Genomic DNA, 288,358 nt, shown 5'->3' on the forward strand with positions numbered 1-288,358 from the left:
GTGACTGGGCAAGAAAATACACCATTTTAGTGTATACACTTCTTTTTCTAGTTGGTTCTTTGAGGCCCTAAAATTAAATACGTTTTTCCTATGGTCATGGTATTTGGAGCAAAGAGCAAATTCTAGCAGTCCTAACCTAGAGAGATAAAAGTCAGAAGCCAATAGGATGAGCCTAAGTAGGTTTGTTAAGTAACATGGGCTATGAGGAGGACAGAGAAATGAGAAGGTCATGTGCCATGGTGCAGGAAAAACACAGGTGGTGAGAGTTAAATGTGGCATGGAGGAATTCTTGAGATGGAATGCAAATGTCTGTGATTCAAATCCTAGAACTGACCTGGCATCAACTGAGAAACTAGGATCTTTTCAATGATGTATATGGGTTCTCCATCTTGAGTCTCTATGGATGGCTAAATGACACATCCCACTCGAGGTCTTTTTCTAGAGCGGTGATTGGCAAACTACAGCCAGGGGGCAAATCTAGCTTGCTACCTGTTTTGCAAATAAAGTTTTATTGGAATAAAATCACACAATTAGTCATTGTCTATAGCTCCTTTTGCACTACAACAGTAGAGGTGAGTTGTTGCAAAAGAGACTATGTAGCCTGCAAAGCCTGAAGTATTTACTATGTGGCCCTTTACAGAAAAAAGTCTTCTGAACCCTGAAACCCAGAGGGAGAGCTTTCTGGTCTGATCAATGCAACAACAGTGTCCAATTGGCTTTGAGAAGTAGAAGTAGAAATAGTTTTCTTTTTTTTTAACTCACGAATGGGTGATTGTTCTAGCGCTACGAACTGGATGTGTGCAGTGATGCTCAGGTATGTCTCTGTGCGAGAATACAAGTGCTCTCTAAATGATACTTGGACACATGCTGCTGAGAAACAAAGCATACTATGAAATTCGCCAGCCGAACTGTTTCAGCCACCGCAGGCCTTCTAAAGTGTTGGCAGGTGACACAGAATACCTTTTTCAATTAAATGCTCTATATCTGTATAAAGCAGAAAGTTGCTTGTGAGCTTAACTGTGTAGACTGACCAGCAGAAAAAGCCTCTATTGTAGAGGAACAGAAGAGTGTAGAGGAAATTAGAGCCAGGACATGGAAAGTTAAAATGGAGTAATTATAATTTTTCCACAAGGAGAATATGTATTCTGTTAAAAATCTTTATTCCTTTCTTAATGATGATAGATTCACAGCCAAATGATATTTTCTGCCAAGAAAATAACCCCAAAACATAAGATAATGAACAGTGGAAGCTGCTGACTATCTGAGGGCTTTTTCATATGCTAAGTACTCACATGCCAACTTATCATTACAGGAAAAATACTATAATTTCTCATTAGAGCCAAGGCTAATGACCCCATCTATTTTCCTGGCCCTTTCGAGTGTACTTTGTCAGTCAATGTGTGAGTAGGTCAAGTAAAATTACAAATTGAATTATTTCACTCAGAGAATCAGAGATCAAAACTCTCAAATGGAGGAAAGAGAAGTTTGCTTTGGACCTCAGGCTACCACCTTCTTTTTGTCTTTTCCTTTACTACTAAAATTATTTCAGGGATAGTCTAAATAGACTATATTTAATTTCTTAATGTCTATTCTTCATTAACATCACTCTTTGCAATCGGAGTTACAAATACAACAGCCTACACCAGTTGTTCTCTCAGTGACCACCAGGAACTTCCTAACTGTCAAACTGAAGGACCACCTGCTTCAATCTGCTGTTGACTTCTGGGATATCTTACGATCCATGTTTTTCTCAGGAAATTCCTCTCTTTCTTCTTAGGATTCTCTTCTTACTCCTCTCTGGAATTCTATCCTCAGCCTCTTTTCTTTCATCAGATTTTTCTGATGAAAGGGCTTATCCTTTACCTTTTTGTCGATTGCTTCCTAGCCCACCAGTCTCTGTACACTTGACCCTTGAACGACATGGGAATTAGGTGTGCGGATCTCCCATGCAGTCAAAAGTCCATGTATAACTTCTGAGTCCCTAAGCTTAACTACTAAGAGCCTACTGTTGACTGGAAGCCTTACTGATAACACCAAAACTCAATGAACACGTATTTTGTATGTTATATGTATTATATACTGTATTCTTACAATGAAGTAAGCTAGAGAAAAAATGTTATTAACAAAATCATAAGGAAGAGAAAGTACATTTACAGTACTGTACTGTAAAAAATCCGCATATAATGGACCCATGCAGTTCAAACCCATGCTTTTTAAGGGTTAACTATACTCACATGTTCACTAATAGTATCCAAAATCCAAATAGAACACGACATCATAGCAATGGCATCCTTTCGCCCCAACTTCCTGTATTCTACTAGATGCTAAATCCCATGCTGTGCTCTCTGAAGTATCACTTGTCTATGCACTTTCATCTTTTCTATCTCTTCCCCATGTCTGTAGCTATAGCTCCACTTTTAGCCCCGAGGAACTCACAACTAGAAGATCCCTTCAGTGGCTTAAGTGGTGCTATCATTCCTCCTAAACTACTCTTCCTGGTTAGTCAGTCTAGAGCTCACCTCTCAGTGGCACAACTCTACTCAAAATGTCAATGCTGCTCTTTTCTGAAGACCACCGAATTAGGAACAGAGTCCTAATGCCTAATATTTGAAACCCTGAACAATTTGATTCCGTATTACCCCTTTGGACTTATTTTCTCTCCTCCTTTTGCATACTCCATTAGCCAGTCAAATTGGACAATTTGCTCAAAATGGGCTATAGCATCTCCTGACATTGTTCTTCTTTCTTGAAACTTTTTCTTCCCCAATTTCGTATTCTGAAATATTGTGTATTATGTATCTGTTCTTCAAGGCCCATTCCAAATGTGTTTCCTTCTTAAACCTTTCTGTATTTCACACTTTCAATCTTATGATCAGAAACTACATGATTCCTCCATCCTTTAAGCTTACATAGCTCTTTTTTTACCTCTTGTATGGAAGGTATTATTGCCAGGCATTATGATAATTTGTTTGCTGTATTACCACCTACTCTCTCTTACTCCATATGATATGTTCGAATTTCCTTAATAACAGGGCCTGAATAATATATTCAGTTTATAACTGAGTAAAAAAGAAGTTAAATAAATTTTGATCAAATTGAGTTGTCTACACACAATGAATTTGCAAGAAAATTGCTGAATTTTACATTATGTCTATACATACATGCCCTTAGCTAAAATTCCACTATGCAGGTTCTCATTGATCTGGCTTAAGAGGCAACAATCTTTTTTATAGCAGAAGGCTTCAAAAATTGTTTTTACTTACATACTTACTGACTTGTTGAGCAATGCATAATGATGATATTAAATTGAATAAACCCTTTGGCGATTCTTTGGAATGCAAAGAAAATGAACTGCTACTTAGACTCTTAATTGAAAACTGGCTTAATATAGATAGGAATAGAAATATAGTTTGAGATAAAACAAGTCAAACCTCTGCAAGTATTTTTGTCCCTCCTAGGGTTATAGAGAAATCTGGATTCAATTTTAATTCAGGGTTTTGGGGGAAAAGGCAAGAAAAAAAGGTGACTGAGGTCAAAGGAGTCTTGTCCGAACTCTCGAATTGGCTTCCCAGTTTGCTCTGTGACCTACAGTTGTCCCATGCATCTTGAACACTGTTTCCAAGTTTTCTGTCTTTATCTGTTCTGGCTGCTGAAACAAAAATGCCATGGACTGAGTGGCTATCAACAACAGAGATTTATTATTCACAGTTGTGGAGGCTGGGAAGTCCAAGGTCAGGGTGCTGGCAGATGTGCAGTCTGGCGAGGGCCCACTTCCTGGTTCATAGATGGCCGTCTTCATGTTATAATTTCACATGGCAGAAGGAGCAAGAGAGCTTGCCCTTTTAAGGCACTAATCCCATTCATCGGGCTCCATTCTTATAGCCTAATCATCACCCAAATCCCCACCTCCAAATACCATCACACTGGGGATTGGGTTTCAACATATGAATTTGGGGGGATGTAAACATTCACTCTAAAGCTCCACCATGATGAAAATAACTATTTAGTATTTGGGTAGCATTTTATGGCTTGCAAAGCACTTCTCAGAGTGCCATAGGAGCAGTGATATCTATTGACCCATTCTGATCAATACTTAAATATTCTCCTAGCACCTGTTACACACCAGCCATTATGTTGGGACTTACAGAGAAAAAGATGAATAAGTTTGGTTAGTTTTTCAAGAACTTTAGTTAAAAGATATTAATAGTTGGATGGAAAAAACGAATATGAGAAGTACTGAAAATTATAAGGAGCTTATCCCAGAAATCATAACCTCTCTTGTGCATGCAACCACTTATTCTCTTTTCTTTAGCTCACATTTATTATAATTACCATTATCATTATTTAGAGCCTTTTGTTCACTCGTTCAGCAAAAATTTACTGTTAAGGCACTCTTCTAGGTGCTGGACAGGGAAAAAAATCCTGCCTTCATGGAATTTATAATCTATTGGGCAGAAGAGAGAGAAAACAAACTAAATGAGCAAATAATGTAGGTTTTTTTAAGCAGCATTTCTTTAATATTTATTAAAATATTATATCCTTCTAAAAATGCAGGTCCTTCTGTCCCTATGCTTTCTTAGAGGAAATCTGCCCAGCCCTGTCTCAGAAAATCTAATCCTGTAGGACTTGCTGCTGGTCTCATGATTCCGCCTCTTGGGCAAGGCTGATGGGCCAGGATGGGGCAGTAGTCAATTGGATTTTATGTGCCCAGGTTACCGATGGGAACTCCAGTGAGACATAATGTGAACCTTACTTCAGCCATATGCGAGGAGAAGCAGAGAACACCTCTATGCAGGGGGACAGAAGAATGAAGTGGGGACTTGAAGAAGTGTGCCCAGAGAGTATAAATGTTGTCCCTGCTGAGGTTTAGCTACACTTCCTTCCCTTGAATTCCACAAGGTACACCTGCTCCCTTTCCGTAGCCCCTAGCAGCCATTTTTCTACTCTCTGCTTCTAAGAGTTTGACTTTTTCTTTTTACTCCACATAAGTGATACCATGCAGTATTTGTCTTTATCTGGCTTATTTCACTTAGCATAATGCCATCAAGTTTCATACACATTGTCACAAATGACAGGATTTCCTTCTTTCTCATGGCTGAATAATATTTCATCACACACACAGACAGACCCCACTTTATTCATTTATCTGTTGATGGACACAAGTTGTTTCCATATGTTCACTATTGTGAATAATGCTGCAAAGAATATGGGGGTGGAAATATCTCTTCAAGATTCTGTTTTCGTTTCCTTTGGATATATAACCAATAGTGGAATTACTGGATCATATGGTAGTTCTACTTTTAATTTTTTGAGGAAGCTCCATACTGTTCTCCACTCTCGTTTACATTCCCACCAACAGTGCATGAGGCCTCCCTCTTCTCCACATCTTTGCCAACACCTGCCATCTCTCATCTATTTGATAATAGCCATTCTGACAGGTGTGAGCTCATTGTGGTTTGGGTTTGCATTTCCCTGATGTTGAGTGATGCTGAGCACCTTTTCATGTGTGTGTTGGCCATTTGCACAGCCCTCATTTTTATGCAGGTAAAGTATCATTAATAAAGGAGAACCTAGGTCTCTGGGTACATTAGCAATTAGCCAAGTTGATGCAACAAATAAATGGAGCACTGGGTGTTATGCACAAACAATGAATCATGGAACACTTCATCTAAAACTAATGATGTAATGTATGGGGATTAACATAAGAATAAAATAAATAAAACAAACAAACAAACAAACAAAACAAATAAATGGTAAAAGGGGAATTAGAGGTCTTCTGCTCTCCAGTGGAACTTGTTTCACTTCGTTTTTTATTAGCTTTCAGTACTCCCATGACACCCCAAACCATTCTGTTATACTTATTTTACTTTAATAGACTTGCTAATGTTTTGAGTGTCATCAGAAAAAAAGCCTTTTTATAAACTAGATCTAAAAAAAGAGCAAGGATCTAATAAGCATTCTTGGCAGTTTAATTTTAATATTTAAAATATTTTATTTTATTAATGTAATCTATTTATATTGTTAAAAAAAACAGGATTCAAAGTTTTAAGGCAGCAAAACAATGCTACTACTTTACTCTTTCGTACTTCCTTGTCTTCTCTCCAGGACCAGTCACTTTCAAATTAGAGCTGGTTTGTTTTTCTTTTCTCTTCTTCTCTTTTTTGTTTTTTATCTTTGTATTTCTTAGTACTCGTACCCATATAACTCCATTTATCCCAGTCCCAGGTCTCTTTGTTATAGTTTTCATGTAAACTCCGTAATACACTGTTATAATTTTTGCTGTAAACTATGCATTCATAAGAGGGATAACATTGCCCTCAAGAGGATGAAAATTGATTGTTGGTGGGGGTGGTGAAAAATTCTTAGATATTACGATAGTCTGTAGCCCTGTAAAGGTTGACCCCACCCAATAGAACCTTATTCCTTAGAATTTAACTTCTCTCATTGGGTTTTTTGGGAATCATGTAAGCAGCACTGACATCAAGTTTATGGAAGAGATACAGAATGTATACAAGATCAGTGCTAAAATCCATGGTGAGCAGGTGACTTCTTTTCTTTGTTTGCTCTGCCTTGAGGCATATTGAAAGAGGAGGCATAATCATGAGATGTTGTTTATGTGTGATCCTCAGTGTTTTTATCTGTGACTTAGGCCTTGAGAATGAAATAAAAATAGTTTATACTTTTTATTCAATTCTATAAGTTATTCAGCCTATTAAATGCTGAAAAGAAAAAAATGTTGACAATATACAAATGCATATCTAGCAGTTATTTAACAGTTATTTTCTCATATCAAGCGAAAGCTAAAGGTTGAGTTCACTAAAAATAATTTTTAAGCAATTTAATTTTTAAACTACAGCCAACTCTTGAACAACATAGGTTTGAACTACATGAGTCCACTTATATGCAAATTTTTTTTGATAAGTACAGTACAGTACTACAAATGTATTTTCTCTTCCTTATGATTTTCTTAATAACATTTCCTCTTCTCTAGTTTACTTTATTGTAAGAATATAGTATATAATACATATACAAAATATCTGTTAATCAAATATTTATGTTATTGGTAAGGTTTCTGGTCAATGATAGGCTACTAGTAGTTAATTTTAGGGGAATCAAAAGTTCTCCATGGATTTTTTACTGTGCAGGGGGTCGACACCCTTGACCCTTGCACTGTTCAAGGGTCAAGTGTAAATTACTTTAAACAAAAAAAAGTTTCAAAACCTCTTATTACTGTGTATTGTGTATGTTGCTAATTTGCATATTAATTTCATACATTATAATTTATAGAACTAACTTACATTAACATTTACTGTGCAGTCACACAGTTATGAAGTTGTTACATGACACTAGCTTTTTTACTTTTAACTTTTTAACTTTTAAAAGTGTAGTCATTCTGAAACCTGCCTTGAGTAAAAAGAGTAAACTTTGTATTTTTTTCTTTTTATGTATAAAGTACAGATATGCATACAACATATAAGCAGGTATACCATATATCATGGGTATTAAAATTTGATTGCAGGAGATGAGTGATTCGGAAAAAAAAAGTCAAAAAATTTTCTTAGGGAGTGATAATGAAAAAAAGGTTGTAAAACGGACTTAAACTGTCATACGCATTTCAAAGAAGTTAAAAGGAAAAAATAATTGCTTCTTTATGTATATCGACAATTTTATCATTTCTAATCTTCGATCTGTATGTAAGATTTGATTTTCCAGGCCTAGTGTTTCCTGCTGGAGAAGATGGGGAGGTGGTTGCTTGTCTTGAGTGAGGTAACTTGATGCCTCCAAGTCCTTTGCCTTACAGGGTCCTACAGGTTAAAAATGACTCTTTTAGTAATCACCCCATGTGCCCTTAAGCATATAGCTTACTCTGTTCTAAGTCCAACTGCTTTCTGTCTCCCAAAGTTATTGCAATATGATGTCTACTGACGTCTCTGTTCTTCTTGTCCTTTTGGATTTACAACATTTTCTTTCTTTCGTGTTATAATGCAGATCAATGAAATAAGTTTATATGGCCAATTGCTATGTTCAGTAGAAATTCATGTAGCTTCCTAGGTGGGAATAAATATAATCTTTTAACCATATTCATTTAACCAGACACTTTCCCTATCCTCCTCCCCATCTTAAAAAATTTTAACATGCATAAATCCTTTTGAATTTCTTCTGTAAATTAAGTTTCCCAATCTGTTTTGATAACAGATATAAAGAATACAATTCATGAGACTGTGAGGGAAAGATTTATATTCAGCTCGAAGCTGAACTTGCCTGGGGGATACTATTATGATAAACAAATGCTACGGTTTTATGGTTTCTCCTAAAGCTGACATTTAGGGATTAACAGGTATTGTTACCCCACTGGGCACTGGGGAGATACATGTCAGAGGAGGCAGGAAAACAAAGAGGGTAGCAGAGAAGTAGTTACAAAACTGTGATGATTTCATTATTCTACAAGGACCAGACGGTTGAATGAAACTGTGCTTGAATAAAAGTGCTTTTTCTGCTCTTCTTTCCAGTGATACTAGAGGAAATCAGTGGGGGACAACAATTACAAAATAGACTGGGTGGGTGAGCAATCCCCCAGTGCTAGATCACCAAGCAAAACCCTCAAGATAGTGTGCACATAGCCCGACCCTGCAGGAAAAGAGACCTCAAAATACCTTTTACTGACACCATAGAATATGCCTAATTGACCTTTTGAGTGATTGCATTGGCTCTCTTTTCTAATAGGCGAGGTGAAGCAGTCTATTTGAATAAAAACAGTGTTGTCTCAGCTTAGAAGTATGAAAGAGCACAAAGATAAATCCCATTATAGGAATTTCAGTTTATCCAGTCTACTCTTTTTTTAAACCAATTTATTGAAGCATGATTGACATACAAAACGTTGTATGTATTTAATGTTTACAACTTGATGAGTTTGGAAGTAAGTATACACCTGTGGTGAAACTATCACCACAATCTATGCCATAAACATTCCCATCACATCCAAAAGCTTCTTCCCACACTCATTATTATTTCATGTGTGTGATAATAACACAGTTCTACCCTCTTAGCAAAATTTTAAGTATAGAATACAGTATTGTTCACTACGGCATTATGCTGTAGAATCTGTAGAACAGACCTCGAGGATTTATTCATCTTGTATAACTGAACCTTTGTACCCTTTGACTAAGAGCTGCCCATTACCCCCTTACCTCAGTCCCTGACAACTACCATTCTACTCTGTTTCTATGAGTTTGTATCCAGTCTACTGTTGATCCAATACAGTTACCAAATTTAGAAGCAATTGTTATAGTGCTTTCATTTAGTACACAGTTTATATTATTCATATTTCAATATTATTGTTTCAATATTATTCTTTATTGTTTTTTTTTTTTTCTCTCCAGTACAGAATCCAGCCCAGGATCACATGTTTTGTTTAGTCATCATTGTCTCCCTTGATACAAGAACAGATTTCTGAATTTTTTTTTTTTTAAGATTTTATTTATTTATTTGAGAGAAAGAATGAGAGAGAGAGAGAACATGAGAGGAGGGGGGAGGGTCAGAGGGAGAAGCAGACTCCCTGCTGAGCAGGGAGCCCAATGGGGGACTCGATCCTGGGACTCCAGGATCATGACCTGAGCCGAAGGCAGTGGCTTAACCAACTGAGCCACCCAGGCGCCCAGATTTCTGAATTTTCATTGTCATTAGTGGCATTGACAATTTTGAAGAATAAAGGACAGCTACTTTTAGAATATTCATCACTTTGGGTTTGTCTGACAATGTCACATCTAAAGATGACATCAGTTGGTTTTTGAATCTCAAATCATCATTGCATTTCGAGAATAAGTGCATTTTGGGAATACCTGCATTTGATTTGCTAGTATGTATTTAGGATTTTTGTCTCTACGTTCATGAGAAAGATAAGCTTGTAATTTTTGTTTCTTTAAATATATTTGTCAAATTTTAGTGTTAAGCTTAGGTTGGCCATATTAAACAAGTTGTTTGCCCTTTTTCTTTATTGTGGAAGAGTTTGTTTAAGATTGATGTTATTTTTAAATATTTGCCAGTAAGTCCATATGGATCTGAGTTTTTGAGGAGTAAAAGATTTAATAAAATATACAATCAATTTAATAGAAATAGGACTTTATAGGCTATTTATTTCTTTAATTGTGTCATTTTTGCTAAGTTTTTTTTTCTAGTAATTTGTCCAGTTCTCTTTTTTCTTCTTTTTTTCACAAAGTTTCTCAAAGTATGCTTCTAAGGTATTTTAGATTCTGTAGCCTTTTTAGTGATATCTTTTTAAATTATTCCTGATACTAAAATTTTTATAACTAATAATTATTCTCTGTGTCTTAAGTTCTCAGTTTTATTATTTTTTCAAAGCTTTAATTCTTGGTCTGTTGATTTTCTCTTTAGCATGTTTGTTTTCTGTTTTATTGATTTTTACTCTTAACTTTATAATTTTCTTTTCATTTAGTTTAGGTTTAATTTTTTTAAAATGTTTAATAAACTTATATCACTTGTCTTTAGCCTTTTCCCCCTTAACACATACATTTTAAAGTTTTTAAATTTCCCTTTAAACACTGATTTCACTTTATTTTATAAGATTTAATATGTTGCATTTCTTATTCAAATGAATATATTTTCTGATTTCTATTTTTATTATGTCTTTGATCCATAGATAATCTAGAAGTGTATTACTTAGTTTCCAAATATTTTATTATTATTTTTCCTATTAAAAATTTATTTTCTTCTTTATGTTCAGAAACAAAGAAGTGACCTTGTCCACCCCCCCCCCCCCCCCAGGGCCTCCTCTTGAAGGAAAAGGGAGTCAGGGTGTGTGTGGGCCGTGGCTGTTAGTATGAGGTCGAATGTGGGAGTTCTTTCTCCCTCCTTTCCCTACAGTCACTCTTCTTTTCAGAATCCCCCTCCAAAAAATATAGGTTTGGACACAGCTTGCCACCCACTGGGGTATTGGGGAGGCACAGCTGGAGACAAAATGTAATGCCCACATTCAAGAGGAGATGGATTCAGTGCATGTCTGGAGGTGACTAGCGAGGGAGGGAGGGAGGTTGGCTGAGGAAGCTGCTAAGTGGAAGGAGGGCAGAGAGGCTGGGATCCTCCCTTTCCCAGCACCCCCCCACCCCCCTTCCTTGCAGCCCCCTTCTACCATAACTGATCCTCACAGTCCTCGTCCTTTATCCCCTTCAGCCACAGTTGGCCAAAGTCCTCAAACACGGTATCACCATCTGTGGCATAGTTGGTGTACTTAGGGGCATCTGTTTTAGAAGCAGCTGTCTGGGGCCCGGGAACAGTGATATGGTTGTGGGGCTTGGGGTGCATAAGAACAAAAGGCAGCTCCACGGAGACATCCCCACCATGAGACACTACCAGCTTCACCTAGACCTTGTAGGACATCAGGATTCCCAGCACCTCCTTGTTGGCACCCTCCTTCACAATGGTGCTGGAAGCCAGGTTGGTGTCCTTGTGCTTGAGCTTCCCATCGAGGGCAAGACCATGCTACTTCCGGTTGTCACTGAGCAGCAGGGTGAGTGTGTACACCTTCAGAATGGGGAACTGGGTGATACTTGGTCATTTTTTTCTATCTGAGCCACAGGACACTTATACTGGGCAGCTGAAGAGGCAGATGTTGGCATGTTGTCTCACAGAGACTTTGATCTTCTTGACGGTCTGGGTGGAGGTGTTGGTGATGTGGACATTGACACTGAGGGGCTCCCCATGATAGTTCAGCTCCTTGTCCAGGGAAGTCTCAAGGTGCAGGGACTGGTCAGAAATGAAGCGGTGGGTGGTTTCTGCTGAAGGCTGGGGTCTGGTTTCTCTGGGGCAAATTTCACCTTTCAGATCACCAGATGCATGGAGCTCTGTGGCTTTTCTCTTCTAGTGATTTGGCAGAGAAGACTCGAATCTCAACGTCTGCTCCACAGGCCTACCCTGTGTCCTCTGGGCCTGGCTGCAGTGTGACGGAGCAGGGCAGATTCTGGGGTATTATTATATCCAGGTCCTCATGGCCATAGCGGAAAGTGCAGGTGAGGGTCGCAAACACTTTGCGGTCCTTTAAGTAGTCAGGGTCCACAAGCCCCATGCCATCCACAGGGTCCACTTTGTCCTGGTGGTCTACAAAGTCCCACTTGCCAAAGTACACCTTGAGCTTGCAGTTGGGGCTCGAATTCTTGAAGACCCTAGTGCCTGCGTTCCCTTCATGGTGCACACGCCCGCTGCCCTGCCGGGTTGCAGCTAGCTGGCAGCCTCCCATCTTGTGGCCAGGTCCCTGCTCCTCCCCACACCACTGCGCATGTGCGCCCTCTGCTTCCAGCTATTTTAGAATACTTATGCATAGCTAAATTCCACTGCTGTTTGGGATTATATTTATATATCTCCATCCCTCTAAACCATTGAGACTTATATTATGGCTCAATATATGATTATTTGTATGGTAAATATTTCGCATGCCCTTGAAAATGTGTATGAAGAAGTTTTGTAGTCTTTTATCTATTTCAATTAGGCCAAATTTATTAAGAGTGTCCTTCCAATCTTCTGTGTCTTTACTGATTTTTAGTTGCTTGTTCTATCAGTTACTGTTGAGAAGTGCATTAAAATCTTCCAAGGACATTACCCATTCCTTGAGTTCTGGCTATGTTCAACATCCTCCTAGCCTTTGTCCCGCAGAGAACTGTGAAGTAGAAAAAAAGCTCTGATCTGCTGGTTTTTGTTAGGACTCTGGCCCACAGCACTCATATATCAGAAAATTCCTTAAAAGGAAAAGTGGCAGAGAATTTCTCTTACTACAGTGGATTTTTCTTTTCTCGGGTTACTTTGTTGCTAAAGCATTTCTTGCCCTTATTATTCTTTTTAATTTCAGCATTTAGAGTTGCTTTTCTAGGAGGTTTGGTTTGACAGAAAGTACTCTGCCAGAGAGAGAATCAAAGTCACAGATTCATAGTTTCTGATTGGTAAAGTAACATCTGTGTTTTGTAGAGATTTGGAAAGTCGGAAAAGTAAAAAGAGAAAATAAAAGATCTTCCAACATTTTCATCTGGCTACTTCCTAGTCATCTTTCTGTTTTCTGACTTAATTAACTTCTTCAGAGTCTAATCAACCTTCATTTATATTCAATTAGATGCTAGTCATAGCACCTTGGTTTTTTGTGTTTACACTTTTTTCACAATGTGTTATTATAGATTTATTTTTGTATTTATTTTAGTAGCATTTGTCTCTTTCACTAGATTATTAGTTCTAGTGTGGCATGGACCATGTCTGCTACTCTCTGTAAACATAGTATCTATTATAGCCTATTTGATATTTATAAAATGTGCTTTTTGAGCAGTAATTTCTTTCTTGTATGTATATATGTGTGTATTTTCAATTAATATTCTATTATGCATATAATCTTTATATGCATTTTTCCATTTTCTGTGTTTTAAAAATTCATTTGACAACATATCATAAACATTTCTCCGTATGAAGATTGTCTTCTAAGACTAGCTCAGTCACCAATTATTTGAAGTCTGGCATGTCAATTAACATTTCTAGGGCTCAGTTTCCTCATCTGTAAAATAAGGAAATGATAATTGCTCTACTCATTCGGAGAATTGTCAAAAGTAAATAAGCCCACAGATCTGCAGGAAATTATGGCATAAAAGGTACTGAGCATGAAATGGTTAAGCAATGAGGGATTAAATTGTTGCTACCATTGTTGCTTGGTTGATTGTCTACAAAAAGACCACTGGGACCATCTATGATGTGACAGACCCATGTTCACCTCAGATCTCTAAGGAAGATGTAATGCTTTCTCTTGACCACATAGACAGAGAAGCTCTTCACATGTGGAATGTTTACATCATGACAGAGGGATGAGTGTCGTAGAACAATTAGGTAAGAAAACAACATAGAGCTAAAACAAGATGCAGCTATTTCTATTACAGAAAAGTAGGCAATTAGCTTTTTGTAGAGCACTTTAGAGGGAGGCAAACATCTGCAGAAATGTAATAAACAGTTGCTTCTAAGTAAGTGCATGAGCAAAAAGAAATAATTGCAGTTATTAAATAAATAAGGGATGAGAAGGGAAAAAAGCTCTCCTGTCTTAGAAGATTTGAAAGAAAATCACTGTGAGACAAATCCAGATGAGATCAGATCATTTTTTCTAGCTATGCTGGGTTATCAGCAGGTGATATGAGAACCTTATCAATGTATACTTTTCCAGTTTAGTTAATTCTTTCATGAAATTCATTTATTTTTCTCTTTTGGTTATCATTAACATAAGGCAGCATTATCACTACTGTATATTGCTTCAATCGTTACCACAAATATTTCTGTTTTCTTGATAAAGTCTTGAGATTAAATGAAAACCTTCAAGTATTGCTATATGTGATACCTGGATGAGTAGGCTCTGCCTAGCCATTAGTCAAGGTTTTGGTAGCCAGAGTTTGCAAAACTAGGTGAACTGTATCACCTATGTAATGCTCTCTCTCAAGAATGATCCTTCCCAGGTAAACTTTGTATTATTTATTTTGAGAAATAAAGGTAAAAAAAAAAAAAAACACTGTGTAATTGCAAGGTATCAATATAGAAACACTCCAGAGTAATAGATTCTTTGTCTCCATAATAGAAATTCCACTTTCCCTTAATTTTCTCTGGGGTGGGGGGGAATTTCAGTATTTTCCCAAGAGTGAAACTTTGTAATTCTAAGTTTCTTTTGTTTGGAAAATGTTGCATTACTCTGGAACTAGAATCATTTCATCAGAGAATTTGGCAATAAATATATCTCCCAAATGCTTGTTCTTTTAAATTCTATCTGGCAAAGTGGCCATTTAATCAACAGAGTAAGAAAATAGAGATTTAGTCTAGAGCTTAATTGGACTAGGACTGAGTGTAGAAACTAGAAGAAGCTGAAAGATTCATTAGTCTGTGGTTTCTCCAATTTTATAAGTGATTATTAGTGACTAATGAAGCAATCTTCTACCTCCTCCATACCATTCGTGGAAAAAGAAGCACAGAAAATCCTCTGCTTTGACATTGCTGTACTAAGGTGATTCCATTTGTTAAAGATGCCAAGTGAATACAATTACTCCTGTTCATTAATTACTAGTTAAATCAGCTTTATTACCATGAGAAACTTGGAAAGTTATGAGAACTCAAGAATGCCAAGGTAGTAAAATATAGAAGCACATTTGCAATTGTGAATTATTCAGAACTCAAGATAGACAATTTATTACTACTTGTTGCTGTAATAAATCCTCACTAATGGAACTGTATTAATTTGGAGTTTGGGATGATTTGGAGTCTTGGCTGAGGTCTGTCCTTTTATTCATTACAAAGACAGGGTTTGGAAAGCAAGTTAGTAGTCAAGCAATAAGGACAATATGTATTTTTAAAATCTAGGCTCTCTGCTGCCCTTCTTTATTAATAAATAATAAATGCCATTATTACATTTTTTGACCCAGTAAAAGAGGAAGATGCAAAAGCAGGTCTTGTCACACGTGACACGGTAGTAATAAAACCCTTAGACCACTGGAAAAAAGAGGAGAAGAAGAGATGAAAAGTGTAAGGAAGTAATGGGCAAGAGATAGTCATGAGTAGTGGTGTGCTGGTAAATGTTTAACAATTGTAGCATTTGTCAGTTTCTGTTGTGTAAATACTCACATTATGGACAATTTCAGGCTACGAATCTGATATTATTGGGTGCAGAGTTAGAAAGAAAATATACATAAGTAACTTCAAGGGTATAGGTATTAGTAAAGTCCATTTTATTAGTAAACTGCTAATAAAATTAGTAAAAATGTATTAAGATCATGAGGATGTGATGATTTGGAGTATTTATTACCTTTGTTTTTAATTAACTTAAATGCAAGTTAATATAATTTAATTTAAGATAAAGTCTGTGTTTAACAACTAGCTGGCAACCTTTCTGAACTTTCATGGGCTGGGATAAATAAGCTGGCTTGAGTACACCACTAAATCTTCTTACCACTCTCTCTCCCAGAGTTGGAAACCTAGGGGACAGCAAAACATATCCAAATAAATTGTGGGGAATCCAAAAATACTGGGCCTTGAACTCTGATGCCCTGGACTGAAAAGATTACAAAGCTTGTAGAGAAGCCCTGGATTCAGAATGGTGTCACAAACAATATGGCGGGTGAACAAGAAAGCAGCAATGTTGGAGGAAGTAAATGGGCTAGGGATAATTTTACCAGTTGTGGGAAGCCTATTTGTGGTCTCCACAGCTCTTGTGTGCCTAGAAAGAGTAAGAAGATATTAAGAAAACTGATGGAACAGAAAAGGCCTTGAGTAAATGCTATGACAAGGAACACACATTTCATACTGGGTATCTGCATAAAGCCTTAAAAGACCAAATGGAAAGACTAGTTCAAAATGAATACCAGTGGTAGACGCTGAGCAAGTCAGTACGACAAAGCCCATCACGGCGGTAGCCAGCATGGTGTGAAATGACAGTCTGTGGATTAGAGGCCCTACCCCACCACCTCTATGAGTATGAAACACAGAAGGTAGAATAGAAATCCTATGACAGAGCAAAAGACAATATTGATAGGGAATTTAAATTTTGAACTGACTGAATGTTTACCTTGAACAATAATACTAATTTGGTAATTTAAGATGTTTTCCCTCAATCGTTGAGTTAGAGGCAGAAAGTCAAGAAGAACTCACAGAAAACAAAGTTACATTTTTGAGGTACATCTGAGTTCTAGCGGGTAAATAATACTTCCTCTATAGTCAGCACACATGTGTAAGGAGAATGTTTCCTTACTTAAGAAATTTTTCAAGAACCTCTCCGTAATCTTAAAAAAAGTCTTTCTATAATCTTTTATGTAAAATAATAATTTGTAAATTGTGTTTCATTCCCAAATACATTTCTAGCTAAGATTTTTTTTTCTGTTTCCTTTTTGTTATTATGTTCAGCTAGCCAGCACACAGTACATCATTAGTTTTTGATGTAGTGTTCCACGATTCATTAGTTGCGTATAACACCCAGTGCTCATCCCCACACGTGCCCTCCTGAATACCCATCTAGCTAAGATTTTATATCATTTTTTTCTCATGTTTGCAAAAGCTTTCAGAAATCCCATGTTTACGTTTTCAGTCAGCTCTAGAGCAGTGTGTCTAAAGCTTCCAGTTCTCCTGACTTACCACCTTGATGTCACCATTTATTTCTTCCTTTCCGCAGACCCCTATGCCCAGTCAATCAACAGGCCCTTTCAATTCTGCCTCCATAGGCTTTCTTATATCTCTCTATTCCTTCTGATTCCTCCTGTCTCAACTAGAATCCAGGCTCCTTTCCCCTCATATTTAAGTAACTATGGTCGTCTCCTAGCTGATCTCTCTACTTCAGCCTCTGCTCTTCCGTCATCCTTCTAAAAGTAATGTTGGTTTTATTTCCTAGTAACCTCTATCATATCCACACTCTGCTCTTCATCCACAATGGCTCTCTTATGTTGAGTCTAAATGCTCAGCTTGGCAGTCACTCTCTTCCATCAGCCAGCTGGTTTTTAACAGAGCATTATAATTCTTTCCTACCACAAACTGTTTTCATGGCAAGCAACATGCCTTGCTGTTCTACTCTCCAACTCCCCACTAGTCTGCTCATTTCCCTATCCTTCCCTGCCCTTGTCCTAAAATCCCTTCAACCCACTCAGGAAAAGCCTGTATTCTCTCAGCCAAATCCCATTTCCTCCCCTAAACTTTCCTGACCTCTCCAGCCCACAGGCACAAGTTCCAGAATATCTATAATGATATATCTATATCTATATCTATATCTATATATATTCTCAGAATATCTATAATGTTATGATCTGTATCACATAAAATATCATTGAGTAGACGTTTTCTTGGTCTGTTCCTGATGTCTCATAGGTCAAACTAGATTGTAAAGTACTTAAGAACAAAGTTTAGATCTTCTCCTTTTATATTCTTTATTATGCTTAGTATAATCTTGGGCATTTACAGTTAACACTTTAAAAATTTATTGGAAAATTATTTATTTATTTATATCCATTAAGCAAATCTTACTGCCTTGGTTTATTGCAATACACAATTGGGGAATAAAATTTAATCCCTTTAAGGATACTTCATTAATTGAAACTGGCCTTTTTTCCATCCAGTCTAAACGGAGAAGTTTACATGCAAATGACAATTTTCAAAAATAGAAATCTACACACAGGTGTTATGGATTAGTATGAAGTAGTTTATTTTTGTGATTCAGTTTTAGTCAATATACTTGATTTTATCAAAGGAAAATAAAACGACTGACCCATCACCAAACTATCAACCATCCCTTGAGTTATTTTGCAATGCAGAATTGGGCATCAACTGGTTTATTCATTCATTTATTCAGCAAATGTAGATCAGACACTTCTTTTGTGTCGAGCATGAGTCTAGGACTCATGCTAGGTTTGTGGCAATGTACATGTGATCCCTTCTTCCAAAAGCTTAGAGTCTTTCAAGAAGATAAACAGTAATGAAAAAACAAGTTAAAATACTCTGGAGGCCGTGAAGCCATGTGGGTGGAAGAGCAAATTCTGGAGTTGGGCTCCCTGAGTTGATACCGGACTGGCTTACAGCCTTCTAACCGCATAATATTGGCAAGTTTCCTAACCTTACCAAACCTCACTTTCTTCATTTGCAAACTTGGAATAAAATTAGTTATCATGAGAATCAAATTTAAAAACTTAGTGTAAATTGCTAGAACTTAGAGGGCCACCTAAAGTACTGCCAATAAATACATATAGATAAATTTGGAATTCTATTATAATCACAATCTTCACAGTGTAACAAAGGCAAGGTACAGGATGGCAGGGGCAGAGAGTCTGGAATCAGGGAGGTTTTCCTTGGGAAGTGAGAAAAGAAATGGCCTAGAAACTAATCTGTGGGATTAGAGGCTGAGTTAACCCCCAGAGGAAGATAGAAAGGCAAGAGTTGTGGTCTAGAAGAAGAAAGGAGGGGGTCAGGAGTGCAGGAGAGGAAGGACACCAACTTCTATTTCCTGACCTTTCTGGTAAACTTGGTAAGTAGCAGCTACCACTGGGGAAAGGTCAGGAGAGAGCCTGGTTTTATTAAGGACAGAAAAGAAGTGTTAAGGCTGTTATGTGGGTTTGTTTAAAGTAGAACATATTTTACCTACAACAGAAGAAGGACTAATCTTTGAGTTTAATGTATCCAAGAGTGATGGAGCAGGAAGTTGCTCAAGCTTCAGGCAAACGACTAACTAGCCTAAGTGTCATTTAAAAAAATAAATGGAAGGTGGCTCATCAGTGCAATAGGTAGGGCGTCAGTCTCATAAAAAAATAAAGGGATTGGATGGTTTTCATGTTGACACATCTTATGATTTATGGGAGCGTTGTTTTTCTCTTGGTTTGTGGCATTACAGATGTCACAAATAACTATTCACTTAGGTTAAAGAAATTTTTGTTCTTGGCCTTTTTAAGCTCATAGGGGGCTTCATAATAATGCATTAGGCTTTTAAAATAGAAGGTCTTGACTTGACAATTGGGGATTTGGTAAAAAGATACTCACACTTTCTCTCCCCTCAGTTGGAATAAGTCTGAGATGTGCTCCACATTGTCTCTTAGAAATCTGGGGTGGAATTAAGTGTACCAGATCCTGCCTGCTCCTGTCCAAATCAGGAAGATTCCTCTGACATATCTCCCTTCTCTCTGTTAATCACCAAATTCTCTTTCCTTGTTGGATGGCTCCTATCAACACGTATGCGTGCTCCCACTTTTCTCATCTTAAAACCAAACCAAAAGAAAATAATTACCCTTATTTCAACCTCCAGCTACCCTCCCATTTCTCTGCTTATGTTTTCAGCAAAACTCAAAGTCTCCTATTTGTATGCCAGTTTTTCTTTTTTTGTCATTCAATCTTTTCTTTTTCTGTGACAGATAAAATGACTTTTTAAAAGAGAAACAAGCATAAAAACTGTCAACCTAAAAACTTTTTAATCAGATTTAAGATTTCATCTAAGAAAATATTTCACCATAGATGGTAACATCTTTTTCTACAAAGCACTGTGTTTCTACTAAATCACAAAATTCGATATGTTACAATGAAAACTTACGATGTACTATATGCTGGCTAAATGAACATAATAAAATAAATAAAATAAAAGAATAGAAATTTAAAAAAAACCCAAACCAAAAAACAAATAAAAAAATAAAATTCAATATGACTTTTAAAAAACGAAGAATAACACTAGGGATGGTTCTCACAAGCAAAAAATTAAATTGCTTTAATTCTCTTGATCACTTTAGAACACATTTATAGTATTGTCCAAATCTCGATTTAAAGTTCTCATTAATGTATTATCAAAAGAAAAGAAATAAAAGAAAGATGAAAAAAAATAAAAGAAAATTGAAAACCATTGTTTTTACATTGCCTTGCAGAGCCCAAAGTCCCAAGAGAGACCTGTAAAGTCAAATTTTATAAATTTCTTTTTTCTACATGGAATGAAAAAGGTTTCTGACCATTATTCAAAATGTTTTTAGGTTCAAGTTTCGGTATTATAGTAGTTTCATGATTTTATTTAATGTTTTTATTAGCTAAAATATGAGGCAATCACATTTAAAATGAAAATAGGAAGAATATATTATATACTGTTATAGGAAGAGCTTCAGACTTGAAGGCTCCTTTCCAAATGTTAGACCTTGGGACCCAGTTATGTAAGTGCTCTGATGCTATAGTTTGGGAATAATAACACTGAACCTACATGGTTGTTGGGAGGATTATTTAAGAGAATGTCAAAGAGTTCTCTAACATAGAACTGAAGTGTAGTACAACTAACTGTAATGTAATAGCTTAAATGTAGCCAAAAGTCAAATGCAGCTGACCCTTGAACAACATACATTTGAATTACCTGGTCCACTTATATGCAGATTTTTTTCAATAAATATATTGGAAAGTTTTTTGGAGATTTTCTCTTATGATTTTCTTAATACCATTGTCTTTTCTCTAGTTTACTTTCTTGCAAGAATATAGCATATAATATGTGTAACATAAAAAATATGTGTTAATTGACTATTTATGTTATCAGTAAGGTTTCTGGTCAATGGTCAACAGTAGGCTGTTAGTTGTTAAGTTTTTGAGGAGTCAAAAGTTATAGACAGATTTTCGACTGTGCTGGGGTTTGGCACCCCTAACTCCATGTTGTATCAAGGGTCAACTGTAATTTTTTAAAAAGATTCATTTTATTTATTTTAGAGAGAGAGAAAGAGAGAGAGACAAAGAGAGAGAGTGTGTAAGTGGGGAAAGGGGCAAAGGGAGAGGAAGAGGGAGAGAAGCAGACTCCCCACTGAGTACATGAGGCAGCTCCATCTCAGGATCCTGAGATCATGACTTACACGGAAATCAAGTTGGAAGCTTAACCTACTGAGCCATCCAGGTCCCCCAAGGGTCAACTATAATTAAAAACTATTACCTACTTTGCTTTCCAGCAATAACTCAAGAAGTTGAGAACGGAGAAATACATAACTAAAACCCAGCTGCACCATAGAAGATTAAAAAAATTTTTGAACGCTCACAAGGCATCTTTTTATATTAAACAGGTATTAAAGCTAGGGACTTGTTGCATGAAAGTAACCACATCTACACATATACAATGAGATTAACCAAGATGTTCATGGGTTTTAGTTCAATAATAAAGAACTGGAGCCAGAGTCATTATCAGCTGAGAAATTACATCTTAAAAACTTGGAAAAAAGAATGTAATAAAATGGTGTTGCCTTTAGGAATATTGCTCTAATGGACTTGAAAAAATTATTTCTTTAACTTAAAAATTATTAAATCAAACATTTGATGAAATTTTTAAAAAGATATGAATCCAACCATAGTTCTTCTTGATGGAGAAATTCCATTTGAAGGATAAAAATGTTTAGTTGGCTAGGGCTGACCTAAATACAGAGCTTATTTTATCCTGTTCTTTGGTATTTATATAGGTTTCTAGAGTTTCTAGAGTTTCTTATGTTTATTCCATCATCAATGTAAACAATGATGTCTAGGCTCTTCCCAGGTTCAACTTTAATTTTAAAACCTATTTTTCAGGTCCAAAGTGGTTAAATCTCCAATTGTCCCAATTTTGAGCACTTAAAATTACAAGAAATCTTTTGTTTTCTTAGATAATAGCACTATTTTCCCACATTAAGATTTAAACTGTTTCCAGTACATTGCCACCTTACATAAAACCATCAAACCCCTTGGCACAAACATTGATTTAAATTACCAATTGCTTACAGTGAGTGTTAACTATAATTTTAGGAAGAGGAAATTTGTTTCCTAATTAGTTCATTTTACTGGCCTGAGTCTGCACTGGAAAAGAAAAAAAGAAGAGTATCCAGTCTAGTTTTCTAATATTTCCCATATATCATACCTATTAAGAATAGGGACACCCTCAGTTCTCAATAGGGGTGCTGTTGGCATTATGATGCGAGAATTCTTCATTAAGCCAGAATGTCTTGTATGCACTGAAGATTATTTGGCATCTCTGGCCTTGTACTCACTAAACACCCGGGGCTGTCCCCAGTCATTACAACAATCAACCTCCTCTAGACATTTCCAAATGTCCTCTAGGGAGCAACCCCCCCCCCAAACTTAAACCTCAGAGGAAGAACTAATTTTTTTTAATGCGTCTGTTTATTATCCACTTACAGATAATGATTTCTAGGTTATTCACAAGTTATAGCCAAAGTTTTCTAGAGTTTAATTTTTTAAAAAAGTATCAGGCTAATATTTTGTTTTTATTCCACCACAAACTTAATATAAGCTCTAAAACTCAAATATATTTTATTTTATTGTAAAACTCAACTATATTTTAAATTCTCAGTCAGGGCAAATGAATTTTTTCAGGGCACGCACACACACACACACACACAACAGCTTTGTGACTTGGTTACATAATTTTCTGCAGGAAAAGGATACGCGGCAAATTTTTGAGAAAACTGGCCTTCAAACATAGTAACATCAAACCGCTTAATCAGTACTTTCAGACTTCCTCTTTCAGTAAATCCAGAATTGTTCACTAACACACACACAAAAACCAACCCTACAACTTCACTAGTCTTGAACACCAGTCTTTAAAGATGAGCAATATCAATAAGGGGAAACAGAATGAGCAAATGAAAATATTAACAAGTTAGATTTGACAACAAGATTGCACTTCAGTTAGTCATGACAAGATACTATGAGAAGTTTTGTCTTCCCAAATGCATAAGTAAAATCTCCACTCACCTTACATAAGACCTTGTCGCACAGCCACCTCCTATTAGAAAGGATACTATGTGTTGATGTGCTATAAAGCATAGTCTATAACACTTGGTTACTGACTTAATCAATTCAAATCTAGAAATCTTTTCTTTTTTTTAACCAGCCATTCCAAGAAACACAAACCTCACAGGCATGCTCACCAATACAGGAAAGAGAATAATAATAAAAAAAAAAGTGGAAAACTTACCATTTACCTATAACTTGAAGAAATACTTCAAGAAATACAGCACCTACTTCAGCTCAACAGCTAAGCCCCAAGAAACTTCATATCCCTTATGGGTTCTCGTCAGGAACCTCCCTATGTCCTGAAATGGTTAGCTGAGATGCACTTCTCTTCAAAAACATTCTAGTTTTTAAGACTTGGCTTCAAAATAAAATTTGATAAGGGGTGCCTGGGTGGCTCGGTTGGTTAGGCGTCGGACTCTTGATTTCAGCTCTGGTCATGAGCTCAGGGACATGAGGTCGAGCCCTGTGAGGGGCTCACGCTGGGCGTGCAGCCTGCTTAAGGTTCTCTCTCTCCCTCTGCTCCTCCTCCTTGTGTGTGTTCTTTCTTTCTCAAAAAAAAAAAATAAATAATAATAATAATAAAAATAAATGTTAGGTTGAAGATTAAATTAAGAGAGACTCACATATATTTTAGCGAGAAATCTTTATAAACTCTAACCTGGGTAAAACATGTTTACGTGACGTGGGAAACAAAAGCAAAAGAAATGTAGCTTAAATTAAACTCTCCTTATGGCGTGCAGCCCACTGACAGATCCCTGAAGCATGCAGAATGTGACCCTCTTCAAGGAACTCGTGGCTGCCTTTAGTGCCTGAATGTTTAAAAGTAACCTTATCTTGGCAGCAGCTAGCCCCTCAAGGTCCCCAAAGCCTTGCCTCCAGATTCCTTGGAGACTCGTGCTATCCCTAACCTCCACTAATTAAAAAGTATACAATCAGTCACTCCTCGCAATCCCAGTATGGCTCTTTCTGCCCATAGGTCCTGTCTGGTGAGCAGGGAAGGGGTAAGGTCTAGGCAGGGAGAGAGGAGGCCCCTCAATCCCCTGACTAGGCTCACGCAGGAGGCCCCATGACCAGCCTCACAGAAATCCCAGATGTGGAGAAAGGCTGAGGCGTTCAAAACCGGAGATAAGGGAACATAACGAGACTACCTCCTTACGTCTTAAATGTCAGAGACGAGATATCTCCATGACAGTTGCAGCTGGACCACTAAAAATTACCAAACTTCAAAGAGAAAGTAAATATGGTACTATGAGTGAGAGAGACGTCAGGAGGACTTAAGCTCCCTGGTCAGTTCTCACTGGAAGACTGCCCCTAAAAGCCCTCGGTGGCAACCCATTCGGGAACCCCTCACTCTAGAGAGCTTTTTCCTTTCCTTTCTGTTCTCACTTCACTTAATAAACGTTCACTTCACTTCACCCTTTTGTGTTTGCGAGATTCATTCTTGGACTCCGTGAGACAAGAACACCGCAACCCTGCAACAGAAGTTTCTTAAAACTTTTTTTTTTTTTTAAGTGATCAAGTTTATTTTAGAAGCAGAAGCAGCAGGAATAGGAAGGAGGGATGAGAACAAGACACGAGTCCCTCTTGACAGTCCAGATCCAGCGCAGGCTTCGTCTGTATGTGTGATACCAGCCACCCAGCAGCCTCCACCAGCCTTCTCCTTCCAGGACGGGGCGTGAGGAAAACCTGGGCGGAGGTGAATCTTCCATGAGGGTGGAGGTGGGATAAACCGGCCCTGGGTCCCTCTGGACCAGGTGGACAAGCCAGAACGCCCACAGCACCCTTGGCAATGCAGACAGAGGCACAACTCTGTTGTTCTGTCTTCTGTCTACCATTTTTAATTCCGTTTTCAACAAATACAAACTAAACATGAAATAACTTTTTACTCCAATTTTTAACAATCATGAATTCAGGAAAAGAACTTTGGAGTTGCATCTAAATATTTACAATCTATCCTACAATTAAAATTTTGCAAATGGTAAAAACAGTAGTTTAAGAACTGTGTGATGCTCAGGGCACCTGGGTGGCCCGGTTGGTTAAGGGTCCGACTCTGGTTCCCAGTGCAGGTCTTGATCTCAGTGTGGGGAGTTCAAGCCCTGCCCCACCCAGTGTGGAGCCCACTTAAAAAAAAAAATTGTTTAAGGCTCACTTACCAGTCCAAAAGTTATTAACATCTGTTATTTCATTTTTTAATTAAATTTTTAATTTTAATTCCAGCATAGTTAACATACAGTGTTACATTAGTTTCAGGACCTTTTATTTCATTTTTAAAGAGATTTTTAAAAATAGCAACATCACTACACCAGAAGGGGTGATTCTTCCTGCTTTCAAAATACTTTTCAAATTCTATTTTTGATTTTGGAAATACAGACATTCAATTGAATGAAACATACTAACTGCTGTAACAAGTAAGACATGTTCTTTTGGGGCAAGAAAAACAACTTGCAAAAAAAGAAAAAAAAAAAAGAAAGTCTGGTCAATATACGATAAGGGAGTAAGCAAGTTCTACTTTTTCCTCCCTTCCTTCCTTCCCTTTCTCCTTCCTTCCTTCCTTCCCTTTCTTCCTCCTTCCTTCCCTTTCTTCTTCCTTCCTCTCTCTTTTCCTTTCTTCCTTTCTTTTTTCTTTCTTCTCTTTTCCTTCCTTTCTTTCAGATTCCACTCTTAAGCATATTTCACAAAACTGGAACTGAAGAACTGAGGTGGACAGGGAGGAGGAAGAAAGTACAGACAGAAAATGAAAAGGGCTAGATTCACAGCCAACAGAGAATTTATAATGTACGGCCCCACTCCAAGATGGGAAGCAGCTTCAAGTGGTTTAAAATGGAGCAGGAGCTCAGGTTTGTACTGTGGTGTGAAAATCAGGAAGGAATTCACCACCAGAAACCGATTTGCCTTCCCATTGTTCCACATTCTGCTTCCTGCAGCCTTCCTCCTCAGGAAGGGCCTCTGTTCTACTACTTGTTCACTTGCTTGGAGGACTTCTGAGCACACACAGCAAACAGGAAGTTTGAGTTTCCCAGGATGACTTAAAAGACCATTTTCAAGACCATGCATGTTGGTGGATAGGGCCTATATAACTCATTTGCAGATCTGGGGATGAAATTCAATCTTTGCTTATGTTCCCATTCTTAGTAATCACCAAACATTGGAAGACATTCTTTGATTTAGGACAATGGATATTATCAGAAATTTTACTTCTCTGTATATTGTGACCCAATTGGTCACGACTGAACCTCATATGTCATTGCTGTTTGGAGTCACTCTGAAAACAGGTGTTACAATATTGTGAAAAGACTTAACTAGGTACTATGTTTGGATATCCCGTAGAAGGTATACATGTAAAACAAATTAGTTACGCCCACCGTCTGAAAAGCATTCCTTCAAATGGAAGTACATTCCTCTTATGTCCTTGATTCTTTACCGATGGATCAGGAGGTAAAATAACAAGTTTTGTGTTTCAAATCATTTTGGCTAAAGTGTTTTCATCTTGGCCACAACCTAAGGAAAAAAGTTATTGCGATATGAAATGTTGGAATCTATAAGTCAGTGTGTTTTGTTTTCATAATTGGGATTGAATGGAAGTATGGAGCCATTAACGAGGGAGTAAAGTGACCTAGATGGAAAATGAGCAGTGGAGCAGAAGGCTATTTCATGGAGTTATTTCCCCCACATTGACCATAGAAGTACTGATTGCTCTGGCAGTGACCAATAGAACGAGTGACCATGCGCTGGTAATTTAGAGGCCGACAGTCCCACTGTTCACTTGAGAAGGATGAATCAAAACTTTAAATAAGTTGGCTACAAGATGTTTGCTGGTTTAAGATGATTTGACTTTTTAAAGTCTAAATACAAATTTTAGGTAATATATCTGAACAATATTTACTCGTTTTAAGGTCATACGAATTCCTCCAAGTTCACATTCAAATCAAGGATGAGCTTCCCTCAAGGTTTGCCTTTGGTGCTGTCTTGTCTTATTTCTCATCACCATCATCCCTTCCAAATTTACCTGTGGCTCCCCTCCTCTGGGATCTCTCAGCTGTTTTTCTCTAAGCACTGCCTGGGGATCCGGATCTTGTGTGATAGATCCTCAGTGTATAGTGTCCTTATTTTTACAACCTACAAAGATCTGAACTTCTAAGAAATTTTTCTTAATTTTCTCCTCTGTCAAAAATCTTGCCTCTCTTTATGGCTTTGGATTCAAGCTACCTAATCTTTTTTTTTTTTTTTTTTTTTTAAGTTACCTAATCTTAATCAAACTTGTTACAGTGCTCATTAGGGGTCAGTATGTCCCATTTCCAGGATATATTTCTATGTTTAGCAAAGGTCATCTGGAGCCATAACACATAAGCTCAAATACAGATGGGACTCCCCTCCTCCAATATCATGGCACAAATGCATGCCATTGCTCCCAACAAGGACCAAAAGAGGCAACATAGATGGTTGTATTATTCATCCCCATCACTGGAAAACAGCATGAAACACCTGTGTTTTCTAATGTATGCTTGTGAAGTTATGGGGTAGGGGCTCAGCAAAAACATTCATAGTGACGATAGTCAGACTATTCATTTCCCTCTCATAACATAAACCAGAATCAAGTCACTGGAAGCCAATTTTGAATCTGAGGCTGATAATGTTTCCTGTATCCTGGTATTAATTTTCTCCCCAGCATGTGCTCAACGAAGATAAGTCCTGTGAATAATTATCTGACTGCATAAAACCATTAGGCCAGGGTCCAATGAGGTGCCACAGCTGTGCTAGGGACCAGACAGCAGAGAAAGAACAGCACTCAGGGCTTTCTTCGCCATACATCTCCACCATGACTAGTGTAGTAGAGAGAACACAGGACCCAGAGTGGGGTGGTCCCAATTTTCCAGGGTAGGTCATGAGACACCAAGGGTGTAGGAGCCAACAGATGAAGTCATCTAAGAAAAGAGCCAACAGGACTGTTCTAGGCTATGTAGTTCCTAAAACCTGGAGGTTGAGATTATTTTTTTAGTCTCTCCTCATGTGGAAGGGATGCAACCAAGATGTTACAGTTAACTTGAGCCTCTAAGATAAAGCCAAAGTGTAGGAGAAGCTCGACGATTCCTAAGCGTATACTCTGAAGTTCTTTCTCTGGAAGCATTTGCAGTAGGTTAAACCAAACCAACTCCTTAGAACATGTGTAAGTCTCTCCTAGAAAGGGCTGGGGGTTGGCCGATGTGCTGCTACTTGTATCAGTCCTCTGACCAAATTGCAATGTTTTGTTTATTTAATTAATGGCTTTCTTCTCATTAGGCTCGCTGCCACAACCAAGTGGAGATTTCTCAGCCTGCCAAAGGGATGAGTCTGGACTGTTTGCCTATGCCTTGAGGCTAGCTTTTTGCTTTCTCTCTAATTTTTTAAAAACTGTCTTAAAGACATGACTTTAAGCTACATTAGAACCAGAGGAAAATATCAGCAAAGCCCACTGAAAAGAGTAAGTGAATAGCCTCAGGGGTTTGTGCCCCAAAGGTCAGATTTAATCCAATATCAGTTCTGTCTGGGAGTCAGAATCAGAAGATTTTTGAAAGGTCTAGGTGTTTTCTTCATAATTAGGTCAAGAGTGGTGAGTCTACTCAATGGGGCCTATTTTTAAAATAAACTAAAGCCTTCCTATTCAACTCAAAATACAGGTGGAGTCAGGTTATGTGTATATAACATCAGTACATAAAGGATAAAAGTGAAATATCCATTCTTTCCCTCAGATGATTTGTTTCTGTGACATAAATGCATGTGGTTCCTGAACATTGTTCTGTCTTCAAATCGATTTGGACCGATACCTGAAAAAACAAGAAAACACAAGAAAGACCACAGTAAGATAAGGAGTAGATGTTTCGAGGAAAGTGCGAACAAATATGAAGAAAATTTAGGAAGATTTGATGGCCCTTAATGGAAGAGAAAGAGCAGAAAGACGAATGCACCGCTCAGTGCTGCCCTGAGGGGTGGCTGGCTCCTACTAGTTTCTGCTCTAGTCTACAGTATGTCTACACAAATCTTTCCTTAACTTAGACAATTTTGAAGAAAACATCTGTGGGCAGAAAACAATGGCTCAAGGAATTTCCATAGCAAACCATTTTGATACCAACAAAAATCACTGGAGCAAACATGGAAGTCTCATCCCTTTTGTCTGACTTTCATTAAGACAAATTGAATGTTTACTGATCACCCAGGGCATATCTATGTAGTCCAATTGAACTGCCTGAGGGGAAAATGTCTTTGTGAATGAGCGGGCAGGAGAGATTTTGGAAGCTTCTCTCTGATGTATAGCAAATATCAGCACTTCTTTTTGGAGGAGAATAGCTTTAATTGCATCCTTGCATTCATCAAAAATGAGAATACAATTTTCTGAGAATATTTCGGCAAATCTCTTGCATTTAGACATGGGCACTGCCTGGGAATCAGAAAGCTAGACTCTGGTTTAGTTTGGGTAAGGCTGTCTGGGACCTTAGAAAAGGCTGCTGACCCCTTGGCTTCATCTTTCCCATCTGTAAAATGTGGAGATTCACAAGTATTTTTTTTTTTTTTACTTAGAAGAATTTTAAGATCCCTTATAGTGCCAATATTCTAGAAATCTGTGCCCCTTCCAGACAGCTCAGAGAAAGAAAACCATGTCTCTAGCACATGTCTTGTTCATTATAAGTAATAAAAAATTAGGATAATACCATGGTTTGAGTAACGAAGAAATTTTTGTCTTTGTGAACAACTGTGTTTTTAAAGCTTACTCCAGTTGAGAATTGTAGAGCAAGTGGAAATAGAACTTGTAACAGTATGTCCTAGTGTTTCTCTAGTTCAAATTTCCTCCACGACCAAAGAAGTATGTGTCAACATATCACTATATAATTTCCAAAAGTTGTGAAGTAGACAGATTAAAGTTCTTTTTATCAAAACAGCACAAAAGTTCTGAAGAAGATAAACAACATGCAATAAATTGGACAGGGCTCTGGAATTTAGCACCTCAGTCGGGGGAGAGATGATGGACTAAAACGTCTTTATAGGCAAGCAGGTCCATGAAGTGTGGATCATGTTGGCCTGGCCTGCCTTTGCCAATGACAAGCTGTGTGATGGAAGACAAGTCCCTTAGGCTCTCTGTTTCCCAAATTCCTTGTCTATAGAAGAAGGGATTGGAATGGATATATTCCCAACCACTTTCAGTCTTAGAGTCTTATGACTCTGTAAGAAGAGATTAAAATGCCATTAATTAAAAATTAATAATGTAAACAAATTGCACAGACACATATTTTAAATCCTTAAGGCAATAAATTTTTCAAAGATACTCATTTACATATAAATTATTTATAAGTTAATTAAAACTAACAGGGTCATGTGACCTTAGATATGAAAGAGACCTTAGCAGTCAGTACCAACTGTTATAAAACTGCATCATAATTGTTTGTGAATGTGCCCCTTTCCTTGTGCATTCTTTGAGGAAATAGTCTTGTGTTTCTTTGTATCATCAGTACTTAGACCAGTACAGATAGAGGGTAGACACTAAGTAAAGATTAATTAAATAAATTTTGCAGATAAAGAACCAGGAACTCTGAAAAGGCCCGCTAAGCTGCGTGAACTCACACAGGTATCTAGATTGGAGCTTCTGCCTCTTCTGAGACCCAATCCAGGGAGAGCTTGTTCTTTTTTAAGGCCAAATTGAGAAGTTTTTTTCAAAAAGTGTCATTGGCAATGGCATCTTTTCCATGAAAACAGGTCTTTTAAGGACTCTAAGGCAGGCCAAATAAAATTAAAGGGACAATAAGGCACAGAATAAATATCCAATAACTATTCATTGATTGATTTAAACTTGAATCAAATTACTGTATCTTCTTTGAAGTAATTATTTATCTTTTCACGCCTAGTGCAGCCACGGCTTGTGGTCCCAAGAAGCATCTGAAGCTTGTAGTAGTTCCGAAACAGTGGATGCTGGATAAACTGACTGGTGTGTTTGTTCCTCACCCATCTACTCGTCCCCATAAGCTGAGAGAGTGTCTCCATCTCATCATTTTCCTAAAGAATGGACTTAAATATGTTCTAACAGAGAATGAATTAAAGAAGATCTGTTTGCAGTGTTTTATTAAGGCTGATGGCGAGGTTCAAACTGATATAACCTATCCTGTTGGTTTTATGGATGTCATCAGCACTGACAAGACTGGGGAGAATTTCCACCTGATCTATGACACCAAGGGTTGCTTTGCTCTTCATTGGATTACACCTGAGGAGGCCAAGTATAAGTTGTGCAAAGAGAGAAAGATCTTTGTGGGGACAAAAGGAATCCCTCATCTGGTGATCCATGATGTTCACACCATCTGCTGTCCTGATCCCCTCATCCAGGTGAATGACACCATTCAGATTGATTTGGAGACTGGAAAGATCACTGATTTCATCAAGTTTGACACTGGTAATCTGTGTATGATAAGCAGATGTGCTAACCTGGGAAGAATTGGTGTGATCATCAGCAGAGAGAGACACCCTGGTTCTTTTGATGTAGTTCACGTGAAAGATGTCAATGGCAACAGCTTTGCCACCCAGCTCTTCAACATTTTTTTTTTATTGGCAAAGGCAACAAACCATGGATTTCTCTTCCCCGTGGAAAGGGTATCTGCCTCACCGTTGCTGAAGAGAGAGACAAGAGACTGGCAGCCAAACAGAGCAGTGGGTGAAATGGTCTCTAGATGACATGATTAGAAGTCTTTATACTTAATTAAAGATAATATAACATGATAAAAAAGTAATAAAGTTATATTTTTGTGGTAACTATTCCCAAGACGATCACCTTCATTTCTTCTTTGCCAACATCACATGCCATCAAAGGATGAAGTCTATTTCTCCACACCCTTGAATCAGCCTGATCAGCCTGTCACTGCTTTGACCAAAAGAGCACAGTGAGAGTGACACTCCATCAGTTCTGGTCCTGATCTTTAGGATGATGATGGCTTTTGCCTTGGTCTCTTGGATCCTGTAGCTGTCATACATAAAGTTCAGCTTCAGTGCTGAAGAGGTCCTGAGACTACACAGAGAAGAGAAGAGTCCAGCTGTGCCTGGCCTTTCAGTATCCCCATCCAGCCACCAGGTGTGTGAGAAAGCAGTCTTGAACTGTCCAGAATAGCTCAGTTTCTAGCTAAATGTCACAAAGTGACCAGAGTGGATAACCCATGCAACAGATGAATCACACAGTTGAGTCCTACTTGAATTTGTGGTTAATAAAATTTGAGATATAATAAAAGGTTGTTGTTTTAGGCCACTTAATTTTGGGGTCGTATATTTGCAGTGATAAGTAACTGAATTCTTTGTTTAAAAGTTATATAGTTCTACATTTTCTGTAAATGAAACTCTATTCTTATCACCTACTCTTACCCCAGATTAACACAGTTTAGAAAGATTTAACAGTGCTGACCAATTGAAGTTTTGCTATGGTAAGAATTTCCCCAGGATGTCAACATTAGGGAAAGCTATAGTTTCTTTTACAGCAAAGAAATTCATTTTAATGGGATCCATAAGATGGATAAGCTATAGCATCAATAGCATCAATTTCTAGCCCCATAAATGTAGCTTTACTTTGTATAGAAAAGTTAGTTGAAACAGTAAAAATCTGCCTAGCACAGGTATATGTGTTTGACAAAAAGCATCTTGATAGAATGACTGTCATTTGTAAAATGAGTAATATCATTCCCTTTCTTCCCCTTTTACTAAATCCTGATTTACTATTTCCGCATTCACTTCAAGTACCTCATTCACTTACATATGGATTCCTTCAGAAAACCTTTACTGAATCCCTACTGCGTTCCTGACATGATCCTAAGCGCTGGTGAAGAAACTATGATGACTAAGAGGTAGAACTGTAACTCAAGAGGCAAGCATTCTATCAGGGAAGACAAGTGCACTACTAAACAGGGCCCACGGGTATAATAAGTGCTAAAATGGCAGTAAGCACGAAGGAGAATGGGAACTCAGAGATGGGCAGCAGTGCCTACAAAAGTTAAGGGTGAAATTTCCAGAAAAGGTGAAGTTGGATGGCAAAAGATAAATTTTTCAGACAAAGGAAAAAAATTTGCAGACAAAGAAATGGTAAAGGACATTTCAGGCAGAGAGAATGACATTTGCAAAGGGAGGAAAAAGTGGGGCAAAAATGGCAAAAATTCTGTTGTGGACGTAGCAAAGGACTGATGGGGGAGGGCAGGAGACTAACAAGAGATAAATAATGGACCATGGTAGAGATGGGTTGGGGGGCACAAAGTGAAGAACTCTTATGCCATGAACTCACAGTCATTTGGCCTTCACCAGTGCTCCTATGAGGCCTACTGGGTGGGGAGCACGCCCACCGCCATCCACAACTGATTAGACAAGAAGCGTACACCTGGCCCCAAATCAGTTCATCCTTTGGTTTGACTGTAATCAAGCAGATTCTCTATCTCAGACATTTGCCTTAGGAGATCTGCCTGACTCTACGGTAGCGCGCACTGGATCAAACAGCCGTGTAGATGTGGGGTCAGCTCTGACCTCCTGGCAAGCCAGAGCCACAAGCCAGTTAATACTTCAGGGCATCAGCAATGCCACAGGCCTTACAGAGTCTGTAGGTAAGAAAATGGAACTGGCATACTGAGAGAGGCAGAAGTGAAGGGGCAGGCAGGCAGAATGAAAGCGAGAGTGAGAGTGAGAGCGAGAGAGACAGAGAGAGACAGAGACCCATGAAAACAGCCACGGGTAGATAGTTTCTGAGAGGAGGGTGTGGGAGTGCACAATTAGGCCAAACGTGGTAGAGATGTCAGGCACATGAGAACCTGGTTTTACCCATCAGATTTGACAGTTGTTACTGACCTCAGAAAGAACGCAGTCTCAGAAGACATGTGCCTAGAGTCTGGACACTATTATCAGGAGTTCTGAGACTACAGTGTGAAATAAGGTGAATGAAATAGGACAGATACTGATGACTTATCCTATCAACCGGTGGGGTCGTGGGAGACAGCTGCAAGGATGAGGGGATTCAAAACACGTCCAAACGAGGCCACCCCCCTCATATTTCTGCTAATTTGAGGAGAGGAATCCAACTCTGCATTCTTCTGAGATCTGCTGCCTTCCCTTTCGTTAATGATCACAACCGACGTTGCTAACGTTCCACTCATTTCGCTAGTGCACAACTCAGCAAGTCCCCACTTCGCCTAATTACTGTTCATATATTCAAAGACTGGATGCAGGACTTCAGAAAACTTTACCTCTTAAAGAAACTTGGGTCACCTGGGCCACAAAGAGATTGAGCAAAGTGAACTTGTATTGAGTTTTTTCTAGCACTGGGATCTTTAGAGCGTGATTACGCGCCACGTAAAGAGTAGAACAAATGTCGACAACATTACAAGGCTCATTATCTTGTTGCTGGCACAGCAGTTGATGCCTTACCCACAACAGTTTGTGGTTTCCCTTTTGTCTGGTGATACTGTCTCCCAACAAAGAGCAGGGAGAGCGGGTATGCCGAGCAGTCCATAGGAGCATCGGTCGTGTAAGAGGGTCCGTGAGCCATTGGAGCTCGCTGCTTGCTCTAATATTGCATTCCCAGTACTCACCCTCAAAGGAGCGAGCACCTCAAATCTTTCAGGAAAACAGCTCTTGCCTTTAGAACAACAGTAGACTTACTGTCCACCTGTTCTGAAGGAGAAAGGAGAAAAGAAAAAAATAGGCAATGAGTAATGACCAAAGGAAGGGAAAAAACCATCCGCAAAAGAATGTCCTGTGAGAAAGCTCAGAGCTGAGTTTTATTTGCTTATTACGGGCTGAGATATAAAGGGAGTTTGAAGAGTAGAGCTGCCTTCTCTGGGTAATATATTAGCCAGATACATCAAGGCTGATCGTCTTTGCTTACCGCGGGGGTGCACCAAGGCACACACTATCCCAAACTTCTAACAAGATCAGCATCTTTAGACCTTAATAACTGGACTCAAGTCACTTTTGAAAAGAATGCTGGGGAGTTGGATCGTTAAGGCTCTGTTTATTACAGCACAATTCTCACATCCTCTGGATATCTTTTTATCAGATCTGCAGTCTGTTCTGCTACAACATGTGTTTTTAAATGCAAATCAACTAATACGCAATTGGTAATTAGGGGAGTGAGGGCAGCATAACACAGAAAACAAATTGGACCAAACATGGTTTTTCCCAGTGTGTTCATTGCCTGAAGTGATCAACTGTGTAAGCTTTTTCACAGTTAAACAAAACAAAACTTTAATGGTATTTGAAGAGTTTGAAAAAAAAAAAAAGCTGAAAAGGCTCTAAATATCTTCCTTCAGTTGAAAGAAAGGGGCTGGTTTAGTAGCCTCAACTACCTACTGTGTTGTCCCCTAGGCTAAACTATACCTGAGGAAACTGTAAATGGAAGGTTGATAACCTGGGTTGGTATTTTCCTGTATTAAAACAAGACAACAACAAAAAACAAAAGACCTGTATCTCCGGGGGAAAGCTTGAGTTCCAGGCTTTGAGACATCAAAGGGCAGGGTGACAGATTTTCATGGCAAAGACTAGTGGGGATTTAGCTCAATCTTAGTATCTTCCAGATTCTTATCATTTTTCTTAGTGCCCTCATTAAAAGTGCCATGGCTTTTGCGGATCTGCTCCTAACCCTGTTTTTTCCAATGAGTGCTGTTATGTTTAGTGTGTGATTTCACAAGAAGTGAAGAATGTGTATGTACAGTCATCTGGCAGAAACACCTGTGCTAAGATTTTTCTGGAACAACATTTGTGTAAGACCTATAAAACACCAGACATTTTCTACACATTTTACATACATTATCTCATTCAATTCTCACAACTTAATGAGGTCGGTTCTATTACTATCTCGTCTTTACCAATGAGGAAACTGAGATCCAGAGAGAATAAATGGAGAGCAGAATAATGAGTGTTCCAAGTGGCTACGCGTCTGGGATGGGTAGGAGGGAGAGGTCCTATTCTTTAAGTTATACTGGTGGGAGGGCTCTCTTAAAAAGTGAGTTTGCTGGGAAATCAGATTCTGTTAGAATGAGGCTATTATATACAGGTAGCATATAACCTTACCTGATGAGAACTGGCTTTCAAGCTTTTCCACATATGTTTATATACATAGCCAATTTCCCCTTTAACTCAGTGAGGTACTTACTACACTTTTCAAGATTTTAATCAAGTTGTCAATACATATTCCATATGAAGCAATGCAATGCTGTGTGTAATGGACTGTAGTTACTGTACTGGTTATTCTGGTAGGAGTTAATTAATTACAACTTCCCATCTTCCTTCCCTGTTCCCTCCCTTCCTCCCTCGCTCTCTCTCTCCCTTCCTCCCTCTCTCCCTCCCTTCCTCCCTTCCTTCCTCCCTCCCTCCCTTCCTCCCTTCCTCCCTCCCTCCCTCCCTTCCTCCCTCCCTCCCTCCCTCCCTTCCTTCCTTCCTTCCTCCCTCCCTCCCTCCTTCCCTGACTTCCTTCCTTCCTTCCTTCCTCCCTCCCTTCCTCCCTCCCTCCTTTTCTTCCTTCCTTCCTTCCTTCCTCCCTCCCTCCCTCCCTTTCTTCCTTCCTTCCTTCCTTCCTTCCATCCCTCATTCCTTCCTCTTACATTAGGTCAGCACAAGATCAGTCCAGACATGGAAAATGGAGACCCCGTAAACCTCTTGTACACAAGCTTTTAAAAGGCTCAGTTGCTTACTTTTCTACATATGAAATTGCCGCTGATAAAGAAATTCTTTCAGAAATTGATTTAATGAGAGTAAGTGAGATTTTAATGGTAAACAGGCATTATGTAAGCTGCCTAAGACACGGGCTTCAGTCACTAGCAGAATGTAATAGGTGATATTATCCTCAGCTGCCTTTCTGTGCATCTGAAGATGAGTAACAACCCTTCTTGTTTTCGTAACGAGTTCATAATGCAAAGAAGTACTATAGGAGTCTGCCGCGTCCCCTGCTAATTGTATTCTGGGGCTCTGAAAGGAGAAAACTTCATCATCGAATTACCATTTTATTTGAAATTTCACAACGAGGAAAGAATGTATAAAAATGGAGAAGATAATGCCTGCAAATTTATAAAGAAAGAAAAATGTGACATTGCCTTTTATAATTCTCCTTTTCATTCTTTTGTAACAAAAATGCTTTTCTGTTTTGGGGTGTTTTTTTTTTCCAAATTTTCTTTTTGGTGCCAAGTACCTGAGGCTTAGTTATAGTTCCTCTTTTGAGAACAAATTTGGATTTTAAAGCATCCCAGCAGATGCAGATCAGTGTTTAACAAAGTGTGAGCTAAGGACCATACCTATCATAATCACCTCAAGTGCTTGTTAAAAAAAGTGAATTCTTGGTGCTAAGATTTATTTACTGAATTAGAATATTCATTGTGGGGTTCTAGGCCTCTACATTTTAACAAGGACCTTATGTCTTTTACACACACTAATGTTTAGTATGCATAAAATTTAGTTTTAAATCACTGACTTAGAAAATTTAGAGAACTCACATAAGTGTAATTGTTTCAGCCAAACAAAACAACCATTGATTGATTATTGGTTATTATAGATCCCAAGTTTTTCTCTGACACTTTGTGGATAGCCTTCGTTTCTTCATCCAAATTGAATCAAGAGAATTAAATAATCCACTCAGTCAATTGAAAACCAAGGACCAAGTCAATAAATCAAAATCCAATTGTGTAAGCAATCTCAGAAGTCTTATTTGACTGAAAAATGACATTTAAAACACCTATACACAAAGTTTGTCAAGATAATTGAATTGATTTAGGAGTGTGGGAGCTGCCTTAAAACAACCACCACCATTAAGATCAGAGATATGTTTACATTTATCCTAAAAATCTTCACTTGCAAATAGTGCAGGTCACTGGAGACCTATATGTTGCTAAATCTAAGAGACTCTTTTCAGTACCTAATTTGCTTGACTTTTCAGCAGTCATTTGACATTGCTGACTACTCCTTCCTTTTTGAAACAGTCTCATCCCTTAGCTTCTGTAAGTCCACCCTGTGTGAGTGAAAGTGATGCTTCTGCTATAGTAGATAAACACCCAAATATTGGTGGCTTAACACAAAAGAAGTGTCTTTCTCACTCATATAAAGTCCAATAGTGTTTTCCCCTAAGGGATGAGGAAGGTTTCGGGCTTCCTCTTGGGGTTGACACTGAGCCATTAGATGGAGAAGAGAGAGATCATTATGGGAGATTTTTGTGCACCAGTTTTGAAAGTGGTCTTCATCAACTTCTGTTCCCATTCCATTAGTGAGAGCTCAATCATATGGCAACATTGAACTTCCTGGGAGGCTGGGGAGAATGCTCTAGAAGGAAGAGGAGACAGATGGGTGCTCAGATAACAATCTTTGCTAAACGAATTCTTCTCATTTTTTCCTACCTCTTTGCGTATTCTTTCTCAGATGCATTTGTGACTCTGTTCTTTCCTCAATCCTAGAACGTTGACTTACCTCATGGTGCTGTTCTAAGTCTGCTACTCTTTTTGGTCTCCAAACTTCCCCTGGTCAATATCATTCTTTGAGATTGCTTTAATGGATGTCTCTAGCCCAGGGAGCCCCCAAAGCAAAGTCCAATCGCTACTGAAACTCTACCTATCAACGTCTCAAAGGTACCTCAATGTCAAACGTGCATAAGTGAACTTGTCAGTTCCATCATTTCTCCTTCCAGCCTTTCTTGACACAATAAATTGCCCAAGTCAGAGGCTCCCTGACTCCCCAGTGTTTCCTCACATCATTCAATCAATCATTAACCCTCAGGATTCTAGTTGCTAATTATCTTTTAAATCTAGTCATTTCTCTCCATCTCCATCTCCTATAACCTGATAAAGTGCATCATTTTATTTATTTTTTTTACTCCGTCCTGGTTTCTACCCACAGTCCTGCTCTCCCCAATCCACACTGCCATCAGAGTCACTTTTATAAAATTGAACTATGGTTATATATTCTGTCTGCTTTTAATCTTTCAATGGCTTCCTTATGTCCCTTGGACAATAAAATCCAAGCCCTTTAACATGGTTTATGTGTCCTTCATAATTTAGTTCCATTCACCCCTTGACCTCCAGCTCCTTCCCCCTCACTCTTTCCCTTGAACATCCTATTTTCTTTTGGTTATTTTCTAAGGTATGTCATTCTTTTTCCTTGGCACCTAGCTGCTCCCTTCATTTGGAACACTTTTCCCTGACCTCTTTCAAAGTCTAAGCCCAAGTCATTTTTCAGGTCTCAGCTAAAAATGTCACTTCCTTTTGGAGATCTATAGTAACTCCTTAGTTTAGATTAGAAGTCCCGCTTATGCTCCTGTGACACCTTGGATTTTGTTGTTATTTTCTTGGTTAAAATGTTTATATACTCCATTGTTCAGCAGTCCTCATGAAAGCAGTAGCTGTATCTGTTGTATTTACTACTATATCTCCAAATTTCTTAGCAGGCCCATTAGGAAATTTGTCGGTGAATGAATAAAGTTATTGAGAAACTTGACCAGCTTCTATCATATTTCTACAAATTCTATGACGCAAATGGCTACTTATATGTCATAGTTAAATTCTCTATGAAACAATTTTCCAGAAGTCCAACTTCTGATGGCATTTTGACCTAGCACCTCCAATCACATTCTCTAATGAGAAGACCCAGGCTGCTCTTTGCTTACATGCCTTTATTCATTCCCATTATGATCAACATCCTCAACAAACTCCAGCAAAGCCAGGGAATGATTTCCCTAATACCTCCCAGAGGAACCACAATAAAGGAAATCAGAGAGACATCTGTGCATTGTTTATACCTCCATGATCCTTTCTCGAATTGTAAATTACTTGACAACAGCTAGGCAAGAGAGAAAGGAGAGCTATTCTATTTGAAAAAGGAGGTATGAACACAATAACCAATTCAGTGCTTTGAAGCTTTATCATTCCTTGAGTTCCTAGACCCAATTTCAATGTGTGGAGGGAATGTTTCTCATACCACCAACAAGCGGTTCTTGGACACCAGCAGTGTGTCTGAAAATTCAACTCAACTCCCCAACTCTCTATGGGGAGATAGCATCAGGTTCCACAGGTTAAAGATTCATTCCTACAAGACCACAAATCCTCTTCCCTGCCCCCACTTCAAATGCCAGTCATAAGCCCAGGTAGTTACCTGTACTTCTGACTAACCGGCTATAAATCAAAGGTTCCCATGACGTCCTCTTTGGGTTCAATTGATTTGCTAGAGCAGCTCACAGAAACTCAGAGAAGCATTTTACTTACCAGACAATTGATTTATTATAAAAGGCTATAACTCAGGAATAGCCAGATGGAAGAGGTGCACAGGGCAAGGCACGGGGAAAGGGTCTGGAGTTTCCATGCCCTCTTCAGATGCACCACTCTCCCAGCAGCCCCATGTGTTCACCAACCTGGAAGTGTCACCAGCAAGACCTCTACTCCCCGCTTCCTCTTCACAGGAAGGTTAACCTTATCTTTTGGGGCAAACAATAGCAAGAACACCGGCTGGCCTAGACCAGTTTGAGCTTAACCACTGACTCACCCCTGTGCAGATGGACTCTGGAGTGTCCCACAGTTACCTCTACCTCACTGTAATGTTAAAATCTCCCAAGGAGAAGCACAAACCTCTTTAACATAACATACAATGTATATATGAGCATGTTTCCTTAAGACAGATGAGCGACCTTATACCCACCTCTACATGTGATGACAAGGATTCCCTTCTAAATATTCATTCTAAACCCTAAATAAAAAGAATCTGTTCACCCTTGCTCAGGGAGTCAAGTTCAGGGCTTTGGAAGTTAATCCCAATGATCTCCAGCCCCTCTGCCGTTACCAGGGATCTGAGGGTGGGACTGAAAGTTCTAACCCTCTAATCATATGATTGGTTCTTCTGGCAACCAGCCCATCCCTAGGTGGGATTCAAAAGTCACAGCATTAACATAACGAAAGATTTCTATTGCTTTCATCTCTTAGGATATTCCAAGGGTTATAGGAGCTCTGTGCCAGGAACAGGACAAATATAGATTAATATATATAATCTATAATCTATTCTGTATATACATTAATATTAACAAATTGTTATTGGATGAAGCTTTTTAAAAATAGGTATCTGCCTAGTCATTTATTCCTCAGCTTGGTTCTTCCATATAGAACATTTTTTTTTTGGCACTCAATCTGATTTTAAGATGTTATCAAAACCACTCTTCAAGGCTGGTTAAATATAAATTTCTTTATACCTTTTTGTTTATTGACATGTTGAATGTAACAATTTCCATTATAATATAAAACTGATTCCAGTTAAATTTGAGAACTTAGTATGTTCCAAGGGTGGGGCAAAATGCTCTACATGCAATCTTGAAATATTTCTGGATTTTGGAAAAAATATCTGCATGATGTATTTTTTTAATTTATTATATTTTATTGTATTTAAATTCTTGGGAAACTGACAATCCACTTAAAGACTAATTAGACTATTTTTTTCTGATTTAGAGTAATTGGTTAATAACACAAACCCATGTTTGGGTGCCTGGGTGGTTCAGTTGGTTGGGTGTCTGACTCTTGGTTTTGGCTCCGGTAGTGTTCTCTGGGTGTGGGATCGAGCCCTGTGTCTGGCTCCATGCTCAGTGGGGAGTCTGCTTAAGATTCTCTCCCTGTGCTTTTCCTCCCATTCGTGCATGCTCTCTCTCTCTCTCCCCCAATCTCTCTCTAATAAACAAACAAACAAATAAATAATCTTAAATAATAAATAATCTTAAAAACAAAACCAAACCCATGCCTTATGGATGTCATGTAACAGGATGGCAAGTGGATTGTGGAGTCAGATTTTAGGCCCTGAGCACTCAGTGATAAGACCAGGTCTTCTGGGAGATAGCCAACCAGGAGAGCTGCTGAATTTTCTTTGACATTTTAATCAGCATGCCCTATTTTCATTGCTGTCGGAATGACTCTTCGTTGACCAATGAAGGAATGAGTTAGTTCCTCCTTCATTCAAAAGGAACGGAGCAGTCAAAAGACCAAGTACCACAATAAACCAGGAAAGAATAACAATTAAACACAAGTGGCTTAGAGAGGAGAATGTAAAGGGGGATGTAAAAGTTCAAATAAGAAGAGTAGATTAAGTGTGAGTATGAGCAGATCTCTTTCTGTGAAGAACAGGGAACTGGCAAGAGGGATTTAAATTAGCAATTAATTTCAGTTTGGCCTTGAGTCCCCACTATATGTCTTCCTGTCACTGTGCTATAGTCCCTGCTTTAGAAGAGCCAACAGTGGGGGATTCTGACGGAAACAAACAGAACATCACTGTCCTAAGGCAAGTGTTGATGGGGGAGTGGACAGAGGTGCCAGTACAATCTAGAAACTTGAACCTATGTCCACAAGAAGCTAAGCCTTTTCTCTCTCTGGGCTTTTAAGAGTTTTTTTTGGGGGGGGGAGGGAATACCTTTATTTTGCTCTATTGAGTTATGTTTTCCAAATAATCTGCTTAAGAAAATCTCTGTGTTTAAGTAAGAAATTGCCTGAAGGGAATTTAACTTTATTCTTTTGTTGACAGTAAGTTCAGCAAGATCATTTACTGTGTGCACAACTTTATCCACCCACAAAAGAGATTGCAGTCAGAATATGTTCTCATGAAAACAAGGCTTCTATTTCCTGCATTTATTTATACAGTGTGGTGAAAATCACCCCACACTTCTCTATGATGTGCTTATACCTGAGAAGTTTCCAGTCTTGGAGGAAGCAAGAGAACAGGTTGGGGAGGGACAGCAGGTGTGTCAACATCAGGTCACTGATTTCAAGATGCCAGCACCTCAGACTGGTTGCAGAGGTGTAACTGTGTAATCAGCAGAGGTTTATTTTCTGTTACTTTATCTGTTCTTTCTAATTAAAAAAACAAAAAAACAAAAAACAAAAGACATCTTTGAAGAGGAGAGGAGATGGTGGCTGTTAGCACATTGCTTTACTTTTTTTTTACCTGAGACTGTGCCATATAATTGTTTTCCACAAATAGGAATCAGTACTATGGACAGAGGACAAATACCTGGGTTTGAATTTTGGCTCTGCCACTCACTAGCTGTTAGCATAAAAACTCATTTTCCAACATCGATTCACTTAGTACTCATAAATAGCCATGACTTGGGGTTCCCGTGCTCTGTGTCTACAAGGGAAGCAACAGTGTAAGAACTATATTTATAATCTGAATTGTTTTTGTAAATATACATAGGTCTTGTTTGTCTTCGATTTGTTTGGTGAGCAAAGAGAAGATATCCTTTAGCTAAGGGAGACTCAGCAGTTTAGGACTTAAATATCAGTGATTCAAGCCACTGTTCCCTTTTCTTGTATCATTCCTTCCTAAAATGTAATGTCACCTAATCAGCAGATCATACTAAATCCTATAATCATATATTTTTAAAAACACTTTTCAGGAAGTTTATAAAGATGCAGCTGAACTAATTCAGATGGAGGTAAACTACCAGAAGATATGGGAAGGCTGGGGGCAGGGGGAGGGATGGAAATCATTATACCACAGCTTAGGACGAGAATCATTACTGCCAACAACCACAAAATTTAACTCTGCTCTTCACGGTGGACAAAGCCATAAAAAACAAAGGCAGTGAGATATAAAGTAAACTTATTGTGAAAGAAGTAGCCTTTCCTGGCAATAAACTCTACAAGAAACTTATAATTCAAATCCTTATGCAAGAGACAGATGGTTAGATTTGCTGCATAAAACAGGAAAACCCCAAATAAAAATGCTTTGAACAAATGAGCACTATTTCTCTCTCTTGTAAAAGAAGGAATCCCAAGGTTTTTGGAGAATCTTCATGGTGTCACCAAGGACCTGGGCTCCTATTTTCTGGTCCATCATCCTCAAGATCTGTGCTTTCCATCCTCAAATATCTTTTGGTCCAGCACAGCTACCGGAGCTTTGGTTATCACATCTGAGTTTCAGGCTGTCAGCAAGAAGGAGTAAGACACCCAAATTATTTGTCCCTTCCTAATTTAAGAGAATTTTCCAAAACTCTCACATAACCACTTCTGTACCTATTTTTTTTATTGGCTCCAATTTAATCATGTGCCACATCATGTAAGGATGCAAGGCTGACTGGGAAGTGTAGTCTTCTTCTGGGTAGGTGTACTCCCCTAAAAATAGTTGATGAGCAACTGGTAGTCTCTGCCACAGACAGGAAATGACAAAATGGACAATGTTTCAATAACCATTTTACATAAAATTCAAATGTGGCCTTTATAGAAATAGTTATCAGAGACCAGGGAACAAAGTCCAATGACCTCAAAATATGGATACATCTACACCACTTTAGCCCAGGTCTCCAGGCTTTCTCAAGAGAAGTGAATGCTGGAGCATCAGAGAAATAATTACATGTTTAATGTGTTGGCTTTAGTTTAAGTAATCACTTCTCTAGGTACCAACCTACTGTTAAAAAATGAAGTTCTTATAGGGAAGACAGAAATCTAGTTAGGAGATTTAATCATCGCAGAGTCTTATATTCCTTTAGCCTCCTAACAGGCAATAGATACACAAATCTTTTGCTTTCGGCCTCTGTAATAACTGTGGGGAAAGTTACACAAATACTTTTGTATTCTGGGTGTTTGGAGTTCTCCCTAATTCTTCAGGTCTGAAGAAGATGGATTTGAGCTCCATTCCCTGGAATGTGGAAGACCAGGGCCCTTTCCACGATTGCCGTGAACTCCAGAGGGACTTGTGTTCTCATGGTTACCTCTGGCTTCGGACACCTGCTTCCAACAGTTGGCTCTGATTTTATGAGTTGACTTGCTGTTTTACTCATGTTCTTCCTCTCAGACTGTGTCAACCCTGAGGTAGGACTTGGATCTTTTCCTTATTGTTCACATACACAAAAAAAATGCAACCTCCCCCCTGCAAATTAACTAACAAAAAAACCATACATCTACCTAGACAAGGTAATTTTGTGTGAATAGAAGACTTTCCTGAAGTATGTCAGATTACAAATGTAGCGTCACATATAGACGAACAAATTAAAATTAAACTGTAGACATCTTTGGGGTAAAAAAATCCTTTAGCCACCACATACCCCTGGGAGCTTCTTCCTCATTTCTTCTCCTTCTGATCCCTTCTCAGTCCCATACAACTTGGCTTACTTGTCTGTTCTCATATGTAAGGTAATAAAGCTCTCTTTAGTTATTACCCCCAAAGTTCCCTTTGCATATTCAAGTTCCATCGAACGGCACAGCTTGTTGGCAGTTGTGATCACATGTAGCAGGTTTTGAAGGTGTCATGCCTATACTGGGCTATCTTTGGTCCATGGGCTGTGTTTAGGATTGTAGCAGTGGGAGTGAGAGCCCTCAGAAGGAGGAACTGAGATGAGGTGTGCGAAAGGCAAATGACAGTATCTGCGAGTAAGTACGTGGTAGTCGTTCAGTGTTAGGTGCTATTATTAGAGTAACAATTGTCAATTGGTAATGCTTTTTCTCAGTGAGAAAAATGCTGAGTCTTTCTATTCTTGTGGCTCAGAATAGTTTTAACTTGAACATAGAGGCCTCCAGAATCTGATTTTGTGTATCCTTCCAGAGATGTGTGGTGCATATAGCATGTGACTGTATTTTTTCTCTTCCATTACTAATACAGAGGAAGGCTATTTGAGTCTTCTGTGTCAACACTTCTGTTTATCAAGTAAGCTATCTGAAAGTTATGTGCTTCCTTTGTAATAAAAGACAAGGTTGCGATCATCAGAATTGGTTAGAATGCCAACTCATTTTCCTGAGAGATACAAAAGAAAACAGAGAAATAATTTGCTGAAAATGGAGCAATACATATAATTAATTTGATGAGGGTCACTGTTAGAAATCTGGATTTGTTTGTATTATGGAGTGTGGAAGGGCACTGTGACCTACCGGCTTCATAACCGAGTAAGAGGATAAAAGCTGAATGGCAATGTGACCTAAGCACAGGAGGAGGATTCTTTAGAGTGATGTTAGACTATAGGTGAGAATTATTGTGTAATAGTCATTTTCAGAACTTCAGGAACTTAATTTCAAAGTTATGTCCAGAAAGAAGAAATGAATAGTCTTTGACCTATTGAGTTCTTGTTATCTATGGCTATGGTATCACTTGTTCCCACTGTAAATTCTAACTCCTCAAACTCAGAAACTGTGCTTTATTTACCCTTGTATTTCTTACCTCGCCTAGTGCTTAGGACTTGGTAGATACCCTATAAAGAGGTGTTGAATGAATGAGTAAATGAGTACATTTATAAATGAATCAACCCTTCAAACAATCTACAGTTTAATTTCTGTACTTTTCAACAATGAGTATTTCCATTTTAGCTTTGGTGAAAATAGAAGAAAAGGCATAACAGTCCAGTTTTTAATATCGCTTTATCACAACATTCCATGAACTATGAGGTGCAATTCTTATGTCAGTTTTGCTAGATTAAGATGTTAATTAAGAAAAATTCATGAGCCTTGGCATTCTTTTCTTAGATGTTCTATCTTCACTTTCCAAAAGGGCAAAATGAACATCTGTGTGTCTGGAACAAAAGACAAATTAAAAATAAGAGCTTAATTAGGCATTAAATTGACATTTTAAACACAATTTTAGTGCTATAGAAGTGGTGAAAAAATCATTTCAAATGTTCTATATTGGGGGAGGTAGATTTTATTGATTAGTTTACTCAAAAGCTGACTAAGTCTGAACAATTAGAATATTAAGCAAAGAACACATATGAAACAAGCTTTCAAAAAATTGTCCATTAAGTATCATGATTGTTGCAAAAAAACATAATAACACGCTTTGCACAGCTTTGTTATCAGGAGACTTTACATCTGACATTTCGGAAGCAAGGAAAGCGAATGGCTTAAGAAGTTGAAAAGCCAGTTCATCATGATGTCTGACATTTGGGAGCTGATATTATCGTCTATGATTTAAAATTCAGAATTTATAAAGTGCAATCATATAATACTGCCCAGCAACAAAGGTCTTGCTGAAGAATCTGGGAAATAACATACAGTCACAAAAAGCTGAAGGTTTTGAATTTGAATGTTTATTCCTCCCCACCTCACCCCCCAAATTTTATAAAATAATGAGTTCCTACCTTCTGCATTAAGCAAAATTTTGTGTAGGGAGATTTAAAAATCTACTATGACCTTTGTCATCATGGTTATGAGTCTTTTCTTGAACACGTATCATGTGATGTTTGTTGATCATTTGTTTGCTTTATTTCTAATCGAAGTATGATAGTGCATGAAAATATATTCGGAGCTCCTATGGGATTCTGCTGAGAATACCAACCACAGTTGTGCTGTTGCTGTGTGCTTATGCATAAGGTTTTCTAGTCCAGAGATTCCGATCTGACAACATCAGGAAGTATTTTCAGTAACAGCTGCATCAGAATATATCCAGTTGGAGAAATTCTTCAGGAACCCCAGCCCCTCAGCATCCTGGGGCCCAGGTACTCTCCTTGGACCTGAACCTGATCTTCCAATTTCTTTTTCATTAAAGGAATCAGCATTAAGATGGAAAAAAGGACAGCCTTTCCTGGTCTGGCATTGATAATCTTGCTGCTTTTCTAAAGATTCGTTTGCTCTGTGCACTATGCTCAGCTTTCTTGTAGTTACTCTTGGATCAGTGAAGCAAAATATTCCCTTTCTTCCTTTCATACAAATACTTCAAGAAAAGATACCCAGTGATTTGTACAATGGAGCAACCATTGCTCCAGGGCAGATTGAGAAAAACTCATATGCTCTGTAGCACAGCCCAGAAGTGGCCGTTCATCTACCTTATGGCAGAGGCGTGTGTTTCGTTGCTGCGCTGTGATCTAATTCAGAGGAGAGATAGCTGTGGCATTTTCAATTGATATATAAAAATAGCTGGGTGCACTAGACACTGTCTGACGTCAATGAAATCATTAAAAAGCAGTGACCAGTCTGCAGAATGTCTCTGATTGCAGCTCAGTGTGCAGATACTTCAGCCATATCATTTTTTTCTTTTGACAGACAGCCATCTTTTCTTTCTGTAAGATAAGTTTCATCAATCATTTAGCTAATATGTGGTTAAAGCTCAAGTTCTTTCTATTCTATTCTTATGTAAAAGGTCAGCCACATTTGAGAAGGGTTTATCCTGTGAAGATGGTGAGAATGGATAGCTGAGGACCCTTGGAAATTTCTCGTAGACTTCTAAATAAATGTGAGCCCACAGATTAACTATTATTGTATTGGTTTCCAACCATAGGATTTTGTGCTGAAATCTTTGAAGGTGACTGATGCAGGAAGTCACTGGACAGTAACCGATATGGTACTGAGGACACTTACAAATACTTTCTGAAAGGTAAAACTCTTACCAGGAACCAGATATGAATACCAAAATGCCAGATGGGGTCTGGCTCAGGAGTTTTCCAAATCTGCTATCCTGTAAGAAGGTCTGCTACCTTTCCCTCCAATACTGAGTCCCTTCCCCATTCCTCACTATCAAGCTAAAGTCTACCAGTCCTGCAAATCACCCTGGAGTCTTGCCCAACCACTCTGCCATCATATTATCTTTCCTCTTCCTGATCAAACTACTCCAGCCCATAAACTCATTCTGACCTTTATAAAAGGTCACTTTCACTTTCACTTTCACAAAAGAATGCTCTCCTGATCTCTGTTTCCCTTCACTCCATCTTTTACCATACCTCAGTGCAATTCTTCTAAAATACCAGTCTGGTTTTGTTAACTCCTTCTTTAACAATCATCAATGTCTCCCTATGTGAGAGCTCACCAACCTGTATGCCTTTTATTTATTATTTTTTAAAAAAATTTATTTATTTATTTGAGAGAGAGAATGAGAGAGAGAGAGAGAGCACAAGAGGGGGGAGGGTCAGAGGGAGAAGCATACTCCCTGCTAAGCAGGGAGCCCGATGTGGGACTCGATCCAGGGACTCCAGGATCATGACCTGAGCCAAAGGCAGTCGCTTAACCAACTGAGCCACCCAGGCGCCCCCCACCCTCCCGCATGCCTTTTAATCAGATGAATTCGTCCATGTCCTAGCCAGAGCCTATTAAATGAATCTGTTGTTCTCCAGCTCTTGGGACCCTTTATTTTACTCTACCCTTGCATTTTTGTCATCAATCCTTTCCTGCAACCATTTGCTTTGTGATACACTTCATCTATAGTGCTCATCCCTCACACTTGACAGATTTGGCTTTCTTAATGTTGAACAGTTGTGTTCTCTTTTGAAATTGGTTTGTAATAGTGCTATGACAATTTAGGGCACCATTCTAGAGGTTCCATGTCCAGACGAGGTTCCACCTGGAACATGGCTCACCTCCCTTTTGGGAATAGATCAGATGCTCCCTTAATTCCTTGCAGGATAAATCCTGTGGCACATTACACAGAACCCCAATCTGCCATTCCAGACTCTTTTTCCACCAGTTCCCACCATATACCTGTATATCAGCCACTGAGCCCATCACAAACTTTCATTTTTCCATTCTTTTGCCAAACTAAGCCTTATGCTCATAAAGCCCTTCCACCATTTACAATTTGGCACACTCACCCTTTAATATTAAACTCAGATATCTTTACTCCAACCAATTTATTTGATCCCATTTACATGTTCCCATGGAATTTCCAATGGAAATGCATATTTATTTTTAGTACTTATGTGGTTATCTGTTTTTTCCCTAAAACTTGACTTTCCACAATGTAAGAAACTAAATTTTATTCTTCTCTATATCTTGAGATACAGATACAACACAGGGTCTGTCAAATGATGGTTCCTCAACAAGTGTTTATTGACTGAACACATAATCTATACCATGTTTGAACATATCTTTAAAAAATTTTTTTTGTATTGCCTAATAATTAAATATCTTTCATCTATGAATCATTACCTTTAACTATAAGCATGATGTACAGCAAGTATTTTTTAAACACCCTGTATACCACCTGGGTCAGTGTTGAGAATTTATTCTTGATGAACTATGTTCTCTTTCTTGATATTAACCTCTGTTTTCTGTTAAGCTACATTGTAAAATTTTCATCTTTGACTATGTTCTTTCATACTTAAAATTTTAACCTTTTCCACCTCTTAGGGCATAAACTTCTGGGCAATGTTGCTTTCACATCTCCATTTCCATTTGTTGATGGCTCATATCTTATTCCAGCAGAATTAAAACAAGAAAACCACTTAGATGAAGAAGGATTAAGGCTGATTAGGTCAGTTAATTTGAGGGTCCACCTGGGAGGAGAATACTTGTCACAAGTGGTATCTGTTACTGGTTTCTCCTTTGCTCATATCTGTGTCCTGCTATCATCCTAAATAATTGAGAGGGAGACTGTTCCAATCTAGGTTCTGTACCTAAGTAGATTTGGAGATGTTCACCTTGTCCTCAAATTTCTATCTTCAGCCAGTTCACCCAGAAACCTACCAAAGAGCTCCTCCTCATCACACAAGTATCTAAAATTCATTATGCCCAAAGTTTGAACAATGATGCATCTTTCCAAATGTGTGCATCCTGAGATTTCTTGCATTTTTATAATTAGTACAATTTTGACTTTTATTGAGTTAAAAACTAATTCTTGTGTTTTCAAACCTGCCTACTTTTCTCCACCTCTTTTGCCCTTATTCTAATTCAAACCATCATCATCTCTCTCCTGAATTCTTGCAAAATACTTTTATTTTGTCCTTCTAATTTATTCTTTACATAGCATCCAGAGAAATCTTTTAAGAAACAAATATGATTAGTTGCCTCTCTTGCTTAAAATTCTTTAACAGTATTAGATTTTCTTTAAAATACAGTCCAGAATGCTTCTCACAGTCCACAAGACCTTGCATACCCTCTTTAGCTCTGTCCCAAGCTCTTCCCCCCCCAGTCTCCATGAGCATTACTGGAATTCTTTCTGATACCTGAGTATTCCATGCTCCCACTTAATGCTTCCCATGCTTCCCCTGACCTTTCCTCTCTCTTTAGCTAGCCAGCACCTACTTGTCCTTTTGAACTCAATTAAAGTATCACTTCTTCTAGGAGCCTGCTATGATTTCCAAAATAAGTCAGGTAATTTTTTGTACACTCACAACTCATTAATTTCACTCCATGTATTGTATTACATTTGAGATTATGTAATTATTTGTATGAAAATTGGTTTTAGCTTTCCCTGTTATAATGTAAGTTTATTCCATGAGAGCAAGTATGTTTATATTTTGTTCACCTCTGTATCTATAAGATATAGGAGAATACCTGAAAAATAAGAGTATTTCATATTCATTCAATACGTGAATGTCTCTTTCTTATAAGAGTTCAATTATTCATTGAGATTATGAATCTTAATTTAGGTTTGGGCATACAGTTAACATCTGTGTGGCTAAACTGATGAATACAGGTGAAACATTGGATTACACATTATTCTTTTTGGCAAAATTGCCTTCCTTTTAACTGCCTTGGTAAGAAGCTATTCACATTTGAAAATAGCATGTACGGGAAGATAGCAGGCTCTATCACAGGCTTCCCAAGACAAGACATCTTGTGATTCTGGATTTGTGTTAGTTAATTGCCTAGGTTGGCACATCATTGAGGAGTAGGACTTTGTCCTTTTGTTTAAGTGCTCCATTATATATGTGTTTATATCTTGTTGGACAGACACAGGTTGTAGGTAATGACTGAGAGCCACCACTGAGCAGCTGTCAATGAAAAATATAGAGCAATCAAATCAAATCAATAAAGATAGTAAAGATCAATTGCAGGAAGAGTGACATAGTTAGATTTCATATTGTCTGGCCTGTTTCAGGCCCCTTGGAATGTGTTTTTGGCTTAAATACATTTACTGTAACCATGTTGTTATTGGCAAGGTTTTTAGGACCCTTGGGGATAAAATCACCTTTCCTTTTTCTTTTTTATACCTTCTATTTTAGTGCAAAGAACATGAGGTTGAGAGTCAGGGAGTCCTGGGTTGAAATCCTACTTACAAATTTTGCAATGTTTTGAACATTATTAGCCTTTGAGAGGTCCTGCTTCCTCTACTCCATGACTGTCAAGGCTGAAAAAAATAATATGTATAAAATGCCTGGCAGATTACAGAAGCTGGGTATATATTAGTTTTCTCTTCCCACACATCATCCCTTGATTTTATCTTTGCTTTCCTTACCCCAACTCTTTTGTCATAGTCTTCCTGGTCTGTGAGACTCTTGATGATTTCCTTTAAATTCCAAGGTATTGGCTGGCTAAAATATTAGCCTGCAGATTTTTCCAGAATTCTGTAACTTAGGGAAATTTAGGCCTTCCTTAAGCATATTAGTAACTAGAAAACTTTGGATTCATCCTGCCTCATCACAATATCCAGAGTCCCCTAGATGTCTACCAGAGAAAGTTGGTTCAGCTTTTTCTCAAGAAGTCATTCCATGCAAGAAAAGAAGCTCTGCCTGAATCCTCACCCACAGAACTAATCTGGTATCTATTGAGCCTTTGGGATGGGACATGAAGATGGATTAGTTGTTGCTAAAAATATTTTAAGTGATTAAAAACAGAGCCCACTCTTGGTCCCATACCAAGTGGCTCAGGGAAAATAGAGGAGTTGAGAGTTGTTTACCTGCTTGCTATGAAACCCCTCTTTGAATTCTTCTACTTTGGTTACCATTTGGCATTGGTAGTTGGGGTAGGTGAGATGGGAGTACATAGCTTAGAAAGAAACAGAAAGGATGATAGATGACTATTTCATGCTCTCTCCTCTCTTTTCTTACCTTCAATACCTACTCACCCATCCTTATTCTCAGCTGATGAATTTGCTTTCAATTTTATAGAATACAGGGTGGCAATCAGAGGAGAAGGTCCACAAGTTCCCACATTACCTCTATTCACTAGCCAGCGTCCGCATCCTTATATTCTCTCTTTTTTTGAGCGAGCGAGAGAGAGAATGAACGAGCGGGGGGGCAGGCGAGGAGCGGGGAGGGGCAGTGGTAGAGAGAATCTTAAGCAGGCTCCTTGCCCAGCGTAAAGCCTGAGGTGGGGTTCTATCTCACGACCCTGAGATCATGACCTGAGCCAGAATCAAGAGTCCAGCACTTAACTGACTGAGCTATCCAGCACCCCTGAACCCTTATATTCTGCCCTCCCTTTCGCTACTGCCGATGAGGTCTCTGTGTTCCTAGTAGGGACAACCTCTTCAGTTGTCCATCAGATGCCATTCTCACATTCTCAGGGCTATTTCCCCAGTAATACTCCTCTTCTGCATCATCAATTTTCCCTCCTGGTGGATTATCCTCATTATCTACTTATAACCTCTTATTTTAACAATCTCAACTAAACCTTTCCTCTCACTTTAGCTCTAATAATCACTCAATTCCTTTACTCTTCTTTACAGCAAAACCCTTCAAAGTGTAGTCTTTACTCACTACCTCTATTTCTCCTCTGCCATTCTCTCTTGAACCCATTCAAATCATGCTTTTGCCTCTATTATTCCAACAAAAGTACTGTTGTCAACAAGTTCCAGTTGCTAAATCCAAAGGTCAAATATTAATGCTCATCATGGTTGTCCTTTCAGCAGTATTAGACACAATAAATCACTTATTTCTTTTCTTTCCTTTTATTCTCTCTTTTTTTTTTTGAAGTGCTTTTTGTTTTGTTTTGTTTATTTATTTATTATTTTTTTACTGGACTTCCAGGATGCCACTCTCTTCTGGTTTTCATAATCCTCACTGACCACTCTTCAGTCTTCTTTGCTGATTCCTATCTCCCTCACTTTCATGAATAATGTTGGAGTATCCCAGGGGCTCAGTATTTGCACCCCTTCTTTTCTCTGGTTATACTCATTTCCATGGTAATCTCATTCAGTCTCATGGCTTTAAATCAACAATTTGATGACTACCACTCTGAAAATTGAAACATAAACCCTTAAAATCCAGACATATATATGCAACTGTTTTGTTGACATCTGCCCTTGGAGTTTGATAAGTTTATTAAATTTAGCATACCCAAAACTGAATTCTTGAGCTTTCCTCTCACACCTACTCTTTCCTTGTCTTCTTCCTTATAGCTTATATCAAATCAAGTTTCCTTGGAGTCATCTTTACTTCCTCTTTCCTTCTCACTTCATAAAGAAAGTCTTGATATATTTACCTTCAAAATATAACCAGAATCCATCACATCTTTTCACCTCTGCTGCTACTGGCCTAAACTACAGTCATTTCTTACCAGAATTACTATAGAAGACTTTTAAGCAGTTTTTCATGTCTACCCTAATTCCCCTTACCTTCTTGTTAACACAGTGACCATAGTGATCCTGTTAAATCATAAGTCAGATCATGTCAAGAACTTTCTACTTCAATCAGAATCAATGCAGAAGTTCTCCAGTGTCTGTAAGATTTTACATGGTTGGTTCTCAATTACCTCTCTAACTTAGTTTCCTTTTATTCTTCCCTTTGCTCCATCTGGCCTTACCACAATGGCCTTCTTGATGTTCTTTAGGGTGCCAGTCAGATTTCTACCTCAGGACTTGGCACTTCTTTTTCAGTTTGTGTCTTAGATTAGGCTACCCAGAAACAGAGGCACAGGGTTTATGTGATATTTTCAGGGAATCCAATGCCAGGGAAGAGAAGAAAGAAAGAAACAGGAAAGGAAGGAGACACAATGCAAGAACATTGAGCTGGCTTCCATTTAGTGCAATTAGTTGTTTGATTCAGTAGACTGCACTTTTAAGCAGCAATGTTCCTGGGAACATTAAGGGGGAAGAATTTATCCACAGGCCCCTCTTTTGCCTTGTTCAAGTTTATCCACATGGGCATTAATTCCTCTGTACTTCCAACTTGTGCCAGCATGGGTTTAGGTGCCTGAGGGTCTGCAGCAGTAGCAACAGGAAGTCCTGGGGCAGAAGGAAAGAAATTATATCCATCAAAGTCCATGCAGAACTGGAACAAGACACAGATGAAGCCAAGAGGATCTCAGGGAGGCATAAGAGATGTCTAATAGACTGCCTGGAGTGTTCGTCTCCAGATGTTGACATAGCTCACTTTTCCTTTGCACAAAGAAGGTTTTTACTTGAATGCCACCTTCTCAGTAAGACTTTTCCTCAACCTCCCATTTAAAATTGTAGTCACCTACATATTGACAATACCCATTTCCTGCTTTATTTTTTCCCATATTACCTTCTAATAAACGATAAAATTACTTATTTATTTTTGTTGTCAATCTTCCTCACTAGACTCTAAGCTCTAAGACAGCTGTGATTTTTGTCTGTTTTGCTCATTGTATTACCAGACTAGCACATAGTATGTAGTCAACAAGTTGTGAATGAATTATTATACAAATTCTTGACTGGTACTGTAAACTTTCACGATACACTTGAATTAAATATATGGAACATTCTAATCAATGTGTTTGTCAAATAATCAAATATTTTAAGCATTCACAGATAAGATGGAATATTTCCTAGGTAGGTCCTAAAGCAAGTTAATGAAGGAGAAGATTCTGAACTATGGATGTTTGTTTGCACAGCTTCTTTATTCTTCTAAGTTGCCTTTTAATAATTTTCTTTATTGATGTTTTCCATTAAATCTCTATGGAAATAACTGCAAGGATTGGTGATAAGCTCATTCTTTGTTCTACCCTCCTGCAGATGTTAACAGTGAATTCCTGTGAGTCAGACAATGATAACAGAAGACCTATGAACACAAGATTCTGAGTTAAATGGAATGTTGAAACAAAAAGGTGAGGTGGAAAAAAATGACCTAAGTTAGTTCCTATAAGCATACATAATAAGCATCATAAGTTATGATGCATGTTATTAAAAAATAATCATCATTGATCTGCTTTATGTCATCTAACTCTGCAAGAAGGAATAATGTTCTCTGCCATTATAACTGAAGGGAAAAAGAGCCAAATAGTCAGTAGCAGTGGTACAACTATTTTATAATTTTTTTCTTAACATTAGTATTATTTTCTTCTTCTTCTTCTTTTTTTTTTAAGATTTTATTTATTTGCGAGAGAGAGAATGAGAGACAGAGAGCATGAGAGGGGGGAGGGTCAGAGGGAAAAGCAGACTCCGTGCTGAGCAGGGAGCCCGATGTGGGACTCGATCCCATGACTCCAGGATCATGACCTGAGCCGAAGGCAGTCGCTTAACCAACTGAGCCACCCAGGCACCCCATTTTCTTCTTTTTTATTAACACATAATGTATTATTTGTTTCAGGGGTACAGGTCTGTGATTCATCAGTCTTACACAATTCACAACACTCACCATAGCACATACCCTCCCCAATGTCCATCACCCAGCCACCCCATCCTTCCCACCTCCCTCCCCCCAACTCCAGCAACCCTCAGTTTTTTTCCTGAGATTGAGTCTCTTATGGTTTGTCTCCCTCTCTGGTTTCATCTTGTTTCATTTTTCCTTCCCTTCCCCTATGATCCTCTGTCTTGTTTCTCAAATTCCTCATATCAGTGAGATCATATGATACTTGTCGTTCTCTGATTGACTTATTTCACTTAGTATAATACCCTCTAGTTCCATCCACGTCATTGCAAATGGCAAGATTTCTTTTTTTAATGGCTGCATAATATTCCATTATATATCTATGTATCTATATCTATCTATCTATCTATCTATCTATCTATCTATCTATCTATACCACATCTTCTTTATCCATTCATTTGTTGATTGACATCTAGGCTCTTTCCATAGTTTGGGTTTTGTGGACATTGCTGCTATAAACATTGGGGTGCACATGCCCCTTTGGATCACTACATTTGTATCTTTGGAGTTAATACCCAGTAGTGCAATTGCTGGGTCGTAGGGTAATTCTATTTTCAACTTTTTGAGGAACCTCCATACTGTTTTCCAGAGTGGTTGCACCAGCCTGCATTCCCAGTAACAGTGTAGGAGGGTTCCCCTTTCTCCACATCCCCGCCAACATCTGTCGTTTCATGACTTGTTAATTTTAGCCATTCTGACTGGTGTGAGGTGGTATCTCATTGAGGTTTTGATTTGGATTTCCTTGATGCTGAGTGATGTTGAGCACTTTTTCATGTGTCTGTTGGCCGTTTGGGTGTCTTTTTTGCAGAAATGTCTGTTCATGTCTTCTGCCCATTTCTTGATTGGATTATTTGTTCTTTGGGTGTTGAGTTTGATAAGTTCTTTATAGATTTTGGATACTAGCCCTTTATCTGATAATAACATTAGTATTATTTTCTTCTGGGAGCTTTGTGGGGGCCTGATGAGTTACTGATCCAGATATGCCTGCATCTACATCCTGGTTCAGCCATTTATTAGCTTATGTAGGCTTGGGATAGTTATTAAACTTAAAGTCTTTTCTTTCAATAAAGAAAGTGGAGATGATCATACTTAAACTCCAAGGTCAATATTTCACAATTAAATAAGATGAGATAAAGAAAGTACTAGTACCTAAAAGATGTTTAATACAAGCTAGATCCTTTTGTTAACAGTTATCAAGAATCAACAATGTCATCATAAAGTGTAAAAAAAAAGCATGAAGTGAGAAATAAATAATTTAAAGTAACTAGACTTTTTAATTAAAAATAATTTTATGCAATGATGATTTTAATTTTATTCATATTAAAGATGAAAAGCATTATAATTGACCGAGCATTGAAGATCACTATGTTGAAATGTCACAGACAGGACACCTCAGGTATCTGAACTCCAGTGTTATGGCATTCTCTTAGCACTTGTATAATTCAGAGAAACTCTCTCTTCCCCATAAAAGTTAGTTTGCAGTCTAGAATATCTCATTAAGCAACAAAAGTCTGCTTAAAGTTAGCAGTCTAGAATGTTTCATTAAGCCATGGAGAGATAATTAAATTCAGTTTGCAAACTAAGGAGGTTGATGTCCAGATGTGCCAGTTATGAATTTATAGCTCCAAATCAATACTACATTGCCTGTGTTGTGAAAATATAGCTGGGTCCTTTAAATAGATTTCCTTTGTCAGCTGTCACAATGTTAAGTTTTAGGGATAGAGCACATTGGAGGGAAAACTCTTTTTGGTTCCTGGACCCAACTCCAACATGGGTGTGGACAGGGCTTCCTATACAACATCAAGCACTTTTCAGACCCCAACAGGGTGTCTAAGAATTCATCTCAACGCAACTCAATTCTAACACTATCTACCCAGAAATAGCATTAGGTTGCACAGGTTAAAGTTTAAGTCCTCCATACTCCAGATGCCAGTAGCAAGTTCATATTGTTACCTGTACTTCTGTCCAACTGGCTACAAGTAAGAGGTTCCCAAGACCCCCTCCTTGGGTTCAATTAATTTGCTAGAGCAGCCCACAGAACTCAGAAAAACATTTTATTTACTAGATTACTGGTTTATTATAAAAGGAAATAACTCAGGAATAGCCAGATGGAAGAGATACATAGGGAAAGGCATGGGGAAAAGGCGTGGGAGCTTCCATACTCTCTCTACGCCAGAAGCTTCATTACATAGGCACGATTGATTAAATCATTGGCTGTTGGTGATTGATTCAACCTCTGGTCCTTCTCCCCTCCTGGAAGGTCTGGAGGTGGGACTGAAAGTTCTAACCCTCTCATCACATGATTGGCTCCATTGGCAACCAGCCCCCATTCCTAAGTGGGGTCCAAAAGTCTCTACATTAACATAACAAAAGTCACCTTTATCACTGTCAACACTTAGGAAATTTCAAGGGTTTTGGGAGCTGTGAACAGGGAATTGTGGACGAAAACCAAATATATCAGTCACAATATCACAGGAGCTGAAGGAAGAAAGTGTTATTGTCTTACTGGCCCCAGTTTATACCTCTTGCCACCTCCTGCCAAGTGATTGCTCCAGTGCTGGGTTCCTGCAGTGCACAATGCTCAGAAACACCCATTGGCCAGCGGCTTCCCCCAGGGATGGCTCTGCAGCAGAGACTTTCGGGTGGGGCACACCTCTGTCCATGGTTACCCCTGCACCCACTTGAGCAACATGCAATGGGTTCTGAGGCATTACACCTCCCTCTGGATGGCTTTCTCCAGAGGGCAGATTGCCATCAAGTTCCAGTGACAGAGCATCTCAGCAAATGCCCAATAAGATATGGATCTCACTCTGGGAGGACCTCTTTTTGGATGCTCTATCTCAGACCTGGAGGTTGAGACTGCTCCTTGTTTCTGCTATTTCTATATTCTTTAGAATTCTAGTTCTCCTTACTTCATGCTAGCCGATTCTCTATTACTTCAATCTCCTGTTATAGTTAATAATTATTTATGTTAATCTTTCCCTGTTCAAATGACTATGTGGTTTCTGTTTTCTTGTTTGATCCTCATGGGTACACCAGAATTTATTATTATCTATATGGGACCATGAGACAAAAAATCTCTTCTATCTGGATGTCGTTCTGTAAACTTGTTAACACAAGTTTATTATAGCTCTTTAAGTGCAACCAAAAATGGTAAATAAAGAAGGATAAAAGGATTATTAATCATGTAGTCATTCTACTTGGGAAGACATCTACAGAGACATGTAACAGGGGGGAGGTTGTAGGAAAAAGACACATTATTTGAGCAGAGTATGCTAGAACATTATTTTTTAGAGCTACATAGTAACAATGTGAGAATGTTGTTTTTGGTGTCCGGGCCTTCTTATATTGTCAGTCTATAAGAAAAAAAAGTTCCAAATGGGTTTTACACACTAGTACTTTGATTTTATTTGACACTGTTTTGATTTAAATTAAATTTACTGAACAACTAAACCACCCACTGAACTATAGGGGAATTTATCAAAAGGAAGATGGATGATACATTGATATTATTTTTTAATGCACTGTGGTTATTTCAGTTTTTCTTTCAGATATATACTGATTGGTAGTAGGTTGAAGAGTATCTGTCAGAATCTCAGAATGCAATCTACTTTGGAAATTGGGTCTTTGCAGATGTAATTAGTTAAAATGAAGTCATACTGGATTAAAGTGGTCCCTAAGTCCAATGAGTGGTGTCCTTATAAGAAGAGGAGAGGACACAGACATAAGCATAGAGGACGAGGCAATGTGAGCATGGAGGCAGTGATTCATCCATAAGCCAAGGAATGCCAAGGGTTTCCTACAACTACCAGAAGTTAGGAGAGACGCATAGGATGGTTTTTTCCCTCCCAAATCTTCCAGCAATAACCAACCAAATGTGCCAACACCTTGATTTCAGACTTACAGTCTCCAGAACTGTGAGAGAATAAATTTGTTACTTTAAGCCATCAGGTTGTTATAACAGCTCTGGGAAACTAATACACAGTTAGTGGGCTAGGTATTGGGGATTCACTGGTAAATAAAACAAAAACCATTCATGTCCCCATGGCTACTAGCCAGCTTTTGATATTTCCACTGACAGTTTAAGAACTTGTTTTTATATAATATTTTTTATTTAGAAGGCCTTTTTCTTTTTGTGGCATCATAAGAAATTGTAGCTGCTGAAATGACAGCCAAAATTTGGAAATGTGGCCTTGTGGAGAATCTTAATAGAGGGGGGCATCTAATAAGCTTTCAATTCAGTTATTAATAAATAATTTTTGAGATGAAATCCTGCAGAAAATCCTATGGAACTCCTAAACATTGACATACACAACCCACACTCTACTTCATTCACTTCCTTAATTCAGAACTGCTTTATCTCAGATATCAGGTAGATTTGGTTCAGCCCATAATTTCAACAGTGACCCCAAGGACAGAGCTGATGACTTCTGGACCTCCTGCAATTAGTGTTGATTAAGGAGAAATGATTTGGTACTACCAAGGCTATAATTTCTCCTATTATAAAACCATTAATTTCACTGTATTACCTTCTTCTGAAAACAGTCTTGCTCAGAATTGCCTGTCACTTCCCCACAGCACGAATTCTAGCCTGCATCTTGTTTGGACTAAAGAGTGCACCTAACATCCTCTCCTATATTCTACATCTTAGGGTTTTTCCTCTCTCCTCTGTTTATACAAACCACTGACTTTATTTTTATACTCTCATGGTGCTCTAGTATATTGTGCATTTTGAATGAAGACCTACTTTATTATGAATGGCTTCAGGGATATAGATTTTTAAAGTTTTCAGTACTGACATCTCAATTGCTTCTGGAATGTGAATAATACCTTAAAACATACTATTTCCCAGATGATAAGAGCCTAACATTAAAAAGAAATTAATTAAAAATGACTCCAAGGAAAGTCTATGTGAAAGTTTTCTCAAATATTTTTGCAACTTTTCAGTAAGTTTGAAATTATTTAAAATAAAAAAGTAAAACAAACAAAAAACCCACCTCTAAAACATAAAAGTTAAACATCTACTTAATGTTACTTTTTACTTTCCTATCTCCTCTGGGACTCAGAACTGAAGTCAAGGCAATCAAGGCCAACCTGAGGAGGAAGAAAGGCAGTGCCCCCATCCAGGGCCTGATCTCAGAGGTGACAGGAAAGCCTTGGTGGAGGACATCGGTCTTGGTGCCTGATGGGAGCACCTTCTCACGCTTCGTAGCAGAGTTTCGATTATCCTTGTAAGCAACCATCTCCCGTCCCACTCCATTCTCATTTGTGCAGGGCTTGATTGGGAAATTGACTTCAGCCCCAGCTCAGAGCAGTCAGATTCAATTCTGTTTCTTGCTTGAAGTTACTAGGAAAGAGAAGTGCTCGTTGGTCATCTTGACTCAATGTAGAAAACTCTACTTAAATAGAGTCAATGCAGAGGAAAGTAAAGCTAAGGGATGGAGAAAATTCAAGCCCTCATGAGACTGTGTAAGATCCCACATCCAGTTATCCCAAAGCAGCTTCTCTTTCAGTTTCCATTAGACTGAGAAGTAGCCCCCTCCTTTTTTTTTTTTTTTTTGACTTCAATTAATTTGAGTTAGCTTTCTATCACTTACAAATTGAGAAGGTAAGAATTAGCTTGGAGTGAGAAAGTAAAATCTGCCTGGCCATTCATCAGGCTGGAATAACAGGCAAAGATAAAACCAGCTTGGCAAAGTGAACAGGAAATGCTGTTTCTCCCAAGGACACACCATGGCTCTAAAGTGCCCTAAGAACACCCTTCTTGATTGATGGTGGCTATTTGAAATTCTGTCAGTAAGAATGAGACATCCCACTCCTGCATGCAGGATCTAAGTCACTCTGATACAAGAAAGCAGCCTCTACTCACAGCCCAGGAGCAGAGCTTTGGAGAAGTGGGTTTCTCACACAGCTATCTTCTTTGGAGGCCAAAGGCAATAGGACCCTGGGTCCACTTTGTAGTCCAGACTCTTTACACAGCCTTACTTGCTTCAAGTGTATTAAAATAGTGTTGCATTGAAATTCTATCTAAACTCCACCCTTCCACAGAACTCTGTAACAGCTCTCTGTTTTCCTTTGGTAAGATGACCCACGTTTCATCTTCTGCGTGGTCTCTCATATCGATGGGTAAATAAATCTGATTTATTAAACTGATCAAACCCATAAAACTGATTTGTGAAGCCAGTAACCAGTAGTTATTGGTGGTTTCAGGTTGACTAGGTTTAGGAAACAAAAGGGTTTTAATTACATAGCCTTTTTTTTCCAGTAGTAATTCCTCCACCCAAATTGGTTTTAAAATTAAAGATCCAGTCATATAGTCCTTCCCCCAAAGTCAATCTCATGGAAAAGTTAAGACTTCAAAGTGTTGTTTTATTTTATTTATTTATTTATTTTTAAATTTATTGATTAGATTTTATTTATTTATTTGATAGAGAGAGACACAGCAAGAGAAGGAACTCAGTGAGAGGGAGAAGCAGGTTTCCCACTGAGCAGGGAGCCCGATGCGGGGCTCGATCCCAGGACCCTGGGATCATGACCTGAGCCAAAGGCAGATGCTTAACTGACTGAGCCACTCAGGTGCCCCGAAGATAAATTTGACCAGAAAGAAAGCGTGGTCCTCAGAAGGGAGTAGTGACTTTGAGAACAGCATGGTGGCTGTCACTGGAATTAATTTTTGTCCCAGTCCCATAGAAAATGGGGTGAGCGGGGAGGAGAAAGAGAGAGAGAAAACTGATTTTGGGTAACTATCAGGATGCTAGAGTCCCTCTGTTAGAATGCAACATAAAGGGAGGAGAAGCATTTCACACCTGCCTGCGTTCGGCCGTGATTACTTCAATCCTTGGCCTTTGGCACCTGAGGGCTTTACCTTTGCAGTCATGCCCAGTTGGGGATAAGCAGATTCTTGGATCTGGTAGAAGAGAGGCCAAGATTGGAGGCTGAAGTGAGCATCAAGCATCAAGGAAATAACAACAGCCAGCAGCCGGAAAATGTGGAGTTTTTTATTAAGCATGCAGGAAACATCCCCTGGGTATCCAGGTGAGTGTGGGGAAGGGAAATCTTCCAAAAGGGTGTGTGAGCAGAGGCTTGTGTAGAAGCAGGAGTCTGTGGAATTCTAGTTAATGTATCCGTGCAACCCCACTTGTATCCAGAAGTAGAAGAAGCACGGAAAATTCTGCAAGAGATTTTGTCAAAATTCAAAATGTAAACAAAAACAAAAACAAACCCCAAACCAAACCCCAAACCAAAATATATGTTGGCTAACTGAACATAATAAAAATAATATAATATAAACAAAACAAAACTCAATGTAATCCCCTCCCTCACCCCTTCTCAGCTCTTTTTAATAGATGCATCATAAGCCAGTTCCCCTGGCTGGGTGGGTATTCTTTGCCACGCCTGAGCTGACTTTATGGCTAAGAGATGGGGTTTTTCTGCATTTGGAGTGAACAACACAGAGTATATATTCCCCCTAAATTCCTCCGATGTTGTTAGTATTTCTCCAAGGAATACAAGAGGTGGAGGATACCGCCTTGTACTTTTTTTTTTTATAAAGATTTTATTTATTTATTTGAGAGAGAGAGAATGAGACACAGAGAGAGCATGAGAGGGGGGATGGTCCGAGGGAGAAGCAGACTCCCCGCCGAGCAGGGAGCCCGACGCAGGACTCGATCCCGGGACTCCAGGATCATGACCTGAGCCGAAGGCAGTCGCTTAACCGACTGAGCCACCCAGGTGCCCCGAAAATACACTTTTTTAAAAGAAAATCACAAAAATGATAGATGTCCATTGTGGAAAATTGAGAACATACAGACAAATGAGAAGAAAATTTTTGAAACTGTATCCCACCCCTGCTCATATTTTAGGACTTTGCCCTTCTGTCTGATGTGTAAAGTTGTTTCTGTAGAAATGGGAATATACTGACATTCTGTTTTGCAAACCTCTTTTATTTTTTTTTATTTTTTATTTTTTTAAAGATTTTATTTATTTATTTGAGACAGAGAGAATGAGAGACAGAGAGCATGAGAGGGAGGAGGGTCAGAGGGAGAAGCAGACTCCCTGCCGAGCAGGGAGCCCGATGCGGGACTCGACCCCGGGACTCCAGGACCATGACCCGAGCCGAAGGCAGTCGCCCAACCCACTGAGCCACCCAGGCGCCCCCGCCTTGTACTTTTTTGAAGCCCCTCAACCAAACAGTGCTCAGCTTGCGCTGGCCCTTCTCAAGCACTTGTCCACCATTTGACTGGGTCACATCTACTCACAATTTAATTTCATTGTTTCCAAACATGTTTTAATAACTCCCATGCCCTGGGAATGCGGAAAGAGCTAAGATGTGCCTCTTCCTGTCAAAGTTTAAGTCAAAGACTCATCATCTTATAGTCCAATGAGAAAAGGATCATTGGTTCTATATTAATATTTTCCGTCTTTTCCTCATGCCAAAATAAAAACCAGTCTGCAGACACACTTTCCTCTCAAAATGAAAGAGCACAATTTAATAATAGCTGAGCACTTGTGTTGAGGCAAAAGATTTTCTCTCAGTTATTTCTTGGTAAAACCCCAGGAGGTCAAGTTTACACATTTCTATGAGGTAAAAAGTGTGAGGGGAGAATAAGGGCTCTGACAAGGAGTTCTTCAGGAAGCGCCAGCATTGGACTTCTTCACCTCCTTCCTCTGCCTGTCACTTAGGGCACTAAATCCCACTTTCTAGAACTCGATGTGGTTTTAATGTGGTTCACCTTTACTTAACAGCTAGCTCCAGATGGTTCCAGGAATACTTCTATTCACTAAACCGAAGGATGAATACGGTGGAAGATGCCTAGTTACGTTGAGGTTTGCTTCTCGAGCTTAATTCCAGTGCAGCCTTTATTATGGTTTATGACTAAGGATTTTGGTGAAGCACATGCTGAGAGAGCTAATGCTGAAACCATCCATCACAGTCTTAGTAAGCCACAGTCTTATTTTTTACTTTAAAAGAAGCATTTCCTCCAATTCCAGATGATGTTTTCACTCTTGATCTAGACAGCATCACCATTTTTACCCTGTGTGGAAGAGACACTTCTTTATGGGGTCTGCTTTACTTTACGAAGTCAGCCTCTCCTGGCAAGAAAAAGTTTCATCTGAAGTCCTGGAGGTGAGGAGGGAGAAAAGATGAAGCCTCTGCTTTCACTGTTTTAGAGCCACAGGTCAAATGGGGCAGCCGCGCTTGTACAAAGTACTCCTGTGCATGATGACAGGGAATGTGGCAGGGAGACAGGGGGAATCCATTCTTCGGTAACACATGGACCTGACCAACCTATTTCCAATTATACTTACTGCAGAAATTGTCCTTTTCTTCTTAGGTTTGCAGGAACAACTGCGTTCAAACAGCTCTTCTATCCGGGGATATTATTTTGAAAAGTTCGTTGAGAATAAATGTATGTTTGTTGTTTATTTGTTAAAGGACAAAATGATGCCAACTGTTCGCTCCATTGAGAAAGTACCAAAGATGTGCTTCATCCATTTTCCTAAGGAACATTTTAAAAATGTGTTGTAGTGCTTGGTGGAGAGCCTACCATACAACAGGTACTTGGAGAATGTTTGCTGAATAACTGAGTAAATGAATAGTGGCTCTGATAAACTATAGCAATATTATGTTAAGGACAAAGATATGATTATGTGGAGTATTATTTGCAGATATACACTGTTTCACAAATGTAGAAATCATTACAGCTTTATAAATAGAAATCCTCTAATGTCATGAACCCACCAAAGTATCTAACAAGCACAACTTTTGAGGCGACTTATGTCCAAGTACAACCCCCCAAATAATCTTAGACCATATGTTTTTTTGTGTGTTTGTTTGTTTTGTTTTGTTTGGCTGGATTGTCTTTAAAATACTATTACAATGCTTAAATTTTGTTTGAAGTCTGATTTAACCTCAGCACATAGGGTTTATTTGGTGAAATACAAAGGCAATTTCCTTTTTGAAATAGTGTTTCATGCATTGGGTATAGTGAAGATTCAGCAAAAGTAGATTTCCTTCACCCTAAGCTTTTAACCTCAAGATGGCATTTTATAATAATAATAGTAAATTAAAGTAATATTGCTATATTGATATTGGTCTTCTTTGTGGTAATATCAGAAGCTAAGAGCATCAGACTTTAGAGATATCTAACTTTGATGTAATGGAAATATTCATGGCATTGCCTTATTGGTGGAGAATATATCCTTTCACAGAGGAAATCCTTATATGATGATTCATATTTTAAAAAAATGATTATACTTTCTCATGCTCTGAGTCATGTTCTATTTAAGAGATCTAGTTTTGGACTTATAATGAAGCACTGATGAGTATGAAAGAAAAAAATAAAGATAACTGGTACCAAGACTTTATTAGGCATTTCACTGGATACAAAGAAACTTTTTTTTTTTTACATTAAGAACAACAATCTTATCCAAAAAATTCACATTTGCTAAACAGAACAGTGGTAGGCATATATTTTCTTTACAACACATTTATTAAAGTATCAATGACCAGATCCTAAAAAGAGAAGGCACAGATCTATCTCCCTCTGGTGAATTTCTGGTGTCTAATGAAGGAAATGTCACCAGCTCTGCAAACTCCCATCCTTTAGAAATGAAGCAAATCAATACAAATGTGTGCAAGCAGGGACCATGAGATGGAAATGTTATATTAAGGAATTTGGATTTTCTTGTCACTTATAGGAATTTCAAGAGAAGAAGTAGGTACCAAAACTGTTCCCAAACTCCATCCACATTCAGACCACATCAAGGATTCACTGTTGGGTACAATGGTCTTTGAAAACTCTATTTTAGGAATTCCAACATAATTCTATTCTCTGCAAACTGTTCTAGAAACTGGCCTTAGATCTCATTGTTCTTACCCTGGGGTGTCTTGAGTTTTCAATTTCTTAAAAAAAATGCTGGTTGTTATAATTTGCTTTGGCAAATCTCCCTGGCAGGTACTGGTTCATTGTCAGGGTCCATATTCTATCCCCTGCCCAACTCCAACCCAGTCTCCTGAGGCTATATCTATATATCTATATCCCAGGCTCTTTTCCTCTCTTTTTTCAGCAATCAAGAGAGTTTTTTTTTTCTATGTCAAATTTTCTATAGTTCCATAGATGATTGGTTCTAAACTGATAAAAGTAATTTGTGGTAGGGTGTTAATGAGGGGAGTAATGAATTAGTTTACCTCTCCGAATGAAGAAGAAATTGAATTTTAAAAGAGGTCCCAGTATTGAGTTGGAAGGTGCTATCACTTTCCAGGGAATTTTTAATGTGTAGTGTGTTTTGGGGTGTCCCAGTTACTGGGGAATGTTACTTAAGGGGTTAGTAGGGGAGACTCTGGATCTTGCAATGGTATGGTAAAGGGAAATTTTGAATGTGGTGGCATTAATCTTATAGAGGCAGTTGCTTAATTGATTATGCCGTCTCTATTTGAGTTGGTCTTTTGTAAAGCAACCATGGAACTTTGTATGGACCAACATTTTCCTTCATGAAGGGTATTAGGACTATAGATTTCCATGAGATATAATATAGGGGTTTAGAAGGAGGTAGAATCTCACCCTTTATAGGGAGCCCAACTGAAAAAGAGAGAGAAGCAAGATAGATAGGGTTGCCAGAGGAAAAAAATACAGGACACATCCAGTTAAATTTGAACTTCAGATAAACAATGAATAAGTTTTTAGTATGTCTTATGAAATGTTTTGGAAATTCTTATACTAAAAAATATTGCTTATCTGAAATTTGAATTTCACTGGGTGTCCTGTGTTTTATCTGGCAAGCTTAAATATGGAAAAGAAATAATTGAGGATAGAGAAAGAAGAGAAATAAGAAGACTGATTACTATTCCACACCCAGATCCCAGGCTCAAGGAAGATTACAACATTTTTGCTTTGAGCATGACAACTCATGCAGGTCCTTGAACTAGTCATGCATTTTCCATTACTAGATTACACGTAGGCAGATAACAAAGGTGTAAAAGGATATTGTATGCCTGTGTTTTGAGAAGGGAACCATGTTGGAACCACCTAATGTTGATGGGTCTTTAGTGACTCTCATAGAACCTAGGCAGTTCATCTTAACTGAGAAGATCTAATCTTTAAAAAGAAAAATTGAAGAAACAATTTTTTATGGAAAACTTATCCTCACATGGTTCCAAGTTTGGAAGAACAGCTTTTGAAGTGTACTGGTTCTGTTGCTGATGGAAACAAATGTGAAATCTAAGTTTCTGCCTGATAATGAAGTTAATAAATGACTGACATTGGAAACTTTTGAGAAGCTTCAGGTGCCCCACAAGCTTAACTATTTATGCTTGGGGGAACTCAGGTAATTTCTAAAGCACATTCCTCATATGATTTTTTTTTTTAAAAGACCATTTTAAACAAAAACATAATTTCTCTTTAAATTTTAATCCCAAATTACAACAACAAAAAATGGCAATGAATTAAGGCTGGTCATAATGTGCCCTTTTTCTTTAGGATAAGTTTGATTTTTTTGTAAGATACAATATATTAACACATGAACCACATACAAGCACATACTTCTGACTCATACAAATATACATTTAGAACTAATACCTACGCACATACTTTTGACTCATACAAATATACATTTAGAACTAATACCTACAAAATAGTATCACAAATGAAATAAAAACTGCACAATTTTCAACAGACTCAATCAATACATTTTACAAATTCTACAGAACATTTTATTGATGTTGTTGGGAAAACAAACAATTTAGAGCATTGTTTAAAATTGTGTGTAACACAGGAGCCACCAAGAAGTTATGGCAAATATAGCATTTACACCACTGTGTCACTGAAATCTAATTGAAAAGACTAAAGTGCTGTAAAATAAAATACTTTTTAAAACCTTGCTTAGCATATCCTGAGGGACACTGTGCATTATTTTCTGTTAGCAATTCAAAACTCAAGCACTCTACCTATGGAGCTTTCTTTCATTTGGATGAGTAACCAAATGTTAGGAGATTGTGTCATTGAATCTGTAAAACTATAGAACGGGAAACTCATGAGAACATGCATTTCCTGAGACTTTCAACTTTCCAGTCTGGAATGCTCACAGGGGAGAACCTGAACAGGTAACTGGCTAAAACATGTCAGGACCTCAACGAACTTAAAACAACTTTAAGTAAAGATGAGTGTTTGTTTGTAATTTATATTCAAGTCCATCTTCAATTCTCCAGCTTGAAGTATAATTGACAATGTATTTAGACTATTACTGCTAGGCATTTCTTATTTATGATGGTCTCATTGTTCACCGGTTTTCTAGTGATTTCTTTCTCTCTTAAATATTTAAATATCTGAAGTATGTTTATGCCCATTAATGTAGGAAATATTGATTTTAAGGGTTCAAATGGCAATAGAATCAAGTTGAGTGATTAGAGAGTGCAGTTTTAACTTGAATAATGTGTGTGTGTGAGATGTGTATCCCGTGTGTGTGTGTGTGTGTGTTTGTGTTTGTGTACACATACAGGCGTACACATGCCAAACACTTCATGCTCCAGTACATTCACTGTTAGGTGGCGCTCCATGAAAATGAGTTTTCCCAGTATGGCTGAAAGTGAATATTGAGGTCATCATATAGAATATCCTAAGGCTTTTAAAAGATGGCTCCTCATTCTCTGCACTCACATGATTGTGTAGTAATAAGGGAGACAGAAATGATAACGGCAGGAGTGTTCACCATTTCGGTCCTTCAAAATTACAGACAGGAAAGCAAACCCAAAAAATGATATTCTTTGCGTATTTCCCCCTCATCCCACCCGCTTCTTTGATTTCCTGCTGCAGATTGGGTAAAAGTTGGATTTTGTTTCTGTTTTTTGCCTTGCAGGACTTGTGACATAAAGTCTCAAGAAAAAGCAAAAAAAAAAAAAAAAAAAAAGTGCACCAAGATGTATCTCCTACTATCTTGGGGCCTATTTGTAGCCCTTGTGTTCCTAGCTCTCTGGAAAGACAATGCCCTGCTAAGACAAAGGAGCATAGGCTGAGGGTAAGCTCTGACTGCATAATACTAGTCCTCACCCCCACTTTTTATTTAAGGCCCACAGCCTGCTCCCTAAATGTGCTCCAGGGCAGGGCCAATGGACAGAAAACAGCCAAAGGCGCCTTCTCTCCATTCCCCTTTCCAAGGACTCCCTCCTGGTGACTCTCCCTCTAGCTGGAGGACCCATAGTTCACTTCTACCTGTTCCCTCCTTTAGAAATTAAGGCAAGTCCACTTATTCTTGGTGCCTGCTACATAGGGACTGTATGTCCACATGGAAACCATAGCATTGACTTGAAAGTACCTTCTGTCAAGGTTTCTGTGTGCATATCATTAATAGCAATAAAAAGCTTTCTCCAGTTAAAAAACTGCACAATTAGTCTAAAGCTTCAGCATGTTTGTTTTTTCCAGCACCCAAACGACAAATATGACAAAGCTAATTCTAAGCAAACATTATAAGAAAGCATCTAAGTTCAAGAAAATACAACATAGTTACCTCTATATTTTATTCGTTCTTCATTAATATGTTGAAAGATTTGTTTTCTGTCATATTTATAAGTTAAATCCTTGTGTCATTGCAAGTGTGCTTGGCTAAAGATCCTACTGAGGGATGAATAATGAATTGTCAGAGAGAAAGTCTGCTCACAAAGCAAATTTCAATAATCCATAGTCCTTTAAAAAGGATTCATATTCAATTGCACACTAAGAGCAGGTGAAAGAGCTAAAAAGACAATAAACCGCAAGAGGAGGGAAGATGGAAGGAAAACTCTATTTGTAAATAATTAAGTCCCAAGCTAGAATATTTTTACAAAAATATTTGAATATGGTCAGCCACTCTACTTTCAAAGGTCTTATCACTCTTTTCATACCTTGAGGGTTTCAGTCTCAAAATTAAATGATTGAATATTATCAGTGTTTTTGCTTAAAAAGAAGAACTGTGGCTGTGTTTGCCCATGTCTGTGTGTCTGTCTGTGTGCATTTGTATCTGTCCACTGGCAGGATGGGTAGACATTGGCATCCTGTGCGTGGTGAGATGTAGACACACAACTGGCATGTGGAACTGTTGCATGCTACCAGGTCTACTGAGCAGACCAAACACTCTGCATAAACATTTTCTTCAGTATAAACAATTTCTCTTGCTTCCCTGCAGCTGCTAATAAATACTATGTTTTGACAATGAGTATTTATAATCTTATAACCAGCTCTTGATTATTCACAATCTTGACATAATCAACCCCCTTGCCTAGGTCTAAGAGATTAAACCACATGCTCTATGTTTAAATTAATTAAAAACTGAGGGCATGCTTTTATTTTCCTATGGCCCTACTTTGCATGGACCGCATTTTCCCAAGGGACTATTATTGCAATTATTTCTAAACATGAAGATAAAATAATTCATAATTATAAGAATTTCAGGAATTTATAGATTTTTAGTTGTGCCTCGCAATATTCCTGTGAGGCACACAGTTGAGGGTTATTGTGCTTTTTTAAAATCATCTTAGCATTGTCAAAAATCACAAAGACACCACGGAGGAAGTGAGGCTCAAAGTCCTGCTACCATTTTTCTTCCCCGTAGACCTGGACTATCAAATCTTGGGACACTGAAATGTTTTGTAAAACTTTTGCTTCTGCCCCAGTCTCTATCCTGGGGTAGGACAGAACCCAGAAATGATGGGTCAGTGTTAATTTTCAGTGCATCTGCCCAGATCACGTGTATGTAAGAATATCCTAAAGACATTTCATGATCTTTGAGATTTTATGGACATCGTTTCAAAAACTGCTCTATTTCTTTCTTCCATCTTTCCTCTTTCCTCAACTTCAAGTAAAAATTTGAATCGAAGCTTCTCAAAATATGTTCCTCAAAATCTGGGATTTAGAATTACATGTTTGTAGATCCCAACTTCATACGAAAGCTTGCACAATCTTTTATTTATTTCTTCTTTCTTTTCTACCTTTTTTTTTTTAATCAAGAGAATTGTCAGGGGAGATTTTGGTAAGAGTTGTTTTCAGAGTTGCCCGATTTTAACACATTTGTCATAATTTTTCATTTACTGAGCATTTGCTGGGCAATATTATTTAAGAGATTCCTGAATTAAAATGGCATCCATCTCTTCCCCCCTCCCCCATCTTTTGCTACAGAGTTGGCACTAATTGTTCTTCCAAAAAAGTTTTTACACTATATTTATAGCTGCCTTAAATAGAAATACTGTGAAACACTGTTATTTTCATATAACACAAAAATTACTGATTATGTCCTCCAATATTACTGATGCAGGGAAACTGACTTGATGCATATTTTCTATGACCAAAAGTTAGCAATGATGGACCAATTGCAGATGACTAGAGGATATTATATTATACCAAGTCTCACAAAAACAAATTTCAATACAACAATGTAGTACACATTACGTTGGGCATTCAATTGTTTTGAGTCCCGTACGGCATCTGATTAAAAAGAGCGAGCGAGAGAGGGAGTGGAAAGGTTCAGTTAGAGAAATCAGTGTAGGAGCCCTAGGTTGAAATCAGAAATGCAATCACGTAAACACTCATGAGTTATACGTTGCAAAGACTAATTCTGAAAAACAAAATTCACTGGTCTTTTTTTATCCCTAACACTAGAAGCAGATTTTGCTCATCAAATGGGAAATGAAATATTTATAGTAATGCAGTATGATAACAATCACTGAAGAAATGGTTTCCCCCTTTTCCCACCCACTACCAGTCTAATCCCCTCAGAGACCCAGTGGAATAGGAAGATCAGAGTGTTTATAGATAATATGCCTAATACAATGAGTCTTCTCTGTCTTACTCATGGATGCTCCGAATGGTACTATCAAGTGTTGGCTTCTCCCTCATCAAAGACATAGTTGAGCTTTATGACAGTGCTGATGAAATCACCAAGTTCCACAAAATCAGCAGTGACAATATTGATGCCACTCTCTCCCGGCTTCTGAGTGCGAACCCACTGCATCATGGCAGGAAGAGCTCTGAGAAAGGAAAGAAAAAGAGAAGTCACAGAAGGCAAGATACTATTTTTCAAGCTTATGCTACCCAGGCTTTCCTTTAGTTTTCTTTTTTCTTTTCTTTTTTTTTTTTTTTTAAGATTTTATATATTTATTTATTTGAGAGAGAGAATGAGAGAGAGAGAGAGTACATGAGAGGGGGGAGGGTCAGAGGGAGAAGCAGACTCCTTGCCGAGCAGGGAGCCCGATGTGGGACTCGATCCAGGGACTCCAGGATCATGACCTGAGCCGAAGGCAGTCACTTAACCAACTGAGCCACCCAGGCGCCCCTCCTTTAGTTTTCTAATGTACCAAAATAAATGCCCCAATTATAGACACAGAATAGAGAAAAAAGCCAAACGGACAATGGTAAATTTTTAACCTCTGAAGGGACTCTGCAGGAGAAACGTTCACCATAGTGGTCCGTATTGGATTTTTCATCTTTGGAGATCTCAGATGTGTGAGTTTACAGGGCAGCTTTTCCACTAAGAAAACGACACTTTTGCACTCACATTCTAGTTTGGCATGGTGTGATTGCCAACCCTGCAAAGCTATGGGGTGGTGAGGTCAGAGATGAATACATGTACTTAACGAACATTTATTATGAGCAGGCTATTTTCAGGAAATGTGCTAGGTACTGTAAATAGATACAACAGCAAAAACCCCTGCATCCAAAGAGTGCATGATTTGGTGGTGGGCAAGTGGATAAAGAAAAAGTTTTAACATAATACAATCAGAACGAAGAGGGAAAATCATAAATAATAATCATAAATAAATGATATCATTTGATAGGAAGGAATAAGCACTATAAAAATGGGGACGAAAAAGGAGTAGGAGTGTGCAGGTAGAGAGGGGTGGTGTAGATGACAACCTAAAATAGGGTGGGTTAGTAGACCTCATGGATAAGGGGACATTTGTGCAAAAGTTAAAGGACACAAGGGAGTGAGTCATGTGAATATCTAGGGAAAGCATTTTGGTTACCACCATGGCCCTAAGGGTGTAGCATGCCTACTTGGAAAAAGGAAGGAGAGAGTAGTAAAAGATGAAGCAAGAGGGCAGAGCCTGCAGGGCCCTGTAGGCCATTTTAAGAGCTTTGAGGGTTACTCTGAGTGAAACAGGGAGGCTTTGGAACATCTCGCGGGGAAGAGTAGTACAACCTGACTTTCATCATAAAGGTGACTCATTACAGGGGCGCCTGGGTGGCTCAGTCGGTTAGGCATCTGACTCGGTTTCAGCTCAGGTCATGATGTCGGGGTCGTGAAATTGAGCTCCATGTCGGGCTCTGCGCTGAGCGGGGAGCCTTCTTGAGATTCTCTGTCTCCCTCTCCCTCTGCCCCTCCTGCCTGTGCTCACTCTCTCTCTAAGATAAACAAATAAATCTTAAAAAAAAAAAAAAAAGATGACTCATTACCATGAAAGCATAAAGGCGAGTCACTGAGTCTGGCCTGAGAAGTCAGGGAAAACTTTTCAGAAGCTGCTCCCTGAATGTTGAGGATCAGGAAGACAGTATGGTGTGTGCCTAGTAGCAGCGCACGTGGTCAGGGAGACACAGGTGATGTTAATATGGCCGTGCAGTATCCTCTGAAGCACACAGAAGTGACACCTACTCTGACTCCAAGTGTCAGGAAGGGAGGTTTACATGGGGAATGCATAAACAAGCAGCCCTGAGAGCTGACAGTTCGACATCAAAGAAAGTGTGAGGAAATCGATGTGAACTTTGAATGCTTGGGGAAGATGGAGAGGGACGGAGAGAGGGGAGAAGGGGAAGAGAGAATGAGGTGGTGGGTAGGAATCTCAGAGTAGTTACATCATAAAATGTAAGGGAGCCTTAAGTTGGAGAGATAAGAGATAAGAACCAGAAGAAAGAGGGCTTTCAAAATGTAGAACTGTCAGCTATTAACTAGGGAAATCGTAAGCTTAGATTTGTGATTTGGAGAGAGTGGCTTCCCTTCAGTGTAGGCCAATCAATGGGACAGAACTGTAGTAGGGGCAGGAGTAACAATTAGGGAGCTGTCAAAGTCATCCAGACCAGAGACAGTGGTAGCTTACGTTGCACCAGCAGCCATAGAGAGAATTGAAAGGAACTGAGGAGATAAAATGATGTTTGCTTAGTGTGGGTGGGATGGAGATGGAGAGGGAGAAAGAGGCCATGGATGGATGCCTAGATTGCTAGCAGTATTCTGGCAGGTGGACATCATTCTCTAATCTTGGAAAGACAGGAGGGAAGTCTTTCCAGTGGATGTGCTAAGTTTGGTCTGAGACATTGATTTTGAAGTGACTTTGGGACACATGAATTGAGATCTCAGTTGGTAGGTAAGTACAGATGTGATATTCAGGACACAGAGCTGTCAAGAGCCATCACATAGCATAGTTAGAGCTATGAGAGTAGATAAGGTTACCTGATTTTATAGAAGGAGAGGAGAAAATGTGATCAGCAGCATGTAAGGGTTGGCTGGAAAACTCGATTCAAGAAAAGAAAAAGAGAAGTAGGCACAAAGTAGAAGGAAAATCAGGAGCATGTAATCATCATGATAATCAGCACAAAAAGGAAACCATGCCCCTTTTGGTTTGTGAAGCCAAAGTGTAGGATGTAATACATGTGCATTTCCCCAGATCTCAGAAAGCAAATCTAGTCTAAGCAAACTCAAGCCATCAAGGCAAAACTGGCTCAACTGCCTTGGACTACATAAATCTGATGGGTCATCCCTTAAAAAGTCTGATCCATGTTTTTCAGCATATACATTTTTCCCATTAGACCCAGATAGAGGAGGATCCAATTGCTCCTAAAAGCGCATAACATGGATCTAACAGGCCCAATGCCTTCAGAGAATAGACTGGCAGGTGGAGAGATGTGGTCTTCTCGGCACCAGTTTCAGAAGATAATTCTACCTTACAGTGAAAAATCTGGATCCCTCAGCACAGATGCAGTGTGTTCAAGTTCATTAGAAAGACAGATGCAGTGGCAATGTGTGTGTAGCCACTTGGGTTCGAATGTCATGACTTTTTCTTCTGGACTTGCTGGAGCAGATGATATCTCTGTGTCGTGAATGCAGTATCACCTTGGCATTTTAGAAAAGGCAGACTTTCTGCAGACAAAGCATCAGAATTGGGCATTTCCTGGGAAGAAAGGGTGGGAGGTGGGAGGTGGCATGGATGGGATAACACTGAGGCCAGTGTTGACTCTGTATTGACCTTAACTGAGTAGCTGGTTCACCAGATTCCTTGAGGTACTAGGTCACAGGAGGTTCCAGAACAACCAATTCCCATCTTAGAACCATGACCACCACAAAAACAGCTCCTCAGATGCCTTCTGCTACTCTAAGATTAAAATTCCTGGGCCTGAATTTAGAGCAACTAATTATCATCCCCACAGGGAGATGTTAGAACCTAAGAGTGCTCTGCTCTGTTTCCCTATAAAATAGACTGCTCTGAGGATCGATGAGACATCCTTTTGGAATGGCTTGTGGGCCTCAGGTAAAAAATGAGTTTTACATTCAAAATGCCATTTCTCTGAGTCGTGGGAATACTTTTATTTTTCTGTTCAGATATATTTTCCTAAAGTCAGTATGATATCAAAGACAAAGCAAGCAATAATGCCAGGTTGAAAATCAAATACTCAGATGGTCTTAAGTAGAATTATGTTGAACAAAAAGAGTCAATATCCTGGATTAAAACTAGCTGATGCTACTGAAGTTATAATAATTTTTTAGAGTGCCATTTCTTAACCCATTTTCATTACTGCCCCCTCTATGGAGCCTTTAAGAATATTTTTTTCTGCTCTCCCTCCTGCTCCATGATATACCACAGATAGACTGTGTTTCTGCTGATATACTGTTTATATAGCTGTGTTTTATACACAAGAAGAGTAAATTTTTTATTTGCCCTCCCAAAAATCAAGTTTAGCCACTTTGGGCGCCATACTGATGTTGACAATGCAACTTTATAACTAACTGCCAAGTTTTGATTACATTTAGTGTTGAATAGAGTGAATTGAAAACCCTACTCTGGTGGAAATAAAATATTGTCTCAATGTCACAATTTCCATGGTATAAGCTAGTTAAGCTTTAGCTTTTTCAATCACTCATTCATTCATTCGTTCATTCAACAAAGATATATTGCACACCTGTGGAGGATGCTGTTGTGATTGCGCCTCCCCGGAGCCACCTGGGAGTTCAAACCTTCTTCATCTCTCTTGGAGAAATGCTGCCATAGCCTTGCCCACACACTCCTTTTTTGCTTTTTCTACACTTCAGTCAGGACAATCTCTTTTTCATCTGAATGCTTTATTCTTCTACAAAAACAGTCACAGAGTCTTCTCTCCCCTACAAGATACACCCAGCTCTTCAGCAGTGTGGAAGACTCTGTCCCTACCTCCCTCACACCATCTACCACACAGATCCCTCTTCCGCCTCATTTGTTACTACTTCCTACATGCTAATTTCTTCTCCAGCAATACCGAGAGGCTTGTTATTTTGCCCTAACCACACACTGTGGTCTCATGCCTCAGTATTTTTTTCAGGCCTTCCCTTTCTCTGAAATACCATTCCTTCCTCAGTACCTTTCTTGGTCTGACTAATTTCTACTTGCCCTCCAAGATTTGGCTCAGCCATTATCTCAATCCCTTCCATCCAAGTCTGGGTGAAGAACCCTTTCTTTTCCTTATGCTTTATACTCCTGAAGCATAGTTCTGTGACTGTGTATTGCACACAGCATTGGCTTGATCCATTTCCATGCCTATTTCTGTCAGTGCCTGCACACTTTTCCAAGAACAAAAATCATATCACAGTCACCAATATGTCCTCTGTACCTACCACGATCCCTGAAACCCAAAAGAAAAACAACACATATATTGAATTTAAATGTTGAACTAGAAATCTTTTTTTTTTAAGATTTTATTTATTTATTTGAGAGAGAGTGAGAGAGAGAAAGAGCACAAGGAACTAGAAATCTTGGTCTCAGATGTCACAAAGTCTAACAAGAAGAATGGATGTGAACCAACTGTAACAATACAATATGGTCCAGTGGTCATGGGCACAGGAATCTATGGGAGCATGTGAGATGAAGTAATTTGTGTCACTTAGGAGAAATTAAGGAGGAATTTAAGGAATATGTCACAAAACAGGTGACATCTGAACTTGGTCCTAACTCATTAGATAACGAAGGAAAGCATTTCAAGAAAAGGGAACAATACATGCAAAAGCATGGGGGCTGTCTAGTAGACTCCAGAACCGACTTATCCTGCATAACTAAAACTTTGTACCATTTAACCCTCACCTTTCCTATTCCTCCTCTTTCTCCCCAGCTCCTAGCGACTACTATTCCATCCTCTGCTTCTGTGAATTCGACTACTTCATTCTAATATGTAAGTGAGACAATCCATTATTTGTCTTTCTCTGCCTGGCTTATTTCACTTAGCATAATGTCCTCCTCCTGCACTATATACTAAGATTTGCTACAAGGGTAGGTCCTATGTTAAGTGTTCTTTACTACACACACATACAAAAAAGTAACAACAATAACGGGGGCAGAAGCAAACTTTGGGAGGTAATGGATACGTTTGTGGTCTTGATGGTAATGGTTTCATGGGGATATACTTATCCCTAAGCTCATCGACTTGTAGACATTAATATGCACTCCTTTTTATGTCAATCAGACCTAAATAAAGTGGTTTAGGAAGAAGCATATGGGTATGAAAGATGATGTGATTAGGAAAGACAAGGTGACCGGAGAGTAAGGGCCATGGAGGTGTGGGGACAGTAGGGGGACACCTGTATTGCACACCTGCAAGGGAGGGACAGGAAGGTGTTAGGCCAGATTGTTAAGAGCCTCCTTTGACAGCCTGTGGAGTCTGAGCTTCACTCTGTACGCACTTAAATGTTTGTCATTAATTTTGTCCAATTAAAGAAGAGTTCTTTGATTTTCCCATGTGAGAAAGAACCTATTAATTTCATACAAAGTCTGCCATCTAATGACACTGAAACTTGTATTCTTGTCACATATAAATAAAGAACACATTGTCTCCCTTTGAAGATTCTCAGGTTGTACTCAGACTGTTACGAGATCTTAACATTCATTCATTCATTCATTCATTCATTCATATGACTTCCACCATACAGCCAAAAAGTTGCTAGTGGAAATTTGAATAACATTCACTAATATTATGAAGGAAAATATTTCATAGTGAAGTTATATATTCTGAAGAGATTCTTAAATTTCCTTTGAATCTGTGTATTCATATTTTAGTATTTATTTATGGTACAGAACGATGTGACTATACAAATACTGCAAGGTTTTCTTATAAATGCCACCCTTTTTCTTAATCTCTCTTTTTAATGAGATGCTAGATTTATAGTTAGACTGCTTACTCACAAACCACCCTGACAACCAGGAGGATTGCTTCAAGATAAATAAAAATTTAAATAAAATCATAGCACTAGTGTCAAATCTGGCGCCTCAAGTCTCAGCACCAGTATTTATTGTAAGCAAGTTAGTTAACACTCTGAGCCTCAGTTTCACCATCTAGAAAATGGGCACAATAACAAGGATTTAAGTAGTGTGTGTAAAATGCTAAGATAAATGTCCAGCTCTCTCTAAGTGGGACTGTATTGAACATCCTCTGAGCGACAGCCTTGTAATGCCCTGCTCTGGTCTCCAGAGTCTCTAAGAAGGAAGGCAGCAGGAAATTCTGAGAGCAACATCCAGCCATAATACAGTTGCGATGTAAAAACGAGCCCGTGGGATGTCTTTCCAAGTTTCACAAATCCAATCAAAGACGGAAAGAACGAGGGCCAGACTGGTGATGAGGCTCTCAGGGAAATGTTCTTGGAAGGGCTTTGTTTGCAGGCACACAGTTGTGGCAAACCTCCCACCTGCTTCTCCCATCAGAGCTGCTAAATAAATGAAGATGGTGAGAGAGCAAGCAAGTTCACAGCCGAAACCTGGTACATGAAGCCTCAAAGCCCTTCTCTGGCCCGTGGAGCTCTCCTGCATAAAGGCATCTTCAAACAGAGGGCAGGCTTCTTAGGAGAGAAATGGGCACATCTGCAGGAATCAGAAAACCTCCCTCCCAACAACAACTGGAGGGGAAAGACAGAGGAGCCAGAGGTCTTCTGATGTGCTGGCTTTGAGAACCGGTTTGGAAAAGATTTAAAAGGAAAAGACTTAGGAGTTGAAAGTGCTGAGTTCAGTAACCCTCAGTGTGCTGACCTTGACTTACTAATTCATGTCTGTCTTCTACTTGGGATGCTTCAATCACTTCTCTGTGCTCTTAGCACAAAGGTAAAAATCCTTCACTGGCCTTTGGGGCCTTGAACAATGGCCCCCCATGGCTTCTCTAGTTCCATCTCTGGTCACTCTTCCCCTCACTGAATTCTAGCCACATCCTCAGTCTTGCTCACCTCGACCAGCCTATTTGCTCAGGGAACTTTGTAAATGTTGTTTGCTTGTTTTTTAGCCAGAATGTCTTATCTTTTATGCCCCTTCCCTTGGCCAACTCACTCATCTTTCAGGTGATAATTTAGATGTCACCGCTTCAAAACACCAGTGAGAATTGTCATTATATTTATATGCATGATCAATATCTGTCTCCCCAGCTGGACTGCAATCACTTTGAGGACAAGGACTGTCTGTTTTCCCACTGTTGTATCCCCAGTGCTTAGCAGAGTGCCTGGCATGGACTAAGTATCCAATAAATATTTACTGAGTAAATAAACAGATTTTATTTAAAACAAAACAAACTGAGGGTTCTAGAGGGGAGGGTGGTGGGAGGATGGATTAGCCTGGTGATGGGTATTGAGGAGGGCACGTTCTGCATGGAGCACTGGGTGTTATGCACAAACAATGAATCATGGAACACTACATCTAAAACTAATGATGTAATGTATGGGGATTAACATAACAATAAAAAAAATAAAAAAAAAAACACCCACAAAAAACCCACAAAAAACCATTTTTTTAAAGATTTATTTATTTGAGATAGAGAGAGATCGTGCGGAGGGGCAGAGGGAGGGGGGAAGGAGAGAAGCAGACTCCCCACTGAGCATGGAGCCTGCCTGGAGGCTCCACCCACAACCCATGAGATCATGACCTGAGACAAAATCAAGAGTCGGATGCTCAACCTCAACTGACTGAGCCACCCAGGTGTCCCTACATCACTTTTAGAATAGAGATGTATGCACGAACATAATTCGTGAAAAGACTGCCCAGTTTTTCTCACTACGGCTACTGCCAAAGATTTTAGTTTGTGAATTCACTGCTATTTTGCTAAATGAAAGGAGTCTTTTTTTTTTTTAAATTAACTTGACCAGTCAATTTGCAAAATGGCTTTCCCTGCATTATACAAAGAGAGTCAGGAGAGTCTGTGTAATAATAATGATAGTAGTGACCATTATCTTCATAAGAATAAAGTTTATCAGAATTAAACTTAATCAGATTTCTTTATTTACTATCAATTTTGTATTAGTTTTAATTATTAATTATAATTATTTATCATTTAATTAGATTTAAATTTATTAGGAATCCATGTTAAAGCCATATTCAAGTGTGTGTGTGTATATACATAATACTTTTACCACAAAGGTATGCGACCTCTCTAACCTCTCTGAACTGTTTTTTTGCAGTTAACGAATGAATGATAATAAAATGCTTGCATCTTTCAGTGAATTTTACCTGAATGTATTTCATTTAAACAATGACATGTTTCTTTTACTGAATGAAATAGAACCTCCATGTTCAGCTCGTTAATTTTTGCACAACTCTCTGATGCCCTCATGGATAAAGATTACAAATGAAAATATCAGAGTCTTGTTACTGTCTGTCCCAGACCCAGCCGTTCCTGAGAAATGGATTTTTGTTGATCAGCAAAGTTTAAAATTAGGATCATAGGTCTTTCTCTCTCTGAGCAACTGAGTCACCCAGGACCAACTAATTAAAATCAAGTCTGACATATTTTAAAATGTGATTTTCTGTCAGTCTGGACATTTCTGAAGGCTTAGAAATTTCACTTGAAAAACGTAAGGAAGAGAAAGACAAAATACAAAGAAGCCCTTGCCGAAAAGGTTGGCATTTCATTCAGCAAAGCATATGGTGGTAAAAGGCAGGGCCTTTGCATCTGCAGGTTTGAACCCTGGAAGGGGCTTCAGAATAACCTCAGGTTATCTCACAAATCATAACTTCCTAAAATACCAGGCTTATCAGTTTTTTACTAAACCTGTTTCTATTCAGGAAGCAGCATATCTGATTTATGCCTGATGAAAATAGCTCATTTTTGAAAAAATCTTTTTCCCCTAAAATTGAGCACAGAGAAAGAATGAAGTCATATGAATTATCTGTGAAACAAATGCCCTCGCAAACAACTCCAGAGATTTTAGAGGACCTGAGCTTTCCTAAATAGGAGACTGAAGCCTTTCCACATCTTCCCATGATCTGCACTATATACCTTCAGAACCAAATTACTGCAGTTGTTAGGTATAAAATAGAAAATAATTAAAGGCACGACTAAACACAGCTGGTTAGAGTTTTTCCCTCTGTGGCAGTGAAAGGAAGAAATCCCCTTCTCCTTGACTCTCCCGGATCCTCTGCTTAAACCCCATTTGTAGCTGGATAAAGACGTCTGTCCAACAAATATTTACAAAGCACCTCTCAGGAGCTACATATTATTCTGTGTGCTGAGGACACGGTGGGGCTCGAAGACAGACACAGCCCTTGCTCTCCTGGTCCATGCAGTCTAGTAGGGGAAAAGGGATTTATTAAAAATACACTAATGAACAAACAAGTAACAAGAAACAAACTGCACTGGTGTTAGAAGAGAAACTTCAGCTCTGGTCTGGACTATAATAAAATGTGTTTTGTTTATAATCTTGCACAAACTGTGCAAACCTTCTGTGTCCCCATTTTCCCTAATTGTAAAATTAGGAATACTAGCCCTCAGAGGTAGACACACCCCCACACAAAGTGATGATATCGACGAGGGTGCTATTCAAAGGTAAGGTCCGGGGCTGCTTTCTAACGCGACTCGGCACAGCCATGAAGGCGGACACGTTCTGGAAGCTGCAGGAGAAGGACACGAGAGCTGCTTGTCACAACAGGCGTACTGAGCAGGACACTGACCAACCTTCCTCGTTACCCTCGCTTGCTGGTTTTCAAAGGGACACAGTCCCAGTCCTCAGGAATACACGAAAGCTATTTCATCTCCTCCCCATGCCGGGCAGGTTGTTTAGTTTATTTCTGTGTTTGTTTAGCAAAAAGCGATGCAGTCAAATCAAAGCAAAGGGCTCCATTCCTTTCCTTTGATGCTGGCAACAGGAGCCCTCTTCATTATGGTGTAGAAGAAATCCGTTAAAAAGCTATTTTCAATTCAAATAAGGTCATAGCAACTACAAGAAGAATGGTGTTTAGAGTTCATAAAATGGACTGTGTCTGCAGGCTCATCATTTGCTCCCAGCCAGTGTTTCAGCATAAGCCATAACCCTGCCAGGAGCACTGAAGGTGAGCGGGTCAGCCTCCCGCTGAGCAGGGGCTCTCCTGTCTGCTAATTTCCTAAGGCAGCAAGCAAGCAAGAAAGCACTGCAGATTCTAAACACAAAGACGTTCCATATATTGAGACTGAGATTGCCAGGAGGCACACGATGGGTTTTCTTTCAAGCGTAGAGTCTCAAGACGATGAACACTTCTGTGGGGGGTCAAGTGTTCTCACTTTGGTTTGTTCCTGCACACCAAAAAGCCCCTCACTCAGAGCAATGTTCGGGGAATTCGTGGTACTCAAAGTTCAGAAGCAATCTGCTTTATTCGATACGGTTTCTATCTGCAGGCATCTGCCCTGCCTTTCTGCTCTTTGGAAGGATTTCCGTTTGCCAAGAAAGAGCTGCAGTCGAACTTGCGCTGAAAGTAAATTTGACATTTCTGTTTTTGCTTGGATTACACATCTCAAGGACTCTCCAGGTTGATCCCTTGGCTCTCAAGGATTCCCGACTTGGGGGGTCCTGGACTAGGGATATCAGAGGTTGTAAGGTAAGCTGCGACAGAAATCAGTCACCCATGAACTGTGGTCGCACAAGTTAACTTAAATACCACTTTTCTTTACTGCTGGCTGGATCATTTTATCAATCCAGTTTTAGTATTGAGTACCTATTTTTTATTGGAAGGTCTAGTGGAATTCTGTATGCATTTAATTTTAACAATGGGGAGATAAGTTATTACTTATCAAATACACATTTATTAAGAGGAGACGGGCTCTGTGAGGGGAAAATGTGGTAATAGGTCCTTCAAGGTGAAATCCTGGGAACCAATGGTCTCCATAACATTCATAGATTCCCTCCTACCATCAATAAATGCTTATTGAGTACTTATCATGTGATAGTTGTTGGGACAGATACAGGGATGGATTGGACATGGTCCTTGCCTTAATTATGGAACTAGTTCTGGAATTACCTGAACTGCTACAAATAGAAATTGCATAACTGCCTCGAATAACCTTGTGTGGAAACAAATGGAGATGTCCATGAAGTTTCTTTTGGCCTCATGAAGTAGCTGCTGGGCTCTTTCTTGACATATGCTCTAATTCCAATGGAAACATTCCATGGACTCTTACAAATTCATGAGGCTAAATAAAAACTACTCTCTAAGGACTCATAAGTTAAGTGAGTATTATCGAGTTTTAATGGACTGCCTACAATCGATCCAGGGGCAGTAGAAAGAGCACAATTTTTAGAACCAGGCAGAGCCCTATTAGAATTACTAATGAAGTGTGACCTCAAGAAAGGTTATGTAACCTCCCCAATGTGAAGTTTCTTCATTGTCAATTGGGAATAATAATGGTAGCTGCCTCATAGTGTTTTTGCAAGAATAAGATAAAACAACACGATATAGATAGGTGCTACAGCATAGAAGTGAAGAGTGAAGACTTTGGAGCAGACTCTGAATTCACACCATGCACTCTCATTTATACCAGTGTTACTTTAGGCAAATCACTTAATCTTTTCTAGCTTTAGTTTCCTCGCTCATAAAACAAAATAAAAAGAGGAAACCAATGTGAAGATTAAATGGAATAACACGCATATAAAATTTAACATAATACATGAGAGATAAGAACTCCATATATGTTAGCTGCTACTCCATTTTTAGTGTTAATGCGTAAAGTGCCCAGTACATAGTAGACAATGAATAAATGTTAGTTAGCTTAATTTTTTTCATTTTTCCTAGTTTTAGGTTACTTTAAGGCAAGTGACTGAAAAAGTTACTCTATGTATAAATGTATGGTGACTGCTGTGAAGAGTGCCCAGATCCCCCCTTCCAGATTGAGGGCGCTCCTTCTCCCAGATGCTCTGAGTGTCCTTGGCTGTCAGCTCTCAGCTGAGTTTCTGTCCGAGAACTGCCCTCAGGCAAAGAAAGCCACCTCACTCAAGGTGACACACCCTCTCTGGGGACAACTTGAATCCAATGACTGATCTTTGGGGAGGAGTATATAGAGGTACTTGCCTCACAGTGGGACAATTCTGAAGGTTCATCCCAGCTCTAGAGCTTCTCTGGGCTTGGCTGAGGCCTTTGTTGAGAAGAGCCTATCTTCTCCCTCTGCGCAATCCTATTTCTTTCACTCTCCCAAAGGCATGGGCCCCAAGGGAGCTCCAGAACAAAATTTCTGCATACAAATCTCAGCATCTCAGAGTGTATTTCTTGGGAAACCCAACCTACAAGTCTCCAGTTTAGATGGCAAGAAATTCTGTGATCAATAGACTTTCTCTTTCAACCCAAGTAGGAATCAAGAGTGGCCGTTGGCAACCCTAATGAGATAGAGAAATTAAAACTATATTTCCTTTCCCAAAATACAAACAGGGTGAGTCTTAGGCTGGTTTGAGGGGTTTTTTTGGAGGAAGGGTGGGAGGGGATCACCCGAGGAAAACTGCATTTATGCTTAGGGCCATGCACCTGCAGTCTCACACGGGTACCTCTACTTCCTCTGGCAAAGCAGAAAGGCCACCCAAATCAGACTACTTAGAAACAGTTACCACATAGTCTTACTTTAATCATCTGTTAGAATTTTCCTCTGGATGCCATTATGCTATGAATAATATATCAGGCTCAGAAAACCTAAACCTGCTTCTAAAGAAAATGTTTGTTATGGTCACTCTAATGGAAGACTTTTCCAATCCAAATTGCTCAGCAGAAGCTGGGTGGGGCTATTTATTACATCATCACAGCCTTCTGTGTATAGTACTTTGTACAACTTCACGTCCCTGACACATTCTTTCAAAGATGAATGTAGTTAGAGCATCCAAATCAAATGTTCAATTTAAAAAAAAAGGCCAAATTCAGAAATTTCACTTTCCTTAGAGAAAATGCTGACAGGTAGAATGAATACACACAGAATTTAATTTGATCATAATATCCCAGGTGCTGATGTGTTCATGTGTCTGTGGGTCCATGTAATCATGCATAATTATCAGGGGTGATTTCTTTGGCCTTTTCTCCTTAATCAGTGACAACCGCAGGTGCAAGGGGGAAAGGAATATGTCATCTGTTCTGCAAGAGAATAATATCCATTGTGCTATTAATTCCATAATTTCCTCCAGACAGTGGTCTTACAAAGAGTCTTTTAAAAAAAAAAGATTTATTTATTTATTTATTTATTTGAGAGCACGAGAGAGAACTCACAGGTGTGGGCAAGAGGGACAGAGAGAGACGGAGGGAGAGAATCCTCAGATAGATTCCCCGCTGAGCAGGGAGCCCTAGGAGGGGCTAGATCTTAGGACCCTGAGATCATGACCTGAACCGAAATCAAGAGTCAGAGGCTTAACCGACTGAGCCACCCAGACACCCCTTGGAGTCTTTAAATAGCACCAAAAGAGTGTAAAATTTTAGGTCAATTAGCCCCAGAGCAGTGTTTTCCATTGTGTTATCTGTTTGTTATATCTTTGGGAAATCATGTTACCTGACACTTTTTAAATTGTCCACTTTATCATTCTTTGACAACATGGAAAATTCCTAGAAACTTAATAACATACAAAAAATATTGCTAAGCCAGATAGGCGCCATGTATGTATATAACTTGTTAATACATTCTCCCTCTTCCTTGCATATTTTCTCCTTGACACATTTAGAAAAGTAACAGAGAGTATCAGGTTTGAAAATGTGCTTAAGACATTTATGAACAGTGACCACATTCTTTATAAAAATGTTTTTTAAACTGAGTTCCATGGGACAATACTTCATGAGATACTGAAAGATATTCCTAAGACAAATAAATATTCCTTTGGTCAAATACATATAGGTAATATTGAAGCCTCTTTGGGGCTTCATTATATCTAGTTCACAATACACATAGTAGCATATTAGGCATATTATATTAAAAACATTGAGATGTTATTGAAATAAGTTAAAAATTTCTTTCCCTGTTTTCAAACTTATTTGATTCAAGGACAGTCCCACAACTACCAACATGTGCACGCACATACACACACACACAAAAACACCCTTTTTATTTCTTCCCATAAACTGCCAATGGACATCTAGTGGATCTAATGTTCTATAGAACACTATTCTAGAATTATTGCACTACAGCATCATTTTCAAGGGCTCAACTCTGTCATATGTTTCAGGGACTTGAAATTCTCACAGCCTCCTGAGTCAGACAGCGTTGGACTACTCCTGCTATTAGAAGGTTCTTTCTGACCACTCTCTAGTCTTTCTTAGGTTCATCCAGAACAAGTATATTCCTCTTCCACATGACATTCATTTAAATATTTGAAAATAACTGGGACTCTCCTGCCCCTCCATCTGTATCTCCCCTTCTCCATCTGAAACATCCCATTTCCTTCCCTTATATAATTCAGTTTGGAACATTCTTATTGTATTTGTCAATCTCTTCTGAACACTCCACTTTGTCTATTCTTCCTCCAAAAGAGGTACATGGAAAATAATGCAATTTTCTAACTTGGGTGTAGAGTATAACAGAGCATTCCCACCCTCATTCTGGGTACTATTGTTCTCTTATTATGATCAAAGATTATTTTGACTATTTCTCTTTTAATGCTTCCAAGATCCTTGCATCATCACCTTTTTCTTGGAATTAACAGCTTCTTCTGAAGAAAGCAGGAAGATATTAGGCAGTGCTAGTGGAGGGGAAGGAGCTCTGCTTCTAGAAGAGTCAACACAAGCTTGCTACCTTACACATTCTTCTCCCACTTTGACTCAGGGAATCTCCTCTTTGCGGCCAAGAAAGATATAAAGGATGCAGAAGCTGAGGTCCCACCAGAACTGTCGAAAAGCTCTCGAGAATGGTGTGAGGCTAGAATAACGGCTGGAGACTGAGGTGTTGGAGCAGATGACAAAATGGAAGTTTCGATCCTCTCAGAGATAGCTCCAGCTGGCAGTAGCAACAATCCAGGTAAGTCTCCTCCGGGTTGTTTTAGAGTCAAGATATCAACATCAGAAGAACTTGTACAGATACAGAGAAATTTGAAATAATTTAATTTTTTCAAAATTTGCAATCACATATGCATGTGAATATTTGGCCATGCAAATGATCCTCCTGCCTGCCTGAGTCTGCACTTAGCAAATACAGAGGTGGGGTATGGCAAGGTGACATAGTGACAATAATGCTGCCCTTCCTTAGGGCTGGTGCTCACTCTAGCCTTAATTAAGTCATCAATTAACTAGTTATTGATTCTAAGAGTCAATGAACATAGAATGTGCTATATGAAAGATGAGCATTAGCAACAGTGTCCGGCTGAATTTTAGGGAAGGGTTTGAAAATGTGGTCTTAAAAGAACAATTGCTACACTTTTTCCTTAATTAAAGTCTTCCTTTATATAAATCTATAGATTAATATATAAATGTATTGGGGGGCATGCTATAAAAACGCCCCCCCAAAAGGTGAAATAAAATGCTCCCTCATGACAGACCAGACCTGGGTTATCTGAGGGGAGGTCTTCAGGGATAAGACTTTGAACGTTGTTATAGGATTGATTCAGACTGGAATAGAAGGAAAGACATTGGCCAGAGAGGTGCGGGGAGCCTTCTTTTGGGGATGTGGAGTTGTTGAAAATTCAGAAAAGAGAGTCTGGGGGGTGTGTGTGTGTTTCTGGAATCTCAATTAACTTCCAAAATTCTACAGTCACTCCTACAACTGCATTAGCTGCATGTTTTTATATAGGATGCTGCTCTCCTGGGTCCTACCATCAGCAATACTTCTGTGCAATAATGAAGAAGCAGTTTCATTTAGGGAATGAAGTGACCGGTATGCACCACAACCTGCCTTATATCAGTGTATTTGCTTACACCTGAATTTTGAACTTGACTGTTCACAGTGTCTTTGAAAACAGATAACACGATACTATGAAATTAAATAACTACTGTATTAAAATATCAAAACTGCCCTGGAGAGAACAAAATATATATTTTATATACAACTGACACATCAGTTAACTGATATCTCAACTAACCAAAAGCTGTACAATAACTTGAATGCTAGGTGTCTCAGTTTCTCTGCTTTAAGCAAGAATAATTCAAAAAAACAATTCTAAAAATCCCATATATCCTCACCACTGTAGAATGGAAACTTCTCTTTCAAACAAGCCAAGTTCCAATTTGAAAAGGAACTTACAAGGGGCAGTTGGTGGTGAATGAGACTGCAGCAGTAGTGATGAGCATTGTGTGGGATGACTTGAGGGCCTGCTGTTCATCAGCTCGACCAGCCCTGCCCCCTGGGGAGATGCAAGGCCAGGGAAGGACCTTTTTCTTCAAGGTGGAATAGTTTGACAGGGAGCTGTTCACAGGGACAGTGCTATTTTCAAGTGAAAGAATTAATGAATACTTTTCAACTAAAAGCTCAAATCAGCAGAAAAGAACCTAAAGAATAACGCTGCTAATTTTATGAGGAACCCATGTCCCACTGGAAGTCATTAAGTGGAAATCATTTGAAAATACCTTCAAATGTGTGGCTTTCTTAGCTACTAATAATAAGATGTATTTTATAACAGGTTGTATTCCTGGTATTCCACTCCATTTTAGGGTTGATATTTAAAAAACAAACAGAAACCTTTCTTAATATCCTACTGAAGTAAGGTGTTTAAAATAAATATAAAATCATTGCTCATAATATACTTGCCATTTTTAAATGCTCTTCATTACTATTTTCTGATGACAAATAAAGAAGGTCTATAATGCTGATTTACTTTTCTTAGCTACATCATACCATTTTATCTAGTGGAAGTGAGTGGGAAAACAAAATCAGTAAGTTTGACTTGAGAATTATGAATCCTTGATTCTGAACCTGGCTCTGGCCCTAACAGGCAACCTAAAGAAGACAATACCATCAATATCACATTTCTACACTGCTACATTCATGTCCAGAATGAGAATTCCCTCCTGACTTTTAAAAAGTATTTCTTGAAACCAACTCTACTTGAGCCATGTCTGCAAATGACTGGCTCTGTCCGTGCAATGTGCAGGATAGAAATTTATCACTCCACCTCAGAGTTATTGGGAGGCTCAGATACAATCATGACTCTGAACACCCTTGAAAATTGCGAAGAGCCCTACAAATTTAAGTTGTTCCACTTAAATGAATTACTTGGAATTCTGTATACTGAAAATCCTCCTTGCCCTCAGCTGAACTCCTCACTTATAAATGGGTTGGCTTGCCATTGGGTTTTCAATGTTTGTTCACCCAACCTGTGTTGGCTAGGCATCATTCCTCTTGCCTTACTGGAGACCATAAGGGAGGTGGGGAAGTAGTCAAGGCCATGGTAGAGACGAGAGTTTCTGTCATTCTTTTTGCATTTCTTAGAATCTCCCTCATGTTGCTAATCTCAAATAACTTGAATCTAAAATGAAGTTGGAGTCTTCTAGTTACTATGTACCTACATAGGTACATAGAGGTTATAAACTGAGGTTCTAGCATACTGCTTTGGGACCAAACAACTCATCTGGGTTGCAAAGGTGCCCATTTTTAGCCACATTTTCTTATTTAAAGACCACAGCTCTCTCTCAGTTGGAGTTTCCATCATCCACCAGAAAGCTTTGTTCTATTCACTATAATAAATGAGACTTGATTATGGGGCTGAAGTCCAGTAAACCCCTGTCTTCTTATCTATCTATCTATTCAAAAATAAATCTGGGTAGCCAGATTTCCCTTTTGGAAATGAGCACAGCAGCAAGCAGATGTGATTTTGAGGGCACTGTCTTTAACAGGGTAATTGATATATCCTCTAATTGATCAAGCCACTGTAACATTAACTAGCACTCTTGGATCCTTCTGGCTAGTGATGCCATAGTTTTCATTCCAACCTTTTAAACCAAATTCTACTGCATGTCAGGCACTGTTCCAGGTACTGAAGAGTGAACTCAGAAGAGCATGTAGAGATGAGGCCTTAAACGTTTTTAGTTTAAACCAGAAAACCTGAACATTTACTCAGGAAATGGCCCTAGTTTCAACACTTGTGCAGTAGTTAGATGTTATTGATTCTGCCCACCAATTTCCCTAACAATAGTACAGAAAATCTGAGCCCCAAAGAGCTCGAGTCGCAAGGCAGTTTGATGATTAAGATGAAGGTTCACAAAATACGTCTTATTGAACATACAAAATAAGATGCCCAGAATGCTTTGTAAATTTTATGCTGAAATTCAATTACCAGCTTCAACATCTCATCCTCTATCTCCGTTTAATATATCAAGTCAACAGCAACTGTTGTAGAAAAACTCAAAACAGAAGTAAAACTCACAAGTGCAGCATAAAAGTAAACGTAGTCAATAGAAAAGGAGCTGATTCATTCTAAAACTGAAACATGTAAGATTTTATAATGTACTTAGTTATTTCAGTAAGTTGATATTGTTGCTTCACCTACAGAGAAACAATGAGCTAGGCTGCCTCCTTTTTTCCTCTTTTTTTTTTTTGCATTTTATCTAAGGATAGTATCTGGACAAAAGTAAAAATAATGGTGGATTGGTGGGTGTCTGGATGGGTCCTGGAAGTCTTCATGTTCTCAAAAGTGGAAAACCGGCCACTTCAAAAATCTGTAAGTACCTGAATGTGAGTAGTGTGAGCATAGATTTTCCTTTCATCTGAAGTATGTAAAAGCCTAATGATAACTCCTCACAGTCAACACACCTGCGCTGTCAAATCTGCTCTAACTTCACACAAGCTGCGGGATCCTCAGAGTTAAACGCAGGCAGCTCCACCTTTCCTGCCCTTGAGTCCTTACCCACTGACTGGGCTTCTAACGGTGTGGGTACATGGTGACCATTTAATACACCACAATGAGATAGGGAAATCGGACTAAAGATATTAAAAGCATGTTTTTTCCTTCAAAAGGAGTGACTATCCTTGATTACTCAATCTGAAGATGTTATGTTTACTTGAAATCTAGTTTGTTTTGCTTCAAAAATCTTTTCCATAAACAGAAAAAAAATTTAAGACCAAAATAAAATATCTCTAAATATCCAATGAATATTTAAAAAATGAATTACTGTTAAGCAAAAGGAAAATTAACTTTGTTTATATGCAAAGTAAGTGTCTTTCTTTTGGCTAAAATAAATGGTCAATTCAGTTCTGAACTAAAAGTTCTAACCTCAGTAGGTGGTTCCATGTTGGACTGTCACAGAAATCACTAAACTCAGTGTGTATCTACATCCTGAACACTGGATTGAAATAATTTAAAACCATAATACATGTCTAGACTGAGAACATAAAAATAAAAATCCAAAATTCTTGAACCTGGAGGAAATAAAGAATGGCATCAACTAATAGTGGATTCTGACATTTTTCTGATCTTAATGAAAATGTTTTTCAGTGTCAAGTCATATTAAAACATTTCCTCCTAAAGCCTAGGCATATATTTGCTATATACAAGGCAAACATTTCCATGAATTGTGTTATTTACTTGCTTAAGCTGAATTGGATGATTCATTTGTTCAAAAAGAAAAAGTCTTCCTTACACCTTAGGCATCTATTTCAGTTTCAGATAAGTAACAACAAACTATATTGTTTTTTTTGTTTTACCATTTTGTACTAGCTCTAAGTTTTAAATGGCATCTATGATTCTCCATTCACCTAAAAAACATTATCTTGGACTAAAGAAATAATCTTTTGAAGTTGATGTTCTGAATTAATGGGTATGTTTAAAATGAATGATTTCAGATGGGCTTCTAAAACATGAATAATAAATTGGACATAAAGGCTAAAATCTTAAAAAAAAAAAAAAAAAAAAGGCGCCTGGGTGGCTCAGTTGGTTAAGTGACTGCCTTCGGTTCAGGTCATGATCCTGGAGTCCCTGGATCAAGTCCTGCATCGGGCTCCCTGCTGGGCGGGGAGTCTGCTTCTCCCTCTGACCCTCCCCCCTCTCATGTGCTCTCTCTCTCATTCTCTCTGTCAAATAAATAAATAAAATCTTAAAAAAAAAAAATTGGACATAAAGGCAAGCATTAAGGGGCACCTGGGTGGCTCAGTTGGTTAAGCAACTGCCTTCGGCTCAGGTCATGATCCTGGAGTCCCGGGATCGAGTCCCATATCGGGCTCCCTGCTCAGCAGGAGTCTGCTTCTCCCTCTGCCCTCTTCCCTCTCGTGCTCTCTGTCTCTCATTCTCTCTCTCTCAAATAAAAAAAAAAAGGCAAGCATTAAGCTGGCATTTAAAATCACAGGATAGAATAAGGTAAAAGGTAGTCCACCCAATATTTTATTGATATATTTGACCAAAAGACCAAGCACTAAGTCAACCATCTAGAAATGCAACTTATTTTTAGCAAGAGTAGACTCAATAATTAAGGTTTCAGATTTCTTCAGCTCTCATTCAAATACAAGGCAGGACTTTTTGCATTTCCAAATAATCAAAACATCCGTTGAAGAAATATTTGCATCTAAAATAAAAATCCGGGGTGCCTGGGTGGCTCAGATGTTTAAGCGTCTGCCTTCCACTTAGGTCATGGTCTCAGAGTCCTGGGATCGAGCCCCGCATGGGGCTCCCTGCTCAGCGGGAAGCCTGCTTCTCCCTCTCCCGCTCCCCCTGCTTGTGTTCCCTCTCTCGCTGTGTATCTCTCTGTCAAATAAATAAATAAAACCTTTAAAAAAATAAAATAAATAAAATAAAAATCCATTTCCATTTTGTCACATGAGGAAATATTTTTGTTATAAGTTTTATGTTCAGCATAGTTCCCACTGATTTGCTCTTATAACTTTAATTAGTTTGCCTAGAAATTGTTTTATTTTTTAAAGATTTTATTTATTTATTCATTTGAGAGAGAGATCAAGAGAGAGAGCAAGTAGGGGGAGGAGCAGAGAGAGAAGGAGAAGCAGACTCCATACTGAGTGGGGAGCCTGACCCGGGGCTGGATCCCATGATCCTGAGATCATGACCTGAGCCAAAATCAAGAGTCAGACGCTCAACCAAGTTGCCACCCAGATGCCACCTAGAAATTGTTCTAGATAAGAAATACATAAATGCAACTGATGCCTGTGGCTCATATCAATTAACAGAAGATCATTTATGTAAAAGAAATTACCACTGAGTACTAAAAATTAAAATTCCTAAGTCTCTGTTGGAAAACTTTCACCTCAAATCTGCAACCTATGTTTGGTATCATTTAGGAAAAGCTTCTTAATTTGTGCAGACTAAATCATGTTTTAAATACCATAATTCTCTTTTGTTTCATATAATTAAAACTTATATTTCTATTGCACTAAAGTAATATAGTGAATCATTCATTGATTAATTTATTGATTGATTCAGCACATATGTATTACCCACCTACTCTGGGCTCTCTAGGTGCTGGGAATTTGATGGTGAATACAATCCATTCATTCCTTGCTCTCACACAGCTCACAATTTAGTGTTTGTGTGTGTGTGTGTGTGTGTGTGCAGGCATTAACAAGATGATCATGAAAATAATAGTGTAATTACAAACTGGTGAGAGATATGTAAGGAAGTGGAAGTTGAATGGTTCTATAAGAGCATGTAATAGGGCAAATCTGCCCAGCCAGGGCAGTCAGGATATCAACTTGAGTATTTTCTTTTTTTTTTTTTTAGATTTTATTTATTTTGAGAGTGAGAGAGCAAGAGAGAGAGTACAAGCAGGGGTCAGGGGCAGAGGGAGAGGGACAAACAGACTCCCCATGAGCATGGAGCCAGACACGGGGCTTGATCCCAGGACCCCAGGATCATGACCTGAAGCCGAAGGCAGAGCTTAACCGACTGAGCCACCCAGGCGCCCCGAGTATTTTCTTTTTCAAAGTCCAAATAGTAATTGATGAAATAAGTCAACATTAGCTTTGTTTCAAAATGAAATTATCTCTGCAGACATGGGTTTTCTTTGAGATTGTCCAAATTATGTTTTGGCTCTATTTAACCACACAAAACAAAAGAACTGGAGAGCAAGAATGGAGTTCAGACAGTATGTAGTCCAGCCCTCTTACTGGATAGATGCTGTGCATGAGGAAGGGTAAGTAGCTTGTCCTTGTATTGTTCTCACTCAGTGGCAGAGCTGAAAATGGAACCTTATTATGCTAAAATCCCACCCGGAGTGCATCCTTTCATCCATACCACTCTGGGTGTGGTTTACCTAATGTTATCTACTCTGTTGCACTAAAGCAATAACTGAAATAGTAATGTGATAAGAGAGGCTAGAGAATGAGAATATTCATGAAGTAACAATTGTTTTCTGAACATGACCTGTCATTTAGCTCAAGCCACTGGTGAAAGAAAAATATAGCTAATACATACAAACCAAATACCTTGGTAAGTTTCCAATTACTTATCATGTTTCATCTTTCCCCCTAAATTATGTACATGAATGTGTATGTGTGCATGTGTGTGTGTGTGAATGTGACATGAATGCGTGTATGTGTGTGTGTGTGTATTTTCAGGTTTAAAGCCACTAACTTTTATAGAGCTCTATTCTTTTGCTCAAATCAAAACTGACATTAACTCATGGCCAACCCATGTTTAATTTTTGCCATATACTTACGGCAAATGGATATTTTTAATAGACTCTATTTTTAAAAGAAGTTTTAAGTTTACAGAAAAATTACACAGAAAGTAGAGTAAGCTCGCATATATGCTCTCTCCCACCTCCCCACATAAGCAGTTTCTTCTCTCACTTAACATCTTGCATGAGTGTGGTACATTTGTTACAACTGATGAGCCAATACTGATACATTTTTATTAACTGAGGTCCATAGTTTACATTAAGATTCATCCTTTGTGTTGTAGAGTTCTGTGGGTTTTGAAGAATGCATAATGTCCTGAATCCACCAGGACAGTGTCATAGCTTTACTGCCTTAAAAATGCTGTGCTCCACCCATTCAGTCCATCCTCCCTTCCCCTAAATCCTTGGTAACCACCAATCTTTTACTGTCCCTATAGTTTGTGTATGTGTGTGTGTGTGGGGGGGGGGTAAAATATGCATAACATAAGATTTATAATCGTAACCATTTTTAAGTGTACAGTTCAGTGGTCATTAAATACATTCACACTGTTGTACAACCATCACCACCATCCAACTGTGTCTGTAGCTTTTCCTTTACCAGAATGTCATTTTGTTGGAAACAATATGTAGCCTTTTCAGGTCAGCTTCTTTCACTTATCAATATGCATTTAAGTTTCCTCCATGCTTTTTCATGCCCCATTTCTTTTTAACACTGAATAATATTCCCCTGTAGGGATGCGTCATGGTTTGTTTATCCATACACCTATTGAAGGACATGTTCGTTCCTGCCAAGTTTTGGCAATTACGAATGAAGCTGCTATAAACATCCATGTGCAGGTTTTTGTGTGGATATAAGACTTCAACTCATTTTAATAAAGACCTAGGAGTAAGGTTGCTGGATCGTATAATAAGATTAGGTTTAGCTTTGTAAGAAATTGCCAAACTGTCTTCCAAAATAGCTGCTTCATTTTCCATTCCCACCCACAAAGAATGAGAGTTCCTGTTGCTCCATGTTTGGTGGGGCATTTGGTGTTGTCAGTGTTTGGGGCTTTAGCCTTTCTGGTAGGTATGCAGTGGTATCTCATTGTTTAATAAGTGGATATTTCAGGTCTTTGAAGAGAGACCTCAGCGCAGTAAAAAACAAAAACAAAACCCTTCACCTATTTAAATGATCTCTGGTCCATTATTGGTGAAGTGTGCTACCCAGTAGAGTTGGTCTATTCTGGTATTTACTAGATCAGTCTCATAGGTCTTCAGCAATGTTTTACCGCAAGGCAAAATGATTGATTTCTTCTCTGAACTCTTACAGCATATTGTTCAGGCTTAAAATTACTTGCTTAGTAAGCAAGTAATTTTAAGCCTGAACAACTGTGACAGTTTATTGCTATGCCAGCCTTTCTCATTGGACTTTGAGGTTCTAAAGGCAGGAAGCTCCACGGTCCTGGGTCTGCATCTCTGGGCTGAGCACAGTCTGTATGTGGCAGTTATCAGCTCAGATTTGTTCTTGATTATGACAGATATTAGTGGGGGACATGTGAAACCAATTCAAACTCCTGCTGGCCTTCAGCTTCACTATCTGCTCTCTGACAAGTTTGCTCTGAGTTGCAGTTGCCCCAGGCTCTCCCTGTTCCAACACCACATCTGGCGGACGCACTAGTACTCAGAGCATCATCAAGTAGGGGCCGGAAAGAAAAGACAGACGGAAGAAAGCCACAGTGGCCCCCCAAAGGGCTAACTAGTCCCTAAGACAATGAAAGTTGCAGGCTTGATCACTCTTTTCCTTTGCTTCCTTATTTGTCAGAGAGAGGTGGGGGAGGGCACAAGCAGGGGGCGTGGCAGAGGGAGAGGGAGAAGCAGGCTCCCCACTGAGCAAGGAGCCCGATGTGGGGCTCGATCCCAGGACCCTGGGATCATGACCTGAGCTGAAGGCAGATGCTTAACTGACTGAGCCACCCAGGCACCCCTACAGCCGCCACTCTTTTGGGGATGGTGGGCATCCTGTCATCACTACTCAGTGATCCTACAAAGCATTAAGGAAAGACGGCTCGATGGAGATTTTTTAGAAATACTCTCTGGCTGCTTTAGTGGGTATTTGGGAAACAAACGCTTTTTCCAAATGATTATTTAACACTTCATGGGATTCTCTGTTGTAAAGAGATTCTTGCTTCGTAAGGTATTAGCCTCATTTCCAAAATGGGTTAGGGGAGCAGCTGCTCTGGGTGCTATTTTCAAAACAAAGACATGACTATTTCTGTGATATTATGGTCTAACAGAGGTTCCAAATGGACCCCAACACACGATTATCTTAAAATACAGACAGGAGGATAAAAGAAGTAATCACAGTATAGCTGAGAAATCCTGTCAGGAACTTACTTATTTTTTATTTATTTACTTTTTTTTTTTTGTATTTTTATAGGTAATGTCACAAGAATGAAAATAGGATTTTGAATTGGTATGGGAAACTGGAAAAAAAATCCAGCCATTCTGGTGTTCCTTTGCAATGTCAATATCTACTAGTCTAACTTAACTACTTAATTAACAAGATAAAGTGGCTTTTGCAAATAAAAGGACAAAGATCTTTCCAACTTTGAAATGGATTTTTTTCAGAAATTCCATAACCACCACATAAAATGATGACTTACAAATAGAGCAAATTATTGGGGCTTTTGGTCTGATTTTGTTTTATATCCAAACAGAATTGGGCAAGAGGTGATGGTGAACACATTACATGTTTGGCAGTCCCTAAAATGCAGGATCACTGAGGAAAAGACATTGGGAGAGATCAAGATCTGCGGTTGATCCATGAGTGCTTGGCAAAGAACAGTGACTTCTGAACTGCCTTCTATACCTTTAAATACTGAGCTCTTGAAAGTCTGCCAAGGGTAGTGAAGAACGAAAGGAACTAACAAGGTCAAATAATCACACAACAAATATTTGTTTTAATGATATGGCAACTGGATCTAAAACATAATTCAAAATCCCTAGATGACTGTAATGTGACCTACTAATCTTTCCTATGATTTGTTGACAATATCCATCAACAGATAATGGCTGATAGGGTAAAAGTAATAGAAAGATTCCACATACCTACATGTTACCAGTTCTGCATATGCAAGGTAAAGACCCCTAATTCTACCCAGTAGTTGTTTAAGTTACCAGAAAATTGCTTTTGTGTGTGTTCTTCTGTTTCCAAAGCAAGATTTATTTTTTTTAAAAGGATGGCCGGTCAGTTAATCTTCAACAAAGTGGGAAAGACTATCCAATGGGAAAAAGACTGTCTCTTCAACAAATGGCACTGGGAAAACTGGACAGCAACATGCAAAAGAATGAAAATAGACCACTTTCTTACACCAAACACAAAAACAAATTGGATTCAAGACCTCAATGTGAGACCTGAAACCATAAACATCCTAGAGGAGAACACAGGCAGTAACCTTTTTGACATCGGCTATAACTTCCTTCTAGATATATCTCCAGATGCAAGGGGAACAAAAGCAAAAATAAACTACTGGGACTTCATCAAAATAAAAAGCTTCTGCACAGTGAAGGAAACAATCAACAAAACTAAAAGGCAACCAAAAGAATGGGAGAAGATATTTGCAAATGACATATCTGATAAAGGGTTAGTATCCAAAATATATAAAGAACTTACACAACATAACACCCCAAAAACAAATCATCTAATTTAAAAATGGACAGAAGGGGTGCCTGGGTGGCTCAGTCGGTTAAGTGTCTGACTCTTGGTTTCAGCTCAGGTCATGATTTCAGGGTCATGAGATAGAGCCCTGTGTTGGGCTCCACACTCAGCACAGAGCCTGCTTGAGGTTCTTTCCCCTCCTCCCTCTCCCCCACCTCTGCTCCTTTCTCTGCTCATGCTCTTTCTCTATTTAAACAAAATCTTTTTTTAAAATGGGCAGAAGACATGAATAGATATTTTTTTTCCAAAGAAGACATACAGTTGGCCAACAGACACATGAAAAGATGCTCAACTTGACTGATCATTAGGGAAATACAAACCAAAACTACAATGAGATATCACCTCACACCTGTCAAAATGGCTAAAATCAACAACACAAGAAACAACAGCTGTTGGTGAGGATGTGGAGAAAAAGGAGCCCTCTTGCACTGTTGGTAGGTACACAAACTGGTGCAGCCACTCTGGAAAACAGTTCGGAGGTTCCTCAAAAAATTAAAAATAGAACTATTCTATCATCTAGCAATCACACTATTAGGTATTCATCCAAAGAATACAAAAATACTAATTCAAAGGAATACATACACCCCAATGTTTATAGCAGCATTATCTACAATAGCCAAAGTATGGAAACAGCTCAAGTGTCCAACAACTGATGAACGGATAAGGAGGATGTAGTACACACACACACACACACACAGGAATATTAATTACTCATTCATAAAAAAGAATAAAATCTTGGCATTTGCAATGACATGGATGGAGTTAGAGAGCATAATGCTAAGTGAAATAAAGTCAGTCGGAGAAAGACAAATACCATATGATTTCACTCATATGTGGAATTTAAGAAATGAAACAAATGAGCAAAGGGAAAAAAAGAGAGAGAGGCAAACCAAGAAAGAGACCCATAACTATAGAGAACAAACTGATGGTTACCAGAGGGGAGGTGGGCGGGGAATGGGTTAAATAGATGATGGGGATTAAAGAGTGCACTTGAGATGAGCACCAGATGTTGTATGCAACTGTTGAATCACTATATTATACACCCACAACTAATATTACACTGTATGTTAAGTAACTGGAATTTAAATCAAACTTTTTAAAAAAAGGATGGCTGGGCTCATTAGAGGCAGTTAGGATACTAAACATGACTTGAGGAACAAAGGAGCGATCACAAGTTCAAAGTGTAATATCTGGATGAAAAATGTCATTTTGATAATCAAATAGCTCCGAACCAGGGCTGACATTCTCAGGGAAATAACTTCTCCCAAATTCAGAGATGTCTCTTTTTGGGAAAAGTGTATGGAATTCTTCAACATTTTGTTATAATAAAGTCTACCAGAATGTGATAAAAGGATAGTATCCCCAAGACATCAACCAACATTCCTTTAAACCACAACAACCAGAGGACATCTGGCTTCATGGGGGAGGGGAGAGTCGGAGGTGAGGGTTTGTCAAACACATCTCACACTTTCCCCACATGAAGGGGTCCAAGGGTTTAAAGCAATGGTTCTTACATTTTGGAGATTCAAGTGATACTTTAAAATGCTATAGAATACTTTGCTGCACACTTGACTAAAAAAAGCACTAAACAATTATTACAACACAATCACATGTTATCACGGTGAGTATAAGTCACACTACATTAATGTTTGTCTCTCTTGGTTGTCCTTTAGCTCTGTGCTTATTCTACCTACTTAATCCCATAACTATACCCATAAACTCCCAAGGCAAAGTCCTAGCTTGTCCCAGTAAACATGCAGGTTTTATTTTTTTCTTAGTGCTCTGCTCCATTTTGTTGCAGAGAACTGCATCCAGTTCTACCCTGTGTTGCCAAGCCTGTTCAGTTGAGTTCTTCTCTCTCTGCAGATTGCTACACAGTGGTTGAGGGTGATGAAGATTCCGGTCATACTTCCCATGCCAGAACTTTACACCGTCCCCTGCATCACAAGACGCCATAATCCTCACACAGCTCCCTCTTGCTCATGTCTTTAAGTAGTTCTGCATAGAAAATTTTCAATTTCAAGGTCCCAAGAGACTTCAAAAGCCAAACCATTCCCCTCTGGGTTGAGTATCGACTATGTCTTTTCTTCCTCATGTTGTAAACTTCAGGGGCAGTTTGCTGTCTGCTTTCTTTATTTTCACAACAAAGCCTAAGTAAATTCTACACATTGATCAAAAGTTGACAGCTCAGTGTGCGGTTTTATAACACGCTGGTTGAGTGCCCTTGCTTTAAAATACTCAAGGTCATTTCCACAGTAAGACTCCCAGAAATAACTAGGCTTGAAACACCGTATGCCTAGTTGAGGCTCTCTTCCACTTCCCTCTCTTGAAGGGCCCGGTTCTCTCATTCTTTTCGTTTCTCCTCTCTATTTATTTCTTGGAAATGAATGAGGCATGTTGGTTTCAGCCAGTTCCACAGAAGACCCCATCAAGGAGGCACTGGGAGAGCTCTGTTTGCTGCACTTCCCACTACATGACCCCACATCTACCACATGCCCCATCTCTCTTGGAGACTTTCTCTTCACTTGCCCTTGTCCTCCATTTGTTCCTTTTTCTCCACCTGAAGCTATAAGAGTAGGGGAAATAATCTTAGGATACTAGGTCTTATCTCCTTTATGCAGAGGATACTGTGAATTTTCATGCAATTCTCTCTTTATTTTTAGGGCATAAATACATTCCATTAAAAAGGCTGTCATAGCAATGGAGAACTGAGTAATTAAATACAAATTTCATCTTTCTTAAATCATACCTCAAAGAATACAACAATCAGGGTGATCTGAACACTAAAGATGAATCAGAAAAATCAGGTAAAATTCTGTTCAAAGATAAGATTAAGAAAATTTTCCTGGGTATCCATTCTAGAAGACTTAGTGGAAGAAAAGTCCCACAGAGGTCTGTGAAGTAGAGTAATTATAAAGAACATTATTTTTCCTCAGAAAATTGCCTCATAAGTCTGATAAATATATTGCATAAACAAATCAAAATCTCTTATTTGTTAAAGTCCTTTTTAGATCTTGGTGTTTTTATTATTATTTTGGAATTTGAGACCGGTAACTACTTTTCACAACTTTATGCCCTTCCCACCACTTTGAAGCAAAAACTCTGCAATGAATTGCTCCCTGCACTTACAGTGGGCAAAATTCACCAAACCATCTTTTATAATATTGTTTTTGGCAAGGGTTGGAAAAACTTTGAATGAGGTGATATGTTTCATAAACTATCAGAGAAATTCCAAGTGCTGTAGCACCTAGTTTTTAGGAGGCAAGCTTGCTCTAACCTTCAGATTTCTTGGATTTTTAAGGAAATTAAGGACCTCACGAGGTCCCTCTACTCTGCGCTTCTGTTGGAGCATACATCTATCTTTCCCACTCATCATTGTCTCCAGCTTGTCATTTCACATCAGTGTGATTTTATTTAGCATCCCACTAAAATCTATTCTCATTGAAGGATGAGCTTCAGACTAGTAGGGACCCTTTTCCCTTTTATCCATCCTTGTATTTCCAGAATGTTGTGGGAAGTCTGAGCACACAATGTATACAAGTAAAGTGAGGTCCTCATTCTCCTTCCTTCTTGGGCTCCTTGTAGAAGAGAGGGAGATCAAACATGACCTCAGTGATGACAGGAGACATATATTAGGAAGCAGCCACTGGCCTGGGAGCCTAAGGACCTGAATTTTAGGACCAACTGTGCTAAATAGCTCTTTGACTTGTAGCCCTCAGTTTTCATATATTTAAGTGAAATTGCTGTAAGGAGACCTTATGATCTGTTCCAGTTTTCAAATTCCAGGTTTCTCACTGTTGTCAATGTAGTAAGTTGTTTATTCATTCATTCAATGAATAAGCAATGTTAATGATATTACTATAGCCCATTACACTTTAAAGGATCTCCAGATCTTGGTCTTACTGTGTTAAATCCAGTGTATATTATTTTTCAATTAAGTCATATCCCTCAAATTCCATGCCTCACTTTGCTGCTTTGAAACATGTGAGAAATAGTCATTTATTATTTTTTTGAGGGACTATTTGAAAAAAGGAGTGAAATAATTGCAATGTTCTGGTATGGTGAATATTAAATTTCATGGTGAATATTACATTTAAGAACTAGGTCACTTTTATCTAATTTACCTACTGCAACATTAAGTTGTGCAGGCTTAATGAGGCCAGAAATGGTCTATTTCCAAGAATGGCCAGATCCTGAGAATTTTAATTGATGACCTTGGCAGATGATAAAACTGGTCACAGTATGAACTATAGCCACAGATACACTCTCCTGATGCTTACATGTATTTAAAAATATAAAATAAAGAACTATGTCTCCCTTATCAATTGAAAGGCTTTACACACAAGGGACTCACCCCATTGTCTGACCTCTTTTAAACTTCTGGTTACTTCATCTGGCCCTCTTCGACATGAACTTAAGGTCAAACCCCATTAAACACCTTATGCATCTTTACTATTTATTTTTATTTATTTATTTATTTGAGAGACAGAGCACACACGAGCTGGGGGAGGAGGGATAGAGGAGAGGGAGAAGGAGAAGCAGGCTCCTGAAGAGCCTTCCTGAAAAAGGAGTGCAGAGCCCGCCCCGGGGCTCAATCCCAGGACCCTGGGATCATGACTAGAGCCTAAGTCAGATGCTTAATTGACTGAGCCACCCAGGTGTCCCTATCTTGTGCATCTTTAACATGAACATCCTTGCTTATTAAACACCTCCAACAAGTCGCATGCAGTATTCCTTCTGCCTTAACAGTTCCTTTTCCCCAGATTCGTCTGACAAATTCCTACTGATTATAATTGTGAGATCAAAAGCCACTTTTTCTGTGAAGTTTTCCTGGAAATCTCTGGGTTTATGAGGGCAGGGGCAATATCTTCTTTAACCTTAAATGGACAACATCTAGCAAATGCTGACAAAAGCAGGTGCTTAAGATATGAATGAATGATAGCTAGCCTTGTCTTAAATCTCTGCCTGTTTTTCTTAATGTACTTGGTTATAATAAAGGTAGCAATCCATTGCACAAACTACTTCTGCCCAAACTATTCAGAACTCTGCACTAGTAAGTCTGATATTTTTAAGATTCAGATGTCTTTGAATTATTCAAGCAAAAAACAGACATACATCTGAACAATTCTTGACAGCCAAAAAATGCTTTGTTTAGAGAGCTTAAAATGGGATAAATAATTTTTTAACAAGTCATCCTTTTGGAGCTGTGAATTTCTTTTTTAAGGTTCAGGTAATTTTCTAGGAGAATTCTAAATGAGAAAAGTTCATTTGAAAAAAGACCCTCCACCACATCATACTTCCCAGAGTTGGACCTATCTAAAGGAGAATCCTCAGTGAAAAGTTTTGAAGAGAAAGAAAATATGAAGCTTTTATCATATGATTTAGAGACAGTGCATATCATGGCTAAGGAGGTTTACTAGAGGCATTAAATATCCTTATGACACTGTGACCTCTTGTTTAACTAAAGCGCTGCATACTGGAACCTTGAGTCCAAACCAGTATTTTGAGCATTCAACTTTTTTAAAAAAGATTTTTTTTTTTTTTTTAGGGAGAGAGAGAGAGCACGTGCACGTGCGCGCATGCGCGCGCGTACACACGCACATACACACGTGTAAGTGGGGGGAGGGGCAGAGGGAGAGAATCCTTAAGCAGATTCCCCCCTTGAGCGTGCAGCCCCATATAGGGCTCGGTCCCATGACCCATGGGATCATGACCTGAGCCAAAACCAAGAGTCAGACCCTTAACCCACTGAGCCACCCAGGCCCACCAAGCATTCAGCTTTTAAGAGAAAGAGCCAAACACAAGAAAATAAATTCATTTTGGGAGTTATATAGAAGTAGGCTTTCCTAGATATGGTCTGAGGTCAGTACATATCGGTCCAGATGTATGATTTTCATGTTATTCATTCAACAAATATTTTTTGAGCATCCACTATCTGTTGGTGACTGTTCTAGGCATGGGGAACACAGAAGTGAGCAAAAGAGACAAAAAGGTATGCCTTTGTAGTGTTTCGAGTTATTAAAGGGAGACCTAATAAACAAATTAGCAGGTAAAATACAGAGTCCTGCTGTGCTATGAAACCACTCACTGGGTAAGCAATTGTTCAGGTTCTCCTTCTGCATTTGTTTTGGGGGAGGACGGAGTAAAGGGATTGGTAGGGACACTTTTCCTCTGGGCTCCAGCAATACTTTCCCTCTGTACTATTAGCATTTATGGCTCTGAATTATCTACCTAATTGTCTCTTCCCTCACTAGAATTCAAACTTCTCCCAGGAAGGACTGTTTCTTTTATCTTTATATCTTCAGTGTTGGAATATATGCTCCTTCTTCTGCACACATTCTACACATTTCTACCACCACTTTTCTTCTGTCCAAACCTAAAATGTTGGTGATTGTCAGAACTATGTCCACTTCTTTTTGGATGCCCCTTCTACCCCCCCGTCGCAACACATGGATGATCTCATTATTTCCATAGCTTTAATTCCCATCTATTTGGTAGTAATCTCTCCAAATAATTTCACAGCCCAGACCTCTCTTGAGACCTTCGGGCCCTTCTACCCAGGACTTTATGGTCGTCAGGACTTGGATGTCCTACAAACCTCTCAAAGACCACATACCTGAAGCAAACTATCATCTTCTCTCTCTCTACATCTTGCTCTACATCCAGTGTTTCTGACTTTAGTGAATGGCATCATGAGCCAAGCCAGAAACCTGTGTTTTTATTTTGACTCCTACAACTCTTTCCCCTCACCTTTTCCTATAATAAGTCAGTTGTCAACCCTTATAGATTATACTTTACTGACATTTTCAGAATCTCTGTCCACCTCTTTTAATCCCTGCAACCACCATATCAGTTAGTCCATCACCAAATGGCATCTAAATTATAACCAGAGCCATATTCAACAACAAACATTTATTGACTGCCTATTATGTACCTAGAGCTTGAGGTGTAAAAATAGACAAAATTCCTGTTCCAATGGGAATTTTGGTCTGGTAACTCCTCTCTAGTCCCCTGTCTCTTCTCTGGTCTACTACTACCCCACTTGAACCCATTCCTTCTACTCTAAGTAGAGTGATTTGCCTAAATCTGATTGTACTCCTTCCCTGCTTAAAACCCTTCAATTAGTTCTAATGGGAACCTCAAATTTCTTAGCATGAAATCCAAGGAAGACCCTTTGTAATGTGCACCATTTCTCTTTCACTAGAATTATATCTTGCTCTAACCCCAAATGCTATGTTACAGAATACAGAACCCCTTGTAATTTCCCTAATGTATTGTATGCTTTCTCTTACCCGTAGGCACATACTGTTCTATATGTCTAAAGAAAAAACTCCTAGCAGAATACAGATACACACCAAACTTTGGAAACCCCAATGTGTCCATGTCTACTCCTAAACACCTCACTATACTACCATTTCCTCCCTCTGCTAGCACTAGCCTGACACCAGGCATCAGTCTACTAAGAGTAGACTCTTATGTCTACGACAGACAGAACATACTCTTTGAGTTCTAGGTATCACAACTCCTAATTTAACATTTATTATGTGATGTAAATGATTATTCTGTCTTTGGAGATCATATTTTAAAATTCACAGAGTTATGAAGAGCCACATAATACCTGGAGCAATACGTCTTCAACAGGAACAGGGACAATGCACTCTAGAACACTTTATAGCTTGAATAATGTTCTTTCCAAGGCAATAAGCCACTTGTCTGAAATGTAACATCACAATCCACATCCCCTCCAATCTCCATGCTCCTGTTTCAGCCTGAAGTCCCATCTTTTTCTGAACTCTTAATAGAGTCATGCTGTAGACAGTCAGTGTTCATTTACAGTCCATCTAAACTCTCTCCCTGCCACCCCTGAACAGGACCTCCATATCTACTCAGGAAGCTGGAAGTCTGTGCCTAGGAGTTTTTCTTTAATTGGTTTGACACATATTATACACATTTAAAGGAAATGAGCACCTTTGCATTGTTTTCTTTTTTTTAAGATTTTATTTATTTGAGAGAGAGAACATGAGCAGGGGGAGGGGCAGAGGGAGAGAGAGAAGCAGACTTTCTGCTGAGCAGGGAGCCCAATGTGGGGCTCAATCCTAGGACTCTGGGATCACGACCTGAGCCGAAGGCAGATGCTTAACTCACTGAGCCACCCAGGTGCCCCTGCATTGTTTTCATTCACCAAATGTTGTCTTTCTCCTGATCCATGATCCATGCTGTCCTAATCATAAGAGTATGGTGCATGCAAGATCTGGAAATTGGGGATGGGGGGTTTTGGCCAGGCTGAAGTTTGGATTGGAATAGGTGAGGATAATATGAGGAGAAGAAGAAAATAACTCTTGCTTACCATACCTCAGGCCTTTCTCATTCCACTAGTATATCTTTTTTCTTTTGGACATCAAATGATTTCATTTCACTTCGATTTTTAACTTACGTGAAATAACTGTTTGCAAAACCAGGCCATTTATCTTTACTACCCAATCGCTTCTCCAAGGAAACAGCATCTTGTGTCCCTGAGAAATTTACTACAATGGCGGACATTACTACCAAAAGATGACCTTGTGTTATGGGGAGAAAACTGGGCATGATTACAGGAGATTTTGATCTAAGTAAAAATTAGCAAGCAACTTTGGGCAAATCATTTTAGGTGTGTGGATCTATGATCATAAGCATCAGCAATTGTTGAGCTGCTATTATTATTAACCGACTTTTGGGTCTCTCCTTTAGATTGTTCTTTCATTAACACAAATATTAAGCTTTATATTATCGGGGGTATCAACAATTCCCAAATTGTGCGGATCCCTGTTTTTGAAAATGAAAATGGCCTCTCACTTTAATCCAGCTTATAGAGTACCATGTCTGAATGAACCTTTCTGATATTAATATATTCTGAAACATATGCTATGAACGCTTTCCAAAACCTCATGGAGAAGTGATCCCAGAGATAGAAGGAATCTTTCTCCCTTCCCATCTTTCTGCTGATAGGGCCAAAGTGGGGAAGGCTCACTAAGCCATACCATCTGGAGGGTCACATGATGTTTTCTCAAGCTACATGGCAAACAGGGAGGGTGGCATGGGGATGTGGAAAAGTTACACATCCCAGGGGCCCACCATTAGCTGCCAGAATTAGCTGCACAATTACCCCAGTCACGCCAGATTGTCACCAAGGGTGACAGAGATCCTAGAAGAGACCTAATGAGTTATTTTCAGTTTTACTATAACAACCATGTGTGTGCAGACACGCTTGACCTCACCCTGAGATGGATATATGCTTACTTGCAACAGAATCTGCTGCTTTGGTTGATGTATTTATGTGATGGAAATGTGATTAATGGCAATAATATGTCTTTCTCAGCACAGTTCCTTGTCAACATTATCTAGGTAGCCCAATCTGTCAAGATTAATACCCCTGAAGGACGGGTATTTAAGCTATTTGTTAATTGTGGCTAGTTTTTACTCCTTGGTATAGATGTCAGAATAATACTACAGACTCTATTTTACAAAACAATGTTAGCAATTAAAAATTGTTATTGTAATAATTTTAGGTGGCTCTGGCCAATTATTTGTTAGGTATTAATTCATTTCTAAAAGCATGCAGGACTTGGTTTCTTTGGAATATGTAACTCAATTTTTTCTTTCATTATCTTCTACGATATCTGACCTCCAAAACTCCAGAAAGTACCTAATAGCTATTATAAGCCATTTTAGTGCATACAAAACTGAAAAGGTGGTGTCCTTGTCTTCGAGGAGCTCATGGTATAGTGAATCAGTGGTTCTCAAAGCTGACCCAACACCAAAACAACATTTAGATCCAGGCTCACTGCAGAATCTCCAGAGAAGGGGCTTGAACACACATGGATTGTAAAGTCCCACTGGTAATTCTGATGTACAGAATCACTGTAACAGACTTAAGCTTAGTTTAAAAAATGATTATAAAAAATTAAAAATAATGAGAAACATAATAAAAATCTGTAATATTAGTGTTAGAGAAAAACAAAACCCCAAGATATATGCTTCAAGATGACCATATAACATCTGATACTTAGTGTATGGAATTGCCATGTGTATCCACATCTATTGGAAAATCCAAATCATAATAATAAGCTCTATTACAATAAGGTTCTATTTAAAGTCAACTAATCTCAATAATGAAATCTCTTCATAGGATATTAGGTTCTTGAAGAGAATTATTTACTTTTCTAATTTAGCATAAGGCCATTGAGTGTCCTTACAAAACTGTTGTTGTTAATAATAATAATGAAAGCCAACATTTATTTCTCTCTCACTTAGGTGCCAGGCTCTGAGCTGAACACCCTGCATAATTATCATGTTAATGCTCTGCAGTAGCCTTTTGAGACAGGTGTATTTAGACTTCTATTTTACAGAGGAGGAACTGAGGCTGAGAGTTTTAAAAACCTGCCTAAAATCACACATGGCAAGTGGCAGTCAAGACAAGTTCAACTCTGTGTCCAGAGTGAATTCTCTTAGATACTTAAACTATACAGGAAACATAAACAAGATGCCTAATGGAATGAACAAGAGAATCTATCTCACTCATTCCCTGGATGGAGAATAAATGGAGGAATAAAGAAATGAATGGATAGACTGCTTTGCCACTCTCTGCTGGAAGCCACATCTGAGGGCTCTTGCTAATCCCTGGCTCTATAATTCATGGCAACTTTTTTTTTAAATCTACAACATAATAAGGTAATATAGTTAAAAGGGATATTTCACTTAATTGACAATTTTTTAAAAAGATTTTATTTATTTATTTGACAGAGAGAGACATAGTGAGAGCAAGAACACAAGCAGGGGGGTTGGGAGAGGGAGAAGCAGGCTCTCCACTGAGCAGGGAGCCCGATGCGGGGGCTCGATCCCAGGACCCTGGGATCATGACCCGAGCTGAAGGCAGATGCTTAACGACTGAGCCACCCACGCACCCCTTAATTGATTATTTTAATCTTGAACTAACTATCACAATTGTAATATATAAACCCTTGAATCACCAAGGCTCCTCACAGATGAAAGTTTAGAACTGGAGACAGAAGTGTCTGCTTTTTGGGCAAGCCACCCAAAAGAACCCCACACTTATTTTGATGTTAGCATGTCAGTTAGTACACTAGCCAAAGGAGATAATCTGAAAATTGGATTGCCTTTTCCTTGATCCCTGAAGCATCATAATTTAAAATATTCTGGGTAGGACTCAATGACCCTCATTGGAAGCCATTTTCACATGCTGGGAAAAGCTACCCTTCTGACAGGACTTTTAACTTGTTTGTTATTTAAAATTCCTGAATTTGGAAGTAGATCGAAACATTTTCTTCTCTTTCATTTTACGCTTGTTGGTAAATATGGTACTGTCATAGGACTTCTTTGGGTTCCTTGTGAAAAAAAATCATATAATTGCAGAACTTAATCAGAAACAACTTCAAAAGTGGAGTGATGTGCAGGGGCTTAACATAGAAACACAGACTCTGAAATCGGGCAGACATATGTTTGTGTCCGGCTCTGCCATAGATGCTGGGTAAGGCTGCGTGAGCTGGTTTACTTTGCTAAGCTTCCTTTTTTCCACGTATAAAATAGAAATGAAAATATCCGCATCATTCAACATTAGGAGGCCTAAAATGAGAACAGACATGTCTACTGTAGTTATTCAAAAATATGATTTCTCACTCCAATTACTTCATCTTACAGTTGAGAATGTTGAGGTCAGAAACTGACACCCTGAAAAGCATACAAACTTGAACGTAGGTTTATGGATGTCCCTCATTTTTTCTAATAAAATGCATTGATTTGAATAACAAAGGATTTATGAGTTAATTTTTAAAGATAAACATGTTACTTCACTTTCCACAGCTTGCCACTTTCCTAAGATATAGAAACTTCTGGGCAAGCACAGCGACATATAACTCATTACAACTCTGCATAGTCCAGGAAAAAGAAAGTCAGTATAGTTCCTTTGGTTTACAATCACTTTTTAATAATGAACTACCAGTAACAGGTCAGGTCTCTCAAGAGTTGGTGTTCATGAATATCTAATTGGGCATTTCTTCCTGTTTTGGTAATAATTCAACTGAAACTAAAAGTTAGTGTTTAGATAGCACATGATTAGATTTCCCCTACAAAACACTGTAATATGTATGCTCTTGGAAATTCTGTTACCATAGAATTAGAGTATTGATGCCAGAAGAGGGGACAAAGGCTAGTCAATGTCTTTACTTTACAAGATCAGGAACCTGAAGGCAGATGAAATTGACTTCTTCCAGCTTACATAATTAGTTAATAAACGGCAGTGCTGGGTTCAGAAACCAGTAAACATCTGCTTCTGGTTTATCTTAGCACTTACCACACTATGTTGACATAAACTGTTCATGAATATGTCTCCCCACTAGAAAGTAAACCCCCTTGATGACCAAGGACTGTATCTTAGTCATTGGAAAGCCAGGCACTTAGCACAGACTCAATAAATGTTCTGTAAAGATCTATGGTTTAATCGACATAATACAAATAATAATAAACATATTTAAAGACAGACATTGTTTTTTAAGAATCAAGAATATCTTCTCTTATACTACTTTATTCCATGAGGTATGACTCTAAAGACGTGGGATGTTCTTTTTATAACACATACCCAAAACTTACAAGCTGAAAGTGAGCTATCATTCAGAATTGTTACCTGTGGAGATGATTGTTCACTTATCCCATCAATGGTAGGATGACTCAAAATCTTTTTATAACTCCTCTATTTGAAATTGCCTTCAGAGTATGTTCATGAGCCACAGAAAAAAATCAATCTCCTTATTGTACCACTTGGATTTTGGCTCCAAACAGCATTCATCAGCTTTGCTCACCCACTTTATTTACTAAACTTGGCCCTGAGTTCAGGTTGTTTCAAAAACCAGTTCACCCTGAAGAGATGAAATTTACCCCCACTAAAACTAGTCTTAAAAGTTTGGATGGATAACTTGGATGGATAACTAAATTCCCAAGGTGACTAATCTGAAGGCAGCAGACACTGAAAATGTATAAATTTTGGCATGTTCATTTAGACAAAAAAACCCCACAAGCCATATAACTAAATATTTTATGTTTCCCTAATCCCTGAGCAGTTGGTGTCATTTGTTTAACAAGGAAAGGAATGGAGCTCCAGGAAAAATAACTTCACAGATTTTTTGTGAAGTGACTGCTCTAGGCCAGTGGTTTTCTACTAGAGGGAATTTTCACACACACACACACACACACACACACACACACACACACACGGTGGGAGGTGGTATTTGGCAATATCTGGAAATATTCTGGACTGTTGTGACTGGGGGGCAAGGTGCTACTGGAGTCGCGTGGCAGAGGCTAGGGATGCAGCTGAACATCGTACAGTGCACAGGACACTCCCTCACCACAAAGAACTATCCTGTCTAAAATGTCAGTTCTGCTGAGCTAAGAAATCCTGCCCTTGGCTGAGAATTCTGACTCCCAGGCTCTTTCGCAGCCTTCAGTAGTGGCAGTGTTAATATGCCTGTGTCCTCATGTCTCCATAGGTACGTACTTGCCCTTTTCTTTGGTGATGAACGAGTAAATGTTTTCCCTGCTATTGGCCACTTGAAAATCTCTCTTTGCCTTAGGCTCCTTTACCAAAGTGTGCTAAATTGTCACAGAGGTTGCCTGGAGATACATTTGGCATCTTAAACGTCTAATTGGCAGGGAAATTAAAGCAACCTAAAATGTGTGCACTCTTCTGGGAGATGTGCTATTCCCACCCTATGTTATTAGATCTCGCAGGCAGCTGGGGCAAGAACAGCTGGGACTTCCTGCACTACCGTTTTGCCAAGTTGCTATAAAATTGTCCCTTTTCACTGCAGAACTGAGAAGGAAGAGAGGAAAAAATAGTGCAAAGACCAACCATAGTTGTCAAAAGTTGCTTCTCAGCTGTCTTTCAGAAGTCAGTCCCAAAGGTGGCTCCCTTGTCAAGTTAATTCAGTAAGTAAAGGAATGTACTCCATTGATATATACTTCTGATAACAAAGGAATATATCTTGGCACATACAGTGGGCAAGTCAGAGTGTCAAACATAAAAGCATATTTTTTTACCTCAAATTTTTAAAATAAGATCTGTAACATGTCGTTACCATGTTTCTCAGGGGACTTGCTGAATTTTGTGGTCAAAAGAAAATCCTTTAACATAGTGGTTTTGTTTTCCCTTCTCTCAAAAACAGCCATCACTAACATCGATAAACACACAAAGCATCGAGAGTCTGTGGCTGGGTCTTTCAAACCATCATGGAACTCTCACTTGTTGGCCTACTCTGAACCTTATTGTCTGGAAATGTTTCCAAAACCGAGCAGAATTTTCTACCTTAGAAAAGATACTTTTTACCCTTGTCATTGGTCAATGATTGGAGAACCACAAAAGTAGATCACATTTGAGTAAAGATAATAGATATACTTTTGATATTTAAGCACAACATTATGATGTTTTGAGGAAAGGAAAGGGCAGGAAAGGTCAGTGTATTATTGTCCTAAGATATCAGATAAGTCACTTCTGTCATCTTTCCTTCTTTTGAGCTCCTTTGGCATATGAAATCTACAGGTCAAAATGTTAGTACTCAGTTGCAAATTCTGTCATGTACCATTCTCTAATTCTGTCTCTTATACAAATCTCAAATTCCAAAAAGATTGCCCTGTAACCCAAGGATCAGGAGGCAATATTTTATAAGACCCTACACCATGCCTCTCCCATCTGCACTCCAAGTCCACAGCATAGTCTTAATATGTTCTTGTTGGTTGAGTGATTGGCTGATTCAAAGGTTGGATGGATTCTTGAGCTGGGACTCTGGGAAAGACTACTTTGGTCCACCTTGAAAAATAGAAATTAAAATTCTCTAAACCCATAGCATAAAAAACATCCTATTCACCAAGTGGGCTATACTAGTTTCTTCCCCTTTCTATCCTACCATATCTAGGTTCTATTTGACCTTTTAACAAGAGTCATAGACAGAGAAAAACCTCAAAATTTCACAAATATAGTAAGCCATGCAATGTTGGGACAGGAAAAAAAAATTTTCACCATGAAATTGTCAAAGAAATACCTCAAGAACAACACTAAAGAAAACATAAAGTCTAAGCAAGCTAAAAGAAAGTAAATGCATGTTCCAGAACAATCTTGAAACTAGGTGAGAGGATACCACATTTGGGTATTTGAGCACTTTCTCTACCCTCAATTGGAAGATAAGGACACACTGCATGTGAAACTCCTCTCCTCATGGCAATGTACTCTCACAGGTGCTGAGAGAAAAGTAGATTTCTACTTATTTTCATTACTTCTTTCTTACCCCTTCAACACACACACACACACACACACACACACACACACACACACCACCTTTTTAATCTGAAGCTGACCACCTAATGCTAGTTGGAGCAGAAAATGGTGGGCCATTGAATAAGCCTTTATTTGCACAACCTATGTCATGGAGACATCAAAATGTCCCCACTCATGTTCATGGCATTAAGGAGTCTCTCAGTCATTATCAGACACCAGAGTCCCTGGCCATATCCTGTTTGGGGGCTGCTTAGACATATGGGTAAAGTATAAGCACACAGTGGCAATGAATGAGATGTCAATGTACAAAGGTGTGAAATTCTTCCACTTGCTCTGCTTGTGAATGGCAATAAGAGTCAGATTCATTAAATAAACCTTCAACTGCTGAGCAGTAAATGTAAAACCAAGACAGGAATAAAACTAAGTTTCCAGGCTATTGTTTAGCAATAGATTCATCATACCTCCCCCCCAAATTAGCATATGGTGTCTGTTAACAGACTGAACTTACACTGAGTGATCTAACCAAGTTTCCCTACAATCAATTCACTACAAGCTACTTCTTACAAGCATTTTATCTGGAGAAACAGGCTATCTAAATTCAACTCTTCAAAGATGAATCAAAAAATCTGAAAAATGTACATTCATGGATAACTCGTTATTGTGTTATTTATTCTCCCAACTGGTTCATTTTCAAACCTTAGTTAAGTCATATTGGCAACAGCTTTTCTGCTTAGTATTCACATAAGAGGCAGCTACATGGCGAACTTGCTCAGTTTTATAATGGCCAAATCTCCCATACATTTCCAAAGGGCAGCCTGTGGCTTTTTGCATTCACTAATGAAATCACACATTACAGTCCCACTGCCACATAACGTTCCTTCACGGAAGGATGTCACAGCTCCAGAAACAACTCGTAAGCTTCTTTTCTTTTAACAGCTGAGACCACAGGGAAATAAGTGATGAGGGGGTGGGAGGAAGGAATATTTTAAAGCAAAAATGCAAGTTATACTTGTGCTTTCCGAAAAAAAATCAATTATGACAAGCAAGTTTCTAGGTATTCTTGTCTAATTATTTTTGGTACTTTAAAATAAGTTAATTAGCGAGGCTATAATCCCAGACATACAAATCAAGAGCCGGAAGATTTGTGCTCTATACCATGAAGCCAAGTATTAGTGTCTGCAGCCGACGGAAGTAGTATTTTCTTCTGAAATGTCAAGGCCAGATAGTCTGAGAAAATTTCATATTTTCAACTTTTTAAATTGTTGTTGTTATATTGAAAATATTATGGAAGAAAATATTTTATCAACTGAGTGTGATAAATTAAAAGCTGCAATGTCATTGCCTAGAGTGGTATTAGTCAGTTATTTGAGCTTTATGTAATAATTTTGTTAGGTGGGGTGCACGTAAAGCAACTCCTCATCCTTTTATCCTTTGACAGAGAGGATTTAGCTTATACACTTCACTTAGATAAGTATTCATACTTGTCGGGGTCACTCTAGGTAATGAGTAGATCAGTCACCCAAAGCTGGGTCTACCAAGTGTAGCCAACACAAATAAGCCTTCAGAGACCCCCATTCTAAGAAGGCCAAGAAAAATATGCCTCCCCCTGCCAAAAAGGGCAAGAAAACAATTCAACTGTAAACGTTAACAGGTGACTCTCACCTCCTGCTTCTCTGTGCCCTGAATAAGTTGTGAAATTTTGGGAAGTTGGGATGTTCACAAATATTAAAGAATCAGCAATTCCCTTTTCAAAATGCTGTGTTCTCACATTTCTTTCTCACCCCCAGCCCCTTTGATAGCCACCGCCTGGGATTCCAACCCTTGACAACTGAGATAGGCAGAAACTTAAAGACTAGACTATCGAGTTGGTTGTCACTAGGGCTCAATGTGAAGAGCTTGCATTTTCAGTAGACAAGCCCTGGGCTAGGGTATCACCAACTCTTTGATTGGCTTCATTATAAAAATGGTCTGGGTTTCTGATTAGATATAGCCTCATTTGTTTCAGTGAGAAAAACAACAACGGAAAAGCACAGGGAAAGCCTAATTCACACCAGAGGCTTTCAAAACAAATGGAAATAAGTGATATTTCTTTCTTGCATTGCACTGGAAAGGGCGAAAAGAAACTTAAAAGCAACCCCTGACTTTAGGAAGCTGGCCTGCCACTCACAACCTGGCCATATTATGCTCCTGTGGGACATGAACAATCTCCCAGAATACCAGCCTCAGACAAGGTTCCTTGATATCATGAGACAGTGAGATAAAAAAGGATACTTTGTAATTTTGTCTAAGCACAAAAACAAGATCGCCCACAAAGTAACCAAATATCTAGCTCTCTAGACTGAAATAAATGAGACTGCTACTCCTTTACCAATTACGGTTTATCCTCTCTGGCCCTATAGAAGACTTACGGAGGTACCCATTTATAGAATTACCCTTGGTTTCTGACAGCATCCAATCTAGAGAGAACCTCTGCTTCCTTAAACCTTCCTCCAAGTCAGTCAACCTAAGCCCCAGTTCTATAGGGCTGAAAAGTCCCTCCTAACCACATTCTCACACTGAAATGTCTCATGGCTCCCAATGGTGTGTGTGCTTCTTCACTACAACAAGTAAGCTCAGCATGTCCAACTACATATTTGTGTCTAGTGATCTGGCAATACTTTCTCTTCCCTCAGTTGTGAATCAGTTCTCTCCAGAGTGGGCTGTTCCCCTTGGATGAGCTTTCAGCGGAACAGACTTGCCCTCCACGTCAGGAGCCCTGAGTGCACAGGGCAGAAAGGTCGAGCAGGCCTGAAATCCTCGTCCTTGTACCCCAGTGTGTGGCCTGCACTGTCCACATCCAGTCTGCCTCACTTCTTGAATCAGACACCACTTACTGGCTCGTCTCCTGACAATACATCTTATGGTTCATTTCAAATCCCAAACAAGCCTCCCTATCCCCTCAGTCACTGGCTGAGGTCCCCCAATTATTGTGCTACAATCTAATTGACTAAACATCCCTGCCGCCTGGGCCCTCCATCTTAATCTGCCCATCATCAACCCATCTGCTCTCAGCTTTTTGTGAGTTCCAGCTACACATTTGGCTAGTTCCTTTTCAGATGTTAAACTCAATCTGCCCAGCAATTCCCCATAAGAAAACTGAGATCCGGAGAGATTGAAGTGGGTGAACCTCTATCCTATGCCATGCTTTTTAGAAAAGTATATGTATTTTCCTTCTCTCCCCCCTACACACACTTCCTCTCTCTCTCTCTCTCACACACACAGACACACAGACACACACACATACAGATCTTCACCAGGCACTGAATGGGCATCTTACTTCTCAACAGCTTGGCATTCCCTCTAGTCTTTGACTTTCTGACACAGATAATGAAAGGTGCCTGCCTGTATTCACCTGGACTTTAACCATCAGCAGAACGAAGAAGAGAGAGAGCTTTTGTGTATACTCTTGCTTTAAAAGTTCTTAGGTCAACAGCTGTGAAAACAGAGAGAGTTACAGACAGCTCTCCCTCCTGCCATACCCCAGCAGGACCCAGGCTGAAGTCACTCCTTTGTCACATGACCTCATTGTTAGACGTTGTTACAGAATCTTCTTTTTTACCGTTTGAAATCAGGACTGGGGAGGCCATTCGGTTGCAAAGTGCTGTAATGTTAATTGGTTTTGGTGGGAGACACTGAGTCTCAAAGTTACGGAGGTTTCTTGCAAAGGAATGTGCTTCTGAGGCCAGGGGAATGAAGACTCCCCCCCGAAAGACTTCCCATGCTCCTGCAGCACCATCATCCTAGGATGGAGCTATGTGACATGGGAGAGAGGATGCACGAGAGAGAATAGTAGAGGATTGGTTTTTGGAAATCAGTGATGGGCAGCTCTAATTAGTGACAGAACAAATCTGGCGGGGTCTGTGAGTAAAGAAGTCATGGATGAGATTTAAGGAAGAACTACTTGAATGTGATGTTGGAAGGGGACTGACAAATCTTGGGGTTAACTCTTTCTAGGTTTCCTAAAACCAAGTTTATGTGTTGCTGGGGGTGGTTGAGGTGCAGCTTGCTACTCAAAGAAGGGCTCACCTGGAGTCTGTTAGAAACGTAAAACTCTGATAGTGCTGCTGTAAGTAGGGGGAGCATGGGCCCATATAGCAGCAATGTCCACAACAGTCAAACTATGGAGCGAGCCCAGATGTCCATCAACTGATGAATGGATAAAGATGTGGTGTATATAAACACAATGGAATATGACTCAGCCAGCAAAAAAGAATGAGATCTTGCCAATTTGCAACGATGTGGATGGAGCTAGAGTGTGTTATGCTAAGTGAAATAAGTCAGTCAGAGAGAGACAAACACCATATGATTTCACTCATATATGGAATTTAGGAAACAAAACAAATGAACATAGGGGAAGGGAAGGAAAAATAAAATAAGATAAAAACAGAGAGGGAGGCAAACCTTAAGAGATTCTTAAATATAGAAAACAAACTGAGTGGTGCTGGCGGGGGAGGGGGCTGGGGGGCTGGGTATTAAGGAGGGCACTTGTGATGAGCACTGGATCTTTATAACTAAGTGATGAATCACTAAATTCTACTCCTGAAACTAATACTACACTATATGTTAACTAACTTGAATTTAAGTAAAATCTTGGGGGGAAAAAAATCTGAGCCACAGACTCATGAATCATAGTCTCTGGGGCAGCACCCAGGAATTTGCATTTGAACAAACTCCATAAGCAGCCTCCCCGCACCAAGTTTGCCAAGCCTTGTGCTCAGAAAAGCCTTGCTTTCTGGAGCTTCCTTCTGATTTACGAGCCATACTCCTCTTTCTAGTGGTTCCAAAGACCTAGATCTTGAATTGATCCTAGCACTGGTTCAAGTCTCACCTGAACAAATTATTTACCATTTCTGACCTTCAGTTTCTTAAATTGCAAATTGAGACTAATACCTGTTGCACAAATGAGGCGTCCAATAAGTACACGTTGAAGAAATTAAATCTTATGATGAAAGCATCTTACAAACAAGGATTATTCTAATACTGATCTTCCATAGTCTCCTTGATATTCTCTCTTTGTAGGCATATGTAGCCCAAGGAGGCAGCTTTCCCTTTTACTGAACAGACTAATCCTTTATCAGCTGTTTCACAGGTGCACTGACCTATTTGGTGGCATGGCCCAGGGGGTAGAGCCAGAAAGCTACTCCTCATGGAGATTGGTGCTCTCTCATGGTCACCCTGAGCTGTCTTTGAACTATTTGGAGTCTCCGCCCTTCGTGAGTTCCCTAAAACTCCTAAGAGGACTGATGCTGCAGGTGAACAACTTCCCAGAGACCAGCCACATCTGCTGGGTCCAGGCAGTGACAGGGTAAACGGGACAGCAGAAGTGTTGCTTGTTTGAGGTGTGGTTGTGAACCGGGGTGTGTCCCCATTAGATGGAAATATTAGAGTTTATTGTGTTCATGAGGCAGACAGAGCCCAGGAAAGGCCAGCTCTGCACAAAATCCATGACCCATCTCCAGGCCTGACCTCTGATCCCTTGGGGCAAGGTTCCAGGGCTCCTTGTTATGTGGCACACGGTGCAGACTAAGAGCCAGCTTGCCTTTCCACACTGGTCCCTGCAACCTCTTGTTCTCTGGTCCTTTCCGGTGTTCCTGTCCATCCTCTGTCCTCATCCCTCCCTAGGGTGTAGAGGACAGAATTCTGCCTATAAGCCAAGAGACCTGGATTTAATCCTGTCTTTGCTGCCAGTTACCTCTGTTGCTTGGGCAATCATTTAGCATTCCTCTGTCCTCAGTTTCCTTACTCAATGGAAACAGTCAAATGGGCAGTAGGCACAATGCAAGGAGGATTAAGCCAAGTCACCTTTAACTTCCTTTCCTTTCTGTTATTTGATGGTGCTGCTTCCATGAATCCCCATGACAGCATTCCTGGGTCTGCTTTCTTGAGGAAAAACCACACACTTCAAATCTGCTCTTCTCATAGCCTTGCCCATCCCAACTGTGGCATACTTGACCTTCCCAAACCCCTGGACCTGACTCTGCCTTCCAAGATGACAGATAACATATTATATGTGCCCACTGTTAAGAAATGTGAATTTTACCTAGTTTGCAGGAGGAAGCCTAGAACTTGGGAGTCAAACAAACCCAAATAATGATCCTGGCTTTGCTAAACTAATATGGGAATTTTGAGCAAGGTACTAGACATTTCTGAGGCTCAGTTTTTCATCTCTAATGTATCTAATGATACCTACCTTGTTGGAAAGAGGATTGAATGGATACAATTCATGTAAAGCAGGTAGCATGTTGCCTAGCACATGATGTGGGCTCAACAAATGTAGTTGCCTTCATTTTCCCAGCTGGGTCATATTGATGCTTATTAACAATCAACCAACAACCAAATACATCCTGAAAATTCTACCTATCTTCAAGGCAATGACTGTGATGGTGAGAGAAAATGGTCAGGGCAGTTAGCACAGTATTAAACAGATATGGAACACTTAAAATAGATGACCACCACCATCATCATCATCATCATCATCATCATCATCATCTAAATTGTTGGACTGTATAAACATTGTCTAAATTAATTCAGTATCAATTTACTTCCCAAGATGCATTACTCCTTGAATATTCTGACAGGTGATCTAACTGATTTTTTTTTAACAAAACCTATAATTTAACAAACCTCCACAAATTAGGGAAGGACTTGACTCCATTTGCACACCTTCTTTTTAAGAATGTGTGAATTCCGTGGGGGTGAGGTGCAAAAGCTGGTGTTTGAAAAATAAATTAAAAATAGGTCTTTAAGAAATAAAAATCTGTGTCGTTTGGCATTGCTAAAATGTGGAAAATGCATCTGCAGTATTTGGAACCAGTGGCCAGATTGAAAGCTACACTACCTGAATGCAGGCTGACTTTAGTTTCCCTGAAAGCCACCTACACCTTCAAACACTGTTTTCTAAATGCACGTGCTCACAGTTTTGTTAGCCCAAATATTAGGCATAATAAAAAAAATTACAGAGAAACTAGTCAAATGCAGGATCTTAGAATTGTAGGATTTTAGAACTGGAAAGTATCTTGGAGATAGTCTAGTACAAACTCCAAATTTTGCAGATGAAAATACTTAAGGTCCAGAGAGGTCTTAAAATCGCCTACTAACTTCTCCTTTGGTGGCAAAGGAGAGTCTCATTACATCTTTTGGTGTCAACATAGGACTTTCTGAATGAGCAGCTTTGTGCACAATAGCAAGAGGAAAATGGCAGAAAGTTGTCTTTGTGGGCTTTATCACTTGATGAGGAAAGAGAAGCAATATGTCCTTAGGGAATCAAGTGTTCTTTCACTGACTCTTTCAGAGGTAAGTAAATTACCTTTGCAAGGTGCTATCCAAGGACTGACAATGACCTTTTCCTATAACCCTCACCCAGAAGGCTGAAATATATCAAATCAAATCAAAACAAAACCTGAGTTTCACACGTACACCATATGCAGAATACAGGCATTGCAATTTGTCTACAAGGAGGTCTTTCTAGTACTTCCGAGGCAAACTCTGTTCATCCTGGCCAGGTTCAGATATATTTGCAAATCATTTGCAACTAATTTGCATAATCCTAGAGAGAAGAAAAAATTGATTCTACCTATAAGGTCTTCATTTCAATTTATTAAATTTTTTCATTCCACCATCCCCCCCACCCTCAACTTCTCTTCCTCTGTTCAGTGACGCAGTTCTACTATTCCAGAGAAGTAACCAGAGGCAAGTGAAAAGTTCTGAATTAGAGCAGATGCCTGAGGACAGTTTTTCAAAATGAATTCCATGGGCTCTCAATAAGTGCTATCTGAAAAAAATTAAGTGCTTGCACAACATTGCATTAATTCAATTTAAATAGGATTCTTCACCAAAATGCTTTTAGTGCCTTTTATATGCTAAAGATTGTGAATATTTTGAGAGTTGTGTAGATATACAATTTTCAGCACTTTCTTATTTGATCTTTTCCCCACAAATCCTGCTTTACTAATGCTGTACATAGCATATGTAACTAAAAGTAGTTCAACTTCTAGCTTGCGAAGACCCTAACTGCATGAAATGCCATAAGAGAGAAAAACGAAAGTCATCTCTTCCTTGAGTAGATTTTTCTTCTTGACTACCCAAAGGCTATACCCTACACAGGTAAAATCAGGGTATGGTTCTTGGCCACATGCAAAAAGCAGACATATTATATGGAAAAGTGTTTTCCTAAATATAGAATTAGGCAACAGAAGGTAAAGCTGGAAGGGCTATGGGAAGACTCCTTTCATGGAGCCCAATGTGTAAAATTTTAGAAATGAAGCTTCCTTCATTAAAGATGTAGTGAGAATAAAGAATATTGGAGTTGGCTGAGTCTCAGACCCCTCCTGCCTCTTCCCCACCTCTAATAGGTCCTCAGGAATTCCTCAAAATCTGGGGCCTCAGTGGAGTATGGTTGAGAACAACACATTCTTATGTGTATATACTATAACTCCCTCATTTTTAAGGGTGTAAGAGAGGTGGTAAGTGGTTATTTACCAAAACAATGAACTTTTGTATAAGGTGGTGCTATTAAATAGAAAGACTTCTTGGTTTGATGAATACTCTGATGGGACTTGCTGAGCCTTAGGGCCAGAAGAGAGGTGAATAATTTGGCACAGTAACCTAGAGTGTGGAATCTCCAAGACAGTGTGGGGGTAGGGGAAGAAAAGAGATGAGAAAAAGACAAGGAGAAGGAGGTGGAAGAGAAGTTTCAGCCACAAGACTTGAGGATGGGGTTAAAGTGATATAGATATCATCGGGGTAAGATATCCCAGTCCAGAATATTTGTACTTACAGACAATTTTAAAATTCAACTTTGAATTATCTGTATTATTATAATTATAAAACCTCCCCTGTTGCCTCAAACCCTCAATAAAGTCTAAAAACCATTGTGGAAACTGAGCAAGAAGCAAGCAATTTTCGTGTCTCTGGTTCTACAGCGACATGGACAAGCCACATGGGACAATCAAATCCATCACTTTATGGAAAATGATGTAATCCAGAAACAGCAAGGGCTCATCCCATAAGAATATAAGAAAGCTAGACATGAGCAGAAATCCTAGGGAAGGCCTTATACTTGCACAGAGTGTACAATGAAGAGCTAGGGATTGCATTTAAATTTTGAAGAACAGGGAGATCTCAGCAAATATCTGAATAACAGACGGAAGTTATGATTCTGTATGGAGGAACCCTTCGACTCCAATGGCTTGTGGCTTTCACTGCCAAAAAATGCCAATAACTGCCACTTGAGTTGGCTTATATTAATGATCAATTGGCCACATCTACTGGATGCATAACCCTGACTGAAGCCTCCCCACCTCCTCCCTAAATCCCTGTGTCTTTGTTTCCTGATTCTGTAAATGTCTGCATCACTCGTTCTACTTCTCAAGAAGAAACTTTATCCCTAACTCTTTTCTTCCATCATACCTCATAGCCAAATTGTCATCAAATAATCCTATTTTTTACTGTGGCATACCATCCCCTTCTGTGTTTTGTCCCTTCCTCAGTTTAGCTTGCATTACCATGCCGAAACAGTTCCAAGCACCTCTTCACTGTCCACTCTCTCCAATCTTCTGCCTCCATGCTACACCAATTATCTGTCTAAAATGCAGATATGGTCAAGTCACTATGACCCTAAATGCCATTTTCTAGCTCCCCATTGTTCACAGGATGAAATCTTTTCTTTAACCTGGCTAAAGGCTTTCTTGCAAATGTGTTCCTGCTCCACTGCAAGCATCATCTGCCATTCCCTACTCTACAGGCCATGCTCTGAGGCCATCCATATCATTTCATCTCCTAATCTTTTCCCCTCATCTCCTTGTCTTTCCCTACAAAGACCTTGAGCAAAACATGCGTGCTCTATCTCCTTACCATAATTAAAATATCAATTAAAGTTAAAGATAAAAGTCTGCTAAGAATTATATTTTATCTTCAGACAATATTTGCATTGTTTAGTACTTTAACTCAAAAGAATAAATAACATGTACAATTCTGCACGTTGTATCACACTCGTGGGAAAGAGCTAGAGATCTTTGGTGATTGTTCAAGTTACATACTTCACAAGTAATCACCACTCCAACACATATGGCTGGGCTTGACAAATGGAATACCCACACTCTGGAGGGTGATCCTTGCTTATGGTATAGTGTAAGGAATAGAATATAGAGTGAGAAGAATGGAATTTGGGTCTTTGTTTCCTCACTCATTGTCCAACTGGCCTTAAGCAAAACATTTCACTTCTCTGAATCTCAATTTTTATCTGTCAGACAACTTCCCAGGGTTGTTGTGCAGATCAGATGGAATTAGGTATCTAAAAAGACACTGTGAGCAGGAGAGAAAAGGCTTTGTAATCTATAAAGTGCTACGCAAATGTGAAAAGGAGCGCTATGAAAAGATAACTGGACATTGAGTCAAAATGCATTGTGCTACATGTTGATCTGTGTCCTAGGAAAAAATATGTTGAAGTCTTAACCCCTTGTACCCATAACTGTGGCCCATTTGGAAGTAGGGTGTTTGCAGACATAAGTAAGATGATATCATTAGGGTGGGCCCTAATGCAATACGACTGGTCTTATAAGAAAAGAAAACAAAAACACATGGGGAGAACACCATGTGAAGATAGAGGCAGAGACAGGAATGATGAATCTACAAGCCAAGGAATGCCAAGGATTGTCAGCCATCACTAGAGTTAGTGGGGAGGCATGGAAAAGATTCTCCCTCAAAGCCAACAGAAGGCGTTGACATTGCTGACACCTTGATTTCAGACTTCTAGCCTCTGGAACTGGGAGGCAGCAAGTTTCTTCTGTTTCAAGCCACCCAGTTTGTGATATGTTGTGTGGCAGCCCTAGGAAACTAACAAACATGAGTATAAATTTTATCTCTGTCAGTTACTAACTCTATGAATGTGTGTTAAATTCCTTAAGCTTTTTCTCTGATACCTTAAGGACACTTACCTTTCTGTGATAGTTTCTCTGAGGCCACTGGCCACTCCTTTGACCACAGTGCTAGCTTTGGGGGTCAGCACCACCTGAGATATAAAAAACGATCCCTTCTTTCTTCTCTCAGTGATGGATGCCTGAAGAAACTGGATCAGTTTTTCCGGGTCTGTGGTGTTGGCCCAAGGTGCTGGCATCATCTGCCCAGGCCAGAGAAAGGGCACTTCCAGAGCCACTGGACTGTGGTAGAAGACCAGCACTTGATAGTCTTTCTCCCACAGATACTTTAGACTAACTTCCTGGGCAAAAATCGCTGGGCACATCTTGTTTCCATAGATGTCTTTCAGCATTTGGACCAGTTTTTCATGGTGATATTTCTGCATCCCATAAAAATGGTTGAAGTCCAAGAATACCACCTCCTTATGGTGATCTGTGAGGAATGCATTAATCTCCTCAAGGCCTTCATTGACTTTGGCACTGAACAGACCATGAGCAAAGTAAAGTTCGTTGTCGGGGTCTCTGGGCTTGGTGGAAATTCGAAGATCAAAATAACGGATCCCAGCTCCTAGCTGACCAGTAAAGTTCATTGTTTGAGTGGCTAACCATTTCCGCATCAGCTTTTTGGCTACAGTTCCAAACACAGAGACAAAATTCTGAACGGTTTCTGGCTGTTCTGGCCCTACGGGTGAGGCTTCATCGATGTAGAAGCTGAAGGAATCATGAGATCCTAGAAAAATAACAAGGCATAATGTGGTTATAGTTCCGTCCTTTGCTCTTCCCAACTTCTCTCCCTCTTGCAAAGTCCCTATCTCTCCCTCAAATGCACGAAAGGAAATAATAAGCAATATTTACTTAGTTCAGTCTCAGGTCTTAGGAGGGTCCTTTTTATAGCCTGTATGGTACACATAGCACTTCAACAGATAAAAACGGATTATAAAATTATGTAAAAATCCCTTGTGACTAATATTATAAATAAAAATGATCACCTTCTACTTCTGTAAACAAAGAATTTAGTGTATTCACTAGGATTGGCTTTCCATGTAAGGTGGCATAAGTGACCATTCATAAAGTGAAATTTATGGGGATTCACTGGTTCCCAAATAGTTTGTCTACTATCTTGCCCTTTCCCTTCATTTTGAGTTGATTTCAATGGTAGAGAGCTTGTTTCAATGAATAAAGGAGGTTTTCTCATGGGCAGATGATCAGCATATGAATTGGTACCTTATACACTTTGGAAAGCACAAGAGGTCCTTATAGAGAAAGGAAGAAATAAGCAAGAGGACAGTACAATGTTGATACATATTTTTTTTAAGATTTTTATTTATTTATTTGACAGAGAGAGAGAGACAGCAAGAGAGGGAACACAAGCAGGGGGAGTGGGAGAGGGAGAAGCAGGCTTCCCAATGAGCAGGGAGGCTGACTCAGGGCTCGATCCCAGGACCCTGGGATCATGACCTGAGCCGAAGGCAGACGCTTAACGACTGAGCCACCCAGGCACCCCCAATGTTGACATTTAACATCACTCCTGACCCTGCATTTGAGCAACTATGAACTTAGATGAGGCCAAGTACTTTTCGCATATTGAGGAAACAATTTTTCTTATAAGTTGACAAAACTAACAGCATTAAAAAATTAAATGACAGGGTGGGGCGCATGGGTGGCTCAGTTGGTTAAGCGACTGCCTTCGGCTCAGGTCATGATCCTGGAGTCCCTGGATCGAGTCCCGCATCGGGCTCCCTGCTCGGCAGGGAGTCTGCTTCTCCCTCTGACCCTCCCCCCTCTCGTGTGCTCTCTCTCATTCTCTCTCTCAAATAAATAAATAAAATCTTTAAAAAAAAAAAATTAAATGACAGACTATTTTCTTCACAAATATTTCCTCTCAACAGTGAAAACTCTCTTTGGAGTTGGCTTCCAAATTTGGAAGAATTTCTCCCTAGGAAGAACAAAGGAACCTATTTAATTAGGATTACGATTATTATTTTTTTTGTCTGTTACAAATACCAGAACTCCAGAAATGTAGTAATGGAACATGTGCATGATTTGCTGGTAAGTATAGAGGGCCATTTAAAATATTTTTGGACCTAATGAAGAAAAATTATTTCAAGTTTTAATTTTATTTTTTAAAGCCTCCTTTAATTCTTGGGCACAACCTACTGAACAGGTAAAATGAAATTAATGTATCCTGAGTTTTCACATGTTAGAAAGGGCAGATGTCATCATTCCCCATCTGTTACTCAGGCTTCCTCAGACCGTGTTGCCTTACTCCTGATTTAGTTGTCTAGAAACTAAAAAATACACACCTTGTTCTAGTTCCTACACTGCACCCAGCCAACACACACACACACACACACACACACACACACACACTTCCCTTTACGTTTATCATCCATCACCTCAGGGCCTTTGCCTGATAAGCTATTCGAAGCAATTTTTTTTTTCAGTGAATGCAATATTTAACTTTGTATTCCATATCTACATCAATCTCTATTTCTCTATGTATATCTATCTGTCTATGTCGAGCATTAAACAGCCAAGAGGAATCACAAGAGTATGAAATGCAGACACCTCTGTAAGTTGTTAGAAGAAATATTTTGAAAAATACTTTAACATCTTAAAAATGATAACCTTTAAGATTTGGAACAGCTAATTCCTCAGAATTACTAGACTTTTTTAAACAATGAAAAGTAACCCCAAAATACAGAAATGCCATGTTTAATTTAATCTGGAACTGTCTGATCTATTTATCTTTAGTACATGGTATGGGGAGAAAATGTCAGCACTTTCTGAATAAGCAGAACTGGCAGTTTGGATCTGGCATTGGCAAATTTTAACAGGGATTTAAATTGCTGCATATTGATATATTAGTAGCTGTTCAGCCAATTGCTAATATAAATGAAAAAGCTAAACAAACCGTACTGTGGATCATTATACAGAGAAAATATGTTTAAAGAAAGAAATAAAAAGGTGAGTTTAAGAAGAGCTATAATCAAATGTTCTAGAATTAAAATAAGTGCAAATGAATAAATAAACCTTCAAAATAAGGGTTAATTTATAAAATTTAAAAAATTTTAAAAGTTAATTTCCAAGCATGTGAAAAAAAAAAAAGGTGGATGAAAATAATTGGTTACCTCTACAATCTAGTAGAAGAGATAATTGGAAGCAAGCAGAAAGGGAATTAAATATAACTAGATTTCTTTTTCCAGAAATGAGTGGTTCTTTGCTTTCAATATGGCTTTAGTTTCACTATTCTGTCATGTGGCTATCTGGCAAATTAAAAAAAAAAAAAAGCCTAGGAAATTTACCAATTTTGAAAATCCTATAAAAGAACATTAGTCTCTAGATTAAATTATTTGTTGACATTTCAGGAAAATATAAGATCAAAATAAGGTAATGTTAAAATAAAAATTAAAAACAGCTGTCAGAAGAAACCATTGGTACCCCACTAATATTTGTTCTAAGCTAGATGACTCTGAGGTACATGCACAGCATTTGGTGCAGAATGATGCACCAGATGCAAACATTACTTGGAGAGGAGAATTAAATCATCAATCAATACAAAACACTATCTTTGCATTTGGGGAGAAAATACATAACCTAATGTTGGCCAAAAAGGAGTATCTTCATGGCTTTTGATTGCATTTGGAATAATACTTCCTCCTCAACTTCAACATTTTCACTAAACCATTAAGTTTTCTATTTGAATATAAAACAAAAATACAACAGTATTTTATGACCTTTCAATAACAAAGAAAAAGTCTGGCTCCACCCTGGTTCTTTAAAATCAGAGAGCTCTGCCCACAAGAGTGGTAAGCATCATTTCTTTCTGCCGTATCTGGTCTAGTATTTTGCTTCTACACTGGCTCAGTATTCCTGGGTTTCTCACTCTTACCCTTGTCTTGTCTATAGCCCCAAACTCCTATCTTGGACTTGATACTTAATGTTGCTCCCCTGATTGTGAACTTAGCCTCTTAATTTTGGGTTTGATTTGCCTTCTGTACTCAGAGAAGAGCTGGCCACTCCCAACACTGTGGAATAGCGGGGAGCCTCGTGGAGCTTGAGGACCACAGCCCCACAACTCAAGGAACTAGATTCTGCCAACAAGCAGCAAGCTTCAAGAGGAGCCTCAGCCTCAGATGATGAGATTATAGCCTTGGCCAACACTTTGATTTCAGTCTGGTGCAGTCTGGCCTTCAGATTAAAGTAAATTGGGTAATGCAGTGCACTGAAAACAGCCCTGAAGTGGGTGTTGGGAGACGAGCCTCAAATTCAAGCCCGGTCACTAACTCACAGTTTAACACTGGTAGATCATCAGATTGTTAATCATTCTGGCTTTGGGTTTTCTAATTTGCCAAATTAAAATACTCTCCCCTACCTACTTCACGGGATTCTTACGAAGAATAAATGAAACTATGTTCACAAAAGTTCCATAAAAGGAGTATAAACCTTAAATTACCGTTATTTTCTTAGGGTGGTATACCTAGTCATGAAACATAGATTCACTGGTGACCAAGAAAACATTACCTAGATTAATATACATTGGGATGGCTGTGGAAGCTCACACGGGACGGAGGACAAGAAGGGAAATGATTTAAATTGTAGGATTTAGGTTTGTAAATATTTCTTGAAAACAAGATTCTTATCTTGTTATTATCTACCATTTGTCTAAGATTTTAGCAGATATTGAACAAACGTACCCCATTCCTTGTTGCTTTGAACAGCAACTAAATATTTACATTCTGCCATGTACTATACTAAATACTAACCCTCTTGCATTCAGTATCTTCCCAGTATTATCTATAAAAATTCTCTGGGATGAACTTCTGATTGGTCTCTTGATATGGCCATAGTTCCATTTCAAATTCTACAAAATTATGGGTTTAATAAACATCAAAGAGAATCTATCAAGTCAATTTCATCTGTGAACCTTCAGAACAAAATGTCTTCGGAACAGGAGGCTAGGGTTGGATGTGCCCATGCATGTGCGATTCCAATATCTCTACCCTGACCTTAGAATTCAGGCTCTGACTCCATCAGAATAAGAACTGCTCCCCTCCTTGCTCTACAGAGCACTGAGCTTGCTTGCAAGTTTATCTATAGCATGCCATGCTTCCCTCTCCTGTCGTTTGGCACAGTGCTGAGGTTTTCAAGACTTCTGCTGTCTGGTAGCAGGTTTCTTGCATATTTGATACTTTGATACCTTTTATGATAATAGGGTCAACACCCCAGGAATGGGGAAGCATATGAATCCTCCACCTGTGAACCAAAAGAAAACTGCTGGGTGAGGAACTGAAAGGGTAGATTTTGTTTTTGAGGACCTTTTCTACGGTGGAGATAGGCAGGTGGCACAATTTCCATGGGAAGAGATGCAGTTCTGGAGTGAAGTTTACCTTCTTGTCTTCCCTTTGTGAAATTCTTTTTTTTTAAAAGATTTTATTTATTTATTTAAGAAAGAGAGAGGGCATGCATGCATGTGCGCTCATGCAGGAGTGGGGGAGGGGTAAAGGGAGAGGGAGAAGCAGGCTCCCCGCTGAGCAGGGAGCCCGGGTGGGGCTCGATCCCAGGACCCTGGGGCCATGACCTGAGCTGAAGGCAGATCTTAACCGACTGAGCCACCCAGGTGCCCCCACTTTATGAAATTCTTAATCCTAGTCTACTTTTATGACCCACATGTATTCCCTTCTCTGTGGCGAAGAATTTTTTCACTCATGGTGGCTTTCCTTTCTCCTGAATGCACAGTCCTTTTGGTCTGCAGTCCCCCCTCATCAGCTAGGAACTGTTATTAGATGTTGTTATTAACACTTATCATGTTCATTACATACTTTCTCTTTGTATCAGGTTCTCCACCTCCAAACCCTCCTCTTTACACACACATATATGCACACACTATAAGCAGATTGTAAGCTTCCTAAAAAGAAGAAAAAAAAATCCCTATGCTTTATAATTCCGAGTCCACTCCTGCACCCGGTTTTATGAATATAAAGCCCTATTTGAAGTCAATGGGTCAAAATCAGTCCTACAGGATATGCTGTGAAGGTGAAATAACTACTTCTAATAATCATTTTTACATATTAGGCCATTTTTCTTTACCATTTCCCCTCACATTTCTCAGATTAGTCTACACAGCCTGGCTCTCTTTCCCCGACTTTGGTTCCGTCGCTCATGCACTGTGATCAGACTATCGCTGTTGCCACTCATTTCAGTCCTCTGTGAAATACCATTGATGACCACAACAGAAAACCCGTGATCCACTTCTGTGACCTCATTCCGAAGTCCTCCCACAGAACTCAGCAGCCATTCAGCTAATTGTCACTCAGCAACAATTCAGTCGTTGAATAAGCAAATGAGTGAATCCTGCTCAGCCTTTCTGGAACATTTGACACTGCTCTGCTCCCTTCTTGCAATCTTTTCCTCCTTTGGCTTTTGGGACATGGCTCTTGCCTAGTTTTTCTATACTCTCTGGGATTGTCCTTTCTCAGTCTCCTTCCAGACCTTTTGTTGTTCTTCCAGCTCCTAAATGAGGGTGTTAACCAAAGCTCTATTCAAGGCTTCAGGTGACTCCGTGCTTTTTCCTCGGGTAATCTCATCCACTTCTTTGGCCTCATGCCTTTAGTAGAAGGACCATGAACTGATACCATCTCATCTGACCTGCATTCCATACCCCCTGTCTGCCTAGCAGGCAACTGAATTTCATCACTCCATGGGGATCTTAAACTTAAAATGTTCCAGATGACCCTTAGCATCTTCCTCTTCTAAACTGCTCCTTTTCATGTGCCCCCTAACATACTTAATTATCTTATAATCCTTCGATCTCATCCTTGGGTTCATCTTCAGTTCTTACCTGCCTCTCAAACCTCACATTTAATCAGTCGTACAGTCCCACTGTATTGACCTTCAAATCTTCTCTCAGACGTGCTATTTTTCTTTTCTGTTCCAGGGGCCTGGTTTCCTGTTGGCACCACTAAAATAGCTTTCAGGTACTACTCCCTTCATCCCAGTTGCCACCATTCCACCCTCCTCGAAGGTTTTACTCTGTCTCAGCCTCTAGAATGGATTTAATCTAAGAGAAAAGATATAATTGATCCCAGCTAAATACATTGGTATTCATCAACAAGTTCCTCTTGCTTTCTGCCCTATTTTCATTAACAGGAATTTTGACTCGGTAACTTATATCTAAGTGTCCAACTCTTCTAGGGGAATCATCTGCTCTTATAACCCCTTGCCACCCTTATGAGACTGAAATCTCATCCCTAAATGCTAGAGTGGTAACTAGGACCTGGTTATCTGCTGAGTCTGTCTGCCTATCGGTCTTCCTTTAATATCCTTCAGTGCTGTCCCCAGAGTACTAATTAACCAGCTCCATTCCCTGTTACCTTGTACTAAATCCCTAAACACAATCTTTTGTGTGGACCTTGGCCTTGAGAGGCTGCAAACCTGACTGATGGCACATGATCTTCTCTGCAGGTACTGCCCCATCCCTGATAGTACCTAAAATAAATAAAATCCACTCTTAGTTTTTAACTATAATGGAGGAGAGAAAAGATTATGAAAAAATATTAATTCTCAAGTCATTTTTACTTGGTTTGGAAGTCAATCGGTTCTCTCCACTGTAAATATGTGATGCTCAATCTGACAGGAAAAAAAAAACCCTTTAAAATTAATTAGTTGGTTCTTACCTGACAACCCATAATTAATCCCATTAATTTTTGTTTACCCCATTAATTAAACTGATCAGTTACTGGGAGTTTTTTGGAGACAAAGACCAAACCTTGAAGAATTGGGATCACTCCTTACTCCCAACACATAATCTTGCCTCAGTCCTCCAGCACATGATCAGGTCTTTGTGGACAATATAAGAGATTTTGCATCATCAGAGGTAATGGGCAATATGTATCAGAAACCAAAACACTTCTAGAATTGAACAGATAATTAAAAACCACACACTGGCAATATGTATACTTGACATACTAAATGTATAGAAAATACATTTTCAAATAAGAAATCTGACATATCTTGCAGAACACTGAGATGAATCCTTTCATAAGAGGGTGATCAAAATAGTCATGCTGTGATTTATCTTTGGCTAAATCTGTATCTTTCGGATCGTGTAACGCCTCCCCCCACCAGCACACCTCAGAGACAGTAAGCTGAAGTAAAGGAGGTTGGTTTCCTCACTTAAGTCTTTTGATCCAGGATCCCAGATGTTAAATTTGAGAAGCCCTATTACACTGATGCTTCTCAGGAGTACAGAAGCTCAATATTCATCGCAATTTCTTTCAAATTGCCGCACTGTTTCCTTAAACCAACATATAAGCCGGCAGCGAATAGCTTAAGAGCAGCAGTGTTCCAGTCAAGGGGCAGGAAAAACAGTTTGTTCTAATTGCCACCCTTGGTGAGACTACTAAACCTGCTTTTCATATGAATTTCTTTTTAAGGACTATCAACAGGGCTGCCAGAAAAATAATGAAAAGAGACCCCAAGAAATAGAGAAGCCCGAGATTACTGTCTAAGCCAGCCCAGGCATGCGGTGTCCCTCTCCGCTGCATCTCTCTGGGCCCTTCTTCTCAGCTGCCGGTCACATGGATTCAAGCCCCGAGCTGTTGCTGGTACATCGTGCTGCCACCCCAGCACTGAGAGCATCACGACCTTCGGAGCTTAGCCACACTGCAGCAGCGAGGGCAGCTTCCGAGAAGGGAAGGTCCTGAGACCAGGAAGAATCTATAACCTGCATATAAAGCTGTAAGTGAACAAATCAGTAGATCAGGAGTATTTGTCGGGTACTTGGAGAAGAGCCGTAGGCCATCTGCTTTCCTCGAGCAATGGTACTCAACCAGCGGTGATTTTGACCCCAGAGATATTTGACAACCCGTGGAAATACTTCGCATTGTTACAGCAGAAGGGAGCCGCTCCTGGCATCTCGTGGGTAGAAGGTCGGGAACGCTGCGGCATGTCCTACAAGGCAGCACGTGTTCCCACAACAAAAGATCAACCCGCCCAAAATGTCAATAGTAATAAGGATGAGAAAGCCTACTCCAGTGGAAACCATACAGGCAGATGGAGTGATTTCCAGAGGTAGAAACCAAACTCTCCTGATGTCCCTGCTTCGTCTGTAATACCCGCATTTCCCCATACCCGTAACTCATCCCTCGCACACTCTTCACCGTGCCATTCTACTTTGAAGCTGTCTAAATACAGCGGTCACACACGAGGCATTGCTTTTGAGTTCGCTTAAAACCCAACAGAATATGTGGCTTTGGCACTTATTTCTACTAATCTCTAGATTTTTACTTCAAAATTTCTTTCAATGGTTCTGACAAGTTCTCAAGGTAATCAGTAGCTCTTTTAGGCTAAAATTAAACCCATGCAGACAGGTAACTTTTATTCGCCGATCTCTATCTCCACTCCAGAAGCTTCCGTGTGGCATGAGTGTTATGGGGACAAGATTTGTCTAACTCTTACTTAACGTATTAAATAAATCAAGCACCTCTTGTGTGCAAGACAGTATGGGAGGGAATATGTAGAATACATAGAATACGTAGAACATGAAAGTTCTATGTATGGCTGTGAAGAGGTGGGGGTGGCATTTGGAGAGATGAAAATAATAGCACTTAGTAAGTCAAAAAAGGGAAAGTGGGTTCCCTCTATTTCTTTTTTTTCAGAATATGTTTTCCAAGTTTTTATTTAAATTTTAGTTAGTTAATATACACTGTAATATTAGTTTCAGGTGTAGAATTTGGTGATTCAACACTTCCATACAACACCTGGTGCTCATCACAACAAGTGTGCTCCTTGATCCCCATCACCATTTAGCCCATTCCTCCTCCCCCTTCCCCTCTGGTAACCATCAGTTTGTTCTCTATAGTTAAGAGTCTGTTTCTTGGTTTTTCTTTCTTTTTTTCCCCCTCTATATTCATTTGTCTTGTTTCTTAAATTCCACATATGAGTGAAATCATATGGTATCTGTCTTTCTCTGACTGACTTATTTTGCTTAGCATAATACTCTCAAGCTCCATCCATGTCATTGCAAATGGCAAGATTTCATTCCTTTTTATGGCTCAGTATTATTCCATTATATATATATATATATATCTATCTCACATCTTCTTTATTCATCCCTCTATTTCTTATGCTTCATCTTCTGCTCTGCCAGGCAAAGCTTTTGGTAGACATTTATTACCTATTATATGTCATGCATTGGGTCAGGGATTTGGAAATAAAACAGTGCAAGACTCATCTGGTTTCTGTCCTTGTGAAGTTCAGATCACAGTGGGCAGAAACAGACAAGGAAAGCCACCATTATCATAAAGTATGATAAATGCCATGATAAACTATATATGATACCTTTTAATAAAACAGTAGTTCAGTCCTGAGCTCAACATGATCTTTTAGGATAATTAATAAGCAATGCTAAAGGGTAAGAACACAACCCCCAAAACATGACATCATTAAGGCTCTACTTTTTCAATGTTACAATGCATAGGGATCACTTAAGTATCTTGTTAAAATCTAATTATGTTGGTCTGGGATGGGGCATGAGATTCTGCATTTTTTTTTTTTTTAAGATTTTATTTATCTATTCATGAGAGACAGAGAGAGAGAGAGAGAGAGAGGCAGAGGGAGAAGCAGGCTCCCAAGGAGCAGGGAGCCCGATGTGGGACTAGATCCCAGGACCCTGGGATCATGACCTGAGCCGAAGGCAGACGCTCAACCATCTGAGCCACCCAGGCGCCCGAGATTCTGCATTTTTAACAAGCTCCCAGGTATTATCAATGTTGTTTCAAGGACCACACTTTGAATAGCAAGGTATTAAGGTAATATTGACCTCTTCTTGATCAACAACTGCTATTACTGCCTTCTCTCCCCATTTTTCTATGCTTCCGCATTCCCCAGTTCCCTTATTTTCACATCGCGTGAGTGCATGCACGCGCGCACACACACACACACACTCACACTCACACACTGATGCATACACTTCTGCTTGTGTGCTTTCAAAGTTTGGGGAGATGTCATAAAGCCTGTGTTGTGCGTTCTTGATTGAATACTTTGCTGTGTCACAAAGAAGAAAACCCGAACTAATCCTTTTATTAATAAAAAATCGGTTGATAATTCTTACAATAAAATATGCATTTTGATGAATTTTCTGAGGCCATTTGCCTATTAATACTCATAGTAACACTGGAAATCCATCTGCACATCTTAATTAATAACCAAACACAAGTCCCTGGCCATAGGGAAAAGGCAGGGGCAGATCTGAGTCTCGTTCCTCTTATCCCTGAGGCCACAAAGCTGTAATTTCGTCAAATGTCTGTATTTCCAGATTCATAATGGCCACTCTACCAGATGCTGTGATTCAGGGAAAAGGATGAATCAAGGATGATTAATAAAGATGGGAGGTGGTGTCCATGAAAGAAATGGGGCAAAGATTAGGAAGAAAAATGGAGTATTTTGTCAATAGTCTTGGCCTTGTTTATTTTAGCAGAGCCTAAAGGGGAACTCAAATATCTGTTGGCAAATAATCTGGGAGAGAACCAGAAAAAAATCATGCTCCTTTTGGCAATCTGCTCTGCCTTGACCCCTAAAGGGCCCTGACAGCTCAAGAAGGACCAGACATTCTGGACCTGAGAGAGACATGCTTTGTCTAAGAGGCAACAAGAAAATCTGTTTTGCACAGCCCACTGCATGGTTCTTTCCCCACTCACTGTTCCCTAAGATGCTCCATGAAGTTGAAGGAAACTGGGCTCCCAGGAGTCTTTAGTAGTATGTAGCCCAGCATCCCACAGCCACTCAAGATGTGTCACTCTCCCTTTGCTGGCTGGACTCCAGCTACACTAGGATTTTTTTTTTTTAATTTAATATGCTAAGTTCATTCCAACTTAGCCCTTGTGCTCACTATTCCCACTGCTTGCAATGCTCTGCCCCTAGTTATTTTTAGGGCTGACACCTTTTTGTTCAAGTCTCAGCTCAACTGCCATCTTTTTAAATAAACCTTCCTGCATCTAAAGTGTATAACTCATCCAAACCTTCCCTGCTGCCTGTCAGTCTCTATCACATGATCAACTTTTATTTTCTTCATAGTATTTCACTAGCTGCAAGTTTCACTTTATTTAACTGCTTATTTGCTTATTGTCTATCTCCCCTCACTAGAACTTAATTCCATGAGAATCAGAATCTAATCTGTCTTGCTTCCTACTATATCCCCATTAAAAGGCACAGCAATTGGCACATTAAAGACATTCAATAAATATTTATTTTTTAAAGATTTTATTTATTTATTTGACAGAGAGAGAGAGAGCACAAGCAGAGGGAGCGGCAGGCAGAGGGAGAGAGAAGCAGACTCCCCACTGAGCAGGGAGCCCGGTGCCATGGGAGGCTCAATCCCAGGACCCTGGGATCATGGTCTGAGCCGAAGGCAGCCGCTTAACCAACTGAGCCACCCAGGTGCCCCTTCAATAAATATTTGTTGCATGAAATAATATCTCTCCATCTCAATATCCTAATCTGTAAATAGGACTGATAGTGCTACCTACAAATAAAGTTTATAAAGCAAATGATAAGCACCAAACATGGATCACAGAAAATAATAAATGTTAGATTTTATTATCAATATTAGCTATTATTTCTGCATTATTAACTCTGAGCACTAACTGCTTAGCACACATCAGAGTCTCACCAACCATAGGCTGAATAAATGAATGAATGAGAATTGCGCTGAAAAGTTATAACCAGTATGGCTGACATAAGTTCTTAGAACTACTCCATGAAAATATTGCCACAGTATCTAGGGCTGCTATAGATAGATAAGTGTGTTTTAAATTCCTCTCTTTTTTGATTCCCTGGACCATGAGTTTCCTTTCCTGTACTAGACACAGCAATGCCAACACCTGCCTTTGCTGGAAAACTCTGCTCCTTATGAACATGCCATTCCAGATTCTTACAAGTGTAGGTCCTCCTCCTGCTATCCGGAGACACAACCCTCATCTTTCCCTCAATCCAGACCACCTGTAGGGCAGCTTCCTCCATGACCATCTCTTCCCCCAGGAGTTTCATCCTTGGGACAGGTACCCTGAGCTGAGCAGCCACTGAAGGAGAAGCTAAGGAAATTCAGCCACACTCTGGTACCATGCATCCCAAGGGCGAAGAAGTGGGGAAGGGAGAGGTGGTCGCTGGACCCTCAAGCTAGTCTTGTCCACTCCTCTTTAGGAGCTAGTTGTTTAAGATGCTGATGTGTTTTTAATGCCACCTCATCCACTTGGTTTCTTCACTAGAACTTCCCTCTACTGGCAGGTTCCAGAGTTGGGGGCAGCCCTGAATTGTCTATAAGCACTGGAACATCCCTGGTTCCCTGGGCAGACAGAATGAATGGCCCAGGAAAAGGGAGGGGACAGATTACATAAAACCCAATCCCTAGCACTAAAACCAACTATTCTGAATGAAAAGAATCTCTATTGTGTTTTCCCTCTAAGAAGAAAACAAATATGAAACATGGCAAATAAACAGTCCAATTATTATATTCTCTTAGACTTGAGAGCCAGAAGGCCTCTGAAGCCTGTTTAGCTTTGTTCTTGCATATCTGGCTCTACTGGTTTTCCTTTCATGAATAATGGAAATCTGAAATAACACAACGTTACCCTTAATCATGTTTGTGCTACAGAGAGAACATCTCCTTGAGATTTAAGCCTTTGATTCTATGATGCCCTCACAAAACACCACTTTTTGCCAACAGCTGGATCTTTTCTTATCAAAGAAGTGTTTGAGGCATGGGGATTTTTTATTCCTTTGGTCCTCCTTCCAATCTCCCTTTCCCTTCCTCCAGCCTTGAGATTTGAAATCTGGGATTGGAGAGAACTACATATGTCCTCCTGCTTTCCAAACTCATGACAGAGCTAAGGTCATGAGTGCTGTCTGTAGATCTGGTGCACACATATGGACTGGTTGTTAAAATCTAGAATATGGGGGCGCCTGGGTGGCTCAGTCGGTTAAGTGTCTGCCTTCGGCTCAGGTCATGATCCCAGGGTCCTGGGATCGAGTCCCGTATCGGGCTCCCTGCTCTGTGGGGAGCCTGCTTCTCCCTCTGCCTCTGCCTCTCTCTCTCTCTGTCTCTCATGAATAAATAAATAAAATCTTTAAAAAAAATAAAAAAATAAAATAAAATCTAGAACACGGGTACCAATATTAAACCTAAGATTCTGAATAGCATCACCTAACTGCTACATATTTTGTCTCATGAATCCAAGAACACACATACATACTATACCCAATACAAATATTCCCAAACCACTTTACCCCACTTCCTCTTCTACATCCCAGCATATATGTAGTGTTTTTATTGGCTACAAAGCAAATGTGGCAACATTAAAGGATAGTTTAAAAATATAGAAGATACACAATTTTCCTACTTTAAGGGAGCTACCCTAGAGAAAACCATCCATCTACCCACATATCCTTTTAGTATGCATCCATCAACATTCATAGTTTACATAGTTCGATCAGCATGTACCAAACACATTAGGTTATATCACCAAAGTTTTTCCATAGTCTTTCCCCATCATTATGACAGTCTTCAAACATTGTTTAAATGATTGCATTATATTGCATGTGCTAACATATATTTTAATAATTCCTCTATTAGCATGCATTTCTGAATTTCCTCTCATATAAATTATACTGAAGGGAACCTCCTCCTATTTTTTTTTTTTTTTACAATAAGTTCTCAGAAAGTCAGTAATCTCATTTTTTTTTTTTTTGGTGACTTAACACACTCTTTCTTCCTCCTCTACTTTATTCTTCCTCTGTCCTCTCAGAGTTGTGTCACTCCCTTCAGGGAAGTAAGGGACACCAAAAGCTGGCTGTGGCAGTCATGGGAGCTGTGAGTGGGGAAATTACAGCTCCTCTGCCGCTCACTCCTGCCATAACCTCTTCCAATCTCGCTTTCTCTGTCTGCTTCCTGCAAGACACACATTTCTTGTTTCAGCCTCCATGCTTCACATCTCTATTCCTTCATTTATCTTGTTTTTTTTTTTTTTTGCTAGTCCTTACTTCTGATGTCTAGTTACTCAAGGCCTTACCAAAGTTTCTGAACTTGGACATGAGCCGTGGAGAGCACACACAGAAACAAGCACATCTCAATCAATTGTTTTACTTCTTAAGGAAATTCCTTTTTTTTTTTTTTTTTGAAAAACCTTTTTATTGTACCAGACTATTTGTGCTGTCTTTGGGTAGGAACTGTTCAGATTGGATTTAAATTGTGGTCAAATGTGCACTCCATGTTCTTATTCACTTTTTTTTGGTCTCCTCAGGAGAAAAGACATAACAATAGATGGAATGATCTCCCACACCAACCAGTCATTTCTAATGATCCCAGGCTGAAATGAAAACAAAAGAAATGTAATCATAATAAACCCTGCCATTTACTGAATTACGTTTATTAGATGTTTAATTTGGGAGTTAACACTCAACCACACAGGATTGCAAATAATTAAAAAACAACTCCCTAGTTAAAAGTTATTTATTTTTGTACAAGCCAAGCAAATACTTTGCAACTGAATGAGCCCAATATTAGATCATGAAAGTCACAAATTTTCTGGAACATACAGAAGGGATTGATATAAACTGGCTCAATCTCGGTGTCAGAACAAGCAAAATAAGAGAAAACATGAGGGCCACTTCGCTTTCACATTGAACTTGAAAGAGTCAATTCAAATCAAACCGGTAAATACATATTGAATACCTGCAATATGAAAGGAAAGGTGCTAAGCACTATGAGAGATGTAAAAATGTATCAGGCAATTCCTACCTCTAATAAACTCAAATAAATGGTTTCTAAAACAATGGTACCTGCCTTTAAGGAATTTTAAGTGAAAAGTTCTACAGAATACTGCTGAAAAGACTTACTTTACTTGCCATTATTCATTTCTAATAGTCAGTGTATTTGAATTACGGCAGATTTGGCTTAGCCAAATTAGCTTCTTGGCGATGAAAGTTTTTCTATTTTCATAATTAGATTAGGCAATGGTCATCTTTTTTTTTTTTTTTTTAAAGATTTTATTTATTTATTTGACAGAGAGAGACACAGCGAGAGAGGGAACACAAGCAGGGGGAGTGGGAGAGGGAGAAGCAGGCTCCCCGCAGAGCAGGGAGCCCGATGCGGGACTCGATCCCAGGACCCTGGGATCATGACCTGAGCTGAAGGCAGTCGCTTAACTAACTGAGCCACCCAGGCGCCCAGGCAATGGTTATCTTGCCTATGAAATGGGAGAAGGGTTTTCAAACTTCCAGTATGAGTAGTCTTTGACTCTCAGTAGAAGTTCTTGCTTTTGCACCCTAGTGCAGAAGGTGATAAACCAGATATTTTTAAAAGTCTTCTACTATAAGAGAAATATGTGGAGATATATTTTTAAAATATTTTATTTAAAAAATGTACAGCTGGGGGCGCCTGGGTGGCTCAAGTCGTTAAGCGTCTGCCTTCGGCTCAGGTCATGATCCCAGGGTCCTGGGATTGAGCCCCACATCGGGCTCCCTGCTCCGCAGGAAGCCTGCTTCTCCCTCTCCCACTCCCCCTGCTTGTGTTCCCTCTCTCGCTGTCTCTCTCTCTGTCAAATAAATAAATAAAATCTTTAAAAAAAAAAAAGTACAGCTGAACCAGTAAGAAAATAAGGAAAATCTCCAATGATCAAAACCGAACCGAAGAGCAGACAGAATCCAATAGGGTAAGCCAGCCCTGGAGCCTTTGATATCATGAGGACATTTACTGATTTAAACCCCTAAGGCTTTGGGTTTTTGCAGATACACAGCAGAAAGCCTGGGCCATGTTAACGTAAAACTAAAATCCTTTGAGGCTAAAAGTATATCTCTATATCTTCAATGAAAGTAAGGCTTCCCTACACAAAGGGATTTGGGAAAGCAGTATGTCCATCTTGGCCTTGGTTGGGATAGGTGGGTGCAGAGAGGGAGTAGAGATGGGTGTGTGACGAGAAGGAGTAGGAATTATCTTTGGTGGGAAAAAAAGTAGTATCTAAATGGAGAGGATATACCATGGACTTCAACTCTATTGATAATATTTTATTTTTTAACTTGTATGATAGATATGATGGCTATTGTTATATTATTCTTATATCAGTGTGTATGTCTTTAATATAGATGAATCAAGGGAAAAAACCAAGTCACCTCTAACAAATAAAATAAAAGAATTATTTTCAGATTAAAAAACATTTAAGGTAGAGCTAATGAGGGACAATTAAAATTAGAACTCTAGCCTCTCAAATCCTAATCTGCTTTTTTTGAAAAAAGAATATTTCATTTCAAGAAATCCTAGAAGTTTTATATTTTGTTGTGGGATTTAGCTGAGTAAATCATTTCCAAAAGGCCTCATCTAAGGTTAACCAATACTGTGTGGGCTCTTTGGAATAACTCCAAAATAGGCTTTCTGCTTGGTACAGCCTTGAATACAACATCCAAATTGGATGTAGATTAGAAAATCCACCAACAAATGGTTCTTTGGTGTGGGACAGGTCCATATGTTTCCTTTGGCCAGTTCACAGTGACCTTGCCCATTTCTGAATTCTTAGAATGCTTATTATGTACCCTAATCACTTGGATACTTTGCTTTATTCTGCATTTCAGAGGTATACAGATTCTCTTTAATGAGATCTGAAGCTCCTAAAGAAAAGATTTACTTTTCAGTCCCTACATTGCCAAGTAAATTTTGAACTGGAAGGGATACTATCTGCTTTACATCTCTCATATAACATTTGAGGTTAACTAGTTCTGTGAAGGGGCTTGCCCCAAATCAAACAGCACGTCTGTCAGAGTCTCAACAGAAAACAGATAGCATAATCCAATTAGGATAATTCAAGGAAAGTTTATGCATGATGGGACCATGTGAATGGGGTACAGAGAAACCACGGACTATAATGTATTGTCTCAAGGCTAGTTACAGTTGAAAACTTTGCTATTATTGCTGGGCAGCAAAAGGTAAGGATGAGGAGTACTACTAAAAACTGGTAGAAAAGGGCTCCAATGAAGGCTCCTTGGAAGGAATCGTTAGTGAAGGAATTCACCCATCCCAAAGCAAGCTCAGAAAGGGATCCAGAGCAATAAATATCCCAGACCCCACCATCACTTTCCTATATCCACTCGTCACCTCCATTAGTCAAACCAGTGAGAACTTGAGAACACAGGAGCCCATTGACGAATCCCATAATAGTCAGGAGCCAAGGACAAGTGAATGGGTAGAGAGATCTGAAGGAAAAAAACAATATGTAGGACATATAGCTTTGGTTGGAATAGTTCTCCTAACTCTGAGTCCACTACCAACTAGAACATAATTCTCATACTGCTTAAAATGCTTAATGACTCTGAGTTTGACTGCATTGAATAAAAACTCTCCCCAAAGAGGGAAGCTCTGTGCACATAAGGTTGAGTCAGAGCCCAGTGAGGGTGGGTCTCAGACCTTCTCCCACTTTCAGAATTAGAATCGGATCCAAGAGCTGTACTCAGAAGCAGATGGGAAGCCAATGTAGTGCCCAGGGCCAAGTGAGTGGAATGTTCCAAACAACCAGATCCATTCAGCATCCCCTTTTGCTAAACAGTGACACAACCCAGCATATGGCAGGCCGGACACTCTGTGAAGCATGGGACCATAGCCAAAGACAGATCTGGTCAGATTCAAAAGAGACATGCTAATTTTAGGAATTTGAGTTAACTCTGTGAGGTGTCTTTCTTTGTGAGAAAGGATATGGCAGGAGGACAAAGTTCAGGAACTCTTGGTGTCCTTTTGCCTACACCAAAGACCTCTGCCCCAGTCAGAGGCGGAACTGAACACTGGAAGACAGAAAGAGACTCACACTTATTTGTGGGCTTGAAGGCAGCTCTCCTCGAAGTCTACTACAGCAGAGTCCCAGGGAGAACAAAAAACATTTTCCAGGGCCAATCATCAGACTGAGAACGCTGATATGCAGAGACATGACAAGAACAATGGTGGGGACATTTCAGGATGATTGAGTCGATGTCTACTAGACCTCTCTCTTTCCTTCTCAAACATGTAGTTAACACTAATGGTGCCCATTAGTCCTTTGTAGACATTCCTCACTGGGCTATTATGATAATTAAATGAAACAATGAAATAGCACTTTGTAAATTGTAGGGCTCCCTGAATATGGCAATTGTTATTATTACTCACTGTGGGCTGCCTAATGGTCCCAGGAAGGAATACCCATTTCTACACTTTAGGATGGCCACTATCCTGAAAGATGGTTCTATTACTGGTGCCTGCATTACAAAGAGTTTCCCCATTGCAACTGGTTGATGGACTACGTCTTCTTATGAGCCTCAGCTGAATTCATGGGTCAGCTTCCTTTTCTTCCCACCCCAGGAACTAACAGCTAGAAGCAGATGATGACACTTGGCTTGATACCAAGAAAGGGACTCAGAGTTCTGTTTGATCAGACTGTGAAAAAGTACTTCCTTGCCTCTTGTTCTAGCTAGCAAAGCAAGAAGACAGAGCTGGTGACTGAAGAATCAACAGAGGGGGGCAATCAGGCCTCTGAGAAATCCTTGGAGAAATCCCAAGAGAAGAAGAAAAAAAAATCCCGTAACAGAATAACACATTAATATTAACTACTCTCTGATCAGCAGCTAATTGTTGCAAATGAGCTTACTGACCTTTCCCCTGACAATTAGGAGAGCGCTGCCATCACAAAGCTGTCAGGCCATGACACAGATCCGTGCTGCACAAACCTGTGATGACTGGACTCCCGTGAGAAGGCCATGGACACCAGGGCAGGGTGGCCAGGGAAACCTGCCTATTGTGGAGCCGGATCTGGTGCACATGTCAGACTGGCTGAACAGACCGAGCAGGTTTTTGGAGCCTAGGATATATGGGATAGAGAAGAGAAGATACCCTCAGGTGTTCATCTCATTACCTACTAACAGTTGGAATTATCTATGTACTGGTTTTCGGAATTCAAATGACATATTAAGGTGTCCGAACTTAAGCCCTATCAAATAATCAGACAACAAATATAATTGCTTCTTCATTATTAGGGGAAAAAATTTGTCCGGGATGGCTTGGGATAGTCTTTTCAAATTGCAATATAAGTACATGGCAGTGTGGTGTTGTAGAAGCCAATGCATAAGCATGGCATATGTTTCTAGAAAATCAATGATGATGAAATTTTTTGCATGAAATTTTTTGCATGAAATTTTTTAAAGATTTTATGTATTTATTTTAGAGAGTGTGCATGCACGGAAGCAGGGGGAGGAGCAGAGGGGGAGGGAGAGAAAGGGGGGAAGAATCTTAAGCAGACTTTGCTCTGAGCGCTGAGTGCAGAGTGCAGAGTCCAACGTTGGGCTCGATCTCAGGACCCTGAGATAATGACCTGAGCCAAAACCAAGAGTTGGATGCTTAACTGACTGACAGAGCTACTTAGACACCCCCAATTTTGCCTGATATTTTAAGGAGAGTGAGATTATTTTCATCAAACACAGACTCACACCCCCACCCCCAAGAAATTTGCTTTTGTTTTTAAGATAAAACATGAGGCTTCAAAGACTTTTCTCTCTTGTGGCAGGCTACTCTGAATAAGCCACACAGCCCCCTCCCCACTCCTGTTTGGGGACTGCTGTTCATAAAGAGTCATTTGAAGTATTTGGGTAGAAAATTCCATGAAATTCTAGTGATGTACAGCTCTGTGTGAAAACAGGGACAGGCAGCAGAAAGAACCCTTACAGTCTTTTATAAACCTAGAAGCTGAAGACAAAAAATACATGAGTTATATTAATTTTTTTTGTAAACTTTACTTAATATTTGACATATGTCTGGCAATATCCTAGACACTGAGCCAAACACACAAAGTTGAACATTACAATAACCTCATTCACAAGTCCTCCAGTTTATAAATCAGACTAGATCAAGAGTTCCTAAAGTAGAAGTAATATCTTCTTGTTCTTTCTCTTCTTCCTGCCACACCCCCTCTCTACACCTTCCACCCCAGCTTCCAACTGAAAACACATTTACTCATAAGTTATCTGAGCCATTTGCTATTCCAACAGTGACACTGAATCATTCATCTTTTTTGAAAGAATATGACTCTCAAGTATGTTGTCATTTCCTACAATTTACGATGAAATGATGAACCATTACACCCCAAAAGGTTACACTGTGCCTTATAAAATCACCTGTGTGTGCAGAGCAGTAGAGTCAGAGAGGGGCCAAGGCTGAGCCTCGGGCAATAGAGTTTGAGGTTCTGCCATCTTGGAGGAGTGACTGAGGCCATAGCCCTTGATTGTTGGGCAAGGGGTCTTACTTTATGTCATTATGAGTTCCCTTTTCTCCCTCTGTGTAGATTAGAAGCATAAAAGTTGGAAGTTGGGCAGGATAGGGGTTGGAGGTTGGTCATTTTGAGGGAAAATGACCTCTGATGGGGTTTCCAGGGAGAAGAACACAGGAAAATGCAGCCAGCAGCAAGAGTCCTTCCCTTCACGGTTCTGCTGAAGATTTGCAGCTACAAGTGTCCCCCAAATCATAGAAAACTCCCTACCCTCAGATTTCACAATTCATAAAAGGATCTCACAAAAAAATTAGGGCCAATATCCTGTACAAATGTATGCATTACTTAGAATAACTTCCTGGAACAATGGAATCAAAGAGCTAGGGGAGGATTTAAGCGGTTTCCTAGGACATATTTTCTTTTCAATAGAGAACAACATACATGGCAAGTCAGACAGATCTCCATGATGCCAAGACATAGTTGGAGTTTTGGGAAAATGGTAAATAGCATTTTGTTCTATGTTTACCATGAAGGAATTTAAAAAATTCTGAGACTGACCCCCAGGTAGCCAGGGCAAAATCCTTAGTTGTTTATTTGTTTAAGATTTTATTTATTTATTTATTTATTTATTTATTTATTTATTTATTTATTTGAGAGAGAGAAAGAGCAAAAGCACAGGGAGCAGAAGAGAGAGAAGCAGGCTCCCCGCTGATGGGGGGCTCGATCCCAGGGTCCTGGGATCATGACCTGAGCTGAAGGCAGACGCTTAACCAACTGAGCCACCCAGGCGTCCCAAAATCCTTAGTTTTTTTGAATAGTATTATCCTATTGTCCACTAAGTCATTCCACATCAATGGTCATACTGGAGAGAATGACATGGATTTTAGAATTAGATTACCCAGTTCCATTATTTTTTACCTATGTGACAAGTTAAATGACTTAATCTCATTGTGCCTCAGTTTCCTCAGTTGTGATATGGAGAAAATAACATAGGCCAAACTCACCCAGTGGGCCACCAGCAGAATTAAATGCTGTAATGCATATAAAGAACTCAGCACAGTGCTTAAATGCCTCAGAATTAAATATTATGATTTTGATTATGATTATTGTCAGAAAATTACATCTCTATGCTTCCTTAGAAAGTTCCTTTGGTAGCTAAATAATTCCAGGCTAGAGATACGTGATACTTCCTTTTTTCTCTTTCCTCTAATTACTAATCTCCTTTTCTTTTTTATTTTAATTATTTAGGTGTCAAATGTGTTGTTGCTATAATATGCTCAAATCTTTTCAAAAAGTATGTGGGGGTGTAAATTACAAATAAAAATAAAGACCACAATTGTACCCGTATCAAGTACCGCATCTATGAGTGCTTAAATGGACTTTTTTTTTTTTTACATCTAATTCTTATCCATAGAACAGAAAGGAACTTCTGGATGTATGTCAACTAGAGAATATAACAAAATAAAAAAAAGAAAACACATAGGTGTCACTAAGTGTTTGAAATGAATCCATTATATCTGTTTGTCTCTTTTCCTCAGTCCAGAAGAACACATGTCTCAGAGTCATATGGCTATTAGGGAAATTCTAGCCCAAGCTATGCAACAACCCAAAGATCTACTGGCACAAATTCAGTGTTCCTCATCCTCCAAAACAGTCAACTTCAGATGCCACATGAAACAAGATTATGATAATCACATTTTCTATTAGGAATGTAAAGGGTAACAAGAAAAGATACAAAGGAGCTTAACTGTCTATGCCTACCTACCAAACTCCTTCCCTTGCTAGTCTGCAAATAGGTTCCATCTTTTAGGCTGGGCTCCTGCCAGACCTGCCAGGCTTAGCCATGCCATTCTTCCTGCTGTTCTGTGGCAAATGGCACCTCCAATGCTCAGGAGAGAATTTATCTTTTCACAGCCGGATAATTACAGGCAAGAGGCCAGGCTACGAACACAGATACAAAATGACATTATTTCTGCATTTCTAGTCTTTCTCCCACCCCTTACCCTTAATTTTGTCACATCACCTCTGCATTGTAGCCAGTTATTGGTTGTTTCCACTATACTCTTTCACGCAGCTTCTCTACAATCATGTGGCCAGTTAACTCCATTACGTGAGGCTACAGATAATCAAATCCTGCTATCCATTAAGCTCACAGACTGGGACCTTTTCCCCTGCACTCTCTGGTTCTTTCAGTTGAATCCTACCCACCAAGTAGACCCCTGATTCTCTTCTGCTCTCCCAAGGTAAACAAAAGACCTTTTCAGTAACAATGTCTGCTCTGAAGCCCCGGAGGGTTTTCGGTTAACATAAAAATAGAAAAATATGTTTAGTATCAGAACTCCAAATACTAAAAACAGAATGTATTAAATTCTCCCCTACTAATATTTATGTTTCTGCATCTCTGTCATAAAATTTATTGTCAGATTCACATTGCTCAATCTTTAATTCCTTTTTGTGTTCTACACTCTCTCTAATTAAAATATAAGGTATTTGAGGGTAGGTGGAGTCCATGAATTATATTTCTTTTAAGAGTCTACAGAGTATTATAGTATTGGGTGTTTAGCAGATCTTAAAAAAAAAACTAGTTGGCAGAAACCAGATGAATGGAAAACTTAAATATATGCACATTCTAATTTCAGCTGATTTTAACAAAAATTCAGATTCTAGTCATCTCAGGTATCCTGAGCAGTGAGCTCTCATGTCCTAATTACACATTAATAAAACATTAATAAAACAAGTTTGCTGTAATGACATGCTTTTCTTTACATATTTACTATAATTCTCAGTATCACTCATAAACGGATAAACAACCTAGATTCTTCCAAATATATATTTTATTTATTTATAATGCATATAAAAAGTTGTCAACCTTACTTTCAGAGTTACTTATATATGTATTCTTTTTAACATGCTTATTGTATTTTTATCCTTATTCTGGATCTTTATAGATAACAGAAAGTATATATTATTGTGCAAAGACTCAGAATTCTATACTTCTGAATGAGTATGCAGAATGTAGATTCAGTGGGGGCCAGAGCCAAATTAATTAGCTAGTTCTTCCTTATAAATAACTTCCTTACCCCTGTTTTTTATGTGCACATTATCCATTTTATCAATCCTAGAAATAACTGTAAATTATGACTTAAATGTTATTGAGGAACATGATATGTGAGAATGTAGACTTGGCAGCAATATGAACCAGGATTTGATCCTAGCTCTGCCTTTTACTAAACTCTAGTCTTGGGAAATTTATTAACCACTGTCTTTGCATATCTGGATAGGGTGGGTCTCACCCTTCCAACTTCCCTTTCTCAGTCGAAATCGGCTTGGCTGATCTTGGAGTGTCATTCTTTCCTATGAGTTTTTAGAATATATTAGAAATGTACTTGTTGACAAAGCTTGTTGAAATTTTGATTGGGATTGCATTGAACAATTTTGGGAGAATTGTCATCTTTATCATATTGAACTCTTCAAGCCTTCTTTTTTGTCCTTAAGGCTTTATAATTTGTGAAGTTTCTATGCTTCTTTTGTTAGACTTATTTTCAGGTATGTTATAGCTTGGTTTGCTACAAAAAATAGCAGTTTTCTTTCTTTCCAATAGATGTGTTTTTATTTATTATTTCTTAATATACTAGCTGGACCTCCAACACAGTAAGGACAGGGGGCATCTTTGCCTTTTTTCTAAACTATGTAGAGAGTCTCTACATTGCTAAAAAGAGTGCTAAATTTAGATATTTGGTAGATACACTATCAGGCTAAGGAATCTATTTTCTATTTTTAGTTTTCTAAAAAGTATATATTTTTAAAAATTATGAATGGTTGTTTAATCAAATACTTTCTCTGTATTTGTGAGTTGATCAACTTTTTTCCTTTTCAAATCTGTTTAACAGATATTCTAATTTTAAAATATCCTTGCATTCTGGACATAAGCCCTATCTGGCTTTGCTTTATTATTTTAACTTTTCTTTCTTTTCTCCAGAACAGTAGATATGAAATAGGGGTTATATGTTCTTTGCTGGTTTGAAAGATTATGATTAGAACATAGTCTGGTCCAAATGTTTTATCTGTCAGGAGAGATTTTTTTTCCCAAGTTTTCTTTTTTTTTTTTTAATGCTTAATCATTAAAAAACCTTTCAGATTTTCTATTTCTAATGAGTTATTTTTAGTTCAGTTACATTTTTCTAAAACGGGAAGTTTTTCAAATGTATTGGCAAAAAGTAATTTATGAACTTCTTTTAAAATTCTACTGTACCAATAGTTAATGCCTTCTCATTTCTAGCATTATTTATTTTTATATTCTTTTTTTCTTATTTTTTCCAGAGGATAGTCTATTTTATTAGAAGAAGTAGATTTTTATTTTGTTGTCTCTCTATATTTTCTGATGTGTATTTAATCAGTTTCTGCCATTATCATCTTCCCCTCCTTTGTTTGGGTTTAATTTCCCTTTATTTGTCTAGCTTCTTAGGTTAGGTGATTAGCTTATTAACTCCCATTTTTTTCTTTTCTAATGTATGCATAAAGGATTCTGAATTTCATTCTTATGACAAGTTTAGCTTTATTATGCAAGTTTTGATACCTACTTTCACTGTCCATTACTTTTTTTCTTCAACACAGGAAATAATTTTTTAATGACCTAATGTTTTTAAAAATCACTTTTTCTGTTTTTGTTATTTCTTTCTCTTTTTTGCATTGAAAATGAGGAAATTGGTAAGTATAATCTTGATCATTAATCTTGGTATTTGTTGAGACCTGCTATGTGACCTAATATGTATTTAATATTTGAATATATTCCATATGTGCTTGAAAAGAATGAGAATCCTTTAAGGGTTCAAGTATCCTTGAGGGGAGCATGATTCTATTTACCCATTATATCAAGCTTTTCTACTGTCTTGTCAAATCATACATACCCTTACTAATTTCTTAACTGAATGATCTAGCACATAGTAGGAGGATTATACTAAAAATATTCCTCAACTAAAATTGTGGTTTTAATTATTGAAGTGCATGCAATAAGCTTTTATTTCTATGTTTTGAGGCTATTTTGTTAGGTGTATGTCATCCTTAGGGCTATTCAAGATTTTTCTTGGTGAATTGTTGTTTTAATCATTGTGTAGTAACTATCTTTCTCTTATAGTAATGCTGTTTGCCTTATAGTCTAATTTGTGATATCAACTAAGCTGCATCAACTTTCTTTTGTTAATATTCACTTAGTGTATTTTTTCCATCCTTTTACTTTCAACTTTCCTGTGTCCTTATGTCTCAGGTGTGTCTCTCATGAAGATAATAAAAACAAGACTCTCTGAAACTGCTTCCTAATGGTCTTTTGTTAAAAAAAAAAGTCTATTTTAAAATAGACTTTATATTTTAAAGAAGCTTTAGGTTTGCAGCAAAATTGAACTGAAGGTACAGAGATTTCCCATATATTCCCTATCTTCACACACCCAGAGCTCCCATATCATCAACATCCCCCACCAGAGTGGAAAATTTGTTATAACTGATGAACCTACCTTGACACATCATTATCACCCAAAGTCCATAATTTACATTAGGGTTCACTCTTGGTGTGTATACCTATAGGTTTAGATAAATATATACTGACATGTATCCACCATTATAGAATTACACAGAAAGGTTCCACTGACCTAAACATACTCTATCCATCAATCCCTTCCTCTCCTGCTAATGCCTGGCAACCTCTGATCATTTTACTTCTCCATAGCTTTGCCTTTTCCAGAATGTCACATAGCTGGACTCATATGGTATGTAGCCTTTTCAGATTGGCTTCTTTCACTTAGTAATATGCATCGAAGATTTTGTCATGGCTTGATAGCTCATTTCTTTATAGTGCCGAATAATATTCCATTGTCTGGATGAATCACAGTTTATTTATCCATTCTCCTTTTTTTTTCCTCTTAACAATTACTTTTTATTTATCCATTCTCCTGAAGGACATCATTGTTGCTTCCGAGTTTGGGCAATTATGAAGAAAGCTGCTATAAACACCCATGTGTAGGTCTTTGTGTGGACATAGTTTTCAATTCCTTTGGGTAAATACCAAAGAGCACAACTTCTGGATTGTGTGGAAGAGTATCTTCAGTTTTGTAAGAAACTGTCAAACTGTCTTCCAAAGTGGCTGTACTACTTTGCTTTCCCACCACCAATGAACGAGAGTTCCTGCTGTTCCTCATCCTCACCAGCAGCTGGTGTTGTCAGATGTTAGTTTAGGATTTTGGCCGTTCTAATAGGGTGCAGTGGCATCTCGCTGTTGTTTTAATTTGCAATTCCTTAATGACACATAATGTGGAGCATCTTTTAATATGCTTACTTGCCATCTATATATCTTCTTTAGTGAGGTATCTGTTAAGGTTTTTGACCCATTTTTTTATTTAGGTTGTTTCTTATTTTTCTTTTAATTTGTTGGTATTCATTGTAGCAACGAATTTGGATTTATTCTTACCATCTTACTTGTGCCTTCTATTGGTCATACTTTTTCTAAATATTTTCCACTTTCTTTTGTATTAAGTTTATTTCCATCTTGTCCTTCTACTGGTTTGAAAATTATTTATTCTATTTCTATTTTAGTCTTTATCCTTCAAATTTTAACAAGCATACTTAATTCGACAGTCTAACATTAATGTTTCTATCCTTCTCTTGAAAAACATATTAGAAAACTGATTATCCCTTCAGTTATTATTAACAATCTTAGTTCTGTCTTGCTTTTAGTCTTCTGCCCAAATTATCATTGTTGTTATTAAATTTTGCATCTAATGTTCATTTAGATTTATATGTATTTATTAATTTCTTTGCTCCATATTACTTCCTGCATCCCACTGCTTCTTAAAATATCATTTTTAGTGTAATTCATTTGATGAGGGTCTTTGAGTGATTAGTGCTCTCAATTTTTGTTTTTCTGAAAATGGCTTTATTTTGTTCTCACTTAAATAATTTATCTGAACAGAGAATTCTAGAATGACTATTATTGGTATTAGTATTTTGAAGGCATTATCTCACTCTTTTCTGATCACTAGGGATTTTATTGAGGATTCTGCTAACTGATTCTATTCTTTGTAACATATTGATCTTTACTCTCTTATTGCTATTAAGACTTTTCTCTTTGTTGTTTTGTGAATACACTATAATATGTTTACATGTAGATTTGCTTTTTGTTTTTCCACTCAGGACCCATGGGGTTTTTCAATATGAGGATTCATGTTGCTAATCAAATCTGGAAAATTCTCAGCCATGATTTCTTTGAATATTGTGCATTCCCCATTCTATTTCTTTCAGAAATCCTATTCTCTTTATTTTGGATTTTCTCATTCTATCCTCTGTGACTCTTACACTATCATTCAGGTGTCCATTTCTTTCCCTCAGTGTTGCAATCTTGTTAATTTCCTCAGCTCTATTTTCTAGTTCATTAAATTTCTTTAGCTCTGTATAAATCCATTATTTACCCAGTATTTTAGGTTTTAAATTCAGTGAGGAAGATTCTATATATAGGGGTTTTATTGTTCATATTTTTCTTATTCTGGTAAATAACACCTTACTCTCTCTCTCTTTTTTTTTTTTTTTTGGCTTCTAAATCTTACTTTAATCTTAATCTTTTTTATTTAAATTCAATTAGCCAACATATAGTACATCATTAGTTTCAGATGTAGTGTTCAATGATTCATCAGCTGCATATAACCCTCAGTGCTCATCATATCACGTGCCCTCCTTAATGCCCATCACCCAGTTACCCCATCCCCTCACCTACCTCCCTTTCCACAACCCTCAGTTTGTTTTTCGGAGTCAAGAGTCTCTCATGGTTTGTCTCCCTCTCTGATTTCTTCCCATTTAGTTTTCCCTCCCTTCCCCTATGATCCTCTCCGCTATTCCTTATATTCCACATATGTGTGAAACCATATGATAATTGTCTTTCTCCAGTTGACTTATTTCACTTAGCATAATACCCTCCAGTTCCATCCACAGCGATGTAAATGGTAGGTATTCATCTTTTCTGAAGGTTATTTTAATCTTTTTAATAATTTTAGCTCTACTTACGTGAATATCTCTTTCAGATGATTTGTCTATTATTTTTGAACTTTCTGGTTGCTAATCCTCCAGCCAGCCTTACAAATTAATTATCTGCTGCACATGTTCATGGTAGATAATTCCAGGTGTGTTTTAAAACTTTTATTGGGAAGTCATTTGAAGCAAGCATTGTTTTTCCTAAGGGAATCTTGACTTTCATCCCTAAGGGAGTCTGGATTGCTGAAGTGTTGCTCTTAAATAGTTTGGGATTTTCTTCTTGCATTCACCCCATGAGTATCATTCACATGGGAACAACTTTTAAGTTAATTTTTTAGGGTAGAGTTTGAAGTACTACTTAGGTAGGATAAATTTGGGCTCCAATCTCATTAAAGGCACATGGAAACATGTTTTTAATCTACTCAAAACCAGAAAAGAAACAAACATCTTGCTTTTTTTTCCCCAAGCTAAGCAGTGAGCCCACGTAGTCCCCCTTTTCTTCAGGTAGAAATGCTTCAAGTTACTCCTCTTTCATTGGGAGCCTCAGTACCCATTTCCCACCTTCTGTGGGATCACTCTGGGTCAGATGTCTTGCCTTCTATCCCTGGGAAGATGTTCAAACCTAAGCTTTATCCCTCCCCCACACATTGCACCCCATTTGGCCATGGCTTAAATGGAATACAATTCCTCTAGCTTTTAGCTCCCTCTTATCTCTGGCTTACAGGAATTTCTACATCTTTCTTCTAAGCTTGGACATATATTTTAAAAATTACATTTCAACCAGCATTCCTAGATGTTTAGTATAGGTTGAATTGTGTTCCCACAAAATTCATGTGTGGAAGCCATAACCCCTAAGCTCTAACCTCAGGATGCAGCTGTCATTGGAGATAGGGCCTTTAGAGGGGTGGTTAAGTAAAAATGAGGCCACTTAAGATGAGCCCTAATCCAATCTGACTGGTGTCCTTACAAGAAGAGGAAATTTGGACACACAAAGAGAGACACCAGGGGTGTGCACACACAGAGTAAAGATCATATGAGGACACGGCGAGAAGCGGGCCATTTGCAAGCCAAGGAGAGAGGCCACAGAAGAACCCAACTCTGCTGACAATTTAATCTTGGACTTCCAGTCTCCAGAACTATGAGAAAATAAATTTGTCTTTGATGCCACTCATCTGTGCTATTTTGTTTTGATAGCCCTGGCAGACTATTATAGTGTTTTAACACATTTATCTCCATCCTAGTCTACTCCGATATTTTTTCCAGGAATTGCCTAATTTTAAAAATCAGTACCCTCATCCTCCTAACTTCCACTCCCTAATATTTAGTGCACTTTCCACACAAAGCAAATGCTTTATAGAACCTTCAAATGCTATTAAAAATTTTAGCAAGCAAACAGTTGGTGACAAAAGGTAGTTTTTAAAAAATTGGTATCACAGTAAGATATATGGGATGGATAAAAGAACTGCCGGTTTTATCCATATAATATTTCAAAGACTCCCTTGAGTTCAGACTATTTCCAGAAACTGGAATAGCCAGACTACAGATTGACTTGGGAGAGCTGGAAGAGGGTATTTGTACCTTGGAGAAGTACTGAATTATTCCAGCTTCCTAGAAAGTCTCTGTATCTATACCACTCAGGATATATCCAAACAGCCCAGACTTTGGGATGTCCCTCAAAGGGGAAATCATTCATTCTATCTATCACAGTAGGCATATGAGCAATCACCAGAACAAAAATGCAATATTACCTATGAAAACTTTCACCATTCAGAAAAGCCACTGGACTCATGCATGACATTTTCTCTGACAGGGTTTGCTTAGTGACCAAGTGATCCTTCAATGACATCAGGGATGGATGAGACTGAAAACTGAATGGAATAGGACAAAGATGACACTGTTACTGGGGGGGGGGGGATGGAAATGGATACATTTAATATCTGGAAATGATACTGCAGGGGAAGTTGAGGAAGGATGGGAGGAAAAGAGAAAGTGAGAAAGAGAGAGATCACCAGTAATGTTATCTTGGTTATCTTAGCAACTACCTGGTCAAACTGAATTGTGAAGATTGATTAAACATGAGTATATGCCAAATGATATAAGGGAAATGTTGTGGATTTGTCTCTTACTGGACTGGGATTTTTATGTCACCAAATTTGGGATCCAAATCATCTTGAACATGAATGTGTTCATATGATTTCACACAAGAAAAAAAAAAAAAGCACAGTAAGGTTTATTGTGAGTGGATGCTGGGAATATGTGCATGCTTTAGGAAATAAATGTCCTCCAAAAGGAGAAACAAACAAACCTGATAAGGAAGGAGAATGGGAGAGAGAAAAAAGGATGAAGAAGGAAGAGGTTCAGATCTGAGGCTTTTCTATAAGAGATAACATCTCTTCACATCCACATTGATCCAAAAATCTATAAAAGTCATTTAAGGAGTCACATAAGCTAAAGTTTTAACTTATTTTTTTAAAGAGTTTATTTATTTGAGAGAGCATAAGTGGGGGGAGGGGCGGAGAGAGAGTGAGTAGCAGGCTCCCCACTGAGCAGGGAGCCTGACATGGGGCTCAATCCCGACTGAGCCACCTGGGTGCCCCTTAATTTATGTTTAATGTTCTCATTCGGCACCAGCTAATTACCAGTATCATAATGTTAGAAAAATATTCAACTTCTCATCAACCTTGATGCCTCTGTAAATAATGTTTTATATATCAGAGGAAAGCAAATGTCAAAGACAGGACCTAATGCCAATTTGGCAAGGCATTTCTCAGTGATCTAAAGCAAGAGAGCAAGTTCTAGAGCAAGCCTGTCTGAGTTTGAATCCTAGCTTTGCTATTTTCCAGCTGTGCAGCCTTGAACAAATTACTTAACCTCTCTGTGCCTTAGTTGTCTCACATATAGCACAGGAATAATAATAGTACTCACCTCAATAGGTTATTATTAATTAAATGAGTTAATATTTATAAAGCACTTTTAACGGTTTCTAGCACGTAGCAAATGCTATATAATGTTTGTCAATAGTGTAAATACATACATTTAATCAATTTGCTTTCCATGAGAGAGGAATGAATCCAAGGAAGGTCTGAATTGAAATAAATCAATCAGTTGCTTGGAATTCTGGTAGGATTAGATTATAAAACCAAAAGAGGGAACTTACAAAGAATTGACCTGTCTATAGTTTTCCAAGGTTAAGTATGAAAACAGCACTAACTCAATTTATTGAAAATAACCGCAGCTTGAAGCAAGCAAAAATTTCCACATCTTCCTGCGATAACGGAGTTTAACGAGGCAGGAATATTTAGAAAAGACACAAAATGTCTCACAAGCTTGGTTAGTTTTTCACTGTCCTCTCCGCTTCCTTTGCCTTTCCAAAATTAACTTGGCAAGCCTACAAGAGAATTCTCTGACCTGATGTGTGCTAAGTACTCACTTATTCGTTTAGTGGCTGACCTTCCCCAGTTTCTCTTCAGGACACGTTCAAGGGCCAGCGTAGTCCTTGGGGCTCACATAATCTGAAGATATAAATTACCTACGAGCTTTGGGAGGGGGAATGAAATATTTAAATCCTTAAAAACATATTGTCAGGTGTAAAGGAAATAGGAAAGTGACCATGAAAGAGGAAACGCCGCTACCCCAGAGCTGTCACTCCAGCCCATTACAACGTTTCCATGTGCTGCTTATCCAAGCTGGCTCTAGGAACAACTATTGTCCCCCAGGTTTGGCTGACCCACTGGTTGTCCTCTACTGGGTATTTGACCAAACTGTCTTCATTTGGAAGTATGCAAGAAAGGAATTCTCTACTGAGAGCTCATTATACCATGGGCAAAAGTCACCAAGCAGATGCACAGAATCTCAGAGTTACAGAAGATCCACGGCAATCCCCCCGCTCCCCCACAGGGTAGAGATCATTAATCCATTTCCAGGTAGAGCTTTCATCTCTTACTAATGATGTTTTGAATTCTAAGCACTTTAATTAATTAAAGAATGGTCACTGATAGAACTACTGGCCTATTCTCTGATTTGAATAGGAATCAGAAACAAAGTATACTTCTCTGAGCATATATGAGAGACTGTGCTAAGTAAGTGTCTGCAAAGATTAAAAGCACACCGAGTATATAAAATTGCTGATATTTATATTTAATTTTTTACATTTATATTTTAAACCATTTTATTGAGGTATGACTTAACATACCAAAAGCTGTACATATATAATGAAAACAACTTGATGAGTTTGGAGATTAGTCTACATCTGTGAAACCATTATGGCAACTCTTGCCATACACATACCCATAAAATTCCCAATATTTAGAGTTACCAACTCTTACACATTCCTTGGTGGTGAATTTGGATTAGGTTATAGAGTTATTCATATAACACAATCACTTTCATAAGAAATTGACCTTAAATCTTCCTGTCAAGGTAGATAATTTTATAGCTATAGAGGTCCTAGAAACTATACAACATGAATTGGGAGGAAAACAGTCACTTGAATCTACTACGTTAAGTGGCGGGCTGCCTATCTCTAGATTCCACGTTTCTGTTCTTCACTCAAAAGGAAAACTAGCAGAACAGAATCCAATCATCCTTTTCGTTTGATTGTTTTCAGACAAAATGTGAAGTATTTTACATTAAAACCCACAAAGGGAGGTCTCATTGACCTGGCTGTGTTGCTAAGCCATGACTCACAAATCTAGTAAAAACAAGGTGTTGGAGGCGAGAGACAGATAATTTCGGGGATTCAGACGACACTCTGTTTTCAGAAATTCAAGAGAGGAACAATAATGCGATTACCTCCAATTTCAAGGCCATCTCTTTACAACTGGTCCAGGATGGGTGCTAGGCCCATGCGATTTGTTGCACATAAGGAGCCCAAAGCATGGGACCTTGAGCAAGAGGAACAAGAGGGAGAAGCCAGTCAGGGCCAGAAGAGAATACAGGAGACAGAAAGATGAAGCGAGACAACTCTCTGGGAGACAAGAGGGGCTTTTTCTAACTATCCTGTGCCTCCCCACAAAGGACACAACTTTCCCTGGTTTCCTGCTGTTGGGTGCTATGGCATTGATCAAACTGACTTTATAATCCAGAGCAGATTGAGACTTTCAGAAGGCCCCCACCCTGGATAATGTTACAAGCCTCCCTCACCCTGCTATGTGATTCCAAATAAAAGCAAATTTTTTAATGCACAAATTGCAGTTCTTATCCTGGTGCTAAAGGTAGGGTTTCTTTCTAAATATTTCCATTGTGTAATTTGGGTAAGTTGATCAAAGCTGAAAGACTCTCACTTCTTTGGCTACCACTGCTCTTCTGGTGGCCAGAATGAGTTTATTCAAAAGATAAAGGAAAGTATGAAGGAAAGAAAAGAGGAAGGGAGGAAGAGCGGGGAAGAGGAAGGAAGAGGTCCTGAATTGATGTCATTTACTCCTGATTTCTTTCATCAGGTCTTAATTTCACTGATAAATGTCCTGGTGTTCTTTCACTGTCTACTTCTCCAGAAAGTACTTTAAAACTGGACTTTCGGGGCACCTGGGTGGCTCAATTGGTTGAGCGACTGCCTTCGGCTCAGGTCATGATCCCGGAGTCCCTGCATCCAGTCCCGCATCGGGCTCCCTGCTCGGCGGGGGGTCTGCTTCTCCCTCTGACCCTCCCCCCTCTCATGTGCTCTCTCTCTCTCTCATTCTCTCTGTCTCAACTAAATAAATAAAATCTTTAAAAAAATAAAAAATAAAAAATAAAACTGGACTTTCCAAAGCACAACCTGCCAAAGAAAAGCAAGTAAGAAAACCAAGTTCCAAGAGGAAAGACATCATGTCCGCAGTATCTGAGCACCCAGCAAAATCTGCCACTGTCAGCGCGTAATGATATTGGTTGAGTAAATAAGTGAGAGCAAGAAGATTCTATTTAATATAATACCACAACCAACAGATGAAAGGAAAAAATGTAACCAGCCAGTTACTATGCCTTAAATAAATCGCCACGATCTGGTGACTTTCTTGATCTTTTTGTTGAGCTGACCTGCTTACAGGTTGCACTAACTGGTGCATTTTTTCTTTTCCCGTGAGAGGACAAAAAGGGCCGCCTACCTACTCTGTCCTCGTCTCATTCTGTCTTGCCTGAAGTTTTCTTTTAGCCCAGAATCCTTTTCTCATTTCACAGGGAACTCGACCTTATTTTCAAGGTCCCGGAGCCGCGAGCCGGTGCAGCTACTGAGGTCACGCAGCCCAGCTGAAGCGGGGGTCGCCGCCCCGCAGCTGCACTCTCAATGGCACGTGAAAGAGGAGCCGGGGGGGGGGGGGGGGGGGGGGGGGCGGGGGACGACACACGCACAGCCCCAACCTGCCTTCTACGCCTCTGTGGCTGCTCCCCTGGGAGAGTCAGACCAGGATGAGAATGTGGACTCTGCCTCTTACCAACCAAGAGCTTCAGAACCCACATCCTAAGTGAAAATAACCACACCAACCTCATCCCTCTGGTTGAGGATTAAAATCCTCAATATTTGACAATAAATCCTTAATATTTGCCACTTGGAATATGCCCCGTGTTCATTAAGTGACCCTTATCTCTTTCCCTTGTGCCTCTTTTTCCACCTGGTATGTGCCTCAGTAGTGCTAATGAGAAAGCCAAAAAATGGACTGATAGAGGCTCCCCAAACCTCCCTGTTGTAAAGTATCCCGCTCAGTAATTGTTAAAACCCCCCTTTCCTCAGTCTCAAGCTGGAGGCAGCTCGATTAATTTCTCAGTAACCTCTGAGAACAATTCTATAGATTCTTTTCCATATTTGCTCAGGCACAGAAGATAGAAGACCTGAGCTCTTGGTGCATAAGTGTTTCTTCTATTACTGGCTCACAAGGATGACAGTAGAAATCAGGAAATAAAATGCTCAAAACAAGAATGATTAAAGTGGTGTGAACGCAGCCTTGCTCATCTCAGCTGATCTAACCAGCACTCTCACAGTAGGGAGAGAAAATTTCTGCAGTATTGAGTAATACATTAAAACCTCAAGAATCAATTCTTTAATGCACAGAAACAAAAACATAAAATGACTCATCTCCCTCGAGGTGATCCAGTTTTTCCCCTCCTCTAATCTGCTTCTGTCAAAAGCCTAGAGGTGGGAAGAGAAAATGAATGGGTCACTCGTGTAGCTGTGATGTCATATGATGTGAATTGAGCCAATGGGACGGAGTGTTTGATGGCAGCCCACGCCTTGCAAACACATCCAGCAGCAGCCCCAGAGCCAGGAGCTCCTCTCCCCCTGCACAGAGACTGCACTCAAGAAAGCCCCTGGGGGCACTTGCCAAAAGCTGGAGACCCTTGTGGTACTTCTACAAATCACTGCTTACCTCTCTTTGCCCTGGTGGCAGCTACCCAAGTTGCCATTTTACAAAGCACCCCAGGTTTGATTTCTGTGCGTGATTTTGGACAAGTCACTTGACATTTTATTCATTTATTAATTCACACAGTGCATATTTATTGAGTACTTCTGTGTGCCCCACACTGTACTAGGTGCTGGGGATCTGATGGTGAGCAAAAGCACACCCAAACCCTCTCCTCATTGGGTAATGAAGAGATGCGTATTGATAATGTATAATTGCAGGTGGCACGACGCTTGGCTGTCACTGCTTTTATAATAACAGAGGGATCTGACCTAGTAATGGAGCTCGGGAGCCTCAGGTTGGTGATCAGATTGCAGCCGGGATTTCATTCTCCACTCACTCCCTTCGTCACATGTCTTTATGCAGGGCACAATGAGCACAGAGCCCTGTATCCAATCCTGTGATATGGAAGCTTGTAAAAGCAGCATAAAAATACAATGGATGGGATGATTTCAAAGGCACCAAGAATCTGTTTATCCAGAGGTGAATCTTGGGATGGGTCGTGAAAGATGGATAGATTTTCGGTGGATGGAGATAATATGGTGAAAGGTGAAGAGCAGACATTGTGTAGACAAGAAGGAAACTAATTATCAAGGACCCAGGAAAAAGGAGGCTGGTGAGAGAGGGGGCAGGAGGAATTGTTTCTAGAGGGCTCCTGGGGTTATGCCTGGAGCCAGCATTAGCCAGTACTGTGGGGGACCGGGGGACAGTATGTGGGTTTGGAATTGGTAAAGAGGGAATGAAAAGCAGCTAATGTTTTGTTTCTTTAAATGAAAATAGCTTCATAGCTTTTTCCTCTTAATTTTAATGGTAGCACACACTTTATAAAATATTTCCAGCTGTATAAAGGGTATATGAAGAAAATAAAAATTACATATAATGCCACTCTTCAAATAATTGTCTAATATTTTGGCATACTGATTTTAGATTTTTTTGGACACACAGATGTGTGTCCACAAAGACATACATTATGACTTTAAATGATATAATACTGAGAATATTATTTTGTAACCTGCCTTTATCCCTTTTTGATATGCTCTGGGCATCTCTTCAACAATGCTGTCATCATTTCTGTGAAGACAGTGGATGCCACTATATGGTTGCACCAGAATTTATATAACTAGTCCCATGTTGATGGATATTATCTTCCAAGTTTTGACTATTACTAGTAACCTTCTGACCAACATCTTTAGAGAAGCCAGAGTATGGAAAAAATGTCAACCTGCCATCGACACTCACAATTAGTGTCTGGTTTTATCATCTGACGGTTGTGGTTCATTGGGTGCCGCTCACATGGACGCTGGGCAGCTGTGGTGTGCAAGCAGGGGGACGTGGTGGAAAGTGCACTGGGCTAAATGCTAAAGATTCTGAAAACTCAGGAGTCTCATCTTCTGCCTAAGAAATCTTAGAAAAGTAACCAAGCCTCTCTGAATCTGAATTTCCTCATATGTAACTGAGGCAGGGCAGGGGGTGGGGTGGGGGTGGGGTGGAGGTGGGGGGAGAAGTGTTGTTCATGTACAGGAAGGGAAGACACTTGCAGATTACATAGCACTTCCCAGGCACTAATTCAGAGCAAAGGTAATAGGTATTGTTTTGGTAAACATAATGGTTCTGTTGCAAAATAAGTTTAAAAATACTGGGCAAATTTTGGAAAATAATATTTATGGAGACAAGTTAAAGGAACAGAGGTTCTTATTCGGAATTTAGCAGAGAAAGGAGACTCTCTACCATGAAGAAACAGGAAGCATCATTTGCATCATACCCTGTAGGAACTTTGAAGTCATTCTATACTACCTTCTGGATGGCATCCTTGCCCCTGACAGCTTGGTCCGCCCTGCGGATACCAATCAATCCTGACACATTGCTTGGGGGTGAGAGGTTCTTGGTGTATTCTCTGAGGAAGGGGCAAATATTGAAAGAGTAGCTGGAACAGGACTGATATTCAGGAAGCATGAATCAGGTAAGACGTGCTGGCATCCATTAGATTAGTTCAATATCCATTCTGACTGAATGCCTGATACATAATTTGGATATTACAACTGGTTAGACTCATAAATGTCAACCGTAAAAACTACATTGGCAGTTACCTAATATAACATTTTCTAAGATATCTGAGCACCATCCCTGTAAATGCCTACTAATACAAGACAATTTAGCATTGTTTAAAAGAATGGGATCTATTATAACACTGAGTTGGGTTCGAATCCTGGCTTCATCTCTTAGCAGCAGTGTGATCATTTGCAAGTGACTTAATGTTTCTAACCCTTGGTTGACTCATCTCCAACCAGAGACTTGGTTAAATAGTTAAATTACACACAAATTCATAGTTTTCTACTTAATATGTTCAATAAATATTAGCTGTTACTATTGCTGAATTACTTGAAAAGTTCTTATTAGGCATCTCTTTGCAATAGTATCAGCAGATTTTCTACTAAGAAATTCTGATGGTCAAAGGTTGTGACCATCTACTAACTACTATGACAAGCAGACATTACATCTTTCAATTCAATTCAATTCAATATTATTCAGCAGGTGCACAGAAAGAAGGTGTAGAGGGCTAAATCCAGAGCTTGCAAAAGCAGAAAATTCCTGCACATTGCTGTGAGCTACAGTGGACAAAAGATATAAACCTATTTCAGAAGAGATTTTTAAAAACCAAACTTAAAGTATTGAAAACCAAAATAATATATCTATATTGCCTAAATAATAATAATAAATAATGATAAATAATAATCTGGGTATCTCCTCAATTCCACAAGTGTACAATGTTGTCATCATTTCTATGAAGATAGATACTTATTATATGCATCTGTCTATGTTGACTAAAGTTCAGTTATTTTTTATTGTGTGAATTCTATACTTTGGGATATTGGTATGTATAATCAAGGAAAAGGTATGAATTTCACAGGAAGTGTCACCTTAATTCTTTCTTTTTTTTAAAAAAAGATTTTATTTATTTACTTGAGAGACAAAGAGAGCACAGAGGGAGAGGGAGAAACAGACTCTCCACTGAGCAGGAAGCCCAACACAGGGCTTGGTTCTAGCACCCTGGGATCATGACCTGAGCCAAAGGCAGGCGCTTAACCAAATGAGCCACTCTGGTGCCCCTTAATTCTTTCTGAAAGCTCTTTTACTTAAGCATCATAGGGACAAGCTTTGTCACCAGAATTTCATGAGGTTAAAAAGGAAAGTGGTGTAAAATGTGATCCTCTGATTGAAATGCTATCCCCTTAGGCCATTTTCTCTTTAAAAACTTATATTTTTCCCTTTTATCTTTCATTTAATAAACTCACCCTACTGGAAATTTAAATATATAATTAAATTAGAAGACATCACCTCTGTCTTTGTGGAGCTTATAATCTAAATACAGTGAACAAGGCAACATACATGAAACAAATAGAAATATAAACTACTGAGACATCAGGCCCATTGGAAAGGGCTTATGGGCCATTCAGACAGAGGCTCTGACCACAATAAACTTTCATTCCAAGTGGTGGTAAACACACAGCAAATAAACAAACATGACAAATAAGTAAATGGATTTTTAAAAAGGCAATTTCAGAAAATGTGAAGTATTGAAGAAGACTATAATGACAGAGTCTCATGAAAGTAACTGGTAGCAGTGGGAGGTGGTTGGGGAAGGCCTTCTTGCAGAGGTGACAGTTAAGGAGAAAGTGAAATCATGAAAAGAAAGAGCAATGTGATCATCTCAAGGTACTCTGGTCCAGATCCATGACACAGCAAATTCATGAGCTTTAAAGCTAAAAGGGGCTGGGTGAGGTCAAAAAAATAGAAAGAAGCCAATGTGGTAGAACCCAAACCGTGCAAGAATGGAGTGGGTGGGGTGAAGAAGAGCCAGAAGCCAGATGATGCCGTGTCTGATAGATAGCGGCAGGAAGTTTGGACTTTATTCAGATATTAGGGGCAGCCATCGGAGACAATGGATCAGAAGAACCGTATGACCTAATTTATTTTTTTCAAAGGACTTCTTTGGTATTGGGCAAGACTGGATTATGATGTGAAGAGTGATGTGAAAGAAGGGAGACTAACTACTGTCCATCAGTGTGAGATAAATACTGCTAGCCATTCACTCAAGTCTAGTTTTTTCTTCTTGGACACAAGGCTAGAAGACATGTCCCAGCTCCTTTTGTAGCCATGGGTAATGCTTATCAACAGAATGTGAGAAAAGTAATGGTTGGAAAGAAAACCCTAGCCCTGGGCTTTGGTTTGTTCTGCCTTAGGTTGCCTAGGAAGGTGATCACTAGACAAATGATGACTGAATCCTTGAATGACTGTAGGGAGCAAAGCTGCTGCCAACTTAGAACACTCACATCAGAATTTTACATGAGAGGGAAATTAAAAGTCCTCACTTTTAAAGTCAAAATATTGTTGGGCTTCTTATTTTGGCAGCTTAATCATTACCTTAATGAATACACAAGGCAAGAAGAGCAGCATGCAAACACACGTGCAGGTCTCTCCATTAGAAATATCCAAGGTTGTGGGCGCCTGAGTGGCTCAGATGGTTAAGCGTCTGCCTTCAGCTCAGGTCATGATCCCGGGGTCCTGGGATCGAGTCCCGTATCGGGCTCCTGCTCAGCGGGGAGCCTGTTTCTCCCTCTGCCTCTGCCTCTGCTTCTCTCTCTCTCTTTCTCTCTCTGTCTCTCATGAATAAATAAAAATCTTAAAAAATAAAAAATAAAAAAAAGAAATATCCAAGGTTGTTAACTTGGGGAGGGGCCTTTGGAAATTATTAATTAATATTGAACTTCTGATTAGAAAAGCAACTTTACAAGCTATTTATACCGATGAAAATCAGAGCACCAAAAAAAAAAAAAAAAAAAAAATCTAAGTGGTCAGCCAAATGTTTTTCTCTTTGGAAAAGAGCCAAAGAAAGCAAAGTTTTATATGTGTTCATTCCTATAACTGTAAAAGTACATTTATCTAGGTAACTTGCAAGACTTTCTGCTTGTTTGAATGCAAATAAACCCTCATCTTTAACAATCTAAGCGAACAAAAACAGCACGAATAGTTATTGGCAGTGACGCGCAGGGATATTTCCAGATACCTGTGTCCATAGAAAGGGGACCAGGCTACTCTGCATGTGTCCATGCACCTCCCAGGAGCTCCCCAGAACACATTTTAATTTCTTGCATGTGTCATGAATGGAAAATCTTTTCATAAAAAATAAAATGTAGCTGAGAAGAAACAGATTATTTTCATTCTTCTTGTGGCAAAACTTATTAGTTGCCTATCTAACATCCATTCTCCCCTTCCAATTTATTAGGAGAACCTTGATTTTTAAGTGGGCACATTGATAGGCTAAATTAAAGACTACATTTCCCACCCACCCTTGCAGCTAGGAGTAGCCTTATGAAGAGTTCCATCCAGTGAAACGTAAACTAAAGTATTATTTGAAACCTTCAGGAAGTCTCCTTAAAAGAAGTGTTCCTACTGAGGAGTGCCCTTCCTCTTCTCTGCTGTCTGAAATGCAGATATAATATCTGTCCCCGAAGTGGCCTTAAGGATGGACACTGAGTACTAAGAATGGCAGAGCACAAAGGTAGGAGCCTGGGTCCCTGAAGATGTCATAAAACTCCCATTTCAGCCTTGTACTAATTCCCTCCAAGCTTCCTTCAGGCAAAAAGAAAAAAAAAATCTTGTTTAAGCTAGTATTATTTGAATTTTCTTATCTGTTTTATGCAATGAAACTTACTCCTAAATTGATAATCTCCCATATGTTTAAACCTAATTTCTTTTTTTTTAAAGATTTATTTATCTATCTGAGAGAGAGAGAGTGTGTGTGCATGCACACACATGTGTAAATGTATGCGTGTGCAAGCCTGGGAGGGGAAAAGGGAGAGGGAGAGAAGCAGACTCCCCACTCAGTGCAGAGCGATCTCAGGACACTGAGCTCAGGGCCTGAGTTGAAATCAAGAGTCAGATGCTTAACCGACTGAAACACCCAGGCGCCCCAAACCTAATTTCTAAAACTTCCAGTATCTCAAGATTCCATTAAGTTGTATATTAGTCCCTTTTTAAGTACTAGGTTCTGCAGAGACACAAAAGAACCATATAACTTTGTCTCTTTTTATACATTTGCTCAGGCTAGCTGGGCAGGGAGAATTTAGAGAATAAATAGTGAAAAACAATAGTAACTAGTATTAAATTGGATAGAAGTGACTATGACTTTCAAGGAGTGGAAAAGAATAAGTCAACTGGGACAAGGGTAGGAGGGAAAGGATTCATAGATAGGTGGGCCATGGGCTTGGCTTATACGATGGCCATTTATAAAGAGCAGTAGAATATAGTGATTAGGTCCATGGATGCAGTAGCCAGACCACCTGGGTTCAGATCCTAGCTCCACCACTTATTAGCTATGTGGCCGTGAGCAAATTATGTAATATCTCAGCTTTCTAATCCATTACATAGAGGAAGTAACATTTACCTTATAGAGAGTTATAATGATTCTATTAGTTAATATATATAAGTACATAGAGTGACATATAATAAATGTTCTATAGGTGTTAGCTGTTATGATTCTGATTTCAATTTGGACACATTTTCTAGTAACATCACTCTCTTAATTTTGGGAATCTGTTCATACTTCATGGTAATCATGGTACTTGCCTCCCTGACAATTTTCACAGGTGAATAAGAGGACTCAACCTGGGCCAAAGAATACTTCACCCTCTGACCACTTTGATTATTCCAAGAAGTAAACATGTGACCTATCCTAAGGCAGAAAGAGCATTCCCTAGAAATTTTAGAACTGAAGCTGAGGGGTACCTGGGTGGCTCAGTTGTTAAGTGTCTGCCTTCGGCTCAGGTCATGATCCCAGGGTCCTGGGATCGAGCCCCGCATCAGGCTCCCCGCTCGGCAGGAAACCTGCTTCTCCCTCTCCCTCTGCCTGCTGCTCCCCCTGCTTGTGCTCTCTCTCTCGCTCTCTGTCAAATAAATAAATAAATAAATAAATAAATAAATAAATAAATAAAATCTTTAAAAAAAAAAAAAGGAACTGAAGCTGAGAAGGAGGGATTCTCCCCTTTTAGGGAGGCTGGGAAGAGACAAACCTAGAAGTTATGGGTCCAAACTTGCTGAGTTTAAGAGGAAAAAGCCAATAGTCCTGAGCAAGCAAGGCCACTGTCCCAGGCCATGTGCCTCAGGAGACCCTGCACTTTGGAGTGCCTTCCTCTACATGTTTAAGGCCCCTCTGGTGTCTGGAATCAGCTGGGTCTAGCAGTGTCATCTGGGTGGGTCCTGAGCCTGGATGAGGACCCGGTATACCTGTTCCCTGTCTCTTCCCTCTGGAATGCTCTCAGGTCCACTATCCCTGCACATAGGGTTGAGCATCTGGTCAGTATTTGTGCTTATATGGTCATCCCAATACCCCACACCCAGGCCCTCGCTTCACGTTCCTTCTGCCCACTGTGGTTTCCTTCACAGGAAAACATAAGATCAGGCAGTATACAGGGAGATGCAGAGACAAAAACAGAGACAGTCCTAGTGATAGCCAAGACAGCGATGAGACCTGATTTAGAAAACTCATTCATGCAACGTCAATGGCACCAGTCATTAAATGTGAGGCGATTCTAGCCGAGACAAGGCAACTCTGCCACAGTTTGCAAGATCACTACTTCTCACAAGGAGAAGTACAAATGCATCAGAACCTGTCAGTTCTACCCTGATTTTCACCCTTCTCTGGATTCTCATGGAAAGCCAGTTTCTCTTCCTATGGCCAGGAGAAGTTCCTCATCTGAGATAGCTTCCCTAAGCATTCTCCTGGAAGATCTTCCCTTGAGGGTTCCAAGAGACTATCCCAGGACATCCCCATTTGCCCACAGGCATCACCATGTATGGTGCACATTTACACAAACTAGACCTCAGCATACACTTTGAAGGTAGTTTCTTAATTCTTTTGTCTCTCTGCATGTCCCATATATCACCTGTAGGAGAAGTCATGGCCAAGCCTTAGGGATAGCCTCAGTTCTGCCAAATGAACATGAGAGATGATCTCACCTCCTTGTGTTTCAAGCTCCCTGCCTATAAAATGAAATATGTATGTGGTCTATTCTATAAATGTAAAAACCAGAAGTGTCTTCACACAGAAGACTCAGATGCTTGCTTTGACCACCTTTAAAATCTAAAAAAGTTGTTTAAATCTATATGAGTCTACATGAGTCCTAATTTTTGTGGAGCTCTCAGTATCTGGCTTTAAATTATTCTTTTTAAACACTCATACTGTATTTGTGAAAACGAAATTTAGATTTTGAGTAACAGACCATTATAGATTCTTCCCCAAGTCAACTCTATTGTTGATGTCCATTAAAGAGCATTATACAGAACAGCAAAGGATACCAGAGTCTTATTTAGATAATCATATTGCAATTTTAAGAATCTCATACTATTACAAAGAGCAAACTTCCCATAGGCCAGCATAATAGTGAATTTCCCTTCTAAATCCGAATGAAATAATGAATAAAGAACTCAGACAGGTGTTAGCTCAGGGGAAGTGGATGCACAAAGTAGGCCCGCTGTGTGACTTAGGTGACAATATTCTATAGCCTTCCATGTTCACTGACACTTTCCAGTGCTGACAAAGTTCCCTAGTACATTCTGTTCTGTTGGTGCCTCCCAACCCTTTACATACACTGACGCACATTAAAGTCATAATGTACCTGAGGACTAAGCTTCTGCCAACCTGCCCACATCACCATGTTTGTAAGCCACAGTTTTCTCATCTGTAAAATGGAAGAGAAATAAAAGTCCACATTGTGAAGATTAAGAGGAATAAATAAGCTAATGAATGTGTAAGCTGTATGTAATGCACCGTTGGGCTGCCTTATGCTTTGCCTGAGCACACAGTACCATTGAGAAATAGCACTTTTCCAACAACCAAAAATAAGGAAACTAAGCAAGCTTAAAAAAATGTGTTGTAGTGGTGAAACAAGGCCAAAGAGGACTTCCAAAACAGCACACAGGAGAAAACTCCACAGGCCTCTTGCCTTAGCTTCTTAGCTATACCTAGATCCCCTGCCCTCACACAAACCCTTCAAAGACCCCTCTTGTCTTGTTTTCCCTTCTTCTCTATCTTCCAGTGTAACTCAATGTGCCATGGCTGGTTTTAGTCCTTCCCTTTGCTCCAACCTGCACAAGTCACAAAAATGAAGTCAGCAAAGACAGAATTCTCCTTATTCTGAGTAGGAGGAGATCCAGGGAATCCTCACATATTAATATTTGTCCAGTAATTTAGATAATAGATGATAGATGATAGATAGATAGATAGATAGATAGATAGATAGATAGATAGATAGACAGATAGATAGATAAAATCAGTCATTACAGGACCTGGGACTTAGTAAGTATTCAATATATTATTATTATTATAATTATTTTAATTAGAAGAAGTACAGCCTGGAGGAGCTGCAAGACTGCTGAGTAGGGCAGCAGTCTTAGGGAAGAAATCTGAACCTTGTCTTCCCTTTAAGGAAACTTGAAAGGTGCTGATAAAAAAAATTATTAGCTTTTTTGACAAATATTTCAGGGCAGGCTGGGCGAAGTGCAGACAAACCAGACTCAGGTATCAGTACTAGGACAGCCTGTGACTATACAGGAAAATAACAAATTTGTCTGAGAATCCACATATATTCTCCTGAACCTTTAGTTCTCATTTTTGTTTTATTAACCCTGTTCTGTCTCGGTACTTTTCCTGAGCTACTTGGTTGGTAAGAGGTTAGAATCTGCCTTTTTTTTTTTTTTCCTAGTTATTGTAGGCACTCTTTTAAATGGGAAAAATTGTAAATCAGTCTGTGAATATATTTCCTTCTCATGTTTTATTACTCATCTCTAGGCTAGTATTTAGTTTCACCCTGTAATTTGGTGGCCTTAATTCCAAGTGAACAGTGATGACAGCCATCTTTCTCACATAACAACCATTTGGTTATTTGTCTGCTATTTTAGTCCCCTAGAGGGCCCAGGGTATCTCTCTCTGATTAGGCTTTCATCATACATGTCCCCAGGACTCCTCAAGCTTTCTTAGGAATCTGATCCTATAACATTTCTGTCTGAGGATGACAAAGTTAGAATCAAAGGGGAGAAATCCTAACGATAGCACTTCAGACACCAGCAGAAACAGGTGGAGTCCCATTTTTGGCTGGGGTTCCAGGGACTCATTCAGTGCTTCTCAGAGAGCATTCACCAATATCTTCCACCTGGGCAGTAGCATCAACTTTGTCTGCCAAGAACAGCCTCTTTACCTATAATTGAGCTAAATTCCTCCTGCTGAAATACAAGCCCAATTCTTCTTATTTGGTCCTCATTACTTAAACAAATGACTTGGGTCCTATAATACCAGTTAAGCTACAATACTATGCTGGAAGGTTAATAATACATGAATTAATACAAGAGGACACCTTTTAAGCAGTGGTTTCATAACTGCAGATTATGATACTAATAAAAATGAATAATCAAATAGCCAATTCAATTTTAAATAGGTATTGTGGGCTGAAGCCCATTAATTGTCTGTGTATCAAAGCAAACAGACACAAACAAATTACTCATAGCAAATCCGTGCCAAAGTTATTTTATTAGCACCTGGTAGGTTTTTTGATTATGGTAGCATATAGTAAGCTCTCTATAAGAGTCTGTTATTGGTACGGGTATTAATTTTGGCAGTGGAATTAGTAGAGTACTTTTGTGTACTATTTGGGTATTCTATTTTAAAGAATAAAACAGGAAAGAAGGGAGTAATAACCGGTTCATAGTCTTAAAGTGAAAGGAAGAGAAAGAGTTTACCCAATAAGCTCTTGTCACAGAGACAGCTAGTAACAACATGTAAATATGTCGCATGCTCTCCCTGGACATAGCTCCAGAAAAAATTCTCCATTGATGAGAATCTAAATCCATGGCATTGAAGAGAAACCGGTTTCTTTATATTAATGTGCTGAGCACAGTTGACAGGGGTAAGGTCAGTTTTGATTTGTGACGCTAGGATCCTGCCAACTGAATTCATAACAAGGCTGGTTTATTGCACTGTGGGGAATAATTCCTGGTGACAGACTATTTTCAAGTACCAATTTATTTATATCCAGTGTTCAGGGTCTCTTATTAAGGAAGGGCACATAAATCAGATCATCCTGGCTCCAAACACAGGAATTATGCTGACTGGGGGGTCCTTATCATGCCACAGTTATCCAGTGAGTCAAAGGGAAACTAGTATCTCATCTCAAGTGCATGACAGAATCTTAACAAGCGAGTCATACAGCAGGTAAAGGATTATTAGAGTCTTTAAAACTCCTTCAATGAGAATATGGCAATATTGCCACTGATTCTCACTAGGAAGCAAGGCTTGAATTCAATGGGGAAAGACTTCGAGTTCCTCTCTGATACTGTGGCAGCGTCTTTCTTGAGAAAAGAATCAATGAAATAATATCTCCAAAAACTAAAATGCAAGAGAAACTATATTGGGGCGGGGGGTGGAGGGAGGAAGGTGAAACTGTTCTTCAGAACAGTCAGAGAATAGCATACAGGGGGTGGCTGAGGGGGGAGTGACATTGTTTAGTTCCTCCCTACTGGTGAATTACAACATACAAACTGTTTTAGAGTCTACTTGCTTTTGGAGGATGGATTAGCCAATCACATTCATACCAAAGCAATTATCCAGTAATGGAAAGTATGGCTTCTATCCAGCTGGCTGTTCATTCTGAAATTGATTGGACTGTGATCTGACTCAACTAGTCAACTCCAAAAAAGAGCTTCATATGGGTGTTTCGTACTGACAATAGAGTCTGTGTAAAAATCCCCATGAAATGAGTCAGTGCTAGTTTCAACTGAACAAGCTTTTTAATTTGGAACCCAGTCTTCCAGATAAATGCTAAATTAATTATATAATTGCTTTATTCTGAACCTAGCGAGGGCTACATGGAGGGGTGCTTTAATAATTGTACAATAGTTGAAAAAGCTATCAATGTTCATAAATAACTTCCACTTACATGCCACCCTTGCCAAAAGCTCTTATGCAATGGCTGTATGTCTGGGGGTGGAGGTCAGCAAACCTCAGGAAGGTTGGTTTGGAAAATGGGCTGGAGAATGGTTCTATTAACCTTTAGTGCTTGTAAAACTCTTACCCATTCCTGGTTCGTGTCTGATTATGAATCAATTTGGTTGTGTTAATAGAGCTGTTGCCCTTTTCTTCTCATTGCTAAGCATTAATAAAGTTACCAGAAAGGCAGACTGGGAAAGACGTAGTTGTTAGCCGGGGTTAAAAAGACTCAGTAGTAATCGAAGTGAATGGAGAAAAAAGAATTTGAGAGAAAAAGGACAAAGTCAAAATATATATAAAAAGCTAAGGCCAAGCCTCTTGTCAATTTCTTGTTCTTGAGGAGGCACTGGTTTTTACGCCACATTATTTCCAGGATACTAAATGCTGATGGATTAAAAGAGAGGGAAGGAGGGAGGGAAGGGGACGGGGGAGACAGACAGACAGACAGACAGAGCCAGTACACTTAATAGACCCTGCTTGATAACACCATATTGGAATTAAGATGCAACCCCTTGGAATATGCAGCTTGAATAGCCTCTTCATCTAAGCCACACAGGTGAGCCCCAAGGGACGTTACATTTAATTGCCAGGGATGAAGGGGGATAAAACTTGAAATGGCTCAAAGAACAGAGCAGTGGCAGGAGGCCATAACATCTGTCTTTCTCTGCAAATGGACCTTATAATATGTCAGCATAAAGCTACAATTTCTGCTTGTATCCACTTAGGTAATGCTGACAAATACAACTAGCGTAAACCTCCAAACCTGGGAGGCAGTTATTTCATTAAGGCAAAGCCCATTAACTTGCCATCATCATCCGCTTGCACACAGTGCTGTGAATAAATTAAACGAGGATTCAGAAACATTCTGGCTATTGTCGGTTGGCGTGCAATATAACAGTACAAACACCACCAATCATTCCCACACCAAAAATGATGAGGGAGAAAGGAGGAGGCAAGAGAGAAACCTACCCTCAGACATCAGTGCAACTGTAACCGAAAGCCTCATAATAGCTCTTCACATTCCATAAATGTTGAAACATAGGCTCTATAGATCGTATTTCCCCAGATCTCCAAATCAGGCATCAGAGGTTTTGTAAAATCAATGCATCTGACAAGGTGCTCTTGACTGGCTCCTGGAGCCCATTTCTCCCATCACTCCTAGAGCCTGCAGAGCTGACCCAAGCCAGGAACTGTGGACTTCAACAAACTGAGCAGCATGAAAATGACACATGCCCTTGAAGAGCAGAAGTCTGGGGCCAAGCTTCGGGCGAATTTACTTTCGCTGGAGCCTTCTTGCATCCCACATCCCAACCTGGCCACTGGCCAATACTATAATCCTTTGAAAAATATCTTAAGAATTGGTGCCAATTAGGTTTTCTTTTCCTTCTTTTTTTTTATTATGTTAGGTTAGTCACCATACAGTACATCATTAGTTTTTGATGTAGTGATCCATGATTCATTATTTGTATATAACACCCAGTGCGCCATGCAATACATGCCTTCTTTAATACTCATCACTGGGCTAACCCATCTCCCCACCCCTCTCCCCTCTGAAACCCTCAGTTTATTTCCCGTAGTCCATAGTCTCTCATTGTTTGTCTCCCCCTCTGATTTCCCTTCCTTCATTTTTCCCTTCCTTCTCTTAATGTCCTCCGTGCTATTCCTTCTGTTCCACATATAAGTGAAACCATATAATTGTCTTTCTCTGCTTGACTTATTTCACTTAGCATAATCTTCTCCAGTTCCATCCATGTCGATGTAAAAGTTCAGTATTCATCCTTTCTGATGGCTGAGTAATATTCCATTGTATATATGGACCACATCTTGTTTATCCATTCATCTGTTGAAGGGCATCTCGGCTCTTTCCACAGTTTGGCTATTGCGGACATTGCTGCTATGAACATTGGGGTGCATATGGCCCTTCTTTTCACTACATCTGTGTCTTTGGGGTAAATACCCAGGAGTGCAATTGCTGGGTCATAGGGTAGCTCTATTTTTAAATTTTTGAGGAACCTTCACACTGTTTTCCAAAGTGGCTGTACCAACTTGCATTCCCACCAACAGTGTAAGAGGGTTCCCCTTTCTCCACAACCTTTCCAACATTTGTTGTTTCTTGCCTTGTCAATTTTTGCCATTCTAACTGGTGTAAGGTGGTATCTCAATGTGGTTTTGATTTGAATTTTCCTGATAGCTAATGATGTTGAACATTTTTTCATGCATCTGTTAGCTACTCGTATGTCTTCTTTGGAGAAGTGTCTGTTCATGTCTCAACAGACACTTCTCCAAAGAAGCCAATTAGTTTTTTAAAGTAACTGAAAAAATGGACAGAATCAGAGAACAAGATAAATTTGTGAAGACCTCTCATGTTGTAAAAACCACACAGGACTGGTACATGGGTTCAGTGTGGACTGCCTTAAATGTTTCTGGAAAAGTTAGTGAATAACCAAGTAAATACACAATTTGTATAAAACCAAACTCAATTATTTTTTAAATTCCTAACTTCTTAAATCACCTGAGTCATCCTTTTCCCCCATCTTCTTTTCACCGGGTAACAAAACAATGTGTATGCCTTTCAATAGAGCAGTTCAGTATGTGTTTAATGAACAGATGATAAAATGAATAAATGTTAAAACTTTATTAAAAAAAGAAAAAGAGGGGTGCCTGGGTGGCTCAAACGGTTAAGCATCTGCCTTAAGCTCAGGTCATGATCTCAGGGTCCTGGGATCAAGCCCCGCATCGGACTCTGTGCTCAGCATGGAGCCTGCTTCTCCCTCTCCCTCTGCCCCTCCACCTGCTTGTTCTCTCTCTCTGTCAAATAAATAAATAAAATCTTTAAAAATAAATAAATAAATAAAATCTTAAAAAAAAAGAAAAAGAGGGCGCCTGGGTGGCTCAGTTGGTTGGGCGACTGCCTTCAGCTCAGGTCATGATCCTGGCGTCCCGGGATCGAGTCCCACATTGGGCTCCCTGCTCGGCGGGGGGTCTGCTTCTCCCTCTGACCCTCTTCCCTCTCGTGCTCTCTGTCTCTCATTCTCTCTCTCAAATAAATAAATAAAATCTTTAAAAAAAAAAGAAAAGAAAAAGAAAAATTGTATTCACTTTCTAAACTCCTTAGACACATCAGGTTCTTTTTAAGATTTTATTTATTTATTTATTTATTTATTTATTTATTTATTTGAGAGAGAGAGAGAGAGAGAGAGAGAGAGAGAGCTTATGTGCATGAGCAGCGGGAGGGGCAGAGGGAAAGAGAGAAGCAGACTCCCCACTGAGCAGGGAACCCGATGTGGGGCTCGACCCCAGGAGCCTGGGATCATGACCTGAGCTGAAGGCAGATGCTTAACTGACTAAGCTACCCAGGCACCCTCATTCAGGCTCTTCTTAACTGGGACAATGTACCTACATATTTTTAACTTCAGCACTTCTCTTAGAGAATCTTCCATTTGAGACAGACCCAGAATACTACACACATGCACTTTCTCCTCTCTGTACCTGTAAAACTTCCTTTAGCCCATCAGGGATCTTCTTCCATAGTATTTTCCAGGACAGTTTCCATATACATGTCCTTCTCTCTGAATCCCTCTGGTATATATTGTCTACATTTTCATGTTACATTTTAACATTTACTCCTTGACATTCTGCATATTATTTTATCTATTATCTTTTAACTTTTTATGTTTTCCCCAATCTCTTCAAATGTATAAGCTAATGTTCTTATAAATAAGAAAAGATGTTACATTTATTGATATCTTCATAGCAATTTGCATTAATATCTTTTATATTGAAGCTCAGGAAAAGATTTTTAAAAGAGTGACTAAACAAGATTGTGCTGAGATTCCAAAGCAGAAATCTTAGAGCATAGGCCCCAGTCTATTTTCAAGATAACTTTCTAATTTTCTAAATTATACACAGATTTTTCTACTATTATCAATGACACCATACATTTTCACTTTCAAAGAATAAAATGTATTCTCTCTGCTTGTAGCTGAGTTTGGATTGCTCAAAAGCAGATGCTAAGCCTAAGATTTTTAGCTCAAGTAGTTTCTTTGGGAAGTAATCATAGAAACACCAGGAGGAGAGTGGGGAAGTGAGACAGGAAAGGGAAAGAAGCCAATGCAAGGTGCAGTAATGAGAAGGATTCACTGTGAGATCAGGGCCTCCTCCTGCTGGGACCATCTGACGTATAATATTTACATACAGAAATGGTACCCTGAAAACAAACAAAAAGTGACTCTACCCAATGGAACTTCATCCTTTCTTTAATCTGCAAAGCTGCCCTTGGTTTTAGTTTGATTTCCCTAGGATCAGGATGCTGAAGAGCTTGGTGAAGACAGGGATAAAGGATAGGCCTGAGTAGATGCCATATAAAAGACTGATGCAAAAAAAAAAAAAAGCAGGAAAGCTGTGGATTTTCTTGCAAGTTGTAATTGATAGGAAATTAACTTTTATAGCATCTGAGGTACAAAAGCTTCAAGCCAGGTAATAGTTATATTATCTCTAGACAAGCCTCTATACCCCATTTTTTAAAGGTCTTGAAGAGAAAAGAAAATGAAATTTTAACTGGCAAGTTTCAACTGACAGAGAATTAAAAATTAACCTTCTATTCCTCAGCAACTTAAAGGTGAAGTTCTCTGGGTACTTCCTGGGAAAGGGGGCTGTCGGGAGAGCTGCTGACAGTTTATATAGACTTGGCAAGACTGACAGCACTGATAGAAACAGGTTGAATTTATTTATTTATTTATTTTTTGCAAGGACACACCTGACTTCAGGTCTCCCCATGCAAAAAGAGGAAAATTTATGGTCTTCCCATTTAACTCTCATCTTCCAAGAATGCTTTCCTTGTTAAAGGGAGATGAAAATGTCTATAGACTATAAGTTGTTTATCAATGGCACATTTTCTAAATGCAGGTCTCCTGAATCCTTGGGCTGCCTCCAATGTGTGCATACAGATCCTTCTCTGTGAGGAATGTAGAGAACGAAGGGTGGCATCCGCTCATTCCCTCCTCTCCATTCAAAGGTTTCCCCAGATGGATAGAGAGAAGAGAGGCAAATAGAAAGGAGGTAAAGAAGGGGATAGTTTTCAGCACAGACCCACCTATCCTGGGAAGGACAGAAGCAGAAACATGGAGGAAGAATAGGAAGCCGATTAGCAAAACTGGAGGGGAGCCTCCTGCTGTCTCTATACCAAATTAGTATGACCCTGGAATGCAATTTTGTGTCCTCATTTCTAGCTTGGAGAAGGTCTCTGGGTCAGGAGAATATTCTTCTGGTGTAAGCTTCAGATGAAATAAGTGGAATCGGGGAAAATAATGTTCTTTTGGTACATGTTACTCTAGGGCAGACTCTTCATAAGATACCGAAGCCTCAAAGCTTCCAAATACTTCAAGGTATCCTAAGACATCTTTTTTTTTTTTTAATTTATTTTTATTTTGAAAAGAAGTGCACATCTAAATTTGTTTTGTTATTTTTTGACTCCTGAGATACACATACAGAATGCCGTGTAAGCCAGTGAATTTTATGCCAGAAGAAATGTATAGAATATTTGCTGTATGATGATCACTGGGAAATGCTATAAAAGATCTCTGCTTGAGGAGGAAAATGGTATGATTATACTTACAATTCAATTTGATAGACATTTATGTGCCTATTATTATACAAGTGAGCATGTAACTGTCCCCGGTGTCAACAAGGTCAAAGTCTAGCCCAAAAGATGGGTATAGACCACTGTGATAACAAAGGTGTTGTGCCCCAAACATTTATGCAGAGACGAAGAAGCACTGCTTTGCCATGAACATTGGAAAAACACCTCAGAAGAGGAACAGAGTGATTATTTTGTCAGGTAGAGCTGGGCTCCTTTTATTTTCCATCAGGCATCAACTCCTAATCCTTGTTATCAGAAAAGGACCAGATGAACTCACTGAATGAAAGACACTGGAGGGAGGCTGTGCCCTAAGAACTGACTCTCCCTGGGGTTCTTTCTTTTTTCACATTTATTACTTTATTCTAGAGCTGTCAGCTAGCAATTTTCTTTAAATAATATAATCAACTGATTCACTGAACAGTAAGATAAAATATCATTTTCTTGTTGGTGTAGAGGCTTCCCAAGGCCTGCCTGACATGTGACGTGGAATATTTACCCAACTCTCAGATGAGGACAATTTTGTGGCTATGTTGAGAAACAGTGATGTTTCGATGGCTGTCCTATCGGCCTAGTTTTTTTTTCTTTCTTCTCATGGGGATCATATTCCTTATTGAAGTAAAACCAATGTCCAACGTACTGGTGTCTGAAGGAGTCTGATGGGGAAAGCAGACTGAGCTGCCCTGATTTGGTCTTCCAACTTTGCCCTTCCCATGGTATTCTCTTCTCCCAAATTCTGCTGGCATTCTCTCTTGTTAAATCGCTTGTCAGAGTTTGGACAAGACTTCCCTTGGTTCTCTTTCTTACTATACCATAAGACTTTCACAAGTATGGAACATTACTAAATATTAAAGAAAAATAAAGGGGAAATTATCTGAAAAAAATATACACTCATAAAAAGAAGCTGGTAAGAATTTCACCAAATTTATAAGGCATGTTTGAGAGGTCTAAACTTTATAAATAGAGGCTATAAGGTTTTCATTCACGGCGGGACCTGAAATGAGTAGATCGTGATCTCCCAGGGCAGGTGAAACTCAGTCCAAGAGACCTATGTAGCTCTTGATAAGGAGACAATGCCACAGATTACAGAGGAAAAACTAACAACAACAAAGATAGTGTCAAATCCGACCTCCAGGTGAAAAATCTCAAGAGCAGACACACGAGGCAGTGATACACCCTGGGGCTGCCCTCTTCACAGGCATCTCTACGTAGTCTACTTCAAGATCGGTGAGAACAGAGACATTTATTTAAACGATGCCAAATTATTTCCTTGAGGAATGTTGGCACTCCCAGCAAATACCAGAAATTTAAAAGCATTTACACTTAAAACAACACATTTCTGAGGCTCCCACAGCTGACTTCGGTCTAAAAGCCCTGCAACCTTCCCTTTCCTGCCAGAGAGTCTATCAATATTCTTATACCAAAGAACGGATACACGTGTCACAGACTCTTGGCTGAATGTTTTGCTATTATGCCCACTATTTTCTATCTTCTTTCTCCTACCCCATGGGAACTGGTTTCCTAGAGATCTGTATTCTTCATAGGTATGTTCCCTCATTTAGCCACTCACATGGAGTTTGTCTGCTTTGTTTTGCTTGCTGTATGGCATAAATATAGACAAATGTGGGTACAAATCCTAGTCCAATGATTCATTAGGACTATTCATCTCGGGCAAAATGTTTTTAACTTTCTTAATAAAACCTTTGCCTCCTCTGTAAAATGGAGTTAATAAATATCTTACAGGGTTGTCTTGAGAAATAGATGAATGACTTATGTTTTTATAAAGAGGCTAGTATAGCTCCAGGCATGTGCTAGGTACTAAATATATTTCCTCAATGGAACATAGATGTTTTCTCTGCACACGGTTGTGTAACAGCCAGCCTCCAATCCTTAGACATGAGAATAAGTTCATGTGTAGAAAATTTGTGTCTCAGTCACTTTTCCCCAGGGGGGTATAAGCTGCTGAATTGCCCAGGGTCATTCAGCTGGTCCCTGGTATTTTTGAGACCAGTATCATATTTCCCTGACTTTGCCATGTTTCTTCGAGGAACTGCAAAAAGACGGGGCCTTCCCCATCTCTGTAGACCATTGTGTTTCAGCTCGCCCTCCCCAAAAATGATGTTCTATAGTTCCAAGAAAGAAAACAGTTTATAAATCAGAGAAATATAATGCTGTTTGTGGATGGTTACAAAGAAAAACTGTATATATGAGTGGAAAGAACCAATAGAGGCAGCAACTTTAATCTAGGGGAACATCAACCATCATTATATACAATACGTTTGAAACACGACAGCTTTTAAAGGGAGACAACAAATGTGTGTTGTCACTGGAACAATGTTTAACCACCAGCCATCAGTTGCTTTTCCTCCTCTCTTTCCCCATTCTAGATAAAATCCATGGTGGTAAAGGTTAGCCAGGTCAAATAAATACAAGATCGAATCATTATGTTATACACTTGAAACTAGTATGTTATATGCCAATTATACTTCAATCCTTAAAAAATTAATCAGATCAGAGATGAAAGGGTAGAGGGTGGTCAGTGCATTATTTTAGAAAACAGATTTAGATATGACCCAACTGGATGAAGCTTTAGGGATTCAATATTTAAAGAACTGAATATAGAAGGAATAAAGGACATAGTGAATAGCCTGGGAATCCCCAGTGGAAATGAAAGGTTAGACATTGAAACCAAAACATTGAAAATAAAACCAGAAGTAATGCAAAAATAATTCTGCAGAGTAAGAGGGAAAAAGAAATGTGACCAGGATGAATAAGAAATTATAGCCATCTACCTTGAAGTACAGAAGTTTATCGGGGTGCCTGGGTGGCTCAGTCAGTTAAGCATCTGCCTTCAGCTCAGGTCATGATCCCAGGGTCCTGGAATCGAGCCCCACGTCAGGTTCCCTGCTCAGTGGGGAGCCTGCTTCTCCCTGCCCCCTCCCCCTCCCCCCACTTGTGCTCTCTCTTGTTATCCCTCTCTCTCGCAAATAAATAAATAAAATCTTTTTTTAAAAAAGAGCAGAAGTTTATCAGTGATGAGGCAAGTTGGGGCAAATAAAAGGAACTTTAATAATTTTCATTCAATAAGTGTTTGAGTGCCAATCCTGTGCCAGGCACTGAGCTGAGTGCTGGGATCCAGTGGTGGACAAAACTGGATTTAAAGCAAGAGGCCAGGGTGGAGGGTCGGGTCATTTCACAGTATGCTGAATTCTCCTGGAAATCCGAATGCTTGTCTTTAGGCTGTGAAGCAAGAGAAAGCTAAAACAGGAAGAATGGGCTGAAGTAAAAAACAAGGGTCCAGAGGAAAACTTTCAAAGGCACCTACATAAATTGCATTTATTTCAAGAGCTACACACACATTTAACAGGAAAATCCCTTATCCGAAGGTAAAAATAATTTATACAGAAACCCAGGGTGGTTAGGCACACACATGCAACCCATGCTACATTTTAGCTGCACGTTTTCAAATGAAAAAGACAGATTTATATTTTTTTCAGATTGTCTGTTCCTATAACTTCCTTATGAAAAGCATCTTTTATTTAGACATTTCCATAGAGTATTGCTTGAGTTTTTTTTTTTTACCTATTTTTTCAAAGAAAAATATTTCCTTTAAATGCCAAGTACTCTTTCAAATGACTGAATAAAAGAACAGTAAAGTTATTGATTAAATATTCTCTTATCTTTCTAAGTCTTCTCACTTAGGTTCAAGGCTGTAGAGAAAAATATGGCTTAAGAAGACAAATAACAAAAATATGTTCACAGCCACTTTCAAGTTTGAAGAGGTTAGGAGGACTTCAAGTCTTGATTCTTCCAAATGTAAATGGCATTCAGACTAGATAAAAGGAAAAAATAGTCTTCAGGATTTCAGAAATGCTATAACAAATCACCCACATCAGTGTGGCAGAGTTGCTTGCTTAAAAGCCCTTCAATTAGATTCCATTACTATAAATGGAGGTGATAAATCAGTCAACACAACCTGAGACAAAAATAAATAAATAAATAACACTGCAATGAATACATACTACAAATCCAGCTTAATCTCACTAATTTTGAAAGAATGGTATATTCACATGAATGAATGGGACATGTCCAACTAGCCTCACACTACATAAGTCCCTTTAGCACACCAATGTCAAGTTAATATTTCTAAAATACCATGTTTGTAAAGTCAATAACAAGATTTCATAGTCCTGGCTTCGAGACTGCCAACTGGTTAGAGGGCCTTATCTCTTACTGCTTCCTAACACATCCCACTCCATTCCATCAGACACCTCCCTACAATTTCTCCATCTTCCATTATGTTCTCTGCCAATATCGCCACTCTCAACTACCTGTCAGATACTGACCTCTCCCTACCAACTTCTTTTGTGCCCAACTTAAGGCTTACCTCCATCAAGCATACAATCAGGCGAGTGACAAGTATTGACTGAGCGTCTATTCTGTGTGGGCTAAGGTGTCACGGAGGAGAAGGGAAGGAGAAATGATTAGATATGTAAATACAGTTCTTGCCAGGGAACTAATGATGGAGGTCAAAGTATAGCTTTCAGAATCAATCCCAGGTCAAGGTCATATGCAACAAAGCCTTAACTATATAGTGCAGAGAGAAAGGAACTCCAATTTAAAGGAGTTAACTAAGCTATATATTCCAGGAAAGATATGTGTATGTAAAATATAATATAATAATTCCCGGTGTCTTCTAAAAGGTGCTTTTATGGGTGCTTTCTTTCCCCACCTACATTGTAAGCCTTTCAGAGACAGGGAATTTTCATTTCAGGACACCAATGCCTACCACAGTGGTGACCTACTGCTAGTTCCCTGAATTTTAATACACTGCACTTAAGCTCCCGCTGAACTGTACTTAAATCATTCAGAATGTGGCTATATAGAGGTGCACAGGTAATACATATGTGTTCCTCATCTTCTGTTAGAGTATGTGCTGCTATAAACCGAATATGTACTCCCCAAATGCGTATGTTGAAAGCTAATCTCCAATGTGATGGACTTTAGAGGTGGGGCTTTGAGAGGTGTTAGGTCATGAGGCTAGAACCCTCATGAATGGGCTCAGTGACCTTATAAAAGAGGCCCCAGAGAGCTCCCTTCCCATGCTGCATGTGAAGACACTAAAAAAATAAATAACAATCTATGAATCAGGGAGCAGGCTCTCACCAGACACAAAATCTGCCAACACCTTAGTCTTGGACTTCTCAACCTCTAGAACAGTGAGAAATAAATTTCTGCTGTTCATAAACCACCTTGTCTATAATTTTGGTATAGCAGCTCTAATGGACTAAGACATGGGATTCGTCAGATTTACTTTTTTTTTTCTTTAAGTTGAAGAAACATTGGAACATAACATAATCCCAGCATGGAAACTCCAGGCTTTCTTGCAGCTCATCAACATTTAGAGCAGAGTGCCTGGAACACTGAAAGGAATCAGACAGTTTATGTCTGCTTCTACTTTTGTGCCATTGTACTATGGGGAATTGAGACATTACATGTGTTTTCACACAAACAGTTTTACCTAGTGAGTCCTCTTTACCCTGCAAGAATTGAAAGATTCATAAGGAATAGCATGGAGGACATTAGGAGAAAGAAGGGAAAAATGAAGGGGGGGAAATAGAAGGGAGAGATGAACCATGAGAGACTATGGACTCTGAGAAACAAACTGAAGGTTTTAGAGGGGAGGGGGTGAAGGGACGGGTTAGCCCAGTAATGGGTATTAAGGAGGGCACGTACTGCATGGAGCACTGGGTGTTATATGAAAACAATGAATCGTGGATCACTACATCAAAAACTGATGATGTATTGTATGGTGACTAACATAACATAATAAAATAAAATTTAAAAAAAAGAAAGATTCATTGCTTTATTTAGGATAGATTTTTAAAATGTATTTATAAAACGAAATTTCATTTGAAATCTTTGATGATTCGATTTCATGTGTTATCATGAACCAGTGGCTTACAGTCTGCATTCTGCAAGTTATTTAAAAGTCTTATTATGAATGTGTAAAGTTATTGAAACTATTCTTTGATTGTTTTGGAATTGTCAGGTTTTTATTCTTGGTGCAAGTATTGTTGTTGCCTCGATATTTTGTCTGTGATCAAAGGGATTATAATAAGTCTGGCTACTAAATTCAGTATAAGGTGATTTTTAAAATATTTTATCAGCAAATGCATTCTCGGTAGTGTCACATTTTTGTCTTCTAACAGTTGGTTTGTTATTTTCTGAAAGGACCAAAAATTATCTGGATTATATCTAAAAACTGAATTGGATAATCAAATTATATAATACAGTTTGGTATTATATTGTTTTATTTATAAATAAACTAAAGCAAACATTTCTTGTAAATATTGGAACAGACTTATCTATATAATCCATACATTGATTCAACAGATAAAACCAAAAGGGGTACTTTAGTGTGTTATGCATTAAGAATGAAGGCAATAGGATTCTAAGCTAGAGAAGCCTACAAGAACAGTGTAACGCATAACTAAAATAATTTCCTTTTTTTTTTTTTTCTGGTATCCTACAAAAGAGCAGGAAATTGTCCCTCCTACCTCTTAAATTCTGTAAAAGAGGAGAGGAGGAGGAATAATGCGGTTTTCTTGAAATAATGACTCTCCTCTAAGTCACTGCAACTGGTTTCACGCACACTTGAGAATTTAGTTTTCTCTCCTCTATAAAGTATGCTGCAAAATTGTGATGGGTTTCTTCCTTTCTCTCTTTCTTTCTAAGACACTGGGTTACAGAAACATTTTTTCATCACTGCCTCACTTGTTAACCTACACTTTAGCTTTATTTTTACAGTATTTCAGAGGTGTCTGATCATCTTTCAAATGATTAAGTGATAAGACCATCAAGAAAGGAAAGGATGGTAATGTCAGCCACAGCGTTGCTCAGAAGAGGGAATGATAAAGTGGCTTACTCTGCTCCCAAATGAGCAGTAGCAGACAAATTCAGTGTTATGGTCAGAACCCAAGTGGGTTCCACACCAACACATCAGCCTCCCATTCCTATCTCGGGACAACTCTAGAAATTGGGCTGTAATAAATTATGTCCATATTTCCGTTTTACATTAACAGAGTTGATTTTAAGTTAGGTTTCAAATCCACTGAAGAAGCACATGCCTCACAATCAATAACTCTGTTTTACCACAGCCCTAAGAAACTAACAATATTAACACTGCATCAAGCAGCCTTAGAGAACCTCAGGGTCACATGTGGTTTCAGGCTCGTTCTTCAGCAAGCCATTTAGCCCAGGCAAGTCACTGTCATATTTCTGCAAAGGACATGTCCAGTTACAAGAGTCACCATATTAGGAAAGCCCAAAGCTATGATGACTATATCCAGTGTATGGCAGTGCTCTTATTCAAGATTCAGTTTAGAAATCCAAGGTCATTTTATCATAAGCATATTTTACCTAAAAATATGGTTGACATTTTGCTCTGATCAGGTTACCAGGGGAACAGAGCTAGCAAGTTAACCAAAGGTCAGATTCTGACATTGCAGGGGAAACGGAGTTTGAGAAGTGCAGTTTTGAACATATTTGCAATACCTATGAGACCATCCAATGGAGACGGTACGTGGGGAGTTGAATAGTCTTGGATAGATGAGAGAACTTGACTGGACATAGAAATTCAAGAGATATTTGAATATGGGTGGTGTTCAGTGATCTCATCTAGAGTGAGGGGTGAGAAGAGGGTGTGGGATAAAGCTGAAATCTAACATTTAGAAATCTGATAGGAGAGGACGGCTGAGGACGAGTGGCTTAAGACATAGGAGAAAAATCCATGAGAGTACCTGTATCAGAAGCTTGTGGAATAAGGTGCCTTCTTAAAAGAAAGAAATTATGCTCAACTTCGTGAATTGATACGGAGAGGATTAAGAAATGTGCATTATGTCTCTAAAGGCAAGGGAAACAGAAGCAAAAATGAACTTCATCAAGCTGAAAAGCTTCTGCACAGCAAAGGAAACAGTCAAAAAAACTAAGAGGCAACCCACGGAATGGGAGAAGATATTTGCAAATGACATTACAGATAAAGGGCTAATATCCAAGATCTATAAAGAACTTCTCAAACACCCAAAAAAACAAATAATCCAGTCAAGAAATGGGCAGAGGACATGAACAGACACTTCTCCAAAGACATATGAATGGCCAACAGATACATGAAAAAATGCTCAACATCACTAGCCATCAGGGAAATACAAATCAAAACCACAACGAGATACCACCTCACACCAATGAGAATGGCAAAATTCAACAAGACAGGAAACCACAAATGTTGGTGAGGATGAGAAAGGGGAACCTCTTACACTGTTGGTGGGAATGCAAGCTGGTACAGCCATTCTGGAAAACAGTAGGTAGGTTCCTCAAGACATTAAAAATAGAGCTACCCTATGACCCAGCAATTGCACTATTAGGTATTTATCCCAAATATACAGATGTAGTGAAAAGAAGGGGCACATGCACCCCAATGTTCATAGCAGCAATGTCCACAATAGCCAAACTGTGGAAGGAGCAGAGATGCTCTTCAACAGATAAATGGATAAAGAAGATGTGGTTCATATATATAATGGAATATTACTCAGCCATCAGAAAGGATGAATACCCACCATTTGCATCAACATGGATGGAACTAGAAGGTATTATGCTAAGTGAAATAAGTCAATTGGAGAAAGACAATTATCATATGGTTTCACTCATGTGGAACATAAGGAATAGCATGGAGGACCACAGGGGAAGGCAGGGAAAACTGAATGGGAAGAAATCAGAGAGGGAGACAAACCATGAGAGACTCTGGACTCCAGGAAACAAACTGAGGGTTACAGAAGGGAGGGGGGGTAGAGGGATGGGGTAACTGGGTGATGGGTATTGGGAGGGCACATGTGGTGATGAGCACTGGTGTTATATGTAACTAATGAATCGCGGAACACTACATCAAAAACTAAATATGTTCTATATGTTGGCTAAGTGAACATAATAAAAAAATAAATTGAAAGAGAAATAAAGAGGAATGAAAGCTAAATAAATAAATTAAATAAATAAAAAGTGTTCAGTGGCTTTGCCAACCAAAAGTTATCAGTGAATAATAATAAGCATTTTTAGTAGAATGGTGAGGGCAGCAACCAGACTGACTTGAGTGAGAAAATGAATGGAAAGTAGGAAACCGGAAATACCATGTGTAGAACTCTGAGCAAATTTGTCTTTGAGAAAAGTTTATAAACTGTGTGTCTTAAAGTCAATTTTATAAAAAAACTGTGGTCTCACCTAAACACCAATCCTACCTCAAGAAGAATTTGTCATAGTGTACTTGCTTCTACTGGTAGGAGATTCACATTTCTGGTCTTTGTCTGAGTGTCTGCTTTCCATCTCCAATCCCTATTTGCAACTTCTTAAGGATTTTCCCAGATCTTGCTATCCGGAGGCAAATGTTCCATGAGTTAAATTTTCCCCAGAGTTAAATGACCATAACATAAGGCTTGTATTCCTGATCATGGCAGGTGTCCCTAACCAGCTGCTACACTATTATTTCCATGCCTCTCTGTATTGGGCATTGGCATTGACTGCTGGCTTGGTTTTCCTTGAGCTTCCTTTATTCTACCAATCACAGCATTCACATTCAGGATTACCCTTGCTCTTTGAACACTTGCCTTCTCGAGGAGGATTAGGCTTCCTAAATCCTTGGGAGCTCAACAAAATCAGTGACAACACTTTTTAATGTAAATGTTTTATTAGCAATTATGTTATAAGCATTAGTCTAGGCACTTTTGGTCAGGTTCTTGCTGATCACCGGGGCTTCCATAATTGAGCCATCCAATTGCCACTCATAGACCAGTCCAATATCATGCCCAGTACTGATTGCAAAATGATCATGATTCTCTCTTTCTACTCTGACAGGATCCCTCAGTTTACACCTTGTTGACTTATCAGTTTTTTTTTTTTAAAGATTTTTTTTAATTTATTTATTTAACAGAGATAGCACAAGTAGGCAGAGCGGCAGACAGAGGGAGAAGGAGAAGCAGGCTCTCCGCCGAGCAGGGAGCCTGATGCGGGGCTCGATCCCAGGACCCTGGGATCATGACCCGAGCTGAAGGCAGCCGCTTAACCAACTGAGCCACTCAGGCGCCCCTCAATCAGTTTTAATATGAAGAACTCTGTGGTCTACTTTCAGGACATATGAGGATCCATTTATCAAGTTCTCACAGTTTTGGTTCAGCTTAATTACCTATTTATTTAAAAAAATTCTAAGATTATACTTATGAGATATAAATATCAGTGAGTTCCAAACTTTACTGTGTGCCACGATCAGCAAAATATATATATATATTATTTGTGTATACCACTGCTTTGTATACTGTGAACAGTATAATGCATATAATAAAAAGAGAAGAGATGAGGTATAATAAATATGCATAAAAATTGTGTTTTCAGTGACCACTTTCAAAAATCACTCCTTTATTTTCCTCTGGTCATTGTTTATCTTGCTCAGTACTCAGAAGGCATTTCTAATCTGAATACTTTTTGTGTTCATTCTGGGGAATTCTCAACCATTCTCTCTTGAAATAGTTTTTACACCACTCCTTATATTTTCACCTTCCTCAATTTGTAACACATGTACGCTGGACTTTCTGAATCTTCTATGTCTCCTAACTATCTCATACTTTACATATCTTTGTGCAGTGTTGTCCCAGTTCATCATTCTCTCCTCATCTCTTTCCAGTCTTCTATTCAATATATGTTTTCCTGTTATTTCTATAACAATTTTATGAAGTTCTAAGAATCTCAATGTTAATTTCAATACATCTGCTTGTTTCACTGTCACTCATTCTTGTTTTATTATCACCAGTACTTTTTAATGTCCTTATTCCATCATTTATCTTTTAAGGGACATAAAAAGTATTTACTTAAAAGTTTCTTGCAGGGGCGCCTGGGTGGCTCAGTTGGTTAAGCGACTGCCTTCGGCTCAGGTCATGATCCTGGAGTCCCTGGATCGAGTCCCGCCTTGGGCTCCCCGCTCGGCGGGGAGTCTGCTTCTCCCTCTGACCCTCCCCCTTCTCATGTGCTCTCTCTCATTCTCTCTCTCTCAAATAAAATAAATAAAATCTTTTAAAAAAAAAAGTTTCTTGCAGATTGTTTAATACTCCCCATTTTGGGAAATATAGATTCTTAAACTTGCTAAATGTATTGTATACTTTTCATTGTATTGACCTTCTCAGATAGTCGGGGAGGCTATCTTCTGCGTAAACCCATTAGAGCTTCATGAAGTCCCCAGCATCGATGGAGTAGTGCCCAGCACTCAGGCCCTGTTAGGGAAACTCAGCTTAAGAACAGTATTTTATGTTCCTAAGCTTCAATTTCCACTTATCCCCATAGATTTTTTTTAAAGGATTTCTGCTTAGAGCCTCCAGAGATTTCCCTTTCCTACCATTTGAAATTTATTCCTTTTCTTAATTTTTATAAGTATGTACCCAATATTTTTTATGATCTTGAAGCAGATGAGAGAGGAGTCAGCATGTGCTCAATTCTCAATTTACTCTCTTGATCCAGATGTCTTGTTCTTGGTCCTTGCCTCAGCTTTGCTTTCAGTCCAACAATCAACCAGGAGAGTAAAAGAAAAATTGAGCTTGAGTAGGCAAGTAACTCACTCTCTTCTAAGATATCCAACCACTTCATATTAAAAAATGATACTCTAAGCAGGCAGGGGAACCAGGGAACATGTGTCTGTGGTCTGAAAACTGGACAGGCCATTACAAACATCTACTCTTAGCTTTGCTCTTGACTTTTGAAATAGCCTAGGGTAAAAGCTGCTGTCTCAGCTCCCTATTGATGCTTCATACTAACCTCAAAAGACCTTTCCCCTCAATTCCATTTGAAAATATGCCTCTGCTATGAAATTCGCTAAGAGTTTATTAAGCCCCAAAATTTCCTAACCCATGGAAACAAGATCTCGAATAAGAAAAAAGACTACCCAATTAAGTCTGTTCTTCCTTTTCTCCCCTATCCTCCTGCAAACACAAAAGGAAACCCACTTCTTTCATCTTTTGCCCTGGATCTCATTAACCAACACTTTAAAAAGTATTGCTCTCTTTCATGCCCTCTTTTTCTAATCTCCTAAAGAGTTGTAGTCTCCAAATAGAATTAAAATTATAATAAGAATTTGACATTAAAATACTATATTAGTGTTTAATAAAAACAGATTTTAAGGGTCAGAAAATAGTTTTTTAAAGATTTCATTGAAAAGTACTTTCAGGGGTGCCTGGCTGGCTCAGTCAGTAGAGCATGTAACTCTTGAGCTCAGGATTTTGAATTTGAGCCTCACGTTGGGTATAGAGATTACTTTAAAAAAATTAAGAAAAAAATTAAAAAGAAAAGAAAAGTACTTTCAAATGTGTAAGAAAATTGAGCACTGGACAGAAAAAGCAGATCTAAAAATGGATGTAGAGTTAAGAATTGAATCTAGCAATGTGGGAAGAAGCAGCATAGGTACTATAAAAGGTATCACAGTTAAATTTTTATAAAACAGCAGTAATTATGTTTTTAAAAACTTGCCATCACTGAAATAGTGAGTGAGAAAAAATTAGGGTATATTTTCATCTTTATACTTATATATTATCTTGGTAGGAAAATGTTCTTTCTGTATCAGAACATATGCTGTTTTCATTACTTTTCTTAGTGGTGTGAGTCACAAATTCATCTACCATATTTTTTCACCCTAATGAAAGGTCTTAGGCACCAACGGCCTTATTTATAGTCTCTATCTTCTTAAATACCTTGCTTCCCTTCAGGGAGATAGAAAATAAGAATGGTGAGACCAAGGTGATAATGGGCTGAAAGGAGCTAGTTTAGAAAGAACTCAACAAAACCTCTTTGGTGTGATCCAGACCAGCAGCTCTGTCCAGTGATTTCACTAGCCAAGGTATCAATTAAAAATATATGATGTATGGTGAGCATAGCATAATGTATAGACTTGTTGAATCACTATGTTCTACACCTGAAATGAATGTAATATTGTATGTCAACTATACTTCAATTTTTAAAAAATGGACAACTTGTGGAATAAACTTAGGAAATATGGCAAACTAAATATGTGTTTATCTTTACCCTCTCCCCAAATTCAAAAAAGAGAGAGAGATTTAAAAATTACAATAATGAGGGCGCCTGGGTGGCTCAGTTGGTTGGGCGACTGCCTTCGGCTCAGGTCATGATCCTGGAGTCCTGGGATCGAGTCCCACATCGGGCTCCCTGCTTGGCGGGGAGTCTGCTTCCCCCTCTGACCCTCTCATGCTCTATCTCATTCTCTGTCTCGAATAAATAAATAAAATCTTTAAAAAAAAATCACAATAATGAGAATGTAAAAAGAAACAAAGAGACATCAACAAATATCTGGAAGATAAAAAGTGAATGAACGAATGACTTATGAATGACTCAGAAGAGCAGAGGAAGCTGAAACCCAAGGGCCTGGGGAGAGGATACTGCTGGAGAGAAAGACATTTCCAAAGAAGCCTGAAAATGCATAGGATCTAGAAGCACCACGTATCATGGAAGATGCAACGAGACAAGGTGGAAATGAGGGAAGCATTAGTCAAAAGTCTATGAATCAGAGCAGTTAGACCCATAGGTCTCTTCCTCCATCCCATACAACTGCACAGGGATTTCTCCTCCTACAACCTGGAAGAATAAAGATTTTGCTCAAGAGAAACTAATCTAGGAGGGGCATGTGTATGGTGGAAATTGAAGGCAGGTAAATGCCACTCAACAATGGAAATCTCAGATCCCTTACTGGTCTATTTTCCCTAATGCTAGAAGCCTAATCAGGCAAAACCAAACCAAAACAAAACAAAACCCACAAACCTAGAATGTTCTTAAAATACCTCCACAAAACAACCTGGGGTGGTGTCTACCTCAGTGAATAGACATGCTTACCATCTGATCACCTTAGAATGAATCCTAAGAGTTGATAAACTGCATCCCTTAGCTCCCTCCAACACACATGCAAATCATCATCACCATCATTATCCAACTTCCCATAAACTTTCATCTGGTCTCATTCCTACATATAAGTGGACATCCAAGGATCACCAACATGAAGGAGAGCAGAAACAAATGAGAAAAGGGAACTCTAAGGACACAAACTAATAGGATTTTATAAAGAAACAAACAAAAAGAACAGGGAGGAAATTAACAAAGAAGCAATAAAGGAAGATTACTGAGTGCTAAAAATATAAATTAATAGATTGAAAGAGCTATCAATTACTTAGCAAAATGAATGAATGAAGGGTATCATCAGAGATCATAAGAGTTGAAAATACTAGAGATAAACCGGAGTTTCTGAGTTTATAGAAGTTATTTACAAACAGATCAAAACACAGGGAGTCAAATGGCATTTTATTTCTCTAAAGTAACACTGATGCTAAAAGGCAATGTCTTCACAATTCTGAGTTGAAACGATTTTCAACTTAGACTTCTATACCTAGCCAATGTGTCAATCAATCATGAACATAAATTATATTTTCTGACATGCAAGGACTCAAAAGTTTACCTCCTAAATGCCCTTTCACGTATAACGAAAACACATTTTGAAAACAAGAGATAGTATACTAAATTGATTTAGGCACAGATCCTAGAATCAGAATCCTCGGTTTGAAACCTTTCACTTTCTAGCTGTGAGCCATTGATGAAATTATTTAATCTCTGTGCACCTCAATTTCCTCATCAGTAAAGTGGAGGTACTAGTATCTACCATGAGGTCAGTAGTATCAGGAGGTAGCACCTATAATATAAGCATATTAGCAAATCCATGCATGTAAACAGTATCTGGCACACAACAAATGTTAATTAGTATCACTATTAACTTTACCAAATCACAGAAGATATGAATTTAGAATCCAGGATATAAGAAATTCTACACAGTGTCAGAAAAGTAAATCCAGAGGACAGCTGCATATCTACCTAGAGAGCAATTCATACTTAATAGGAGCTTGGAGGGCTCAGGATTGGGGCATCCAGGGAAAACTAAACCTATGCACTATTTGGAACTGCAAGCATTTGGAAAAATTATTATAGGCAAATGACAAATCTTTGTGAGCATTTGGAACATAACTACCATAAGCACAAAGAAAACAATGTTTTAAATGCAATTTTTAGCTTTAGAAAAAAAAACTGTATGAAATATAATCATAGTACATTATTTGGCTTAGTAGTGAGCAATAGATACCTAGTCATAGGAATTAACAACAGATATCTAGTCGTAGGAATGTAGCCACTAACTATATGATTTAAACAAAAATAATAATATAATTATAATGAGAAGATGGTAAGGGTGGAGGTGGGGGGCCATAGGAGTCAGTAAGAGAGTTAAATCCTCAAGTACTATACCAGGAAGTCTCAATAGATGGTGCCTAAAATGGACAAATCAGCAAGCATCAATATAAGCTTATTATTTAGATGTATAGAGGTAAATATCAGAAAATGCAGGGGCACCTGGGTGGCTCAGTCAGTTAAGTGTCTGCCTTCCGCTCAGGTCATGATCCCAGGGTCCTGGGATCGACCCCCGCATCGGGCTCCCTGCCGAGCAGGGAGCCTGCTTCTCCCTTCCCCTCTGCCTGCCGCTCTGCCTGCTTGTGCTCTCTCTCTATCTCTCTGTCAAATAAATAAATAAAATCTTTAAAAAAAAAAAAGAAAATGCAGTAAAAAGGAAGTTAACAGTAGTTTTCTCTATGGAAAAAAAACTGGATGGGGATAGGGGACTTGTGCTTTTCAAAATATAAGCCTTTTTGACTTAGTTAAATTTAACTATTACTTTACTATTTATCATAGAATAACAAAGTAAAAATTAAGGTAACTAAAGTAAATCATGTCATATAAAAGTACATTTATTCATTAAAGCATTATCAAACCCCTGCCATATGCCAGATATGCTAGATCTGATGTTAAAATGCATAAAACAGTTTTAAGCTTCAGGAGCTCACAAATTAGCAAGGGAATTCAACAGAAAATTCTTAACAGGAGACAATTTGATAAATGCGATAATAGTAGTATGAACAAAGTATTCTGGAGAACAGGGGACAAATCCATTTGCTCTTCCCAAGCAGGTAAATTTTTTAAAACAACATTTTGCATGGATAATACACACACATTGCAAAAGTCAAAAGGCATAAAATAGTATATATTGTGAAATTTAAATCTTCTCATCCCTGCTCCCAACACCTTTACATCTTCTAAGAGGCAACTATTGTTACCAATTACTTTGTATCCTTCCAAAGATGTTCTATGCATTTTGAGCATGGATAGAAATATATATTCATAAATAAGCATTAAAAATATACTTACATGCAAATGGTTGCACATAATATGGATTCCTGCGTGATAATTTTCATTTAAAATACTATGAAGATCATTCCACATTGACATATAGAGCTTTCTTAGTTCTTTTTTAATGCTGGCAGAGTATTTCATTGTTCATAAGTTATTTAAACAGACCTCTGATGATAGATATTTTGATTGTTTTCAATGTTTTACTACCACAAACAACCCTGAAACATCTTAGTATATAACAAAGATATACATATATCAGTAGGGTACATTCCTAGAAGTGGACTTTCTAGGTTAAAGGAAGTTTCAAAGTGCGTTCATACTGAAAGTTAAAGTTAACCTAATGTCAGATTTTGATTGGATAACTTAAGTGAACACCGGCAACAAACCTATATGAATTTTAATAAAATGAGCATATTGATGAGTCTAGTTGAATCAATGAAGACAGAACATTTCCTCAAGCCCATCTTTGAAGGTAAATGAAAACCCCCTCCCTACTTCACTAACCAGTGTTCTGGTATTGAGTTTGAGCTTTTAATTGCTCGCTGGATTTAAACATTCATGACCAAGGTTAAATACCAATAAGATTGTTTATCAGAACGAAAGATGGTCTTTCCTATGACTACACATAGAAATGTTTATTAGCAAAACCCATATGTAGTTTATTTGCTTATATGTTTCCCTCTTCATATTGCTTTACTTCCTGTTCCCTCTCTGTGTAGCTGGGTTTTAATGATGATCTCATCCCCTTTGCTCTTCCCTTGACAACCAAGATTCTAAACTGCTGGCCCAATCTCAGAACAATGCCACAGAATTAAAATCTGGATCTATTTCCTACTTAAAGTTGCTAAATGTAATGAGTCCACCATTTAAAGTTTCAAACAGGCCTATGGCATAAAGGATACCTTTTCTGGTTATAAAGGGTATATTGTTGAGGCAGTTTCTCTTTTCATTCTTCCAACTGTAATGTTTCTGCCATTCCATACATTTCAGGAACAGGCAAGTTAATATGTAAGCATCAGTAGCTGCATCCAATCTGCCCTGCCTGGTTTCTGAACCACTTGGCAAAGAGAGTATGGCCTAAAAATTGGGTAAATTATTCATATCTTCATTACTACAATTCTTCTCATGACTTAAGAGACCCTGGCCTACAAAACTCAGTAAGGTATTTAAGATGATGAAGAAACCTATAAATTATACTAAATTGTACATGATAGAATTAGAAATGGCTATATTTTTCAGTTTTCACCCAAGGGTTGTTTTGTTTTGTTTTTTTAAGTCCTTCAGTAATTAAAGCGGGCTCTTAAAAAGAAAACTATCTAGACCATAATTTCTATATAATAAAATAATATGAATTCTCATCCTGAGTGGGCAGGCCATATTGTCCTCTTTCAGAGATAACACTGCAGGGGCTTAAGGCTCTGCTTTCTAAGAAGTAATGATGGATTGAAGGTTATGGTTTTGTCAGAAAAGCACTGGGTTATTAGAGAACTGATGATTTTTCACGTGGTATCAATTGCCCAATACTCAGGAGATTTAAAAAAAGGAAGAACTGCTCATTGTAGATACTAATATGTTTCTTAAGTAAAATCTCCATTATAAAAAGATGATTGTTTTATTATGTGTAAAGAATATGTCTATCTCCTTAATTTATATGATACATTATACAAAAGATATTTAAGTGTTTTACTTTCTAAAGCATTTTTATTGTCTAACAACGTATCTCCACATAAAGGAAAATATTCTGGATGGCAGGGGAAACTGTGCCCAGTATTAAAAATTAGCATCTAAGTTAGCCATAAAGTGGAAAATGCATTGGCGGGTAATTGAGGATTAACAGTATCTCAACAGAATAAAAGAGGAACTCTGACATCTTAGGCCTTTAATGAATCAATTTATGATCACTGGGATTTCTGCTGCACAAAACAAAGTAATGACTCGCTCCCTCATACAAACTGATAGCACATTTATCATCCTTTCTTGGTACCAATTGTGAGCAATACAATGACTGAACCGGTAGAAGAATCATTCTGCATTCAGGCTTCCTTAGTAGAGAGAGTATTACCTCTATGGACATAGTAGAACAGTCCATAGAGGTAACCTTGTCAATTACTATTGTACAATGATCTGTATGCCCCCTTCAGTCCTTCAGTGGAAGCTTACAACAAAATGCCCCTTCTTCTTTGTTAATTTCAGGCAAATCTTCAGGAGTCCATGAGCATGAGTGTCCTCCACTATCAAAGGAGTTCTGAACAGCAGGATGACATTGTCTCTTGTGTGTGGACCTAAGTATCTGTTTGGCCTATAAGGCATAACACTGAAGAGATTACTGGGGGGAGGTATATTCTTAATTGCTACAGTTTAAGAGGTAAAATTAATGACACTCTCCCATGTGTTTATTTATTTATTTATTTTAAAGATTTTATTTATTTATTTGACAGCGAGAGACACAGCAAGAGAGGGAACACAAGCAGGGGGAGTGGAAGAGGGAGAAGCAGGCTCCCCACAGAGCAAGGAGCCCGATGCGGGGCTCGATCCCAGGACCCTGGGAACATGACCTGAGCCGAAGGCAGATGCGTAACAACTGAGCCACCCAGGCGCCCCTCTCCCATGTGTTTATATGAGTGTATAATGATTCATACCACAAAAAATATATCCACGAAAGAATGTGGCCTATCTGCAACCCTATGAGACTTTCTCATGATGCCTTCTTGCCTCCTGGTTAATCTTCTGAGAATGAAATGTACAGCTTTGTGGGCTCATTCTCTGCCAAGCATTACTTAAGCACAATATATTAACTCATTTAATCCTCACCACTTTGGGAAAATGTACAGAAAAGAGTTAATGTAACAGGCCCGACTGCTGTCCTTTGAAAGGCCTACCTACAAGTTTCACTTGGCTGGCATCTAGGAACTTGAGTTTCCTCAAGTTCCATCATTTGTGCAAATGATACAGTTTACATTGAATGCCTGCTTTCCTTCTGGGTATCTGGAATTTGACACATGCCAGATGGAGGATGCTTACGTGATAGCCCCCAGTAAAAACCCTGTTGAATCTCTAATGCTCTTCTTCCCTGGTTGGCAACACCTCACAGGTGTTGTCTCAACTCATTGCTGAAAGAATTATGCATGTCCTGTGTGACTCCACTGACAGAGAACCACTGGAAGTTTGCACCTGGTTTTCCTAGCTATGCCCCAAGTGCCTTCTCCCTTTCCTGATTTTGGTCTGTATCCTTTCAACCATAGTAAGGCACAGCTGCGAATATGACCAAATGCTGAGTTCTAGGATTCCTCCTAGTGAATTCCTGAACCTGGGGTTGGTTTCAGGGACCCTGACATACAGAGTGTATTCTTATTAGCCACATTATACAAAGGAGAAAACGAAAGTACAGAAAGGTTAAGGAAATCCCAGAGTTCTCATCAAGGCTTTTAGTAAAGGTCAAAGATGATTCTAAGGGACATAACAGTGCTGAACCTTCCAATCTTCCACTGCTTTTGAGAAAGTTACGGAATGAGGTTTCCACAGATTTCCTTGTTTTACCAATATTCAGTGACAGTGTTGTTCTCATTTCCTGCTACAACAAATAATAAAAACATACACATATGGATACATACATACTGCTGGACACCAGAGCAGGGGTCAGCAAACTACAGACCACAGGACAAGTCTAGCCTGCTGCCTGTGTTGCGTATAGCCTGCATGCTAAGAAAGCCTTTACCTTTTTAAATGGTTAAAAAAAGGCAAAAGAAGAATGAGAGAAGGTGACATTGAAGTTGAGAAATCCAAATTTGAGTGTTCATAGCTGGCTTTATTAGAACACATCCATGCCCATTAGGTTTACATGTTTCTAGGTCTGCCTGCATATTATTGGCAGAGTAATTGCAACAGGAACCATATGGCCCTCAAAGCCCTTTATAGAAAAAGATGGTGCTCTCTCCTCTAGACCCTTCATGTCAAGGCCCTTCTCTCCTGGCCAGTCTTATGCCACCTGTACTGCTCCCATCCCCCACATATCATTTTTCTGGCCCTGTTACCCCGAGAAAACTCCCTCAATCTTCTAAAAGCCAAAGCGCCTACGTTTTATATTTCTGGTCCTGTGAACTTGAAGAAAAATCACTTCTTTTCTCTGGGCTTCATTTCCTCATTTGAAAAATGGTAATAATACTATCAGCCTTAGAGTAAAATTGTGAAAATTAAATGAAATAACACAGATATAATTATCTAGTTCAAAGTAAGAACTCAAGAAATGGTACCTGCTACTTGTAATAGATGTAGTTTTTATGATATCCAATAATCTTTTCATCACTTAGTACAATGCAGAGGTTATTGTGGATGATCAGTTTTAAAAAATATACTTTATTAGCATGGCATTATACAAAATAAACAGAGTATCACTGGGTAGTAGAAAGAATTTGGGTCAATTTCCTACCTTCTGAGTTTCTGCATTCTCACTGCTAAAAGGCCTGTGACATTACCTGGTTCTCCCTGAAGGGTCCTTCAAAGGATCAGGTACCTCTTTTCTCAGATACTTGGTCTCAAATGGTACTTAGAATCAAGAGGTATCTCCCATGATACCTAAGATTCAGCACTCTTACACCACAGTAACTTCCAAACTCTAGATTTTATCATCATTAGAAGTCATTTTGAAGAGGCTGTCCTATATCTCAGTGCAATTTCCTAATTATCCACTAGACCATCTCCTGCTTTTATCAGATTATAACTGACCTAATTTGTAAAAACTCCAATGAAAAGAGTCTCATTAAAAACCTTCATCTCTTCAGCAGCTGCTCTTTTCTCCCCCAAATGATCTAGGTCAGCATGGCCCAATACAACCAGCTGGAGAAATTACATAGTCACTTAAGAACCTTCTGAATGGAGCATGCAAGGAGCGGTTTCTCTAAGGACTGATAACAGACATGTACTGACTAGGAGTGCAGTTGGGTGCAGTTGCAAGGGTAAAAGTACTTTCAGAAACATCTGAAAGGTATAGCACTTGGTAACTCCTACTCCACTTTCTCTTACAGAAAAGTTTTTTAAGAATCCCTCATCATTGCAGTTTAGATTGATAAAACCTATAATGAAAGGGGATATTTTATTTTGACCATTGCATGTCATACAAAAACAATAAGACAATTCTCAATAATAGAGTCATTCAATCAATATTTACCAAGTCTACTATATGCAAAACACTACAACCATATAGATTGAATCAGTTAGGTATTCCCATAATAAGGCTATATAATAAAAAACTTCAAAATCTCAGTGGCACACAACAATAAATATTCACTTCTTATTCACAAGTTTGGCCAAGAAGCCTTGACATGAGGCAACGGTTGCTTGTGTGGCTCTGCTCCACATGTCTCTCATCCTCCACTTGGGACTGGCAGGCTACCCAGGGAAACTACTCTCATAATCACGGCAGAAGTGCAAGAGAGAGGCATCTTTACAGCTTAGGCTCAGAACTAGCAAATTGTACCTTCTGTCCTATTCTCAGCAAATCACATGGCCAATTCCAAAGTCAAGTTGTAGGGAAGTATTCTCTGCTCATAATGAAGCTATATCAAGTGGCTGGATGGAGAGATGAAGAAAGGGGTCAAAATTTCAACTTACTATGAAGTTGTAGGATAAGATAGCCTTCTGGATCCTAGGATCATCTAGTCCAATCCTCAGATTTTAAAAACAAGAACTCTGAGTACCAGAAAAGTTAAATGACAGCTAGCCAGAGGAAACATTTTTTTTTGCACACAATGAATCACACATACTATGCTCTGCCCTCTAAAGGAATAAGAGCTTAGAAAGATTGAGTAAAATCACCCATTATAAACAATACTTGGCTGTTAGACTTTGTTGACAGGTTATAAAGCTGAGACAAACCCAGAAGGCAATTAGGGGAAATTTAAATAGGAGGCAAGAAAAGAAAGCCAAGATGAAAGCAGTCTCCTGGTGTCCAACTGGATGGCAGGACTGAAATGGGAACCATGATTCAAGGCACAATTTAAGTTCTCTGGAGGATTTTGTGAAATGACAAACTCAAGTCCTATGGAAACCTGAGCAGAGAATATTTGAGGGGAGAAATCCCTTCTTCCTCTCTATGCCCCCTTTCTCAGTTCTTCCCTGTAAGGGCACAGGAATGACTCTATCACATATAGCATTTCTCTTTCTAGACATCCTGTCCTACCAGAGAATGTGTTATGCTTCCCTCTCTGTCAGGTTATGACAATTAGAGTCCTGAAGAGTTAGCCAGACTAACTCTAGGATTCTGTATTAAGAAGCCCATTTGTACCTTGTACAAAAAGTTAGAGTGAGATCACCAATCTGATTGAGAAGCCAATCCAAAGCCTCTTTTATATTGAGAAATTAATGCACAGGGGAATGGAGCTAAATTAATGTTAAGTAACTAATCCATTGGAGGAGATATCCCCACTGCCCAAAGACAGTCTTGGATGAATTGTCTAGAGCTAGGAACCTATCAAGTGAAATCTGAGTGGTCCTAGTTCCAAAGATCAAGGAATGCAGTGATATGGGATTCCCCAGACTTATAGCTGTTCTAATATGAAGTCTTATTTGGTAGTTCTTCTTACCATGTCATATTTGCATACTATCTTAGAATCCTTCCCCAAGCATAGATGCCAGGATATTTCTTTCTCAGCTTTAGCTGAAAATGCCCCATTCTCCTCTAGTTCTTATCCAGTCCTTACCCATTCTATCTCATCTCCAAATATGTCTCCTTGTGTCAAACAACTAATGATTTCCTGAATGTGCTATATTACTTGACACCTTGATGCTTTTTGCACATATTGACCCTTTTGCCTGGAATTGTCCTGGGTTTCCTTTTCTGCCAAGAAAACTAACTCCTTGAGACTCAACCTCAACATTACCTCTTATGGTAAGCCTTCTCTGTCTACTTCCCCTACAGCTTATACATTGCAGAGAAGCTAGGCATATCCCTACTTTGGTTCTGATCATACTATATTATCTTTATTTTTTGAGATGTGTGCTTCCTCCAGAAAGCTATGAATAACTTAAGTGCATAGAACTCAGCAGTGTCTGATAAGTTCTATAAGGTAAATGGTCTTTGGATAAAGGAAAGACAGGGAGGGAGAGAGAGAAGAAGGGTATACTGATTTCCTACTATTAATCTTCAATAAAGAAGCTTCTCCATTTCAGGAGAAAAAAGTCTTTTCCATTTTGCTTTTGGTTCTGATGAAGTTTCTAATATAGATAATTCTTCCTATTTTATTTTCCAGAGGCCTATTTTTTCCCTGTCATCAAGTGTGAGAGACAAGTAGAAATGGGAAACAAGCCAAATAGGTCAGAATTCAAATAGACTTTGAATGGAAACATGGACCCAGAGTACAAGTGGGAATGATGATCAAAAAACAGGATCCAACATAAAGGTCAGGGTTGGGGTGTGAGGTGCCTAGTGATGGCTGGGTATCTTGGCTTGCCTAAACAAGGAAAAAAGTCAGGGAAGATAATTGGCCAAAATACTGCAGTAGTAATGGTAATCCTTCAAAAAAACACACCATTGAGAAATGATCTTAGGATGACTTGCATATATCATAGTTAAAGATCTAATATTTGATAGTCATAACAAATCCCCATTTCCATGTGGCCATATTATTTATTGGTATTTATTTATTTTTAATGAAATTATTAGCTATTATTAAAGTCATTTTTACCACCAATAAATTATGTCTTGTTTTGTTTTGTCTTGGCAGGTGCACAAAGGCTTATATTTGCATTTTATACTCAAGATCTAGACTATTTACACACGCTAAGCTGAAACTGTGCTTAGAGACTGACATAAATACATAATAAGCATCTATAATAATAATTCATGAATTTCCAAAAAAGTTTTCTGCTATGGATAACATCCAATGTTTGGTTCATTATGAGATTATGCAGAATAGCTAGATTAAGGAATCTTAATTCAAATAACTGTAATATCTTGCTGATCTAGAAGTTGCAACTCCTATGTCTTAATTATCTAAAACACCATCAATAACATTTTCAATTATATACATTGAAAGTACATAAAAGAACCTTTCAGTGTTAAAGTAGATGTGATAACATTTATATACTAAAGCTGATGAACTTTACTTAATTAAATGTCCTCAGAACCTATTTACTTCTATTCTAAGCAAAACTGTAATCAATTTAGCTAAATCCCTCTTCAACTAAGAGAAAATAAACAGCAAATAAAGAGGTGTAATTAGGTAAGAAAAGGTTTCTAACGACAAGCACACTAACAGTACAGAGAAATGGCAGCAAGAGAAGAGAGATCAAAACTACAGCAATCGCATTCCTCAAAAAATTACACATAGAACTACCATATGACCTAGCAATTCCACTTCTGGGAATGTACACAAACACAGTGAAAGCAGGGACTTGAGCAGATACTTGTGCAACAACATTCATAGCAGCATCATTCACTATAGCCAAAAGGCAGACAAAACATAAGTGTTGATCAATACACGAATGGATAAACAAAATGTGGTACATACAGACCATGCAGTGTTGTTCAGCCTTAAAATGGAAAGAAATTTCGACTTGTGTTACAACATGGATGAAACAAACATTACGGTAAGTGAAATAAGCCCTTCAAAAGAGGTCAAATATTGCATGAGTCCACATCTATGAGGTTCCTAGTACAGTCAAATTCATAGAGACTGTAAGATGAATGGTGATTTCTAGAGAATGGGGGGGGGTGGAGGAATGGAGAGTTAGTGTTTAATGGGTTTTAGGAAGATGAGAAAGTTCTGGAGATGAATGGGGGTGATAGTTGCACAACAATGTGAATGTACTTAATGCTATAGAACTCTACACTTGAAAATGGTTAAAATGATAAATTTTATGTTTTATATATTTACCACAATTTTTAAAAACTATAATATTCAAATGCAAGAAAAAAACAGATGTCTAGTCCAGTGAGTATGTGTGCAAACAGCAGTGCACATACCAATAGCTTCTTCCAAATATCTCTGTATGGTACATAGTTCAGTAATTGATGCTAATAATTATCCTGTATCATAAAAATGATAAGTTATATTGGCCTTTAATACAAGACAAAAAAGAAAGTCTGGTCCTTTTTAAAAATTTTGTTCACAATAGTTGCAATTAATCATGATATCACCTTTAAAGGGAGCAATTCTCTAATTAAAAAAAAAAACAACAACCCCATGAATTCATTACATAGAAATGTCAGCCAATATTTGGCTAAGTATCTACCACATGGCTTAGAATATAGAAAGTAATCATTAAATGTTGTTTCCATAGGTTTCTTTTTTTTAATGGAGGAAAAAAATTAGTAAAATGCGTTTCTTTCATTTGATTTTCTATTAAAATATTGTCTTAAAGTTTGGGAAAATACATTTGCTATGACCATCAGCAAAGGCTACAATGAAATCAAACAATTTTAAGTAGCTGGGATCCAAAGCTTTGCCATATTCTGTTCTGAATTCTGATAAAAAAAGATGACTTTCAGCTGGAATAAAAACGATTTTTGCCCAAACATTAGCCAAGAAAAATCCCTAAAAGCAATATTCTGAGAAAGGTTCTAAACTCTCCATAAAAAAGCAATCAAAATCAAAATGCCATCTCTCAAGGTCAAGGACCAATGCATCACCCATTGAGAGGCTCTCCGAGGTGCACTACGCAGCAATGTCCTTTCGAATATAACTCTGGGATTTAAAGTTCCACTTAGGCACTTGTGAGGCTGATGCAGCTGCACTGAACGTTTTTCTCATTTATAACATTTGCTGTTTCTCATCTGATAGAAAATGGTATGATGACATTTGCAGCCAGAGATAGGGCGTAAAGAAAAAACACAATTTGAGCATAAAGCAAACTTTTAATCTTACTCTTGCTGAATTTAATTCCATTAGATTTGGTGCTTTACTTGTTTAAGGATTTAAGAAACTATCTAGGTCCATTTTTTTTTTTAAGATTGAGAGAGACACAGCAAGAGAGGTAACACAAGCAGGGGGAGCAGGAGAGGGAGAAGCAGGCTCCCCACTGAGCAGGGAGCCCAATGTGGGACTCAATCCCAGGACCCCGGAATCATGATCTGTGTCGAAGGCAGATGTTTAATGACTGAGCCATAGCCCAAAGAGAAAGTAAGTTAAAACATTAAAACTCGTGACTAGTGATTGTTTTTAAAAGGGCTCAAATAAGCTCTTTACTTAGAACAACGCAGAAAAATATAATTTATAATAGTCAATGAAAATAATTCTGAACAAATAATGAGGACTGCTACTCAAGACCTATGAGTTTTATTCAGGATAGAAGGCCTAATCTGAAAAAGAAAAGAAAGAGAAAAAGAAAAGGAAAAAAAGAAAAAGGAAAAAACCCAAACACCTGAACTTGGAAACTTGACAGCACTGTCTTCATCACTTAATACCTCCGTGAGCCCAACTATTTAATTTCTGTTTGCACTTCTGTAAAATGGGAATAATACTGACCATACAGGGCTGTTATAAATATTAGAGTTAATATATATAAGTGACTGCCAGAAGTCAGGCCTTTGATAAATGGCAGCTATTACTCCAATCTCTTCCTATGAACATACTGCTATAGGACTTCCAGCTAGACCTCCCAGAACTGACTTCTGCCTGCGTGAGAGCTTTCCAGCCTACTGAAGATGAGTCACGTTGCACTTTTGGATTCGCACATAAGGAACAAAACCAACAACTGCCTTCCCATCACTTCTGAAACAACTTCTTTGAGCAGGGTGACTCCAGAACTCAGCAAGTGTTCTCCAACCAGATGGACAGCTTCTAGAAGGGCCAGGCAAAAGAACAGAAGCTGTCTTCTGATATTACTGTGGTCAGAGCCTGAAACAAGATGCAGGTAACGAGAGTGTAATACGATTGCAAGCAGCTGTCCCTAGGTCCGGAAGGAGACTAAAAGAAACAGGCCCTGTGGGGAATGAGGTTGAGGGTAGGCAGAAGCCGTCTGGGATGAGCACCTCAGCCTTGGCCTCCCTCCCTTTTCCCACCTCCCAGCATGAAGATCAGAGAGTGAGTCCACAAAAACATCCCTGAGAAAGGTGAAAAGTTCAGGCCTTCATCTGGATATTTGAAAATATCTAAGATAGTGAAAATTTCTGTCTTTAATTGGCTATTCAGGGCCCCAGCTAATGACCTAAGAGTGTTTATGGGAGCATAGTATGGGGCCCCAACCATTGTGCTCATGCTCTACATTTTAATGTGAAAATGAGTGAAATCCTCCAAGAGGCCTTGTTTTCACCTAGAGCTCAGATAGTTTGATAAAAATCAATATGATCCTCTGATTTAGGTGAATTCTGACAATGAAGAAAATAAAATGGAGTAATCATTGCTAAGAGAATTATTTAAAATGTAGCTAAGAGGACATTGAGGAAGTGGAACTTAGTCACATCTTTTGCCTCAAATTCTCAGATTTTTTTTTTTTCTGAATTCAGCTAAAAGCCAAGGCATCCACTTATGTTATAATGGGTATAAATGGAAATCTTCCTAACGCTAGCCCCAGCAATCAATCACACCTAGATTAACATAACTGTAAACCAGCACAAATTACCTTCTCTTCCAAACAACTTATGTAAATCCCCTCTTTCCTCTTTAAAAACTCTAACCTTCTTTGTCTCTCCCCAGCTCAGTTTTTTTCTTCTCTCACAAATGCTTTATTTTTTAAATTTAATTTCAATTAATTAACATAAAATGTATTATAAGTTTCAGAGGTAGAGATCAGTGATTCATCAGTTTTATATAATACCCAGTGCTCATTACATCACGTGCCCTCCTCCAGATCACTTCATTTGTATCTTTGGGGTAAATACCCAGTAGTGCAATTGCTGGGTCATAGGGTAGCTCTACTTTCAACTTTTTGAGGAACCTCCATGCTGTTTTCCAGAGTGGCTGCACCAGCTTGCATTCCCACCAACATTGTAAGAGGGTTCCCCTTTCTCTGCATCCTCGCCAACATCTGTCATTTCCTGATAGGTAATTTCAGTCATTCTGACTGGTGTGAGGTGGTATCTTGTGGTTTCGATTTGTATTTCTCTGATGCTGAGTGATGTTGAGCATTTTTTCAAGTGTCTGTTGGCCAATTGTATGTCTTCTTTGGAGAGATGTCTGGTCATGTCTTCTGGCTGTTTCTTGTTTGGATGATTTGTTCTTTGGGTGTTGAGTTTGATAAGTTCTTTATAGATCTTGGATACTAGCCCTTTATCTGATACGTCATTTGCAAATATCTTCTCCCATTCTGTCAGTTGTCTTTTGGTTTTGTCAACTATTTCCTTTGCTATGCAAAACCTTTTTATTGTGATAAAGTCCCAATAGTTCATTTTTGCCTTTGTTTTCCTTGCCTCTGGAGACATGTCTAGCAAGAAAGTGCTGCAGCCGAGGTCAAGGAGGTTGCTGCCTATGTTCTCCTCTAGGATTTTGATGGATTTCTGTCTCACATTTAGGTCTTTCATCCATTTTGAGTCTATTTTTGTGTATGTTATAAGGAAATGGTCCAGTTTCATTCTTCTGCATGTGGCTGTCCAATTTTCCCAACACCATTTGTTGAAGAGACTGTCTTTTTTCCATTGGACATTCTTTCCTGCTTTGTCGAAGATTAGTTGACCATAGAGTTGAGGGTCCATTTCCGGGCTCTCTATTCTGTTCCACTGATCTATGTGTCTGTTTTTGTGCCAGGACCACACTGTCTTGATGATTACAGCTTTGTAATAGAGCTTGAAGTCTGGAATTGGGATACCACCAGCTTTGGTTTTCTTTGTCAACATTCCTTTGGCTATTCAGGGCCTTTTCTGATTCCATACAAATTTTAGGATTATTTGCTCGGTAGAAAAAAGTTGATGAAATTTTGATAGAGATTGCATTGAATGTGTAGATTGCTCTGGGTAGCACAGACATTTTATCAATATTTGTTCTTCCAATCCATGAGCATGGAACATTTTTCCATTTCTTTGTGTCTTTTTCCTCAGTTTCTTTCATGAGTATTCTATAGTTATCTGAGTGCAGATCCTTTGCTTCTTAGATTTATTCCTAGGTATCTTATGGTTTTGGGTGCAATTGTAAATGGGATCGACTCCTTAATTTCTCTTTCTTCTGTCTTATTGTTAGTGTATAGAAATGCAACTGATTTCTATGCATTGATTTTATATCCTGCCACTTTGCTGAATTCCTGTATGAGTTCTAGCAATTTTAGGGTGGAGTCTTTTGGGTTTTCCATGTAGAGTATCATGTCATTTGCAAAGAGTGAGTTTGACTTCTTTGCCGATTCGGATGGCTTTTATTTCTTTTTGTTGTCTGATTGCTGAGGCTAGGACTTCTAGTACTATGTTGAATAGCAGTGGTGATAGTGGACATCCCTGCCGTGTTCCTGACCTTAGGGGAAAAGCTCTCAGTTTTTCCCTGCTGAGAATGATATTTGCCATGGCCTGTTTGTATATGGCTTTCATGGTATTGAGGTATGCTCCCTCTATCCCTACACTGTGAAGAGTTTTAATCAAGAAAGGATGCTGTATTTTGTCAAATGCTTTTTCTGCATCTATTGAGAGGATCATATGTTTCTTGTCTTTTCTTTTATTAATGTAGTGTATCACATTGATTGATTTATGGGTGTTGAATCACCCTTGCAGCCCAGGAATAAATCCCACTTGGTCATGGTGAATAATCCTTTTAATGTGCTATTGGACCCTACTGACTAGTATCTTGGTGAGAATTTTTGCATCCATGTTTATCAGGGATATTGGTCTGTAATTATTCTTTTTGGTGGGGTCTTTGTCTGGTTTTGGGATCAAGATAATGCTGGCCTCATAGAAAGAGTTTGGAAGTTTTCCTTCCATTTCTATTTTTTGGAACAGTTTCAGAAGAATAGGTATTAATTCTTTAAATGTTTGGTAGAGTTCCCCTGGACTCTTATTTGTTGAGAGACTGTTGATTACTGCTTCAATTTCCTTGCTGGTTATGGGTCTGTTCAGGTTTTCTATTTCTTCCTGGTTCAGTTTTGGTAGTTTATACAATTCTAGGAATGCATCCATTTCTTTCCAGATTGCCTAATTTGTTGGCATATAGTTGCTCATAATATGTTCTTATAATTGTTTGTATTTCTTTGGTGTTGGTTGTGATCTCTTCTCTTTCATTCATGATTTTATTTATTTGGGTCCTCTCTTTTCTTTTTGATAAGTCTGGCCAGGGGTATATCAATCTTATCAATTCTCTCAAAAAACCAACTCCTAATTTTGTTGATCTGTTCTACTGGTTTTTGTTTGTTTGTTTCTATTTCATTGATTTCTGCTCTAGTCTTTATTATTTCTCTTCTCCTGCTGGGTTTAGGCTTTATTTGCTGTTCTTTCTCCAGCTCCTGTAGGTGTAAGGTTAGGTTGTATATTTGAGACCTTTCTTATTTCTTGAGAAAGGTTTATATTGCTATATACTTCTCTCTTAGGACTGCCTTTGCTGCATCCCAAAGGTTTTGAACAGTTGTGTTTTCATTTTCATTTGTTTTAATGAATTTTTAAAAATTCTTCTTTAATTTCCTGGTTGATCCATTCATTCTTTAGTAGGATGCTCTTTAGCCTCCTTGTATTTGAGTTCTTTCCAAATTTCCTCTTGTGATTGAGTTCCAGTTTCAACTCACTGTACTCTGAAAATATGCAAGGAATGATACCAATCTTTGGTACTGGTTGAGACCTGATTTGTGACCCAGTATGTGATCTATTCTAGAGAATGTTCCACGTACACTCAAGAAGATTGTGTATTCTGTTGCTTTAGGATGGAATGCTCTGAATATATCTATGAAGTCCATCTGGTCCAATGTGTTATTCAAAGCCCTTGTTTCCTTGTTGATCTTCTGCTTAGATGATCTGTCCATTGCAGTGAGTGGACTGTTAAAGTCCCCTATGATTATTGTATTATCATCAATGCGTTTCTTTAATTTTGTTATTAATTGGTATATATAATTGGCTGCTCCCATGTTAGGGGCATAAATATTTATAGTTGTTAGATCTTTTTGGATAGACCCTCTAATTATGATGCAGTGTCCTTCCTCATCTTTTATTATAGTCTTTGGCTTAAAATCTAATTTCTCTGATATAAGTAAGGACTGCCACCCAGCTTTCTTTCCAGGTCCATTAGCATGATAAATGGTTTTCCACCCCCTCACTTTATTTTTTTATTTTTATTTTTTTTAAAGATTTTATTTATTTTTTAGAGAGCGAGCAAGAGAGAAACAGCATGAGAGGGGAGAGGGTCAGAGGGAGAAGCAGGCTCCCTGCTGAGCCGGGAGCCCGATGTGGGACTCGATCCCAGGACCCTGGGATCATGACCTGAGCCGAAGGCAGACGCTTAACCATCTGAGCCACCCAGGCACCCTCCCACCCCCTCACTTTAAATCTGGAGATGTCTTTGGATCTAAAATGAGTCTCTTACAGATAGCATATCAGTGGGTCTTGCTTTTTTATCTAATCAGATATCCTGTGTCTTTTGATTGGGACATTTAGCCCATTTAAATTCAGAGTACCTATTGAAAAATATGAATTTAGTACCATTGTATTACCTGTAAAGTCACTTTTCTGTATATTGTCTCTGTTCCTTTCTGATCTATGTTACCTTTGGGCTCTCTCTTCGCTTAGAGGATCCCCTTTAATATTTCTTGCAAGGCTGGTTTAGTGATCACAATTCTTTTAGTTTCTGTTTATCCTGGAAGCTTTTTATCTCTCCTTCTATTTTGAATGACATCCTTGCTGGATACAGTATTCTTGGCTGCATATTTTTCTCATTTAGCACCTTGAATATATCATGCTAGTCCTTTTTGGCCTTCCGGGTCTCTGTGGATACGTCTGTTGCCAATCTAATGTTTCTACCATTGTAGGTTATGGACCTCTTGTCCAGAGCTAACGGTTTTCAGGATTTTCTCTTCATCTCTGAGATTTGCAAGTTTCACTATTATATGTCAAGGTGTTGACCTATTTTTATTTATTTTGAAGGGGCTTCACTGTGCCTCCTAGACTTGAATGTCTGTTTCCTTCCACAGATTAGGGAAGTTCTCCACTATATTTTGCTCCAATATACCTTCGGCCCCCCTCTCTCTCTTTCCTCTTGTTCTGGGATCCCAATTATCCTAATATTGTTTTGTTTTATGGTATCACTTATTTTTCGAATTCTCACCTATGATCCAGTAGTTGTTTCTCTCTTTTTCTCAGCTTCTTTATTCTCCATATTTTGTCTTCTATATAGCTAATTCTCTCTTCTGCCTCATTTATCCAGCAGTTAGAGCCTCCATTTTTTATTGCATCTCATTAATAACCTTTTTTATTTCAACTTGATTAGATTTTAGTTTTTATTTCTCCAGAAAGGGATTCTCTAGTGTCTTCTATGCTTTTTTCAAGCCCAGCTAGTATCTTCATAATCATTATTCTGAACTCTAGTTCTGACATCTTACTTATATTCATACTGATTAGGTCCCTGGCAGTCATTACTGCCTCTTGTTCCCTTTTTTGAGGTGAGTTTTTCCATCTTGTCATTCTTGCAGAAAGTGGTTGCTTTTCTATTTGTAGAATTGCAGCTATTCTTTTCTTAAATCTCCATTTGAGTTCGCAGGTATTCAGAATGATTTGATAGCTATCTAGCTGAATTCCTGAGACCAGATGAAACTAAGGTCTCCTACTCCTCTGCCATCTTGGACTATTTCCCTCAGCTCAGTTTTGATTTTCATCAAATCTGTCTGCTGGATTGCAATTCCTAAGACCCCAAATAAACACACATATTTTATTTTACAACTTACAGTTGTTTGACAATTCTTTCAAAGGCTCTTCTTCTCTTCAGTAGTTTATGGTCTCCTTCCTACTACTGAATGAAACTGCCTGATCTAGCTTGTTGACTTCCATTTCCAGCTCCAAGAAAAGCCGGGGATACATTTTTGGTATATAATTTCTAAATGAGTGAATCCTGATCTTGTCCAAGTTTTAATATGGTGCCACTCACTCCATGCAAAAAGAGAAATTGTCCTTGGTAGGTAACTCTGGGCAATGTGAATCCTAATGTGTTTTATAAACTCAGAAAAATGTTTCCAGTAGAAAGAATTTGAAAGCTTGTCATATATTATTTTGCTAATCCTTACCAGCAGGATACTAAAGACGCCAAAGTACACTATTAGTCTGATATCACACTAAAACAGAGACCTAAGAAGGTAATGTGACTTGGCCATCTCCAATCAGTGAAATCATGAATGAAATAAGAGGGAAAAACAAGATTATTAGTCTCATAGCTAGGGGCAAAGCTAAAGAAGATGCTGTTTCTTGGTGTTAGAGCCTCAAAGAATTATAACACTGCAGGAAACTGCAGAGCAAACCTCCAGGTGCTTATGTCAAAACCCATAAAATGTGATCTGACTGGGCAAGTTCTGCCCCCGTCCCCCAATAATGGTAACAACAACAACAAATACATGCACACACAACATAAAACTTACCATCTATTAGCCACTTCTAAGTGTACTGTTCAATAGTGTTAAGTCTATTCACATTGTTGTGAAATGGATCTCCAGAACTATTTTCTTGCATAACTGGAACTCTATTAATGCCCAAGGTCTCCCCAGTTCCTTTCTCCAACACGGGCCCTTGGCAACCACTCTTTGATTCTATGAGTTTGACTATTTTAGATATAACACAGGCAAGTGGAATCATGCAGTATTTGTCTTTTTGTGACTGACTTATTTCACTTAGCATAATGATCTCAAGATCTATCCACTGTGCAGGTTCACTTTAACATCAGGTTCTACATATATCATTGAAAGCAAAAAGGCTCTCAATTAAAGTGAACCTAATATGATCTCATTGGAAAAAAATACAAACCTCAAATACTAGGGATTAAAAGAAAACCTGGAGAGCAATACAAAGTTTACAATGGGTTAGCACAATCAAAGAAAAATAAGCCCAGTTACTTGAGCACAGGTGAAAACAGCGAAGAGTTCGTTTTGCATTATTAATGGATTAAGCAGGAAAAATACGGCACTGGAAGCCAGGTGTCCTGAGCTCCAGTTCTGACTTTTCAATTAATCAGAAGAGTGAGAGCTAGCAAGCTAGCAAGTGTCTCTGAGCCTTGAGTCCCCATCTTTCTTAAAAGATTGTTGATACAAATATGATAAAATATATACTATGTCTTTGCAATATCAAAAGTGCTTTACAGGTGAAAGATAAAATTATTTTTAAAGTAATTTTTTAAATCTTATTAATAAATTTGTTTTATAAGATGAAAATGTTCTATAGATGAATGGCAGTGATGGTTTCACAATAGTGTGAATGTACTTAATGCCACAGACCCACAACCTTACAGATAGTTAAAAGGGTGAATCTTGTGTTATGTGTATTTTACCATAATTTTTAAAGTATAAATCTTTTAATTTATATATGTATAAACACTATTTACATCTTAAAAAGTGGTCAATCAGATTATATATTTTGGAAGTAAAAAAATCACATTATTTTCCTATATAAATTCATAGTCATGGGTGTTTAGATTTTGATTTGCCATTTTTATGCCCTCCTCTAGCCAAAATACTGTCAGCACCACAAATGCATACATAATTATTTAGTCTAATTTTACTGATCTTGGTATTATCATACACATTTTGTAAAGGCTTCAAATGCATTAAAATAGAATCACTCTCCTTTTGAGGAAGCAGTTATTGATATCACCATCTAAGTAGGTGTGAAAACAAACACAAAGGTGTTGAGGAACTTGCTCCACCCCAGGAGTCCAAACTGCCAGCAGTCATCAAAAACGGTAATGTCCATTTTATCAGGTGCATGGGATGGTGGGCAGGGGAGGATGGGAAGTTAATTTTACATGTTTGATTTCCAATGCTTAATCGGGTTCACTTGGTAATCTTTGATACCTATAAAATGTGTGATTTAAGATCCTAAAATACACACATATACACACACACTATTTTAATATTTACATGCACATTCATTGAATTATTGAGACAAAAGTAGGTGAGCCATGTCTAAGGTCTCCATGAGTTACACACTTTTATTATTTACTTATTTAGAGAGAGAGGGAGAGCGCGCGCAAACACACACACACACACAAGTTGTGGGGGGAGGGGCAGAAGAAGAGGAAGAGAGAGAATCCCAAGCAGGCTCCATGCCCTGCATGGAGCCCCACATGGGGCTCGATCTCACAACGCTGAGATCATTACCTGAGCCAAGATCATGACCTGAGCTGAAATCAAGAGTCAGACACTTAACCCCACTGAGCCACCCAGGAGCCCCCACACACCTTTATTTTTAAGCAACTCTTTGCAAAATATTTGTTCATACATTTCTAGCTCTCAAGTGCAGCAGTTTTTTCTATTGCCAATCTTTCATTTTATTAACATTGAATAAGCAAATACTATAGTGTGCTCCCATTAAATTGTTTAAATGGCCCTTAGATGAACTGTCCATTAACATAATGAAATGAAGAATAAACTGGCTTTAGGGAGGAAAACATTCTTCAAAAACTTTGAAGTCAGGGTTGTTGCTTTCTCCTTTAAGAACTTTGCTCGAAGTCAGGCCCTAAGGGTCATTCTGGCATCCTGACTTCAGGAAAGGCCCAGGGGATCCCAGTCTGTGTACGGGTAATGGAATGATCGGGGCCTGGAGACTGCACATTTTCTATCATAGGAGGTCAGTCTCAATAATTACGTTGACAGAGGAGAAAAATAAGTTCCATCTACTGATATGCCAAAATATTGTTCTTAATCTAATAGCCTTGGAAATAATATTCAGGTCCTAAATTAAAATGGGTTTTGTTCCTGCTGTATTCAATTTTCAGTTCATATCCTGCCTGCTAAAAGAGATTGCTAAGTCCTTCTAGGCAATTAAACAATACGTAAAACTATAAAAAATGAAGGTAAAAGACCAAAAATATGCTACAGATGGAGGACAGGTAAGGTAGAAATAGTGCTTATGAGAAATTTTGGTTTATTCTGTCTGTGAAGAATTCATTAGGTAACTTTATGTAACTCACAACTCCTGCAGTGAGAACTTACTAGGGGTCAGGCATGATGCTGTTTCACGTCAGGAAACTGACCTGGACAAGAGAGATTAAGTAATTTCCCCAAATTCACGGAGCTAATAAATGGCAAAGCCAGGTTGCAAACCCAGGTATTTGAAACCAGAAACTGAATTTTTAAGCTATGTATCTTCTGCCTGAATCAGGGAACGGTGATTTCTTGTTATCATTTGTTAATTTTACATGATCTGTCCCAAGCAATGTTCTAGGCTCTCTTGTACTACATTTAGCTCCAGGCATGGTGAGGAGAGATCTTGGTATTGTCTTGTTTGTTTCAATCTCTGCTTTTTCTGGACTTCAGTCATGCTGACACATTTCTGCAATTAAATGCCAGCTCTGACATCTTTTGTATGTGGCATTTAAAATCTGTTATATTGGTTCTTATTTGCCTGTGGCTATCCTGAATACTTTTGTTGTATTTTAATAGAAATTTCTTATGGAGGCTAATAAGGAATAAAACATTCCAAGTAATTGTGGAATCTAGTATTATTCCTATATTTTGGTTAAATAAGTCACTATACAGATCATATTTAAGTGACCAACTTATACATGATTAGAATACAAAACTCAGAAACCTGAGCAGTATTAAAGATAGCACAGTTGTTTTTTTCCTGAAGTCACAGTCCAATCTGATATTTCTTCAAAGTCTTTATTATAACCAATCAACTTAGTATATAAAAGTAGAAGAAAACTGGTTGAACATGTAGTGCCATAATGGCTAAAAACTGCTATATAAAACAAATTCCTATTTCACTTTGTTCAATTGTCATGTGTCTTATTCACAAAAACATTGGATTGGGCCCAGTACAATCTTAACTAGTGTTCATGGAGATCATTCCTTTGCTGAAATTAACCTGATTTTGGTCAGGACTTTATAAAGAATTCAAATAATGGATCTGCTTTAAATACTTTTGTTGGGTTACCTTGTTCTCAAATCAGCTCAACAGAGGGTCTTCATGCAAAATCAGACTCCCTCTATACTGTTATTTATTAGTCAATAAATATTTATTGCACACTGACTGTAGCCCAGACATATTCTGGGTACTTGGAAAGACTGACAAGGTCCTGTTCTTGAGAAGCTTATATTACACGCAGTTGACATATAATAAATATATAACTAAAGGAGTTAATTGTTACTACTTAAGCACTATGAAAAGAATAGATCAAGCAATTGTTGGAAAACTTATGAGGATAGAGGTAAACTGCATTGGCTAGCATGCTCAGGGGATGTCTCCTGAGGAGAAGGCATCATTAGAAGAGGAAGAAGGCATCATTAGAAGAGGAAGAAGGCAGACTGGTGACAATCTGGAGGACAATTCAAATCTCTAAAACAATAGGAAACCTGAAGGACATGAGGGCCAAAAAAAAAAAAAAAATGGCTAGGATCAGTGGGCAAGGAAAAGGTGGAAGGAATTGAGGTCAGGGAGATAGACAGGGACTAGTAATTTTAGTAAGTACATGAGAGGATTTTTAACAGGTGAATAATATACCAGATTTATACTTTTGAAAGCTACTCTGTGTAGAGGGACAAATCCCTGGGGGCAGGGATATGAGTTAGCGGCCTTTGGAGTAATTCATGTGAGAGGGGACCGTAACTAGATTAGGACTGTAATAGTGGAAACAGTGAGAAATGAAAAGATTTGAAATACATTTAGAGAAAGATTCAACAGGATTTACTGTTAGGGTGGTTTTTAGGGTTTGAGGAGAGGGAAATGAAGAATCATTCCAAGGCTTGAGAAACTGATGGACAGTGATGCAAAATACTTAGATGAGGAAAACTTGATTAGGAACAAACTTGGCAATGGATGGTAAACTCAAGAGTTCTTTTTAGGTCACATTAAATTTGAGGTTTCAAATGCAAATGATGGGAAGGCAGTGAGATATTTGAGGATGGAGATCAGCGGAGATGTCTGGCTAATAACATACACTTAGGAGCATCATCACATAGATATTATCTCAAGCCATTGGTTTATATATTGCCACCGTAGGGAAGAGTGTAGTTATAGAAAAAAAAAAAAGAGAGAGAGAGAGAGAGATCAAGGCCTGAGCCCTAGGTACTCCAACATTTCCTTAGATGGAAAGAAAAGGAGGCATAGCTAGCAAAGGTGACCTAAAGGAAATAGCCAGTAAAGTTGAAAAAGATAGTAATAGTGACATCAGCAAGATGGCAAAATTGGAAACCCCAAACCCTTTATCCCCCGATGGAGACACTAATTCAGCAATACATGAATTAATTCCCTTTGTAAGAAATTGAGACACCAGTTCAGAGGTTCCTGCACCCCATACAAGTACAATACCAAGCACTGAAGCTGGTAGGAAAATTTGTGGCACACTCTTGCCTTAGTCCCTTCCCCAACACAGTGCCACATGATTGAGAGTAAACTCCCAGCCTCTCTCTGAAGAGGGAAAGATAAGATTGGACAGTATTTCCAATGTTCAGACTTTGGGGGTGGGAGGGGCTGCCCCAGCGACTGCCTTCTGCCTCATCTGTCTCAGAGCCCTAATGGAAAACCCAGCACATTCGAAATGCCTGGGGGCCACTGAGAACAAGAAAGCTGGGTGGCTTGGTGCTGCTCCAGAGGACTGGCAATACCACAGACAGAGGCCAATACGGCTTAGGAGCCTCTCCCTCAGAGGGTAGAGAAGAATAGAGCATGTGTCCAACGTTCTGGCTTTTCAAGGGACTGCCCAAGGAACTCACGGCTGCCTTGCTTGCCTCTTGATGGGACCTGGCACATTCTAGATGCCTGAGAATTGCTGAGAACAAAAAAAGGGCTGGGTGGCATGATAACAGACATGAGAGGGAGTGAGAGATTATGAGATGCTGGCAGGGTGGAAGGGAGGGATCAGCAAATCCCTCTAACGAAGAAGCTACAAAGACAAGCCCAGAGAAGATAGAACGACAGAAAAGGTTTAAGAGGCCTCCAGAATCTCTAGCCAGGTTAATTGTATTTTTTATTATTATTAATTGTATTTTTGATAATGGCCATTCTAATAGGTATTAGGTGATATCTCATTGTGGTTTTGATTTGCATTTCCCTGATGATTAGTGAATTTGCACATGTTTTCATGTGCCTCTTGGCCATTTGTATGTTTTCTTTGGAAAATGTCTATGCAGGTCCTCTGTCCAGTTTTTAATCAGTTGTTTTTTTGTTATTGAGTTGTGAGTTCTTTATATCTTGGAAATTAACCCCTTATCAGAGATACAGTTTGCAAATATTTTCTCCCATTTTGTTAATTATTTCTTCTGCTGTGCAGAAGTTTTTAGTTTGATGTAGTCCTGCTTTTATTCATTTTTGCTTTTATTTCTTATACTTCTGGTGTTATATCCAAAAATGTCATTGCCAAGACTACTGTCAAGAAACTTTTTCCATATGTTTTCTTCTAGGAGTGTTACCGTTTCAGTCTTTAATCCATTTTGAGCTAGTTTTTGTGTATGGTTAAGATAGAGGTCCAATTCCATTCTTTTGCATGCAAATACCAGTTTTCCCAACGTCATTTATTGAAGAGACTATCCTTTCCATTAATCTGTCTTTTTCAATTTCTTTTATCAGTGTCTTACAGTTTTCAATATACAAATCTTTCCTCTCTTTGGTTAGATTTGTTCCTAAGTATTTTATTGTGTTTTTTTTTTTTCCTGCTACTATACATGGGGTTGTTTTCTTTATTTCTTTAAAAAATTTTGTTGTTAGTGTATAGAAAGGCAACTCATTTTTCTATGTTGATTTTGTAAGCTGTAATTTTACTGAATTTGTTTATTAGTTCTAACAGGTTTTTAGTTGAGCCTTTAGGGTTTCCTATATATAAGAGCAGGTCATCTGCACACAATTTTCCTTCTTCCTTTCTGATTTGGATGCCTTTTATTTCTTTTTACTGCCTAATTGCTATGGGTAGCACTTCCATACTTGGTTCAATAGGAATGGTTGGTGTTGGCAGCCTTGTTTCTAATTTTAGAGGAAAAGCTTTCAGCTTCACCACTGAGTATTAAGTTAGCTGTGGTTTTGTCATACATGATCTTTATTTTATGTTGAAGTATGTTCCTTGCATACCCACTTTGGTGAGAGAATTTATCATGAAACGGCACTGAGTTTGTCAAAGCTTTATCTGCATCTGTTGAGATGATCAGATGATGATTTTTATCCTTGATTCTATTAATGTGGTATATCGCATTTACTGATTTGTATATGTTAAACCATCTTTGCATCCCAGGGATAAAACCCATTTGATAATAGTGCGTGATCCTTTTAATGCGCTATTGAAAAAAGAGACTCACTTTAGATTGAAGGACACAGACAGACTGAAAATGAAAGGATCGAAAAAGATATTCCATATAAATGGTAACCAAAAGAGAACAGAGGTAGCCATACTTGTAACAGTGAAAATAGACTTTAAGTCAAAAATTATCACAAGAGACAAAGAAAGACATTATATAACCACAAAGGGTCAATTCACAAGGAAAATATACAAATTATAAATATACATGTACCTAACACACATACATATACATATTTATATACATATAAATATACATGTACCTAATATATGAAACAAACACTGACAAAACTGAAAGGAGAAATAAACAGGAAATTTCAATATTCCACTTTGGAGAATGGATAGAACATCCAGACTGAAGATCAATAAGGAAATAGAGAACTTGAACACTATAGACCAAATGCACCTAGCAGACATATATAGAATGTTCCATCCAACTGCAGCAGAATACACATTCTTATTAAGCACACATGGAACATTCTCCAGGACAGATCACATGATAGGCCACAAAACAGATCTCAAGGAATTTAAAAGATTAGAATCACATTAAGTGTTTTTTCTGTCCACAAAGGAATAAAACTAGAAATCAGTAGAATGAAACTAGGGGCGCCTGGGTGGCTCAGTCGTTAAGTGTCTGCCTTCAGCTCAGGTCATGATCCCAGGGTCCTGGGATCGAGCCCCACATCAGGCTCCCTGCTTGGCGGGAAGCCTGCTTCTCCCTCTCCCACTCCCCCTGCTTGTGTTCCCTCTCTTGCTGTCTCTCTCTGTCAAATAAATAAATAAATAAAATCTTTAAAAAAAAAAAAAAGAATTAAACTAAAAAATTCTCAAATACATGGAAACAATATACTTTTTAATAACCAATAAGAAATCTGGTTAATTTGGGTCAAATAAGAAATTAAAAGGGAAATTAGAAAATATCTTGGGACAAAGGAAAATGAAGACACCACACCAAAACACATGGGATACATCAAAAGCATTATTAAGAGGGAAATTTATAGCAATAAATTCCTTCATTAATAAAGGAAGTCTTAGGGTGCCTGGGTGGCTCAGTTGGTTAAGCATCTGACTCCTGATTTTGGCTCAGGTCATGATCTTAGGATTGTGAGATCGAGCCCCACATCAGACTCATGTGCTGGGCATGGAGCCTACGTAAGATTCTCTCTCTCCCTCTCCCTCGGCCCCTCCCGGACATGCACGTGTGCTCTCTCACTCTCTCTCTCAAATAAATAAATAAAATCTTAAAAAAAAAGAAGGAAGTCTCAAATAACCTAATTATAGACCCTCAAGAAACTAAGAAAAGAACAAATTAAGCCTAAAGTTAGTAGGAGCAAGGAAATAATAAAGATTAGAGAGTAAATCAATGAAATTTAGAATAGAAAAATAGAAAATGAAACTAAGAGTTGGTTTCTTAAAATTGTAAACAAAATTGACAAGCCTTTAGCAAGACTAAATAAGAAAAAGAGAAGACTTAAACAAATGAAATCAGAAATGAAAAAGGAGACATTACAATTGAGGCCACAGAAATAAAAAGGACTTAAAAAGACTAATATAAACAATTATATGCCAAACTGTATAACCTAGAATGGATAAATTCCTAGAAACACACAATTGACCAAGACTGAATCATGAGAAACAGAAAATCTGAACAAATCTATAACTAATAGGAGATTAAATCAGTAGTCAAAAACCTCTGAACAAAGAAAAGCCAGAGATCGGATTGCGTCACTGCTGAATTCTACAAAACATTGAAAGAATTAACACCAATCTTTCTTAAACTCTTCAAAAACTTAGAGGAAGTAACACTTTCAAACTCATTTTGTGAGGCTGGCATTACTCTGATGCCAAAGCCAGACAAAAACACTACAAGAAATTAAAACTACAGGCCAACATCCCTGATGAATTAAAGATGCAAAACTCAACAAAATAGTAGCAAACCAAATTCAACAGCACATTAAAAGGATCATACACCATGACCAAGTGAGATTTAACCCAAGAGTGCAAGGATAGTTCAATATTAAAAAGATGCAGAAAAGGCACTTGACAAAAACTCAACACCGTTTCATGTTAAAAACACTCAGCAGACTGTGAATAGAAGGAAATGACTTTAACATTAAAAAGGTCATATATGAAATGTCCATGATAATATCATACTCAAAGCTGAAAGTTCTTAGGAACAAAGCAAGTATGCCCACTCTTACCATTTCTATGTAACATAGTACTGGACCTAGACACAGCAATTAAGCAAGAAAAATAAGACCTTCAAATAGGAAAGAAATAACTAAAATGAGTCCACCTTGCAGATGATATGATCTAATATGTTGAAAACCCTGAAGATCACACACACACACACACACACAAACTGTTCGAATAAATGCAGTTAGTAAAGTTGCAGGATACAAAAATCAATATACAAAAATCAGTCTCATTTCTATATACTAAAAATAAACTATCCAAAAAGGAAGTTAAGAAAACAATCCCATATAACAGCATTAAAAAGAATAAAATATACCAAGGAGGTAAAGGATTTGTGCTCAGAAAACTGTGAAACATTTGTAAAACAGACTAAAGATTCACATAAATGGAAAGACATCCCCTGTTCATGGATGGAAGACAATATTATAATGCCCAGGCTACCCAAATTGATCCACAGATTCATTGCAATCTCCATCAAAATCCCAATGATTTTTTAAATAGAAATAGAAAAAACAACTCTAAAATTCATATGAAACCACACACACACACAAAAAAACCCAAATAGCAAAAATAATCTTGAGAAAAAAGAACAAAGCTGGAGGACTCACACTTCTTGTTTTAAAACATATTACAAAGCTATAGTAAGCAAAAACAGTATGGTACTAGCATAAGGACAGACACATATATCAACAGAACAAAATGGAGAGCCCAGAAATAAACTTACACATATACAGTCAACTGACCTTTGACAAGGCTGACAAGGATGAAAGGATAGGCTCTTCAATACTATGTTGGGAAAACTGGATATCTACATTCAAAAGAATGAAATTGGACCCTTATCTCACACCATATACAAAAATTAATTCAAAGTACATTAAAGATTTAAATATAAGACCTGAAACAGTAAAGCTCTTAGAAGAAAACATGGAGGAAAGGTTTCCAAACATTGGTCTTGGCAATAATTTCTGGTATAAGAGACCAAGGGCACAGACGACAGAAGGAAAATAGAAAAGTGGGACCACAAGCTAAAAAACTTCCACACAGCAATCAAGCAATCAAGCAATCAATAGAGTAAAAAGGCAACCTATGAAATGAGAGAAAATATTTTCAAACCATATATCTGTAAGGGATTAATTTCCAACATATAATTAACTCCTACAACCAAATAGCAAAATGCCAAATTACTCAATTTAAAAAAATGGCAGAAATCTTGAATAGACATTTCTCCAAAAAAAAGACATACAAATAACCAACTGGTATATGAAAAGATGTTCAACATCAGTAATCATCAAGAAAATTAAAACTCACAACTGCAATGAGATATTACCTCATACCTGTTAGGATGGTCATTATCAAAGACAGTAACAGAAAACAAGTGTTGGTGAAGATGTGGAGAAATTGGAACCCCTGTTTACTACTGGTGGGATTGTAAAATGATGCAGGTGCTAAGGAAAACAATATGGCAGTTCCTCAAAAAAATAAAAAGCAGAACTACTATATGACCTCACAATTCCATATTTGGGTATTTATCCAAAAAAACTGAAATAAGGATATCCACGAGCTATCAGCACTCCTATGTTCATTGTAGCATTATTCACAACAGCCAAGACATAGAAACAAGCTAAATGTCCATCAATGGATGAACAGATAAACATAATGTGGAATATACATACAATGGAATATTATCCAGCCATGAAGAAGACGTCACATGCTACGATATGAATGAACATTGAGGATATTATGGTAAATGAAATAAGCCAGTTACAAAAGGACAAATATTACATTCAGTAGTATCTAAAGTAGTCAAACTCATAAAAGCAAAAAGTGGAATGGTGGTTGCCAGGGGCTGGTGGGAGGAGGAAATGAAGAACTGTTATTTGACGGATATAAAGCTTCAGTCATGCAAGACGAAAACATTCTAGAGGTATGCTATACACCCCTATACTTATCGCTAATAATACTGTACACTTAAAAACAGGGTAAATCTCATGTTATGTTTTTTAGCACAATATTTTAAAAAGTGTCATAAGAAGCCAAAGGAAGAGCATGTTTAAGAACAGAAGTATAGGGCGCCTGGGTGGCTCAGTTGGTTAAGCGACTGCCTTCAGCTCAGGTCATCATCCTGGAGTCCCGGGATCGAGTCTCGCATCGGGCTCCCTGCTCAGCAGGGAGTCTGCTTCTCCCTCTGACCCTCCTCCCTCTCATGCTCTCTGTCTCTCATTCTCTCTCTCAAATAAATAAATAAAATCTTTAAAAAAAAAAAAAAGAACAGAAGTATAGTCAAACACATCAAATGATGCTGAAAGATCAAATAAGATGATAAAGAATTAACCATTAGCTTTAGAAAAACACAGATCACTAGCAACCTTGATAAAAACAATTTTAGTGCAGTGTTAGGGAAATAATGAGATTAGCATGGGCTAGAGAGAGAAAAGGGAATAATTTCAAGACAGAGGGGATGTTTTTACAAATATCACAGAGAACTAGCACAGTGGAGAGAAAGGCTGGTATGGAGCCAGAGGGCTTTTTTTTTCTTTTAGACAGGGGCAATAATAATATGTTTGTGTACTGACTAGAGTGATCCAGCAGAGGTAGAGAAAAATAGTGACACGAGAGAGAGGGGATGAATTTGGGAGTAAACTCTGAGGAGATTTGAGTGGATGGGATCCAGGCCACAAGTAGAGAAGGTGGACTTAGGGAGGAGCAGATCCAGGAATTTCTCTTACATAAAGAAAATGCAGAAATAGATGCAGGTAAGTTGCTGGGTTAATGGTGGGAAACCGAGGAAGTTCTTCTCTGTACGTATTTTTTATATAAAATATAAGGTGATGTCATAAGTTTAGGGTGAGGTGGGAAGGCAGTGCTGATTTAAGGAGCAAGAAGAGATATGAAAGTATTATCTCAGAGAAAAGGAAAAGGAATTTAATGGCAATAAGAAATAAGAGATGTGGTCAGAAAGTTCTAGTGAGTTGAGGCATCCAGGCCGTGTAATTTCTTCCGCCACACCCCAGTAATGTTTAGCTACTGAAGTTTTCTGGGATTGGAATAGGTAAAAAAAAAAAAAAAAAAAAAATAGAAGTTGACGGAGTTGAAGTTTTTCCAGGTAAGCAGAACAAAAGTGAGATAAGAGAATTAAGGACATTTTCAAGGCTGGTACTCTAATGCCAGACCCAAGGAATTTGAGCAGCTATAAAGAGAAATAAGGACATGGCAGGGGAGGGGGTGATAAGGACTAACAAAACTTAGTTCTGTAGCCTTCCCTTCTAGCAACCTTCAAGTCAGTATTTTTACATCCCCTTGACCACCTTCCCCCAACCTCTCCCCTGGAGAAAAGCCCAGGGCTGGACACGGCAGGAGTGTTTTTAGAGCTAACTCTGCTAAAGACAGCCCTGGTCTTCCTTCTCCTCTTTCTCCTCCTCCCTCCACAGGAGAGTGTGGCCTGAGACATGCACTGAGTTCCCATTTGCCCATTAGGATGCCTTTAAGCGCATCTTCCTCTTTACCACCCCACAAACCAGAGGGGACTTCCAGGAAAGCCTAGTAGGCAACTAAAATTGCCATTCATCATAGTCCACTTTTCTTCGTGAAATAAAGTCTCCAAGTGAATCAAGGAACACAACCATCATTTATAACATTGTCTAAGGATAAACATGGCTGCTTCCTAAAAATTAATTCACAGGAAGAATTCTATGTGAAACATAGTATTAGCTGGCATTTAAGATAAAGTGGTAACAGAGCTGTCCATTTCCAGGGTCTGTGATGAAATATAGGGACATAACAAGAGCGTATCTAACGATCAATGTGCCATCTGCTTCAGGACCTGGTCTCCGGAGGTGACTAATCCTGGCTGCTTCTCAAGAACGTTTAACCATCTCCTTCTGCCCCTCTTCCTGACCCATCTTCCTCTCTTAATAGAGCATAATAAAAGCATATGGCTCTAGAAAAAGCTTCTGGCAGAATTCCATCTGAAGCATGGTAAATTTCTCTCTCACTCTTCCCTGCCTTCTGGAATATAGGATTTAGATACTTTTCTGGCCTCCAATCTGAGATCCTAACCCACACAAAGAAGGAGAAATAAGAGAATACATAAGCTTCTTGAGGGTATCAAATGCTTGTGTCTAGAAGTTCCTTGAGTACCCATTAAGGTGACATGTTCTCCCGTTGCCCAAACTAATGCTTTTTGGTAAGAGGCGGTGTCATTGGTAGTAATAGGAAAAATTTCTAGATTAGCAGAGCTGACCCCTTTGATTAACAATAGTTAAAATCTGTGCATATATATGCATGTATGCATGAGATTTAACCTTTTCTTTAAGGCTCAGAGCACATCTCTTACGCTACTATTCTGCTTTCAAATAATGGAGGTGTTAGCAATTACTTTAGGTATGTCCGTTTATTTGGCTCTATTTATGTTTTCCCAGGCTTCTCCCCAGGAACAATATGGACCCCAACTGCTTTCTTACCCTGGACCTGTCTGGAGATAGGATTAGTTAGGTAGCACCCACCAGAGGTCTACTTATTGGGGAGGGGAGGAAAACAAGTCCCTTGGAAAAGTAGTGAAATGCACTACATGTGTGTACATACACACATGTGCACACAGAGAGTGGGCTAAAATTGAGAATAATGCAGAGTATAGAGCAAAGTCTATTCTAAATATTATCCTCCATCCAGCCCTCATAAACTCATATGTGAGTCCTAGGGTAAGGGTGCAACAACAACAAAAAAAAAAAAGAAAGAAAAAGAAAAAAAAAGAATCAATATAAATTCAAAAAGCTCTTTTGTTGACATCCATCCTAGGCAAAAAGATTGAAGGGTTCTGTGTTGGCACTCATAGCTCTAGCAGGGATGGCAGACAGGGTCAGCAGAGGTGGGCATCTGCAGCTTCCACAGTGGGGAACCCAGCCCTGGGAGCCTTTGACTACAGTGGAATCCAGGGCCCTTGTTACACACTAACATCCTTAATGTTGGGTCTCTGCAGACATAGCGTGGGCCCTGGTGGGACTGCCAGCAGCAGTGGTATTTTAGGTATAAAAATTATGGAAGCACAGTTCCTCTAGATGTCTCATCAGCAAAAGTGACAACTCCTCAAAGCTTCCCCAAAACAGGAAGGAAGAAAAATGGCAGACACCATGTATGTAGTAGTCCCCCAAATCAGCTTATAATGCATACTTAAGAATTTGTCCAGAGGTTTTTAGAACTATTTGGAAGTCCACTAAAGAGGTGCTTGGGAAGAGTGAAAATGGACACTCTAACATGATTCTGATTTTACTTTGGGGTGGCAGGGTTTAGGAAAACCTACCTTCTGTGTCCTTGTGTCTTCATTTCTTAGCCTTCCCTCACGAATATTCCCTATATTACTGCTGATGTATGGCACTCAACAGTCTCATTCCTCTTCTTTGTAATTCGCGCTTTCCATTTTGATTGGGTAGGGTTGGAATTAAGTATGAGAAACTCTAAGTAAAGATACGAAAAATTTTCGTAAGGGTAAAGTGTGTAAGCCTTAACATATAAACATTGTGTTATCCATTTTAGCAAATTGAGGGTTTTTTAAAAATGTCAGCTCATTTGGAACACTGATTATGCTCAATAACTAAAATTCCAGTAAGTTTGTTATAACCACATTCATGTTTCTATTCCATGTCAACCATGCTTCAAATAAATGAGGCATGGTTTGCAAATACAAGCAAGATTGGTCATTTCCTTTTTAATAAAAAATCAATTTACTGGCTTTCTGATGCTGATTTTGCCTTCATGATACCACTTTTACTCAAGAGCAATATGGAAAAGTTTAGCTTATAGATAAATTGAATGACTCTGTAACCTATAAATGCAACAATAGTAGCTGGGCCTTTAACACAACAAAGAATGAGACCAAATGGACAAAGATGCAACACAGGGATGTTTCCTAAATTGCCATTAGCGACCTCTAGCATCACCAAATGGGCTGAATTTAAGTGCTGTTGATGGCTGATAGCAGTACTTTAAGGAAATGAGGGGAAAGGTTTTACATTTATCACAGCGACCTAATTTGAACACTTAGGTAGCAATTAAGTCACATTTATGTTCAAGGTGCATGATGAACTATAATATGAGTTATCACTGTGTTCCCAACCTGGGCCATTAGCCTTGAGTCAAATACCCACCTTCTGGCTCTAAGCCTGATTATAAATTTGAACACTCATAAATAGACTGCATGGTCCGAAAGAAAGAGCTTAGTCAAAGATGTATATTTAAATTTGGCTCTGCCACTTACATAAAGGATCCCCTTAGAGCTACCCTAAAGCAGTGTTTTTCCAACTATAAATGTGTATATAAGTCACCTCGGGTTCTTGTTAAGTGCTGATTATGATTAAATTGGTCTGAGGGGTGGAATCTGAGATACATTTCTACCTCTCCTGGTCCCTGGACTAACTGTGAGTAGCAAGGCCTTGGAGGTTTATTGACAGAACATGGAGAAAACATGTGTGCACATGAGAAAACATTTTGTAAGCTGTAAAATGGCCTCAGTGTCACTTTATATTAATAGGTGGTGATTCAGTTCAGCTCATCAAGAAAAAGTCCCAGAATAAATGATGTTCCAGATACGTAATTTTTCTTTTTCAGCAAAATCAAAAACAAAACTGGAAACTGGAAAGGCAACACAAAAAAGGTATTCATCCTAAACAATTTTGTTGCTTTTTGGTTGCTCTCAAAGATTAACTTTGTATCACCATCCTAACTAAAATGATGGGAAAAAAACAAACAAAACAACTCTGCTTTTTGAAAGATTAGACCCAATCGTACAATTAGACCCAATTGTAGATTTGTCCTGTAGATGGTCTCATCCCAATCAAAATAGAAATAGTAAGTTACAAAGAAAAGGAAGAAGACAGCTGGCTCCAGAAATACTGGCAACAAGAAGAAGAGATTGTTGTGAGGAAAGAAATGAAAAACTAACAAAAGCAGACATAAGAACACAGAAATCAGAGCTGTATAAACATCTAGTTTCTCTAAGTAAAACTGCTCTTTTTCATTGCATTTCATGGCATTTTCTGGAAGAAATGAACAAAATCATCAGGTATGATTATTGATCTCCAGAGCATTTCTGTGTTCCTTATCTAAAGCACAATCAACAATTCCTGTTGAAGTGTCAGTTCAAAAACTGACCCCTGTACACAGAGGACATGAAGAGACCAAAGAAAGAAGCAGGCCGCCCCAGGCTGTAAGGTGTCAGGTTTCATAAGCAAGGGAACCTACATGCAAGACTTGTTTTTGCGTGGCCGCAAGAAGAGTAGATCTTCGCACGCACCAACGGGAATCTTAAGACTTTATACAGAGGCCTTGCCTGGGTTCAGTCACGTGCATGGCCAGATGGTCTCAATAACGACTCAACTCTCTTAAGGCAGCGTCCTTGAAAGGGCTTCAGCTGTGGGAACAGTGGGTGGAATGCACATTTCTAAGGCTAGGGGCAGGGGTGAGGAGCTTCTGATTGCTGGGGTCCATCTTTAGGGTCAGCTGGAGGTCTCAGCCTCTCCAGGAACTCCAACACCAAGGAAATATACACTCTCTCTGAGTTCCAATACCACAATATTTTGGCCAATCTTTCATTATTACACGGTCAGTTTGCTGTATTATGTGAAGATTTTCATCACCTATCAGAAAACGTATGGCAGAACCCTCCCGTGGAATAAAAAACACTTCCTGATCTTTCAGATTTTGGACAGAATGACTCCTTATCGTAGACCTAGATCACCAACACCTTACCCAGATCAAGCAAAAAGCTTGCTTTCTCCCATGATGGGTCTCTTTACCATGTTCTGGAGGCGCCATGATTATAAAGTTAGAACTCTCCGCAGAGATGCCAGAAATTCATCACACTCACTTTCATCTGAATTTTACCATTTGTCTTCCTGCTTCCATTTCTGTTTATTCTCTCTCACCTGTCTGTAGTGACAGGAAGCATCACTTCTTTGCACTAGCCCTGGGGAATCTGGGTCAGCTGCCCCAAATGGGTGGCCTCTTAATTAAGCTGCTCTTCACTCCCTGGTTGCTTCACCTAAGAAAACCTGAACTTTGAGGATGACCGAGCACTCGTTCCCCTCCACAGAAACACTTGTATGGTGCATCAGGAGTGGTTTTAAATGGTGGAGATAATTACTTAATTCAAGCTGTAGCAACTGGCCAAGTAAACATGTAGCAGCCAGGAAGCTATTAGCATGATTTTAAGGCAATTATTCCATTAGTGTTTAATAGTCTCCAATTAGTCTTCTCTATCAAAGTTTGAATGTCTTTTTTCCTCCAAAAATTCTCACAGTTGAGTAATGCAGAAAAGTACCAAACCCATTTTTACACCTAGATTTTATACATCTGGATCTACCAAACCGACTTTACAAAATCAGGGGGAAATTCAGGGGTGTGGATTTGGTGAAACATGGCTGGTTTTTTTTTCTTCTCAGAAGTACTGGGGGTAAGAATGGGAGGCTTTGTAGGGGAGTCACTTTGAGTATAATATTAAGAAGGTCTGAGAAAGCAGTGAAAATTCCCACTGCATCCAATGCCACAACCCCTCTTAGTATTATACTCAAAATGGATCCCATGCAAAGCCTCCCAATCTTACCCCCAGTGCCTCTACTGGAACACAAACAGAATATCAAAGTCTCTGACCTCAGGTTTTCACTTTGTCCCATGGGGAGAAAAGGAAAATTGCCCTGTATCCTGCTAATGCCTAGTTCCTTGTCCCCTCACCCTGGTTAGTAGCTGTTGCTACTGAGCCATCCAGATACAAACCCTAATGCATTTCCCTCGAAAATTCCTAGGAGACTTTCCCTAAGGACCACTTTGGGGGTCAGATCACTGATCTGATGGTAAATTACTTGCCCTCACTGAGCTGCAATTTTTACATCTATGAAGTGGAGTTAATGGTAGTAGCAGCACTGTCTCCTTGATGAGGTTTGGGGAAGCGTTCTGTGGTCTGGTGTACATACGAGGGTTTTGAAAAGTGAATTACAGAAATGTAATAGAGATTCTGACATACTGTCCCTCGTAACTAGCAATGTGAACTTAGGCTTTTTTACTCCCTGTGTATCTGGCGAGTCACCTGCCAGAAGGCTGGCATCAGAGTCCTTGCCTTTATTACTTTCTATATGTACGGAAATGCTCAGGAGAGATCGTATGAAAGCAACTGTCTAAAAACCACATAAAGAGGAAGCAAAGACGATTGGAACGTGGAACTGTGGAAGTAAGAGTGAAATTTTGCCAACAAAGTTGTGCACTTTCTACTGTCTCCTTCAAAAGAGCAATCCCCAGGCTCAACCAGGTAGCAGGGTAAGTGCACAGTGGAGAAGCGGGGTGGTCTTTTCCTTGGAGATACCTGGGCTCTTGGGAGGCTACCTCTTGAAGAAGGGCAAAAGGAGACCGACAAACCCTTCCTTCAGGGATTGGTGCTCAGAGTGCAGCCTGTGCCTGTCAGCAGCCAAACATCCACTTGACTAACGACCATTGATCTGAGTTACTGATCAATTCCAGAGCTGCTGGTTAGAGCTTTTTGGGATTTTTCAAAGGAACCCTTCACTTCCTCCCCCCCCCCCCCCGCCCCTTTCCTCTTTATTGTGTCTTCCTCCAGTGGCTGAGAGGGGGCGCTGGATGGGGTAGATCAAGAGGAGACAGACCAGAAGGTTGAACTTGATAACCGGGCAGAGCTCGGGGCAGGGGTGGACTACCTGTGGGTAAATTGCCCTCTAGCCGGCTCCTGGGAGAATCGGGCATCTGCACCCTCAGCACAAGCGAAAAGTCAAATTGGTAACGAAGTATGGCCGTGTCCCCAGCGGTCACCGTACTACTCCGCCCTGAAACATCCCTCTCTCCTGCACACCTGAGTTAGGGGCTATTGCACGCTCCCGCCCCCAGAAACCCGCCTAGTCCTCTGATCTGAGCCGCGCGCGCCATGCTGAAGCCTCTGGATCCCTCGCGTCTCGTCCTCGCTTTGCCCGGACTTCTTTCCTTCTGGGCTGTCTGGACGCTCGCATACTCCCCTTTCCCCTTTGGTTTGCCTGTGAATCCCACCCCTCCGCCGCTGCTCACGCAGGTTCCCCCGCCGGGCTTCTGTCCCGAGCAACAGACGCACGGTCCGCAAGGGGTTGCTTTCCGGACCCGGGCGCTACACGTTGCCAACAGCACTTGAATCAGAATCCCGACGGTGACCACCCGGCCAAGCCCGCCGGGTCCACGCAGACCAGGAAGCGGCGCCCTGCGCCCCTCGCTCCCTTCAGCTCCCGGTCAAGGGCAGTGATCACGCCGCCGCGGGTCCCTGAACTTTCCTCGCTCTCAGGGAAGCGCTTTGTCTCTTTAAAGGAGACTGGGGACCAATATGAAAGACTCGGGTAGGTTCTAACCGAGAAATCTACCAAATCCGCTCCATTTCGTGACAGGGATGGAGTCGGAGGTCCACGAGCCGGAGCCGAGCCCTCAGGACACCCGCTCGCGCTCCCCGCGCTCTGTCACCCCACAGACCCAGAAGTCGCCCCCCCCCAAGTCTGCGGGGAAAACCGTGGGAGGGGGGCTCAAGGCGGATCCTGGAGCCGAGGCACCCCCGTGCCCCAGCCCTCTCGCACAGCCTGCCTGCTTCCAAAGCCCAGTGCAACAGCAGTCACCTTGCCTCGCCGCGCCACGGTCCCCAGAGGTTTGCAAAACGCCAGAGGCCCGAGGCTCCCAGGCACGCGCTCGCCTGGCCGGAGCCCCACCCCTGGGGACGAGTTTCCCTCCCTCGGGCGGCGTGGCAAGTTACCACTTCGCGGCAGATTATGCAGGGCGGGGCAGGGGGAGCGCCCCGTCGGCAGCCTCCGCGCGCCTACCTGGGATGGCTAAATTGGTGAGGGGGATGCTGTGGATGCTCTGCGGCAGAGTTGCCATCCAGTCGGCGAATTTCAGCTCGTTCTTCCCCTGAGACGAGGCCATCGTGCCGGTCGGCGTGCCGCGCGCTGGTCCCCGCACTCCCCGGCAGGCTGGCAGGCTGCGGCCGCTAATCCGATGTTTGCTCCGGCCCGGCTGGAGTTTACGCTCCGCTCTGCGCCACACCCACAGGATGGCGCAGACACACGCTAATTTTAATAATTATTCAAAACACCCCATGCTCCCCTAGCGCCTCCGCCAGACTCCGCTGGAGCTTTTGTTCCTGACGTCCGCGCTCGGCTTTCTCCTCTCTCCCCTCCCTGCTCGACTCCCCCCTCCCGCCTCATCCCTGCTATGCGTCTCTGCCTTTTCTCGCCATGCTGCAGCTTTCCTTGTCTTCTTTTTAACTTGGTTCACGCAGCGGCTTTGCCCGTGGTTTTGCTCGGCCCTTTGATGTGACTTCCCGGTCCTGTTTGTAGGAAAGACAGTCTTGTGGTTGAACCTAAAATCCTAGAAGACTTGGGATGCTATCGCCTCCCGGGGAGCAGACTCTCATACTGGCTTTCAGGACTTTCCATTCTTACCAGAGAGCTTTCCTCTTTGTAAGCTACAACAGGTTGTGCCTCTCCTCAGCGAGAGCCCACAGCCCTGCTTACCACAAAATGGTGGTCTTTAATCACCACTTCGCCTAATTGTTGGGAGTAGTTGACAAGTGTGCTGTGAGCAAAGAGCCGTGAATTCCAGTGGTTCCTACTTAATCCCTGGTATCCTGTTCCAGACGTTTCAAGGTAAAAAGCACTTCAACCCCTTCGTTTCCTGGATCGTGAGAAATCGGTTATTGCTATGGAGAGAGCTGCCTGTGTCCTCTCTTTGTCATTTCTATGGCACTCAGGACAAGGTAAAGCCTGATGCTAGAAGAAAATCACATTTCCCAGTGACATACTATAATTATTGCCAGTAGCATTTGGTGGAATTTATTTGGCAGCATTCAAAATGATTTATGCGATTGTCTGATTTTTCATTCCTTGGCAGACTGGAGAGATGTATCTCTCTCAGGAGAAATCACTCATTGAGCCTCCAAAGAACTGTCTTGGTCCACCTGCTCTCAGATGAGAAAGAGAAGAGAAATCAAGTTTTACAAATGTGATGAGTCCAGGAGTGGCCTGAGGAATGTATAAGCAATGCACTGAAAATATGCTAGGTCTTTGCAACCCAAAGAATGTAGATGCAGTGGTGTGTAAATCCTGTTCCTAAAGTAAATGCTTTTAGTTTGGAGAAATGAAAACAAGGTAGGAGAGAGAGCTATAAAACCTGGGAATGATCATTTTACTTCAGTAAACCATCACAACACCAAAAACCACAACTAAAGCTTGCTTATTATAGGAGGATGCAGAGCCCACAGAATATTTACTCCAAAAGGGATGCACTGTGAGAAAGATGGAGAGAAGAGATCGTTCCTCACCCTTAGTGATCAAATTTTCCATTGCTTCCTAGAATCAATATATAGCTTCAAGAGAACAAGGTAGGGTTATCGTTCAGAATAAGAAAGAAATGTCCTAGGATTTTTTTTTCCCAAGATAAATCTTAATATTCTTGCTATCCCAGTAGGAGCCCACAAACCCTCTTGATTAGAGTGAAAATTTAGCTCACTATAAGATTCTAGGTCAAGAGACCTACAAATACCACCCTTCTGACTAATGTCGGTGCTCTGTCGGCATCATGGCAGGCCCTTTAGGAGAGAACTCAGATCTGGGAATCAGTTGCTCTGTCTAAATAGTTCGGGCAAGTTTTCTAGTGTCTGTCAGCCCTGGTTATCTCCATTATAAAATGGTGATAATAACTCAGAGATTTGTGGTGAAGCTTCCAGGAAAGAGTGTATATGAAAAAGCTTTGTTTTCAGCAAAGCATCATACAAAATGTGAGATTTATGTTTATTAAGATAACATATGTTTATTATCTTCATTGCCTTTTCTATCCTCACAGAGCATTCACTTTCAGGAGAATGAAATAATTATTAGATCTTGGGAATATTTTTTAATAAATTATACTTTAAAAACATGCCCCGTTCAAGTATGTTGAACCTATGTGTCTCTAAAAGGTTACAAAGCTTTTTTTTTTTTAAATGAAACCATTTTAAATGTTGAAGATAGTTGTCTTTATAAAGAACTGTATGAGGATGCAGAGAAAGGGGAACCCTCTTACACTGTTGGTGAGAGTGCAAGCTGGTGCAGCTTTACTCTGGAAAACAGTATGGAGGTTCCTCAAGAAGTTAAAAATAGAGCTACCCTATGACCCAGCAATTGCACTACTAGGTATTTACCCCAAAGATAAAAATGTAGAGATCTAAAGGGACACCTGCACCCTAATGTTTATAGCAGCAATGTCCACAACAGTCAAACTGTGGAAAGAGCCGAGATGTCCATCAACAGATGAATGGATAAAGAAGATGTGGTGCATAGACACCACAATAGATACCTATAGATATATTATACAATAATACAATAGAATATTACTCAGCCAGCAGAAAGGATGAATACTTACCATTTGCATCAACGTGGATGGATCTAGAGGGTATTATGCTGAGTGAAATAAGTCAATCAGAGAAAGACAATTATACAGTTTCACTCATATGTGGAATATAAGAAATAGCACAGAGGATCATAGGGGAAGGGAGGGAAAACTGAATGGGAAGTCAACAGAGAGAGAGAGAAAAAAACCATGAGAGACTTTAACTATAGGAAACAAACTGAGGGTTGCTGGAGGGGAGGTTGGGGGGAATGGGATAATTGGATGATGGGCATTAAGGAGGGCACGTGATGTGATGAGCACTGGGTGTTATACACAACTGATGAATCATTGAACACTACATCTGGACTGATCATGTACTATATGTTGGCTAATTGAATTTAAATAATAAAAAAAGAATTGTACACTGTATCTTTTGGTGAAGCAAACAATCCCTCTCCTGTTTTATCTGCTTTAAATTTCAGAATTTTTCATATATTGGTTTTGCATAAAATTTCACATTTCTAAGCATGCAATCCACCAGAAAAGACAGGGCTGGAAGTTGATAGTTCTGAATCTCTTTCCTAGCCTTATAATCAATATTTTAGGCAATTTTATGACCCAGTTTCCCCAACTTTCTTTTACCAGCTCTGCCACCACTTACTAAATGACATTAAGAAAATCATGTAATTTCACTGGGTTTTAGTTATCCCACTGTATTAGTCATGGTTCTCTAGAGAAATATATATATATATAATACATATATTATTATATATAAATATAAATAATTTTATATAATATAGATATATTTTTATTTTTATCATTTACATAAAACTTATATAATAAGAATAAGATATAAATAAATATAAAATATTAGTAAATATATATTACATATATATTTATATTTATAAATATATGTGGCAGGGAGCGAGGAAAGGAGAGAGGGGGGAAAAGAGGGAAGGAAGGACGAAGAGACAGATTTATTTAAGGAATTGGCTCATGTGATTGTGAGAGCTAGAAAACCTGAAAGGCAGGCCAGCACGCTGGTAACTCAGGTAGGATTTCTATGTTGCAGTCTTGAATAGGAATTCTTTAAGAAACCTGTCCCAGTTCTTAAGACCTTTCACTGATTGGATGAGGCCCACTAACATTATAGAAAATAATCTGCTTTACTCAAAGTCAAATAACTATGTATGCTAATCATATCCACAAAGACCTTCACAGCAGCATCTAGACTGGTGTTTGACTAAACCATTGGGCATCATAGTCTAACCAAGCTGACACATAAAATTAACCATCACAACCACTGGTAAACTAAACTAGAAGTTGTTACTGATCTCTAGGGCCCCTGTGACTCTGTTATTCTACAGCTCTGTTTCCTTTGTGATTCTTTCTCATGTGTATAGCTTCTGGAAATAGCAAGAGGAGGAATGAAAATATTTCCTTTTTTTTTTTTTTTTAAATCTATCCAGACAACTCAAGGTGCGGAATAGCATTTTCATCTCTACAACAGAGATGAGAAAATACTAGTAGTTTTTAATTGTGGTGTCAATAATAGCTAACCTTAAAAAACGGTTTTAAGCCTAAGTGAAAAGAGTAAAATAACTTGTTGCAATGGTTTCATGCTACTAATAAAACGTATTCATGTAATCTTTAGCTCTCCATTAAAACCGTACTATGCCCACTTTATACACATTACTGATTATTTGGAACATTTCCTTACTTCATATCCTCTTCCACTCTTAAACATACATGGCTCTCTTCCTAGAAATAAATCCATGCTTATATGGTCAATTAATCTATGACAAAGGAGGCTAGAATATAACTAGGGAAAAGACAGTCTCTTCAATAAATGGTGTTGGGAAAACTGGACAGCTGCATGCAAAAGAATGAACTGGACCACTTTCTTACACCATACACAAAAAATAAACTCAAAATGGATTAAACACGTAAATGTAAGACCTGAAACCATAAAAATCCTAGAAGAAAACATAGGCAGTAATTTCTTTGACATCGGCCTTAACAACATTATTGTAGATATGTCTCCTCAAGCAAGGGAAACAAAAGCAAAAATAAACTGACTGGAACCATGCTAAAATAAAAAGCTTTTGCACGGCAAAGGAAACTATCAACAAAACAAAAAGGTAACCCACTAAATGGGAGAAGATATTTGCTGATGATATATCTGATAAGGGGTTAATATCCAAAATACATAAAGAATTTATACAACTCAGCACCATAAAAAAAATAAGCCTCCTTTAGCATGCCTACCTGTTAGCATCTCACTGAGTGCCAAAAGACTTAGAACTTAGTAGAATTTGAGGGGCCATTACTAGCAAAATGTTTGATTTCTCATGGCATGGGAGTTGCTAGAGGTGGAGGGTGGCCTGGGAAGGAAGGATGAGACTCTTATAGGTTCATGTGCAGAATCAAAAAAAAAAAAAAAATCCCGAAACTATTTTACTCATTCTTGCTAAAAAAAATTATGACTATAATTATACCAGTGCTCATAGCAGAATTATTCACAATTGCCAAAAGGCACTGACAGATGAATGCCCATTGACGGATGAATGCATAAACAAAATGTGGTATAATTGTATGATGGAATATTATTCAGCTTTAAAAAGGAAAGAAATTCTGACCTCTGCTACATCATGGATAAACTGAAGACATTATGCTAACTGAAATAAGCCAGACACAAAAGGATAACTATTATGTGATTCCACTGATACCAGCTACTTAACATAGTAAAATACATAGAGACAGAAAGCAGAACAGTGGTGTCAGGCAGGGTCTGTGGAAGGGGAGAATGAGGATTATGGTTTAATGGGTACAGAGATTCAGTTTAGGATCATGAAAAAGTTCTGAAGATGGGTAGATAGTGATGATAGCTACACAACAACGTAAATGTATTTAATGCCACTGAACTGTACACTTAAAAATAGTTCAGATGGTAAATTTTTTATGTATATTTTAACATAACAAAAAAAAACCCCCTAATGACCAATGACTGTTGTTCATCAGAAGGACCATAGTTGTTTGATCAACTATAAAGTTCCCATCGTAATCATCTGGTAAGAGTTCATCTTCTAGCCCATGATTGCCAGGAACACACCTGAAATTATACAAATTGGGCTTATTACTTTTTGCTGTGAGAGAAAACACACATCATGGGAACCTTGGAACATCTCCACACGAGGGTATTTGAACTTATAAAATTTGCTCTTCTGTTATGCGATTTGGGGGATGGATTTAAGGAAGTGGTGTTTGCTCTGATTTGGATGCTGCTGGGAAGTAGTGTGGAGGGTAATTCAGTGAGGATCTTGGTAAGTCTTATTTGGAAGGAGAATAGACTAGACTAAGACTAAAGCTGTAGGAAGTAAAGAGGTGGGAGTCACTCACAAGAGTGCAGGATATTGGATCATTTTTGTGGCATGGACGATACCAATGTCTTGTCTATTTTCAGACACGATTACAGAGGGATCATGTTCTCTTTTGTTATTCGTCAAAGTCACAGAATGGCCTTGTCTAATGTTGATGTTCTGTGAATGTGTTTGTATTCAACAGGGAACACCAAGGCCAAGCTGATAGTATCTGGAGAACAACAGCTGGATGTCAGGGACTACTTCTCTCTTTCTCACTCCTAAGCAGAAGGACATGGCCCAATCTAATTTATCTGGAGTTCTAAGAGTCCTAGTCTAGTAGAACTTTGTCAACAAGAGATGTTATTGGCAACTTCGATATGTATTCCCCAGCAATAAGATTTTCATTTATACTTTACGGCACGAACAGCCTGACACAATAAAGCAAATTATATGTCTGCATGTGCAAGCTCATGACGGTTCTTGCACAAATATGCCTCGTGAGGCTTTTGTAGCTTCTTGCCATCCTCAAATAGTTCCTCAGGTACACAGAAGCAAAGATTACCCCCCCTATAGGGTAACTCACTCTATTTGCAATCCCCAAAGGCAATGCTGGATATCTAGGGCTGTGTGACAGGCACAGGTAATGCTGTGGGACGCCGCTAACACCTGAGAGAAGGATTCTCAGAAAAGTTAGGTAATGAGCTCTCGGTCTGGCCCTAGTCCTAGAACTGCAGATCAGCTGCGAAAGAGTATGTCAGAATCCGGGCACAGTGTGAGAGGGAGGCCAAGTATCTGGCTGTCTGGGGAGCTCTGAGCAATGCGCAACACTGGGAAACAAAGAGGAATTAGAGACAATGACTATTTGTGCTTATTCATTTTTCCAATTACCAATCTAGCATCATTTAAGGCTAAAACTTCACCTAATAAAGATTTACCTTAATGATTGGACAATCATCTTCATTCAGTACTAAACCTTTCTTTACAACTTTATGCAACCCTTAGTCCCTACATGATTTTTTTTTCCTTTTGCATTCATTACATAACAAACAATTTAAAGATTGAAGCTCCTCTTTTTCGTGCTTACACTTAATGGCTCAAATGTAACCATGCATTAAAGAAATGTTACAGGATGTAATGAGCACTGGGTGTTGTTATATGTAACTGATAAATAACTGAACTCTACATCTGAAACTAATGATGTAATATATGTTGGCTAATTGAATTAAAATTTTAAAAAAATGTTACCACACCGCCTTTATTTGGAAAGATGAATTCCACATCGTTTATAGTACCTTGACTTTTTAAAATTAATATTGTAATATTTGGCCACACCACTCTTGTCAGAGATTATAAGGGTGAGGGTAGGATGGAGGAAAGCAAAGCAGAAAGCATTTAATTTTTTCTTTATTCCATTAAAAACGTTTATGTGAATTATTTATAAGTAAAGATATAATAAAACATAAAATAAGTAAAAACATAAAAATAAGTAAAGATATAATAAAATGCCCAGATCCTGCATTTGTCTTAGTAAATGCATAAACTTGGGGGAGGTCTTTAATCTAAGCCATAAGCTACAGACACTCAGAGTAGCTGTACACAAGTCTAGTCCTGAACACAAACTCGTAATTGGCCCTGGGCATGTGTTTATCATGGCCAGCTGTCATAAGCCTGTCCCTATACTGTTCTGGTGGTAAACACCAAACGTGTGTGTGTGTGTGTATGCAGTTTACAGCCACAACTGGCTTCTGATTGATGTCATTTTATCGTAAAAATTTCACTCGATATATTAAGTTGATTATTTAGTTGAGGAATCAGTCAATTCATATTTTTTAAATCACCAATGATTGAATAAGCAGTTTTTCTGACTGCATTTATTATTAACCTATAGAATATAAATGTGATGCTCTAAATCCTCTTGTTTAACTCAAGTTGCATGTAGAGAAATACATATAATACATACGTAACTTGGGGATGTCGAATTCCCCAAATACAACTTGTAGGAAAATTGTAAAATGTGAACTTAAAACTTTACATAGACTACCATAAATTCAAAGTAATCACATCCTCTGGTTCTAAAATTACTGTAGGCATATACCATTAAAAAGATAACTAATTTCCCTGAATATGTGTGTTTCATAATCACTGCATTTATTCTTTATAATTTTTTAAAAGATTTTATTTATTTGAGAGAGAGAATGAGAGAGAGAGAGCACATGAGAGGGGGGAGGGTCAGAGGGAGAAGCAGACTCCCTGCTGAGCAGGGAGCCCAATGCGGGACTCGATCCAGGGACTCCAGGATCATGACCTGAGCCGAAGGCAGTCGCTTAACCAACTGAGCCATCAGGCGCCCTGCATTTATTCTTTATAATCAAAAACCTTTCTCTTTTAAAATGATTGACGTTTGTGTATTTTTTTTTTACCATTTTGTATGTTTCTATAAGTCTGTTTTCTTAAAAAAAGCAAAAGAAAATGCATACATTTCTTTTTAAAAACTTTTTATTGAAATTCTAGTTAGTTAACATACAGTGTAATATTAATTTCAGGTGTACAATGTAGTAATTCAATACGTCCATACAACACCAGGTACTCATCGCAGCAAGTGCCCTCCTTAATCCCCATCACCTGTTAAACCCATTTTCCCACCCACCTCCTCTCTGGTAACCATCAGTTTGTTCTCTATAGTTTAGAGTCGATTTCTTGGTTTGCTTCTCTTTTTTCTTCGCCTATGAGCTTTTGTTTTGTTTCTTAAATTCCACACGTGAGTGAAATCATATGGTATTTGTCTTTCTCTGACTTATTTCAATTAGCATAATACATTCTAGCTCCATCCATGTCATTACAAATGGCAAGATTTCATTCTTTTTTATGGCTGGGTAATATTCCATTATATATATATATACACACACACACACACACACATACATACATACACACACATGCACACACACACACCACATCCTCTTGGGCTATTTCCATAATTTGGCTATTGTAGACAATGATGCTATAAATATCATGTATCCCTTTGAATTAATATTTTCATATGCTTTGTGTAAATGACTAGTAGTACAATTGCTGGATTGTAGGGTAATTCTATTTTTAAGTTTTTGAGGAGTCTCCATACTATTTTCCAGAGTGGCTGCACCAGCTTGCATTCCCATCAACAATGTAAGAGGGTTCCCTTTCTCTTCATCCTGGCCGACACCTGTTGTTTCTTGTGCTGTTAATTTTAGCCATTCTGCCTAGTGTGAGGCGATATCTCATTGTAGTTGTGATGTGTATTTCCCTGATGATGAGTGATGTTGAGCATCTTTTCATGGGTCTGTTGTTCACCTGTATGTCTTCTTTTCGAAAAATGTCTATTCATGTCTTCTGCACATTTTTAAATTGGATTATTTGTGTTTTGGGTATTGAGTTTTTAATAAAAAAACAAAAAACCTAAGGTTTAGGCCTCATTTTGTTCGCTACACACCAAGTCATCCACATGACTACTAAGTTATTTTATTATGTATCACATGTATATAAGATATAATATTTTTTACTTTCTCATATAGGCAATAATACAATTTTACTTAATTACTGCATATAGCTTGAAAATAACATTTGACAAACATATTAAGAATACATTTGCAGGGGCGCCTGGGTGGCTCAGTTGGTTGGGCGACTGCCTTCGGCTCAGGTCATGATCCTGGAGTCCCGGGATCGAGTCCCGCATTGGGCTCCCTGTTTGGCAGGGAGTCTGCTTCTCCCTCTGACCCTCCTCCTTCTCATGCTCTCTGTCTCTCTCTCTCTCTCAAATAAATAAATAAAATCTTTAAAAAAAAAAAAGAATACATTTGCAGATATTTCTAAAGATACATATAAAGACCCTTTCACAGTTAAAGAGAAATCACATTTCTAAGAGAGAGGAATGCATTCTATCTAATAATGATCTAAATATTTGTACCAAGTGCTGAATGGCTATACTGGGAATCAAAGTATCTTTAAAAGCTTATATAAAGAGCTTGTAAACAAACTTGCCTTTATACACACTGCAGAAAATTGTTATGGTTATGAAATTTATACTACATCAAATAAGAACAAATTATCATTAATACAAGGTAGCTAAAGAGCAGCTTTCCTGGCCCAGCAAAGACAGCTGTGGACCCAGAAGAGATGAATGCCAAGTCCATAATCACATCGCAACCGACAAAAAGGTCCAAAAGGAGACTGCAAATGCCTAGATGCTTACTTCCCCGGCTGAGGGATTCTACTTTGTAAAGCACCTGGAAGAGAAGAGGAGCTGAGAAAATATAATCCAAGAGGAGACCTCCCCACCCCCTTCCCACATCACGGTGGGATAAGGCAGTTATGGAGCTACCTTCCAGAAACAGAAAAATCGGTAGGCATGCAACCTCTAGATTTTAATGAAATTGGCAGAAAACTCATGTGGTCAGGGCACTGCAAAGTGGCACATTTCTCAAAGTGAATCATGCTGGTTTGCCGACCCAAAGAGTCACAAGACTAATCTGGATTTTGCATGGAAATTCAAAAAATGCAATACTGAAAGTCATGGTTGAGTAATGTGGCCACCTGCAGGCGGTTAAGCAACAGAAGAATGTCCCAGTACGCACTGGCTAATAACAGGGAAGTTATTTTCTACTTAAAATAATTTATAGTAAGAAAATTATAACCCAGCATTATCATATACTTTGTGTAATTGTAAAACTTGAATTTTTCATATGTGACAATTGTTGGTATAATTTTCCACAAAGATATTACTCACTATAGCTCATTATTAACTTTGATTAGTGAGACTGAAAAAGAATACATCTATTATGATTATTCATGCCACTATTATTTTCTTTCACAAGCACTGAAAAAGCTGAGATGTGACTCTTCGCTTATACCGAAAAGACACAGGATATGGAAAAATCCAACGTTTGAAAAGAATGGGTTTGAATTGACTTTGGTTCATTACAATGGCCCTAAAGGGGATTAGGAAGCCTTCACCTCGTTAAAAATTACTTTAAAATAGACTATACAAAATAGCTGTTGGAAACAATAATAAGGCTACGTGAAGTAAGCTCATTTCCACACGCAATGTATTTAATGATGTGCTTTAATGGTAGGACGTTAGTTGAACTTAATAGTTAAAGGAACAATAAAATATATTATAAAAAATTTAGAAATTATGCAAATGGATTTCATGTGAAGCAAATATTGGCAGATCAGCTAATTAGTAATAATGGTTTCAGACTAACAAAGGATAATTTTGAGTGTCTGTCACTGATCAGTATTAATGATTTTAAGATTGAACTATAGACCATCTGTATAGTCTATACTGCAAGCAACAGGCAGAGGAAAAGATTGAACTATAGACCATCTGTATAGTCTATACTGCAAGCAACGGGCAGCCTATCTTAGGATATGGGGAAAACAGAAGGCAGAATGGAATCAGAGTAGAAGAAGCCAAGAAGAGGAACAAAAACAAAAGCTGGATGTAAAGCATGGTCAAAGGTGAAACAGAATGATGGTGAGAAGTACATGAACAAATTATTTGACCATTCTTTACAACAAAAAGAAAAATTGAAATTGGGAAATTTTTCAGTTAATACAATTACTGTAGAAAATGTGGCTGATTAATTTGGATCAAGATACCAAGTTTGGCACCTCCACACACTTGTTTATTTGACAACACTGATTAGCTTGTTCTTCATTTCACTTTCTATTGTGTAGTTATGCCTAACGCTACCCTCTAACAAAACACCCAGATGAAAATGGGGTGATTCATTCAATTATTCAGATGTTTTGCCTATATCAGGAAGGCTTGAATTTCTCATTCCATTTAGATATTTTGGCAGCATATATCATTTCAATACAAATTAGACCCAAGTGGTAAATTTTGTGTAATTCCCCAGGGACATATGCCAGGCTAGAAAATAACACTTTAAAAATAATTTAAAATATTTTTTAAACAGTGTCAGAAAATATAACTTCATCTGACATAATAATTAAAAGAAAAAATAATTGGCCATATTTCATTCAGTGATCCAGACTCTCTACCATATATTATCTGAACATCACTACCAGGGAAGAAGGCAGGCACAACTAATAACATTAGGTATCATTACTGAGTCCTTAGTACGTACTGGAGGCACTAGGATAAACGACACAGCATGTATATGATTCTGTTAGTACCTCACATGGGGATCAGAATGCATTAACTCATTAGTGCCCAAGGTCCTCTCCCCAGGCTTAAATTTTCAGTTGAGTCATCAGAGACATGCAAAGGTCCTAATGATTAAATGTATAAGGCACTCAAATTGATTTGTAATTTAGCTCACGGTAGCCATACCGCATGTTCCCTTTGCTGATGTGCTAAGTATCCTCAAACCTTCTCTCTACCACCATAGTGTTTTTATACCCCTTACTATATGTTTTCCTAATAATTTTGCTTTTCCCATGCTCACTGTCCTGTGATATTAAGGAGGAGGGTATATAGCAGTCTGGGTGTAACACTAAGGTTGCCAGTTAAACATTTGCCCATGAATTTGAATCATGAAATCTGGTTTTATAAACTTTAAATTAATTTATAGGTGGGTTTTGCTTTTCTTTGCTTTTGTCCCTACCTCTATATTTTCAAATCAAAATTAATATTTTCCCATAGAACCTCTTCTCTCTTTTCTAACTAGCATGCACCATGAACCTCTTATATTGCACAATAATTCAGACTGTTAAAGTTATTTCTATGATAGGTCAGCTTATTAGATAATGACATAACTAATCTCATCTTAAGAGCTCATTAAGTTCTCAGTAAACAAGCCTATCTTAGGATATGGGGAAAGCTCTGTGATAACCCTGAGCTCTGTGCTTGGAGGAGAAGGGTGCAGCAGAAGGATGGGCAAAAACTCAGGGAAGCAAATAGTAACCAGTGGGAAAGAATCTACACACCTGAGCATCCATTACATCCCCTGGGTTCCTTACTACTAGCACTAGACCTCAGACTGGAACACAAGAATATTATCCATGTTCTAGTCTAGACACACACGCACACGCACACACACACACGCACACCTCACTTCAGTTTTTCCTTTTGTAAATTATTTTTTCCCTTTAAACTCTATTGTTCATGTCACTCAACTTCAGATACCTGGTAACCTTCAGTGTGACTTGCTCTATGTACCCAACTTCTCCCACCAGGCCCCCAACGTGTCATCTTTTTAATACACAAGTACTTGATTGTTTTGACTTCTGGTAGATTTATATCACATCACCTCCTCTCAGTGTCTCAATGACCCTAAAGACCTATGTAGGCCATTGAACTTCAGTAGGAGCTGGGGGAGATGGGGGGTGGGGGGAATGAGGATCTGGACATTTTAGAAATAATGATATTAAGTCCATTAAGAGAAGTGCACTCCTAGACAAACATCATTCCTATCTGATGAATAACCTCTTCAAAGACTGGGTGTGGAGGTTTAGAAGGGCTTCTGGGTTCCTAATTAATGTCAGAGTATAAAAAGCAGATTTAAACATCATTAAGATCACATTTCCATGATTGAAACATTATTATTTTATGTTGAGTTCTTTTATCTCTGGCAAGAGTGTAATCCAAAGGATGTTCAAACATGGAACGAGGTCATAAATTGTGAGTGTAGTTGCACTACAGCATACTTGTAGAAATTCAAACACATACTTTCTTTTGGCAGTTTAAAGATTGTAAGACTATACAACATAAATCTCTTTCACACACACACACAGGCACACACACACATGTGTGTGAAATTTTATTAAGATCTTCACTGAGAAGACTATTAAACTACTGGTATCAAAAATTACATAAGTGTTGGAGCACCTGGGTGGCTCAGTCAGTTAAGTGTAGGACTCTTGATCTCAGTCCTGGTCTTGATCTCAGGGTTGTGAGTTCAAGCCCCGTGTTGGGCTCCACACTGGGCATGGAGCCTACTTTAAAAAAATTGTGTAAGTATTAAATCTGGCCAAAATAAATCAGTTTCTTGCATAGTTTTAACTTTAAACTGGATTAAGATTTTCTAGTAATCCTGTGTCATATTCTTTTAAATGATTTTTCTATTAAAAAAAAAGTAAATGTCTTTGGAATTTTTGTTACTTCACATTCAGAAAAAAAATTTGACCTTATAATCCTGTGAAACGATTTTGTTGGGAAGATAGACTTTTATTTCTACACCATAATCTTTCTTGCAAAACAACTGCATCAGACAGGTTTGAGATCATTTCTCTTCCCTCTCAGCTCTTTCTAGCCCTTTCTTCTAAGGCTATTATTCCTTAGTTTTGTACCCATTTGTTGGGGGGAGCTTAAAAACTGATCATAATGTAAATGTAACAGGAAAACAAAAGTATACTAGGTACTTCAACTAAGACATTTTAATGTAGGGAAATAAACAGATGCTGGAGAACTGAGAAACCTAAAAATGCACACTGCAGTAATTATTGCAAAAAACTGCTGTCATCTTTATGGTCGGAGAAAGAAAGAAAATAATTTGAGGTTTTTAGAAGCCAGATGCTTGGAGCAGTGTCTCTGATGAGTGGAGACTCAAACTTCTGAAGAGGTCCGTTGTCCAGCTTGTGTGCGTAGTCCAAGGGTAACGAGGCTGATTCTGGAAGTGTGGCCATTCTGAGAATGTGGGGAGAAGCTGGGATCTACAACCATCTGCTGCTGCCTGGGAGGACCATTTCTGAGGCAATGCCAATAAGAGCATCGAGCTGAACAGAACTAACTCCCTTCTTCTTCCTGCCTTCCAGTATCCTTTAATGCCCCCTATGGGCAGAACCTAAGAGAGAACCAGCTACCAAAGCAGAAATACAGTTTGCAGAGTCCCATTATCTCCAATCAGAGATATAGAAAACAGGATCTGTCACCAAGGAACAACAGCTTAGCAACTGGCATATGTGGTAGACAGAATAATGACTCCCCCAGAGTTATCCACATCCTAATCCCTGAAACCTGTGTATACATTATCTCACACGGCAAAAGGAACTTTGCAGATGTAAACATGTCAGGGATCTTGAGATGGGGAGATTATCCTAATTATCAGGGTAGGCCCAGTAGAATTATGTGTCCTTAGGAGAGGGAGGCCCAAGGCAGAAGGGTCAGAATCCAAGAAGGAGATGGGAAGATGGAAGAAGAGAGGGAGATTTAAAGGATGCTAACTGCAAGAGATTTAGTGTTGGATTCTAAGGATACCATTCTGAGTAATGAATAAAGTCTTATTCTTTTAAGAATATATTTACTCTAGTAACAATTTCTTTAATGTTTTTGGAATCAGAGTTTTAACTCAAGATAATTTATGTATTTATTTATTTATTTTTAAAGATTTTATTTATTCATTTGAGAGAGAGAGCAGAGTGAGCAAGAGAGAACACAAGTGGAGGGGAGGGGCAGAGGGAGAGGGAGAAGCAGGCTCCCGGCTCAACAGGGACCCCCTCCACCCCCAACGCGGGCTCGATCCCAGGACCCTGGGATCATGACCTGTGCTGAAGGCAGATGCTTAACCAACTGAGACGCCCAGGCGCCCCTAATTTATAGAATAGACAATTTATAAAATAACACTTTACACTCCTCTCCAAAGACAGGCAGGATGAAGCTTAGAGATAATTGTGTAAATACTGTCCGTTCCATGCTCAGTAAATATTGTCAATTAATACCTCTTTTAACATTGCCGTTACTTCCTCTAAGAACTTTGAGTTTAATGAATTTTTTTTCAGGAGAATTCTGCTTCTCAACTTAACAATGTTGCTCCCACTGTTGGGAGAGCATGGACATGTCCACAGTCCCTTGGGTTCTAAAGCCCTGTTGGCTGATCCTCCAGCAAACTCTAAAATAGAGTCAGTTCCTAAACACAAAGGAGAAAACAGTCATTAGATGACTTTGGGGGGAAAAGTGCCTTAGAGGGAGTGGGGGAAATACCAGAGAAGTAAAAAAAGTTACATTGAATAAATACTAACTGAGGAGTTGACTGGTTTGTCAGGGTGTCTTTTAAGGGAAACTGCAGGGCGCCTGGGTGGCTCAGTTGGTTAAGCGACTGCCTTCGGCTCAGGTCATGATCCTGGAGTCCCGGGATCGAGTCCCTGGATCGAGTCCCGCATCGGGCTCCCTGCTTGGCAGGGAGTCTGCTTCTCCCTCCAACCCTCCCCCCTTTCATGCTCTCTCTCTCTCAGTCTCTCTCTCTCAAATAAATAAATAAAATCTTTAAAAAAATAAAAATAAAAAAATAAATAAAGGAAACTGCATTTCCTGTTGGCCTTATGTTACTTTCAGCCAAGGTGGTAAAAAGCAAACAGGACACTATCTATTTATTTATTTACTTATTTATTGTTTTTATTCCAATATAGTTAACATACAGTGTTGTATTAATTTCAGGTGTACAATATAGTGATTCAACAACTCTTTACATTACTAGGAGCTCATCATGATAAGTGTATTCTTAATCCCCTTTACCTAATTCACCCATCCCCCCACCAACCTTCTCTCTGGTAACTATCAGTTTGTTCTCTAAAGTTAAGAGTCAGTTTTTTGGTTAGCATCTTTTTGTTTTGTTTTGTTTCTTAAATTCCACATATGAGTGAAATCATATGGTATTTGTCTTTCTCTGACTGACTTACTTCACTTAGCATTATACTCTCTGGTTCCATCCATATTGTTGCAAATAGCAAGATTTTATTCTTTTTTATGGCTGAATAATATTCCATTGCATATATATATATATATATATATATATATATATATATATATATATTTCATTTCTTCTTTATCCATTTATCTATTGATAGATACTTGGGTTGCTTCCATAATTTGGCTATTGTAAATAATGCTGTAATAAACATAGGGGTGCATGTATCCCTTCAAATTAGTGTTTTCGTATCCTTTGGGTAAATACCCAGTAGTAGAATAAATGGATCATATGGTAATTCCATTTTTAATTTTTTGAGGAACCTCCATACTGTTTTCCAGAGTGGCTGCACCAATAGGGTAAGAGGGTTCCCCTTTAACTGCATCCTTGACAACATTTATTGTTTCCTATCTTGTTAATTTTAGCCATTCTGACAGGTGTGAGGTGATATCTCATTGTGGTTTTGGTTTGTATTTCCCTGATGATGAGTGATGTTAAGCATCTTTTCATGTTTCTGTTGGCCATCTGGATTTCTTCCTTGGAGAAATGTCTATTCATGTCTTCTGCCCATTTTTAAATTGGATTTTTTTGGGGGTGTTGAGTTTTATAAGTTCTTTATATATTTTGGATACTAACCCTCTATCAGATATGTCATTTGCAAACCTCTTCTCCCATTTCTTAGGCTGTTAGTTTTGTTGATTGTTTCTTCTGCTGTGCAGAAGCTTTTCATTTTGATGTAGTCCCAATGATTTATTTTTGCATTTGTTTCCCGCCTTAGGAGACATATGCAGAAAAATGTTGCTATGGCCATATCAGAAAAATTACTGCCTATGCTCTCTTCTAGGATATTTATGGTTTCAGATCTCACATTTAGGTCCAAACAGGACACTCTTTATATTCCTCCATCCAAAGAACAAAAAGAAGGAATCTTGCTACATTTTCCTTTTCTCCCCCTTCATCTTTGTCCCACTAAAAACTGAAGTTTTGAATAAAGATATTGCTAAATATTGGGTCAATTTTCATAATCTGAGATGGAATACCTGGAATTTGAGAGAGAATAAGCTTTACTCTATTCACTTAGGTCTTTTTTAGTATTTTAAATTAGTTTCATAATTATCAATATAAATATTATACTCACAAATTAACAACAGGGACTCTACCCTGTGGAGTTAATTAAATACCTATAAATTAGCACAGCTCCTCTTCCAAGGCTGCCTAATCTTATGACTTAGATGTGTGCTTATTTGCAAATGGAATGAGTTTGAATTCCTTTGAGTTTTATTTTTATTATAATTCTCCCAATCTTTTTCTTCTGATATCCAGTGAACAACTATAATCTTTCATTTCATTATTTTTATCATATCACTCTATCTTGGCTCTAATGGAAATATTTAAGTAATCTATGGTTCCAAGAAGGAAAAAAAAACACAGTATAAAATCTAATTTTCAGAAAAATTTACTGCATTTTTAATCAACAAGGGACTGTGCCTCTTTAGTACTTTATAGCACTTTATCAGGTATTGTGCAGTATGCTTTTCTCTGAATTCTCAGCATGTCTCTGCAGTTTCAGGAAACAAGGGCAGACCCCACAGCAGCAATCCTTTAAACGGGAATTTTTACTGACTAACACTCAGTCAAGATGAGTGTTCCCCGCATGTCAAAATATAATGATTCTTGCTCTATACACCGTTGGATGATACTATAAACAGCAGATTTTTACTTGTCCGATTAATCATCTCTTCTTCCTCTGCGGGGTTTCAGTCCAGGATAGCTTGCCCATTGATAAAATTAGGCATCTCATACTTTATGGTCAAGTTGTAGCTAGAATCATAAAATTGTGGAATTAACCATTTGTTCAAGTACAGCACAGTCTGTAAATTCTGTTCTCTTACAGACTTCTATTATAAAATCAGAGCAGAATTCATACAGGGAGAAAAGTCTCATACTAGGCTAAGTCAAAAATGATTGAAGAAGGTGGGTTTGTGTTATCAAAGAAAAAGAAGAACAACCTATTTCTTTATAACCAGGGAGCTGGAGACCACCTCAGCAGGTCCCACTTTCCTGACAGAGGGTCTTCTTTGGTCTGTCTACATCAGTTGGGTACTCCTTAACTTTGTATCTCCATATCTCAAGAGAGTGTACCCTGGAATAGTGATAAGAGTTGGGGAGTCTGACAGACATGGTTTCAGCACTAGCTTCACCACTTAGAGAAATTATTGACCTCTCTGGGCCCCAATTTCCTAATCTATAAATATAAGACAAATAATGCCTAAATATACACATATTTGGCTTATACATACATACCTTAATTTCTATGTTTCTGGATGTCATGGTCTTTAAATACATTGTAGGTAATTGTAAAAAGTCATGAAACATAATGACATAATATTTGGCGGGGTGACAGGACTGTTCTATATCTTGATTTGGGTGGTGGTTATACAACTGTATGGGTTAGCCAAAATTTTTAGAACTGAACAACTAAAAAGGAAGAATTTTGCTGAATGTAAATTATACTTCAATAAAACAATAGAGAAAAATAATATATCCACAGTACAGGAAATTATGAGTGCATGAATTATACCTATTATTAATCACTTCAGATGATGAATGAACTTACAGAGAACTTAATTTTTAAACTTTATTTCCTCCTTAGAGTTAAGTCTTGTATTTTACACTTGATTTAAAAAATAATGTCACTTAGGTGTTTGAGATGGCAACTACGCGTTTGTTTTCTTTCTCTAATAATTCAATAAAAGTTTGTCTGATACTCTCTAAATCTAAAGCAAAATGTGGAGCTTTGTTTATATTTTTTACAAGCCTCCTACTTTTATCATGGGTGTTTATTAATTTGGGGCAATTTAGCAAGATCTCCATGAGGTTCATGATCCTGGTATGACCTACCTCATGGAATGGTGTGATGAACACCTCCTGTATAAATGTCAAGAATTGCAAGGTTTTCTCCCAATATAATATAGAAGGGGGAAAGGCTGCTTGCTAGTTCGAACTCTCTAATTTGAAAGCTCAAAAGCAAAAGATTTCACTTGGAAAGTCCAGCCTCGCCACCATAGAAATGGAGTGTAATGACTAAGTCATATGAGTTCCAGTCCCAACTTCACTTCCTGGGTGACCTTGAATGGACCTCCAATGGATAGGGTACCTATTTTATGGAAATTTATGAAGATCAAATGAGACAATGTATATAGAAGCATGTTGAAATTGTGAAGTCTCGTATACATGTAAGATAATATTAGCAAGGATGAATGTACACTGGACAAAGAGCTGCCAATTACAATGTTGTGTAGCTCTTTGCAAGTGACTTGTCCCTAAAAATCACTTGTTCACTTGATTGTGAAGGCAATCTATGAAGTTTCAACTGGTCAATATATGACCACAAATACTAACGTGCCTCCCTTTATAGCTTGAGATGGATAAGAGTCTGAGACGGCCATTATCAAACAGCTATTGTTTTAGTTCGTTATAGTTTATGACACCAAAGACTAGATAGAAGCTTATGATGTTCTTGGTTCAGCTTGGCATCTAAGCCAGCACCCAATACTGAGTAAGCTTAGGGCAACAGAAAGCAATGATTTAGACAGAGCTTTCTGGCTGTTAACTTCCATCCACAGCGAAGTTTGAGGATGCGATATAAAATCCAAAAACCAGATTTAGAATACTTTTAGTTCTTGAACAAATTTGTCCAACAGAATGGATTAAAAATAGTTTTCCAATATCCTAAAATGAATTACCCAGTGTTGTCTTATTGACAATGCCTAAAAACCTATCCTCCAAAATGTATGCATAGAATGGAACTGCTTTTTTGTGGAAAATGAACAAAAAGCAAAGGTCAAGTGTCAGTCTACGCCACAGGCACTCTCCAGGATCTCCTGGTGAGATAAGGAAAGTCTAACTGCCAAAAGTCCCCTTCTGGTTGCTAGAGGCTACTAGGCTGCAGAGTCTAGCTGGGTGTCTGAGGCTGCTCAGTTCTCTGCTCTCTTTGAGGTACTCATGCCTGTTTGTGTCAGCTGAGTCATCCACAGGAGCTGAAGGGCTGTTAGCTCTCAAGTCTGCTGCTCAGGGGGTTAGGTGACCTCTATTGAACCTAAATCCTGCCCAGACTTCAGTGTACCCTGACTGCTGTTCACCTGTAACCTGATGGTCTGCACTCAGAGGTGTGAGAATTTGGGATTTGTGCTCTTCCACATGTTGGTTTATCTTTTATTATCTTATCTTGTTTTTTTTTTATTTAGATTCCAGTTGCTTAACATACAGTGTAATATTAGTTTCAGATGTACAATATAGGGATTCAACACTTCCATACATCACTCAGTGCTCATCACAAGTGCACTCCTTAATTCTCCTCACCTATTTCACCCATCCCTCCACCAACTTCCGCTCTGGCAATGATCAGTTTGTTCTCTATAGTCAAGAGTCTGTTTCTTGGTTTGTCCCTCTCTCTCTCTTTTTTCCCTTTGCTCATTTGTTTTGTTTCTTAATTTCCACAAATGAGTGAAATCATATGGTATTTTTCTTTCTCTGACTTACTTCATTTAGCATTATACTCCTAGCTCCATCCATGTTGTTGCAAATGGCATAATTTTATTCTTTTCTATGACTAATATTCCAGTGTGTGTGTGTGTGTGTGTGTGTGTGTGTGTGTGTCTTCTTCTTTATCTGTTCATCAGTAGAAAGATACTGCTTCCATGATTTGGCTATGGCAGCTAATGCTGCTATAAACACAGGGGTGCATGTATCCCTTCAAATCAGTGTTTTTGTATCCTTTGGGTAAATACCCAGTAGCCCAATTGCTGGATTATAGGGTAGTTCTATTTTTAATTTTTTGAGGGACCTCCATACTGTTTTCCAGAGTGGCTGCACCAGTTTGCATTCCCACCAACACTGCAAGAGGGTTCCCTTTTCTCCACATCCTCACCAACACCCGTTGTTTCTTGTGTTATTGATTTTAACCATTCTGACAGGTGTGAGGTGATATCTCATTGTGGTTTTGGTTTGTATTTCCCTGATGATGAGTGATGTTGAGCATCTTTTCATGTTTCTGTTGGCCATCTGGATTTCTTCCTTGGAGAAATGTCTATTCATGTCTTCTGCCCATTTTTATTTATTTATTTTTTAATTTTTATTATTTTTTTCTTCTGCCCATTTTTAAATTGGATTATTTGTTTTTTGGGGTGTTGAGTTTTGTAAGTTCTTTACATATTTTGGATACTAACCCTTTTTCAGATATATCATTTGTAAATCTCTTCTCTCATTCCTTAGGTTGTCTGTTAGTTTTGTTGATAGTTTCCTTTGCTGTGCAGAAGCTTTTTATTTTGATGAAGTCCCAATAAATTTATTTTTGCATTTGTTTCCCTTGCCTCAGGAGACATACCTAGAAAGAAGTTGCTATGGCCAATGTCAGAGAGGTTACTGCATATGTTCTCCTCTAGGATATTTATGGTTTCATGTCTTACATTTAGTTTTTTAATGCATTTTCTTTTTTTTCTTAAATTTTATTTTATTATGTTAATCAACAAGCATCATTAATTTTTGACGTAGTGTTCCATGATTCATTGTTTGCATATAACACCCAGTGCTCCATTCAATACGTGCCCCCCGTAATACCCATCACCGGGTTTACTCATCCCCCCACCCTCTTCCTCTCTTAAAACCCTCAGTTTGTTTCTCAGAGTCCATAGTCTCTCATGCATTTTCAATTTATTTTTGTGTATGGTGTAATAAAGTGGTCCAGTTTAATTATTTTGCATGTAGCTGTTCAGTATTCCCAACACCATTTGTTGAAGAGACTATTTTTTCCCCATTGGATATTCTTTCTTGTTTAATTATGTTCTTTTAACTAATGCTTTTTACCTTTACTAAAATCTAATTTTAAAATTTTGCTTACTTTTTAAGTATAATGCACATCCAACAAAATGCATACAGTACACAAATCTTGACCAGAAAGCTGGATGTATCTTCACATACGTATATTCCTGTGTAACCACCACTAAATCAAGGTAGAAAACATTACCAGCACCCAAGGAATTCCTTTTATGCCTCCTCCCAATAATTACAGTCCCCTGAGATAAACACTCTTCTGACTTCTGTCACAAATACACTGGTTTTACCTGTTTGAACCTCATATAAACAAAACCAAAACTATTCACTCTTTTTATGGTCTGGCTTTTTAGAGCATAATTATTTTGATATTCATCCATGTTGTTGATCAGTAGTTGATTTTTTTCATTGCCTATAGCACTTCATTGTATGAATGCACCATGGCTTTTTATCCATTCCCCTGATGATAGACATTTTGTTGTTTCTTCTTTTTAGCTATTATGAATAATAATTCTATTAACATTCTTGTTAGAAGTTTTGGTGAATATATGTATACATTTCTATTACTTATATAACTAAGAGTAAAGTTCTTGAATTACAGGATGCAGTTTTAGTAGATATTGTCAGTTTTCTAAAGTAAGTGTATCAGTTACACTCCCGGCAGCGATATATGAAAATACGCCTTTATACCGTAAATCCTTTTACTTTTTGCCATTTCAGTGGTGTAAAGTGTTCTTTTATTGTGGTTGTAGTTTACATTTTCTTAGCTTTTTTTGAGTATAGTTGACGCATGATATTACATTAGTTTCAGGTATATGACAGTGATTAGACAAGTCTATACATTATGCTATGCTCACCACAGTGTAGCTGTCATCTGTTACCATACGACACTATTACAATTACCATTGACTATTCCCTATATTGTACTTTTTATTTCCATGACTTACTCATTCCATAATTGGAAGCCTGTATCTCCTACTCCCCTTCATCCATTTTGCCCCATCCCCTACCCCCTACCCCCTACCCCACCCCCACGCCAACCATCAGTTTGTTCTCTGTATTTATAGGTCCTACTCTGTTTTTTGTTTGTTTGATGAATAATAATAGATTAGATTTTTATATGCTTATTGGTTCTTTGGATATCCTATTTATGAAATGCCTGAAATTTTTAAAAAATGCACATATTAATTTGCATGAACTCTTCATATATTGAGGATACCAGGCCTTTGCCAGACATAAATTACAAATATTTTCTCCCAGTATATGGCTTGTCTTTTCATTATTATAATGCTTAATATGTTTTGATGAATCAATAGTCATGATTTTATTGAAAACCAGTTTATCAGGGTTTTGCTTTATTATTGGTAATGCTTTATGTATCTTGTTTAAGAAATTCATGCCTACCATAAGGTCATATATGTATCTTCTGTTTTCTTCTCGAAGCTTTATTTTTCAATTTTGTACATAGAGATCTATATTCCATCTCAAATTAATTTTATTGTATGCTGTAATATGGGAGTCAAAGTTCATTATTTTCTTTCTTTTTTTTTTTTTTTTAAAGATTTTATTTATTTATTTGAGAGAGAGAATGAGATAGAGAGAGCATGAGAGGGGGGAGGGTCCGAGGGAGAAGCAGACTCCCTGCTGAGCAGTGAGCCCGATGCGGGACTCAATCCCGGGACTCCAGGATCATGACCTGAGCCGAAGGCAGTCGCTTAACCAACTGAGCCACCCAGGCGCCCCAAAGTTCATTATTTTCATGTGAATATTTAATGCTACAGTACAGTTTAATGCAAAGCCAACTTTCTCCCACTGAACTGCAGTGGCACTTTTATAAGTCAAGAGACTATATGCGTGAGTATATTTCTGGACTCATAATTCTGTCCAGTTGGTCTATTTGTCTCTCCTTGCATAATAGCACACTGTCTTAATTACTAGAGCTTTACACTAAGTCTGGAAGTCTGGTAGTGTAAGTCCTCCAGGTTCATTCTTCTTCAATATTATCTAAGCTTTTTGAGGTCCTTTCATTTCCATATAAATTTTAGAATCAGCTTGTCAATTTCTACACAAAATCCTGGAAGGATTTTGATTGGAGTCAGACTGAATTTATAGATCAATTTGCGGAAAATAACATCTTAAAAATATTGAGTCTTCCAATCCACAAACTTGATACATCTCCCCATGTTAAGTATTCTTTCATTTCTTTTAGCGACACTTTGTAGTTTTAATTATAGACATATTATAAATCTTTTGTTAAGTTTAATCCACAGGTATACAGTTTTTAGGTGCTATTTTTAATAGTATTACTTTCTAATTTTATTGTTTTATTTTTGACTGATATATAGAAATAAAGTACTTTTTCTATATGGATTTTCCCACCCAGCAGATTTGCTAAATAATTTAATTCTAATAGCTTATAACTTTTTAAAAATTTCTTATATAATTGTGTCATTTGTAAATAGAGGCATTTTTATTCCTTTTAATATTTTTATAATTTTTATTCTTTTTCTTCTGACTGGAACCTTCAAAAGTATGTTGAATCGACATGGTAACATTGGACATTCCCAAATTTAAGGGAAAAGAGTTCAATATTATGCCATTAAATATGATGTCAGCTGTAGAGTTTTGTAGATATCTTTTATCACATTAAGAAAGTTCTATTCTTAGTTTTCTCGCCATCATTTTATGTTAGTCAGGAATGGGGTTAAATTTTGTCACATGCCTTTTTTGTATCTATTGAGATGATAATATGATTTTCTCTGTTTTAAAGTTATTTTTGAAATTATATTGATTAATTGGTTCTTAAATATTAAACTATTATTGTATTCCTGAAATAAAGTTTAGTTGGTCATGGAGTATTATGTTATTTCTATACTGTTGCACTCTATTTGCTGATATTGTGTTTGGGAATTTTGAGTCTACATTCATGATAGATAAAGGGATGTCATTTTTTTCCTATAATACCCTTATCATGTTTCAGTTTCAAGGTTATACTGACCTCACAAAATGAATCGTGAGAGTTCTCTTTCTTTATTTTCTGAAAGAATCTGTGTAAACACAGTATTATTTCCTGAAATTTTGGAGGAATGAACCAGTGAGGCCATTTAGGCCTGGAGTTTTCCCATGGGAAGGATTTTGATTATGGTTTCAATTTCTTTGGCAGATATAAACCTTATTCCAATATTCTCTTTTGTGTCAGTTTTGACAAGTTGGACTTTTAAAGAATTTTTCTATTTCATGTAAGTTGCCATGTATATTCTTTGCATAAAATTATTCATAATGTTCTTATTATTTTATTGTGGGTAGGGAAAATCTTTAGTGCTAGATAAAGATGCAGACATCCTCAACTAGGAGGTAGACATCGAAGTCCCCAAAGAGCAGAGCAGCCACGCAGAGGAGAGGTAACACCTTAAGAAGGAGGAATGGGGAGAGGAAGGAGGACCCAAGGGAGGAAAAAAAAAAATGGAAAGAACTAACAAAAGGCAAAGCAGAAAACCATAGCGACAAGTTTACAGACAGCCAATTCCTTAGGCTCAGTTGAACTCAAACAAAGGATGGCTTGGTAGGCACACCTTACCTGATGCTTAATATTCATTTATTTTCTTAAGCCTTAGTTGTGTCGGGAGTAGGTATGAATGAAGAACTTCAACTTTCTTACCCCATGAAAATACTGGTTGGTACAACTTATGGTTGTACCATAAGAGGGACCACACCCAGAACTGTCTCCTAGTCTGGTAGGACATCAATTCCCAGTCACCCGACACTAACAGACAAGACACTGAGAGGTTCAGTGACATTAATGACTGGCCCCAAATCATATAGTTAACCAAAATTTGTTCTTTAAGAGATTAATGTAAAAATATCTAAGTTTCTTTCCAAGAATTTGATTGCCGTGTGGTAATAATATACTTTACTGAGATCCTTACTTGTTTTAAATTACACAACATTCAAAAACATGCCCTAATGTCCTACTTTTTATAATTAGGGAATAGGACAAATTATGCTCAGGACTTTGGCATCACAGGATTTTCCTAGATCTGTGTTTGATAAATTTGCTTTTCTCATGTTCATTACAGTAGAAGTATGAAGAACCACATCTGGTCTTAAATTTGAACCAGCCTACAGTCCTTAAAATAGCTACTGTATATTAAGCACTTACAATAGAACCAGTATCTGTACTAAGTGCTTTATATGGAATCACTCATTCAATCAAAGCTATTAAATGCCTACCGTTTGCCAGGCACTGTTCTAGGCACTGGAGATTCAGTAGTGAAAAAACAGATCAACATCTCTGTCCTCATGCTCTTAAATTCTAGTAGTGGCTACAGACAAATATACAATCTATAAGTTTATCGCTTAGTATATTAGAAGATTCTAAGTGTCAACAAAAGATCATAATAAGCTAAGGGGGACAGATAATGCTGGGGTGGCAGTATTATATTTTGACTAAGGTGGTTAATCTAGACCTCAATGAAAGGTGAAATGAAATTAAGTTTTAAAGCAGGTAAAGAATGAGCTCTATGTGTATGTGGGTAAAGAATGGGTCATAGTGAAGGATAGGCCCCCAAAAGATCTCCAGGCAGGAATATCCCTAGCATGCTAATGGCCACTACTGCTAATAAGGAGGAAGGGGAAAATAGTAAAAGTGGATGGCAGAGAAAGTAGAAGGGCCACACAAATTTCAGAGGATCACATTTGGCCCCGCAGGCCACTTGCAGACTTTGGCTTTCACTCTGAGCAAAATTGCAAGCCATTCCAGTATTGAGCCAAGTTGTGACATGGTCTGACTTGAAAGTGTGCCTGTAACTACAACTGCTGTGTTGAAATAGTTTTAAGAGAACTAGGGTAGAAATAGGCCATTTAGGATCATCTCATTTAATCCTCAGCACCACCCTGTGCAGTAGATACTATTATAAAACTCACTTTAGGATGAAGAAACTGAGGCCTAGAAGATGACATAACTTACTTAATGTCACATAGCCAACAAATAGTATAGAAGGCCCTATTCAGAAGTTGTGTGTATGCCCCACTCCATGCACTGAATAAATTTTAATTTTCCTAATGTTCTACAGGATACCCTTTTTCCATGTTGGTGGTTGGAAATCATTAAAGCAGAGGCTGACCCTGGTGTTAGATATTTGGTTTCTGTTAAGCAGATTGAAAAAAAACTCTTTCACAATATCCCCCTGAGAATTATAACATATTTCTATGTCTAGACTTTGAAAGGCTAGACCATACCAAATCTACATCCACCCCATTTTCTAGTAAATTGGTCAACAAGGTATTTTCTAAGTGTAAGGGCATGAGGTGTTAGAGAAGAGCTGTTGCCTCAAAACCTCATTCATAAAGTTGTTGTACAGACCACACCTGAATGATGTCCAAATAAGGAGTATAACTAATACTTTTCTCAGAAAAAGTAGGCCTTTCTGAGCAAGTTTCTGTAATTACCACTCATGTCAGGGCGTGAGAAGGATGGTACCAGATTAACAGAGGGTGCAAACTCATGCAGGAACTGTAGGACTTAAAATCAGGCATTCTGACTGAACCATAGTGGCTTCTGTATCACGTTGGTCAAGAATCTCGGACCAAAACACGGAAGGCTGCCACTCAGAATCCACGGGCTCAACAGCAGAGTTGCTCCTTTGTAATTCTCCCAAGTGTTCTGGACATGTTGGGTTCTCAGAGCACTTTTTTAAACAAGTTTAGGTATAAGCCCTAACTTTACTTTTTTTTTTAATTGTGGTAAAATCTAAATAACTTAAAACTTAATGTTTTAACCATTTTTAAGTACACAGTTCTGTGGCATTAAGTGCATTCACATTGTTGTGCAACAATCATGACCAATCCATCTCCAGAACACTTTTCATCTTCCCAAACTGAAACTATGTACCCATTAAATATTAACCCCCCATTCTCCTTTCCCCCAGCCCGTGTCAATAACTTTACTTTGTCTTTTTGCATTTGACCAATATGGGTACCTCATATGAGTGGAATCCTACAGTATTTGTCCTTTTGTGACTAGCTCATTTTACCTAAGCATAATGTCCTTAAGGTCCATCCATGTTATACCATGTGTAGGATCTTCCTTCCTTTTTAAGGCTGAATAATATTACACTGTATGTATATACCAGATTTTGTTTATCCGTTCACCCATTGATGGACATTTGGGTTGCTTCTTACCTTTTGTCTATTGTGAATAGTGCCACTGTAAACATGGGTAGGCACACATCTCTTCGGGACACTGTTTTCAATTATTTTGGATATATACGCAGAATTGGGATTACTGGATCATAGGTTAATTCTATTTATAATTTTTTGAGGAACTGACATACTGTTTTCTGTAGTAGCTACTCCCTTTTATATCCCCACCAATGATTTACAAGGGTTCCAGTTTCTCCACATCCTTGCCAACAGTTTCAAGTTGTTTCCTTCTATTCCTAGTTTGCTGAGTGTTTCTAACATGAAAGAGTGTTGAATTTTTCAAATGCTTTTTCTGCACCAACTGAAATAATGTGTTTTTTTATACTTCATTCTATTAATATGGTGTATTGCATAGGTTGAACCACAGACTTTGCTTTTTATTAGCTATTGGCTTTGAGCAAGTTCCTTACCCTAAATTTTAACTTCCTTATCTGTAAAATGGAGTTAATACTAATACCTACCTTCATCATTGAGAATATTAAATAATGCAAATATAGCACTTAGTGCAAGGCCTAGAACATTCATGTTCAAAAATGGTAGCTCTCACCATCACCGTCATCATCTGATCCTTTCACTAAAGCTAACAGTAGACAATAAATTTTTTCAAAGCAGACACAGAGAGAAGAGCATAAGCAGACTTGTTAAAATGCATTTAAGACTTATCCCATCCTTAACATGCCCTGGACAAAAGTCAAACTAGAAAAAATAATGATTTATACCCAACCCCTTTCACAGAGTCTGGGCAGCTCAGCCAATACCTAAAAGAACAGATACTATTTTGGTATCCCTGTCCTTTAGTTCCAAATCTTATACCTTGGCTTCTCCCAGGGGGAGCTTGAGTCTCTGCTGCCCAGTCATGAAGGCAGGATGGAAAGAAAGGCACAAATAAGGAAGGAAAGCAAAGGAGGAAGGTTCAAATAAAGCTTAGCATCGAGGGAGGAAGGTGGGAGTCATGGAAAAATGGGAGAGTAATCTAGTTGCTGATGTATCAGGCTCTTGTCACCAACCACCTGAGAAAGAAAGCCTCAACACCTACCATTCTCACCAAATCCCTACCAACCCCAACACATCCAGTACCCACCCTTCTCTTACCCTCTGATGTTTTTCAGAGCTCAACTCTTCTCTCTCCTGCCTGGGATAAGGAAAAGGATGCAGAAAATAGGGGGTAGTTCAGTCTGGCAGAGAGGTTAAACTATTGGCTAAAATTGAAGAGTGTTTTAGGATTATTTGTAGATTATAATTCTTCCTGCTTCTCATTACCACAGTGACAGAAACTAGGCTCTTACAAGAAAAGTCAGGTTTTCATAAAAACTTTTTCAGGCTAGGCCTGATAGCCCCCAGACAGCTCGTTTTGTCCACTTCATTATTGTATACCATGCATCTAACTCCATCTCTCCACCACCTCCTTCAAGTCTTTCAATTTCCGTTCAACAGTTATTGACTGGCAATGGAGTGGTGACCATCTCAAGTCTGTGCTGTCATAGAATCCATGTTCCAGTAGAGGCAACAAGACAATAAATAACCATACAAATATAAAATGCAATGAGAAGGTTGTGATGTGTTCCACAAAGAAAGATAAAGGAGGAAGCATTTGAGTAGAGAGACCTAAGCAAAGTGAGGAGCTTGCTACACAGTCTTAGGGTGTGGATTCCCTGGAGAGGGCACAGCAATAATTTCACACTCCTTTTCCAAAATAATTCTGAAGAAGGGCCCTTTTACTGCAATTTCAAGAAAACCTAGTTATTTTCTTAACCGCTGTGCAAAGCAAGGAACATAGCACATTTTCTTTCTTACCATGTTCCAGAATGGCAAAGGTCAGATTCTGACAAGGGTCTCATGGCAGAAGAGCCTCCTTAAGCATCTAGCCTTCAATCTCTGGAACCACACTGTCTTTACTCCCTGTAATGATGTAACAAAACTTTTTCATTAAAGCATGCTTCATTTGTTGACAGCCAAGCTCCCTGCTCAGATTGCCCGTCAAAGCTCAGGTCCAATGAAGTTCCTGGATTATCTGCAAACTGGTGTTTTCCTTTAGCCAAGTAGTTTTAAATTCACAGTTATCTAATAGCCCTCCCACCCCACTAAGGGGAAAATTGAACCCTCAGCTGGATAATTATTTGCCATGGGATGAAATCAGAGAGGTGAAGGTAATGCTGGGAAATCAGAATCCATGATGCCAGACCTTAAAGAGGAAGATAATTAAAATAGGGAGGCAGAGTTTCCAGGAAGTTATAATTGTCATGTGACAGACTCTGGTCAGTTCATGCACATGGTAAAAGCTTTTCAAGGGAACTTGCAAATAAACAATAAGGAAACAGTTATAAGGTTAAGTCTTAGAATAACCTTTCTCCTCCTCTACGTGATATACTTTGAAATTTGTGAGGCTGTCTCCCCGTCTCCTCTAGAAAATCAGGGGGAAGTTCCTATTCCCCAAAGTTCTTCAAGTGTCTCAGCAAGCTCCAGAAAAATGGGTGGACTTGCCTAACTAAAGAGTGGCTGAAAAGCACTTTGAAAATCCCATCATCAAAGAGCCATTTAAGTGAAAGGATCATTAGATTACATATTTATATCAAGTAAGATGAAAAGGATAATGATGGGAAGAGATACGGTAGTTAATCAGGAAGGTTGTGCATGATTCCTTTCTCCCAATAATAGTTACTGTCAACAAGCATATTTAGATCATTGCCTGAAAGATCTTGAGCAGCTCTATAGCCATGAGCCAAGTCTCTCTCTCTCTCAATGTTCTTTTACAAGAGGTTAAAATAAATCTCACCTACAGATAGCAATTACACTGGGAGACATAACAATAATGGGTACCACTTTCTGAGGACTGAGCTAAGTATTTTCCATGTGTATTTACTTTATAACCCATTTTAATTTACAACAACTCTTTAAGCAGGTATTAGTGACATTCCACAGCTATTGAGTTTTGGAACCAGAACTCAAACCCAGCTCTAACTCCATAGTCTGTTCCCCCAAACTTTGCACTATATTGCCTTAAGAGTCCTCACTTTCTTTTTCAGGTTTTTACTTTTTTCTCCCTTTTATAATTTTCTATTTGTATTTACAAACCAGGAATAAGGCATAGGGCATCTTCTGGGTGATGGACAACATTTCTCTTTGGTGTTATCCGAAATGCTCTAAAGCATTCCAGAGAATGCTTTGTACATCATGCATTGCTCTTCTAACATGTTTAGCTTCAGAATTCAATAATACATATAATATTGTGTTACAAAGATAATACATTTTCCTTTGGGGCAAAGTGTTACTGAGACACTTTCATTGCTGTGAAAAAAATTAAAAGTTATTAAAACCAACACTGAGGAAAAATTAAAAACGAGTAAATTCTTTTTTTTTTAAAGATTTTATTTATTTATTTGAGACAGAGAGAATGAGAGAGACAGAGAGCACATGAGAGGGGAGAGGGTCAGAGGGAGAAGCAGGCTCCCCGCCGAGGAGGGAGCCCGATGCGGGACTCGATCCCGGGACTCCAGGATCATGACCTGAGCCAAAGGCAGTCGCTTAACCAACTGAGCCACCCAGGCGCCCAAAACAAGTAAATTCTTGACACGATATCTTCATAATTGTCAGAAATTCTCTGTGGCATGTGTCCTTCTGTGTCCAACCAATCCATCAGCACTTTCTTCATCTATTACGCAGGCACTTACCTAGTCCTTTTCACTATATAGTCTGGGCACATGGTCAGCATTATCTGAGAGTTCAAATGGATGACTTCCTGTATTGTAACACCATAGTCTGTAGTCTCCAAATTTTATCCAATTCCAAATTATTCTTCCACTATCCTTAGAAGATAAAATTTTCACTTCTTGCTTTGAGTTCAGTTCTTATCTTCATGAAATTCCTCTGCAGGTTCATTCAGAAGCATTAGGACCAATTAATCCTAGGCAGAAGTCAAATTGCATGGAACCCAGCAGAGGTCAGAGCAGTATGGAACAGAGAGCCAGAACTGGTGTGTCCTCCCTGGAGTTTACATTACTGTGTTGGGGAGACAGATGATAAACACAACAAACATGCAAAATATGTAGTGTATCAGATGGTATGACACATACTGTATTAGTTTGCCAGGGCTGCCATAATAATGTACTACAGCTAGCTGGCTTAAAACAACAGAAATTCATTCTCTCATAATCTGGAGGCTCGAAGTCTGAAATCAAGGTGTTGGCAGGTCCATGCTCCCTCTAGAACTCTGAGTAGAATCCTTCCCTGCCTCTTTCTAGCTTTTGGTGGTGAACGTCAATACATGTCTTTCCTGGCTTGCAGTTGCATTGCTTCTAGCTCTGCCTCTGTCATCACTTAGCATTCCCCCTGTGTGTCTCTGTCTTCCTATGATTTCCTCTTTTCAGAAAGATACAAGTCATATTGGGTTACAGCCTACCCTAATGACCTCATCTTAACTTAATTAAATGGATAAACACACTATTTCCAAATAAGGTCACATTCATAGTTACGAAGGGTTAGGACATTCAACAGGTATGTTTAAGAACACAATTCAACCCGAAACAGATGCTATGAGAAAAATGAAGCAGGAAAACTCAATATGACATATGTGTAGGTGGAGAATAGGGGTCAGATGCAGTATTAAAAAGAATAGCCAAAACGAGTCTCAGTGAAAGGAAATGTTTGCATAAAGATCTGAAGTTGAGGGAGCCAGACTGTGGATGCATAAGCACATATGCAAAGGCTCTGTGGAATATACCAGACATGTTCAAAGAACAGCAAGGAGGCCAGCATGGCGGGAGCAGAATGAACAAAAGGTGATGTGGTAGGAGATGAGTTCTGAGAAGTAATAAAGGAGAGAGATGATATACAGACTTTAGCTTTTATCCCAAGTGATATGGGAATTCCCTGGAAGATTTTGATCAGAAGATAACATGATCTGACTTATATCTTAACAGGACCTTCTGGCCACTGTCAGAAATAGACTATAGGGAAGGAGGTTAGAAGCAAGGATCTAGCTTAAAAGGCTATTGAAATAATCCTGGTGAGAGATGATGATGGATTGATAGTGGAGATGGTTAGAAGTAGTTAGTTTCTGGATATTTTTTGAAGGTAGAGCTAACAAAATTTGCTGACAGATTGGTCATGCAGTGTGAAAGAAAGAGGAGTCAAGGATGACACAAGATATTTGGCTATAATAACTAAAAGAAGACAGTTGCCAGTAACTTAGTTATGTGGAATATGAAAATAGCTGGTGCTGAAGGGAAATCAAGAGCTCAATGAACATAAGAAGTTTCAGATGCTTGTTTTAGATACATCTGAATTGTACGGAGATTTCCAGTGGGTAGTTGACCATATGAGTCTATACAAGTGAGAATAAACCTCCCCTGCTCCACATCTCACCTGGGCAGATGCTACTGCAAAACTGACCTATTGTCGTGTGAGCAGAAAACTGAACAGAAGGCTTAGTGGTTTGTTTGGGAAAATATCCAGAAGAAAACTGGAGGAATTAGTGTTTTCTCATAATGCAAGAGTTTATTCATTTAGTCAATATGTAGGTATTTATTATAAAGTTTGGCAACTTTTAGAACTATCTATTGAAGAATTTCCAAAGGGTGAGAGACCAAATTTACAGACCTAACATAAAAGATTTTGCTTTGGTATTAGAATAAGACCCCATAGATAAGAGAGAAAATCTAGACCAAAGACAGAAGCAGACTAGTCCAGATATTCATGGAGAAGGAAGGATGTATGGCTCTTCAATAGGTGGTGTCAGGAGGCTCGTCTTTATCCCTTCTAAGGAAGAGGACTACCATGGACTCTGGGAGGGGAGGATCCACAAAGCACCCACAACAGGTACCACGTGGGACCTGTCTCAGTTTGGGAAAATGTAGTGTCTTCTCCAGCTTTGCCTGGAGCGCTCTCTCAATAAGAGAAGATGCATCTACTAACACGTGCTCTCCAAAAAGAGCAACTGTTCTCCAAGGCATCAATAGCACTGGTGATCATATGCCTCATTCTACCAGGAAATGGGACAGGAAACAGCTAGAAGTATATGTGTGTGAGTATGTGAAGTGGAGCTGAAATTCAAGCACTTACCCCAGATCTCCCCCCATCCTTTCACTGTTTTCCTCCAGGTTGATGATCTAAGACACTTGGATAGAAAGGCATCATGACCTTGAGGTCCAAAGTTGGGGTTTAGAGGTATTTTCAACCATGGCCTCTGTTCCTTTTCTTTCCACCAAATGAGAAACACAGCAAATCCATTCAGTGTGGATACATACATCTTCTAGAACACATCTGGGTCATTAAAAGATGCAATGAAGCTTTAAGCAACTTTAAGCAATATAAAATGTTATACAGATCTTAGTTAACTTCTCCACACCACAGATTAGTGGCAGGTTTTTACTTCTCCTTTAAAGCAGTCATAGAATCAGTCTATAAAAAAGTTCACTAATCATTTTACAGAGGAATAGCAGGGCAAATTGGTTAATGACTTGCTCAAAGTCTTACACTTTGTTACCTGTGGAAATGAGGGTAGAATACAAGTCTCTCTTGGCTTCTCAACCACTTTCTCATACTCATCTTGATACGTCACTGTAAACGTTATGGCTGCCAATATCTACACTATTTGGCACACTTACAGCATCAGCTTATAGCTCTGGAAAGAGCTTCACTTGTCCTCTCACTCCAGGCAAATTACAATCAAGCCCTCATAAGATCTTAAAAATACATCTAAACACTCTGAAGGGTAGCCTGATATAATGAAATGACCACATATCTTGAAGTCAGGCAGCTGCCTATGAATCCAGACTGTCACTCACTACCTCTGTGACTTAGAGCTTCTAGCAGCCTCTGTCTCCTCATCTATGAAATGAAGATAATGATACTCATACCAAAGACTGATTTTAATAATTAATTGTAATGCTATATTGAAAGAGTCTAACAAGCACAGAATAAGGGATAACTGCTGAATAATAATTATAATTTTCAAAGGTAAGTTGCTAAATAAAGTTCATCTGAGTTGACAAAGAGGTAAGATGCAGTCATGAATTGCAAGGTAAATACATTTTTTTAAAAAAAAACCCTCTATACAAATAGATAAGTAAATATGATGGTGAATGGGTAACCAGAGGCCACTGTGACTAAATCAGTTGGTAGAATCAGGGATATTACCCAGCCTGGCACCTTTTCTTATTTTGATGTGTATCTTTAGCACATTGTACCAAGACTTTTGAAAATGTATCACTAGCAAGAATAAGTTAGAAGAAGGTGAGGAGGAAGTTAGAGGAAGATGAGGACAAGAAGATGAGGAATAAGAAGAAGATAGAAGGTGGTACAATGTACACAGTATATAGAGATATATGTGTATCTCAGAACTACTTGTCCATAAAGAAGCCTTTGAATTTGAAAAGGAAATATAGACACAGGTGTTGGCAGTGCCTGTAAAATCACCCATTGGTCTTCTCATCCCTGCAGGAAAAATGTCTCTCATCCCTGCAGGAAAAATGTTTCTTAGGGAGATATAGGAGGATCCTAGAGAATACTAGGGCCAGACACAAGCCCTCCTCATTCCACCTATGGGAAAGCTGAGGCATTATGTCAGAGCCAGGAGTAGTCAAAGAGCAAATCTCATCCTTTACATTCAGTGCTCTACATACGTCATTTGACAGAAATAAACTTTCAAAAGCTCATCATTATTATTTCCAAATAAACGGCAAAGAGGCCACTTGGGCAGTGGTTTTCTTCCAGTTTCCTGTGGAAGCTTCCTTTCCTTCCAGTTAATGGTCCCTTCAGCCAAGGGGAAATCTAGGATTTGCCCTGACAGGCTGTGATCTCCCTCAAGTATGTGATACTGTTTTCCTCCACAGCGCACAGTTGGCCTTGTTAATGAGGCCCTAGGGGCAGAGTTCGTGTTTGCCAATGCCTCTCTCGCCCTGGTTGCTGATTACAACCCGGCATCCAAGCTTTAGAGAGTTTATTACCATATGTTCCATTTCCCTTTTTAGCACTGTTTGGGCTCTGTGTTCAGAGACAAGGTACTTCCTACAGTTTGGCTGCAGCAGTTTTTAGAAGATGACTAGAGCTATAACAAGAACACTGAGCTTTGTCGAAGACACCGTCTGGAAGAGAACATTCTCGCTTTCGTGAAAAGTTCTGTTTGGGCACACAATTACATATACACGTTAAAAGGCTCTATCAGCTAGCCTGGGCAGGCAGAGTTTTTCTTGCTGTACTAAACTTTCCTCTCACACTGTTAGCCACAATGATATTAAAGAAGCCTGTCAGGGTTCGGATGGAAGGAAATCTCAAACAGGCATTATGTTTCCTTGTAGGTGGAGAAACAAAATAGAGTCTGCAAATTAACTTCTTGTTTTTCCTGGAGATGATTTTCCAGTAGGGTTGACATAAGCAAAGCATTTCTCCTGCAAATCCCATGCTCTGACTGTGAAAGAAAGGTTTATAGAATTAAAATCCTGTAAGTGTTGTCCCTTAAAGCACCAATGCTTTTATTTATAGTCTGTTTTAGGAAATGTTTTACAAGTGTGATTTGTGTTTATATTTAAATACCCTGGCCACCTCCACATATAATCTGATCAAATTTACTGAAAAAGATTCATGTAGCAATATTTATACCACAGGCAGAAAAAGGCTACAGAAGCTTATAAATATTAACTTGCCACTTTAGAAATACAATTAAACCATGTCTTACATATTTTTCATCTTCCAAAACTCTTAATAGATTTTTTTCCAGTTTGTGGTCATGATTCCCAAAGGAAAATTCCAAAGTTGCACTGGTTTCCTTAGTAACAGAATCAGGTATAAATTGTGTTCCTATAGTTCCAAACATCTGTATCCAAGCAACATATTAAAGTGCACTGCCAACTGATGTATGTATAGTTTGTAGGTAAGCTTGACTTTCCAGAAAGAAGTGAAGTGGCAGGAAAAAGAAAGCATAAATAGCAAAAGAAGCAAATAAAATCACAAGGAAATGCAGTACTGTTTTTCAGTTTTTAAAAAAATTTCTCAGCTAAATCTCCCCCCAAAAGGGATGGTCAGGGTATTATACAAGACATTAATAATTTCTGGGGGAGTTCACAGTTTGGGATTAAATGATATACTTTACTTCTGTAGCTGGCCATTCTAGCCTGAAAGGTAACTCAAGAAAGCTTCCTGGTTGTCCTCAAAAGGCCTTATTCCTTGGTAAGGAGGAGAGACTCATAGAGGCCCAAAACATTGACCATGAGTAAGAGAGACTGTGGAGTAGGAAACTCTTCAGGATTCTAAGAGTAGTATGTTAACTGTTCTAAAAGGGTCTTTGGTATTCCAGAACTCAGACTTGTATTCTTAGCACAATCCTTCTTACTTCAATGGATCCAGAAACTTAAGGCAGACCCTGGTAATTCTGCCTAGAAATCCATATTCACTTGAAATTAAACTCTTCAAGACACATAAATTCTAGACTCTAAAATTAAGGACAATATAAGTTCCATGCCCTTGGGAAGTATTTGTTTATTTAAGCCTTAGCTGCCTCATCTTCAAAACGGGAATAATAAGGGAAAGGGAGGATGGGAAATTACTGTTTAATGGGTACAGTTTTAGTTTGGGATCATGAAAAAGTTCCGGAGATGGATGGTTGCACAACAATGTCAACGTATTTAATGCCACTTAAAAATGTTTAAAATGGTAAGTTCTATGTGATATATTTTTTCCTACAACAACAAAAAACCCATAGAAATAATAATAGTACCCCACAGGATTGTTTTGAGAATTACATGAGATAATGAATAGTCTGCATGGTGCCTTTGACATATGTGCTCAATAAATGGTCATTATTATTGTTGTGATTCATGTTAACATTAACAAAAATAGACTCTTGAGCCCCTATAGGAGTTACAACCAGTATCAGTGCTTATCATTCCCTGTCTCACTGCCTGTTGCCTTTCCATTGCACTGACCCATCTTCACATCTTGGTCCCAAGTCCCTCTTTTCACTATTTTCCTCTTGCAAATCTGCCTTTTCTCCAATATCCTTATATCAGGCACAGTCACCACAGAATCCAAAAAACAAAGCAAAAACATTTGGGAGGGTCAAGTTCTTTTACTAGAGTTGCATATAAAAACAACCCTAAAGAAAACTATTTTGTTTTTTTAAGATTTATTTACTCATTTTAGAGATACAGAGTATGTGCATGAGTGTGGGGAGGAGCAGCAGGAGAGGGAGAGAGAGAGAGCATCTCAAGCACAACTTCCCACTGAATGTGGAGCCCAACATGGGGCTCAATCTCATGACCCTAATATCGTGACCTGAGCCAAAATCAAGAGCCCGATGCTTAACTGACCAAGCCACCCAGGTGTTCCAAGAAAACTATTTTAAGTTCAGCTGCCTCTTGAAAAAAAAAATCTTCAAAATGGCTCTAACGTTTTGGTAGTTGTGAGACTAGCCATGGGTAAAACTGCAAAATAAACGTGATTTCTGTTTCCTCTTGTTCTGGCTTAGATGGGAGTAACACCAACAACCACCACTTCATGGTTTAGAGAGATTTTCACAGGCGTCCATTCATTCATTTCATCTCCCCACAGGTGAAAAGCCCAAGACTATCATTCCTGACCCTGAAGTTTGATGGTGTCCTGTTGCCTGTGTACACTCCTGATACCCTAATCAGATCCACACTCCAAGTCTCTCCCCTTCCTCCAGACATCCAAAAGCATAAATTGATAGAACTAAAAGAACGTTGGAAATCTTTCAGTCAATGCCCTTCCTTTCACCAATAAAAACTGGAAGCCCAGCGTGTTTAGGTAATAGGACCTACCTTACCTATCTCTGCTTTGGATGCCACGACCTCCAATCTTCTCAGAGACTTTGTGCTATCAGGTATTCCCTCCCTCTTTGGGAACTACAATTTTGCTTCACAACTTTACTTTCCAATTAGCATTGATATGTGTTCAATGTCTCCCACCTTTAAAAAAACTTTCCTCCTGCTTCTCGTCTACATCTCTACTTGCAGTCCAATTTCTCAAAAGAGTTAATTCACTCTTCTCATATCATCTCCCCTCACTCAACTTCGCAATCCAAAGTGGGCTAATGTCTCCCCTTACTACCCTTCCTAAATTGCTCTCTCAGGCCAACAGCTGAAGTCTTCTAGGTCTTTATATTCACTTTTCAATTGCATCTTGCCCAATCCTTCAATAATATATGATACTGTTCAAATACTTCCCTCTTAAAAGACTCTTCCATTGACTTCCTTGTTGCCACTCTTTCTTGGTTTTTCTCTAGCTTCTCAGGTCACTCAATTTCAACATTTTTGGCTAGCCACCCACCTCTGCCCATACATTAAAGGTTGAAGTGCCTCAGGGCTTGATCCTGGACCATTTTTCCTTTAGTTTTCATTCTATAAACTCTTCCTGGACCATTTTTCTGTTTCAATTATTTTATTGGCCAATAATTCTGAAATCATTTGCTCCTGAGCTTTATATATAAATGCCAACCTGAAGCCTCCACTTTGATGATCTGGGAGAAACCTCATGCTCATATCATTTTCCTCCCAAAACATGCTCCTTCTCTTATTTTTTAATTTTAATTAATGGTCTTATTATGCACCCAGTTGGCTAAGTAAAAAATCTGTAAAGCATACATGTCTCCTCTTCGTGAATCCCATGTTATACATTCATCCTTTTATGCATTGAGATAATTAAGTGCCGACTAGATGCCAGGCACTATCCCAAACAATCACCTCTAATCCATTCTGTCTAATCCATTCTGCTTGCCAAGTGATCTAACTTGCCAAGTGATCTAACTTGCCAAGTTATTTCTTCCACCACTCCCATAGTTTATGCTCCAGGTCTTACCTGAACTACTGCAATAATCTCACTGACTGCCATATTCACTCTTACTTTCTTTATTCCTTTTTATTCCATAATATTTAATCCTCTCTATTACCAACTCTTAATTATAAAAACCTTCAAAGAAGTTTTACAATGAACAAATAGCATAGTGTCTCCACTTATATTCCACAATTGTTAACATTGTACTGTATTTGCTTTATTTCACTCTTTTTACTTAATACTTTTATGAATATAAAATATTCACATTTTATTTATACTATTTGAAAGTAAGTTGTGAGCACCTGGGTGGCTAAGTCGGTTAAGCATCTGTCTTCAGCTCAGGTCATGATCCCAGAGTCCCGGGATCGAGTCCCACATCAGGTCCCTGCTCAGTGGGGAGCCTGCTTCTCCCTTTGCCCCTTACCCCCCTCATGCTTTCACTTCTCTCTCTCTCTCAAATAAATAAATAAAATCTTAAAAAAAAAAGGGAAGTTGTAAATGACATAACATTTTATCCCTATGACTTCAGTGTACACATCTTAAGAATATGGAGAATGTCTTGTATAATTGCAAAACCATGTCTAAGAAAATTAACAACAATTCCATGATATTCTATAATAGCCAGTCCATATTTCCAATTCCCCAATTGTCCCACAAACATCTTTTGTGGCTGCTCCCTCCACCCTCAGTCAGGATTCTACCTGCATTAATTTATTGCATTACATTGTTATATCTCTTTTACATCTTAGTTTAGAATTGTCCCTAACCATTTTTTATGACATTGAATTTTTAAGTTCAAGACAGTTGCACTACAGAATGTCCCACATTCTGAATGTGTTGCCTTATTTTCTCACTTTAAGATGCTGAATTGTAGCACTTGGTTAAAGTGTTGACTGACAGCTCTAGGCTCTCTTCATTGTAACCATACATGTTTCCCTTTCCTATTAGAAAATTATTTGTCATGTGATCCCCAGCACCATGTTACTATGCTGTCTCCATTGACCTTCCACCCAATATTTGAGCATCCATCTATGATCACTGGCTGCATCAAGTATGAAGTTGGGTGGATCTTTTCAAGATGTAAATCTGATCATAATTTTTCTTCAGTCATTTTCCATTACTACAGAATAAAGTCCAAAACCCTTTGAATGACTTCTGAGCCCCTTCCAAGTCTGCTTACCTCCTAAACTGTCCTCTCCCCTTTTTCCCCCTCATTCCATGCATTCTACCCAAAATGGTTTTCTCTCAGTTTCTCTGCCTAGGAACATCACACATCGTGTTCCCTCACTTGGAATATTAACTCCTATTCATCATTCAGGTTTCTTCTTATTATTTCATGGGGGAAGCTTTTTCTAACCTCTCAGACAGGAATAGCTTCCTCCACAATATGCCCCATTGTACCCCCCATATGTGATTCTCATCAGCTCCAGAACTTCCTTTCAATGCCTGTCCCACTGGCTATTCCACAAGCTAACAGAGGATCCCTGGGGAAATAGGAAAGTTAGACTGAAAGCTCACATATTCTGCCTTTAGCGATGCATTTGACCTTCTAAATATCTGCTTTTCTATTTTGTGTGTGTGTGTGTGTGTGTTTTAGGGGGAGGAAACCACATGACTTGAAGCAAGGCTGAAAGTATCTGTAAAGCCAGATAATAATGTTTTCTTTTAAGCTAATCTCTTTTGCAAAGCTGTGGATTCTGAATGTTCTTAGTAGGCAATAGAGGCTCTTGTTCTTTGAAGGGATAAAATGTCCAAAACAGTTTCACTCTGATTTTTAGCTCAAGGGAAAGGAACAGAAGTTGTCTTACGCACTTTCTGTGTAACTACTGTTGATAAAAAGGTTTGACCTGAAATTTCTGTCCCTCTGCTCCCTCCAGAGGAGGATTAAAGGTGAGATAAATGATGTGTTTAATTTTTCTTCTGGCAATTTCAGCTTCCACTAAGTTTCACTTTTCAAGTTCTTTTAGCTTTCTGAGATTCTTGCTGTTAACAGAAACAATAATTGCCATTATTATTATGATGGTAATATAGCAGCTGCACTTTTATTCTTCCACCTGGAAAACATCAAAACTTAAACAACCCATTATTATCATTTTAGGTGAGAGAACACATCTGTAGACTAACTACTCTGGCGACAGTCAAGGTGTGTACCTCTGAGGCCAGTACTTTGGACCACTCAATCCTACATGTCGATGGGTAGCCCTCAACCACATTAGTCATTCAGTGGCAGACTACTTAGAAAGAAACTACTGAAGAAGACAATACAGCTTGAAGCAAATTTACAACTTTTCCAATAAGAGATTAAGTCATGTCTACATTGCGTATATTAACAGCAAACTGACACTTTGGCCAGCAGTAAGCAAGACTCTCTTCTAAACAGTTCTCACTTTTTTCGTTTCCTATGCATCCTGAGGATGGTTTTCTAGTCCCAAAGTTTACTTCTTTCCATTCCGTCAGGTTCACAAAGAGAAGTTTCTCAAGTCCTGTCACTTCTCTTCAGTACAGCCCTCCTGTGCCTCATGGTCTTCTAGGGCAAAAATCTTCACCCATTTTAGTCAGGTACTTCACAGAGTCAGCCTCTGGGGTTAAAAAAAAAAAAAAGGCTTTGGAGGACCAAGCAAAATAGCTCTTGGTCCAAAATGACTGGTCCAAGTCTAGATGAGGGTAGTCCTTGAGAAGAAAAAGATGGAGGCCTAAGTGTAAAGGATCCAGAGGCTACTGACCTTTTCCCAACAGCCATATTTCAAGTTAGTTCTCATGAGCTTTTATTAAATTCAAAGCCTCAAAGTCCCCTCATCTCTGAGCTCCTCTTGTCTCCTGAGAAGCCACTCGTTTATGATACTCATTATGACTCTAGCAGATACTAGAGCATCCCTTCTAAAATAATGAAACGTCATTCATTTGAACCATGGAATTAAACAGCCACATAAGGGTCCTTCCTCCATCATACTATTTGATCAAAGGTTACATATTAAAATCCACTGAAAACAAAACCTATAATCAGTGAGTTAAGATTGTTCCCTTATATGAATCAGGTAGGCCCAATTGCCTCCATTACTATAATGGTTGAAAGTGCACAGAAAAGTGTAGAGAAACTGAGTATAAAAATAACTAACTATATTCAATAATTAGAGAATGCTTACTACATATGTGCTTGACTCTAAGGATAAAGGTCCTCACTCCTAAGGGACCAACAGTCTTCCAGGGGGCAGATACACCAACAGTTTACAAAACATCCACATAGAAATAACTGTGTAATAACTTATGTAGGGTCACAATGATAGATTATCCCTGGGAGAGACAGAAGAGAGTTCACAGCAGAAGTACAATATGGAGGGGCTTAAAGAATCAGTAGAAGTTGGTTTAGGATAACAAAATCAATGGCATTTTAGGGCAGAGGGAAATGTAGCAACATATCATTTTTCTCTTGGCAATACTTTTCTAGGCAAGTTTTTCATCTTAGTTTTGTTTCCCCATCCATAGCACATGGCACTTGCTGCACAGCACCAGGTAATTTTGCTAAGAGATATAGAATGAAGGTTCCATATTCACTTAAATGACATGGGATGGGAAGAAAAATGTGCTACTCAGGGAAGTCAAATATAGATAGTTTAATTAGATTGCATACAATTGAATAAAATCATTTGATGTGGAGAGGTTTGCAGTCTTTCCCTGATACATTTTACCCGATTATTTATTTCTTCTTTCTCTCTTCCTCAAGGAGAAAAAGGATTAAATTTCTCCCATATGTAGTTTCCTGGGAAAATCACACAGAAGGAAGCACTATACTCCCTGAGGACTGACTGCATCCAAGTATCAGGAACATGTCACAGGGCAACAGATGGCATAGACAAGATTTGGTCTTAGAACAAAGATGACAGGGACTGGATAGTATGGATGACAAAGTTCTTTGGACTAGAACAATAAGAGACCTCCAGTTTGGGGATAAAGGGGAACAGAAGCAGATAGAAGAATTTAAAATAGTTGCCATGAAATATGTATTTATATCTTTCTCATTGAGAGAAAAAGACAAGGTAAAGATTAGACTTTCTGTTGGGGTTTGGCTTGTGAAGATATGACCTGGCCCTGACATTGAATCAGATGAGGCCCAGCTCCAAAAGTATTTCATACATAAAATACCTAATTCTGAAGGGTTGAGTAATGCTTAGCAATATGGGAAAGGGACCAGGATGGGAATTTACATTATTAAACACCAGTCATATTTATCATATTTTAGGCATTTTATTAGACATTTTACATATGTTCCTCAATACTCATATTGGGTTCCTTCACCTTACTTTCAACCTGCCTCTAGCTGCTATTAGATATTCTGTTGCACCAGGTTTGTATAGTGAGACTCCCAGCCCCAGATTTATCCTCCACTGAACCCTTGGGCCATGGGACATATACCCTATTTTAAATTCTACAAAAATTTACCTATGTGCCAGATCTCAGCTGGAGAATTGATACATAATTTACATATTGTTTTTCCACATAAAACTCCCCACACAGATGTAATTTTTTTTAAGATTTTATTTATTTATTTGTCAGAGAGCACAAGCAGGGGGAGCGGCAGGCAGAGGGAGAGGGAGAAGCAGGCTTTCTGCTGAGCAAGGAGCCCGATGCAGGACTCAATCCCAGGACCCCGGGATCCTGACCTGAGCTGAAGGCAGACGCTTAACTGACTGAACCACCCAGGTGTCCCAGATGTAACTTTTTTTTAATGTGATTGTACATAATGAGATTTCCATTTGGTTAGGTTCACCCCACCCATGCAGTGGTTATCTGCTCTTGGTTCCTCTCTACTAACAAATGAGGTGTTTTCAATGACTGAGAAAGTCAACCTATGCAGTGGCTTCATGGGGATTCACCACTGTCTCTGACAGCTTGATAGAGTTGCTCCCTCTTTCGTATTAGTTTCCGAGAGCTGCTGTAACAAACTTGGTGGTTAAAAAAACGCAGAAATCTATTTTCTCCCAGTTCTGGAGGCCAGAAATCTGAAATCAGAAGTGTGATCAGGGCCACACTTGCTCTGAAGTCTCTAGGAGAAGATCCTTCCTTGCCCCTTCCAGCTTCTGGGGGATCCTGGCATTCCTTGGTGTGTGGCATCATAACTCCAATCTCTGTCCTTGTTTTCACATGACCATCTTCCCTGTGTCTGTGTCCTCTCCTCTTCTGATGAGGACACGTGCCATTGGATGTAGGGTTCACCTTAAATCCAGGATGATTTCATCTTGAAATCCTTAACTAATTACATCTGCACAGACCACATTTCTAGGTAAGGTCACATTTTGAGATTCTGGTTAGATGTGAATTTGCAGGGGACCCTAGTCAACACTCTACACCCTTTAACATCATCAAACCAAGGGGGGAAGGAAGGCTGAAGGAGGACAAATGCTCCCCTGAACCATCTCAAGACACTGCTCCACGTTTTTCCATCCACCTATCTAATGAGATGGCTCTGCATCAAGGCGTTTAGACATTGCCCAGCTGTTGTCCTTTGACAGTCTGCAAAGAGGCTGCCTCCCTATACGCAGCTCAAACACTTCGCCCTCTTACTGCCTTTCATCAGCTGTTCCATGAGTCCATTTCTGAGATGTCCAGTCAACCCAGCACACTCATGGATATTTTAAATTACTTTTCAATCTGTGCCTTCTGCAGGATGACTGATGTGTGAGTTTCTCATGCATTGAGAATTGCTCTTTACAACGATTTTTCTCTAGTCCAATCTGCATTTTAATAAACTGGATTCTAGATATGGCTCAGCTACTATCTGTTGTGTCTATTTTAAACATGCTCCAGTATTTTTTAAGCCACTTTTCCCTTTATGACAGCTTTCCCATTTCAGACAATTTGAACTAAGCTTTCCAGGTGAAAATTGGAAAATTGGTAAAACCTACACTCTCTTGCTGCCTGAGTATAATGTCCATGTTTTCTGAACACTAAGCCAGGACATATAGTCTAACCTGGATGAGTGCACTCACTGGAACTACATATGAGAAATCCAAATTTCTCTGGAGAGTCAATTTGTCATAGGAGCACTCAAGAAACACTAGCCAGGTTTTGTGAAAAACAGCCAACTATAGCACCCTTGCTTTATGTGAATGCAAAAATACTTCCACAAAAAGAATATTCTCTCATCTCAAATCTCAAACTTGCTCATCAGATTTAGGATCAAAACTAAGACAGGAAATACAAAAAGCACTTCAGTTCTAGAATAATTTGTTAGGAAAGTAAGATTTGTCTTAATATATACATACTTAGTGTTTGTCTTAATATGTGCAAACATAGCACTATCTCAAGCTTTAATATAGGTGATTCTAAAATCAATTTTCTTACCAGTGAAAGTTTATAAAGATGCTTAACGTTTTTTTTAAAGATTTATTTATTTGAGGGCACCTGAGTGGCTCAGTCGTTAAGCGTCTGCCTTCAGCTCAGGGCATGATCCCAGGGTCCTGGGATCAAGCCCCACATTGGGCTCCCTGCTCAGCGGGAAGCCTGCTCTCCCTCTCCCACTCCCACTGCTTGTGTTCCTGCTCTCGCTGTCTCTGTCTCTTTCAAATAAATAAATAAAATCTTTAAAAAAAAAGATTTATTTATTTGAGAGAGAGAGTGTGCATGTGTGCATGAGCAGGGGCTGGGGCAGAGGGAGAGGGAGAGAGAAAATCTCAAGCAGACTCCCCACTGACTGCAGAGCCCAAAGCAATGCGGGGCTCAATCTCACAACCCTGAAATCATAACCTGAACTGGTCATTCAACCAACTGGGCCACCCAGTCGCCCCAAAGATGCTTAAGTTTTAATCAACAAAGTGGCAAGGATATTCTAGACAATCAATTTAGTAATGTAATATGCAAATTAGCCAACAAAGTAGATAGAAGTTTTCTGACTCATTGTAAAATGCAGTATCTTTGTTTTTGTTTTTTAAAGCCATTTTTACAACTTCTCAACTGATTTATTTAAATATGCTCATTTTATTTTCTTAGCAAGATATTATTAAATAAGGTAATTAGGCTTTCTATTCAAAATATTTAATATTTCCTTCTTATAAAAAGAATTTTTTGAAAATCTGTTTGCCTTCCCTTCATCATTTCACCAGTTATCTGAAAATAACTTCTCATCTCTTTAGCTACGTTTGCCAGAAAAAGGAGAACATATTCATCTTTATTCATACTCTATTTCAGGTCAGGGTCCTCCTTGAGTCAATGAAGTCCAGCTATTATCCATGGGGTACAGGATAAGTAAATAAACACAATTCAAATAAAACAGAATTACCCACAGGAAATAACCATTCTAATGCTAGCAATAAACAGCTAAATCCCAAGTTTGTTCAGTCCTCCAATACTTACGTTTCATTCTTAACAAATCCCTATAAATGGACATATGGTCAAGATGTGGCCTCTCTGGGAAAAGCCCACATTGCTCTTCCCTTTTGTCCCCTTTGCTCTGAACTCAGGCACATATTCAGATGGACACACTCCTGACTTTCTCTATTCTTGCTCTCCCATGTTCATTCCTCCCCACTCCACAGTCCCTCTTACCCATGCCTCCTCAGATCACTCTTATACAACCCTAGCTGACACACAGAACCTGGCAAGAGTTGCAGATACAAGTTGGGGGAGTCTCCTTCGCTCACACCCATTGTCTCTGAGGCCTCGCTTATGCCCAGCACCTCCGCAGTAACAGGCCCCTTCTTGGTCACAGTCTGGGCACAGTGCTCAGACCCAAGTAACTTTATCCTATGATGATTGCTCCAGTTTAGGCATGTGAAATGATCAGCTAAAAATGATGAGAGCATCAGCTAAAAATAAAAACTCTTCCTTTTCTGTTTCCTAAGAGGATATAAGCCCTGAACTCTGTAGCTTTGTTTCCTGACACATTTATAGCAAAAGGGAATGAGAGAAGCAGATGCTGGAGATCAGGAGATAATCCCGTGGATCACTCCCATGATCCAGTTGCCCTAGAGGATGATCTCATTCCTTCTGTTGGATACAAAAAACAATAAATTCTCTCTTTCAGATTAAATGAGACTTAGTTGGATGTGTGTCTCTTACAACTGAAATAACCCTGACTAACATAATAAGGGTGGGAATCTGGGAACAAAGTTGAGTATAAGCCTTAGGTGCATTGTCAACTGGGACCAACTGGAGATTTAACCTTTTGTGGGGACGTGGAGGTGGTGATAATAACTGGAAAAGGAAATACAGCACAGGATGAGAGAAGGAAAGTCCAAATGCATCCCAAAGCTAAGAATGTTATTGTAAGTAGAGGTAGGTCAAGCAATCTACAGAGCTCTACATATCAGAAAAACTGCAGAGGTCTAAGACAAATAAGAGATGTGTGGCTGCAGGTATCATAGATTTGGTTTTGGGGATACTGAGATTTTTGTCAGAAAAATACCTGTTTAAAGGACTTGGCTACAAGGCAGTGACTTGATACAGGAAAATTAGCCATGAATAATGAGGAGCTGTACACCAGAATCCTACTAGGCCCAAACAAAAGACCAACTAATACAGATTACTTTAGCCATTATATGCACTCCACCTAGAGGTTTGATTGCCCCTAGAATCTGGGATGGAATGGAATAAGTTGCAAGGACAGGTCAACCTCTCTTTGAAGACTTGATTTTAAGTCACATTCCCTGAATGTTATCTTTTGCCACTTCTTAATAGATTTGAGGGTCTTTCTATCCAGTCAATCTCCAGTTGGTCAGGTTCCAAGTATTTGTTGTATGAACTGAAAGAGTAATTCTTCAAAATGTAGGCGAACTTTTCAGGTGTTTAAGGGCTGATCTGAAACTCAACCACAAAGGAAATTATTGCTATGGGAAATGGGCTCTGAGCTGAGACTCATGACTCCAAGCATGCATCTCCCCACAGCACATTCAACCCTAAAGGCAGAGCTACTGCAGAGAGAACATGGCAAGATTGAGATAATCCCTTCCCTACCTTGCATCTCTAACAGCTGGTGAAAAGGAAGCACTGGATGTTCTGGTTATCTACTACTGTATAACAAACCACCCCTAAATCATTTTCCTATATCTCATGGTCTTGGGGGTCAAGAATTTGGGCAAATCTCTGAGGAGCAATTCTTCTGCTCACTTGGAATCTACTGGGATCACTTGTGCCTGGTAGTCTGTTTCCTTAAGACCTAGAAGACTCCAAGGGTTTCACTCACATACCTAAAACCTCAGCAAGAATAACTGCAAAGCTGGGTTTGGCTGGGTCCCTCTCCATCTCTGAGCAGTCTCAAAGCCTCTCCCTGTGGTCCCTTCACTGGAGTAGTTGGACGTCTTACATGGCATCTTAGAATTCCATAAGAATAATGTAAAAGCTGCCTGTCTTCTAAAATGCCACGTCCCAACTGGCATAGCATCATCTCTATCATATTCTAATTGGCACAGGCCAACCCAGATTCAAACGGAGGGGGAATAAACTTTCGCCTTTCCATGGGAGAAGGGTCAAAGAATTTTTAGCCATTTTTAATCCACCACGGTGTTCCTCTGGGATTCCTAAGAGGGCTACACACTTGTCATGGCCACAACTCTGGGGTCTTGCCTTGTTTTTATGTTCAAGCTCTATCTTCAAACCCCATGTCTATAAATTTCTTCAGATGAATTCAATAAACCCTCATTTATTCACTATTCATTAGGAGAGAATAATGTGCCAGAAACAGTGCTAGGTTCTAGGAATATAATGATAAGCAAGGCAGATGGATCATTTCTGTCCTTATGCAGATTACAGTCTGACAGAGAATATAAGAAAGTAAAAAGCAATCACTATACCCTCTAATAAATTCTATGATGGGGTCTTTGGAGCATGGAACATGTTCCAGAAGAGGTGACACATAAAGGGTGACCTACAATGGATAGCAGCTAGCCAGACAAAGAAGGGAAGAGTATTCGAGGCAGAGAGAGCAGCGTGCAAAGGACTGAAGTTTTTATAGACAGCTCAGTGTCAAATGTGCTTCTAAAATAAAGCCTGGGTGGCTCAGTTGGTTAAGCGACTGCCTTCGGCTCAGGTCATGATCCCGGAGTCCCAGGATTGAGTCCCACATCGGGCTCCCTGCTCAACAGGGAGTCTGCTTCTCCCTCTGACCCTACCCCCTCTTGTGCTCTCTCTCTCATATAAATAAATAAAACCTTAAAAAAATAAAATAAAATAAAATAAAGTGGGAAAGGGCCGAGGTGTATATAAAGGAAAAAAGAGTTGAGAGAGAACACTGGAGAAGTAATAAAAAATGAAATCAAAAAGAGCTTTGTAATCATTTTAAGAAATCAGGACTTTATTCTTAATGTGGGAACCCAAGAATAATGGAGGACTGAAGGATTTAAACAGAGAAAGGACATGATTAGATTTTTGATTTTAGAAGCTCTGCCTGGCTGCAATAGGGGAAATGCTTTGGATGGTGGCAAAGATGAAAGCAAGGAGAGTGGCCGATTGTGGATTAATATAAGTAAAAGATCATGGTAGCCTGAATAGGGTAGTGCAGTCAGGGTAAGAAAAAAATGGGTAGTAGTTTTGAAAGCTATTCAGAAGGACACATCAACTGGATTTGGTGACTGGATGTAAAGGGTGAGGGAGATGAAAGAGGAAAGACCACCACCCAGCCATTGATTTAAGTTTTTGGGCAGATGATGGTGCCATTCACTGAGGCAGGGAACACAGGAGAAATCTCGGGTTTGGAGACAAGAGTCGATGTATTTTGGATGCACTGAACTTGAGGTACAATGAGACATCCACAGAGAGATGTCCTGTAAGTGGTGAGAAGAAACCCGTCAAAGGAGGTTTTAAAAAGGCATGGCCAAGGGACTTAAAGAAAAACAAAAAAGGGTAATGCCACAGAAATCAAAGAGAGTTGATGTTCAAAGAAGAGGGAGTAGAGTGATCAGTAGATTCAAATGCATTCCCGATGCACAAGGCACTGAGCTAGAAAATGGGGCTCCCAAATGACTAAGACAGTCTTCCTGCCCTTGAAAACATTATCATTTTATTTCCTGTGTCTGTTCCCTACCTTCGCTCCTTTGGTACTGAGATTTTTATCTTTCTCCTCAGAATTCTCCTGGAATCTGGAGTCTTGGCCCAGATTCCAGTCTGTATGGCATGGTACCCATCATGTGAACTCTTATTGCTTCTTTTTTTTTTTTCAATTCTTATGTTAATCCCCATACATTACATCATTAGTTTTAGATGAAATGTTCCATGATTCATTGTTTGTGCATAACACCCAGTGCTCCATGCAGAATGTGCCCTCCTCAATACCCACCACCAGGTTAACCCATCCTCCCACCCCCCTCCCCTCTAGAACCCTCAGTTTGTTTTTCAGAACATCATTGCTGTGGTACTTGATTTCTTACTGCTAAAAATTGTTTACATTCCTTCTTCTACTTGATTGGGAGGTCTGTTGTTTCCAGGTAGGTGTTTGTTATGATCTGGCTAATTTTGTTTCTAATTGAGTGCAAAGACCAACTATCCTTTCCACTGCCCCTACCCAGCAGAAGCCACTTGTTCTTCTTTTTTTTTTTAAGATTTTATTTACTTATTTGACAGAGAGAGACAGCTAGAGAGGGAACACAAGCAGTGGGAGTGGGAGAGGGAGAAGCAGGCTTCCCGCCAAGCAGGGAGCCCGATGCGGGGCTCAATCCCAGGACCCTGTGATCATGACCTGCGCTGAAGGCAGACGCTTAACGACTGAGCCACCCAGGTGCCCCCCAGAAGCCACTTGTTCTTATATATGGTATAATCCTAAAGGGGATGTTCATAAAACAGAGCACCTATATTCTTAAGGATGAGAGTTCAAGAGGGGTCTCAAGACTTGTTTTCAGGGGCGCCTGGGTGGCTCAGCCGGTTAAGCGTCTGCCTTCGGCTCAGGTCATGATCCCAGGGTCCTGGGATCGAGCCCCGCATCGGGCTCCCTGCTCTGCAGGAAGCCTGCTTCTCCCTCTCCCACTCCCCCTGCTCGTGTTCCCTCTCTCGCTGTGTCTCTCTGTCAAATAAATAAATAAAATCTTTAAAAAAAAAAAAAAAAAGACTTGTTTTCAGCCAAGAGTTTTCTTCTTGCTATAATTCTGGCAACTCTTTTGGATGTCCCTTTAAGAAAGGTACTGTGAAATTTCTTACTTCTTTCAGAGGATATTTATCAGCAGGGTACTGACCTGCAATATCTTTGGTCAGACAGGTTTCATTCAGTACTGGAGCTCTGTCTTTCCTCCTGTTATATCCTATACATTAGACTCTCTGCAGGGTAAGAAAATCAGGGCAGACTATGGAATCATCTGTTCCTTGGTACTGCAATATCACCTGGCAGATGGAACCTTATGGCTGGGCTTAGGAGGAAGGCATTCTTTCCTGCCATTGGCAGGAATTTAGGGCAGTTTCTTTCTGGCTCATAAGTTGTCCTTTGTAAGCACTATAATTTTGGCTGTCCAGTCCTTTCTCAATTTTCTATGCTAAAAGAAGCTGAGCCTTGGCATAGATAATGCACAATATACTACTTGGATAATAATTGGGGAGCATATTATAATGGATTTTTTTGGTAATAGATGTGATTTTTTCCATCTATGCCTTGCCTAGAGTGGTATTAAATGGACACACAGCTGCTGACAGCAGTTTTATGGAGAGAGAGGAGGGCACTGAATAAAAGCCAGCCTATGATTTTTCAAATTTGTGGTGAAAAATTTACATACAGTTTATGAAGTACTGATTGGCTTTTAACCCAACAACACATAAAGGAAATTTAATTAAAGTGCAATTCGGCACATATATCAAATATTTCGGAAGAGTGGAGTCACATCATACAGGAAGGTGACTTTCAAAAGGGTATAAACTGAAATTTGCATATAATCAGAATTATTTTTAAATTTTACTAAATTTTGACAATAAATTCCATGCTTTTGACTTGAACTGACTTAATAAGTTCAGAACAGGCACATTTTCTTGTAGAGTTAATATAGAATGCTACTCCCCTGGTACTTCAGAGGACTCTCCATACTCAAATTCTCATAGTTGCCTTGTATTTCCACATATTGAACAAAAATAGAAGCCTTTTAAATCTTAGATTATAATTAGCCAGGCAACAAACTTGTACAACTAGAGATACATGTAAGTTATCAATCAGTGGAGGAGCAGGAGGACCCAAATATGCCTCATTTCCAGGAGACACACATGATATTTTCTTATACCTTCTGGACACAGCTCAAGGATCTCACCAAGCCCTGTCTCAGAGCTCCTCACTGGATGGAGGAAAAATCACAGCTATGCTTATGTGCTTCCAGCAGGCTTGCTGGTCAAGGGATGGCCTGCATGAAGGAGTTAGCACAGAAGTCCCAGTTCAATGTGGTGATAGTACACAGCTGGGAACAAGTGACAGTTAAGTGAGCTTAACTTGAACTGAAACACAGTCTATATAATCCTCACAATTCTGTGAAATGATGGCATGGCCTACATAGTGGGACTAAATATGTAATGTTCCAATAAGATGCAACATGACTGTAGAAGGAGCCAGTCTGGATCTCCTTCACAATATGAGCGAATTTTAGTTTATCACTTTACACATCAAAAAAAGTTTGCATCAAGTTGATTCCAGCAACAGCCTCAGAAAAATATCTCCAGCATTCTCTGTTGCGGAAGAACACTGAAAACAAAAATATGACACATTGCAGAGAAGCTCCTCCTTATACCAAATCTACCACCCATCCCAATAACTACAGCATTTTTATAGGACTGC

General features: G+C 38.9%; 1 protein-coding gene and 2 pseudogenes across 1 annotated transcript; 1 reads left to right on the top strand and 2 right to left on the bottom strand.

Moving 5' to 3' along the window:
- Positions 1–11,086: 11,086 nt before the first annotated feature.
- Positions 11,087–12,250, bottom strand: LOC118006379 (annotated as a pseudogene).
- Positions 12,251–31,182: 18,932 nt separating this feature from the next.
- Positions 31,183–32,491, top strand: LOC118006440 (annotated as a pseudogene).
- A 36,442-nt stretch (positions 32,492–68,933) lies between these two features.
- LOC118006399 (PI-PLC X domain-containing protein 3) lies at positions 68,934–234,640 on the bottom strand. The gene is made up of 3 exons (XM_034999022.1): positions 234,287–234,640; positions 126,337–127,045; positions 68,934–73,421 (listed from the first exon to the last, which is right to left on the bottom strand). The coding sequence occupies exons 1-3, from the start codon at positions 234,387–234,389 to the stop codon at positions 73,268–73,270; spliced, it is 966 nt and encodes a 321-aa protein (XP_034854913.1). The 5' UTR covers positions 234,390–234,640; the 3' UTR covers positions 68,934–73,267.
- Between the last annotated feature and the right edge of the window lie 53,718 nt (positions 234,641–288,358).

The sequence above is a fragment of the Mirounga leonina genome, unplaced genomic scaffold (genome assembly GCF_011800145.1).
Source record: "Mirounga leonina isolate KUSES-001 unplaced genomic scaffold, KU_Mleo_1.0 Mir_96, whole genome shotgun sequence".
NCBI classification, from domain to species: domain Eukaryota; kingdom Metazoa; phylum Chordata; class Mammalia; order Carnivora; family Phocidae; genus Mirounga; species Mirounga leonina.

Excerpts from the sequence above, each read along its gene's own strand:
- LOC118006399 (XM_034999022.1), bottom strand. The coding sequence starts at position 234,389 with ATGGCCTCGTCTCAGGGGAAGAACGAGCTGAAATTCGCCGACTGGATG. Across the intron at positions 127,046-234,286 it reads CACCAATTTAGCCATCCCAG|GATCTCATGATTCCTTCAGC; the intron begins GTAGGCGCGCGG and ends TTATTTTTCTAG. Across the intron at positions 73,422-126,336 it reads AGAGAAACTATCACAGAAAG|AGCTCTTCCTGCCATGATGC; the intron begins GTAAGTGTCCTT and ends TTCCTTTCTCAG.